The 288,358-nt window shown below is 39.3% G+C and overlaps 1 protein-coding gene, 1 long non-coding RNA gene and 2 pseudogenes across 3 annotated transcripts; 3 read left to right on the top strand and 1 right to left on the bottom strand.

Annotated features, from left to right (window-relative positions):
* Nucleotides 1-14,738: 14,738 nt before the first annotated feature.
* On the bottom strand, nucleotides 14,739-21,425 carry LOC113931245. Its single transcript, XR_003522708.2, has 3 exons — nucleotides 21,257-21,425; nucleotides 21,050-21,164; nucleotides 14,739-15,716 (listed from the first exon to the last, which is right to left on the bottom strand). It is a non-coding gene; the product is annotated as an uncharacterized LOC113931245 (long non-coding RNA).
* Nucleotides 21,426-67,659: 46,234 nt separating this feature from the next.
* KLF8 (Kruppel like factor 8) lies at nucleotides 67,660-203,929 on the top strand. Its single transcript, XM_027607595.1, is given in 8 exon segments — nucleotides 67,660-67,781; nucleotides 88,702-88,775; nucleotides 126,613-126,737; nucleotides 127,599-127,705; nucleotides 134,285-134,396; nucleotides 135,043-135,158; nucleotides 135,161-135,181; nucleotides 203,748-203,929. Coding segments are annotated over 8 exon segments (744 nt in total). The 5' UTR covers nucleotides 67,660-67,774.
* Nucleotides 196,107-198,600, top strand: LOC113931015 (annotated as a pseudogene). Its single transcript, XR_003522651.1, has 2 exons — nucleotides 196,107-197,409; nucleotides 197,598-198,600. The product of XR_003522651.1 is annotated as a tetratricopeptide repeat protein 14-like (transcript).
* A 59,057-nt stretch (nucleotides 203,930-262,986) lies between the features above and the next one.
* Nucleotides 262,987-264,057, top strand: LOC113931038 (annotated as a pseudogene).
* The last annotated feature ends 24,301 nt before the right edge of the window (nucleotides 264,058-288,358 follow it).

The raw sequence follows: 288,358 nt of genomic DNA, 5'->3' as shown, positions 1-288,358 counted from the left end.
CTATGCTACCTAGAGTAATCTAAACATTTAATGCAATCACTATTAAAATAGCATCAACTCTTTTCAAAGAAAAGGAACAAATAATCCTAAAACTTGTGTGGAACCAGAAAAGACCCTGAATAGCCAGAGGAAGGTTGAAAAAGAAAAGCAAAGCTGATGGCATCACAATTCCGGACTTCATGCTCTATTACAAAGCTGTCATCATCAAGACAGTATGGTACTGGCACAAAAACAGACACATAGATCAATGGAACAGAATAAAGAGCCCAGAAATGGACCCTCAGCTCTATGGTCAACTAATCTTTGACAAAGCAGGAATAAAGAGTCTCTTCAACAGATGGTGTTGGGAAAATTGGGCAGCCACATGCAGAAGAATGAAACTGGATCATTTCCTTACACCACACACAAAAATAGACTCAAAATGGATGAAAGACCTAAACGTGAGACAGGAATCCATCAAAATCGAGGAGAACAGAGACAGCAACCTCTTAGACCTCAGCCACAACAACTTATTCCTAGAAACATTGCCAAAGGCAAGGGAAGCAAGGGCAAAAATGAACTATTGGGAATTCATCAAGATAAAAAGCTTTTGCACAGCAAAAGAAACAGTCAACAAAACCAAAAGACAACCGACAGAATGGGAGAAAATATTTGCAAGTGACATATCAGATAAAGGGCTAGTATCCAAAATCTATAAAGAACTTATCAAACTCAACACCCAAAGAACAAATAATCCAATCAAGAAATAGGCAGAAGACATGAACAGACATTTCTGCAAAGAAGACATCCAAATGGCCAACAGACACATGAAAAAGTGCTCAACATTGCTCGGCATCAGGGAAATCCAAAGCAAAACCTCAATGAGATACCACCTCACACCCGTCAGAATGGCTAAAATTAACAAGTCAGGAAACGACAGATGTTGGCGGGGATGTGGAGAAAGGGGAACCCTCCTACACTGTTGGTGGGAATGCAAGCTGGTGCAGCCACTCTGGAAAACAGTATGGAGGATCCTCAAACAGTTGAAAATAGAGCTATCATAAGATCCAGCAATTTCACTACTGGGTATTTACCCCAAAGATACAAATGTAGGGATCCGAAGGGGTACATGCACCCCAACGTTTATAGCAGCAATGTCCACAATAGCCAAACTGTGGAAAGAGCCAAGATGTGCATCGACAGATGAATGGATAAAGAAGAAGTGTTATATATACACAATGGAATATTATGCAGCCATCAAAAGGAATGAGATCTTGCCATTTGCAATGACGTGGATGGAACTGGAGGGTGTTATGCTGAGTGAAATAAGTCAATCAGAGAAAGACATGTATCATATGACCTCACTGATATGGGGAATTCTTAATCTCAGGAAACAAACTGAGTGTTGCTGATAGGTAGGGGGTGGGAGGGATGGGGTGGCTGGGTGATAGACATTGGGGAGGGTATGTGCTATGGTGAGCGCTGTGAATTGTGCAAGACTGTTGAATCACAGATCTGTACTTCTGAAACAAGTAATGCAAGATATGTTAAGAAAAAAGAAAAAGAAGAAGATAGCAGGAGGGGAAGAATGAAGGGGAGTAAGTCAGAGGGGGAGAGGAACCATGAGAGACGATGGACTCTGAAATACAAACTGAGGGTTCTAGAGGGGAGGGCGTTGGGGGGATGTGTTAGCCTGGTGATGGCTATTAAGGAGGGCACGTTCTGCGTGGAGCACTGTGTGTTATGCACAAACAATGAATCATGGAACACTACATGAAGAACTAACGATGTAATGTATGGTGATTAACATAACAATAAAAAATTAAAAAAAAATAAAATAAAGAATACCCAAGTACATAAAACAGCAAATAACAAATGTAAGGGAACTACTCTATGGCAATACAATAATAGTAGGGGACGTTAACACCCCTTTCATAGATTTATGGACAGATCATCCAAATAGAAAATCAACAAGGAAACAGTGGCTTTGAATGACACAATAGACCAGATAGATCTAACAGACATATTCAGAACATTGCATCCTAAAACGGCAACATACATTCTTTTCAAGTGCACATGGGACATTACCCAGAATAGACCCATATGAGGCCAAAAAACATGTCTCAACAAATTTAAAAAGATGGCGGTCATACCCTGAATTTTTATGACCACAACACTATGAAACTAGAAAACAATGACAAGAAAAAATATGGAAAAAGCACAAATACGTGGAGGTTAAGTAACATGTTCTTAAACAATGAATGGGTCAACAAAGGAATCAAAGAACAAATCAGAAATTACGACATAAAAGAACATGAAAACACAAAGATCCAAAATATTGGGATGCAGCAAAAGCAGTTCCAAGAAGGAAGTTTATAACAATACAAGCCTACCTCAAGAAGCAAGGAAAATCTCAAATAAACAACTTAAACTTACATATAAAAAAAGCTAGAAAAGGGGGATGCCTGGGTGGCTCAGCCAGTTAAGCAGCTGTCTTCGACTCGGGTCATGACCCCAGGGTCCCGGGATTGAGCTCCATGTCAGGCTCCTTGCTCAGCGGGGAGCCTGCTTCTCCCCTGCCTGCTGTTCCCCCTGCTTGTACTTGCTCTCTGTCTCTAGCTCTCTCTAGCTCTCTCTGTGTCAAATAAATAAATAAAATCTTTTTTAAAAAGCTAGAAAAAGAATAAAAGATTAGAGCAGAACTAAATGATGTAGAAACAAAACAAAACAACAAAACAAAAAACAAAAAACCAGTAATACAGATCAATGAACCCTGGAGCTGTTTCTTTGAAAAGATCAAAAAAAATTGATAAATTTATAGACAGACTCATTGAGAAAAAGAAAGGACTCAAATACACAAAATGCCAATGAAAGAGGAGAAATAACAACCAACACCACAGAAAGAGAAATAATTGTAAAATAATATTATGAAAAATTATATGTCAGCACATTGGACAAACTTGAAGAAATGGATAAATTCCTACAAACAAGTAAACTATAAAAACTGAGAAAGAAATAGAAAAAGTTAAGAGATCATTAACCAGCAATGAAATTGAATGAGTAATCACAAAACTCCCAACAAACAAAACTCCAGGACCAGATGGCTGCACAGGTGAATCCTACCAACATTTAAAGAAAAGTTAATACCTATACTTCTCAAACTATTCCAAAAAATAGAAGAGGAAGGAAAACGTCTAAATTCATTCTGTGAGGCCAGCATTACCCTGATACCAAAACCAGATAAAGACACCACCAAAAAAAGAAATACAGGACAATATCTCTGATGAACATAAATGCAAAAATCGTCAACAAAATAGGAAAAAATCAAATCCAACAATACATTAAAAAATAATATTCACTACAGTGAAGTAAGATTTATTCCTGAGTGTCAAAAGTGGTTGAATGTTCACAAATCAATCAATGTGATACATAACATCAATAAGAGAAAGAATGAAAACTGTATGATCTCTTCAATAGATGCAGAAGCATATGACAAAGTACATCAATTCATAATAAAAACCACCAACAAAATAAATTTAGAGGGAACATACTTCAACATAATTCGGCTTTATATGAAAAATCCACAGTGAACACCATACTCAACGGGGAAAAACAAAGAACTTTCCCTGTAAGGTCAGGAACAAGACAAGGATGTCCACTATCACCACTTTCATTCAACATAGTATTGGAAGTCCTACCCACAGCAATCAGAAAGCAAAATAAAATAAAATAAAATAAATAAAATAAAAGGCATTCAAATCGGTAAGGATGAAGTAAAACTTCCACTGTTTGCAAATGACATGATACTCTATGTATAGAAAACCCTAAAGATTCCACCAAAGAAAACTACAAGAACTGATAAATGAATTCAGTAAAGTCTCACGATACAAAATCAATATACAGAAATCCATTGCATTTCTACATACTAATAATGAAGCAGAAGAAAGAGAAATTTTAAAAAAATATACCATTTTCAATAACACCAAAAGTAATAAAATACCTAGGAATAAACCTAGCCAAAGAGGTGAAGGACCTGTACTTTGGAAACTATAAAATACTGATGAAAGAAATTGAAGATGACCCAAAAAAATGGAAAGATATCCCATGCACAAGGATTGGAAGAATAACTATTATTAAAATTTCTATATTACACATACTGCACACACATTACACACACACTACGTATACATCACAAACACACCACACACCACACAATAAACCCACTGGAAGTGCACATATACCACACACATAATACACACATACATCACAAACTCCACACATATAACATGCAAACATTATACACACCAAACACACAAAACAAACAATATAACACATACACACCAAATGTACACACAAACACCACACACACTCCAAAATATAACACACACCACACAGATTCCATGCATGCACACAACATATGCCACACACACATACCACACACAACTAATACCACAAAAACAACAAAAAACAACACTGAAACAACACACACACCACACATAGCATACACACACACAAAAAAAGAATAGAATAGAATAGAATCACTAATACCGGAAAAAAATACATCAGTCCAAAATCTTTGGGATGCAGCAAAAGCAGTCTGAAAGGGAAGTATATAGTAATGCAAGCTTACCTCAAAAGGCAAGAAAAATCTCAAAGAAACAACATAACCTTACACCTGAGGGTGTTAGAAAAAGAACAAATAAAATGCAAAGCCAGCAGAAGGAAGGAACTAATAAAGATTAAAGCAGAAATAAATTATATAGAAACTAAAAACAATAGAACAGATTAATGAAACTCAGAGATGATTCTTTGAAAAGATCAACAGTATTCATAAACCTCTAGCCAGACTCATCCAAAAAAAAAGAAAGAGAGAGAGAGAGAGAGAAATGACTCAAATAAACAAATTCACAAATGAGGGAGGAGAAATAACAACCAACACTACAAAAATAGAAAAATCATAAGAGAATATTATAAAAATTATGTCAAAAAATTGGACAACCTAGAAGAAATGGATAAATTACTAGAAGAATATAACCTACCAAAACTGAAACAGGAAGAAATAGAAAATATGAACAGACTGATTACCAGCAAGAAAACTGAATCAGTAATCACAAAATTTCCAACAGAATTCCAGGACCACACTGTTTCATAGGGGAATTCTACCAATCATTTAAAGAAGAGATACCTATTCTTCTCAAACTATTCCAAAAAAAAGAAGAGGAATAAAAACTTCCAAACATATTCTGAGGCCAACATTACCCTGATACCTAAACCAGATAAAGCCAGCACCAAAAAAAAAAAAAAAAAGAGTACCACAGACTTACATCTCTGATAAACATAGATGCAAAAATCCTCAACAAAATATTAGCAAACTGAATGCAACAATACATTAAAAAATTAATTCACCACAATCAAGAGCAATTTATGTCTGAGATGTAAGCGTGGTCCCATATTCACGAATCAGTCATCATGATATATAGCATCAATAACAGAAAGGATGAAAACCATATGATCATTTCAATTGATGCACAAAAAACATGTAACAAAGTACAACACCCATTCATCAAAAAAAAAAAAACCTCAACAAAGTAGGTTTAGAGGGAACATACCTTAACATAATAAAGTCCTTATATAAAAAACCCACATTAAACATCATATTCAATGGGGAAAAACTGAGAGCTTTTCCCCTAAGGTTAGGAACAAGAAAAAGATGTCCACTCTCACCACTTTTATACAACATACTATGGAAAGTCCTACTCACAGCAATCAGAAAACAGAAAAAAAGTAATAAAAATCAGAAAAAAGAAATAAATTCACATTGGTAAGGAAGAAGTAAAACTTTCACTATTGGCAAATGACATATTACTATATATAGAAAACCCTAAAGTCTTCACTAAAAAAACTATTAGAACTGATAAATGAATTCAGTGAAGTCTCACAATACAAAATCAAAATACAGAAATCCATTGCATTTCTATATACTAAAAATGAAACGGCAGAAAGAGAAATTAAAAAAAAGTACCATTTACAATTGCACCAAAATTAATAAAGTACATAGGAATAAACTTAACCAAACAGGTGAAAGCCCTGTATTCTGAACACTATAAAACACTGATGAAAGAAATTGAATAAGATACAAAGAAATGGAAAGGTATTCCATGCTCATGGATTGGAAGAACAAATATTGTTAAAACATCTATACTACCCAAAGCAATCTACACATTTAATTCAATCCCTGTCAAAATACCAGCAGCATTTTTCACAGAACTAGGACAAATAATCTTAAATTTGGTATGGAAATGCAAAAGACCTTGAATAATCAAAGCAGTCTTGAAAATAAAAAAAGCAATGCTGGAGGTATCACAATACCAGGCTTCCAAGTTATACTACAAAGGTGTAGTAATCAAAACAATATGGTAGTATCACAAAAATAGACAGATCACTGGAACAGAATAGAAAACCCAGAAATATACCCACAATTATATGGACAATTAATCTTTGAAAAAGCAGGAAAGAGGTGCCTGGGTGATTCAATGGATTAAGCATCTGACTCTTGGTTTCAGCTCAGGTCATGATCTCATGAGGTGTGAGATTGAGCCCTGCATTGAGCTCCCCAATCAGCAGGGAGTCTGCTTGAAAGATTCTCCCCCTCTGCTCTTCCCCTGCCTCCTGTATCTCTCTCTAAAACAAATAAATAAATCTTAAGGAAAAAAAAAGGTAAGACTATCCAATGGGGGGAAAAGGTCTTTCCAAAAAATCGTCTTGGGAAAACTGGACAACAACGTGGAAAAGAATGGAACAATTTCTTACACCATACACAAAAATAAATTCAAAATGGATTGAAGACCTAAATGTGAGGGATGCCTGGGTGGCTCAGTCGGTTAAGCATCTGCCTTCAGCTCAGGGCATGATCCCAGTGTCCTGGGATCGAGTCCCACATGGGGGTCCCCGTTCAATGGGGAGTCTGCTTCTCGCTCTGCCTGCTGCTACCACTGCTTGTGCTCTGTATCTGTCTCTCTCTGACAAATAAATAAAATATTTTTAAAAAGATCTAAATGTGAGACAGGAAACCATCAAAATCCTAGAAGAGAACACAGGAAGTAACCTCTCTGACATCAGCTGTAGCAATTTCTTTCTAGATATGTCTCCTTAGTTAAGGTAAACAAAAGCAAAAATAAACTATTGGGACTATATCAAAATTAAAAGCTTTTGCACAGTGAAGGAAACAATCAACAAAACTAAAAGTCAACCTATGGCATGGGAGAAGATATTTGCAAATGATATTTCTTATAAAGACTTAGTATCCAACAGCAAGTCTAAGTGCCAGCTTTCTGCTCTGTGTTGCCATGAACTTCAAACTGCTGCAAAGTCTTGTGAACTCTTCCCTGGAAGGCGCCCAGTAACAATCAGAAGATTGGTGACACACCCCCACTTCTTCCCTGGGGAGGAACAGTGTGGGTCCACACCACAGGACTCCATAAAATTTGAAGTTTTGAAACACAATCACATGCCTGAGATAAAAACGCTCGGTCATAGGCTTGGTGAACATAGAGTTCTGATGGAAACCGGGGAAACAAGAGTGATTGACAGCTTTTCTTTAAGCGCTCATTGAAGAGTGGGGAGATGCAAATTTTCAGCTCCAGGGGTAGAGAGGGGGGCAAAGCTATATTCATCCTGCCCATCAGGGCTGAGAGCATTCAGGGAGCAAAACAGAGCCACCTAGCGGAGTCCAGAGAGCTTACACCAAGTACTGCCTCTCAGCACACTGGAGGTGCATTTGCACTAGGACAAGACCACCTGAGAATCAGCACAACAAGCCCCTCCCACAGAAGACCAACACAAACAACTCACTCTCACCAATCTTTTTTAGTACTTTATTACTTTTATTTTTATCTTATTTCATTTTATATTTTTTATGTTCAGTTAGCCACTGTATAGTACATCATTAGTTTTTGATATAGTGTTCAATGATTCATCAGTTATGCATAATACCCAGTGCACATCACAACATCTGCCCTCCTTAATACCCATCACCCTGTTACCACCTTCACCCACCCCCTCCCCTCTGAGACCCTCAGTTCGTTTCCCGGGGTCCATAGTCTCTCATGCTTCATCCCTTTCTCTGATTCCACCCCCTTCAGATTTCCCTCCTTTCCCCTATGGTCCTTCGTGCTATTGCTTATGTTCCACATATGAGTGAAACCATATGATAATTGTCTTTCTCTGCTTGACATATTTCACTTAGCATAATACCCTCCAGTTCCATCCATGTAGATGCAAATGGGGGATATTCATCCTTTCTGATGGCTAAGTAATATTCCATTGTATATATGGACCACATCTTTATCCATTCATCTGTTGAAGGGTATCTCAGCTCCTTCCACAGTTTGGCTGTTTTGGACATTGCTGCTATGAACACTGGGGTGTATGTGGACCTTCTTTTCACTACATCTGTAACTTTGGGATAAATACCTAGTAGTGCAATTGCTGGGTCGTAGGGTTACTCTATTTTTAACGTCTTGAGGAACCTCCATACTGTTTTCCAGAGTGGCTGTACCAGCTTGCATTCCCACCAACAGTGTAACAGGGCTCCCCTTTCTCCACATCCTTGCCAACATTTGTGGTTTCCTGGCTTGTTGACTTTTGCCATTCTAACTGGTGTAGGGTGGTATCTCATTGTGGTTTTGATTTGTATTTCCTTGATGGCTAATGATGTTGAGCATTTTTTCATGTGTCTGTTAGCCATTTGTATGTCTTCTTTGGAGAAGTGTCTGTTCATGCCTTCTTCCCATTTCTTGACTGGATTATTTATTTTTTGAGGTGGTGAGTTTGAAAAGTTCTTTATAGATCTTGGATATCAGCCCTTTATATATAATGTCATTTGCAAATAACTTCTCCCACTCCGTGGGTTGCCTCTTAGTTTTGTTGACTGTTTCCTTTGCTGTGCAGAACTTTTAGTCTAAATGAAGTCCCAAAATTCATTTTCACTTTTGTTTCCCTTGTCTTTGGAGACTTATGTTGAAAAAGTTACTGTGGCTGATGTTGAAGAGGTAACTCCCTGTGTTCTCCTCTAGGATTTTGATGGATTCCTGTCTCAAATTGAGGTCTTTCATCCATTTTATCTTTGTGTATTGTATAAGAGAATGGTCCAGTTTCATTCTTCTATAGGTAGCCGTTCAACTTTCCCAGCACCACTTATTGAAGACACCACCTATCGAGACTGTCCTTTTTCCACTGGATATTTTTCCTGCTTTGTCAAAGGTTAGTTGACCATAGAGTTGAGGGTCCTTTTCTGGAGTCTCTATTCTGTTCCATTGGTCTACTTGTCTATTTTTGTGCCAATACCATGCTGTCTTGGTGATCACAGCTTTGTAATATAGCTTGAAGTCAGGCAATGTGATGCCCCAGCTTTGTTTTTCTTTTTCATCATTACCTTGGAGATTCGGGGTCTTTTCTGGTTCCATACAAATTCTAGGATTGTTTGTTCCAACTCTTTAAAAAATTCCAATGGTATTTTAATAGGGATGGCACTGAAAGGGTAGATTGCTCTGGTCAGGATAGACATTTTCACAATGTTTATTCTTCCAGTCCACGAGCATGGAATGTTTCTCCATCCTTTTGTGTCTTCCTCAATTTCTTTTATAAGTGTTCTGTAGTTTCTATACCTATCTCTCTATATCTATCTATCTATCTATCATCTATCTATCTATCTATCTATCTATCTATCTATCTATCTATCTATCTATCATCTATATCTATCTATCTCTATAGCAACGTCTATCCTTAACCTCTTTGGTTAGGTTTATTCCTTAGCTATCTTATGGTTTTTGGTGCTATTGTGAATGGAATCGATTCCTGAATTTCTCTTTCTTTAGGTACATTCTTAGTGTATATAAAAGCAACTGATTTCTGTGCATTGATTTTTTTATCCTGCCACATTGCTGAATTGCTGTGTGAGTTCTAATAATTTGGGGGTGGAGTCTTTTGGGTTTATTACATATCATCTGTGAAGAGAGAGAGTTTGACTTCTTCTTTGCCAATTTGGATGCATTTTATTTCTTTTTGTTGTCTGGTTGCTGTTTCTAGGACTTCTAGCACTATATTGAAAAATAGTGGTGAGAGTGGGCATCGCTGTCGTGTTCCTGACCTTAAGGGAAAAGCTCTCAGCTTTTTGACACTGATAATGATATTCACTGCAGTCTTTTCTTAGATGTTTTTTTATGATATTGAGGAATGTTCCCTCTATCCTTATACTCTGAAGAGTTTTAATCAGGAACCGATGTTGTATTTTGTCAAATGTTTTTTCTGCATCACTTGAGTGGATCTTATGGTTCTTGTCCTGTCTTTTGTTAATGTGCTCTATCACTTTGACTGACTTGCAAATGTTGAACCACCCTTGCATCCCAGGAATAAATCCCACTTGGTCATGGTGAATAATCCTTTTCATGTACTGTTGGATCCAATTAGCTAAGATATTGTTGAGTATTTTGGCATCCATGTTCATCAGGGATATTGGTCTGTAACTACCTTTTTGATGGGGTCTTTGCCTGGTTTTGGGATCAGAGTAATGCTGGTCTCATAGAAGGAGTTTGGAAGTTTTCCTTCTCTTTCTATTTTTTTAGAACAGCTTCAATAGAATACGTAAAATTTCTTCTTTAAAGGTTTGGTACAATTCCCTTGGGATGTCATCTGGCCATGGACTTCTGTTTTTTGGGAGGTTTTTGATTACTGTTTCAATTTCTTTAGTGGTTATTGGTCTATTCAGATTGTCAATTTCTTCCTTTTTCAGTCTTGAACGTTTGTAACTTTCCAAGAAGGCATCCATTTTTTCCAGGTTGCTTATTTTGTTGGCATATAGTTACTGGTAGTAATTTCTAATAACTGTTTCTATTTCCTTGGTGTTAGTGGTGATCTCTCCCCTTTCATTCATGATTTTATTAATTTGGGTCCTTTCTCTTTTGTTTTGGATAAGTCTGGCCAGTGTTTTTTTTTTTTTTTTTATCTTATTTATTCTTTCAAAGAACCAGCTCCTAGTTTCAGCAATCTGTTCTAATGTTTTCCTGGTTTCTATTTCATTTATCTCTGCTCTACTCTTTATTATTTCCCTTCTTCTGCTTGGTTTAGGTTTTATTTGCTGTTCTTTCTACAGTTCCTTTAGATATAAGGTTAACTTGTGCATTTGAGATTTTTCTAATTTTCCAAGAGAGGCTTGAATGGCTATGTATTATCCTCTTAGGACTGCCTTTGCAGTATCCCATAGGTTTTGACCTGAAGTGTTTTCATTCTCATTACACTCCATGAATTGTTTAAGTTCTTCTTTAATTTCCTGGTTGATCCAATCATTCTTTAGCAGGATGCTCTTTAACTTCCAAGTGTTTGAATTCCTTCCAAATTTTTTCTTGTGATTGAGTTCTAGTTTCAAGGCATTGTGGTCTGAGAATATGCAGGGAATAATCTCAGTCTTTTGGTATTGGCTGAGAACCAATTTGTGACGCAGTATATCGTCTATTTTGGAGAACATTCTATGTGCATTTGAGAAGAATGAGTATTCTGTTGTTTTAGGGTGGAATATTCTGTATATATCTACGAAGTCCATCTGGTCCAATGTGTCATTCAAAGCTCTTGTTTCTTTGTTGATCTTCTGTTTAGATGATCTGTCCAATGCTTAGAGTGGAGTGTTAAAATCTCCTTATATTAATGTATTATTATCGATCTGATTATTTTGGTTAACAGTTGGCTTATGTAGATGGCTGCTCCCATGTTGGGGGCATAGATATTTACAATTGTTAGATTTTCTTGTTGGATAGACCCTTTAAGAATGATATAGTGTTCCTCTGGATCTCTTATAACAGTCTTTGGTTTAAATTCTAATTTGTCTGATATAAGATTTGCTATCCTAGCTTTCTTTTGAGGTCTGTTGGCATGATAAATGATTCTCCATCCCCTCACTTTCAGTCTGGAGGTGTCTTTAGATTCAAAGTGAGTCTCTTTTAGACAGAATATGGATTGGTCCTGTCTTTATATCCAATCAGCAACCTTGTGCTGTTTCATGGGAGCATGTAGGCTGTTCAGATTGAGAGTTACTACAGAAAGATATGTATTTATTGCCATCCTATTGTCTGTACAGTCCTTGTTTCTATGGACTGTCTCTGTAAATTTCTGGTCTATATTAATCTTGGGGCCTTTCTTCTTTTATTGAATCCCCCTTAGTATTTCTTGCAGGGCTGGCTGGGTGGTCACATATTCTTTCCATTTCTGCCTATTCTGGAAGCTCTCTATCTCTCTACCCATTCTGAATGACAGCCTTGCTGGATAAAGTAGTCTTGGCTGCATGTTCTTCTCATTGAGTACCCTGAATATATCTTGCCAACCCTTTCTGGCTTGCCAGGTCTCTGTGGACAGGTCTGACATTATTCTGATGTTCCTACCTCTGTACATAAGAAATCTCTTCCCTCTAGCTGCTCTCAGGATTCCTTCCTTGGTTCTAGGATTTGCGAGTTTTAATATTACATGCCAGGGCGTTGGTCTGTTCTCCTTGATCTTGGGAGGGGTCCTCTCTGCCTCTTGGACATGAATGCTTGTTTCATTCCCCAGATTAGGGAAGTTCTCAGCTACAATTTGCTCAAATATACCTTCTAGTCCTCTCTCTCTCCACCCTCTCAGGGAATCTGATTATTCTGACATTGGAACGTTTCATGGCATCATTAATCTCTCTAAGTCTGTTATAGATTTTAAGCTGTTCATCCCAGGCCTCCTTGACTTCCTTCCTTTCTATCAGTTTATTTTCTAGATCACTAATTCATTCTTCTGCCTCATTTACCCTAGCTGTTAGAGTATCCAGTTTAGACTGCATCTCATTCATAGCATTTTTAAGTTAAGCCTGATTGGCTCTCATTTTTGCCCTTAGAGATTCTATATTGCCACTAATGGTTTTCTCAAGCCTAGCTGTTGACTTCATAACTGTTACCCTGAAGTCTGTCTCTGACATCTTGCTTATATCCATATCTATTCTGTCTGCAGGAGTGGCCATTGTCTCTGGTTATTTTCTTTCTTTGGAATTCCTCCTCCTAGTCATTCTGTTGAGGGGTGGTTGAGGGAATGTACAGAGTCCAAAATATCAACCACAATCCAGGCAAGATGCACCTTGGAAAATCCAGAGCGTTTGGAAACCACTATTGAAAAAGCTAAGCCAAAATGAAACACAAGAGTAAAATTTATGAAATCAAAAAATTAAAAACAATTAAAGATTAAAAATTTTTTAAAGGAGGGATGAGAGGAGGGGGTATATAATCTCTCTGTGTGGGCAAGGTAGGGTGTTTCAGTACTTCCTAGGTGTATTTTGTTCTCTTTGTTAGAGGACACTACTTCTCAGTGTTACAGGGGAAATAAAACTGGTACATATATAAAGGTAGTATTGAATAGGGTAAAAAGGACTGCATTGAAGCTTATATCTATAAAAATATATATAAGTGTGAAAAAGTATAAGTTAAAAAACTACTATGAAATATGTTGTATTAAACATCTAGTTGAAATGTGGAAAAGGTAAAAAGAAAAAAAAAACAAAGAAGAAACATGAGAAAGAATAAAAAGAAAAAAAAGAAAAAAAGTTGTATCTTAGAAATACACAAGACCTGAGACAACACCTGGAGCTCAACATACTATTTTCCCCTGGTGTTGGGGTTTTACGGTTTTATGGGGACCCTAGGGTTGTTGTTCTTTTGTTCTTCCAGGTTGTCTTCTTGGGGAGGGGCCTGCTGTGCTGTTTTTCAGGCAACCCTGCTTGGGCGGAGTTGCCTTGCCCCCTAATCAGGGGTTGCGCTCTATGGAAACCATTTTTGGGGGCTTTTGTTCTCTGGAGGATTTTCACACCTTTTCAGGGGTCAGAGTAAAGGAAAATGTCCACACCCAGACCTCTGCTCCAGGGCAGAGAAATCACAGTCTGCTCTTCACTGAACTCTCCAGAATACACAGTCTCCCTTTCTGTAAGTGCCACTGAGAACCGCAGCCACCCACAGGCAGTGCACACCCCCAGCGACCCTCTCAGTGGTCAACTCAGGCCCCCGCTTGTCTGTGCCCTTTGTCCTTCTAAAACTGTGAGTGGTCCTGGGTCCACAGCGAGTGGCTGGCCTTGGGTCTGCACTAGCATGCCCTCAGCTCCTGGATCCTATTTGAGCAGTATTATCAGGGCCCTCCTGACCCACTGCTACTACTCTGCAAGTTATCACTGGCCCCCCAATGCAGGATGATTTGTGCTCTGGTGCTATATCACTTTCCAGTAGCCAGCTATGGCGCCTGCCTCCCCCTTTTTTTATCCTCCAATATCTGCCCACCGAATCACAACTCCATCCTTCATACCTCAAAACAATGGATTTTCTGCTTGTGGAGATCCAGATATATATTCCTACATCTCAGGCTGTTTTTGTGGGTGTTCAGAATGGGCTGGCAGATATCCAGCTAAATTCAGGGGACCAATTCAATCCAGGTCCCCTACTCCTCTGCCATCTTGTCCTGCACCAAACCTTACCTCACTCTCACCAAGTTAACAGGGCATAGAAGGCTGCAAAGTTTCAACGCTTGTGGAAAACTGTATATAACATTCTTTGTATATTTTTTATGTACTGTTTAGTATTATTTTTTCAGTAGCTTTCTTATTTTTTCAATCATTTTTATATATACTTTATATATGTCGACCTCAGAGAGTCGGGGACCTGGGGTGGTGAAGGAACTGAGAAAAAGAGACGACAGTATAGTGAAGCACAGGGGACCCCAAGCAAACAGCCCGAGGCACCGAGGTTTATTTTCCATAATCTAATATACCTTCTACAATGATATAGATCTATAATGATTTACAGCAGGGGCTTAGTAGGGCACATTCTTCCACGTACACAGGGTTAGTTAAGTGAAGCAGTGCGTGTGGAGAAGGAATAAAGAAATCTGTAACTGGCTGTGATCAGTTAATTGTAAACACCATTGTACTCGGACCTTGACAAAGGATAAGAGAACAAAGAAGGGAATGCACAGTGTGCTGTTTACAGCTGGCTTCCTATCTACAAAACATCTTCTGCTGCCTACTTTAGAACAGACCACACACATCCCAAGGGCATTTCACTCTGATCCTTTGGGTTATTTTTAACCATGCAATCTCGAGTATTCTCAGAGATCTTGGAGTCTCAATGAACATGCACCAGTGGTTGTTGTGGCATTCTGTTTCCCACAGCTCCCCCTTTCTTTCTTCAAAACAGCCACTGCTGTAAGCACTCTATGATGGAGGTTTTGGGCATTCATTCATTTTTTGAGGGTACAGAGGATGTAGGTGCTGGGAGATGAGTAGAATCATTTGTAAAAACAGCAGGTCCATATTCTGTCCATTCGACTAGATGTAACAAGGGAGGATGGGGTACATATGCCCAGTAGGCATGTTTTTTACCTACCACAGAGGCTCATGTCACCACCGCTAACATAGCCAGGAACAAATGTTCAGGGGTTTTGGTAGATCTGGTCATCTCCAGGACTCATTCCACCTTCTGAGTGAGGGTCTTCAGTTGCCCCCAAGTTGGAGGTGTTGTCAGGGGCAATTTTCGTTTTTGAGGTCTCTTCAAGGAGAGTGTTGCCATCTCTCAGACAGGGGGCTGGGTAGTCAATCCCTGCAGCGCCTGAGAGACCTCTTCTGTTGTCTTTATCACCGGTCCTGGGCGGGACTTTCTGAAGAGGTATCCAAATTGCTCGACTGGATCCATCTGGAAAGACACAAGCATAACCAGGGCCTCAGGTAATTAATTTCCCAGACAACCAATTATTTTCCTCATTTTTTATTCACATAGGTGCATCCTGAGTTGAGATTGAGGCTGGCAAGAAATGTTTGTCCGCTCTAGTATATGGTTCTCCTTGGGGTAGATTTAAAAAAATTTAAAATAAATAAGGTTTGTGCCATGACATACCGGGGCGGGGGGAGATTCCCCCTTTCTTTTTAGACATAGTTTTACAGAGTTGTTTTTTAATGGTGGCATGCACCCTTTCTACTACAGCCTGTTCTTGAGGATTATAAGGAATACCTGTGATATGCTGTATTTGCCATTCTGCAAGGAATTCTCGTACTTTTTTGCTAGTATATGCTGGGCCATTGTCTGTCTTGATACAAGTAGGTAACCCCATAATAGCAAAACATTCAAGCAAATGAGAAATGACATGCCCAGCCATTTCCCCTGTCAAAGGAGTAGCATGAAGAACCCCTGATAAGGTGTCTTTTGTGACATGAATATATGAAAGGCGTTCAAAAGGGGGAAAACAAGTAATGTCCATTTGCCAAATAGAGTCAGGAGCTGTGCCTCTGGGATAGATGCCTGCCAGATGCTCAGTTAAATGTAAAGGTTGACAAATAAGACAGGAAGAGACTATTTGCCTGGCAGAGTGCAAGGGTATTTTATAGTGTGAACGAAGGCATTTGGCGTTGGTATGAAGATGTGTATGTTCTGCTTGTGGAGTTTCAAAAATAGGAGTAGCCAATAAATCAGCAGACTGATTTCCCTGTGTAAGAGGTCCAGGGAGATTAGAATGAGAGTGGATGAGTAATGAACAAAGGGTGAGTTCGAAATTGAATTTCTTTTTTTTTTAAGATTTTACTTATTTGACAGAGAAAGACACAGTGAGAGAGGGAACACAAGCAGGGGGAGTGGGAGAGGGAGAAGCAGGCTTCCCATGGAGAAGGGAGCCTGATGTGGGGCTCAATCCCAGGACTCTGGGATCATGACCTGAGCCGAAGGCAGATGCTTAACAACTGAGCCACCCAGGTGCCCTGTGAGATTGAATTTCTAATTGCAATTCCTGAAGCAAAGGGTTAATGATAGAATGAGTTGTGGAAATAAGAGCTGTTTCCAAAGGCGCAACAATGCCAGCTACATAAGCAGAATCAGATACGATATTTATAGGATAATGAACATTCTGCAATAAGAACAATAAAGCTGCAAGTTCGACCTGTTGAGCAGAAGTGTAAGGGGTTTTTATGGAGCGCTGAATAGCAGGGCCCCAGACTCTGGCGCGCCCGGAGGAAGAGCCATCAATAAAGTATGTAGGAGCTGAGGGGACTGGGGCATTACAAACTACGTGATTTATAACGCAGGCAGTGCGCTTTAGGAAGTCCCAGAATTTACCTGATGGATAGTGGCAACCTATGCATGCAGTGTAATCAGCAAGAGATATTTGCAGGTCAGTAGAGAAGGGGAAAACTTCCTTAAAAGATCTAGAAGAGATAGGTAAAACAATAAGCGCTGGGTCAAAACCAAGAATCTGAATAGAGCACATTTGTCCTTGGAGAATGAGTGAAGAGACAAGAGATAGATATGGAGTCACAGTTCCAGAAGTTTTTGTATGTAAAGTCACTCATTCGAGAGGTTTGTCTTTTTGTGCTATGACACCAGTCGGAGAATGAGGGGTAGGGAAAATAAGAAGAAGCAGGGGTAGAGAATCATCATACCTGTTAGCAAAGGCAGTTTTTAATCGCTCCTCAACAAACTGCAATTCAGCCTCTGCCTCTGAGGATAGAGTGCGAGGACTAGATAGTAGAATCACCTTGTAAAGTGTTAAATAAATTTTGTAATTTATAAGTTGGAATCCCTAGGAGAGGGTGAATCCAGTTAATGTCTCCTAGGGGTTTTTGGAAATCGTTAAGTGTAAGGAGGGTATCCCTACGAATTTGCATTGTTTGAGGTTTCACGGTGGTTCTATCTACCACAGTGCCTAGATAAGAAGCCGGAGTAGTTGTTTGGATTTTCTCCGGGGCTATTATGAGACCGGCAGAAGTCAATTGTTGGGAAGTGGCCTGATACACATTTTGTAATTCGGTTTCAGTTTGTGACACCAGCAAAATATCATCCATATAATGAATGATATAGGATTGAGGATAATGATCTCTTACAGGTCTGAGGACCTGGCCAACATAATACTGACACATGGTAGGAGAATAAGTCATACCTTGTGGCAAAACTGTCCATTGATATGGTCTCACTGGTTCCTTATTGTTAGTGCTGGGAATAGAAAAAGCAAATTTCTCCTTATCCTCAGGGTGAATGGCTATGGTATAGAAACAATCCTTAAGATCTATTATTATCAATGGCCATTGTTTGGGAATGGCTGTAGGAGTGGGTAACCTAGGCTGCAAGGCACTCAGAGGCTCCATGACAGGATTAACATTCTGAAGGTCTATTAAGAGCCTCCACTTACCTGATTTCTTTCTGATAACAAAAACAGGAGAGTTCCAAGGAGATTGCGAAGGCTCTATATGTCCTGCCTGAAATTGTTCTTGAACAACTTGCTCCAAGGCCTACAATTTTTCTATCAGAAGGAGACCTTGAGGAGTCCAAACCGGGGAAGAAGTTTTCCATGTTATTTTAATAGGGGCAGGCCTCTTTTCCTCAATGGCCCGTAGAAAAAAGGGTAACCCAGTCCAGCCCTTGAGTTTGTCCTTGGGCAATGATAGGCTCCTTTATTCCTTGATATTGTCTGCCTAAGTCCTGTCCTGGCTTATAGCCCATTTTTGTCATGATTTGATTAGCTGGTTGACTTGGGGGGATGATTAGCTTGGCTCCCCATTGTTGCAAGAGATCCCTTCCCCAAAGATTAATGGGGGTACTTAAGATGAAAACCTGGATAACTCCTTCTAATCTGTCTGGTCCCTCACATTTTTTTAAAAGATTTATTTATTTATTTATTTGAGAGAGAGAGAATGAGAGACAGAGAGCACGAGAGGGAAGAGGGTCAGAGGGAGAAGCAGACTCCCTGCTGAGCAGGGAGCCCGATGTGGGACTCAATCCCGGGACTCCAGGATCATGACCTGAGCCGAAGGCCGTTGCTTAACCAACTGAGCCACCCAGGTGCCCTGGTCCCTCACATTTAAGTGGCACACTACTTTGTTGAATTTCTTCTGCCATCACAAAACCTATTCCTTCTACTGAACTAGAGGTTGCTTGCGTGGGCCAGGTATTAGGTCAATGCTGGGAGGCTATTACTGAAATATTGGCTCCAGAGTCTACTAGACCTGAGAAAGAGTCTACTAGACTCTTATTTTAAGAGTCACAGAAGGACGATCAGTCTGAGTCAATAATGAAGCCCATTTAACCATGAAAGGATCAGTACTACCGAATCCTCCTCATCTGATCTGTTGGGACTGACCAATTTGTACATAGGGCAATGATAATAACTGGGCAATTCTATCACCTCCCTTAAAGGTCCAAGGAACATGAGTCTGTGCAACCACCATTATTTCTCCCTCATAGTCAGAATCTATTACTCCAATCATCACCTGGATTCCTTTAAGATTTAAGTTAGATCTTCCTAGCACAAGACCCACGGTTCCTCTTGGTAAAGGTCCGAAATAACCCGTGGGTATTTTTTGAGGCCTGAGACCAGGGTGAAGACTTCCTGTAAAAGGAGTGGTTAAATCTACTGTGGCATTTCCCTGGGTGGCGGAACTGAGTGATAACACAGAGGATTTATGTGTACAGCAGGAAGTTGCTGCTAGAGAGGTGACATATTGAAGCCCCCGTTGTTGTTTGGGGCCTGGGAGGGCCCCGCATCCCGTTTCCTGACCTTAACAGGGGTGGGTTACCTTGCCTGTCAAATTTGGATTCGCATTCCTTGGGCCAATGTTTTCCTTTCCCACAGCGAGGGCAGAGGCTAGGGACATTATTAAAAGGAGAATTGGCTCTAGGTTGGGAGGCTTTACGGCATTCCTTCTTGACATGTCCTATTTTTCCACATTTTATATCCTTTTTTTTTTTTTTGTAGGGCCATGAGCTGAAGGGAGGCTATCTGAGCTTGATGTGTAAGAGTGCCAATATTTCTACATAGACAAAGATAATCGAGAATGTTTCCTGTTTCTCTATGTGGCCGGATGGCCGCTTGGCCATCCTCATTAGCATTTTCAAAAGCAAGCTGTCTTAGCAAGTGCTCTTTAGCAGGTTTATTATCGACTTGATGGTCAATAGCCATTTCAAGCCAAGAAATAAAATCAGTATATGCTTCTGTAGGGCCTTGCACGATTTTTATATAATTTTGCCCCACTTCCCCTGAAAGGGTTAGCTTTCCCCAACCTGTGAGGGCGATTTCAGATACCTGCGCTGTGGCTGCAGGTGGAGTGTTGACCAACAGCTCTCAAACATCTAAAAAGGGGCCAGAGCCAGTGGGCATTTCAAAAGAAATATGGTGCATGGCTGGGTTAGCCTGATTCGCCCAGGCTTTCATATAGGTGGCATCCAATAACCACATTTTCCATTGTAATAAATCCTGTGGCTTAAGGCAAGCCCATGCAACCATATGCCAAACATGAGGGATCCACTCCCCAGAATTTGCCCAAGCTATCAAAATCTCTATAGTGTAAGGGCCTGTGGGTCCATATGAGTGGCAAGCCTTCTTTAGTTCCCTAAAGCATTTAAATCTAATCCCTCATAGGTGGGACCAGCAGCTTGTGTTTGGTCTATGGGGAAAGCCATAAAAGATCATTAGCCCCTTGCTGTGGAGTTCCTTTTCGAGAGGTGAGAGAGCTAGGGAGGATCGTTTAAGAGGAAATAAATCTACTGTGGAGGGAGGTTGATCATCTTCGGTGGGGTCCTCTCTTAAAAGAGGAGGGGCTGTGGGTGACAGCAGGACTGTGAAGGTGTGAAAATTTTTTACTTTCAGTCTTAGCCTTTTCTAAAGTCTCATCGTCTAATTCATATGTATGTAAAGAGTTGGTAGTTTCTTTAGCAACCTCAGCCAGGGATAACTTATCCCCAGTTTCCATAGTATTGATCACCACTCGTACTAAAGCCCAAATGGGCCAGAAATCAAGGGGAATCATTTCACCCTGTTTCATAGCCTTCAAGACATTATTTTTCACTCGGACCCAAGTCTCCTCAACTAAGAAGCTTTCTTTTGGAAACCAAGGATTATATTCAACTACTGTTTCCAAACATTTTTCTATGTGCTGCTTAGTAACTTTAGCTCCATATTCTTTAAGAAAATGATGTATTAATGCATCAAAACCTGATGCTTTCGAATTTGATTGCCCCATAACCCTGTAATAAACTTTCCTACTTACCACCTTCTGTAGGGTTCCTATTGCTGGCTGATCACTCCTCGACGGGGGCTTCAGGTCCTTGTTCGGGCATCACTTGTCGACCTCAGAGAGTCGGGGACCTGGGGTGGTGAAGGAACTGAGAAAAAGAGACGACAGTATAGCAAAGCACAGGGGAGCTCAAGCAAACAGCCCAAGGCACCGAGGTTTATTTTCCATAATCTAATATACCTTCTACAATGATATAGATCTATAATGATTTACAGCAGGGTCTTAGTAAGGCTCATTCTTCCACATACACAGGGTTAGTTAAGTGAAGCAGTGCGAGTGGAGAAGGAATAAAGAAATCTGTAACTGGTTGTGAACAATTAATTGTAAACACCATTGTACTCGGACCTTGACACAGGATAAGAGAACAAAGAAGGGAATGCACAGTGTGCTGTTTACAGCTGGCTTCCTATCTACAAAACATCTTCTGCTGCCTACTTTAGAACAGACCACACACATCCCAAGGGCATTTCACTCTGATCCTTTTGGGTTATTTTTAACCATGCAATCTCGAGTTTCCTCAGAGATCTCAGAGTCTCAATGAACATGCACCAGTGGTTGTTGTGGTGTTCTGTTTCACACATATATATATATTTGTTTCCTTTCATATTTTAGTTTATTAAATATGTGTATATGTACACATATATACGCATATACATATACATATATATGTTTTTATTTATTTCTTATTTTGGAATCTAGTTTCTTTTAAGTAGATCAAAGCACTAAGAGGAACTAGTTGTTTTGTTTTTTTTCTGTTGTTGTTCTTATTGTTGTTTTGGTTTTCTTGTTTTTTCTCTTTTTTTCTTCTTTTCTGGACAAAATGACAAGACAGAGACATTCACCCCAAAAGAAACAACAGGAGGTAGTAATACCAGGGATTTAATCAATACAGATATGAGTAGGATGTCTGGACCAAAATTGAAAACTACGATTATAAAAATACAAGGTGGGTTTGAAAAAAAAACATATAAGACACTAGAGTATCCTTTATTGTAGAGATAAAAAAAATTGGTCAGGGCAAAATTACATGTTATTACCGAGATTCAGTCCCAAGAGGAGGCCATAAAAATGAGGATGAATGAGGCAGAAGAGCGAGCAGTGACATAGAAGATAAAATGAGGAAAAATAAAAAAGCTGAAAAAAAAGGGGAAGAAAACTATTAGATCATGAAGATAAATTGAGGAAACTCAGCAATTCCATAAAGCAAAATATCATTATTATAGGAGTCCCAGAAGATGAGGAGCAGGAGAAAGGGGCAGAAGGTTTATCTGAACAAATTATAGCTGAGAACTTCCCTAATCCGGGGAAGGAAACAGGCATTCAAACCCAGGAGGTACAGAGAAGCCCCATCAAAATCAACAAAAATAAATAAACATCTTGACATATTATATTGAAACTTGTAAATTATAAACACAAAGCAAAAATCCTGAAAGCTGCTCAGAACAAGAGGTCCTTAACCTACAAGTGTGGACATAAGGCTGGCAGCAGACCTGTCCACAGAGACCTGTCAGGCCAGAAAGGACTGGCATGACATATTCAACATGCTAAGTGGGAAAATAGGCAGCCCAGAACACTCTATCCAACAAGGATGTCATTCGGAATAAAAGGAGAGATAAATAGTTTCCAAGAAGGAGCAAAAACTAAAGGAATTTGTGAACACTAAACAAATCCTGCAAGATATATTAAGGGGGATACTTTGAGCAGAGAAAGAGTCCAAAAGTAACAAAGAACAGAAAGGAACCTACAAGAAAAATGGTTTTACAGGTAATACAATGGCACTAAGTTCATATCTTTCAAAAATTACTCTGAATGCAAATGGACTAAATGCTACAATCCAGACATAGAGTATCAGAATGGATTAAAAAAAATAAGACCCATTGATATGCTAGTCACAAGAGACTAATTTTAGACCCAAAGACACCACCAGATTGAAAGTGAAGGGATGGAAAACCAATTATCATGCTAATGATAGCCAAAGAAAGCTAGAGTAGCCTTCCTTATGCCAGACAAAATAGATGTTAAACCAAATACTGTAATAAGAGATAAAGAAGGACACTATATCATAGGAAAGGGGTTTATCCAATGAGAAGATCTAACAATTGTAAATATTTATGCCCCTAACATAGGAGCAGCCAAATATATAATAAATTAATAACAAACTTAAATGAACTCATTGTACAATAGTACAATAATAATAGGGGAATTTTACACCCCACTCACAGCAATGAACAGATCATTTAAACATAAGATCAACATTGAAACAGGGCTTTGAATGACACATTGGGCCAGATGGACTTCACAGATATATTCAAAGAATTTCATCCTAAAGCTTCAGAATACACATTCTTTTTGATGTACATGAGACATTCTCCAGAATAGATCACATACTGGGTTGCAAATCAGGTCTGAACCAATACAAAAAGATTGAGATCATACCATGCATATTTTCAGACCACAATGCACAAGAAGTCAAGCACAAGATGTTCAGAAGGACCACAAATACATGGAGGTTAAAGAGTATCCTACTAAAGAATAAATGGTTCAACCAGGAAAATAAAGAATTTTAAAAATATATAGAAGCAAATGGAAATGAAAACACCATATTTCAGAATCTTTGGGATACAGCAAAGGTGGTCTTAAGCAGGAAGAACATAGCAATACATGCCTTCCTTAAGAAGCAAGAAAAGTCCCAAATATACAACCTAAACTTACACCTAAAAGAGGTGGAAAAGAAAACAAAATAGAAATAATAAATATTAGGGCAGAAATCAATGATACAGAAAAAAAGAACAACAACAGAAGAACAGCTCAATGAAACTAGGAGCTGGTTCTTTGAAAGAATTAATAAGATTGTCTATGACACCCAAAGCTATCTACACATTCAATGCAATCCCTAACAAAATATCATCAGCATTTTTCACAGAGCTGAAACCAACGATTCTAAAATTTATATGGAACCAGAAAAGACCCCAAATAGCCAAGGGAATGTTGAAAAAGAGAACCAAACCTGGAGACATTACAATTCTGGACTTCAAGCTGTATTACAAAACTGTAATCATCAAGATAGTATGGTACTGGCACAAAAACAGAGAGGTCAATGGAACAGAATAGAGAACCCAGAAAAGGACCCTCAAATCTGTGGGTCAACTCATCTTCCAAAAAGCAGGAAAGAACATCCAATGGAAAAAGTCTCTTCAACAAATGGTATTGGGAAAAATGGACAGCCACAGGCAGAAGAATGAAATGAGACCACTTTCTTACACCATACACAAAAATGAACTCAAAAAGAATGAAAGCCCTAAATGTGAAACAGGAATCCATCAAAATCCTAGAGCAGAACGTACGTCAGCAAACTTTTGACCTCGGCCATAGCAACTTCTTGCTCCAGAGGCAAGGGAAACAAAAGCGAAAATCAACTATTGGGATTTCATCAAGATAAAAAGCTTTTGCACAGCACAGGAAACAGTCAAGAAAACTAAAAGGCAACCTACAAAATAGGAGAAGATATTCACAAATGACATATCAGATAAAGGGTTAGTACCAAAAATTCATAAAGAACTTATGAAACTCAACATCAAAAAAACAAAAAATCCAGTCAAGAAATGGGCAGTAGCCTGGATATCTACCAGACCACTCTAAACACCCATAAAATCAGCTTGAGATGTAAGAAGATCTGGATCCCTACAAACAGAATATCACAGACCATTGGCTTCGAGGTATGAAGCGGGGAGCCATGATTACACAGGCAGATATCGGAGGATAAACGACAGCGGGAGGGAGACTGGCCATGGGGATCCTACACAGCCAGGGAGTGACAGCCTCCCGTGCTGGGGATGGGTACAGACTCGCGACTGGTAGCGGTGGGGAAAGGACTTTAGGGCAGCCCCCCAGGACGGAAACCTGGAACAGCAGCGTCACCAATGCAAACTGGGAGAGGCTGGCGGTTTTAGAAGCACAAAGGGCAGAGACATGCTCTGACCTGGAGACAGGACTGGGGGCACTGCAGAGGTGCGCACACCAAGGACACTGTGGTTTATAGCACCACAGACAGAAATGGAGATGGTGTGGCCTGGAGAGCTCACCGAAGAACAGACTGCAATCTCCCTGCTCTGAGGCAGAGGGTTGGAAATGGTATCTTCTGCTCTGACTCTCAGAAGAGACATGGAAAGCCACCAGGGAAAGCCACCAGAGAACAAAAACCCCAAAAACCTGGTACCCACTAAACCCATCCCCCACCAGAGGGGGTCAGGGTAACTCTGTACAAACAGCATTGCCTGAGTAATAGTGCAGCAAGCCCCTCCCCCAGAAGACAGGCTGGGAAAACAAGAGGCCAGCAACCCTAAGGTCCCTAGAAAACAGGTGCATCTTGCTTAGGTTCTGGTCAATAATTTGAACTCTATACATTCCCTCAACCAACCATCCACAGAATGACTAGGAGGAGGAACCCCCAAAATAGAAAAGACTCAAGATTATGACTTATGCAGCAGATTTACAAATCGATGCAGATATAACCAAAATGTCAGAGATGGAATTCAGGCTAGCAATTGTGAAGACAATAACTAGAATGGAGAAATCAATTAATGGCAACATAGAATCTCTAGGAGAGAAATGAAATCTGAATTGGCAGAACTGAAAAATGCTATCAATGAGACCCAATCTAATCTAGATAATTTAACAGTTAGGGTAAGTGAGGCAGAAGAACGAATCAGTGACCTGGAAGACCATTTAATAGATAAAAAGGGAAAAGAGGAGGCCAGGGAAAAACAACTGAGAATCCATGAAAATAGAATCAGAGAAATAAGTGACACCATGAAGAGTTCCAATGTCAGAATTATTGGAATCCCAGAGGGAGTGGAGAGAGAAAGAGGACTAGAAGATATATTTAATCGAATCATAGCTGAGAACTTCCCTAATCTGGGGAATAAAACAAACATTCGTGGCCTAGAGGCAGAGAGGACCCCTCCCAAGATCAAGGAAAACAGGCCAACACCCAGGCATGTAATAGTAAAACTCGCAAATCTTAGAACCAAGGAAACCATCTTAAGGGCAGTTAGGGGGAAAAGATTCCTTATGTACAGAGGGAGGAATATCAGAATAACGTCAGACCTATCCACAGAGACCTGGCAAGCCAGAAAGGCCTAGCAAGACATATTCAGGATACTAAACGAAAAGAACATACAGCCAAGAATACTTTATCCAGCAAGGCGGTCATTTAGTATGGATGGAGAGAGGCAGAGCCTCCAGTACTGGCAGAAACTGAAAGAATATGTGACCACTAAGCTGGCCCTGCAGGAAATATTAAGGGGGGGGGTTCTATAAAAGGAGAAAGACCCCAAGAGTGATATACAACAGGAATTTACAGGGACAATCTATAAAAACAACATCTTCACAGGCAACAGGATGACAATTACTTCATATCTTTCAATAATCACTCTCAATGTGAATGGCCTAAAAACTCTCAAAAATGGCACAGCGTTGCAGATTAGATAAAAAGACAGGACCCATCCATATGCTCTCCACAAGAGATTCATTTTGAACTTAAAGATACATCCGACTGAAAGTGAAAGGATACAGATCCATCTTCCATGGCAGCAGATCTCAAAAGAAAGCTGGGGTAGCCATTGTTATATCAGACAAATGAGATTTTAAACTAAATTCTGTAGTTAGAAACACAGAAGGATACTATATCATCCTTAAAGGGTCTATCCAACAAGAAGATCTAACAATTGTAAATATCTATGCCCCCAACATGGGAGCAGCCATCTACATAAGCCAACTGCTCACCAAAATAAAGAGTCATATTGATAACAATACGTTAAATGTAGGAGACCTCAATACTCCACTCTCAGCAATGGACAGATCATCTAAGCAAAAAATCAACAAGGAAACAAGAACTTTGAATGACACACTGGACCAGATCGACCTCATAGATATTTACAGAACATTCCACCCTAAAACAACAGAATACACATTCTTCTGGAGCGCACATGCAACTTTCTCCAGAATAGACCACATACTGGGTCACGAATCAGATCTCAACATACCAAAAGATTGAGATTATTCCCTGCATATTCTCAGACCAAACAGCTTTAAAACTGGAACTCAATCACAAGAAAAATTTTGGCAGAAACTCAAACCCTTGGAAGCTAAAGACCACTCTGCTCAAGAATGTTTGGGTTAACCAGGATATCAAAGAAGAACTTAAACAATTCATGGAAATCAATGAGAATGAAAACACATCTGTCCAAAACCTATGGGATACTGCAAAGGCGGTCCTAAGGGGGAAATACAGAGCCATCCAAGCCTACTCAAAAAAAATAGAAAAATCCCGAATTCACCAACTAACTGTACATCTTAAAGAACTAGACAAAAAGCAACAAACGATGCCTAAGCCACGCATTAGAAGAGAAATTGTTAAGATTAGAGCAGAAATCAGTGAATTAGAAACCAGAAACACAGTAGATCAGATCAACAAAACCAGAAGTTGGTTCTTTGAATGAATTTATAAGATTGATAAACCACAGGCCAGACTTATCCAAAAGAAAAAAGGACCCAAGTTAATAAAATGATGAGTGAAAGGGGAGAGATCACAACGAACACCAAGGAAATAGAAACAATTATTAGAAATTATTATCAACGACTATATGCCAATAAACTTAAGAAATCTGGATGAAATGGAGGCCTTCCTGGAAACCTATAAGCTGCCAAGACTGAAACAGGAAGAAATTGACAACCTGAATAGGCAAATAACCAGTAACGAGATTGAAGCAGCGATCAAAACCTCCGAAAAAACAAGAGTCCAGGGCCGGATGGATTCCCTGGGGAATTCTACCAAACATTCAAAGAAGAAATAATACCTATTCTACTGAAGCTGTTTCAAAAAATAGAAATAGAAGGAAAACTTCCAGACTCATTCTATGAGGCCAGCATTACCTTAATCCACAAACCAGGCAAAGACCCCATCAAAAAGGAGAATTTCAGACCAATATCCCTGATGAATGTGAATTCCAAAATCCTCAACAAAATCCCAGCTACTAGGATCCAACAATACATTAAAAGGATCATCCCCCACAACCAAGTGGGATTTATCCCCAGGATACAAGGGTGGTTCAACATTCCCAAATCAATCAATGTGATAGAACACATTAATAAGAGGAGGGAGAAGAAACATATGGTCCTCTCAATTGATGCAGAAGAAGCATTTGACAAAATACAACATCCTTTCCTGATTAAAACTCTTCGGAGTATAGGGATAGAGGGAACATTCCTCAAGTTCATAAAATCCATCTATGAAAAACCCACAGCCAATATCTTCCTCAATGGGGAAAACCTGAGAGCCTTTCCCTGAAGATCAGGAACACGTCAAGGATGCCCACTCTCGCCATTATTGTTCAACATAGTCCTAGAAGTCCTAGCAAAAGCAATCAGACAACAAAAAGAAATAAAAAGTATTCAAATTGGCAAAGAAGAAGTCAAACTCTCTCTTTTCACAGATGACATGATACTTTATGTGGAAAACCCGAAAGACTCCACCCCCAAATTACTAGATCTCATACAGCAATTCAGTAATGTGGCAGGATACAAAATCAATGCACAGAAATCAGTTGCTTTCTTATACACTAGTAATGCAACTGTAGAAAGAGAAATTAGAGAAGTGGGGCGCCTGGGTGGCTCAGTTGGTTAAGCGACTGCCTTTGACTCAGGTCATGATCCCGGAGTCCCTGGATGGAGTCCCGCATCAAGCTCCCTGCTCCGCGGGGAGCCTGCTTCTCCCTCTGACCCTCCCCCCTCTCATGTACTCTCTCTCATTCTCACTGTCTCAAATAAATAAATCTTTATTAAAAAAAAGAAATGAGAGAAGTGATTCCATTTACATTAGCACCAAAAACCCTAAGATACCTCAGAATAAACCTAACCAAAGAGGTAAAGGATCTATACTCTAGGAACTACAGAACACTCATGAAAGGAATTGAAGAAGACACAAAAAGATGGAAAAATATTCCATGCTCATGGATCTGAAGAATAAACATTGTTAAAATGTCTATGCTACCCAGAGCAATCTATATCTTCACTGCCATCCCGATCAAAATTCCAATGACATTTTTCAAAGTGCAGGAACAAACAATCCTAAAATGTGTATAGAATCAGAAAAGACCCTGAACCACCAAGGAAATGTTGAAAAAGAAAAACAAAGCTGGGGGCATCACGTTGCCCGACTTCAAGCTATATTACAAAGCTGTGATCACCAAGACAGCATGGTACTGGCACAAAAACAGTCATATAGACCAATGGATCAGAATAGAGAACCCAGATATGGACCCTCAGCTCTATGGTCAAATAATCTTTGACAGAGCAGGGAAAAACATTTAATGGAATAAAGACAGTCTCTTCAATAAATGGTGCTGGGAAAATTGGACAGCCACATGCAGAAGAATGAAACTTGATCATTCTCTAACACCATACACAAAGGTAAACTCAAAATGGGTAAAAGACCTCAATTTGAGACAGGAATCCATCAGAATCCTAGAGGAGAACATAGGCAGTAGCCTCTTTGACATCGCCCACAGCAACTTATTTCAAGATACATCTCCAAAGGTTAGTGAAACAAAAGCAAAAATGAACTTTTGGGATTTTATCAAGATAAAGAACTTCTGCACAGCAAGAGAAACAGTCAACAATGCAAAGAGGCAACCCACAGAATGGGAGAAGATATTTGCAAATGACACTACACATAAAGCATTGGTATCCAAGATCTATAAAGAATTTCTCAAACTCAACACCCAAAAAACAAATACTCAAGTCAAAAAATGGGTAGAAGATATGAAAAGACACGTCTCTGAAGAAGACATACAAATGGCTAAGAGACACATGAAAAAATGTTCATCATCATTAGCCATCAGGGAAATTCAAATCAAAACCCCATTGAGATACCACCTTACACCAGTTAGAATGGCAAAAACGAACAGGGAAATAAACAGCAAACGTTGAAGAGGTTGTGGAGAAAGGGGAACCCTTTTACACTGTTGATGGGAATGCAATTGGTATAGCCACTTTGGAAAACAGTGTGGAGGTCCTCAAAAATTTAAAAGTAGAGCTACCCTATGACCCAGCAATTGCACTCCTGGGTATTTACCCCAAAGACACAGTTGTAGTGAAAGAAGGGCCATATGCACCCCAATGTTCATAGCAGCAATGTCCGCAATAGCCAAACTGTGGAAAGAGCCAAGATGCCCTTCAACAGATGAATGGATAAAGAAGATGTGGTCCATGTATACAATGGAATATTACCCAGCCATCAGAAAGGATGAATACCCAACTTTTGCATCAACATGGATGGGGTTGGAGAAGATTATGCTAAGTGAAATAAGTCAAGCAGAGAAAGTCAATTATCATATGGTTTCACTTATCTGTGGAACATAAGGAATAGCATGGAGGACATTAGGATAAGGAAGGGAAAAATGAAGGGTGGGGAAATCGGAGGGAGTGATGAACCGTGAGAGACTATGGACTCTGAGAAACAGGGTTTTGGGGGGGGTGGTTGGTTAGCTTGGTGATGGGTATTAAGGAGGCACATACTGCATGGAGCACTGGGTGTTATACAAAAACAATGGATCGTGGATCACCACATCAAAAAGTAATTATGTATTGTATGGTGACTAACATAACATAATACATTTAAAGAAAAAGGAAAAAAAGAAATGGGCAGAAAACATGAATAAAGGGGCACCTGGGTTGCTCAGTTGGTCAAGCGACTGCCTTCAGCTCGGGTCATGATCCCAGGGCCCTGGGATCGAGCCTCGCATCGGGCTCCCTGCTCAGCAGGAAGCCTGCTTCTCCCTCTCCTACTCCTCCTGCTTGTGTTCCCTCTCTCGCTATCTCTCTCTCTCTGTCAATTAAATAAATAAACAAAATCTTTAAAATATATATATTTTTAAAGAAAACATGAACAAATATTTCTCCAAAGATATACAAATGTCTATCAAACTCATGAAAAATTGCTGAACATCACTCAGCATCAGGGAAATACAAATCAAAACCACAATGAGATACCACTTCACACCGATCAGAATAGCTAAATTGTCAGGAAACAACAGATATTGGTGAGGATGTGGAGAAAAGGGAACCCTCTTACACTGTTGGTGGGAATGTAAACTGGTGCAGCCACTCTGGAAAGCAGGATGGAGGTTCCTCAAAAAGTTCGAATAGAATTCTCTTATGACCCAAGAATTGCACTAATAAGTATTTATCCAAAGGATACAAATAGTGATTTGAAAGTTCACATGCACCCCAGTGTTTATAGCAACAATGTCCACAATAGCCAAACTATGGAACAAGCCCAGTTTTCCATCGACAGATGAATTGGTAAAGAATAGGTTGTATTTATAAGTATATATGTAGTGGAATATTACTCAGCCATAAAAAAGAATGAAATCTTGCCATTTGCAGTGATGTGGATGGAACTAGAGGGTATTATGCTAAGGGAAATAAGTCAGTCAGTGAAAGACAAATACCATATGATTTCACTCATATGTGGAATTAAGAAACAGAACAGATGAACATAGGGGAAGGGAAGGAAAAATTAAATAAGATGAAAACAAAGAGAGAGGCAAACCATAAGACATGTTGAACTATAGGAAACAGACCAAGGGTTGATGGAAGGGAGGTGGGGGGGCATGGGGTAATTAGCTGATGGGAATTAAGGAGGGCACTTGATGTCATAAACACTGTATATTATATGCAACTGATGAATCACTAAATTCTAACCCTGAAACTAATAATACACTCTATCATAACTAAATCAAATTTAAATAAAAATTTTTAAAAAAGAGTTAGTATCCAAAATATATAAACAACTTATAAAATCCAATATCTGGGGGCACCTGGTTTCTCAGTTGGTTAAGCATCTGACTCTTGATCTTGGCTCAGGTTATGATCGCTGGGTCCCAGGATTGAGCCCAGTGTCAGGCTCTATGCTTCGGGCAGAATCTGCTTTACATTCTGTCTCTCCCTCTGCCTCTGCCCCTCCCCTCTCTCGTTCTCTTCCTCTCTCTCAAATGAAAGAATAAATCTTAAGAAACTAACAATCTTAAAAACAATAATCCAATTAAAAATGGGCAGAAGATATGAACATTTTTCAAAGAAGACAACCAGATGAAATACAAATCAAAACTACAATTAAGTATCACCTCACACCTTTCAGGTTCACACTTCTAGCTATAAAATAAATAAATCATGGGGCACCTGGGTGGGTGGCTCAGTTGGTTAAGTGTCTGCCTGCAGCTCAAATCATGATCCTAGGGTCCTGGGATCAAGCCCACATGGGGCTCCCTGCTCAACAGGGAGCCTGCTTCTCCCTCTCCTCCCTGATTGTGTTCTCCGTCTCTCTAAAATAAATAAATAAAATATTTTAAATAAATAATAAGTAAGTAATGGATATAAAAAGTTCAGTATAGAGAAAAAGTCAGTAACTTTCCAATAATGTATGGTGACAAATGGTGAGTACATTTATTATGGTAAGCACTGAATAACTTATGGAATTGTCAAATCATTTTCTTTTACACCTGAAACTAGTATAACATTGTTTGTCAACTATACTTCAACAATAAAAATTAAAAGAAATAGTTGGTAACACTAATTGAGAACTTACCAAACAGATATTTTGCTGAATATTTTCTACTATAATTTCATTTATTTTTCACAGTAATTTTATGAGTTGGGTACTATCTCCATTCCCATTCACCTAACCAAACCAAATCAAACCAAACACAACAATAAAACCTAAGCACAGGGATATTACATGACTTACCCAAGGCCACACTGAAAGTAAGAGGGGTAGTATTTCAGTATAGACAATCCTGATTTTGGACCCATATCCTTTTTTTTTTTTCAAGTTTTTAAATTCCAGTTAGTTAACATACAGTGTAATGTTAGGTTCAGGTATAGAATTTAGTGATTCATCACATACATACAACATTCATTGCTCATCACAATGTACCCTCCTTAATACCCATCACCTATTTAACCCATCCACCCACCCACCTCCCCTCCAGTAATCACCAGTTTGTTCTCTATAGTTGAGTCTGTTTTCTGATTTCTCTCTCTCTCTTTTTCCCCATCCCATATGTTCATCTGTTTTGTTTCTTAAATTCCACATATGAGTGAAATCGTATGGTATTTGGCTTTCTCTTACTTATTTCGCTCAGCATAATACACTCTAGCTACATCCACATCATTGCAAAAGGCAAGATTTCATTCTTTTTGATGGCTGAGAAATATTCCATTGTATGTATATACCACTTCTTCTTTATCCATTCAGCAGTTGATGGATATTCGGGCTCTTTCCATAATTAGGCTATTGTTGATAATACTGCTATAAGCATTGGGGTGCATCTGTCCCTTCAAATCAACATTTTTTTGTACTTTTGGTGAATACCTAGTAGTGCAATTGCTGGATCATAGAGTAGTTCTCTTTATAACGGTTTGAGGAACCTCCATCCTGTTATCCAGAGTAGCTGCATCAGTTTGCATTCCCATCAACAGTGTAAGAGTGTTCCTTTTTCTCCACATCCATGACAACATCTGTTATTTCCTGTGTTAATTTTAGCCATTCTGACAGATGCGAGGTGATATCTTAGTGTGGTTTCAATTTTTATTTTCCTGATGATGCGTGATGTTGAGCATCTTTTCTGTGTCTGTTGGCCATCTGTATGTCTTCTTTGGAAAATGTCTATTCATGTCTTCTACCCATTTTTAAATTAGATTATTTGTGTTTTGGGTGTTGAGTTCTTTAAGTTCTTTATATATGTTGGATACCAACCCCTTATCAGATATGTTATTTGCAAATATCTTCTCCCATTCCATATGTTGCCTTTCAGTTTTGTTGATCATTTCCTTCACTGTGCAGATTTTTTATCTTGATGAAGTCCTAATAGTTTGTTTTTGCTTTTGTTTCCCTTGCCTCAGGAGATATAACTAGTAAGAAGTTGCTATGACTAATGTCAAAGAGGTTACTTCCTGTGTTCTCCTCTAGTATTTTTATGGTCTTCTGTCTCACATTTAGGTCTTTCATCCATTTTGAATTTATTTTTGTGTATTGGAACCCATATTCTTAAGTATAATACCTCTTTCGTACATGTGGAAGTTTTTAGGTAAAATCAAATACACATTATTTATCAGACTTTAAATGAACAACCAGGGGCACCTGGGTGGCTCAGTCAGTTAAGCATCTGCCTTCAGCTCAGGTCATGGTCCCAAGATCCTGGGATCGAGCCCCACGTCGGGGAGCCTGCTTCTACCTCTCTCCCCTGCTTGTGCTCCCTCTCTCACTATCTCCCTCTCAAACAAATAAATAAAATCTTTAAAAGAAAATAAATAAGTGAGCAAACAAAGTGTATCAATGACTTAGGCCCCATATTCTCTTATTTCTAATGCTGGATTTTCATAGCGCATACTACAAGATAGTCATGATGTGGGATATATCTTCACATATTTTTCTGTCAGGTGAGATTTCATCAATTTGAAAGGTCATCCTAAGATATTTTGTGAACACAGCCATGTCCTAATAGGGAATGAAAAATGTGGTAAAATTCATAAATCACTTGACAATGTTTGTGTTTCCACAGTTTTAGGTAAAACTTTTGTAGGCTTCTAAATGTAGTCTCCTAAAAAACCCAGTAGCCTAAATGAGGCTGGATCTAACTCATTCCTCAAAAATTTCAGTTTTGCTAAACTTACATATGATATATGAATTATATAATTTATCAAGTGAAATAACATGGAGCCAAGTTGCATCGACCATTGATGCTGGGGGATGTCCTATCAAACGCCAAAAATTCAGAATTTGGGGGGATTTATAAGGAACCATAGAAGTATGTCAACAATTTCCCTCTTATTTCCAAGACCTTTAATATTCCATTTGCAAATATCTGTGCATATAAGAAAAGAGCAAAGTATCCATCCTTGCAGAGTGAGAGCATAAACAATGCTGACACGGTCCAATAATCCAATAAATGGACTGTTCTAGTATCTATGAAAGAAAATAGAGGCAGATAGAATTTTGAGAACCTTAGTTTCCTCCCACATTGTTTTGGGAGGCCCTTTATTGTCAATGCTACTGTTGTTAGCCTGGGTAGAATGGAGGTAGTGTTATATTAGATTGATAAAGGGTATATAAGACCAATTGCTGTTGCTAATCAGAGTCCCATAGATTATGAGATCCTGGCACAGAGGTACAAAGTCAATGAACGTACCTTAAAATATTTCTGTGGCAGTCAGCTTCACACAACGACCTAGTCACCTGATGATGACTCATGGTATAGTGAAACATGCATCAACTTTGGGATCAGTAGAACTAGGTTGAAATGCTGTATCTACAAATAACTATCTGTAAGAACTTGATTCTCAGTATTATCCTTTACAATGACCTATTTTACATGGGTCACTGCCATAAAGGTTAAATGAAATACAAGCCAATTAATAGTTAAACATTCATTAAGTGTGTGTAATGTGCCAGAAATTGCTTTAAATGCTTTTTAGATTAATTCTTGTAATCTTCACAACAATCATATGACACAGTATTATTAGCTGAATTGTATTTCCCAATTCTTCATATGTTGAAGTCCTAACCCCCATTATCTGAGAATGTGACCTTATTTGGAAGTAAGGTCCTAGCAGATGTCATTAGCTAAGATGAGGTTGTTAGGAGGTGCCTCTCTGGCTCAGTTGGTAGAGCATGCAACTCTTGATCTCAGGATTGTAAGTTTGAGCCCCACCTTGGGTGTAGAGATTACTTAAAAATAAAATTTAAAAAAAAAGATGAGGTCATTAGGGTGAACCATAATCCAATATGACTAGCATCTTTAGAAAAAGGGGAAATTTGGACATAGAAACATGAATAAAGGGAAGATGATGTAAAGAGACATAGGTAGAAGATAGCCATCTATAAGCCAAGAAGAGGCACTGGGAATAGATCCTTCCTTTACAGCATTCAGAAGGAACCAACCTCGCTGACATCTCGATTTTGGACTTCTAGGCTTCAGAGCTGTGAGACAATAAATTTACATCATTTAACACAACTAGTTGTGGTACTTTGTTGTGGCAGCCCTAGCAACCTAATGTACATAGGTAGTACTATTAGTCTCATTTTCAAAGGAAGAAATTGAGGCATAGAGAAGCTGAATAATGTACCCAAAGTCACAGAGCCAGGATTAACCCAGGCAGCCTAACTCCAGAGTTTTCACTCTTTACTACCTTATACTATACACAAATACATCTCAAATACTAGTTTTATATTTGACACATAGTAAGTGCTCAACATATGTCAGTCATCTTTCAACTTAGAAATATAACGATTGATACATTATATGCTATAGGACAGAGGTAGGTGGCCAAGTTGATCATTAGACTAGGAGTCTCCTGCAGATAGTTAGTAGATCTTAATTAATTTTTAATCTCCAGAGTCTATAAAATAAGATGTATCACATATAAATGTCTAATAACTGTTCTTATTGTTCTTATAAAGGGAATGCAACTTACAACTTAACACTACCACCATTACATTAGTAATATTTGTGTTAAATGAAAAAATCCTCACTATTTTAGAGATGGCTAGTTAATTCAGTAAGAGTTGGTTGGAGTATTCAGGAAAGTTGTTTTGACAAAAGGAAAAAAAAATGCCTCCAAACTAAACAAGTCTCCCTTAAGACTAAAATGCTGCTAGAAAAGAGGCCCAAATAACAGCTCTGAAAAGTGGTTTTATATAAATAGGTCAAGACAGGTCTACAGAAGCAATTGGTGCTCTGTAAGGTTTAGGTCCTCCACAGTGAGTATACAGGTCCTCAGAAAACCACATACACAATTACTTACTTAAATTGCCTAAAAGGCACCTCAAACTCAACACATCCAAAACCAAACTCATAATTTTCCCTCCCTAAACATTGTTCCTCATTGAATGACATCACTATTCATCTAGTACTCAAGTTAGAATTCTAAGAATCATCTAGATATTTCCTTCTCCCTCACTTCTGATATTTAATTCATTGCCAACTTCTATTGATAACACCTCCTAAGAATCTCTAAAATTAGTCTACTTCTCTGCAACTTCTCTGTCCCTATCTGTTCTAAGCTGTAATTCTTTATTGCTGAAATCCTGCACCACACTCCTAACATAGCTCCCTCCAATAAGATCTCTATACAATTCATATCGGATTATGTTGCACCTCTGCATAAAATATTTAGTAGCTCTTTGGTTTACCCAAAACAAAATTTTTTAGGACCTCTATAAACTCCCGAATAGTCTGACTCCTTTCTCTATCTCCATCCTGAATTTGCACTACTCTCACTCACTTTCTTCCAATCTCTCTAGCATTTTGTGTTTGTGAGCATATATAATCCCTTTTGCTACAGGGTGTTTGCCCATGATGCTACTTCTTCCTATTTCCTCCCCTCTGGGATTCATTAGCTTTTATTCCTCCTTGTGTAAGAATATCTGATTTCTTGGGGCAGCTGGATGGCTCAGTCAGTTAAGCATCTGCTCATGCTCTCTCTCTCTCTCTTTCTCTCTCTCAAATAAATAAAAATATTTTTTTTAAAAAGCATATCTGATTTCTCTTGCTAGCTCTGTCATAGCAAATAGTATGTGTCGAACAAATATTAGTTAAAAAAACATGTGAATTCCAATAATGAAAGGCCTTAATGGTGCTTGGAATATGGCTTTGCTGATCCATGGTGACCAAGAATGTGAATTTAACAGCTATATTCACAATAGTAGTGAAAGTATGTGCTGCCTATTTGGAGAACTTAATTAAAAGCAAAAATTAGTACTCATTGACTCCCTATCTTGGAGACATATTCAGGGATAGTGAGCACACCCTGGTAATGCTTTTATATGTAGTATGCCCATTAAAAACCATAACATCACTTCAATTCCAGTGATGTGGAAGAAGAACTTATATTTTAAAAGATTTTATTTATTTATCTAGGATAGAGTGGGAAGAAGAGAGCACGAGTGGGGTGGGAGGGGCAGAGGAAGAGGAAGAGGAAGAAGCAGGCTCCCCTCTGAGCAGGGAGCCCAATGTGGGGCTCAATCCCAGGACCCCGGAATGAGCAAAAGGCAGATGCTTAATGACTGAGCCACCCAGGCACCCCAACCACAAAGGGGGCACCCAGATTGCCTTGTTTCTAAAATTCCACATATCAGTGAGATCATATGATAATTGTCTTTCTCTGATTGACTTATTTCACTTAGCATAATACCCTCTAGTTCCATCCATGTCACTGCAAATGCCAAGATTTCATTTTTCTGATGGCTGTATAATAATCCATTGTATATATATACCACTTTTTTAACCATTCATCTGTCATTGGACATCTGGGCTCTTTCTATAGTTTGGCAATTGTGGACATTGCTGCTATAAATATTGGGGTGCACGTGCCCCTTCAGATTACTACATTTTTATCTTTAGGGTAAATGCCCAGTAGTGCAATTGCTGGGTCGTAGGGTAGTTCTATTTTCAACTTTTTGAGGAACCTCCATACTGTTTTCCAGAGTGGTATACCAGCTTGCATTCCCACCAAAAGTGTAGGAGGGTTCCCCTTTCTCTGCATCCTTGCCAACATCTGTCATTTCCTGACTTGTTAATTTTAGGCATTCTGGTGTGAGGTGGTATCTTATTGTGGTTTTTATTTGTATTTCCCTGAGACAGAGTGATGTTAAGCACTTTTTTATGTGTCTGTTGACCATATGGATGTCTCCTTTGCAGAAATGTCTGTTGATGTCTTCTGCCCATTTCTTGATTGGATTATTTGTTCTCTGGCTGTTGAGTCTGATAAGTTGTTTATGGATTTTGCATACTAGCCCTTTTTCTGATATGTCATTTGCAATATCTTCTCCCAGTCTGTTGGCTGCCTTGTGGTTATTTGATTGTTTCCTATGCTGTGCAAAAGCTTTTATCTTACGAAGTCCCAATAGTTCATGTTTGCCTTTCTTCCCCTTGTCTTTGGCGATGTGTCTAGGAAGAAGTTGCTGTGGCCGAGGTCAAAGAAGTTTTCTCCTCAAGGATTTTGATTGATTCCTGTCTCACATTGAGGTCTTTCATCCATTTTGAGTCTATTTTTGTGTATGGTGTAAGGAAATAGTCCAGTTTCATTCTTCTGCATATGGCTGTCCAATTTTCCTAATATCATTTGTTGAACAGACTGTCATTTTTCCATTGGTTCTCTATTCTGTTCCATTAATCTATGTGTCTGTTTTTGTGCCAGTACCATATTGTCTTGATGATTACAGCTTTGTAATAGAGCTTGAAATCCAGAATTGTGATGCCACCAGCCTTGGTTTTCTTTTTATACATTCCCCTGGCTATTTGAGGTCTTTTCTCGTTCCATACAAATTTTAGGATTATTTGTTCCATTTCTTTGAAGAAAATTGATGCTATTTTGATAGGGATTGCATTGAATGTGCAGATTGCTCTAGATAGCATAGACATTTTCACAATATTTGTTCTTCCAATCCATGAGCATGGAACGTTTTTCCATTTCTTTGTGTCTTCCTCAATTTCTTTCACGAGTATTGTATAGTTTTCTGAGTACAACCACTTTGCCTCTGTAATTAGATTTTTTCCTAGGTATCTTATGGTTTTGGGTGCAATTGTAAATGGGATCAACTCCTTAATTTCTCTTTCTTCTGTCTCATTGTTGGTGTATAGAAATGCAACTGATTTCTGTGCATTGGTTTTATAACCTGCCACTTTATGGAATTACTGTATGAGTTCTAGGAGTTTTTGGGTGGAGTCTTGGGTTTTCCACATAAAGTATCATATCATCTGCACAGAGTGAGAGTTTGACTTCTTCTTTGCCAATTCGGATGCCTTTTATTTTTTGTTGCTGTTGTCTGATTGCTGAAGCTAAGATATCTAGTACTAGGTTGAAGAGCAGTGGTGATAGTGGACATTGCTGCTGTGTTCCTGACCTTAGGGGGAAAGCTCTCAGTTTTTCCCCCATTGAGAATGATATTCGCTGTGGGTTTTTCACAGATGGCTTTTACGATATTGAGGCATGTACGCTCTATCCCTACACTGTGAAGAGTTTTAATCAAGAAAAGATGCTGTACTTTTTCAAATGCTTTTTCTGCATCTTTCAAGAGGATCATTTGGTTCTTGTCCTTTCTTTTACTGATATAGTGTATCACATTGATTGATTAGCCAATGTTGAACCAAACTTGCAGTCCATGAATAAATCGCACTTGGTCGTGGTGAATAATCCTTTTAATTTACCGTTGGATCTTATTGGCTACTATTTTGGTGAGATTTTTGGCATCCATGTTCACCAGGGATATTGGTCTGTAATACTCCTATTCAGTGGGGTCCTTGTCTGATTTTGGGATCAAGGTAATGCTGGCCTCATAAAGAGTTTGGAAGTTTTCCTTCTATTTCTATTTTTTGAAACAGCTTCAGAAAAATAGGTATTAATTCTTCTTTAAATGTTTGGTAGAGTTCCCTGAGAAGCCGTCTGGCCCTAGGCTCTTGTTTTTGTTTTTTTTTTATTGTTTTGGTTTTTGTTTGTTTGTTTGTTTGTTTGTTTTGAAGAGTTTTGATTAGTGCTTCAATTTCCTTGCTGGTTATGGGTCTGTTCAAGTTTTCTATTTCTTCCTGGTTCAGTTTTGGTAGTTTATACGTCTCTAGGAATGCATCCATGTCTTCCAGGTTGTCAAATTTGTTAGCATATAATTGCTCATAATATGTTCTTATAATTGTTTGTATTTCTTTGGTGTTGGTTGTGATCTCTCCTCTTTCATTCATGATTTTATTTATTTGGGTCCTTTCTCTTTTCTTTTTGATTAGTCTGGCCAGGGGTTTATCAATCTTATTAATTCTTTCAAAGACCAGCTCCTAGTTTTGTTGATCTGTTCTACTGTTCTTTTGGTTTCTATTTCATTGATTTCTACTCTAATATTTATTATTTCACTTCTCCTGCTGGGTTTAGGCTTTATTTGCTGTTCTGTCTCCAGCTCTTTTAGGTGTAGGTTTAGGTTGTGTATTTGGGACCTTTCTAGTTTCTTGAGAAAGGCTTGTAGTGCTGTATATACCCTCTTAGGACCATCTTTGCTGCAGCCCATAGGTTTTGAACAGTTGTGTTTTCATTTTCATTTATTCCCATTAATTTTTTTAATTCTTTAATTTCCTGGTTGCCCCATTCATTCTTTAGTAGGTTGCTCTTTAGCTTCCATGTATTTGAGTTCTTTCTAACTTTCCTTTTGTGATTGAGTTCAAGTTTCAAAGCATTGTGTTCTGAAAATATACAGGTGATGATCCCAGTCTTTTGGTACTGTTTGAGACCTGATTTGTGACCTAGGATGTGATCTATTCTGGAGAAGGGTTCCATGTGCACTGAAGAAGAATGTGCATTCTATTGTTTTGGGATGGAATGTTCTGAATATATGTGTGAAGTCCATTTGGTCCAGTGTGTCATTCAAAGCCCTTGTTTCCTTGTTGATCTTCTGCTCAGATGATCTGTCCATTGCAGTGAGGGGGGTGTTAAAATCCCCTACTATTCCTTTAATGTTGTTACTAATTTGCTTGTATAATTGGTTGATCCCATGTTAGGGGCATAAATATTTACAATTGTTAGATCTTCTTGTTGGCTAGACCCTTTAAGTAGGATACAGTGTCCTTCCTCATCTCTTATTACAGTCTTTGGTTTAAAATCTAATTTGTCTGATATAAGGATTGCCACCCCAGCTTTCTTTTGATGTTCATTAGTATGATAAATGGATTTTTCACCCCCTCACTTTAAATCTGGAGGTGTCTTTGGGTCTAAAATGAGTCTCTTCGCCTCGGTGGCTCAGTTGTTAAGCCTCTGCCTTCAGCTCAGGTCATGATCCCAGGGCCCTGGGATCGAGCCCCACATCAGGCTCCCTGCTCATCAGGAAGTCTGCTTCTCCCTCTCCCACTCCCCTTGCTTGTGCTCCTGCTCTTGCTATCTTTCTCTCTGTGAAATAAATAAATAAAATCTTTAAAAAAATAAAAATAAATAAAATGAGTCTCTTGTAGACAGCATATCAATGTATCTTGCTTTTTTATCCAATCTGATACCCTGTGTCTTTTGATTGGGGTATTTAGCCCATTTACATTCAGGGTAACTATTGAAAGATATGAATTTAGTGTCATAGTGCTGCCTGTAAGGTGACTGTTACTGTATATTGTCTCTTTTCCTTTCTGGTCTATGTTACTTTTGGGCTCTCTATTTGCTTAGAGGACCCCTTTCAATATTTCTTGTAGGGCTGGTTTGGTAACCACAAATTCTTTTAGTTTCTGTTTGTCCTGGAAACTTTTTATCACTCTTTCTATTTTCAGTGATAGCCTAGCTGGATAAAATATTCTTGGTTGCATATTTTTCTCATTTAGTGCTCTGAATATATCATGCCAGTCCTTCCTGCCAGGTCTCTGTGGATAGGTCTACTGCCAATCTAATGTTTCTACCATTGTAAGTTACTGATCTTTTTTCCTGAGCTGCTTTCAGGAATTTCTCATTGTCTCTGAGATTTTTAAGTTTTATTATTACATGTTGGGGTGTTGACCTATTTTTTTTTTATTTTGAGGGGTTCTTTGTGCCTTCCGGATTTTGATGCCTGTTTCCTTCCCCAAATTAGGGAAGTTCTCTGCTATAATTTCCTCCAATATACCTTCTGCCCCTCTCTCTCTTTCTTCTCTTTCTGGGATCCCAATTATTGTAATATTGTTTCACTTTATGGTATCATTTATCTCTTGAATTCTCCTCTCGTGATCCAGTAGTTGATTATCTCTTTTTCTCAGTTTCTTTATTCTCCATCTTTTGGTCTTCTCTATCACTAATTCTCTCTTCTGCCTCATTTATTCTAGCAGTTAGAGCTTCCATTTTTTTTATTGCACCTCATTAGTAGCCTTTCTTTTTTCAACTTGGTTAGATTTTACTTCTTTTATTTCTCCAGAAAGGGATTCTCTAGTGTCTTCTATGTTTTTTTTCAAGCCCATCTAGTATCTTTATAGTCAACATTCTGAACTCTAGTTCTGACAAATCATTATTCTGAACTCTAGTTCTGACATCTTACTAATGTCCATATGATTATGTCCTGGCAGTCAGAGCTGCCTTAAAACTCCACTTTTATACAAACAGGGGGTAGTGAGGTAATATACCAAAACTGGAGTTCTGGGATCCAAACCCATAATTTCAATTAGTGTGATAAAAAGCAAAGAGTCCTACTCAACAGCAGGTACACCATAAGATATGCTAAAACACAGTCTTTCTGCTGGTTCAAAAAGTGTTCTGTGATAGGAACTCTGAAGTATATTGGCTGTTTCTTATATACAAGGCTGGCAATAAATATACCACCAATGTCTCCTCTTAAAACCAATAATCTTCTTTTATTATAAGCATATCATTATTCTGAGCAATATACCATGAAAAACCCATAATATTTTAGTGACATAATTACACTACAATGTAAAACATAATGTAACAGGGACTTTGGGAAAGATGGCAAAGTAGGATTTTAAGTTTACCTTGTCCCTTGAACACATCTAGATAACAGCCACATCAATGCAACTAATGCAGAAAATGACCTGAAGATTGGCAAACCAGACTTTCCACATTTAATCATAGGAAACCACACTGCAAAGAATATAAGGTGCAGAGGCATGGACAGGAACCAAATTTCTGATGAGACTAACCACAAACTGGAAGGACACCATAACCACAGAGAAGGGAGAGGGGCAGACCCACACCATGCACCCAAGATGGGAAACCTGAACTGGAGAGATGAGTCCCCATAACACTTGGCTTTGAAAATCAGTGGGGCTTAACTATGTGAGTTCTTACAGTCATCAGGGCTTAATTTTGGGTACTTTCATTTTAAAAAGATTATATTTATTTATTTGAGAGAGAGAGAGACAGAGACAGAGAGCACAAGCAGGACAGAGGGAGAAGCAGACTCCCCCCGACACGGAGCTCAATCCCAGGATCCTGGGATCCTGACCTCAGCTGAAGGCAAATGCTTAACGACTGAGCCACCCAGGTGCCCCAATTTGGGGTACTTTTAAAATCAACAGACAAATCAGAGTGTGATAAGAAACTGAATTCTCATTCTTAAAGAGCCAGCATAACAAACAACCCCACCAATATACAGCATAGAAGCAGCACTTTTTTTAGAAAGGGATGGGGGAGCAAAGGAAGAGAGAGAATCTTAAGCAGGCTCCATGCCCAAGCTCAATCTCACAACCCTGAGATAATGACCTGAGCTGAAATCAAGAGTCAGACAGGTAACCAACTGAGCCACCCTGGTGTCCCCAAGGAAGAGATACTTTCAAAAGCACCTGGGGTTATGGGAAAATTTATTTACTAATTCCAGAACATGAGCCATAGGGGCAGAGATCTTTAGAAGGCTTCTCCAAGAACAAAACAGCTGGCAGTTGTAGTTTCTCTCCTTTCGCTCCAGCTTAGATAAGCAGACACTTGCAGGAACTTGTGCAAACACTCTCCATTTAACTTGCTAAAACCACATAACATGCCTCCACATCGTCCTGTGGATATGCTACATCCCCTCCACCCCCCACTCAACAGGCATGCATCTCTCCAAAGCAATTCCTGCCCTGAAACATCCTGCAAGTAGCCCCAGCAAGGACTGGTACCATTCCAAAGTGATTCCTGCCTTGGGTAGAGGGTAAGATAACCAACCATACACAGCAGTTCAACTGAAATCCCAAAAAATTGATGGGGGTTAGATGTCTGGTCCGACAGCCAGACCTTCCTACCAACAAAAACCTCTCAGGGGATAACACAAGGAGACCACCCTGTAGAACATCATCACTAAACCAGCCTTATAAAAAACGTTAAAGGGAATTCTTTGAGTGGAAAGAATAAGTCATAATCAGGAATAAGAAAATTATAGAAGGAAAACATTTCATAGGAAAATACAAACATAATAAAAGTAGTAGATTCATCACTTATTAAACCAGTACAAAGGTTAAAGCACAAAAGCAGTAAAATCAATTATATCTATAAAAATCAGTCAAGGATTCACAAAATATATGTAAAGTATGACCTCCTATACATAAATGTGGAGAGGGGGTTAAAAGTTACTGCTTCTAAAATGGTTTTAAACTTAAGTGACCATAAACTTAATATAGACTGCATATGAGATGTTATATATAAGCCTAATGGTTATTACAAATCAAAATTTTATAATAGAAAAAAAATCCTGTAATAGATACAGAAAAAAAAAAAACAAAGGAATCCAAACATATCACTAAAGAGAGCCATCAAACCACAAGAGAAAATCAAAAGGGAAGACAGGAAAAGAGTGGAAATACAAAAACTAGGAAACAAGTAAGAAAATGGTGGTAAGTAAAATCTAGCAATTATTACATTGAATGTAAAGGATTAAATGCTCCAATCAAAAGAAATAAGGTGACTGAGTGGATAAAAAAGCAAGACCCATCTGTATGCTGCCTAGAAGAGACTAACTTCAGACCTAAAGACATGTGCAGATTAAAAGTGAAGGGATGGAATAACATTTACCATTCAAATAGAAGTAAAAAGAAAACTACATAACCATGCTTATACAAAGTAGAATTTAAAACAAGGACCATAGCAAGAGACAAAGAAGGGCACTACATAACAATAAAAGGAACAATCCAACAAGAGGATAGAACAATTGTAAATGTTTATGCACCCCATATGGGAGCACCTAAATACATAAAGCAACTATTAACAGACATAAATGAAGACATTTATAATAATACAATAATAGTAGGGGACATTCACACCTGACTTACATCAATGGATAGATCATCCCAACAGAAAATCAACAAGCAAACAGAGTCTTTGAATGACACATTGGACCAGATGGATCTAACGGATACATACAGAACATCTCATCCCAAAACAGTAGAATACACATTCTTTTCAAATGTAAATGGAACATTCACAAAGAATGCATGACATGTAAGGCAACAAAACAAGTCTGAATAATTCAAAAAGACTAAAATCATATTATGCATCTCCTCCAACCACAACTTGATGAAACTGGAAATCAATTACAAGAAAAACTCTGGAAAGAATACAAATGCATTGAGACTAAATAACATGCTACTAGACAATGAATGGGCCAACCAAGGCATCAAAGAAGAAATAAAAAAATATGAAGGGACAAGTCAAAATGAAAACACAGTGATCCAACATATTTAAAATACAATAGATGTTCTAAGATGAAAGATCACAGGCCTACCTCAATAAAAAGAAAAATCTCAAATAAACAATGTAACCTTACACCAAAAGTAGCTAGAAAAAGAAAAAAAAAAAAAAACTAAGCCCCAAAGCAGTAGAAGAAAAGGAATACTAAAGACTACAGCAGAAATAAATTAAATGGAGACTAACAAACGGTTGAATAGATCATTGAAACCAGGAGCTGGTTCTTTGAAAAGATCAACAAAATCGACAAACCATTAGCCAGACTTATTATGAAAAAAAGGGAGAAATCACAAATAAATAAGTTCAGAAATAAGAAAAGGGAAATAACAACCAACACCAGAGAAATGTAAAGTATTATAAAGAATATTATGCTCATTTCTTGACTGGATTTTTTGGTTTTGGGATGTTGAGTTTGATAAAAAGACATGAACAGACATTTCTCCAAAGAAGACATGCAAATGGCTAACAGACAAAAAAAAAACCCTGCTGAACAACTTTCAGCATCAGGGAAATACAAATCAAAACCACAATGAGGTACCACCTCACACCAGTCAAAATGGCTAAAATCAGTAACTCAGGAAGCAACAGATGTTGGTGAGGATGTGGAGAAAGAGGAGCCCTCTTACACTGTTGGTTGGAATGTAAATTGTTGCAGCCACTTTGGAAAACAGGATGAAGATTCCTCAAAAATGTAAAAATAGAACTACCCTAGGACCCAGCAATTGCACTACTAGGTATTTATTCAGAAGATAGAAACAGAATGACTCAAAGATGCACATGCACCCCAATGTTTATAGCAGCAATGTCTACAATAGCCAAACTATGGAAGGAGCCCAGATGTCCATCAACAGATGAATGGATAAAGAAGAGGTTATATATATATATATATATATATATATATATATATATATATATATACACACACACACACATATATATATATACACACACACACATATATATAGGAATATATAGGAATATATATGTAAGAATATATATGAAGCCCACAGCTAACATTATAAGCAATGATGAAAACCTGAGAGCTTTTCTTCCAAGATCAGGAAGAGGAAAAAAATATCCACTCTCACCACTGTTATACAACATGGTACTGGAAGTCCTGGCCACAGCAATCAGACCAAAAAAAGAAAGAAAAAAAAAATTCAAATAGAAAGGAAGAAGTAAAACTTTCACTCACTTGCAAATGACATGATACTACGTATAGAAAACCCGAAAGCCACCACCAAAAACCTACTAGAACTGATAAATGAATTCAGTAAAGATGCAGGATACAAAATTGATATACAGAAATTGTTTCATTTCTATACACAAAGTAGCAGAAACAGAAACTAAGAAAAGTACCCCATTGACAATTGCACCAAAAAGAATAAAGTACCAAGGGATAAACTTAACCAAGGAGGTGAAAGACTTGTACTTCAAAAACTAGAAAACATTCATGAATGAAATTGAAGAGCACACAAAGAAATGGAAAGATATGCCATGTTCATGGTTTGGAGGAACCATTACTGATGAAATGGCTCCACTGAACATAACAGTTTCTAAATTCAATTCAATCCCTGTCAAAATATCAAAAAACTTTTAAACAGAACTAGAACAAATAATCCTAAATTTATATGGAACCACAGAAGACCCTAAATAGCCAAAGCAGTCTTGAAAAAGAACAAAGCTGGAGTTATTACAAGTCCAGATTTCAAGATATAGTACAAACCTGTAGTAACCAAACCATTATTGTGCTAGCACAAATATAGTCACATAGATCAATGGAACAGAATAGAAAGCCCAGAAATAAGCCCATGCTTTTATGGTCAATTAATCTATGACAAAGGAAGTAAGAATACACAATGAGGAAATGACAGTCTCTTCAAGAATGGTGCTAAGAAATCAGGACAACTATATGCAAAAGAATGAAACTGGACCACTTTTTAAATGTCATACACAAAACCAAAATGAATTAAAGGCCTCAGTGTGACACCTGAAATCATAAAACTCCTAGAAGAAAACATAAACAGTAATTTTTTTTTTTTATATCAGCCACTGAAACATTTTTTGACATATGTCTTCTCAGGCAAGGGAATCAAAAGCAAAATTAAACTATTGGGACTACTCCAAAATAAAAAGCTTCTGTATAGGGCACCTGGGTGGCTCAGTCATTAAGTGTCTGCCTTTGGCTCAAGTCATGATCCCAGGGTCCTGGAATCGAACCCCACATCAGGCTCCTGCTCAGCGGGAAGCCTGCTTCTCTCTCTCCTACTCCCCTTGATTGTGTTCCCTCTCTCGCTGTCTCTCTCTCTGTCAAATAGATAAATAAAATCTTTTAAAAAAGCTTCTGTACAGTGAAGGAAACCATAAACAAAACAAAAAGGCAACCTACTGAAAGAGAGAAGATATTTTCAAGGTATATATCTGAGAAGGGGTTAATATCTAAATTACATAAATAACTTATGCAACTCAACACCAAGAAAACAAATAATTCAACTAAAAAAAATGGGTGTAGATATATTTCCAAAGAAGACATACACCTGGCCAAGAGACACATGAAAACATGATCAATGTCACTAATCATCAGAGAAATGTTAATTAAAACCACAAGGAGATATTACTTTACATCTGTCAGAATAGCTAAAATTAAAAACATAAGAAATAAGTATTTGTGAGGATATGGAGAAAAAGGGACACTTGTGCATTGTTGGTGGGAATGCAAACTGGTGCAGCAACTGTAGAAAACAGTATTGAAGTTCCTAAAAAAGTTAAAAATAGAATTACCATATGATCCAGTAATTCCATTAGTGGGTATTTACATAAAGACAACAAAAACACCAATTCAAAAAGATGTATGCATTCCTATGATTATTGCAGCATTATTTACAATAGCTAAAATATGGAAGCAAGTTCAGTGTCCATCAATAGATAAATAGATAAGGAGAGCTAAGATGGCAGAATAGTAGGAGGATCCTGGGCTTCCCTCATCACTCAAACACAGCTAGATAAATATCAAATCATTCTGAACACCCAAGAAATCATTCTGAGGACTGACAGAACAAACTGAACAACTAGAGGGAGAGCAGATGCACATTGTGCAAGGTAGGAGGTACAGAGACATGATTTAAGGGAGAAAAGGATGCTGTGCTATGAAGGGGATGGAGCCCTGATCACGGAGAGAGACAGAAAGACAGAGAGAGAGAGAGAAGAGTGCACAAGGGATCCCACAAGGAAAATATGTCCCAAAAGCATTGACTGGGAAAATGAGAGCGGCTGATTATCTTGAATTTTTACAACCACCAGAGCTCAAAGACTGGAGTTTTAGAGGTCTGCACCATGGCCTGTGTGGAGCTCAGCAGGCACTGCAATGCCCTTGTGGAGAAGGGCAGATAACCCACTAGCAGATGGCTCTATCTGAGGATCCCATCGGACATATTGGCAGAGAAAATTTCTCCTTCTTGGAGCACATCTGGGAGAGGTGGCATTGTTTCTCCAGGCACAAAAGACTTGGCAGTCACCATTATGCTCCCCTGCCCCTCAGCATAGCAGCAGAGACATGTCCTGAAGGTGGCTAACCTGGACACAAGGTTTTTGCTATGATTTACACTAAACTCAAAGCTCCTGTGCCTTGGTGGATCTGCCCTTCTGAGAAAACTTTTCACCAGGCCCAGCACACAAGACCTTCCCCTAGAGGATCAGCCCAGGTTCATGCCATGCCAGGTCTCTAAAGCTTGGAATTTTAAAACTCAGCTGGTCTACCTGGGATAAAGCACAGCTGCACTGCACTACCAGACAGGCAGATAGCCCAGACAGAGACAGGGTGAAAGCAGGGACACAAGAGGGGAGAATATTTGCCCTTCTGGGAGGGCTTCCCAAACAGTGGTGGGTGTGAACTCCCCTCTCCATGGATTGGGGGGAACTGATGCTATTTCTCACCCCCACTTCTAAGCATAAACTAAGTTCAGTAAGCAACACAGCAGCCAACATTGGCTGCTAAACCACTTACACTAAGCCTCGCCTACCTATACTTTGCAAGTGCTGCATTACTAGGGCAAGTGTGCATGAGAACCAGAGCAGCAGGCCTCTCCCCCAGAAGACCAGAACAGATCTCCCTGCACGCACCATGTCTACTGACCATAAGGTTCTGCAAAGCTTCAATTCTAGTGGGAACAGCATCAGGTCTCTTTTAACAAGCAAACCAGAACACACCTAGTTAAGCTCACCATACTCAGTCCAAGGACCAAACAATCCCCCTACAGGCAAGGAGAAACACTGCAGAGGACTGACCTGAGAGAAAGAGCAATCAAAACACAGAAGTAGAGTGCACACAGCACACACCAAAAAAACTTCCTGAAGCATCAGTCTCTGGACAGCATATGACATCTTCTTCATAAAGCCATTACTCTTAGGAGCAGGAAACTTAATAGGCTTTCCAAACACACAAGTGGAGACAGAGACCCAGACAAAATGCCAAGATGGAGGAATTCATCTATGCCCCCCCCCAAAAAAAAGAAGAACAAAAAAAGATTATGGCCAGGAAGCTAATTGAAACAGACATAAGTAATATGCCTGAATCAGAATTTAAAAACAACAATCATAAAGGTACTGGATGGACTTGAGAAAAGCATAGAAGACACCAGGAAGTACCTTAACACAGACATAAAAGACCTAAAAACAAGTCAGGGCAAAAATGCTATAACCAAGATGTGAAAGGGATGGAAGAAGAAGAGGAATTAATAAGTGGTATAAAATATAACTGATTGAAAATAAGGAAGCTAAAAAGAAGGGAAAAAAATATTGGATCACAAATGTAGACTTAGGGATCTCAACAACTCCATAAAATGTAATAATCTTTGTATCATAGGAATCTGAGAAGAAGAGAGTAAAAAGGGGGCAGAAGGCTTATTTGAGGAAATTATAGCTGAAAACTAGCCTAATCTGGGGAAGGATGCAGACATCCAAACCCAGGAGGCACAGAGAGCACCCATCAAAATCAACAAAAGCAGGGGCAACACAAAGACATATCGTATTTGATTTGCAAAATACAGAGATAAAGACAAAATCTTAAAAGCAGCAAGACAAAAGATCTCCTTAACTTATAAGGCAAAACAAATAAGGTTAGCAACACATCTCTCCACAGAAACGTAGTGGACCAGAAGACAGTGGCATGATAAATTCAATGTGCTGAACGGGAAAAATATGCAGACAAGAATACTTGATCCACGAAGGCTGTCATTCAGAATAGGAGATGTAGTTTCCCAGACAAACAAAAACTAAAGGAATTCATGAACACTAAACCAGCCCTACAAGAAATATTAAAGGGGACACTTTGGGTGGGGAAAAAAGATTAAAAGTGAAAAAGACAAGAAAGGAACAGAGAAAATCTACAGAAACAATGACTTAACAAGTAACACAATGGCACTAAATTAAACTCTATCAATAATCACTCTGAATGTAAATGAGCTAAATGCTCCAATCAAAAGACATAGGGTATCAGAATGAATAATAAAAAAAAAAACAAGACCCAACTATATGCTGCCTACACAACACTCATTTTAGACCTAAAGACGCCTGCAGATTGAAAGTGAGGGGATAGAGGACCAGTTATCATGTTAATCATTGTCAAAAGAAAGCTGGAGTAGCCATACTTATGTCAGATTAACTAGATTTTAAACCAAAGACTGTAACAAGAGATAATGAAGGGCACTATATCATAGTAAAGAGGTCTATCCCACAGGAAGATCTAACAATTGTAAATATGTATGCCCCAACCTGGCAACACCCAAATATGTAAAACAATGACAAACATAAAAGAACCCATTGATAATAATAAAATAATAGTAGGGAAACTTAAGACACAACTTATGGCAATGGACAGATCATATAAGCAGAAAATCAACAAGGGAAAAATGGCTTTTTCCCTTGTGGACTTAGCAGACATATAGAGTTGGGTAGTATAGACATCTTAACAATATTTTTCTTCCAATCCATAAGCATGGAATGTTTTCCATTTCTTTATGTCCTGTTCTGTTTCTTTCATAAGTGTAGGATTGACTTCACAGATGTATTCAGAACATTTTATTCTAAAGCAGCAGAATGCACATTTTGTCAAAAGTACAAGGGACATTCGCCAAAATATATCACATATTGGGTCACAAATCAGGCCTCAAGGAGTACAGAAAGATTAGTATCATACCATACATATATTCCAACCACAATGCTGTGAAACTTGAAGTCAACCACAAGAAAAAAAAATTGGAAAGACCACAAATACATGGAGGTTAAAGAATATATCATACTAAAGAATGAATGGTTACCCAGGAAATTAAAGAAGCAATAAAAGACTACATGGAAACAAATGAAAATGAAAACACAATGGTCCAAAACCTTTGGGATGCAGCAAAAGCAGTCATAAGAGGGAATAATATAGCAAGACAGGTCTACTTCAAGAAGCAAGAAGAATCTCAATCTTTTTTGTACTTGTGGAGGCCTGATTTGTGACTTAATATGTGATCTATTCTGGAGAATGCCCCATGTGAACTTGAAAAGAATGTGCATTCTGCTATTTTAGGATGGAATGTTCTGAATATATCTGTTAAGTCCATCTGGTCCAGTGTGCCATTCAAAGACATTGTTTCCTTGTTCATTTTCTGTTCAGGTGATTTATCCCATTGATGTAAGGGGGATGTTAATGTACCCTACTATTGTATTATTGTCAATTAGTTCCTTTCTGTTTGTTATTGTTTTATATATTTGGGTGCTTCCATGTTGAGGGCATAAGTATTTACAATTGTTATATCTTTTTGTTGGATTTTCCCCTTTTTTCTGAAATAGTGCCCTTCCTCATCTCTTGTTAGTCTTTGTTTTAAAGTGTAGCTTGTCTAAGTATTGCTACTCGAGCTTTCTTCTGATATCTGTTTGCATGATAAATGTTTCTTCCTCCCACTTTCAACCTGCAGGTGTCCTCAGTTCAAAAATTAGTCTCTTGTGGGCAGCTATAGATGGGTCTTTCTTTTCTTTTCTTTTTTCTTTTTCTTTTCTTTTCTTTTCTTTTCTGTTTCACGCATCTGACACACTATGTCTTTTGATTGGAGCACTTAGTCCATTTACATTCAAAGTATTTTTTGATAGATACACTGTTATGATACATATTTGCCATTTTACTTTTTTGACATTGTTCTTGGAGATTTTCTCTGATTCTTTCTTGGCTTTGTCACATTTGGTCTCTCCTTTCCACTCAAAGTGTCCCCTTTCATATTTCTTGAAGGGCTGGTTTAGTGGTCATGAACTCCTTTAGTTTTTGTCTGGGAAACTCTTTATCTCTCTTTCTATTCTGAACGTTAGCCTTCCTGGATAGAGTTTTCTTAGATGCAAATCTTTCCCCTTCAGCATTTTGAGTATATGATGCCACTCTTGTCTGGCTTGCCATGTTTCTGTTGTGAAATCTGCAGCTAGCCTTATGGGTCTTCCCTTGGAAGTTGAGGACTTTTTTTTCTTGGTGCTTTCAAGATTTTTTCTTTATCACTATATTTTGCAAGTTTAATGACAATATGTCTTGGTGTTGGCCTGTTTTTGTTGATTTCAGTGGGAGTTCTCTATGCCTCCTGGATTTGGATTCTGTTCCTTTACCGAGATTAGGGAAGTTTTCAACTATTATTTCATCAAATAAATTTTCTTCTCCCTATTTTGCTTCTTCTGGGAGGCTTTTTCAGAGTCTCTGAGTTCCCTAAGTCTAATTTCGTATTGCATACTTCTTATTTCTCTCTTTTGTTTTGCTTCATTACTTTCCATTACTTTGTCTATTAGGTCTCCAATTTGTTCCTTTGCTTCTTCCAGCCTCCTGGTCATTGTATTAAGCCTGTTTCTAATCTTGTTTATTGCATTCTTCATCTCTGATTGATTCTCTTTTAACTATTTTATCTCTCCTTGCTGTCTTTCCTTTTTTCCTGAATCCCAGTGAGTACCCTTATGATTGTTGCTTTATATTCTACATCAAGCACGTTAACTTATATCTCTTTTGTTTAGATCTGTGTCCGTGGCCTTATCTTATTCTTTCATTTGGGATAGATTCTTTCCTCTTTGCATTTTCTTAAAGTCTCTTCCTTCTTCTCTGTGTTAGAAAAGCCAGTTATATTTCATGCTCCTGAAATTAATGGCCTCATGAAGAAAATGTCATGTACTGCTCAGGGCCTGGTTCTTCAGGGAGTGTCTCCAATGTGTGCTATGGGTTCTCTGCTATTTTGTTTTGGCTATTCTAACCTTCTGGCCATTCATATGCAGAGTTTCTCCTTCCCTGCTATGGGCAGTGTTCTGTCACTGACCTGAATATGGTGAGTTTTAAATTAGGTGCATTCTGGTCTGCTTATAAAATGAGACTTGACACCACCATCTCCAGAACTGAGGTCCTGCGATACTCTCTGATCAGGAGATGTGGTGTTGGCAGGAGTTTGTGCTGGTCTTCTGGGCAGGGGCTTGCCTCACTGGGTCTGGAGCAAGTTTGACTGAGAAGGGCATTTCCACCAGAGTGCAGGGATATGGGACTTGGTGTAAACTAGTTGGGCAGCCAGTGTCTGAGCTGTACTTCTTCCCACAGGTGCCTCTATGTTCATGCTCAGTGGCAGGGAGGAATGCCACCAGGCATCTCCTTTCTTCCAGGAGAGGTGCCTCTGGAAAGGCTGCCTCTCAGGGAGAAGTTCTGAGAAGAGCAAGTATTCTCAGTCTTGTGTGCCCCAAGCATTCTTCAGATCACTGCTTCCATTCTGTCTGCCCCAAGGTTGTTTGTCTTCCTTCTCTCCAGAAGCAGTGCTATACCCTCCAGGCTCTATTCCAGCCTAGCCCACTGACATTTAAAACTCCAAAATTTAAGCCCCATTGGTTGCAAGAACTCACAAAATCCAGCCCCTCTTATTTTCAAAGCCAATGACTTTGGGGATCCTCCTCCTTGTGTGTCCCCTGTGTGCTCCTCTCTCTTGTCCTTCTCCATGACCATGGCTCCAGCCCCTCAACATCACCCACCATTCCTTTCTCCCCTAAACCAAGTCTCTGAACTTGCTCCTTTTTTTGATGTGTCCTCTTCTCCACCTTGAGTTGTCAAATTCACTGCAGGAGTTTTCTGGTTGATTTCTGGGGTATTTCAGATGTTTTGTTAGTTATCTAATTGTGTTCATAGGACAAGGTGAGTCTAGGGTCCTCCTCCTTTGCTGCCATCTTCCAAACATTTTGGTTATACTTTTGTAATGCTAAAATGTTTTTTTCCTGTTAAAAATGTGTGACAATTTATGTCAAACAAAATTTATATGATAGTGTCAATGTATTTATGTGTCTTGTTTTTACACTTAACATTATTACATAAATAATTTTCATGGTCACTGAGAATTATTGAAAAACTCAAATTTTAATGGTTATACAATCTATCATATGTATATACTGTAATTTAGGTTTCTAATATTTTCTGCTTAGATTATTTATAATTTTTCATTGTTATATTTAAATATGGGATGACCTTTGCCCTGTCTCTGATTTTCTGGTAAGAGAGAGATTTACACTCACATTTGGATTTTTCCCTGGTTAACAGTATGGGAAAGCACCTTGGCCTCTGTGAAATAACATCTCTAACCTGGGAGTCTTTATCATTTTGCTCTGATTAACCAAGAAAACAGGTAGTGCAGTGTATGGGTTAAACAGGAATGTTTGTAGGAGAGAAAAGAAAGTAATATATTTGAGAGGCCATGACATGGAAGGAGTAGCCTTGCTTCGTGTTTCTCCAGAGGACAGTCCCAGGATTAACAGGTAGAATTTTGGGGAGGGAGAAAAGATGGCAGAGGAGTAGGGCACCCTATTCCAACCAGTCCCTGGAATTGAGCTGGATATATACCAGAACACTCTGAACACCTACAAAATCAGCTTGAGAGGTAAGAAGATAGATCTTGATCTCTACAAACAAAATATAGCAAGCAGTTGGTTTTGAGGTACAAAGCGGGGAGCTATGATTCTGCTGGCAGATATCGGAGGATAAATGGAAGGGGAAGGGAGCCAAGCAGTTGGGATCCTACACCGATGATGAGCGATAGCTTCCTGTGCTGGGGATGAAGCACAGACTCGCAGACTGGTAGGGACAAGGAAAGGACCTTAGGGCAGCCCCCTGGATGGAAATCCAGAGTGGCAGAGTCGCATGTGTGAACAGGGGACAGGTGGCAGGTTTAGATGCACAAAGGGCTGAGACATGCCCTGACCTGGGGGCAAGGACTGGGAATGCTACTGAGGGGCGCACAACCCAGGACTGCAGTTTATAGCAACACACACAGAAATGGAGATAGTGTGGCCTGGAGAGCTCACTGAAGAACAGCCTGCGATCTTTCTGCTCTAAGGCAGAGGGCTGGAAATGATCTCTTCTGCTCTGACTCTCAAAAGAGATGCGGAAAGCTGCCAGGGAAAGCTGACAAGAAACAAAAGCTCCCCAAAACCGGTTTCCACTAAGCCGAACCCCTGCCACAAGAGGCAGGGCAAGTCTGCCCAAACAGAGTTGCATGAGTAACAGGGCAACAGGCCCCTCCACAAGAAGACAGCCTGGGAAAACAAGAGGCCAGCAAACCTAAGGTCCCTAGAAAACAGGTGCATCTTGCTTGGGTTCTGGTCAATAATTTGGACTCTATACATTCCCTCAACTACCCCTTAACAGAATGACTAGGAGGAGGAAACCCCAAAATAAGAAATACTCAGAGACTATGACTTCTGCCACAGAATTACAAATGGATTCAGATATAACCAAGATGGCACAGATGGAATTCAGGCTGCCAATTGTGAAGACAATAGCTAGAATGGAGAAATCGATTAATGGCAACATAGAATCTCCAAGGGCAGAAATGAAAGCTGAATTGGTGGAACTTAAAAATGCTATCAATGAGATCCAATTTAATCTACATAATCTAACAGCTAGGCTAAGCAAGGCATTAGAAAGAATTAGTGACCTAGAAGACCAATTAATAGATAAAAAGGGAAAAGAGGAGGCCAAGGAAAAACAACTCAGAATCCAGGAAAACAAAATCAGAGAAATAAGTGACACCATGAAACGTTCCAATGTCGGTATTATTGGGATACCTGAGGGGGTGGAGAGAGACAGAGGACTAGAAGATATATTTGAGAAAATCGTAGCTGAGAAATTCCTAATCTGGGGAATGAAACAAACATTCGTGTCCTAGAGGCAGAGAGGTCCCCTCCTAAGATCAAGAAAAACAAGCCAACATTGTGGCATGTAATAGTAAAACTCACAAATCTTAGAACCAAGGAAGACATCTTAAGGGCAGTTAGAAGGAAGAGATTCCTTATGTACAGAGGAAGGAACATCAGAATAACATCAGACCTATCCACAGAGACCTGGCAAGCCAGAAAGGCTTAGCAGGACATATTCAGGGTACTAAATGAGAAGAACATGCAGCCAAGAATACTTTATCCGGCAAGGCTGTCATTCAGATTGGGTGAGAGATAAAGAGCTTCCATGAAGGGCAGAAACTGAAAGAATATGTGACCACTAAGCTGGCCCTGCAAGAAATATTAAGGGGGTTACTCTAAAAGGAGAAAGACCCCAAGAGTGATATACACAGAAATTGACAGGGGCTATCTATAAAAACAAGGTCTTCATAGGCAATATGATCACAATTAATTCATATCTTTCAAGAATCACTCTCAATGTGAACGGCCTAAATGCTCCCATAAAATGGCACAAGGCTGCAGATTGGATAAAAGGACAGGACCCATCCATATGCTGCCTACAAGACACTCATTTTGAACCTAAAGATACATCCAGACTGAAAGTGAAGGGATTTAGATCCATCTTCCATGCCAGCAGACCTCAAAAGAAAGCTGGGGTAGCAATTGTTATATCAGACAAATTAGATTTTAAACTAAAGACTCTAGTTAAAGATACAGAAGGACATGATATCATTCTTAAAGGGTCTATCCAAAAAGAAGATCTAACAGTTGTAAATATCTACATCCCCAACATGGGAGCAGCCATCTACATAAGCCAACAGTTCACCAAAATAAAGAGTCATATTGATAACAATATGTTAATTGTAGGAGACCTGAATACTCCACTCTCAGCAATAGATCATCTAAGCAGAAAATCAACAAAGAAACAAGAGCTTTGAATGACACACTGGACCAGATGGACCTCAAAGATATATACAGAACATTCCAACTTAAAACAACAGAATACTCATTATTCTCGAGCTCATGTGGAAATTTTTCCAGAATAAACTACATACTGGGTCACAAATCAAGTATCCATGGATACCAAAATATTGAGATTGTTTCCTGCAAATTCTCAGACCATAATGCTTTAAAACTGGAACTCAATCACAAGAAAAAATATGGAAGAAATTTAAACACTTGGAAGCTAAAGACCACTCTGCTCAAGAATGTTTGGGTCATTTATAGCAGCAATGTTCACAATAGCCAAATTATGGAAAGAGCCAAGATGTCCATCAACCGATGAATGGATAAAAAAGATGTGGTATATATATCCAATGGAATATTATGCAGCCATCAAAAGGAACAAAATCTTGCCAGCTGCACTGACATGGATGGAACTAGAGGATATTATGCTAAGAGAAATAAGTCAATCAGAGAAAGACATGTATCATATGATCTCACTGATATGTCTCAGGAAACAAACTGAGTGTTGCTGGAGTGGTGGGGGTGGGAGGGATGGGGTGGTTGGGTGATAGACATTGGTGAGGGTATGTGCTATGGTGAGTGCTGTGAATTGTGTAAGACTGATGAATCACAAACTTGTACCTCTGAAACAAATAATACATTATATGTTAAAAAAGAAAAAAGAAGATAGTAGAAGGGGGGAAATGAAGGGGTGGAGATCGGTGAGGGATAAGAACCATGAGAGTCTATGGACTGTGAGAAAGAAACGGAGGGTTCCAGAGGGGAGGGGGGTGGGAGGATGGGTTAGCCTGATGATGGGTATTAAAGAGGACATGTATTGAATGGAGCATTGGGTATTATACACAAACAATGAATCATGAAACACTACATCAAAAACTAATGATATAATGTATGGTGATTAACAAAATATAATAAAAGAAAATTGAAAGAAAAAAATGTTTGGGTCAACCAGGAAATCAAAGAAGAACTTAAACAATCCATGGAAACCAATGAGAATGAAAACACATGGGTCCAAAACTGATGGGATACTGCAAAGGCAGTTCTAAGGGGGAAATACATAGCCATCAAAGCCTCACTAAAAAAAAAAAAAAGAAAAAGAAAAATCCCTAATTCACCAACTAACTCTACACCTTAATGAACTAGAGAAAAAGCAATAAATGATGCCTAAGCCACACATTAGAAGAGAAATAAAGATTAGAGCAGAGATCAATGAATTAGAAACCAGAAACACAGTAGGTCAGATCAATAAAACTAGTAGTTTGTTCTTTGAAAGAATTAATAAGATCAATAAATCACTGGCCACATTTATCCAAAAGAAAAGAAAAAGGACCCAAATTAATAAAACTATGGATGAAAAGGGAGAGTTCATGACTAACACCAGGAAATAGAAACAATTATTAGAAATTATTATCAACAACTATATGCCAAACAATTGAGCAATCTGGATGAAATGGATGCCTTCCTGGAAACCTATAAATGGCCAAGACTGAAACAGGAAGAAATTGACAAGCTGAATAGGCCAATAACCAGTAACAAGATTGAAGCAGTGATCAAAAACCTCCAAAAAAAAAAAAAAACCACACACACACACACACAAAAAAACAAGAATCCAGGTCTTGATGGATTCCATGGGCAATTCTACCAAACATGCAAAGAAAAAATAATACCTATTCACTGGAAGCTGTTTCAAAAAATAAAACAGAAGGAAAGCTTCCAGACTCATTCTATGAGGCCAGCATTACCTTAATCCTCAAACCAGGCAAAGACCCCATCAAAAAGGAGAATTTCAGACCAATATCCCTGATGAATATGGATTCCAAAATCCTCACCAAAATCCTAGCTAATAGGATCCAGCAATACATCAAAAGGATCACCCACCATGACCAAGTGGGATTTATCCCCGGGATGCAAGTGTGGTTCAACATTGGCAAATCAATCAGTGTGATAGAACACATTAATAAGAGGAGAGGGAAGAACCACATGGTCCTCTCAATTGGTGCAGAAAAAGCATTTGACAAAATACTGCATCCTTTCCTGATTAAAACTCTTCAGAGTATAAGAATAGAGGGAACATTCCTCAAGTTCATAAAATCCATGTATGAAAAACCCACAGTGAATATCATCCTCAGTGGGGAAAAGCTGAGAGCCTTTCCCTTAAGATCAGGAACACAACAAGGATGCCCACTCTCGCCACTATTGTTCAACACAGTTCTAGAAGTCCTAGCAACAGCAATCAGACAACAAAAAGAAATAAAAATTATTTAAATTGGCAAAGAAGAAGTCAAACTCACTCTTTTGGCAGATGACATGATAGTTTATGTGGAAAACCCAAAAGACTCCACCCCCAAATTACTAGAACTCATATAGCAATTCAGTAATGTGGCAGGATACAAAATCAATGCCCAGAAATCAGTTGCTTTCTTATACACTAACAATGCAACTGTAGAAAGAGGAATTAGAGAATCAATTCCATTTACAATAGCACCAAAAACCATAAGATACATCAGAAGAAACCTAACCAAAGAGGTAAAGGATCTATACTCTAGGAACTACAGAACACTCATGAAAGAAATTGAAGAAGACACAAAAAGATCGAAAAATATTCCATGCTCATGGATCGGAAGAATAAACATTGTTAAAATATCTATGCTACCCAGAGCAATCTATACCTTCAATGCCATCCCAATAAAAATTCCAATGACATTTTTCATAGTGCTGGAACAAACAATCCTAAAATTTGTATGGAATCAGTAAAGACCCTGAATCGTCAGGAAATGCTGAAAAAGAAAAACAAAGCTGAGGGCATCATGTTGCCTGATTTCAAGCTTTATATTACAAAGCAGTGATCACCAAGACAGCATGGTACTGGCACAAAAACAGACATGTAGACCAATGGAACAGAATAGAGAGCCCAGATATGGACCCTCAACTCTATGGTCAAATAATCTTCAACAAAGCAGGAAAAAATATGCATTGGAAAAAAGACAGTCTCTTCAATAAATGGTGATGGGAAAATTGGACAGCCACATGCAGAAGAATGAAACTCAACCATTCTCTAACACCATACACAATGATAAATTCAAAATGGATGAAAGACCTCAATGTGAGACACAACTCCATCAAAATCCTAGAGGAGAACATAGGCAGTAACCTCTTTCACATCGGCCACGGCAGCTTCTTTCAAGATTCATCTCCAAAAGCTAGGGACACAAAAGTAAAAATGAACTTTTTGGACTTCAAGATAAAAAGCTTCTGCACAGCAAAGGAAATAGTCAACAAAACAAAGAGGCAAGCCTCAGAATGCGAGAAGATATCTGCAAATGACACTACAAATAAAGGGCTGGTATCCAAGATCTATAAAGAAATTCTGAAACTCAACACCCAAAAAACAAATAATCAAGTCAAGAAATGGGCAGAAGACATGAACAGACACTTCTCCAAAGAAGACATACAAATGACTAACAGACACATAAAAAAAGGTTCATCATCATTAGCCATCAGGGAAATTCAAATCAAAAACACACTGAGATACCACCTTACACCAGTTAGAATGGCAAAAATGAACAGGGCAAGAAACAACAAATTTTGGAGAGGTTGTGGAGAAAGGGGAACCCTCTTACACTGTTGGTGGGAATGCAAGTTGGTACAGCCACTTTGGAAAACAGTGTTGATGTGCCTCAGAAGATTAAAAATAGAGCTACCCTATGACTCAGCAATTGTACTACTGGGTATTTACTGCAAAGATACAGATGTAGTAAAAAGAAGGGCCATATGTACCCCAATGTTCATGGCAGCAATATCCGCAACAGCCAAACTGTGGAAAGAGCTGAGATGCCCTTCAAGAGATGAATGAAAAGATGTGGTGCATGTATACAATGGAATATTACTCAGCCATCAGAAAGGATGAATAGCCAACTTTTGTATCAACATGGATGCGACTGGAAGAGATTATGCTAAGTGAAATAAGTCAAGCAGAGAAAGTCAATTATTATATGGTTTCACTTATTTGTGGAACATAAGGAGTAACATGGAGGACATTAGGAGAAGGAAGGGAAAAATGAAGGGCGGCGGAAATTGGAGGGAGAGATGAACCATGAGAGACTATGGACTCTAAGAAACAAACTGAGGGTTTTTGAGGGGAGGTGGGAGGGGGGATGGGTTAGCCCAGTGATGGGTATTAAAGAGGGCATGTACTGCATGGAGCACTGGGTGTTATACAAAATCAATGAATCGTGGATCACTACATCAAAAACTAATGATGTATTGTTTGGTGACTAACATAACATAATAAAATAAAATTTAAAAAAGATAGATGAGGAAATTGACTTATAGAGAATAAAGTCACTTGCTCAAGGTTGTATAGCTTATAAGTTGTCATTGTTTTTCTCTCACAATCTCCTTCCAGGCTTTCTCCTCCTCATCTAACTAGATTTCCTTCTCCAAAATATCTTTTATCTTTTTCTGGCAATAAACTTAGCACTGTCCTGTGGGATGTCTGGGGAACTTAACACTTGTTCAACATTAACAGAGGGGTAAAAGGTCTCCTTTTAGCTGAGCCCTCAGGAGGAATATGCCCTCTGGGGACCTGCAGAGCCAGAAGAAAGTGGGTGAGGAGGGCAATTTTTTTCCCATTAGATTTGAGCTATGCATCGGTTTTAGTTACAATTTTGTTCTTCCATGAACAACAGTAACTTAAGAATTCAGGCTTTTCTGATTATATATTGCTTGATTTCCCTCTTGTCCTCAGACCAGCTCTACCCTTCTGAGCCCCTTGATTCCCCTCACTCTTCCCACCCTTCCTCGGTTCACCCTATTCTGGCCGACATTCTTCTTAACCCCAGCTTCTTAAGCCTTTTTTGGTTGTTGTTTTACTAGGAGCTGGGAGGGTGGAGTTCTCTTTCTGAGGCGTTTCCTCCCCTCCCTCTCTCCAGCCCTCAGACTGGGCTCCGCCCTAGTAGTTTGTCAGCTAGCTTTCAAAAAAAAAAAGGTGTGGGAGAAGCAGGGGGATGAAGAGGAAGAGGGAAAAGGAAGAACAGTATCTTGTGGGCCCTTACACATGGGGTATCTGCATATCTCTTAGCTGTTGTTCATTAGGTTCCTTGCTTGATTTAACTCTTATATTCTTCATCTGACTGTTTGGGTATAGAGGAAAGCACAGGCTATTGCTTTAAGCAGACAGTCTCCCTAAGGCTTAGGATGAGATGGAAGGAGTTGAAGATATTGCAAGTCGCTATTCAGTTTATTTTTTAAGCCAGCTAATAGAAAGGAGAGCCTGTGGTGCTTCCTAGGAGAGGGAAACTGATCACAACTTCTAGTTCTTCATACCTCCTCCCCCACATCCTTTCCTGTGACTTATACAACACCAGCCACATGATGATAATTGACATGTCAAGAGGCCAAGTATAAAGGAAAAGTTTTGCCTTTGCCCTTAACTATGGTCATGAGGTACACAGTGCCCTGTGAGCCATCTTTGAGTCCTAATTTGAGACAGAAGCCAGTTCTAGAAGACTAAAGGGAAATATGGACTAATGTGCTGCTTGGTGAACTAAGGGTTCCTTCACTGGAGGCTCTTGCAAAGACGGATGTTCTCCTTTCTCCCCCTAACAGCATGGTTCTTGATATAACACAATATCCACAATATCCATTTTATTGACTAAATGGATAGAAGAATCTTGGGTTTGTTTTCCAAGTTTCAATACTTTATGTTTTACAAGAACCAAATTTGCCATCTGAGGTCTTAGTTTCCCCACAAATAAAGTTGAAGCAGTATTACTAAAAAGCAAACAAGAAGCTTGGGCTTAAAATAAATGAAAGAAAGACTGTTAATAAGAATGTAAACTGTTCAGCTATCTGCAGATGAATATGGTTTCTTGAGAAGCTTTTCCAGATTGGACAAGGAACTCGGAATTATGACCTTGAGGCACACCTATCTTAAATCAGGAATTGTATTGGCTACTCCTTAAATTTTTACTTCAGTTACATGCTGATTTTTATCTGTACATCATGAAAATGCATTAATTCTTGCTATAAACAGTTCAACTTCCTTTCATGAACTTGAATCTAAGAGAAAACTTTCTAGTGTTGCTGAAAATATCGTTGGTTGGAGTAGTGGGAATCCTATGTTGAGTAGAACTCCCCAAATTTTATACATTGAGATACTAAGTCTCCATGGGATAAAGTGATTCATTTTTAAAGAATGTGTGGAGAGTTGTACATCTGTCTACATGGTTTCATGTCAACACATCTTACTTTGTAAGCTAAGCAGATGGTGGAAAAATATGGTATAGTAAGATAGGGAGTTCTTTATAAAACCCCTACTACAGGGATATTCTTTTGTTCAACAGGGATATGATTTCATTCAACAAATGCATATTCATGTTATTTAATCTCTGTCCCTTACTTTCCTCATCTGTAAAATGGGGATAGTAACAAAACCTACCTATAGGTTGTTAGAAGGATTCAATGACTATATGTGTATATAAAATATATATGTATATATGTTTGTATACATATACATATATGAGAGAGGAAGAGAGAGAATATGCTTAGAATAGAGTTTGGCACATGGTTAATGCTCAGTAACTATTATTATTGTGAATAATAATACCGGGTACCCAGGTTACAGAAATGATGATGCTTAGTGCCTAACCCCAAGGACTTTATAATCTAGTAGGGGGAGGCAATTATATCAACAAATATGTGCACTGAGGTAGAGAAGAGCACAGAGGAAGCAATGATTAGTTTTGCATGAAGGAATTAAGTAAGGAAGGGAGATGATCTTCAATTAGTCCTTTCAAGAAGGTGGATAGAGATCTTAGGCCATTTCAGACAAAGAAAGCAAGATGAGCCAAAGTATAGAGGATGGAACAAGGCTGGCATTCTCAGGAATTTGTAAAACAGGTAAGCAGCAAAAGCTCTGTTGCTTGAGAGGTAGACGGATTTCAGATTACAGCAGATTAAAGGTAAATCTCAGCGTGCTGCTTTAAAGGCCATGGTGCATGTTGTTTCCATTCAAGTAGTTAGCAGGTGAACTACAGCAGGGAGAACAGAGAATTTGGGACAGACTAAGAGAAGATAAGATGATTAGAAGACATTCAGGTAGAAATATTAAGCAAGTGGACATATATGTGTTGGGAAGTACTGGGCTCTGAATCTCAATTTCCTTATTTGAAAAAAAAAAAAAAAAACGTATCTTGGAGAGTATAATATTACCTACTTTCCAGGGTTGTTATCAGACATAAATGAGAAATGGGACGCCTGGATGGCTCAGTCAGTTAAGTGTCTGCCTTCACCTCAGGTCATGATCCCAGGGTCCTAGGATGAGTCCCACATCGGTTTCCTTGCTCAGCTGGGAGCCTGCTTCTCCCTCTCCCTCTGCCTGTTGCTCCCCCTGCTTCTACATGATCTCTCTCTCTCTCTCTGACAAATAAATAAATCTTAAAAAAGAAAGAAAGGAGAAATGATGAATATAAAAGCACCTGGTCCAGTGACTTTCCCATATTAGGTACTGAATATACAGTAGCTATTATTATTTATTCTGTTCCTCTGCTCTCTCACTCCCTCTGCTTTGTTTCTTGTCTCTCTTCTCTTCCTTCCCCTTTAAAAGAATTGTGGTAGAGAAGAGGCACTGAAAAGAGCTTGTGGTTGCTTATGACTTCCTGGCCTCCTATTAAAATGAGCTAGAGAGGGACTTTCAGGCAAGGACAAAGAAATCCTGGAAATGTGGCTGTTATCCATAAGAATCATCTCTACAGGGATCTACCGATGCTTGGCTGAGAGGCAGTCTCAGGGTGTTGAGCTTTCTGTTTCACAATTCCTTCAATTCTTTCTTCTCCACCCACTCTTTCACCCTCACCTCCTTCCCTTATCTCTTGTGAGAAAATGCCCCCAGCTCCCTTCGTCTTTGCTCTTATTCTCCTCCCTTAGAAGATACTGTAACCTCACTGTCCTTGCTGGTGTCATACTGTTACCATGGAGAGCGGGGACGGATAATTATCGCTTACAGTTACCAGCTTTCTTGCTCTTCCCTTTTCCCATTCCTCTCTTCCTAGAGAGCCCCCATCCAGTATCCCCGCATGCCTTTCATCCTCCCCTGGTAGGTTAGCTTAACCAGAAAGGATAGGTGACCAAGCAGTGTGCTTGTAAGCCTCTTTCTGGGACCAATAAGGAAGTGAAATTGATTAGTTATACCTGCTGCTGCGGGAGACTGAAGCGGCTGCCAAGGGCGAAGCCAGAGCTCTCCGCCCAGGGCTCCGCCCCACCCCCTCCCTTCTCCCTTTCTGTTCTCAGCCCCACCCTTCTCCACCTTCTCCCACCGCACTCTCCTCTAGCGGCCTGCGTGTCCCATTTAAGGAACTCCATCCTCATGACAGTCACACCTCTCCTCTGGGTCTAGCTGGGCTAGAGACAGAGTCACCCCATCCACTCAAGTCGCCCAACGAGCACTTTAGGTTCTGACCCGCATGGGCGCGAGGTCCCTAATGGGACAACTTAGGTGCCTTTAAGAGACCTCGCCCCAAGAACCCTCACAAATTGTTACCATTTTCCGCCGAAGCCTCTCCCCTGAGCTGGGGGTGCCCATATATGTTTCCACCAAACGTAAACATTTGCTCTTCCCCCCCCCCCACCTTTTTTAAAGGAAGGCGCTGGGGTGTATGGCGTCAACTGCCGCAGTAAAGGGATCTCCTTGAAGTATCTTCTCGTGGGTACCTGTCTTGAAGGAGTCCTTCTCTGCCTCAACTTTGTATTCAAGTAGTATTTGGGGATTTGGCTTGGTTTTCTTAGCTCCTACCCCAGTCCTCTTTTCAAGGGTGTGTGGAGTTCAGAGATGGGTGGAGAGTGGGCTTGGCCGGAACTGGATTAGCAGAGATGAAAGGGAAACGGAGGATCCTCAGCCTTGGCCACTTCGACTTGGCGAATTCACTTTATTTTTAGCAGAGGAGAAGATCTGCATTGGAAGCAGGGGGAAGATTCTTTTTAGAAAGTCTGCTTTGCTAACCTACCCCCAACCCCCGAGTTTGGGGTTGGATGCTTGAGGGCTTTGTTTCCCTTTTTTTTTTTTTTTTTTTTTTTTGAGGGTAGTCCAGCTGTGTCTGAATTGAATCCCTCTGCTCTGGCCCTCCTCCTCATTTTCCGGCCAGGAGAAAAATAGCAGGCGGGGGCTCGGGAAAGAGAAGGCGAGAGCTAGTCGCCCAGTGCGCTGACAGGGGCGGGTGTGAGAGAGACAGCTGTCTTGGATTGGCTCAGGAGTATGAGCCTCCCAGAGGACAGCATGAGCTCCGGACCCTTCAGTAGTCACCAGCTAGCGACATGAATGGTAAGTGACTCCAGGGTTAGAACCCACACACCCCTGTCTCCTGGATCTGAATTCTACCCCGCACCCCCATACCTTTTTAGGTTTTAGCAGCCTGGAGGAGAGTTGGGGAACCAAGGGTATGAACACTATGTGGAATCAAATGAAACCCAAGGAAAAAATGACTTTGCTAAAGGGCTGAGCAAAGAGAGGCTAGGAAGGGGAGAAGCACTTTGGGGGAGACTCGAGGGAGAAATGAGTGGGGGGCCAGGAGTGGATAGATTTGTCTAATTTAATCCGTCCCTGGCTCGGCCCTCTCAGTTCTCCTTAAGGAGAGGTTTGTCTTTGACTTAACCCTATGCAGCCAAAGTTGCAGCAAGAGAGAACAGAGTTCAGAAGGCCAACGCTCCCAAGTAACCCTCTAAGCAGTAGAGGATACCTAGAGATGCTTCAGAAAGGAAAGAGGAGCGGGCAGGGGGTGAAGTTTCTAGCAGGGGCTACCTGGGGTACTGAGCGGCAGGCCCCTGGAGGCAGCCCCTGGGTAGGAGCTGCTTTGGGCCTGCTGTCTCTTTAAGGAGGGGCTGAGCTTGGTTAGAGGAGGAGTCTAGGTCCCTCCCCGGCTCTTCAAGACAAGGCCAAGGGAGTTGGTTCCTCTGTGTAGGTGAATTGGGCTGAATTGCTGAGGTTGCTGTGGCGAATCGACTTGCAATGGTCATTTGGAAGAACTGTCCTTTTTGTGGGCTTTTTTTTTAATTCTAAGAATTTGAGGAAATATAAATCGCAAAATAAATAAAATCTATTCTTTGGAAAAATAAATCCAAACAGATGGTCGAGGGAATGGCCCCCTATTTCCTTTGGTATTGTCTTTATTGTAAAGGAAAACATTAAGCACTTGTCTGATGTCACTCAGTGTGATAACAACTTGACCAAGAGAATAATCTCTAAATTTGAATTTAATTCTGATAGAGACTGTGATGGTTTGGGGTAACAGACAGATCTGATTTGAAACCTAATTACCACTGCTTATTGCATGACCCTGGACAATGCTTTTCTCCTCTAGAGAATGCCGATTGATAATGTTATCTCAAAAGATATTTGAATAGATTAAATACCATGGTGTATATGACAGAGGCTGCATGTACCTCTTAGTCTTCATTTTCCTATTCGGTTTGAGACTTTCCCTGGAGCACTATTGATAGAATTAGTGTTTCCTTGTTTGTTTTTTTCCTAAAGATATTATTTATTTATTTATTTATTTATTTGAGAGAGAGAGAGAGAGAGAGAGAGAGAGAGAGAGACAGCATGAGAGGGGAGAGGGTCAGAGGGAGAAGCACGCTCCCCACTGAGCCGGGAGCCCGATGTGGGGGACTCCATCCCAGGACTCCAGGTCCTGACCCGAGCGGAAGGCAGTCACTTAACCAATTGAGCTACCCACGTGCCCTAGTGTTTCCCTGTTTTTTAAAACTTCTAGCAGATGGGATAAAAGGAGATCTCAGAAGATTGAATTAGCTTGCCCTAAGGCTGAGGCTAGAACACAGGTTTTATTTGCTTCTGATTTAACATTGTTTCCACTGGACTTTATTTTTGAGAGAGAGAGGGAGAGAGCGGGAGCACAAGCAGAGGGAGGGACAGAGGGAGAAGCAGACTCCCCGCTGAGCAGGGAGCCTGATGTAGGACTCAATCCCAAGGACTCTGGGATCATGACCTGAGCTGAAGGCAGATGCTTAACCACCCAGGTGCCCCCCACTGGACTTCAGTACATCTGAGAGAAAGAGCCACTAGCTTGCTTTTCACCCTCATTCTTCTGGCAACTTAACCAAGATGATATAACCAACAGGACCTTTGGACACCAGAATCCAGTGACTCACAAATGACCTCATTCCATTCTTCAGAATTTTGGGGGGAACCCTTGTATATGAGGGTTGTTAATCTTTGGTGACACAGAGAATAGGTTGGGAACAGTGTCTTCAGGTTAGCTTGGAGGGCAGCTAACAGGAAGGAGAGAAATATAAACTCAAGTAAAAGTGATGTGTACATCTAGTCCCTCCTCAAGACCAAACTGGTTAATGGCTCTACTTCTAGAGTTCTGGGGAGCTATAGGTCCCTCTTGTTTAGGCTTTTGGGATACATTGGAAAGAAAATTGGTTAAAAAACATGAACTAGATCGCCACTACCACTTTCTTACCCCCAGCCCCCATCTTTCTAGTATATGCATTTCTGAGATGGGGCCCTTGTTGGTTCAGCTAATTGAATTCCAATAACCAAGCAAACCAAGCCTGGTCCAGTCATCATTTCTCTCTATATATTGTATGTCTGGTGGTGAGAAAGATCACCCATTTATTCTTCATCCTTCCAGCAGGGGCATCATTATTATTTGACACATTCATATTCACCCTTGTCTCGAGTCAGTTGTAGTTTATTACTTCATTTAAATTGATGAATAATGAGAAGATTGCCTTTGGCTATATAATTCATTTGGCAAATATGTGTTGACATACTTTGTGTCAGGCACTGAAAAATTTGTTAAAAATTTATTTTCTATTCCTTATTAAATACCTTAATGTCTTAAGTCTTAAATGTCTTCAGTGTCTTTTTATTGATCTATTTTTTTTAATTTAAAAATTTTATTTTGTTATGTTAGTTCCATATACTACATCCTTAGTTTTTTATGTGGTGATCCATGATCGATTTTTTTCGTGTAACACCCAGTGCTCCATGTAGGACGTGCCCTCCTTAATACCCATCACCAGGCTAACACATCCCCCCTCCCCCCTCCCCTCCAAAACCCTGTTTGTTTTTCAGAGTCCATAGTCTCTCATGGTTCATCTCTCCCTCCGATCCCCCCCACTTCATTTTACCCTTCCTTCTCCTAATGTCCTCCATGCTAGTCCTTATGTTCTACAAATAGGTGAAACCATATGATAATTGACTTTCTCTGCTTGACTTATTTCACTTGGCATAATCTCCTCCAGTCCCATCCATGTTGATGTAAAAGTTGGGTGTTCATCCTTTCTGATGGCTGAGAAATATTCCATTGTACACATGGACCACATCTTCTTTATCCATTCATCTGTTGAAAGGCATCTGGGCTCTTTCCACAGTTTAGCTATTGCAGAAACTGCTGCGATGAACATTGGGGTGCATATGGCCCTTCTTTTCACTGCATCTGTGTCTTTGGGGTAAATACCCAGGAGTGCAATTGCTGGGTCATAGCGTAGCTCTATTTTTAATTTTTTCAGGAACCTCCACACTGGTTTCCAAAGTGGCTGTACCAACTTGCATTCCCACCAACAGTGTAAGACGGTTCCCCTTTCTCCATAACCTCTCCAACATTTGTTGTTTCTTTCTGTGTCCATTTTTGCCATTCTAACTGGTGTAAGGTGGTATCTCAATGTGGTTTTGATTTGAATTTCCCTGATGGCTAATGATAATGAACATTTTTTCATGTGTCTGTTAGCCATTTGTATGTCTTCTTCAGAGAAGTGTCTTTTCATATCTTCTGCCCATTTTTTGACTTGATGATTTGTTCTTTGGGTGTTAAGTTTGAGAAGTTCTTTATAGATCTTGGATACCAGCCCTTTATCTGTAGTGTCATTTGCAAATATCTTCTCCCATTCTGTGGGTTGCCTTTGTTTTGTTGATGGTTTCCTTTGCTGTGCAGAAGCTTTTTATTTTGTTGAAGTCCCAAAAGTTCATTTTAGTTTTTGTTTCACTAGCTTTGGAAATGTACCTTGAAAGAAGTTGCTGTGGCCGATGTGAAAGAGGTTACTGCCTATGTTCTCCTCTAGGATTTTGAGGGATTTCTGTCTCACATTGAGGTCTTTTATCCATTTTAAGTTTATCTTTCTGTATGGTGTTAGAGAATGATTGAGTTTCATTCTTCTCCATGTGGCTGTCCAATTTTCCCACCACCATTTATTGAAGTGATGGTCTTTTTTCCTTGCATATTTTTTCCTATTTGTCAATGATTATTTGACCATAAAGTTGAGGGCCCATATCTGGGCTCTCTATTCTGTTCCATTGGTCTATATGTCTATTTTTGTGCCAGTACCATGCTGTCTTGGTGATCACTGCTTTGTAATATAAAGCTTGAAATTGGGCGTTGTGATGCCCCTAGCTTTGTTTTTCCCTTTTTGGCATTTCCTGGCGATTCGGGGTCTTTTCTGATTCCATACAAATTTTAGGATTGTTTGTTCCAGCACTTTGAAAAATGTCATTGGAATTTTGATTGGGATGGCATTGAAGGTATAGATTGCTCTGGGTAGCATAGACATTTTAACAATGTTTATTCTTCCGATCCGTGAGCATGGAATGTTTTTCGATCTTTTTGTGTCTTCAATTTCTTTCATGAGTGTTCTGTAGTTTCTGGAGTATAGATCCTTTCCCTCTTTGGTTAGGTTTACTTCGAGGTATCTTATGGTTTTTGGTGCTATTGTAAATGGAATTGTTTCTCTAATTCCTTTTTCTACAGTTGCATTGTTATTGTGTAACAAAGCAACTGATTTCTGTGCATTGATTTTGTATCCTGCCACATTACTGAATTGCTGTATGAGTTCAAGTAATTTGGGGGTGGAGTCTTTTGGGTTTTCCACAATCATGTCATCTGCGAAAAAAGAGAGTTTGACTTTTTCTTTGCCAATTTGAATACCTTTCTTTTTGTTGTCTGATTGCTGTTGCTAGGACTTCTAGTACTATGGTGAACAATAGTGGCGAGAGTGGGCATCCTTGTTGTGTTCCTGATCTTAAGGAAAGGCTCTCAGCTTTTCCCCATTAAGGATGATATTTGCTGTGGGGTTTTTATAGATGGATTTTATGGACTTGAGGAATGTTCCCTCTGTCCCTATACTCTGAAGAGTTTTAATCAGGAAAGGATCCTGTATTTTGTCAAATGCTTTTTCTGCATCAATTGAGAGGACCATGTGGTTCTTCCCTCTCCTCTTATTAATGTGTTCTATCACATTGATTGATTTGCGAATGTTGAACCACCCTCGTATCCCGGGGATAAATCCCACTTGGTCGTGGTGGATGATCCTTTTGATGTATTGCTGGATCCTATTAGCCAGGATTTTGTGGAGGATTTTGGAATCCATATTCATCAGGGATATCGGTCTGAAATTCTCCTTTTTGATGGGGTCTTTGCCTGGTTTGAGGATTAAGGTAATGCTGGCCTCATAGAATGAGTTTGGAAGTTTTCCTTCTGTTTCTATTTTTTGAAACAGCTTCAGTAGAATAGGTATTATTTCTTCTTTGAATAGTTGGTAGAATTCCCCAGGGAATCCATCAGGCCCTGGACTCTTGTTTTTTGGGAGGTTTTTGATCACTGCTTCAATCTCATTAGTGGTTATTTGCCTATTCAGGTTGTCAATTTCTTCCTCTTTCAGTCTTGAAAGCTTATAGGTTTCCAGGAAGGCATCCATTTCATCCAGATTGCTCAATTGTTTGGCATAGAGTTGTTGATAATAATTTCTAATAATTGTTTCTATTTCCTTGTTGTTAGTCGTTATCTCTCCCCTTTCATTCATCATTTTATTAACTTGGGTCCTTTCTCTTTTCTTTTGGATAAGTCTGGCCAGTGGTTTATCAGTCTTATTAATTCTTTCAAAGAACCAGCTTCTAGTTTTGTTGATCTGATCTATTGTGTTTCTGGTTTCTAATTCATTGATCTCTGCTCTAATCTTAATTATTTGTCTTCTAATGTGTGGCTTAGGCATCGTTTGTTGCTTTTTCTCTAGTTCTTTAAGGTGTAGAGTTAGTTGGTGAATTTGGGATTTTTCTATATTTTTGAGTGAGGCTTGGATGACTATGTATTTTCCCCTTAGGACTGACTTTGCAGTATCCCATAGTTTTTGGACTGATGTGTTTTTTTGTTCTCATTGGTTTCCATGAATTGTTTAAGTTCTTCTTTGATTTCCTGCTTGACGTAAACATTCTTGAGCAGAGTGGTCTTTAGCTTCCAAGTGTTTGAATTCCTGACAAATTTTTTCTTGGGATTGATTTCCAGTTTTAAAGCATTGTGGTCTGAGAATATGCAGGGAATAATCTCAATCTTTTGGTATCGGTTGAGACCTGATTTATGACCCAGTATGTGGTCTATTATGGAGAAAGTTTCATGTGCTTTCAAGAAGAATGAGTATTCTGTTCTTTAAGGGTGGAATGTTCTGTAAATATCTATGAGGTTCATCTGGTCCAGTGTGTCATTCAAAGCTCTTGTTTCTTTGCTGATTTTGTGCTTAGATAATCTGTCCATTGCTGAGAGTGGAGTATTGAGGTCTCCTACAATTAATGTATTGTTATCAATATGACTCTTTATTTTGGTTAAAGGTTGGCTTATGTAGATGGCTGCTCCCATGTTGGGGGCATAGATATTTACAGTTGTTAGATCTTCTTGTTGGATAGACCCTTTAAGAATGATATAGTGTCCTTCTGTGTCTCTAACTACAGACTTCAGTTTAAAATCTCATTTGTCTGATATAAGAATTGCTACCCCAGCTTTCTTTTAGGTCCACTGGCATGGAAGATGGATCCCCATCCCTTCACTTTCAGTCCAGATCTATCTTTAGGTTCAAAATGAGTCTCTTGTAGACAGCATATAGATGGGTCCTGTCTTTTTATCCAATCTGCAGCCCTGTGCTGTTTTGTGGGAGCATTAAGTCATTCACTTTGAGAGTGATTATTGAAAGATATAAATTAATTGTTATCATTTTGCCTGTGCAGGCATTGTTTTTATGGATTGTCCCTGTAAATTTCTGTTGTATATCACCCTTGGGGTCTTTCTCCTTTTATAGAATCCCCCTTAATATTTCCTGCATGGCCGGCTTAGTGGTCATATATTCTTTCAATTTCTCCCAGTCCTGTAAGCTTTGCATCTCTCCATACATTCTAAATGATAGCCTTGCCAGATAAAGTATTCTTGGCTGCATGTTATTCTCATTTAGTACCCTGAATAGGTCTTGCCAGGCCTTCGTGGCTTGCCAGGTCTCTGTGGATAGGTCTGACGTTATTCTGATGTTCCTCCCTCTGTACGTAAGGAATCTCTTCCCCCTACCTGCCCTTAAAATGGTTTCCTTGGTTCTAAGATTTGCAAGTTTTACTATTACATGCCAGGGTGTTGGCCTGTTTTCCTTGTTCTTGGGAGGGGTTCTCTCTGCCTCTAGGATAGGAATGTTTGCTTCATTCCCCAGATTAGGGAAGTTCCCTGCTATGATTTGCTCAAATATATCTTCTAGTTCTCTCTTTCTTTCCACTCCCTCTGGGATTCCAATAATTCTGACATTGGAACGCTTCATGGTGTCACTTATTTCTCCGATTCTATTTTCATGGATTCTGTTGTTTTTCCCTGGCCTCCTTTTCCCTTTTTACCTATTAAATTGTCTTCCAGGTCACTAATTCGTTCTTCTGCCTCACTTATCCTAGCTGTTAGATTTTCTAGATTAGATTGGATCTCATTGATTGCATTTTTATGTTCTGCCAATTCAGCTTTCATTTCTGCCCTTAGAGACTCTATGTTGCCTTTAATCGATTTCTCCATTCTAGTTATTGTCTTCACAATTGCTAGCCTGAATTCCATCTCCAACATCTTGTTTATATCTGCATCCATTTGTAAATCTGTGGCATAAGTCATAATCTCTGAGTCTTTCCTATTTTGGGGGTTCCTCCTCCTAGCCATTCTGTTGATGGGTTGTTGAGGGATTGTATAGAGTCCAAATTATTGACCAGAACCCAAGCAAGATGTACCTGCTTTCTAGGGACCTTAGAGTTGCTGGCCTCTTGTTCTCCCAGCCTGTCTTCTGGGGCAGGGGCCTGCCATGCTGTTACTCAGGCAATCTTTTTTGGGCAGATTTGCCCTGCCCCCACCCCCTGTGGCAGGGGATGGGCACAGTGGGTACCAGTTTTTTAGGACTTTCATTCTCTGGCGGCTTTCCGTGTCTCTTCTGAGAGTCAGAGCAGAAGAGAACATTTCCAAACCTCTGCCTCAGAGCAGAGAGATCGCAGTCTTTTCTTCAGTGAGCTCTCCAGGCCACACTATCTCCGTTTCTGTCTGTGCTGCTATAAACTGTAGCGTCCTGGGTTGTGCACCCCTCTGCACTGCTCCCAGTCCTGCCCTAGTTCGGGGCACGTCTCTGCCCTTTGTGCTTCTAAAACCACCAGCCTCTCCCATTTCTCACTTGCGACCCCACTGCTCTGGGTTTCCATCCCGGGGGCTGTCCTATAGTCCTTTTCCTGCCGCTACCAGTCTGCTAGTCTGTGCCTCATCCCCAGCGAGGGAGGCTCTCGCTCACCGGCGGTGCAGGATCCCCATGGCCAGGCTCCCTCCTGCTGCCATTTATCCTGTGATATCAGCCCAGGGAATCACAGCTTCCCACTTTGTACCTCAAAACCAACCGCCTGTGATCTTCTGTTTGTAGAGATCCAGATCTTACATCTCTGGCTGATTTTGTGGGTGCTCAGAGTGGTCTGGTAGATATCTAACTCAATTCCGGGGACCCGTTGAAATATGGTCCCCTAATCCTCTGCCATCTTTTTCCCAATCGGGATTATTGATCTAGAAGATCATCTAGTACAATGGCCGTCTTATTATTAAGTAGAGTAGGAATGAGTAACTGTCATATCAAGCTCAACTAGTTTACCCAAAGAAAGTGTGAGAACTTGTTTGACTTACTTTCTGATGCTCATATAATAATGTTTTCAAATTTTGAATTTTTTAAAGATTTATTTATATATTTATTTGAGAGAGAGAGAGGGAGAGAGAGAGAAGGACCAGAGGGAGAGGGAGAGAGAATCTCCAACAGACTCCCTGCTGAGCTCAGAGCCTGAGGTGGGGCTGGATTCCCGGACCCTGAGATCACGACCTGAGCCAAAACCAAGAATCAGAGGCTTAACTGACTGAGCCACCCAGGTACCCCTTAATTTGGATTTTATACCTGAAGTTGGGTTTCTGATGTATATATTATTCCCAACTCAGCTTTATCATCTAGCCTTAGTTTCCTCACCTCTAAAATAATACGGTAATTTGTAATTGTAAATAATGTAAGTAAAACATTGGACCCAGTACCTGACTTCTAATTCATATTCCATAAGTGGAGAGTCTCATCATTTTTGTTACTTTAAGTGATTTATTTTATTTAAATGTTGCTTGTGTGTTTGGAGTAGAAAGTAGAGTAGTGGGGCAAGATTCTCGATTTAAATGTCTGTAACATGCTAGGTGCTTTGTGTAATAAACTAAAAGATGTTATCTTGTACTTCAACTAAATATATGTAATGTGGGCAAACAAAACTCTGGGATTATTAAACATTTTAAATTAAGAAGATATAATATAACTCTGTAGCCAAATCCAGGTATTTGTTACCAATACAGGTATCAAATCACTAGCATTTTGACTATTTTATTGTATCCTTAAACTCATCATTTCTAAAATAGAATTCTTCATCTCTCCTAGACTCTTCCCCCATCCCCCATCCCTCATTCCAAACTTCTTTTCACCTCCCTGGTCGTGCAGCTTACCATCATCATAATCTTAATGAGGTTATTTCAGGTCTGCACTTGTTTTCTCATTGACGAATTGAGGTTACTAGTAGAAACTACCTCATAAGGTTGCAATAAGGAACAAATATGTTAATTTTATAAGGCACTTAGAAGAATAAATGACAGTGTAGTAAACAGTGGGGGAAATATGGTTGTTGTGGTTCCCATACTCCACGCTCAAAATGCTGGCATCAACTTTTCCCTCTTCCTCAGTTTTTTATCTACCTGTTGTCAAGGGCTATTTTTTTTCCCCTTTGTATCTATCATCAGTTCCTTTCTTTTTATTCTGACACCACCTTAACTTAGTCCAGAGGTACAAACAATTAGCCTACAGACCAAAAACAGCTCACACACATTTTGTTTGCCCTAAATTGTTAAATTTTTTATTTAAAAATTTATTAAATTGGTAATGCATTCTACATTGCTCAAAAGTCAAAATATACAAAAGGATATACAATAATGAGTCTCCCTCTTAGTCCTGTCCCCTAGGCACTCATTTTGCCTCACTGGAGGCAACTAAAGTTATGGTTATTAGGGATCCTTCCACAGACATTTTATGCATATCAAAAATGAGTAAATGTATACATTTTTTCTTCCCCTTCACTTTTAGACTCTCTGTACATTGCTCTACACCTTGCTTTGTCTACTTGAAATATACTTTGGAGACCTTTCCCTATCTGATGTAAAGAAATACCTAAATTCTTTTGTGTGTCTGCATAGTTTTTCACTACAGTTGACCCTTGAACAACATGAGTTTGAACTATGTGGGTCCACTTATACATGGATTTTTTTTTTTTTTGGTAAACACAGTACAGTACTATAAATATATTTTTCTCTTCCTCATGATTTTTTTTTAGAGAGTGAGCGAGCATGCGTACAAGCCTGGGGGTGTGGGCAGAGAGAGAAGGAGAAAAAATCTTAAGCAGGCTTCATGCTAAGAGTGGAGCCCCAGGCAGGGCTCAATGTCATGACCCTGAGATCACCACCTGAGCCAAAATCAAGAGTCGGACCCTCAACTGACTGAGCCACCCAGGTGCCCCCCTCCTTATGATTTTCTTAATACCATCTTCTTTTCTTTAGTTTTATTGTAAGAATACAGTATATAATACATATAACATATAAAATATATGTTAATCAACTGTTTATACTATTGGTTAGGCTTCTGGTCAACAATACACTCTTAGTAGTTAAGTTTTTGGGAATCAGAAGTTATATGTGGATTTTTGACTGTGTAGGGGTCAGCTCCCCTCACTCCTTCATCATTCAGGGGTCAACTGTATATGGATGAACCACAATTTATTAAACAGTCTTCTATTGAATAGCATTTAATATATTTCCCAACATTTGCAGTGTTGTTTTTAACAGCAATAAAAACCTTGTAAGTATGTTTATTAGTTTGCTAGGACTGCTATAACAAAATACCATAGACTAAGAGGGTTAAAACAGAAATTTATTTTCTTATAGTTCTGGAGGCTGGAAGTCTGAGATAAAGGTACCAGCATGACCAGGTTCTGGTGAGAACCCTTTTCCTGGAATGTAGAAGGCTGTCTTTGCCTTGTATGCTCATATAACCTCTTCTCTGTGCTCCTGGAGAAAAAGAGTGAGCTCTCTGGTGTCTTTTCTTATAAGGACCCTAATCCCCTTGGATGAAGGCGCTACCCTTAAGACCTCATTTAAACTTAATTACTTCCATAAAGGCCCTATCTTCATATATAGTCACATTGGGGGTTAGGGCTTCAACATATGAATTTGGGGGTGGGGGACACAATTCAGTCTTTAGCACCAGTATGTCAGTTTGCCCAGACACATACTTTGAAAAAAATGATTGATTACCAGAATTTCAAAATCATATTTTAATTAAAACTCAGAATTCCAGCTTCTTTTGAATAAGCAGAAGATACTGCACCAGTATTCCCTCTTGTCAACAATTATGTGGAGTTGATGAGCCGCTCCCTCCCTCCCCTTTTGGATAGGACATGTATTCTCAGTTCACCATATTCCCCATCTGGCTTAGGTAACCTTAACCTGCCTGGCTCTTCTAGGTATTGAGCCTGTGACACCTTTGTAAGCTCTTACCATGATACGAATAGAATATTCTAATAGCTTCTAGTTCTACCTTGATTTTTTCTGCCTTCTATATTCTGTAGACCGCTGACAGGGTATCTTCCTTAAAACACATTTAAAAAAATTATGCCATTATCCTTCACTTTGCAACCAATTATTGATGCCTACAAAGTTCTAGGCATCATGCTAGAAGCTGTGGTTAGAGTGGTGAATAATTTAGATGGGACCCTTGACTTCACAGAGTGCAGAGTTTACTTACTCTTCTTCTCACTGGATTTCCTTTCTGTCTTTTCTTGACCAATTTTAGATCCTCAAGGCCCATCTCACCACAGGTCATTTCTTTGGATTTTTTTCTTACTATTCCACTTTTAGCTGTCTCCTCTTCTAATTAGTGCTCATAGCCTCAAATCATAATCCAGCACTGCAGCATCTATTATCTTGTGATGTTTGGTTGCTATTGTTTTATTCTTAGTTTTATCTCACCACATAGACCTGGAATCTGAAATCTCTCTATCTTATTTTCTAACAATGAATCGTGGATCACTACATCAAAAACTAATGATGTATTGTACAGTGACTAACATAACAATAAAATAAAATAAAATAAAATAAAATAAATAAAATAAAATAATAAAATAAAATAAAATAAATAAAATAAAATAAAATATAAAATAAATAAAATATAAGATAAAATATAAAATAAAATATAAAATAAAATAAAATAAATTAAATAAAAAGAAAAGCATGCACTGTATAAAAGGAGCACCCTTTTCAGCTCTAGCTAATTTTTCTCTAATTAGAGCTAATTAATCAGCTCTAGCTAATTTTTCTCCATGCTAGTATAGACTCCATGTTGTAAGATCTCCCAACTTTTTCAGAAAAGCAAAAAACGGATTAAAAAAAAAAGAAATCTGCTTTTGAAAGATTATTAGCTAATTTGAGTTTAATTTTTCACATCACTGTGAGAATAAGCCAGCATCTACTATGGGCTGCCAGTTTTTTCTGTTTGACCTAGACTGCAAGTTCCTTGAGGGTAGAAACCAGGTAGGGAACAGGTGGAAATCTACCATTATCTGCTTTTCCCTCTCAAACACACAGTGTCTACTACAGTGTTGGGTATTTAGTAGGTTCTCTGTAAAGACTTGAATATTATCACTAAGTTTCTCTTTAAGTCGACTATAATCTCCAATAATAATATAACACTTCTGCTTTCTCCAAATTCCTAATGTGTGCCTTTAAAGATAATTATCAAGACAGTCTTTTCTCTATTTCCTTTTTTCTCAAATGTAACCATGCAAATTCCTTGACCTAGCTCCATTTTTTTAATTTTAAAAAATTGATCCTTTATTCCTCTAGAATATCTTTCATTTTTTCTGCATTTCGCTTCCATTTTATTTCCTTTGAATTACAAACTCGCAAACAAGGTGCAGTATCTTCAGGAAGATCTTCACAATGTTGAGCATATAGTTAACTTTTAATTATTTGGGGCTGATCATCCTAGCTTTTTTGTTTATTTCTGTGCCTGTCAGTTATCTTGTTTCATCTTAAATTAGAATAGTAATGTATCATGTGAATCTATTTTCTTATTTTTTTAAAAAACTAGTTCTGATAAATATACATTGTGTAGTTCCTCTAGTTTTTGTAACTATATTCTAGAATCTATATGTAGCCTTGAAAAATAATAATAAAATTAATAAGTAGCCTTGAAAAATATTAATAATCAATATGTAGCTTTGATGATTATTGGTTCCTTTATTAACCTGACCTCTTGTCCTACAAATTGAGATGGCCCAGGACTCTTCTAGAACTTCTTGACTTGGTGCTTCTGAGCCCAGGCATTGAGTGGAAAGGCCATTCAAGAGATAAAGTCTCTACCTTTAAACACTTGTTGTACTAACCATTGACAAGGACGACTGTATTGTAAATTCTTTTTGGTTGCTGCAGTGGCACCATGTTTAATTTGTTGGAGGGAGACTGTTGCATGAAATAATGAAATAATGTTGTATTTAAGTGAATTGCATGAGATTTTACATAATATTGTAGAGCAATGAGCTTATACTACTGTGGCTCTTTGTCCTTTTTCTAAACTGATGCCTTAATGCCATGCTGGAGTTCTGTATTCTTGAGGTTTTGTCTGATGGTTAACATCATGATTAGTGGGAATCCTTTAATACTCTCTGCAAATGTTTAATTGTAAAGCTCACTGCTAAGGTACAAAATCACCTTTTATGATCTTCAACATCATCAAACTATTCAAAAAAGTGCAGAATAGTATCAAGTACTTTAAGGGGTAAAGAAGCTTTGGTATCAGACATCATCCCTGGATTCAAATCCCAATAATTTACCAGCTATGTGACCTTGGGCTTACTTACTCTCTCTGAGCCTCTATTTCTTCATGTGTATAATGGAATCAACAATAGTACCTACCTCACAGGGATTGTGAAGATTAAATATGTCTTACTGGAAATGCCATAGGAATGAAATAATATGATATCTGGTATTTGCTTAAAAATACCCATTGAGTTGGTGGGGAGTAGTGGGGGTACAGATGAAACAAGATTTTCCATGAGCTGAAAATCACTGAAGCTTGTAATAGGCACATGGGGGATCATCTTTATTTTTGTATGTATTTGAAATTATACATAATAAAAAGTTTTTTTTAAATGCTGTGGGAGTTACACTCAAGTTTACCTAATTTTGTGGAGAACTTAATTGCTTTTCTTGAATTTAATTTCACAGATTAAGCAGAAACTTGGAAAGATATTCTAGATCTTCCTTGTATGTCTTAGTCATAGAACCATATATCATACAATATTATAACTGAAGAGACCTGAAAAGGGCTAAGTAGTTTACTCAAAATGACATTGCTAGATAACAGTGGAGCCTAGACTAGAACCTAGGTTCCCCTTCTCCTAGTTAAAAGATTTTCCCATTTTTTTCACACTTCCTTCTTTAATTATAGTACTTTTAATATACATTCTGTCAGTTTATTGCATGTAAGATTAATTATTGTTTAAAAATAAATTTACCTTTTGATGACAGTACAGGACAAGGAGACTAGTTCTAAAACACTGAGACTATATTTATACAATATACTTTTAAAATCATAGTGAGCTACCTGCTGAGATGCCATATGTGGGGGTTCTTTGAATTTTTGTTTTCCAGTGGTTCCTGTGGTGATAGGTGTGACTCTATTTGGGGGAAATGAGGATCTTGCAATCTTCTTTTATTAGGTAGTTTCTTTCCAGCAACCACTTACTCTTCATTATGTGATCTGCTTCAAGCAGGAGCTGGGGGATCTCACTGGCTCTCAGGTCAAAGAGAATTATAGCTTCATTATAGTTCTAGACTGCTATAGTTCATATCTCAGTTCTGCCATTTATTAGCTGGGTGATTTGGGAATAATCTACTTTATCTCTCTGTGGTTCAGTTTCCCCATTTTAAAAATGAAGAAATAATGTGCCCACTGAGAATTATGAAGATTAAATGAGCTAATACAAGTATTTGTTCTTAGGACAGTATCTGGAACATAGTAAGTACTCAGTGAATGTTGGCAATTTTTGGTCTTTTATCACCATTCTATTGTTAATGTGATGCTGCAAAGTAGCCTGAAGGTTTTCCCAGAGGCCCATCCCAAAAGTACTTTCTATTCCCCTGGAAGATACACAATTAAACTGTCTGAAAATATATGTGTATTCTAGTTGTTCTTTAGTTATCTTTTTCTAATATTAAGGACACAGGTAATACTTGTAAAAAATTACAATCTCAGAACTCTAAAATACTGATTTTCAATTTTCAATAGTTCCAGCATTTCTTACAGATCAGAGGTTGAAAGTGAATGATATCTGCTCAAGATCTTCCCAAAATGATTGGTTTGTTTTCCTTAAACTTCTTCTTTTAGCAGATAGTTCTATTTTTTTTTAAAGAAGATGCTTACCAGATTTATGATATTGGAAAGTAGTGAGGGAGCACCGTAATTTGAGTCAGAGGATAAGAATTCCAGTTCTGATTCCATGATTTCTAAACTATATAACCTTGGGCCTCCAAATTCATTATCAGTGAAATGGGAATGATATATGAAAACTATGTCCTTACTGTAAAGCTATGTAGATACAAATGAGGAATTATTTTTTGTATTGTCCAAATGCTCTATCTTGTTTAGACACTAGGTACTTTCTTAAGTCTCTTAGGGTCCCCAGTGTTTTGCTTGATTTTGAAGTTGTACACCCCAGTGACTCTTCCTTGGTTTCCACCTTAAAGGTTTAACTGCTCACTTTTGTCCTTAGACATTTTTTCCGACTCTCAGGGCTGACCAAAGAGTGAGATATGGTCTATTAGCCAGCCATCTGCTCCTCTACCTTAGACAAACTGTTCACTTTCATAAAACAAACAGATCACTGTGGAAAATGCCACTTTGGTAACAAAATAAACCTGGGAACATGATGAAGATAAAATTACCAAATCAAATTTCTCTGATCATAGTCCCTGGAATATGGTTTGTGATTTTCTGCATATATAAGACATTGACCTGCTATGGATGAGGCTCAGTCCTCCCTATCTCCTCCACTATTTCCTTCTCCAGTACTCCCTCAGGGGAAGGACCAAAAAGTCCAGCTTCCAGACACAAATGCTTGAAGAGCCAATCCAGGCAGAAAGATGGTTATTATCTCAAGTAGATAATTTGTATTTCTAAAGCCCTCCTGACTATATAATTCACATCTCAGTGGGCCAGGACATACCTTAAATCCCTTTGGACATTTCTTCACCACTTTCTTCACAGCTTCTGTGCAACTGTCTTGTTCCAGACACAGAGCAGAAGCTCCAACTCTAGAGAAAAGCAAAAGGTTTAAAAAGTCCTCATTCTCTCTCTCTCTCTCTCTTTTTTTTTTTTAGAAAAACTGAGCTTTCTTTAAGACCATTCTGTAGGCCCAAATTTCCTTCAATTTTAAATTTTGGCTGACTAAATATTAAAACATTTTTTAAAGGAAGAGTTTACACACCTTTCTGATAGCTTTCTCTATATATACTCCCACCAACATTTAGAATGTTGTCCAGAGTTATCTAAGAGTTACCTATTGGCTATTCCAATTTGGCTGTTCTTCAAGTGAGAAGATACTAAGCAGAAAGGGCTGAGATATTCCTAATTGTCAGCTATCTCCCTTATGTCATTTGACTAAAATATTGGTGGTATGAGTGGGGCAATAAGTGTTACCCAGACTCCTTGATTATTGCTATTAAATAATATTGGTATTATTTAATATTATAATATAATTGCTGTTAAATAACCATCCCTATTCCCACTATCATTCATTCATTGGACATTAATTAGCACATTGGACACTAATAGCACATTAATTAGCAGAGGAGATACTCTGCTAAAAGATACAAAAGAAGGTAGGTAATAGTCACTAGTTAACTATTGGGGGGCTCACCTGATGGTCAGGGAAACATACAGACAATGCCCTTTGTGCCAGGAAGTGTTGTAAATACTTGAATGCATATTAACTTGATAAATCCTTATGACAACTCTATACTGGTACTATTATTATTCCCATTTTGCAGATGGGGAAACAGACACAAGGAGATAGTAAAAACTTGTCCAAGTTCTTATTGTAAAGAAGTTACAGAGGCAGGGGGCGCCTGGGTGTCTCAGTCCATTAAGCATGGGACTTGACTCTTGATTTAGGCTCAGGTCATGGTGTCGGGGTTGTGGGATTGAGCCCTGCTTGGGGCACCACACTCAGCAGGGAGTCTGCTTGAGATTCTCTCTTTCCATCTCCCTCTGCCCCTCCCCCTGCCTTTCTCTAAAATAAACAAATAAAATCTTAAAAAAAAGAAGTTACAGAGCCAGGATGTGACTGTAGACACTCACTCTAGAGCCCACACCTTTTTACCATGGCTAGGAGAAGTGACTAGAAGATGATGAAGGGGTACATTTCTTTAAAGATTTTATTTATTTATTTATTTGAGAGAGAGAGAGAGAGCATGAGAGGGGGGAGGGTCAGAGGAAGAAGCAGACTCAGGGAGCCCGATGTGGGACTCAATCCTGGACTCCAGGATCATGACCTGAGCCGAAGGCAGTCGCTTAATCAACTGAGCCACCCAGGCGCCCTGAAGGGGTACATTTAAAAGATATTTCTGCTGTAGAGTTAATTGCAACTGATAACCAGTTGCATCTCTGGAGATGGTGAGAATGAAGTCAAAGGTGACTGACTCTCAGGTTTTTAGACTGAGACTAGGTTGATGGTGGTGCTAAAAACTGAGACTGTAAACATAAGATATGGAGAGGTTTGTGAACACATTATGTAGGAAAGACTTCCTTGATGCCTAGGAGATAACCTACTGGGCTAAGGCTAAAGATTCTGGCCATCAACAATAATAATGGTAGTGATGATAATAATAGCTATTGAGAACTTTTTATATGACAAGAACTGTTTTAAGTGTAATTCAAGGAATCCTCATATTAACCCTATTAAATCAGTACTACCACTACCACCCTGCCTCTGGCAGGTGAAGTGTTAGGTTTATAGGGAATAAATATCTTGTCAAAATCACTCTGCTTCCTCAGCCCTGCTGTCTTATAAGCCATAGAAATTAAAGAAGACCAGATAGGAGATGGCTTTTGTAAGTTGGTCTGGCTAAAAATGATGACATCTAGTGAAAGGATAGGTGAATGGAAAGAACCAAGTTCACTCACTCTCTCCTACAAATGTTTCTGGCAGCAACCAAGCAAATTCTCCTGGTTTCCGTGGTGCCCCGCTGTGGACTATATGACAGTCATCTGACCTAATATTCTTTTTCTACCATCGCATCCCCTTTTTCCCTCCTTGAAATCAGAAAAAGCTGCCCTCTCTGGCACCTCATACTTCATAGTTAATTACACCTCAAACATCTCTTATACACAATGTCTCTAATTTTCTTTCATTCTTTCTCACTCTTGTCTAATTCCTGTACTTGGGAAAGCATACTTCTTCATTCTCCTTTTCTGTCATTCATCAAAAAGCTTCAGATATGTGTTTGAACACCTATCATATGCCAGGTAGTATTCTAACCCCTTGAAATACATCAGTGGAAAAAAATATCAAAGATGAAAAACCCTGCCTGCAAAGAGCTTACAGTTTAATGGAAATTGGATTTTTCTGTGTCTGATTTCTGTGCTTATTCCTTAATATGCTTCTTCCTTGGGGCACCTGGGTGACTCAGTTGGTTAAGCATCTTCCTTCAGCTCAGGTCATGATCCCAGGGTCCTGGGATCGAGCCTCACATTGGGCTCCCTGCTCAGCAGGAAGCCTGCTTCTCCCTCTCCTGCTCACCCTGCTTGTGCATTCTCTCTGTCAAATAAATAAATAAAAATAAATAAATTAAAAAATATATGCTTCTTCCTCCATCAACCCTGACCTCACCCTCCAAGAGGCTTCAGAGAAGCCTTAGGACTCTGCAGAAAACAGTTTGAAATCTTTTAATTCTAGATGGAGAAGTTGAGGCTTACATAAAAAGGCCTTGACAAAGATTATTGGATATAATCCCTGGGCATCTAGCTCTCAGGTCTGTGCTCTCTGCTACATTTGCTGACTCTATGTCTGATTGATCCAGATCCCAAACTGATAACAATGTGCCTAGCATAACCTCTGACACACAGTAATTATGCAATAAATATTTGGTAAATGATGGATGTATATGTGAGCAGTTCTATTCATATACTTGGATGAAAGAAAAGAAAATCCATGTGTTTTGAGATAAAATTGGAGGTATTTTATTTTTTTATTTATTTTTCCAAATGTTTATTTAAATTATAGTTTGTTAACATGCAGTGCAATATTGGCTCAGGAGTAGAATTCAGTGGTTTATCACTTACACACAACACCCAGTGTTCATCATAACAAGTGCCCTCCTTAATACCCATCACCCATCTAGCCCATCCCCCACCCACCTCCCTCCATCAACCCTCAGTTTGTTCTCTATTATAAAGACTCTCTTATGGTTTGTTTCCCTCTATCTTTTTTCCCCCATCCCATAGGTTCATCTGTTTTGTTTCTTAAATTCCATATATGAGTGAAATCATATGGTATTTGTCTTCCTCTGACTAACTTATTTCTCTTAGCATAATACACTCTAGCTAAATTGCAGCTAATTTTTTTAAGATTTTATTTATTTGACAGAGAGAGACACAGCGAGAGAGGGAGCACAAGCAGGGGGAGTGGGAGAGGGAGAAGCATGCTTCCCGCTGAGTAGGGAGCCCGATGTGGGGCTTGATCCCAGGACCCTAGGATCATGACCCTAGCTGAAGGCAGACGCTTAATGACTGAGCCACCCAGGCACCCCTAAATTGGAGCTACTTTAATGTGTCAAAATTCTCCAGATTCTTTGGTAAGTGGCACGAAAGTTTTCCTCACCATCTCAATAGAAGATTCTTTGTGTGTTATTGCCATCAAATTAGGACTGGTTTCCTCAATTCCTGACATTCAAAAAATAAAGGAATTATTTTTAGGTTTTTTTTTTGCTTTTCTGTGTGGCTGTATTATAATTTTGTCTCTTTGCTCATTGTGTATTTGTTGTATTTTAACTGCATTAGGTATTAAATGGCTACTGTGAAGTAACATATAAAATGGACACTTTTATGGGTAAAAGTATTTGACATCGAAAACCATTAACTGATTTATAGACTACCTTTTGAAACACAATCAGGTCTTAAATTGTAATTGATTTGGAGACACTTAGAATAATCCAAAATCTGATCAACTAAGTTATAAGCAAGCTGTGGATTTATCTTCCTTGCCCTATGTTTTCCTCTTTAGTGAGATTAAACTGTAGATAGATCAAAGGAAATCTGGTTAAAGAAGTACTGGTATGTACTTCTGGTAGGAATGATTATGATGGTGTATATAGGGCAGCATAATGAGGCCACCAAGTCTCTCTTTTTATAGAACAACAAATGAACAGGGAAATAGAAGACTGCTCATATTAACTCCACCTAGCTTGTGTGTTTAAGAGAGATAGATAGAAAATACTTCCTTAGAGAGATTTGCTGCTAATGTGTTTAGAAGCTCATTAGGGTAAATATTCATACAGGATCTTTTGTAGGTAGGGCTGGTTGGAGTGGTTGAAAGAAGCAGATTCTCATGTATTTGGATTTGTGGAGGGCAGCTAATATTGTTGGGGACAAGCCAGGGCCATCTTGATGAGTAGAATATACAAATTAGAATGTTATCCAAACACTGACTTCTCAATATCTAGTAAGTCCTGAAAAATGATGTTCATAGAATGCAAACAGGTATAACCAAGAGTAAATGGCATACTGTATGCATATAGTGGATTAGATCTTATTCTAAAATTGTGTGTCCCTTGTCTTTTTTCCAGATATGGATCAACTCATAAACAACTTGGAAGTCCAACTTAATTCAGAAGGTGGCTCAATGCATGTCTTCAAACAGGTCAGTTATCAGGAAAATGAGACACTAATATTGAGCTATAATAGTGCTGAGTACCTGGTAATCATTATAGAGCTAAAGCTCTTTTTTTTTTTTCTCTAACAATGTTGGGAACTGAAAAGGGGTGAGGGAAGGAAGGTTTCTAGGAAGTACTTGAAAGCCTGGGTTTCAAGTCTGAATACTGGAATAGATCTGGCCTAAAAGAAATATAACCTCTGGGGTCAAGGCTATAGGGGCAAGTTAGACACTTGGTAGGCAATAGCAGTCATTTACCTAACACTGTTCCACATTTCAGACACTTTGAAGATTAAATACATTGTCTTATTTAATCTTCATAATAACTCTGTTGGATACTGTATTTAGGTTCTCCAAAGAAACAGAATCAACAGAATGTGTATGTCTCAATCTCTCCCTCTCTCTCCCCCATCTACATATATGTGTATATACGTATGTATATACACACACACACTATCTCTATATCTATAGATATAGATAACAATGTATGTATCACATATATACATATATATTTATATATAAAATAAAATATATCTATCTACCTAGCTATTGAGAGGGAGAGAGAGATTTTAAGGAATTGGCTCACATGACTATAGAATTCTGATGATTCTAAAATTTAATAGGGGTAGGCTGGCAGATTGGAGAGCCAGGGAAGAGTTGCAGTTCCAACAGCAGTTGGGTGAAAGAGTTCTTTCCTGCTTGGAGGAGCTTAGTCTTTGTCTATTAAGGTCTTCAAGTGATTGAATGAGGCCAACCCACATTATGGAGGGTAATCTGCTTTACTCAAAGTCCAGTAATTTAAATATTAATTTCACCCAAAAACATCTTCACAGAAACATTCAGAATAATGTTTGACCAAATATCTGAGCACTATGATCCACCCAAACTGACAAAAAATTTATCATCACAGATAGGTATTATTAATATTCCCATCTTACAGATAAGAAAATTGTAACTTTGGGAACACCCCAGAACAAGGCTTTTTATTTTTTTAAAAAGGCAAGCAGTCTGTGTTAGACGTGGAAGTCCCATTTTGCTCAGGTTTAAGTTTTAAAGTCATTCCATGAGTAAAACCCAATACAGTCAAAATTACCCTTGAAAATCCCTTAAATTGTCTATAAAGTTGAGTATGCAGTTTTGTGTATCCAGTAACTATCTGTTTCTTTTTAAAAATATTTTATTTATTTGAGAGAGAGAGCACAAGCAGGGGGAGGGGCAGAGGGAGAGAGAAAAGCAGACTCCCCACTGAACCTGACCCCAGGACCCTGGAATCATGACCTGAGCTGAAAGCAGATGCTTAACCAACTGAGCCACCCAGGCACCCTTTGTTTCTTTATTTAAGTCACCAGATTAAGTATCTGGCTTACATTTAAGAGTCACATTTTACTCATTAAATGTTTTGCCTTTGGTGTACAATTGACTTTAAGGTACATGCACATAGGGGTGATTTTCCTTTGTACTGTATTAATACCAAACCCAATTCAATATTTAATTTACCTTACTTGTAGCTGTTGCCATTTAGGGACTATTAGCACAACACTTGCTAATTATTTTATTTTATTATTTAATTGTTTTATTGTTGCAGAACATCTGCTGGTTTCTGGTGCTAAGTCATAATTAATACTAAAAAGAAGCCAAGTATAAGTGTTAGACAAAAATCTGTTGGACATGTAATAAAAAATACTCAGTGAAATGTTGTCAAGCATGCATAGATACCTTATTTTGAAATCTCAGTACACTTAAGTACAATTCCAAAATTATTTTTCAATGCATTGTTTAAGTATACTAAGTTTCCAGAATTTGAAGGCACTTTGAAATTGGTTCAGTATATAGAAAATTCTGGATAATAGATAATCTAAAAACTTTTTTGTTTCTTGACTTCTCCAAGATATCATGTTTTTAGTAAAGCTAAGGTGCTTGTGGTTACATGGCCACAGAACACTGGGCATGTCCCAGGGAACAAAGGCTCAGAACTTGTGTTCTATAAAAATCCCATGTTGGCAATATTCTAGTGGGCAGAAGCCTACTGGTTTGGCTCATTATATGATTTTTTTATGTCATGAGATAGGATTAGTGGGGGGCTGTCTAGTTCAGTACACATATGCTGCTCAACCTTCTTTGAATTCTTATATCACCATATACAATATAATGAATATACTTGGTTGTCACTGCCCTTTGTTTTTTGTTTCTGATTATTTTGTAGAAGCTGGACAAAGTGTATGAGCAACTTTAGGGCTCATATTGTAGCATACATGTCTCCCCCGCTCCAATTTAATATTGTTAACATTTTACACATATTCTCACATACTTGCATGTATTTACACACTCTCTCTCTACCCTTTCCAACTCCCTGTGTCTCTTTCTCTCATTTTTTGCCTTTGAAAGTAATTTGCATCGAGAAACTTCACCCATAAATAATTCAGCATGCATCAACTACAAATGACACTCTCATACATAAGTACATCAATAATATTACACCCAAGTAATTAACAATTGTTAACAGTATTATTTAATTGGGTCATATATTTCTAAAAGGTTCTCAGTGACACCTTTTCTCATACCATTCTTTCTGCCTGGAATGTCCCTCAATCAGCCTGTCTAATTTACCAAATCCCAACTTTTCTTAGGGCCCAAATTTCAATTCCATCTCTTCCATAAAACTTCCACTGATAATTATTCTTACTAATCTTAGTGCAGTTGATTTCCTGGAATGCTAAATTATCTGTACCATTTACTTATGTGGCTCTGCTTATTACTTGTTCTCTAGTCGTCAACTAATTTAGGTAACTATCTCTTGTTTTTACACTTGATATTTTTTGTCTCTGAAACTTTAATTATTGTGTACCACTTACACAATTTTTGACACATCCTTATTATGCTTACTTTTAGAAGATTAGTGCAGCTAAAAATAAATAAATAAATAAATACCTATATTCTGGGTTTGATGTGGGGTATTGGTTTCCTGGGGTTGCTGCAACAAATTACCACCAGTTGGGTGGCTTAGAACAAGATAAATGTATTCTCTCATGGCTCTAGAGTCCAGAAGTCCAAAATTGTGTCATCACCATGATGCTTTCCAAGGTTTTAGGGGAGAAACTGTTTCTTGCCTCTTCCATCTTCTGGTGGATGCTGGTGTTCCTTGGCTTGTGGACTCAGCACTCCAGTATCTACCTGCATCTTCACATCGCTTTCTCCTCTGTGTCTCTGTGTGTGTCTCTGCTCTGTGTACCTGTTTAAGGACACTTGTAATTGAATTTAGGGCCCTCCCAAATAACCCAGGATAATCTCCTCAAGATCCTTAGTTTAATTATATCTGCAAAGACTATTTCCAAATAAAGTAATATTCATGGCTTCTGGAGATTAGGATGTGGACATATATTTTGGGAGAACATCATCCAGCCCACTACAGTGTGTTATACATATATTTCTAATATATAGTAAATAATACAGCACCCCAAAACAATCTTAGATGCTTTGAGAAAGAAAAAGTTCTTCACCATATTATACTTTACATTTTTCATAGTTTCATGCTAGGTAATAATTTTTCCATATTTTCATGCTAGGTACTAATCAAATACTTAATGAATCAATATATGCATACACATATATACATGCATACATACAACATACATATATACATGTCTAACATTATTTTGCCTGGACGCAGCTGACACTATACTCGATGCTATATCCCAAGCCTTTAGGATTGCTTAGTTCATTAGTTTTTACAAATTGATGAATTCTTTTATCTCATAGTGCTACATTTCCGGATGCTATTGAGATGGTGGTGATGTAAAATTTGAAATCCCTCTAAGTTTATTTTGGCTTTACTTTTTTTCTATTATGTTATATTAATCACCATACATTACATCATTAGTTTTTGATGTTGTGTTCCATGATTCATTGTTTGTGTATAACACCCAGTGCTCCATGCAGTACGTGCCCTCTTTAATAATAACACTCAACTCCAATCACCTCTCTTTTCTCTGAATACATGAACACCTGATGTTCCTATTGGAGAAGGATTGGAGTTTCAGAAAGTTAAACTGACTTTTTGACTTAAACAATGAATGTGCACATATGTATCTTGATGTACATATTTGTGCACCCAGTCATGAAAATGATTAGTTTAAACCTAGAGCAAAGCTAGAAGGGACTTGAGTACAAGAGCAGCTTTCCTCTTTCTGTTTAGGAGACTGGACTTTATCTTACTACCATAAAAATACTCTTTCCTCTCTTTTCCTCCTCTTGTGCTGACTGGAGTATTTTGTTCTTTCATTTTATTTCTAGTCTTGCCTTCCCACTTTCAAGCTCTAAATCAGAGCTATTTTATTTTTTTATATTTAAATGTGTGAATGTATGACAGTAAATTACATCTTAAGAAAACTGTTCCAAAATAGAAAAGAACGTAGCATACAACTATTCAGCATTCTTTTTTTTTTAAAGATTTTATTTATTTATTCGTGAGAGACACAGAGAGAGAGAGCGAGAGAGAGGCAGAGGGAGAAGCAGGCTCCCAAGGAGCAGGGAGCCCAATGCGGGACTCGATCCCAGGACTCTGGGATCATGACCTGAGCCAAAGGCAGACGCTTAACCATCTGAGCCACCCAGGCGCCCACTACTCAGCATTCTTACACCCAGTATTCTTTTTTTTCCCCCAAGTGTCCACTGACCAGTGGATGAATAAAGAAGAGGTAATACACATATATACAATGAAATAATACTCAGCCATAAAAAGAATGAAAGCTTACCATTTGCAATGATGTGGATGGAGCTAGAAAAGTATGCTAAGTGAAATAAGTCAGTCAGAGAAAGAAAATAGCATATGATTTCAGTCATATGTGGAATTTAAGAAACAAAAAAAAATGATCGTGGGGGAAAAAAAGAGAGAGGCAAACCAAGAAACAGACTCTTAATTAGAAAACAAACTGAATGTAACCAGAGGATAGATGTGTGTGTGTGTGGGGGGGATTTATTTAACAAATAGGTGATGGGGATTAAGGAGTGCACTTGTTTTGTGATCACAGCTTTGTAATATAGATTGAAATCAGGCAATGTGATGCCCCCAGCTTTTTCTTTTTCAACATTTCCTTGGTGATTCGGGGTCTTTTCTGGTTCCATACAAATTTTAGAATTGTTTGTTCCAGCATTTTGAAAAATGCTATTGGTATTTTGATTGGGATGGCGTTGAAAGTATAGATTGCTCTGGGCAGCATAGACATTTTAACAATGTTTATTCTTCCTATCCATGAACATGGAAAGTTTTTTCCATTTTTTGTGGCTTCTTCAATTTCTTTCATAAGTGTTCTGTAGTTTCTAGAGTATAGATCCTTTACCTCTTTGTTTAGGTTTATTCCAAGGTATCTTATGTTTTTTGGTGCTGTTGTAAATGGAATCGATTCCCTAATTTCTCTTTCTACGGTTACATTGTTAGTGTATAGGAAAGCAACTGATTTCTGTGCATTGATCAGCAAGACAGCATGGGACTGGCACAAAAACAAACACATAGATCAGTGGAACAGGATAGAGACCCCAGATATGGACCTTCAACTCTATGGTCAAATAATCTTTGACCAAGCAGGAAAAAATATCCAATGGAAAATAAGACAGTCTCTTCAATAAATGGTGCTGGGAAAATTGGACAGCTATATACAGAAGAATGAAACTCCACCATTCTCTTACACCATACACGAAGATAAACTCTAAATGGTTGAAAGACCTCAATGTGAGACATGAATCAATCAAAATCCTGGAAAACAAAGGCAGTAAACTTTTGACATTGGCCACAGCAACTTCTATCAAGACACGTCTCCAAAGGCAAGGGAAACAAAAGCAAAAATGAACTTTTGGGACTTCAAGATAAAAAGCTTGTGCACCAAAGGAAACAGTAAACAAAACTACAAGGCAACCCGCAGAATGGGAGAAGATATTTGCAAATGACACTACAGACAAAGGGCTGGTATCCAAAATCTATAAAGAACTTCTCAAACTCAACACCCAAAAACCAAATAGTCAAGTCAAGAAATAGGCAGAAGACATGAACAGACACTTCTCAAAAGAAGACATATGAATGGCTAACAGACACATGAAAAAATGTTCGTCATCTTTAGCCATCAGGGAAATTCAAATCAAAACCACATTGATATTCCACCTTACACCAGTTAGAATGGCAAAAACTGACAAGGCAAGAAACAACAAATGTTGGAGAAGTTGTGGAGAAAGGGGAAACGTCTTACACTGTTGGTAGGAATGCAAGTTGGTACAGCCACTTTGGAAAACAGTGTGGAGGTTCCTCAAAAAGTTAAAAATAGAGCTACCCTATGACCCAGCAATTGCACTACTGGTTATTTACCCCTAAGATACAGATGTAGTGAAAAGAAGGGCCATATGGACCTCAATGTTCATAGCAGCAATGTCCACAATAGCCACACTGTGGAAGAAGCAGAGATGCCTTTCAACAGATGAATGGATAAAGAAGATGTGATATGTATATATAATGGAATATTATGCAACCATCAAAAAATGAAATCTTACCATTTACAATGACGTGGATGGAACTAGAGGGTATTACGGTAAGTGAAATAAGTCAATCAGAGAAAGATAAGTATTGTGTGATCTCACTGATATGAGGATTTTGAGAAACAAGACAGAGGATCATAGGGGAAGGGAGGGAAAAATGAAACAAGATGAAACCAGAGAGGGAGACAAACCATAAGAGACTCTTAATCTCAGGAAGCAAACTGAGGGTTGCTGGAGTGGAGGGGTGTGGGAGGGATGGGGTGGCTGGGCGATGGACATTGGCGAGGGTATGTACTATGGTGAGTGCTGTGAATTGTGTAAGACTGATGAGTCACCGACCTGTATTCCTGAAATAAATAATATATTATGTTAATAAAAAAATTTTTAAAAAGATGTGGTCCATATATACAATGCGATATGACTCAGCTATCAGAAAGAATGAATACCCAACATTTGCATCAACATGGATGAAACTGGAGATTATGCCGAGTGAAATAAGTCAAGCAGAGAAAGACAATTATCATATGGTTTCACTTATTTGTGTAACATAAGGAACAGCATGGAGGACATTAGGAGAAGGAATGGAAAAATGAAGGGGGGGAATCGGAAGGGGAGACAAACCATGTGAGACTCTAGACTCTGAGAATCAAACTGAGGGTTTTAGAGGGGAGGGGAGGGGGGAGATGGGTTAGCGCAATGATGGGTATTAAGGAGGGCATGTATTACATGGAGCACTTGGTGTTATACGCAAACAATGAATCATGGAACACTACATCAAAAACTAATGATGTATTATATGATGACTAACATAACAATAAAAAAGCTATTAAAAAAAGAGTGTACTTGTTGTGAGTGCACTGGGTGTTGTATGGAAGTGTTGAATCACTAACTTCTACACCTGTAACTAATATAATACCGTATTTTAACTGGAATTTAAATAAAAACTTGGAAAAATTAGAATAAAAAAATAAATCAGAGCTATTTTAGACAGTTGATTCCCCTGACCCTCGACCTCCCAAGGCATTCTATCTATCTTCATCAAATGCTCAAGAGCTTAAATATTTTGAATTGACCACTCTTTTTCTAGATTTCATTCTAGAATTGGGGGTCCTATGTGCCTTTATCCATCATCTTTGATGATATATCAAAAAATAACTCTTTTTTTGTCAACTCAAATTGACTTAAAACTTGATTAGGATTCTGGACATTTGAGAAGGACTTTGGAAATAAAAAAAATTCCTCTTTGAACTACTCCCATACATGTCTGTGTTTTTTTTCATACCCAGCCTTCTTCATAGACTCAGAAATCTGAGAAAGCTGCAGCCTGAAGTTCTAAAAAAACAAATGCATAAAGTAGCTATTCTCTTTCTTTGAAAAGTGATAATGACTAACTACAGAACCCTTAAAACCTGAAGCCATCACACGATGTTGAAGATGAAAAGAGGTTATTTAAAGAGAAAAATCTGATGCAACAGCTTTAAATTAATACTTAGATGAACTATTAAAACTGTGGTAATTATATTCAATATGTGGAATGGGAAGCCATCTTGAGTCATCTCAGTGAGAATTTTTAAAAATCAAAACCCTGGGCTGAAAACTCACTCCCTACATTATGTCTCTTCAGAATCCTTGAGTATAGTATGTCATGTACAAGGAGAAGGTAAAGCAGATAGTGTTTGGGGTTTTTTGTTTAACAATAGGTGTAGTTATATTCAAAATATGGAAGAAATCAGACTGTATATTAGAATTATTATTAAAATTATTTGACCATATGGAAAAGAGAATTCTCAGTGCACACAAAAATTATTCACTATAGTAACACGTAGATATGAAATGCTTGTCGTATTATGTCTTTGTGCTACAAAGAAGAAACAGTAAGTTCAACCTTCAGAGCTGCTTTTGAGCATAGACTTTTCTTGAGGAAGCTTCCTTGCATAATATAGCATTCACAAATCAGAAAATCCTTGTCACAGACTGGATTCACTTAGGCATAACAGGTACACTTGAAAGTGATATATACAGAAGGAAATATGTGATGATACATTGTGAAGAATTACTGTTAAAACGGGAAAACACAGGGGTGCCTGGGTGGCCTAGACCATTTTTAAAATGTCATTTTCAACTCCTGAAGTCTTTTATCTCTTTGAAAAGTGTATGACTCTTGATTTCAGCTCAGGTCATGATCTCAAGGTCTTGGAATCAAGCCCCATGTTGGGCTGTGTTTTCAGCGCAGTGTCCGTCTACTTGTCCCTCTCCCTCTGCTCCTCCCCTGCTCACACACTCCCTCTCTCAAATAAATAAACAAAATCTTTTTTTATTTTTTAAAGATTTTATTTATTTAATTGACAGAGAGAGAGAGAGAGAGACAGCGAGAGAGGGAACACAAGTAGAGGGAATGGGAGAGGGAGAAGCAGGCTTCCCGCAGAGCAGGGAGCCCTATGCGGGGCTCGAGCCCAGGATCCTGGGATCATGACCTGAGCCGAAGGCAGTCGCTTAACCAACTGAGCCACCCAGGCACCCCAATAAACAAAATCTTTTTTAAAAAAATAAAACAGGAAAACCCAAACAACTGTCCTTCCAACATTACAAAGTCTTATAATGATGGCAGAAGAAGAGTAATGATTGAAGCCCTGTTATGGACAGGGTTTTGTTAAGAATTGCTAGACCACAGGGCAGCCTTGGTCTACAGAAGCACAACTCATGATGGGTGCTGAAACAAGGCCTTACAATACCTTATCTCATCAATTAGAATAGTGTTTATGATATGAAAGCAACCTAAGTATCCACTGATAGATTAAAGGATAAGGAAAATGTGGTACACACACACACACACACACACACACACGGAATATTATGCAGCCACAAAAAGGGATGAAATATTGTCATTTTCAACCACATGCGTGAACCTAGAGGGTATTATGCCAAGTGTAATAAGTCAGATTGAGAAAGACAAATACTTTATTTCACTCATGGTGGAATCTAAAAAAAAAATACTGAATAAACAAACAAATAAAAAGCAGAATCAGATCTATAAATACAGAGAACAAACTGACGGTTGCCAGAGGGCTGAGGGGATGGGCAAAATTGATGAAGAAGAGTGGGAGATATTTATGAAATAAATAAGTCACAGGAATAAAAGGCACAATATAGGGAATATAGTCAATGATACCGTGATAGTGTTGTATGCTGTCAGATCATAGGTACACTTGTGCTGAGCATAGCATAATGTATAAAGTTGTTGAATCATTATGTTGTACACTTGAAACTAATGTACTGTTGTATGTTGACTATACTCAAAAACACTTTAAAAAAAAGAATAGTCTATATGTTCTTCAGTTTCTATACTCTTATTGGTCAGGTTCCAATATGGATTTTCCTGAATAATGTGTTTTTCAGTAAAATAAATAACATGGATTGAGTAACAGCTGTCCTACTCTTCCTTAGAGATTCCTGGGATTCTGCCTTTTAATCTGGGAATATATATATCCATTTTTTTCCATTAATCAGTTGATTGACATTTGGGCTCTTTCCATAGTTTGGCTATTATAATGCTGCTATAAACATCAGGGTGTATATGTACCTTCAAATCAGTATTTTTGTACAGAGTATAAGGAAATTTTTAAGTTCAATAGAGCCATTCTTGACAACTTCCTTCCCTTTTCCCCTACCTCCCAATAGAATTCTACTGACTTCCTTACCTGGATGAAATGAATCCACCCATGAGGGATAGATCACATTAGAAGTATGTGAAACACTGAATACAGAAAATGAACTGATGGTTGCCAGAGGGAGGGGGTGGGGGAATGGGCAAAATGGATGAAGGGGAGTGGGAGATACAGGCTTCTGGTTATAAAATGAATAAGTCATGGGATTAAAGTGTATAGCATAGGGAATATAGTCAATGATACTGTAATAGTATTATATGGTGACAGATGATAGCCACACTTGTGCTGAGCATAGGATAATTTAGAGAAATGTTGAATCACTATGTTGTACACCAGAAACTAATGTAACATAGTGTGACAACTACACTGAAATAAAAATAAATTTAAAAGTATGTGTAACAGTGGGGGAAATCAGAGAAGTTAGGCTTATAGGGGCAGATTGAAACAATATTTGGACCACAGACAAGGCCTGAGTTGGGTTCTAAGTTTATAAACCAAGAAACCAAGAGTGACATAGCATAGTAGAGGGAGAACAGTAGATTCTGTAGATAAAGTATGCATATTTCTTGACGCTTTTAGTCACTCTGAGCATGTTCAGAGGGTTTTTTGAAAAAATGCAGGGGTGCCTGGAAGGCGCAGTCAGTTAAGCATGTGACTTGATTTTGGCTCAGGTTGTAATCTCACGATCCTGGGATCGAGCCCCATGTCTGGCTCCGTGCTTAGCACAGAATCTGTTTAAGATTCTCTCTCCTTCTCCCTCTACCTCTAAAATAAACAAATAAAATCTTGAAGGAAAAAAGAAAAAAGGCAAATGAAGAAGACACTGCCTTTTCTTGCCCCTCTTCATTTTCTGAGTTCAGGCATTTACTAACTCTCACCTAAAATTTTAAAAATCATAACGGGGGTGCCTGGGTTACTCAGTTAAGCCTCTGATTCTTGATGTCAGCTCAGGTCTTGATCTCAGGGTTGTGAGTTCAAGCCCTGAGTTGGGCTCCATGCTGAGTGTGGAGCATACATACATACCTACCTACCTACCTACCTACATACATACATATAATGGTAATGTTTTATCAAACCCTTTTTAAAAGATATGCTATTTATTTATTCATTTTAACATAGTGTTTTATTAGTTTCAGTATAATATACAATATAGTGATTCAATAATTCCTTACAACACCCTGTGCTCATCATGACAAGTGCACTCCTTAATCCCCATCACTTATTTAACCCATCCCACACCTCCATCCCCTCTTGTAACCATAAGTTTGTTCTCTATAATTAAAGAATCTGTTTCTTGATATGGCTGTCTCTCTCTTTTTTCCCATTGCTTGTTTTGTTTCTTAAGTTCCATGTATCAGTGAAATCATATGGTATTTGTATTTCTCTGACCAACTTACTTTGATTAGCATTATATTCTCTAGCTCCATTCATGTCGATACAAATGGCAAGATTTCATTCTTTATAATGGCTGAATAATATTCTATTCTATATATATATTCCACCTCTTCTTTATCCATTCATCAATCAGTGGACAGTTGGGCTGCTTCCATAATTTGGCTATTGTAAATAATACTGCTGTAAACATCAGTATCCCTTTGAGTTGATATTTTTGTATTCCTTGGGTAAATACCCTGTACTGTGATTGCTGGATAATAGGGTAGTGCTATTTTTAACTACTTTAGTAACCACCATACTGTTTTCCACAGTGGCTGCATCAGCTTGCAGTCCCATCAACAGTGCACAAGTGTTCCTTCTCCACCCTCACCAAAACCTGTTGATTCTTGTCTTGTTGATTTTAGCCATTCTGACAGGTGTGAGATAATAGCTCATTGCAGTTCTGATTCGCATTTCCCTAATGATAAGTAATGAAGAACATCTTTTCATGTGTCTGTTGGCCATTTGGATGCCTTTCTTCTTTGGAGAAATGTCTGTTCATGCCTTTTGCCCAGTTTTCAATTGGATTATTTGTTCTTTGGGTGTTGAGTTTTATAAGTTTTTATATATTTTTTATATTAGTTCTTTATTGGATAGGTCATTTACAAATATCTTCTCAACATTACTTAGGTTGCCTTTTAGTTTTGTTGTTTGGTTGCTTTGCTGTACAGAAGCTTTAATTTTGATGTCCCCAAAGCTTATTTTTTGCTTTTGTTTCCCTTGCTTCAAGAGACATATCTAGAAAGAAGTTGCTATGGCTGATGTCCAGGAGGTTACTACCTGTGTTCTCTCAGATTTGGATGGTTTCCTATCTCACACTTTGGTCTTTCATCCATTTTGAAACTATTTTTATGTATGGTGTAAAATAATGGTCGAGCTTCATTCTTTTGCATGTTGCTGTCCAGATTTCCCAACAGCATTTGTTGAAGAGACTTTTTCCCATTGGATGTTCTTTCCTGTTTTGTCAAAGATTAATTGACCATATAGCTGTGGGGTCATTTCTGGGTTGTCTATTCTGTTCTATTGATCTGTGTGCCTATTTTTTGTGCCACTACTATACTGTTTTGATTACTACAGCTTTGTAATATAACTTGAAGTCTAGAATTGTGATGCCTCCACCTTTGCTTTTCTTTTACAGGATTGCTTTGGCTATTCAGTGTATTTTGTGGTTCCATACAAATTTTAGGAATGTTTACCTCTGGAAAATGCTGTTGGTATTTTGATAGAGATTGCATTAAATGTGTAGATAGCTTTGGTTACTATAGACATTTAAATAATATTTGTTCTTAAAATCCATGTGCATGAAATGTCTTTCATTTATTTGTGTAGTCCAATTTATTCCATAAATGTTCTATGAGTTTCAGACTACAGGTCTTTCATCTCTTTGGCTTGGTTTGTTCATAGTTATCTTAATTTTTTGGTGCAGCTGTAAATGGGATAGATACCTTGATTTCTTTTTCTCAATAACATCGTTATTGGTGTATGGAAATCAACAGATTCCCGTGAGTTTACTGAATTCATTCATCAGTTCTAGCAGTTTTTTGGTGGAGTCTTTCAGATTTTCTATATATAGAATATAGAATCATGTCATCTGCAAATAGTGAAAGTTTTACTTTTTCCTTACTGATTTGGATGCCTTTTATTTATTTGTGTTGTCTGATTGCTGTCACTAAGACGTCCAGTACTATGCTGAATAATAATAGTGAAAGTGGACAACCCTGTCTTGTTCCTGACCTGGGGGAAAATCTCTGTTTTTCCCCATTGAGGATGATGTTTGCCGTGGGTTATTCATATATGGCCTTTATTATATTGAGGTATGTTCCCTTTAAACCTTAGCTGAGGGTTGTTACCATGAATGGATGTTGTACTTTGTCAGATGCTTTTTCTGCATTCATTGACAGGATCATATGCTTCTTCTCCTTTCTCTTATTTATGTGATTTATCACACTGATTCATTAACAAATACTGAAATATACTTGCAACCCAGGAAAAAATCCCACATGATTGTGGGGAATGACTTTTTAAAAATGTATTGTTAAATTTGATTTGCTAGTGTTGTATTGAGGATTTTTGCATCTATTTTCATCGGGGATATTGGCCTGTAATTCTCTCTCTCTCTCTGTCTTTTTTTTTTTTTTTGGTGGTGGCTTTATCTGATTTTCCTATCAGGGAAATGCTGGCCTCATAGAATGAATTTGGAAGTTTTCCATCCTTTTCTATTTTTTTGGAGTAGCTTGGGAAGAATATGTATTGACTTTTTTTAGTTATTGTGGTATCTTATTTTTTATTTTTTGAAACTCTATAATTTAAATTCTAGATAGTTAACATGTAGTGTAATAGTTGTTTCAGGAGTAGATTTTAGTGATTCATCACACCCAGTGCTCATCAAAAGTGCCCTCCTTAAAACCCATCACCCATTTAGCTACTCCCCCACCCATCTACCCTCCATCAACCCTCAGTTTGTTCTCTGTAGTTAAGAGTCTCTTTTGGTTTGCCTCCTTCTCTCTTTTTATTTTTCATTCCCCAGTGTACATCTGTTCTATTTCTTAAAGTCCACATATCAGGGAAACCATATAGTATTTGTTTTTCTCTGGTAGATTTATTTCACTTAGCACAATACACTCTAGCTGCAACCACATCATTGCAAAAGGCAAGATTTCATTCTTTTCTAAATTTTTTTAAATTTTATTATGTTATATTAGTCACCATACAATACATCATTAGTTCTAGATGTGGTGATCAGGATCCATTGTTTTCATATAACACCCAGTGCTCCGTGTGGTACGTGCCCCCCTTAATAACCATCACCGGGCTAAAACATCCCCCCTCGCCCCTCCCCTCTAAAACCCCGTTTGTTTCTCAGAGTCTATAGTCTCTCATGGTTCATCTCTCCCTGCGATTCCCCCCCCCTTCATTTTTCCCTTCCTTCTCCTAATGTCCTCCATGCTATTGCTTATGTTCCACAGATAAGTGAAACCATATGATAATTGACTTTCTCTGCTTGACTTATTTCACTTAGCATAATCTCCTCCAGTCCCAACCATGTTGATGTAAAAGCTGGGTATTCATCCTTTCTGATGGCTGAGTAATATTCCACTGTATATACGGACCACATCTTCTTTATCCATTCATCTGTGGGAGGGCATCTTGGCTCTTTCCACAGTTTAGCTATTGCGGACATTGCTACTATGAACATTGGGGTGCATATTGGCCCTTCTTTTCACTATATCTCTGTCTTTGGGGTAAATACCCAGTAGTGCAATTGCTGGGTCATAGGGTAGCTCTATTTTTAACTTTTTGAGGAACCTCCACACTGTTTTCCAAAGTGGCTGTACAAACTTGCATTCCCACCAACAGTGTAAGAGGATTCCCCTTTCTCCACAAACTCTCCAACATTTGTTGTTTCTTTCCGTGTCCATTTTTGCCATTCTAACTGGTGTAAGGTGGTATCTCAATGGGGTTTTGATTTGAATTTCCCTGATGGCTAATGATGATGAACATTTTTTCATGTGTCTCTTAGCCATTTGTATGTCTTCTTCAGAGAAGTGTCTTTTCATGTCTTCTGCCCATTTTTTAACTTGATTATTTGTTTTTTGGGTGTTGAGTTTTACAAGTTCTTTATAGATCTTGGATACCAGCCCTTTATCTATAGTGTCATTTGCAAGTATTTTCTCCCATTTTGTGGGTTGCCTCTTTGTTTTGTTGACTGTTTTCTTTGCTGTGCAGAAGCTTTTTATCCTCATGAAGCCCCAAAAGTTCATTTTTGCCTTTGTTTCACTAGCTTTTGGAGATGTATCTTGAAAGAAGTTGCTGTGGCTGATGTCAAAGAGAGCTCTGTTCTCCTCTAGGATTTTGATAGATTCCTGTCTCACATTGAGGTCTTTCATCCATTTTGAGTTTATCTTTGTGTATGGTGTTAGAGAATTGTCGAGTTTCATTCTTCTGTATGTGGCTCTCCAATTTTCCCAGCACCATTTATTGAAGAGACTGTCTTTTTTCCATTGCATGTTTTTTCCTGCTTTGTTGAAGATTATTTGACCATAGAGTTGAGTGAGGGTCCATATCTGGGTTCTCTGTTCTGTTCCATTGGTCTATATGTCTGTTTTTGTGCCAGTACCATGATCTCTTGGTGATCACAGCTTTGTAATATAGCTTGAAATTGGGCAACATGATACCCCCAGCTTTGTTTTTCTTTTTCAACATTTCCTTGGCAATTCGGGGTCTTTTCTTTTTTTCTTCTTTTTTTTAAAGATTTTATTTATTTATTTGAGAGAGCGAGAATGAGAGAGAAAGAGAGCACATGAGAGGGGGAGGGTCAGAGGGAGAAGCAGACTCCCCGCTGAGCAGGGAGCCCAATGCGGGACTCGATCCCGGGACTCCAGGATCATGACCTGAGCCGAAGGCAGTCGCTTAACAAACTGAGCCACCCAGGCGCCCTCAGGGTCTTTTCTGATTCCATACAAAGTTTAGGATTGTTTGTTCCAACACTTTGAAAAATGTCATTGGAATTTTGATTGGGATGGCACTGAAGGTCTAGATTGCTCTGGGTAGCATAGACATTTTAACAATGTTTATTCTTAATGTATAAGAAAGCAACTGATTTCTGTGCATTGATTTTGTATCCTGCCACATTACTGAATTGCTGTATGATTTCTAGTAATTTAGGGGTGGAATCTTTTGGGTTTTCGACATAAAGTATCATGTCTGCAAAAAGAGAGAGTTTGACTTCTTCTTTGCCAATTTGAATACCTCAGCCATCAGAAAGGATGAATACCCAACTTTTACATCAACATGGATGGGACTGGAGGAGATTATGCTAAGTGAAATAAGTCAAGCAGAGAAAGTCAATTATCATATGGTTTCACTTATTTGTGGAACATAAGGAATAGCATGGAGGACACTAGGAGAAGGAAGGGAAAAATGTGGGGGGGGGAATTGGAGGGAGAGATGAACCATGAGAGACTATGAACTCTGAGAAACAGGGTTTTAGAGGGAAGGGGGGAGAGGATATTGGTTAGCCCTGTGATGGGTATTAAGGAGGACACGTACTGCATGGAGCACTGGGTGTTATACGAAAACAATGGATCCTGGATCACCACATCAAAAACAAATGATGTATTGTATGGTGACTAACATAATATAATAACATTAAAAAAAAACAATGTTTATTCTTCCAATCCATGAGAATGGAATATTTTCCATCTTTTTGTGTCTTCAATTTCTTTCATGAGTGTTCTGTAGCTCCTAGAGTATAGATCCTTTACCTCTTTGGTTAGGTTTATTCCGAAGTAACTTAGGGTTTTTGGTGCTATTGTAAATGGAATCGTCTCTCTAATTTCTCTTTCTACAGTTGCATTGTTACCGTATAAGAAAGTAACTGATTTCTGTGCATTGATTTTTTTATCCTGCCACATTACTGAATTGCTGGATGAGTTCTAGTAATTTGGGGGTGGAGTCTTTTGGGTTTTCCACATAAAGTATCATGTCATCTGCAAAAAAAGAGAGTTTTAATTTTTCTTTGCCAATTTGAATACCTTTATTTCTTTTTGTTGTCTGATTGCTGTTGCCAGGACTTCTAGTACCATGCTGAACAATAGTGGTGAGAGTGGGCATCCTTGACGTGTTCCTGATCTTAAGGGAAAGGCTCTCAGCTTTTCCCCATTGAGGATGATATTCACTGTGGCTTTTTCATAGATGGATTTTATGAACTTGAGGAATGTTCCCTCTATCCCTATACTCTGAAGAGTTTTAATCAGGAAAGGATGCTGTATATCATCAAATGCTTTTTCTGCGTCAATTGAGAAGACCTTATGATTCTTTTCCCTCCACTTATTAGTGTGTTCTATCATATTGATTGATTTGCGAATGCTGAACCCCCCTTGAATCCCAAGGATAAATCCCACTTGGTCGTGGTGGATGATCCTTTTAATGTATTGTTGGGTCCTATTAGCTAGGATTTTGTTGAAGATTTTGGAATCCATATTCATCAGGGATATTGGTCTGAAATTCTCCTTTAAGATGGGGCCTTTGCCTGCTGTGGGGATTAAGGTAATGATGGCCTCATAGAATGAGTTTCGAAGTTTTACTTCAGTTTCTATATTTTGAAACAGCTTTATTATTTCTTCTTTAAATGTTTGGTAGAATTCCCCAGGGAATCCATCAGGCCGTTTACTCTTGTTTTTTGGGAGGTTTTTGATCACTGCTTCAATCTCGTTACTGTTTATTGCCCTATTCACGTTGTCAATTTCTACCTGTTTCAGTCTTGGCAGCTTAGAGGTTTCCAGGAAGGCCTCCATTTCATCCAGATTGCTCAGTTTCTTGGCATATAGTTGTTGATAATAATTTCTAATAATTTTTTCTATTTCCTTGGTTTTAGTCAGGATCTCTCCCCTTTCATTCATCATTTGATTAATTTGGGTCCTTTCTCTTTTCGTTTGGATAAGTCTGGCCAGTGGTTTGTCGATATTATTAATTCTTTCAAAGAAGCAAGTTTTAGGTTCGTTGATCTGATCTACTATGTTTCTGATTTCTAATTCATTGATCTCTGCTCTAATCTCAATTATTTGTCTTCTAATGTGTGGCTGAGACATCCTTTGTTGCTTTTTCTCTAGTTCTTTAAGGTGTAGAGTTAGTTGGTGAATTCGGGATTTTTCAATTTTTTTGAATGAGGCTTGGATGACTATATATTTCCCCCTTGGGACCACCTTTGCAGTGTCCCATAGGTTTTGGACTGATGTGTTTTCGTTCTCATTGGTTTCCATGAATTGTTTAAGTTCTTCTTTGATTTACTGGTTGACCCAAACATTCTTGAGCAGAGTGTCTTTAGCTACCAAGTGTTTGAATTTCTGCCAAATTTTTTCTTGTGATTGAGTTCCAGTTTTAAAGCATTGTGGTCTGAGATTATGCAGGGAATAATCTCAGTCTTTTGGTATCCGTTGATACCTGATTTGTGACCCAGTGTGTGGTCTATTCTGGGGAAACTTCCGTGTACAGTCAAGAAGAATGAGTATTCTGTTCTTTTAGGGTGGAATGTTCTGTATATATCTATGAGGTCCATATGGTCCAGGTTGTTATTCAAAGCTCTTGTTTCTTTGTTGATTTTCTGCTTCGATGATCTGTCCATTGCTGAGAATGGAGTACTGAGGTCTCCTACAATTAACGTATTGTTATCAATATGACTCTTTATTTTGGTGAACAGTTGGCTTATATAGATGGCTGCTCCCATGTTGGGGGCATAGATATTTACAATTGTTAGATCTTCTTGTTGGATAGACCCTTTAAGAATGATATAGTGTCCTTCTGTGTCTCTAACTACAGACTTTACTTTAAAATTTCATTTTTCTGTTATAAGAATTGCTACCCCAGCTTTCCTTTGACGTCCGATGGCATGGAAGATGGATCTGTATCCCTTCACTTTCAGTCTGGATGTATCTTTAGATTCAAACTGAGTCTCTTATAGATAGCATATGGTTGGGTCCTGTCTTTTTATCCAATCTCCAACCCTGTGCTGTTTATGGGAGCATTTAGGCCATTCACGTTGAGAGTGATTATTGAAAGATATGAATTAATTGTCATCCTCTTGCCTGTGAACACGTTATTTTCGCAGATTGTCCCTGTAAATTTCTGTTGTATATCACTCTTGGGGTCTTTCTCCTTTTATGGAACCCCCCTTAATATTTCTTGCAGGGTCGGCTTAGTGGTCACATATTCTTTCAGTTTCTGCTGGTCTTGGAAGCTCTGCATCTCTCCATCCATTCTAAATGACAGGCTTGCTGGATAAAGTATTCTTGGCTGCATATTCTTCTTGTTTGGTACCCTGAATATGTCTTGCCAGGCCTTTCTGGCTTTCCAGGTCTCTGTGAATAGGTCTGACATTATTCTGATGTATCTCCCTCTGTAGGTAAGGAATCTCTTCCCCCTAAGTTCTCTTCTTCTATTTTTATGTTAATCACCATACATTACATCATTAGTTTTTGATGTAGTGTTCCATGATTCATTGTTTGTGTATAACACCCAGTGCTCCTGGCAGAACATGCCCTCTTTAATACCCATCACCAGACTAAACCATCCCCCCACGCCCTCCCCTCTAGAACCCAAAGTTTGTTTCTCAGAGTCCATCATCTTTCATGGTTCATCTCCCCCTCCGATTTACTCCCCTTCATTCTTCCCCTCCAGCTATCTTCTTCTTCTTTTTTTCTTAACATATACTGCATTATTTGTTTCAGAGGTACAGATCAATGATTCAAGAGTCTTGCACAATTCACAGCATATACCCTCCCCAATGTCTATCACCCAGCCACCTCATCCCTCCCACCACCCCACCACTCCAGCAACCCTCAGTTGGTTTCCTGAGATTAAGAATTCCTCATATCAGTGAGGTCATATGATACATATCTTTCTCTGATTGACTTCTTTCACTCAGCATAACACCCTCCAGTTCCATCCACATGGTTGCAAAGATCTCATTCCTTTTGATGGTTGCATAATATTCCATTGTGTATATATACCACATCTTCTTTATCCATTCATCTGTCAATGGACATCTTGACTCTTTCCAAAGCTTGGCTATTGTGGACAATGCTGCTATAAACATTGGGGTGCACGTACCCCTTCGGATCCCTACATTTGTATCTTTGGGGTAAATACCCAGTAGCGCAATTACTGGATGGTATGGTACCTCTATTTTCAACTGTTTGAGGAACCTCCATACTGTTTTCCAAAGTGGTTGCACCAAATTCTATTCCCACCAAAAGTGTAGGAGGGCTCCCCTTTCTCCACATCCCCGCCAACATCTGTTGTTTCCTGACTTGTTAATTTTAGCCATTCTGATTGATGTGAGGTGGTATCTCATTGAGGTTTTGATTTGGATTTCCCTGATGCCGAGCGATGTTGAGCACTTTTTCATGTGTCTGTTGGACATTTGGATGTCTTCTTTGGAAAAATGTCTGTTCATGTCTTCTGCCCATTTCTTGATTGGATCATTTGTTCTTTGGGTGTTGAGTTTGATAAGTTCTTTATACATTTTGGATACTAGCCCTTTATCTGATATGTCATTTGCAAATATTTTCTCCAATTCTGTCAGTTGTCTTTTGGTTTTGTTGACTGGTTCTTTTGCTGTGCAAAAGCTTTTTATCTTGATGAAATCCCAATCGTTCATTTTTGCCCTTGCTTCCCTTGCCTTTGGCAATGTTTCTAGGAAGAAGTTGCTGTGGCTGAGGTTGAAGAGGTTGCTGCCTGTGTTCCCCTTTAGGATTTTGATGGAATCTTGTCTCAGATTTAGGTCTTTCAACTATTTGGAGTCCATTTTCGTGTGTGGTGTAAGGAAATGGTCCAGTTTCATTCTTCTGCATGTGGCTGTCCAACTTTCCCAACACCATTTGTTGAAGAGACTGTCTTTTTTCCATTGGACATTCTTTCCTGCTTTGTCAAAGATTAGTTGACCATAGAGTTGACAGTCCATGTCTGGGCTCTCTTTTCTGTTCCGTTGATCTATGTATCTGTTTTTGTGCCAGTACTATACTGTCTTGATGATGACAGCTTTGTAATAGAGCTGGAAGTCCGGAATTGTGATGCCGCTGGCTTTGCTTTTCTTTTTCAACATTCCTCTGGCTATTCGGGGTCTCTTATGGTTCCATACACATTTTAGGATTATTTGTTCCATTTCTTTGAAAAAAGTGGATGGTATTTTGATGGGGATTGCATTGAATGTGTAGATTGTTCTAGGTAGCATTGACATCTTCACAATGTTTGTTCTTCCAATCCATGAGCATGGAACATTTTCCATTTCTTTGTGTCTTCCTCAATTTCTTTCATGAGTATCTTATAGTTTTCTGAGTACAGATCCTTTGCCTCTTTGGTTAAATTTATTCCTAGGTATCTTATGGTTTTGGGTGCAATTGTAAATGGGATCGACTCCTTAAATTTTCTCTCTTCTGTTTTGTTGTTGGTGTATAGGAATGCCACTGATTTCTGTGCATTGATTTTATAGCCTGCCACTTTACTGAATTCCTGTATGAGTTCTAGCAGCTTTGGGGTGGAGTCTTTTGGGTTTTCCACATAAAGTATCATATCATCTGCAAAGAGTGAGAGTTTGACTTCTTCTTTGCCAATTTGGATGCTTTTGATTTCTTTTTGTTGTCTGATTGCTGTGGCTAGGACTTCTAATACTATGTTGAATAGCAGTGGTGATAGCGGACATCCCTGCCGCATTCCTGACCTTAGGGGGAAAGCTCTCAGCTTTTCCCCATTGAGAATGATATTCACTGTAGGCTTTTCATAGATGGTTTTTATGATATTGAGGTATGTACCCTCTATCCCTATACTCTGAAGAGTTTCGATCAAGAAAAGATGCTGTGCTTTGTCAAATGCTTTTTTTGCATCTATTGAGAGGATCATTTGATTCTTGTTCTTTCTTTTGTTAATATATGGTATCACGTTGATTGATTTGCGGATGTTGAACCAACCTTGCAGCCCAGGGATAAATCCCACTTCGTCATGGTGAATAACCCTTTTAATGTACTGTTGGATCCTATTGGCTAGTATTTTGGTGAGAATTTTCGCATCCATGTTCATCAAGGATATTGGTCTGTAATTCTCCTTTTTGATGGGGTCTTTGTCTGGTTTTGGGATCAAGGTAATGCTGGCCTCATAAAATGAGTTTGGAAGTTATCCTTCCATTTCTATTTTTTGGAACAGTTTCAGGAGAATAGGTATTAATTCTTCTTGTAATGTTTGGTAGAATTCCCCTGGGAAGCCATCTGGCCCTGGGCTTTTGTTTGTTGGAAGATTTTTGATGGCTGCTTCAATTTCCTTAGTGGTTATAGGTCTGTTCATGTTTCTAGTTCTTCCTGGTTCAATTTTGGTAGTTGATACATCTTTAGGAGTGCATCCATTTCTTCCACGTTATCTATTTTGCTGGCATATGGTTCTCATAATATGTTCTTATAATTGTTTGTATTTCTATGATGTTGGTTGTGATCCCTCCTCTTTCATTCATGATTTTGTTGATTTGGGTCATTTCTCTTTTCTTTTTGATAAGTCTGGCCAGGGGTTTATCAATCTTCTTAATTCTTTCAAAGTACCAGCTGCTAGTTTTGTTGATCTGTTCTACTGTTCTTTTGGTTTATATTTCATTGACTTCTGTTCTGATCTTTATTATTTCGCTTCTCCTGCTGGGTTTAGGCTTTATTTGCTGTTTTTTCTCCAGGTCCTTTAGGTGTAGGGTTAGGTTGTGAGAGACCTTTCTTGTTTCTTGAGAAAGGCTTGTATTGCTATAGACCTGTCTCTATGGACTGCCTTTGCAGTATCCCAAAGATTTTGAACAGTTGTGTTTTCATTTTCATTGGTTTCCATGAATTTTTTTAATTCTTCTTTAATTTCCTGTTTGACCCATTCATTCTTTAGTAGGATGCTCTTCATCCTCCATATATTTGAGTTCGTTCCGAATTTCCTATTGTAATTGAGTTCTAGTTTCAAAGCACTGTGGTCTGAAAATATGCAGGGAATGATCCCAATCTTTTGGTACCGGTTGAGACCTGATTTGTGACCTAAGATGTGATCAATTCTGGAGAATGTTCCATGGACACTAGAGAAGAATGTGTATTCCGTTGCTTTGGGATGGAATATTCTGGATATGTCTGTGAAGTCCATTTGGTCCAGGGTGTCATTTAAAGTCTTTATTTCCTTGTTGTTCTTTTGCTTAGATGATCTGTCCATTTCAGTCGGGGAGTGTTAAAGTCCCCCACTATTATTGTATTGTTGTCAATGTGTTTGTCTGATTTTGTTATTAATTGCCTTATATAATTGGCTACTCTCATGTTAGGGGCATAGATATTTACAATTGTTAGATCTTCTTGTTCGATAGACCCTTTAAGTAGGATATAGTGTCCATCCTCATCTCTTATTACAGTCTTTGTTTTAAAAATCTAATTTGTCTGATATAAGGATTGCCACCCCAGCTTTCTTTTGGTGTCCATTAGCATGCTAAATGATTTTCCACCCCCTCACTTTCAATCTGGGGGTTTCTTTGGGTCTAAAATGAGTCTCTTGCAGACAGCATATGGATGGGTCTTGTTTTTTAATCCAATCTGATATCCTTTGTCTTTTGATTGGAGCATTTAGCCCATTTACATTCAGGGTAACTATTGAAAGATATGAATTTAGTGCCATTTTATTGCCTGTAAGGTGACAGTATACAATATACTGTATATTGTCTGTATTCCTTTCTGGTCTATGCTGCTTTTAGGCTCTCTTTTTGCTTAGAGGACTCCTTTCAATATTTCTTGGAGGGCTGGTTTTGTGTTGCCAAATTCCTTTAGTTTTTGTTTGTCCTGGAAGCTTTTTATCTCTCCTTCAATTTTCAATGACAGCCTAAGTGGGTATAGTATTCTTGGCTGCAATTTTTTCTCGTTTAGTGCTCTGAATATATCATGCCAGTCCTTTCTGGCCTGCCATGTCTCTTTGGATAGGTCTGTTGCCAGTCTAATGTTTCTACCATTATAGGTTACATATCTCTTCTCCTGAGCTTCTTTCAAGATTTTCTCTTTGGCTCTGAGAATTGTAAATTTTACTATTAGATGTTGGGGTGTTGACCCATTTTTATTGATTTTGAGAGGGGTTCTCTGTGCCCCCTGGATTTTGATGCCTGTTTCCTTCCCCACATTAGGGAAGTTCTCTTCTATAATTTGCTCCAATATACCTTCTGCCCTTCTCTCTCTTTCTTCTTCTTCTGGGATCCCAATTATTCTAATGTGGTTTTGGTTTATCATATCGCTTATCTCTCGAATTCTTCCCTCGTGATCCAGTAGTTGTTTTTCTTTTTCTCAGCTTCTTTATTTTCCATCATTTGGTCTTATATTTCGCTGATTCTCTCTTCTGCCTCATTTATCCTAGTAGTTAGTGCCCCCATTTTTGATTGCACCTCATTAATAGCCATTTTGATTTCGATTTGGTTAGATTTTAGTTCTTTTATTTCTCCAGAAGGGTGTTTCTAATAACTTCCATGCTTTTTTCAAGCCCAGCTACTATCTTTAAAATCATGATTCTGAGCTCTACGTTTGACGTCGTACTAATGTCCGTATTGAGTAGGTCCCTGGCAGACGGTACTACCTCTTGTTCTTTTTGCTAAGGTGAGTTTTTTTGTCTTGTCATTTTGTCCAGAGGAGAATAGATGAATGAGAGAACAAAATGCTAACAGGTTATCAATGTCCTCAGCAAATATACTCTAAACAAATCAGAAAAAACCTGAAACCAGAGGAAAAGAAAGGGAAAGAAAGAAAAAAGAAAGAGAAAAAATAAGAGATAAAAACAAACAAAAACAGAACAAAACAAAAAAAAAACAGAATATGATCAAATATGATCAGGCTAGTGCATAGATCAGTGCCACACACTTGATTTGGGGTGTATTTTGGTCTGTTAGAAGAAAGTGCCTCCTAAAATTTTAAAGAAAGAAAGACATATATGTACAAAATAAGGGTTGATACAATGAAGGGATAGAAAATGACTGTAAAGATGAAAATTATAAAAGATTTTATAAAAGTATTTGATAAGATAAGAAGTTGTTTGAAAAAAGAAAGAAGAAGATGTAAAAAAAAAAGAAAAAAGATAGGGAGATAATGTGATCAGGCAGGAGACTAGAACAAAACCATACACTAGTGATTTAGGGTATATTTTGATCTGTTAGAATCAACTGTAGCTCAAAATTTTAAAGAGAGAACACCTTATATATATATATGCCAAAAATAAGGGTCTCTACTGTGAAGGGATAGAATATGACTCTAAAAATGAAAAATAAAAAATTTTTTTTCAAAAAGGGATTGATAAGATGCTGGTTGAAAAAGGGAAAAAGAAAAGTTCAAAAAAAAAGTTAAAAAATTAACTTTGAGAAAGTAATGAATCATGGTAAAAAAGCCATGAATTCTATGTGCAGTATTCCCCTAGCGCTGGAGTTGTCCCGTTCTCCTTGATCGGTAAACTTGGTCTTGGCTGGCTGTTCGTGCTGATTTTCTGGGGGAGGGGCCTGTTGCCATGGTTCCCAAATGTCTTTGCCGGAGGTGGAATTGCCCCGCCCTTGTTAGTCCGGGCCAAGCAATCTGCTCGGGTTTGCTCTCAGGAGCTTTTGTTCACTGCAAGCTTCGGTACAGCTTTGGAGGATGAGAGTGAAAATGGCGGCCTCCCAATCTCTGCCCAAAGGAGCCAAGAACTTGAGGCCTGCTCCTCACTGCTCCCCCAGAGAAAAGCAATCAGTCACTCCCGTCTCCCTTGTGTCTGGCCGAACTCTGTGCTCACCCAGCCTGTGACCAAGCATTTCTATCTCTGGAACCTGACCCCGTGTGGAGTCTCCAAACCAAGCAGATCCCTGTGGTGCGCTCCCACGCCGCTCCTTCCAGGGAAGAAATGGGAGTTTCCCGGGCTCTGCCACTTGTTGGGTCCCTGCTGGAGGAGCAGTTGCCCGACTGTGCCGCAAGATCAGTTTATGGCAACCCCGAGGTGAGAGCCCGTGCCTCGGCTCTGTCTCTGCAGCTGGCTTCCCCGCTCCCATACCTGGGAGCTCTGCCGCCCTCAGGCACCCCCGGTCTTTCTGTGGCCCCGAGTGTCCTGAGACCACACTGTCTCATGAGGGTTCGACCCCCAGCTTAGCCACTGGAGTGACGTCCCTCAGTGGAGCCAACTTCTAAAATTTCTGACTTTGTGCTCCGCTGCTCTATCACTTGCCAGAAGCGGCTGATGGAGGCCCCCTCCCCCGCTGTCTATCCTCCCAAATATCGCCTCGGATTCACTTTTCCGCACATCCTACCTTCTAGTAAGTGGTCGCTTTTCTGTTCAGAGAGTTGTTGCTATTCTTTTCTTCGATCTCCCGTTGAGTTTGTAGGTGTTCAGAATGGTTTGATCCCTATTCAGCTGAATTCCTGAGACCAGATAAAATCCAGGTCTCCTACTCCTCCGCCATCTTGCTTGCCCCCCCAACTGCTTTTAGGTTGGTTTCCTTGGTTCTAAGATTTGCGAGTTTTACTATTACATGCCGGGGTTTTGGCCTGTTTTCCTTGTTCTTGGGAGGGGTCCTCTCTGCCTCTAGGATGCGAATGTTTGTTTCATTCCCCAGATAAGGGAAGTTCTCAGCTATGATTTGCTCAAATATGTCTTCTAGTCCTCTCTCTGTCTCCACTCCCTGCGGGATTCCAATAATTCTGACATTGGGACGCTTCATGGTGTCACTTATTTCTCTGATTCTATTTTCATGGATTCTGAGTTGTTTTTCCCTGGCCTCCTCTTTTCCCTTTTTATCTATTTAATTGTCTTCCAGGTCACTTACTCGTTCTTCTGCCTCATTTACCCTAGCTGTTAGATTATCTAGATTAGATTGGATCCATTGATAGCATTTTTAAATTCTGCCAATTCAGCTTTCATTTCTGCCCTTAGAGACTCTATGTTGCCATTAATTGATTTCTCCATTCTAGGTATTGTTTTCACAATTGCTAGCCTGAATTCTATCTCTGACATCTTGATTATGTCTCCATCCATTTGTAAATCTGCTGCATAGGTCATAATCTCTGAAGTCTTTTCTATTTTGGAGGTTCCTCTTCCTAGTCATTCTGTCTATGGGTGGGTGAGGGAATGTATAAAGTCCAAATTATCGACCAGAACCCAACAAGATGCACCTGTTTTCTAGGGACCTTAGGGTTGCTGGCCTCTAGTTTTCCTGGCCTGTCTTCTGGAGGGGGGGCTGCCATGCTTTTACTCAGGCAACCCTGTTTGGGCAGAGTTGCCCTGCCCCCTATGGCGGGGGATGGGCTCAGTGGAAACCGGTTTTTTGGGGCCCTTTTTCCCTGGTGGCTTTCCGCATCTCTTCCGCGAGTCAGAGCCAAAGAGACCATTTCCAACCCTCTGCCTCAGAGTAGAGAGATCTCAGTCTTTTCTTCAGTGAGCTCTACAGCCACAGTTTCTCCATTTCTGTCTGTGGTGCTATAAACTGCAGGGTCCTGGGTTGTGTGCCCCTCTCTAGCCCTCCCAGTCCTGCCTCCAGGTCAGGGCACATCTCTGCCCTTTGTGCTTCTAAAACCGCCAGCTGCTCCCAGTTCACACGTGCAACCCTGCCACTCCTGTTTCTGTCCCAGGGGCTGCCATAAAGTCCTTTCCCCGCTGCTACCGTTCTGTGAGCCTGTGCCTGATCCCCAGTGCGGGATGCTGTCACTCACCGTCAGTGTAGGATCCCCATGGCCAGGCTCCCTCCCGCTGCTGTTTATCCTCTGAAATCTGCCTGCGACATCACGGCTCCCCGCTTCGTACCTCAAAACCAACCGCCCGTGATATTCTGTTTGTAGACATCTGAATCTATTTTCTTATGTCTCAGGCTGATTTTGTCAGTGCTCAGAGTGGTGTGGTAGATATCCAGCTCAATTCTGGGGACCAGTTGGACTAGGGTCCCCTACTCCTCTGCCATCTTTTCTCTCCCCTGTTCCTCCTTGTTTTGAATGCCTGTTTCCTTCCCTAGATTAGGAAAATCCTCAGCTATAATTTATTCAAAGAAACCTTCTGCCCCGCCCCCCTCTCTCTTTGTCTTCTGGGGCACCTATTATCTGGATATTATTTCAAGGTATGGAAACTCTGAGTTCTCTAAGTCATCCTTTGTGATCCAGGATTTGTCTTTCTCTCTTCTTTTCAGCTTCCTTATTTTCCGTCATTTTGTCTTCTATACCACTGACTCTCTCTTCTACATCATTTATCCTTGTTGTTAGAGCCTCAATTTGTGATTGAATTTCAGTAATAGCGTTTTTAATTTTGGCTTGTTTAAATTTTAGTTCTTTTAGTTCTGCAGTAAAAGATTTTCTAGTGTCTTCTATGCTTTTTTCAATCCCAGCTAGTATCTTTATAATTGTTGTTTTAAATTCTAGTTCAGACATCTTACTTATATCTGTATTGATTCTATCCATGGCAGTGAGTACTACCTCCTTTTTTTTTCTTTTGTGGTGAATTTCTGTGTCTTGTCATTATGTCCAGAAAGGATTAAAAGAAAGAAAAAAAAAACAGCAATACCAACAGCAACAGCCAAAGAAGAAAATTAAGAAAACAAACCAGAAGAAAACAAAAACAAAACAAATATGAAAAAAAATCAAACCAAAAAGAAAACAGAACAAAACAATAAACTAGATCCTGAGTGTAATTTGGTCTCCTTTTTAAAAGAAATTAGATCCCAAAATAGGAAAGAAAGAAAGACTCATATATATACATGAAAATAAAGTAAAATACAAAAAATACAACAAACAGAAACCAAAAATAATATGTACAACATATATATAAAATAAAAATTAAGAAAGAATAGAAAAAGATTTGAAAAAATAAGAAAAGAGCTGAAAAAAAACTGAAAGATTAAGGAATTAAAAAAAAACCACAATGAATGTTATGTACTGTTTTCCACAAGAGCTGAATTTTTGCATTTCTCTATGATTGGTAAACTTGTTGCTATCCAGTTGTTCTTGCTGGTCTTCTGGGGCAGGAGCCAGTTTCACTGATTCTCAGGTGCCCTTACCCTGGTGGAAATGCGCCTCCATTGCCAGGGTGTCGGACTTAGTCTATGCGGCTCCAGATTCCACTCTGTGATGCTGTTTTGCTCCTTGAAGGCTTTCAGCACTGATTGGAGGTGTGAAAATAGTGGTGCCCTACTCTTTCACCCCAGACCTGAAAATTCCCAACTCCCACTCTTCAGTGAACCCTTGCAGAAAAGCAGTCAATTACTTCGATCTCCCTGTACTCTGTGTTCACCAGCCAGTGACTGAACATTTTTATCTCAGGTTTATCTCAGGCATGCAACTGAGTTTCAAGTCTTCAAATTTTATGGACTCCTGGGGTGTGGACCTGCACTATTCTTCCCAGGGGAGGGAGAGGTCTCACCATGCTTCTGCCTTTTGCTGAGCCCCTGCCAGGAGAGTGGTGGTGCAACCATGTAGTGGTTCACAGTTTATGGCAACATCAAGCAGAAAGCTGGTGCCTAGAGTTGTTGTTTTCAGCTGGCTTTCCCACTCTGATGGCTGGGAACTCTTCTGTACTCAGACACCTCCATTCTTTTTGTGACCCCAGGGATCCTGAGACCATGCTAACCCAGCTCAGATTCTGCCCCACTTCACCACCTGAGCACCTTTAAGCCAGGGATGTGCCCCATTGTACTAGACTTCTAAAGGTTCCGATTTTGTGCTCCACTGCTTATAATACTTTACAGTAGCCTCCTTAAGTCGGCTCCTGCCCCACTGCCATTTCCTCTGATATATCATCCTGGGTTAAATTTTCTGCACCTCTTAACTTCCAAAATGTGGTCACTTTTCTATTTGTGGAATTGTAGCCTTTCTTTTCTCAGATCTCCAATTGATTTAGCAGGTGTTCAGAATGATTTGCTAACTATCTAGCTGAATTCCAGGGACCAGATGTACTTAGGGTCCCCTACTCCTCTGCCATCTTTACTCCTCTCTCTCCATGTATTTTTTTTAAATTTTTTCTTTACTTTCCTGGTTAACCCATCCATTCCTTAGTCAGATGTTCTTTCACCTCCATGTATTTGTGGTCTTTTCAAATTTTTTCTTGTGGTTGTCTTCAAGTTTCATAGGGTTGTGGTCTGACAATATGAATAGTATGATCAGAATCATTTTTTAGCTGTTGGGCCCTGATTTATGACCCAGTATGTGATCTATTCTGGAGAATGTTCCAACAATACATTAAAAGGATCATCCACCACAACCACGTGGGATTTATCCTTGGGATGAAAGGTGGTTCAACATTCGCAAATCAATCAATATGATAGAACACATTAATAAGAGGAGGGAGAAGAACCCTATGATCCTCTCAATTGATGCAGAAAAAGCATTTGAGAAAATACAACATCCTTTCCTGTTTAAAACTCTTCAGAGTATAGGGATAGAGGGAACATTCCTCAAGTTCATAAAATCCATGTATGAAAACCCACAGTGAATATCATCCTCAATGGGGAAAAGCTGAGAGTCTTTCCCTTAAGATCAGGAACACGTCAAGGATGCCCACTCTCGCCACTATTGTTCAGCATAGTACTAGAAGTCCTAGGAGTAGCAATCAAACAACAAAAAGAAATAAAAGGTATTCAAATTGGCAAAAAGGAGTCAAACACTCTCTTTTCACAGACGATATCACACTTTTTGTGGAAAACCCAAAAGACTCCACTCCCAAATTACTAGAACTGATACAGCAATTTAGTAATGTGGCAGGATACAAAACCAATGCAAAGAAATCAGTTGCTTTCTTATACACTAACAACGCAACTGTAGAAAGAGAAATTAGAGAAAGGATTCCATTTACAATAGCACCAAAAACCATAAGATACCTCGGATTAAACCTAACCAAAGAGGTAAAGGATCTATACTCTAGGAACTACAGAACACTCATGAAAGAAATTGAAGAAGACACAAAAAGATGGAAAAATATTCCATGTTCATGGATCGGAAGAATAAACATTGTTAAAATGTCTATGCTACCCAGAGCAATCTAGACCTTCAATGCCATCCCGATCAAAATTCCAGTGGCATTTTTCAAAGTGCTGGAACAAACAATCCTAAAATGTGTATGGAATCAGAAAAGACCCTGAATCACCAAGGAAATATAGTCTATTTAAAAAAAATAAAAGAATGTGTATTATGCTGCTTTAGGATGAAATGTTCTGAATATATCTGTTACATTCATCTGGTCCGGTATGTCATTCAAAACAGGTGTTTCATGTTGATATCCTGTTTAGATGATCTTTCCATTGCTATAAGTGAGGTGTTAAAGTCCCCTACTCTTATGAATTTCTTTATGTTTGTTATTATTCATTTATATATTTGGGTGCTCCAAGCTGAGTGCATGAATATTTGCAATTGTTAGATCACCTGTTGGGTATACCCCTTTATTATGATATAGTGCCCTTCTTCATCTCTATTTACAGTCTTTGGTTTAAAATCTAATTTGTCTGGGGACACCTGGGTGGCTCAGTCAGTTAAGCGTTTGCCTTTGGCTCAGGTTATAATCCCAGGGTTCTGGGATTGAGTCCCACATCAGGCTCCTTGCTCAGCAGGGAGCCTGCATCTCCTTCTGCCTGCTCTTCCTCCTACTTGTGCTCTCTCACTCTCACAAATAAATAAATAAATAAAATCTTTTTTAAAAAATAAAATCTAATTTGTCTGATATAAGTATGGCTCTCCAGCTTTTTTTTATTTTAAAAAATGTCTTTAAAAAATTTATTTATTTGAGAGAGAGAGAGAGAGAGAGAGACAGTATTCACGCATGCACAAGTGGAGAGGGAGGGTGGAGATTTCCCAAAGCAGACTCTCCACCTAGCCCAGAGCTTGACTTGGGGCTTGATTTAACAAACCATAAGATCATGACCTGAGCCGAAACCACAACTCAACCGACTGAGTCACCCAAGCGCCTACTCCAGCCTTCTTTTGACATCCTTTAATCTCTCACTGACATCCATGCTCTCACTTTCAATCTGCATGCGTCTTTCAGTCTAAAATGAGTCTCTTTTAGTCAGTATATAGATAGGTCCTGGTTTGTTTGTTTGTTTATCCATTCTGATACCCGTTGTCTTTTGATTGAAGCATTTAGTCCATTTATATTCAGAGTGATTATTGATAGATATGTATTTATCACCATTGTATTCCACATAAAGTCATTGTTTCTGGAAATTTTTTCCTGGTCTTTCCTAGTCTTTGTTGTTCTTGGTCTTTATTTCCCACTCAAAAATTCTCCTTTAATATTTCTTGCATGGAGGACATTAGGAGAAGGAAGGGATAAATGAAGGGTGGCAATCAGAGGGGGAGATGAACCATGAGAGACTATGGACTCCGAGAAACAAACTGAGGGTTTTAGAGTGGAGGGGAGTGGGGTGATGGGTATTAAGGAGGGATGTATTGCATGGAGCACTGGGTATTATATGCAAACAATGAATCATGGAACACTACATCAAAAACTAATAATGTATTATATGGTGACTAACATAACATAATAAAATAAGATAAAATAAAATAAAAACTAATGATGTACTGTATGGTGACTAACATAATTTTTTTAAAAAGAATATATAAAACAAAAAAAATTATTTTTTTTAAGATTTTATTTATTTATTTGACATAGAGAGGGAATGAGAACAAGTAGGCAGAGAGGCAGGCAGAGGGAGAGGGAGAAGCAGGCTCCTCGCTGAGCAGGGAGCCTGATGCGGGACTTGATCCCAGGACCCTGGGATCATGACCTGAGCCAAAGGCAGCTGCTTAACCAGCTGAGCCACCCAGGGGCCCCCCCACAAAAAAATTCTTGAAGGGCTGGTTTAGTGTTCACGAATTCCTTTAGGTTTTGTTTGGGAAACTCTTTACCTCTCCTATTCTAAATGACATCCTTGCTGGATAAAATATTGTTGGCTGCCTATTTTTCCCATTCAGCAGGTTGACTATATCATGCTACTGTCTTCTGGCTGGTCAAGTTTCTGTGCACAGATCTACTGTGAACCTGATTTTTCTTCCCCTTGTAGTTTAGGGTTTTCTTTTCACTTGCAATTTTCAGGATTTTTTCCCTATCTCTGTATTTTTCAAATTTTACTACCATATGTCTTGCTGTTCTCCTGTTTTCTTTGATTTTGATGGGAGTTCTCTGTGCCTGCTGGACTTGGATGTCTCTTTTCTTCCCAGATTAGGGAAGTTTTCAGCTACAATTTGTTCAAATACACCTGCCCCCTTTTCCCTTTCCTTCTTCTGATATTCCTCTGATGGGAATGTTATTATGCTTAATGAAGGCACTGAGTTCCATACGTCTACTTTTGTGATCCTGTATTTTTCTCTCCCTTTTCTTTTTGGCTTCATTAGTTTCCATAATTTTATCTTCTATATCACGTATTCCTTTCTCTACTTCTTCCATCCTTGTGATCATTACATACAGTTGGTTTTGCATCTTGGTTATAGCACTTTTTATTTTGGCCTGACTAGTTTTTAGGTCTTTTATGTCTGAGGGAATTCCCTGGTGTTTCTATGTTCTTCTCAAACCCAGCTAGTATCTTTGTGATTGTTGTTTTAAATTCTGGTTCAGGCATATTACTTATACCTGTTTTTATTAGATACCTGGCCAGACCTATTCTTGTTTTCTTTTGGGGTGAATTCTTCTGTCTTAGCATCTTGCCTAGGACTCTGTCTTCTATGTGTTATGAAAGCCTGTTATTTTTCCTGCAACTGAGAGTAATGGCTATATTTTAAAAAGTTCCTATACTGTCAGGGGCCTGGCACTTCAGGAGGTGTTTCTGGTATATGCTGAGTGTACTCTGCTGTTTTGTTTTGGCTACTGTTTCCCTCAGGTCAGTCCTCTGTAGAGTTTCTCCATACCTGCAGTGGGGAGTGTTTGGACCTTGTCCATTATGTGGTGAGTTTTAACTAGGTGTGCTCTGGTCTGCTTGTTGAAAGAATTTAGATCTTATTTCCCCTAGAGGTGAAGCTTTGTAGCACCCTAGGGTCAGTAGACTTGGTGCATGTGGGGAGTTTGGTCTTCTGCAGGAGGGGCCCGCTGCTGCTCTGGATTTCAGACATACTTGCCCTAGTTCAGCAGCACCTGCAGAGAGCTTAAGGGGCAGAGCTTGGTCTTAGTGGTCAAGTCTCCATTGTAGGTGCTGTAATGCTTACTGAAGTCCATCAGTGCTGATGGGCAGGAGGAAAATCACATCAGCCGACTCTCTCATCCAGAGATGGGAGTTCATGTGTATCTATTCAGGAAGTCCTCACTGAAGAGCAAACAATCTGCACTTGTGTGTCCCAGGGACCCCTCAGATCCCTGCCTTCACCCTGTCTGTGTCCGATCCGTCTGCCCACCTGGCCATGCAGTGCTCTTGTGTTTTATTTCAGGCACACCAGCTAGGTTTCAAAACTCCAAACTTTAGGACCCTGGCATAGCAGAAACCCATCCTAATCCTCTGGGGGATGGTCTCACCACACTATGGCTGGTGCTGGTTTGTCTGAGACGGGCAATTGCAGGAACCGCAGAGGCTTGGAGTTTATGGTAAAGTGCAGCAAAAAACTGGGTCCAGGTTAGCTGCCCTCATCAGGTGTCTCTGCTCCTATGTTAATGAATGGGGCAGCTCAGTGGCATCTACATGCTCTTTTGTCCCTGGAGAAGCAGAACCACCTCTACCAAATGCACTCCAAGAAGGGGAACTGTCTCTCCCAGTGCGACCCAGGGGATCCTCAGACCATGCTGTCTGCTCCCAACCTATGTCTTCCTTCTCCACAGAAACACCTCTACACCCACCATGCTCCACCCAGTGATAGTGCAGACTTCGAAAACTTTAGTTTGAGCTCCACTGCTTGTAAATCTTGCGGTAATCAGCCCCTCTTCTTTTCCTCATCAATGGTTTTGGGGAAGTGTTTTTCTTGTGCAGTGTCCTGTGCTCTGTTCACTCTCCCTCTCTCTCTGTCTCCTCTTTCTGTGATCAGGGCTCCATCCCCTCCACCACACTAGTGATTCTTTTCTTCCTCAAATCATGTCTCTGCATCTCCTACCTTCCATGACATAGCTTCTTTTCTCCCTCGAGTTGTGCAGTTTGTTCTCTCAGTCCTGAGATCGGTTTCTTGGGTGTTCAAAATGATTTGATATTTATCTAGCTGTATTCAAGAATCAGGCAAGCATAGGGTCCTACTACTACTCTGCCATCTTAACTCCACCCCTGGTATCTTTCTTATTCAACTCTTTAAATGTTTTGCGGAATTCACCCTTAAGCCCTCTGTTTCTGGGCTTTTTTTGGTTGGGAGTTTTTTGAATACTAATTTAATTTCTTTGCTGGTTATTGGTCAGTTCATATTTTCTATTTCTTCCTCTTTCAGTCTTGGTAGTTTTTATGTTTCCATGAATTTATCCATTTCTTCCAGGTTGTCCAATTTGTTGGCACATAGTTTTTCATAATATTCTCTCATGATGGTTTGTATTTCTGTGGTGATTTGTTATTTCTCCTCTATGATTTGTGATTTTATTTATTTGAGTTTTCTTTTTTTTCTTCATATGTCTGGCTAGAGATTCAATTGTGTTGATTTTTTTTTTTCAAATAACCACCTCCAAGTTTCATCTATCTGTTCTATTTGTTTTCTGCTCTAATCTTCATTATTTCCTTCTTTCTCCTGGTTTCAGGTTTTGTTTACTTTCCTGTTTCTAGCTTCTTAATGTGTAAGATCAGGTGTTGGCTTGAGATTTTTCTTGCTTTTTGAGGTAGGCCTGTATTGCTATAAACTTCCCTCTTAGAAGTGATTTGCTGCATCCCAAAAGCGTTGGTCCATTCTGTTTTAATTTTCTTATTCTTTTTAGTTTTTTCTTTGATTTCCTGGTTGACCCATTCATTGTTTAGTGGCATATTACTTGATCTCCATATATTTGTGTTCTTTCCAGGTTTTTTCTTGTAATTGACTTCTATCTAGTTTCATAACATTGTGGTCAGAAAAGTTGAATGATATGTCTTTGATCTTCTTGGATTTGTTGAGGTTTGTTTTGTGGCTTATTATGTGTTCTATTCTGGATGTTCCTTCTGCATTTGAAAAGGATGTGTATTCTACTATTTTAGAATATATATTCTGAATATATCTGTTAAGTCCTTCTGTTCCAGTGTGTCATTCAAAGCCATTGTTTTCTTGTTGATTTTCTGTTTAGATGATCTGTCCATTGTTGTAAATGGGGTGTTAAAGTCCCCTACCATTATTGTATTATTATCAGTTAGCTTCTTTATGTTTGTTATTAATTTTTTTGTATATGAGTGCATAAATATTTACAATTGTTTTTATGTTATTGTTGGATTGTCCTCTTTATTATTGTGTAGTGTCCTTTTTTGTCTCTTGTTACAGTGTTTGTTTTAACATCTATCTTCTCCAATATAAATATTGTTACTACAGCTTTCTTTTGACATCCATATGCATGATAGATATTTCTCAGTACCCTCACTTTCAATCTGCAGGTATCTTTAGGTCTAAAATGAGTATCCTGTAGGCAGCATATAGATGGGTCTTTTTTTTTATCCATTCTATGACCTTATGTTTTTTTATTGGAGCATTTAGTCCATTTACATTCAATGCAATCATTGATAGATTTGTGATTTATTGCCATTTTATTTGTTATGTGGTTATTTCTGAAGATTTTCTCTGATCCTTTTTTTTTTATTTCTCTTTCATGCTTTTCTAGATTTCTGTAGTGGTGTATTTGGATTTCTTTCTCTCTCTTCTTTGCATATTTATTACTGTTTTTTGCTGTATGGGTACCATTAAGCTTGTATATAACCATTTCTGCATATAGCAGTCTATATGAAGTTGATGGTTGTTTAAGTTTGAACCCATTTTTTACTCTTCTCCTCCCCATATTCGAGGCAAATTTTGTCCCATTTTGCATCCTTTCTTTGGTGAGTTCTTTGACTTATTTTTTTACAGAAATACTAATTTTTACTGCTTTTGTGTTGCATACCTTCAGACAGTCACTTCTAGTGCCCTGCTGTGTAGTGAACTTTGTTTCCCAGGGCCTGGCACATCTGGGAGTGTCTCCAATATGTTCTGCATATGCACTGCTGTTTTACCCTAGCTGCCTTATCCTTCAGACCAATAGTTCCAGAGGCTGTCTTTCCCTGTTGTGGGAAGTATTTGGCCCCTGGAATGAATGTGGCATATTTTAACTAGGTGTACTCCAGTCTGCTTGTGAAATGAGAGCTGTCATCACCACAACTGGAACCAAGGCTCTGCAAATCTCCCGAGGTGGGGGACACAGTATGAGCAAGGGTTTGTGCCTGTCTTCTAGGGAAGGGGGACTTACAGTGCTGGGACTGAGGCAGGCAAGACTTGGAGGGGACATTTTCTGGAGCATGAGGCCTTAGTGTAAACAAGTTAGTCAGTGAGCATTGGTGCTGGGCTTGTTCTTGCAGGTGGCCCTGTACTTATGGTGAGGAGCAGGTGTAGGAAATGGCTCCAGCCAGTTCCTTTGTTCCCAGAGGGTCTCTTCATGAATATTGCCTCTGTGGAATGCACTCCAAAAATGAGCAGATAACCTCCTTACTCTGTGCCTCAGGTGCTCTTGAGAATACTGTTTCCATACTCTATTTCCATAAGTTATTTCCCTGCCTTCTCTCCAAGAGCAATACAATGCCATCCAGACCATTGACCTTTAAAATTCCAGGCTTTAAGTTCTACTGTTGGTCAGAAGTCACAAAATTTGTGTAGCGACAAGGAAAGGACTTTAGGGCAGCCACCCAGACTGAAACCTGGAGCGGCCAGGCTGCAAGTGTGAACTGGGGGAAGCTGGTGGTTTTAGAAGGACAAAGGGCAGAGACGGGCCCCAACTGGAGGTGAGGACTGTGAGTGCTGCTGAGGGACGCACAACCCAGGACGCTGCAGTTTGTAACAGCACAGACAGAAACAGAGACAGTGTGGCCTGGAGAGCTCACTGAAGAACAGACTGTGATCTCTCAGCTCTGAGGCAGAAGGTTGGAAACGATCTCTCCTGCTCTGACTCTCAGAAGAGATGCATAAAGCAGCCAGGGAAAGCCACCAGAGAACAAAAGCTGAAAAAAAAAACGGTTTTTACTGAGCCCATCCCCCCCACAGGGTGCAGGACAAATCGGACGAAACAAGATTGCTTGTGTAACAGCATGGCAGCCCCCCGCCCCCCAGAAGACGGGCTGGGAGAACAAGAGGCTGACAACCCTAACTTCCTGATAAAACAGGTACATCTTGCTTGGGTTGTGGTCAGTAATTTGGACTCTGTACATTCCCTCAACCACCCCTCAACAGAATGAGTAGGAGGAGGAACCCCCAAAATAAGAAAGACTCAGAGACTATGACTTCAGCCACAGATTTACAAATGGATTCAGATATAACCAAGATGTCGGAAATAGAATTCAGGGTAGCAATTGTGAAGATGATAGCTAGAATGGAGAAATCAATTAATGGCAACATAGAGTCTCTAAGGGCAGAAATGAAAGCTGAACTGGCAGAACTTAAAAATGCGTTTTGTGGAAGGAAAGATGGCAGAGGAGTAGGGGACCCTATTTCAACTCGTCTTTGGAATTGAGCTGGATATCTACCAGACAACCCTGAGCACCCACAAAACCAGACTGAGATGTAAGACGATCTGGATCTCTACAAACAGAATAACGCAGATGGTTGGTTTCAAGGTATGAAGTGGGGAGCCGTGATTCTGTGGGCAGATATTGGAGGATAAACAGCAGCAGTAGGGTACCTGGCCGTGGGGATCCTACACTGACAGTGAGCAACAGCTTAGCGCGCTGGAGACGGGGCACAGACGTGCAGACGGGTAGCGGCGGAGAAAGGATTTTAGAGGAGCCCCTGGGGCGGAAACCCAGAGCAGCAGGGTCCCGTGTGCGATCTGGGGGCGGCTGGCAGATTGAGAAGCACAAAGGACAGAGACGTGCCTCGACCTGGAGGCAGGACTGAGAGCACTGCGGAGGGGCGCACAACCCAGGACATTGCAGTTTATAGCAGCACAGACAGAAATGGAGATGGTATGGCCTGGAGAGCTCACTGAAGAACAGACTGCGATCTCTCTGCTCTGAGGCAGAGGTTTAGAAACGGTCTCTTCTGCTCTGACTTGTGGAAGAGACATGGAAAGCCACCAGGGAAAGCGCCCAGAGAACAAAAGCCCCCAAAACTGATTCCCACTGAGCCCATCCCCTGCCACAGGGGGGCAGGGCAACTCCACCCAAACAGGGCATAACAGCATGGCAGGCCCCTACTACAGAAGACAGGATGGGAAAACAAGAGGTCAGCAACCTTAAGGTCCCAAGAAAACAGGTGCAATTGCTTGGGTTCTGGTCCATAATTTGGACTCTATACATTCCTTCAAACACCCATCAACACAATGACTAGAGGGAGGAGCCCCCAAAATGGAAAAGATTCAGAGATTATGACTTGTGCTTCAGATTTACAAATGAGTGCAGATATAACCAAGATGTCGGAGATGGAATTCAGGCTAGCAATTGAGAAGACAATGGCTAGAATGGAAAAATCAATTAATGGCAACAAAGAGCCTCTAAGGGCAGAAATGAAAGCTGAATTGGCAGAACTTAAAAATGCTATCAATGAGATCCAATCCAATCTAGATAATCTAACAGCTAGGGTAACTGAGGCAGAAGAATGAATAAGCAACCTGGAAGACAATATAATAGATAAAAAGGGAAAAGAAGAGGCCAGGGAAAAACAACTCAAAATCCATGAAAATAGAATCAGAGAAATAAGTGACACCATGAAGTGTTCCAATGTCAGAATAATTGGAATCCCAGAGGGAGTGGAGAGAAAGAGAGGACTAGAAGATGTATTTGAGCAAATCATAACTGAGAACTTCCCTAATCTGGGGAATGACAGAAACATTCGCATCCTAGAGGCAGAGAGGACCCTTCCCAAGATCAAGGAAAACAGACCAACACCCCAGCATGTAATAGTAAAACTTGCAAATCTTAGAACCAAGGAAATCATCTTAAGGGCAGTTAGGAGAAAGAGATCCCTTACATACAGGGGGAGGAACATCAGAATAACATCAGACCTATCCACAGATACTTGGGAAGCCAGAAAGGCCTGGCAAGACATATTCAGGGTACTAAATGAGAAGAACATGCGGCCAAGAATACTTTATCCGGCAAGGCTTCCATTTAGAATGGATGGAAAAATGCAGAACTTCCACAACTGACAGAAACTGAAAGAATATGTGACTACTAAGCTGACCCTACAAGAAATATTAAGTGGGGTTCTATAAAAGGAGAAAGACCCCAAGAGTGATATACAAAAGAAATTTACAGGGACAATCTATGAAAACAATGTGTTCACAGGCAACAGGATGACAATTAGTTCATATCTTTCAAGCATCATTCTCAACGTGAATGGCCTAAATGCTCCCATAAAACGGCACAGGGTTGCAGATTGGAAAAAAAGACAGGACCCCTCCATATGCTGCCTACAAGAGGCTCATTTTGAACCTAAAGATACATCCAGACTGAAAGTGAAGGGATGGAGATCCATCTTCCATGCCAGCGGGCTTCAAAAGAAAGCTGGGGTAGCAATTCTTATATCAGACAAATTTTAAACTAATGTCTGTAATTAGAGACACAGAAGGACAGTATATCATTCTTAATCATTCTTAAAGGGTATATCCAACAAAAAGATCTAACAATTGTAAATATCTATGCCCCCAACATGGGAGCAGCCATCTACATAAGCCAAATATTCACCAAAATAAAGTCATTTGATAACAATACGTTAATTGTAGGAGAACTCAATACTCCACTCTCAGCAATACACAGATCATCTAAGCAGAAATTCAACAAGGAAATAAGAGCTTTGAATGATACATTGGACCAGATGGACCTCATAGATATTTACAGAACATTCTACCCTAAAAGAACAGAATACTCATTCTTCTCGAGCGCACATGGAAATTTCTCCAGAATAGACCACATACTGGGTCACAAATCAGATCTCAACTTAAACCAAAGGACTGAGATTATTCCCTGCATATTCTCAGACCACAATGCTTTAAAACTGGAACTCAATCACAAGAAAAAAAATTGGCAGAAATTCAAACACTTGGAAGCTAAAGACCACTCTGCTCAAGAATGTTTGGGTCCACCAGGAAATCAAAGAACTTGAAGAATTCATGGAAACGAATGAGAACGAAAACACATCAGTCCAAAACCTATGGGATACTGCAAAGGCGGTCCTAAGGGGGAAATACATAGCCATCCAAGCCTCACTCAAAAAAATAGAAAAATCCCAACTCACCATCTAACTCTACACCTTAAAGAACTAGAGAAAAATCAACAATGCTTAAGCCACATATTAGAAGAGAAATAATTAAAATTAAAGCAGAGATCAATGAATTAGAAACCAGAAACACAGTATATCAGATCAACGAAACTAAAAGTTGGTTCATTGAAAGAATTAATATGATCGATAAACCACTGGCCAGACTTATCCAAAAGAAAAGAGAAAGGACCCAAATTAATAAAATGATGAATGAAAGGGGAGAGATCACGACTAACACCAAGGAAATAAACATAATTATTATCAACAATTATATGCCAATAAATTAAGCAACCTGGAAGAAATGGATGCCTTCCAGAAACCTGTAAACTGCCAAGGCTGAAACAGGAAGAAATTGACAATCTGAATAGGCCAATAACCAGTAACAAGATTGAAGCAGTGATCGCAAAAAACAAGAGTCCAGGGCCTGATGGATTCCCTGGGGATTTTTACCAAACATTCAAGGAAGAAATAATACCTATTCTCCTGAACCTGTCTCAAAAAATAGAAACGAAAGGAAAGGTTCCAGACTCATTTTATGAGGCCAGCATTACATAAACCAGGCAAAGACCCCATCAAAAAGGAGATTTTCATACCAATACCCCTGATGAATATGGATTCCAAAATTCTCAACAAAATCCTAGCTAACAGAATCCAACAGTACTTTAAAAGGATTATCCACCACAACCAAATGGGACTTATGCCCAGGATGCAAGGGTGGTTCAACATTCGCAAATCAAAGTGATGGAGCCCATTAACAAAAGACAAGAACCATATGATCCATTAAATTGATGCAGAAAAAGCATTTGACAAAACACAGCATATGTTCCTGATTAAAACTTTTCAGAGTACAGAGATAGAGGGAACTGTCCTCAAGTTCATAAAATTCATCTATGAAAAACCCACAGCGAATATCATCCTCAATGGGGGAAAGCTGAGAGCCTTTCCATTAATATCAGGAACACACCACACTCATCACTATTGTTCAACATAGTACTAGAAGTCCTAGCAACAGCAATCAGACAACAAAAAGAAATAAAAGGTATTCAAAGTGGCAAAGAAGTCAAACTCTCTCTTTTCACAGATGACATGATACTTTATGTGGAAAATCCAAAAGACTCCATCCCCAAATTACTAGAACTAATACAGCAATTCAGTAATGTGGCAGGATACAAAACCAATGCACAGAAATCAGTTGCTTTCTTATACACTAACAATGCAACTGTAGAAAGGGAAATTAGAGAATTGATTCCATTTAAAATAGCACCAAAAACCGTAAGATACCTCAGAATAAACCTAACCAAAGAGGTAAAGGATCTATACTCTAGGAGCTACAGAACACTCATGAAAGAAATCGAAGAAAACACAAAAAGATGGAAAAACATTCCATGCTCATGGATCGGAAGAATAAACATTGTTAAAATGTCTATGCTACCCAGAGCAATCTAGACCTTCAGTGCCATCCCGATCAAAATACCAATTGCATTTTTCAAAGTACTGGAACAAACAATCCTAAAATTTGTATGGAATCAGAAAAGACCCTCAATTGCCAAAGAAATGTTGAGAAAGAAAAACAAGGTTGGGGACATCACGTTGCCTGATTTCAAACTATATTACAAAGCCGTGATCACCAACACAGCATGGTACTGGCACAAAAACAGACATATAGACCAATGGAACAGAATAGAGAGCCAGATATGAACCCTCAAATCTATGGTCAAATAATCTTCAACAAAGCAGGAAAAAAATATGCAATGGAAAAAAGACAGTCTCTTCAAGAAATGGTGCTGGGGAAATTGGACATCTATATACAGAAGAATGAAACTCGACCATTTTCTGACACCATACAGAAAGATTAACTCAAAATGGTTGAAAGACCTCAATGTGAGACAGGAATCCATCAAAATCCTAGAGGAAATCATAGGCAGTAAGTTCTTTGACATCAGCCACAGCAACTTCTTTCAAGATACATCTCCAAAGGCTAGTGAAGCAAAAGCAAAAATGAACTTTTGGGACTTCATCAAGATAAAAAGCTTTGCACAGCAAAGGAAACAGTCAACAAAAGAAAGAGGCAACCCACAGAATGGGAGAAGATATTTGCAAATGACACTACAAAGTGCTGATTTCTAAGATCTATAAAGAACTTCTCAAACTCAACACCCAAGAAATAAATAATCAAGTCAAAAAATGGGCAGAAGACATGAACAGACACTTCTCCAAAGAAGACATACAAATGGCTAACAGACACATGAAAAAAATGTTCAACATCACTAGCCATCAGGGAAATTCAAATCAAAACCACATTGAGATATCACCTTACACCAGTTAGAATGGCAAATTTGACAAGGCAAGAATCAACAAATTTTGGAAAGGTTGTGGAGAAAGGGGAACCCTCTTACACTGTTGGTGGGAATGGAAGTTGGTATAGCCACTTTGGAAAATCCACTAAATGTGTTAGGATTTGTATAGAAGAAACCAGAATCCTAGATGCAGTGTGGAGGTTCCTCAAAAATTAAAAATATAGCTGCCCTACAACCTCAGCAATTGTACTCCTGGGTATTTACCCCAAAGACACAGATATAGTGAAAAGAAGGGCCATGTGCAATCCAATGTTCATAGCAGCAATGTCCGCAATAGCCAAACTGTAGAAAGAGCTGAGATGCCCTTCAACAGATGAATGGATAAGGAAGATGTGGTCCATATATATAATGGAATATTACTCAGCCATCAGAAAGGATGAATACCCAACTTTTACATCAACATGGATGGAACTACTTGAAACAAGTCAAGCAGAGAAAGTCAATTATCATATGGTTTCACTTATATGTGGAACATAAGGAATAGTATGGAGGACATTAGGAGAAGGAAGGGAAAAAGGAAGGGGGCGAAATCAGAGGGAGAGATGAACCATGAGAGACTATGGACTCCGAGAAACAAACAGGGTTTTAGAGGGCAGGGGGTGGGGGGATGGGTTAGCCCAGTGATGGGTATTAACGAGGGCACATACTGCATGGAGCACTGGGTGTTATACGAAAACAATGGATCATGAATCACCACATCAAAAACCAGTGATGTATTGTTTGTTGACTGACAAAACATATTAAATTAAAATTTAAAAAAATAAAATAAAATAAAAAATGGCAAAAAAATTTACAAAAATAAAATTAGTCTGAAAAAAATACTGGGAGGGAAAGATGAAACAAGACGAAACCAGAGAGGGAGACAAACCCTAAGAGACTCTTAATCTCCGGAAGCAAACTGAGTGTTGCTGGAGCGGTAGGGGGTAGTAGGAATGGGGTGACTGGGTGATAGACATTGGGGAGGATATGTGCTGTGGTGAGCACTGTGAATTGTGTAAGACTGATGAATCACAGACCTGTACCTCTGAAACAAATAATACATTATATGTTAAAAAAAAAAAAGAAGATTGTAGGAAGGGAAAAATGACAGGGGGCTGGGATATCAGAGGGGGAGATGAACCATGAGAGACTATGTACTCTGAGAAACAAACTGAGGATTTTAGAGGGGAGCGGGTGGGGAATGCGTTAGTCTGGTGATGGGTTTTAAGAAGCGCATGTACTGCATGGAGCACTGGGTGTTATACGAAAACAATGAATCATGGAACACTACATCAAAAACTAATGATGTAATGTATGGTGATTAACATAACAATAAAATAATTTAAACAAAAAAAGATAGAGATCTTACAGGCATTTTCTAAGGTTTATGCCTTAGTATCTCATGATTTATGTTATTTTAAATGGTACTATTTTTATTTTAAATTTCAATTTCCAGTTCTTTATTTGTATTTATTGAAATAAAATTGATTTTCCATATTGAAAAAAAAAACTAATGATGTATTGTATGGTGAGTAACATAATAAAATAAAAAATATAAAAATATAAAAAAAGAAAATTTAAATGTTTTTCTCTTCCTTCCATACAAATGCACTTCTTTTTTCTTGGCTTTTTCTTTCTCTATCTTGCTGCTACTTCTCATTGTGAACCATACTGGGAATCCTGAAAATGATACAGAGGCACACATATTTGTAACCCACACTGTTCTTTTTCTTTGATTTTAGTGAGAGTTTACACCACCTCCAAGTCTTCACTGGATATCCCAAGTGACAGTGAGGAGAGTGCAACTGAGAGTGGATCTTTGGCTTTACAGGGTATTAAGGGACTACAGCAAGAGTGAGTACTTTTGTCTTTATTTCAGGTCTGTCTGTGTATATATGTGTGTGTCTGTTGTAGAAGTGGAACAAATTCTCAGACACAATAGTAAGCATTTAAGGATAACAAAATATAGGTAAATTGCTTTCCCGGCAAAGGTGTGAGTTTATAATCACACATGTGCATAGACATGCATGTTATGGCAGAGTTATGTCCTAATTGTCTAGACCACCAATTTTGCCCTTGAAAATCTATAAATTTCCCATAAAGTACAGTTGCATACTCTTTCTCTCTGTAAGTTTACAGCACTCTTGTCTTCCAGTGTTATAACTAATAAAGTACTTGTCTTCCATTTTAACAACTATGTAGTATGAAAAAAATACATTTATGTAAATACAAAAATGAGTCTTGTTAGAGTGAAATGCTCACACTGGGAACAGAAACAACCCAAGGAAACATTACCACCTCCTGGGACCTCCACTTACTGAGAAGAATGTCCTAGTTGAGAGAATTGCTTGACCTATTTAAATTATTTCTTCTCTTGAAGGCCTACTCTTAAATTTGCATAAATTAAATGCATGTATGAGGGGATTCCATTGTATGTAAGTCCATTTATTTAGCTTCCATGGTAAAATCATTCTTTGGTACTATCTCTTTCTTTGCTCAGACCATCAGCAATGACCCAAATGCGGGGAGAAGAGTCACTTGAGTTGAAGAGAAGACAGATTCACCAATGTGATTTTGCAGGATGCAGCAAAGTGTATACCAAGAGCTCCCACCTGAAGCCCACCACAGAATCCATACAGGTCTGCGCACCTCCACCTTATTCCCAACACACACACACACACACACACACACACACACACACACACACACACACACACGAGTCTGTGAGAGATAGAAAGAGAAGAAAGTCTTAAAACAAAGACTGATCCATCTATACTCATGGACAGAGGCTTCATTAATGGATTTTTACCCTTATGTCTTGTTCCTACTCAGTTGTAGCTTTTATAAAACCAACCTAGGAAAACACTAAGTCTGGTGTCTCCTGAATAGGCATTATCCACATTAAACACTCGTGGGTCTTTCTAATAGGGAAGTAATAACACTTATGCTAAGATTAAGCAGCAAAAACATCACTCCCTCCCTTGTTACCAGAGTCCCACAGGTTTTACTGAGTATTGAAAAACACAAAGGCAGTTTAAATTAGGTGAAATTAGAGCAGGGTTTTGGAGCTAAGCACAATCCACTAACCTATAGCATACCTTTGCTCACTAGAAAAAAATGTGCATATTAAAAAAATAATAATAAGTAAAGCAGACCTGATGGAGATTGTGCCAAACTGGAGGGCACTGCCCAATGTAAGAACTGTCATTCAAATCCAACTAAGCATTACCAAATTTCCCAAATTTTAAAGAAAACCAGAAAATCAAGATTTTTATGTGAAATGTCCTAGATTTTGAATGTTGGCATATAATTAAAAATTATTATAGCACCATGGACTCAAAGAAACCTGTCTATGGGCCAGATGTAGATTCTCAATCATTAATTTGTACCCTCTGCTTTGGAAACTCCTTCTCCCCAATAATCTCCAGCTCAGAATTGAGTTTTGGACACCATGGATAAGAAAGGCACCTTTCTTTCTTGTAAACATGCACTGCATTACATTTGCTGTGTTAGGATTTGTATAGAAGAAACCAGAATCCCAGATGCTGTGCCCTGAAGCTCTGAACAGGTGATCAGTTTCCAGGCTGCATTGTCACAACATTCCTGTGACACTCTTCTTATTGATGTTTTCTTTGCTTCTCCTTGATGTAGAGTGCAGGCTGATTCCACTCACCCACACACACACACGTGTGTATGTGTGTATGTGCATGTATGTGTATGTGTGTATATATGTGTACATACATGTATAAATATATATTATTTAAACTAAAAATTTCAAAATGTAAAAGTAGAATAGTTTACTATACTCTCATGTACCCTTCACCCAACTTTAACAATTATATCAGTATATGGCCAATTTTGTATTTTCACATCCCTACTGACTCCCGCATTCTCCACAGTAATATTTTGTAATAAATTCCAGACATCAAATCATCTTAGTCATAAATACTTCAAATATATTTTTATTTTATTTTATTTTGTTTTAAAAATAGGCAAAGGATTACTATCACATAAAAATTCCTGATATCAATTTTCCATAATATCAATATCATATTTCTTTTAAATTATTTTTTTCTTTTTTTTAACTCAAGTTAGTTAACATGTACTGTGTTATTAGTTTCAGGGTAGAGTTTAATGAATAATTAATTGTATATAACACTCAGTGCTCATAACAACAAGTGCTCTACTTCTCCCAATTATCCCATCCCACCATCCACCTCACCTCCAGCAACATTCAGTTTCTTCCCTATAGTCAAGAGTCTCTTATGGTTTGCCTCTCTCTCTGTATTTATCTTATTTTATTTTTCCTTCCCTCCCACTATGTTCATCTGTTTTGTTTCCTAAATTCCAAACATGAGTGAAATCATATGGTATTTGTCTTTCTCTGACTGATTTAGTTTACTTAGCATATTACACTCTAGTTCTATCCACTTTGCCACAAATGGCAAGATTTCATTCTTTTTGATGGCTAAGTAATATTCCTCTCTCTCTCTCTCTCTCTCTCTCTCTCTCTCTCTCTGTGTGTGTGTGTGTGTGTGTGTGTGTGTGTGTGTGTGTGTGAACTCTTATTTATCCATTCATTTGTTGATGAACATCTGGGCTCTTCCCGTAGTTTGGCAAATATGAACATCTCTGCTATGAATACTGGAGTGCATGTGCCCTCTTGAATCACTATTTTGTGACCTTTAGATAAATACCTAGTAGTGCAATTGTGGGTCATAGGGTAGATCTATTTTTAACATTTTGAGAAACCTCTATACTGATTTTCAGACTGGCTTCACCAGTTTGCATTCCCACCAAGAGTGTAAGAGGGTTCCCCTTTCTTCACATCCTTGCTGACATTTGTTGTTTCTTGAGTTGATAATTTTAACAATTCTGAACAGTGTGAAGTGGCATCTCATTGTGGTTTGATTTGTATTTCTCTGATGATGAGTGACATTAAGCAAATTTTCATGTGTCTGTTAGCCATTTATCTGTGTTCCTTGGAGAAAAGTCTGTCCATGTCTCCTGCCCATTTCTTGACTGAATTATTTGATTTTTAGGTGTTGAGTTTCATAAGTTCTCTTTTTTTATATTCAGTTAGCCAAAATATACTACATCATTAGTTTTTGATGTAGTATTCAATGATTCATTAGTTGCATATAACACCCAATGCTCATGACATGTGACCTTCTCAGTACCCATCACCCAGTTACCCTAACCCCCCACCCCTTCCCTTCTGTAACCCTCAGTTTGTTTCCCGGAGTCCAGAGTCTCTCATGGTTTGTCTCCCTCTCTGATTTCTTCCCATTCAGTTTTCCCTCCCCTCTTCTGCGGTCTTCTGCACTAATCCTTATGTTCCATATATGAGTGAAACCATATGATAATTGTCATTCTCTGCTTGACTTATTTCACTTAGCATAACCCCCTCCAGCTCCATCCATGTGGATGAAAATGGTGGGTATTCATCCTTTCTGATGGCTGAGTAATATTCTATTGCATATATGAACCACATCTTCTTTATCCATTCATCTGTTGAGGACATCTCAGCTCTTTCCACTGTTTGGATATTATGGAAATTGCTGCTATGAACATTGGGGTGCAGGTGCCCCTTCTTTTCACTACATCTGTATCTGTAGGATAAATACATAGTAGTGAAATTGCTGAGTCATAAGGTAGCTCTATTTTTCTGTCTTGAGGAACCTCCATACTGTTTTCCAGAGTGGTTGTACCAGTTTGCATTCCCACCAACAGTGTAAGAGGGTTCCCCTTACTCAATACCTGTGCCAACATTTGTGGTTTCCTGGCTTGTTAATTTTTGCCATTCTAACTGGTGTAACGTGGTGTCTCATTGTGGTTTTGATTTGTATTTCCCTGATGGCTAATGATGAGCATTTTTTCATGTGTCTGTTAGCCATTTGTATGTCTTCTTTGGAGAAATATCTGTTCATGTCTTCTGCCCATTTCTTGACTGGATTATTTATTTTTGGGGTGTTGAGTTTGAGAAGTTCTTTATAGATCTTGGATACCAGCCCTTCATCTGTAATGTCATTTGAAAATATCTTCTCCCATTCCGTGTGTTTCCTCATAGTTTTGTTGACTGTTTCCTTTGCTGTGCAGAAGTTTTTATCTTGATGAAGCCCAAAGTTCATTTTTGCTTTTGTTTCCCTTGCCTTCAAGACTTTTTGAAAGAAGTTGCTGTGGCCAGTGTCAAAGAGGTTACTGCATATGTTCTCCTCTAGGATTTTGATGGATTCCTGTCTGACATTGAGGTCTTTCATTCATTTTGAGTTTATCTTTTTGTATGGTGTAAGAGAATGGTCCATTCTCTTCTTCTACTTGTGGCTGTTCAGTTTTCCAAGCTCCATTTATTGAAGAGACTTTCCTTTTTCCATTGGATATTCTTTCCTGCTTTATCCAAAATTAGTGGACCATAGAGTTGAGGGTCCATATCTGGGCTCTCTATTCTGTTCCGTGGATCCATGGGTCTGTTTTTGTTCCAATATCATAGAGTCTTGATGACAATAGCTTTGTAATATAGCTTGAAGTCAGGCATTGTGTTTCGCCCAGCTTTGGTTTTATTTTTCAACATTCTATTGTCTATTTAAGGTCTTTTCTGTTTCCATATAAATTTTAGGAGTGTTTATTCCAGATCTGTGAAAAATGTCAGTGGTATTTTGATAAGGATTGCACTGAAAGTGTAGATTGCTCTGGGCAGCATAGACATTTTAACAATGTTTATTCTTCCAATTCATGATCATGGAATGTTTTTCCATCTCTTTGTGTTTTCCTCCATTTCTTTCATAAATGTTCTGTAGTTTCTAGAGTATAGATCCTTTGTATCTTATGGTTTTTGGTACTATTGTAAATGGAATTGATGCCTTAATTTCTTTCTTAAGTTACATTTTATTGTATAGAAATGCAACAGATTGTGCATTGATTTTGTATCCTGCCATGTTGTTGAATTGCTGTATGAGTTCTAGCAACTTGGGGGTGGAGTCTTTTGGGTTTTCCACATAAGGTGGAATTCGCATATCATCTGTGAAGAGAGAGAGTTGGACTTCTTTCTTGCCAATGGGAATGCATTTTATTTCTTTCAGTTGTCTGATTGCTGAGGTTAGGACTTCCAGTACTATGTTGAACAACAGTGGTGAGAGTGGGCATGCCTGTTGTGTTCCTGACCTTAAGGAAAAAACTCGCAGTTTTTCCCCATTGAGAATGATATTTGCTGTGGGCTTTTCATAGATGGCTTTTATCATATTGAGGTATGTTCCCTCTATCCCTATATTTTAAAGACTTTTAATCAGGAAAGGATGCTGTATTTTGTCAAATGCTTTTCCTGGATCAATTGAGAAGATCATATGGTTCTTGTATTTTCTTTTATTAATGTGCTTTATCACATGTATGGACTTGTGAAAGTTGAACCACCCTTGCATCCCATGAAAAAATCCTACCTATTCATGGTGGATAATCCTTTTAATGTACTGTTGGATTGTATTGGCTAGGATCTTGTTGAGTATTGTGGCATTGCTATTCATCTGAAATATTGGTCTGTAATTCTCCTCTTTGATGGGATCTTTGTCCTCTTGTTGGATCAAGGTAATGTCCTCATAGAACAAGTTTGCAAATTTTCATTCTATTTCTGTTTTTTGAAACAGCTTCAGTAGAGTAGGTATAATTTCTTCTTTAAATGTTTGGTATAATTTCCCTGGGAAACCATCTGGCCCTGAATTCTTATTTTTGGGGAAGTTTTTGATTAACACTTCTATTTCCTTGCTGGTTATTGGTCTGATCAGATTGTCTATTTCTTCCTGTTTCAGTCTTTGTAGTTTATAAGTTTCCAGGAATGCATCCTTTTCTTCCAGATTGCTAAATCTGTTGGCATATGGTTGCTGATAATAATTTCTAATGATTGTTTCTATTTCCTTGGTATTAGTTGTGATCTCTCCCCTTTCAGTCATGATTTTATTAATTTGGGTCCTTTCCCTTTTCTGTTGGATAAGTCTGGCCAGAGGTTTATTGATCTTATTAATTCTCTCAAAGAACAAGCTTCTGGTTTCGTAGATCCGTTCTACTGTTTTTCTGGTTTCTATTTCATTGATTTCTGCTCTAATCTTTATTATTTCTCTTCTTTTGCTTGGTTTAGGACTTATTTGCTCTTCTTTCTCCAGGCCCTTTAGGTTTAAGGTTAACTTGTGCATTTGGGATTTTTAAAATTTTTTTAAAGAGGCTTGGATGGCTGTATTTCCCTCTTAGGACTGCCTTCGTAGTATCCCATAGGTTTTGGCCCAATGTGTTTTCATTCTCATTAGTTTCAATGAATTGTTTAATTTTTTCTTTAATTACCTGGTTGATCCAATCAGTCTTTATCAGGATGCATTTTAACTTCCAAGTGTTTGAGTTCCTTCCAAATTTCTTCTTGTGTTTGAGTTCCAGTTTCACAGCATTGTGGTCTGAAAATATGCAGGGGATAATCTCAATCTTTTGGTATCATTTGAGACCTGTTTTGTGATCCAGTATGTGGTCTATTCTGGAGAAAATTTCATGTGCACTCGAGAAGAATGAGTATTCTGTTGTTTTAGGTTGGAGTGTTCTGAATATATCTATGAAGTCTATATGGTCCAATGTATTCAAAGCTCGTTTCTTTCTTTTTTTTAAGATTTTATTTTATTTATTTGAGACAGAGAGAGAGATAGAGCACAAAAGGGATAGGGTGAGAGGGAGAAGCAGACTCCCTGCCGAGCAAGGAGCCCGATGCAGGACTTGATCCCAGGACTCTGGGATCATGACCTGAAACAAAGGCAGTCGCTTAACCAAATGAGCCATCCAGGTGCCCATCTTGTTTCTTTCTTGATCTTCTGCTTAGTTGATCTGCCATTGCTGTTATTGGAGTGTTGAGTTCTCCTACTATTAATGTATTATTATCAATAAGTTTCTTTATTTTAGTTATTAGCTGGTTTATATAATTGGCTGCTCCCATGTTGGGAGCATAGATATTTACAATTGTTAGATCTTCTTGGTGGATAGACACTTTAAGTATGATATAGTGTTCCTCTGCATCTCTTACTATGGGCTTTGGTTTAAAATCTAATTAGTCTGAATTAAGAATTGCTACCTCAGCTTTCTTTTGAGGTCCATTAGCACAGTAAATGGTTCTCCATCCCCTCACTTTCAATCTGGAGTTGTCTTAGGTTCAAAATGAGTCTCTTGTAGATAGCATATAAATGGGTCCTGCATTTTTATCTAATCTGAGACCCTGTGTCTTTTCATGGGAACATTGAGCCCATTTACATTTGGAGTAAGTATTGAAAGATATGAATGTAGTGCCATTGTTTTGCCTGTAATGTCCTTGTTTCTGTAGGTTTTCTGTTTCTTTCTAGTCTATATGACTCTTGGGGTTTCTCTTTTCTTACAGAATCCCCCTTAATATTTCTTGCATAGCTGGTGTGGTGGACACATGTTCTTTCAGTTTATGCCTGTCCTGAAAGCTCTTTATCTCTCTATACTTTCTGAATGACAGTCTTACTGGGTAAAGTATTCTTGGCTTCATGTTCTTTCCATTTAATAGCCTCAATATGTCTTGCCAGCCCTTTATGGCTTGCCAGTTTTCTGTGAGCAGGTCGGATGTTATTCTGATGTTCTTCCCTCTGTACGTAAGGAATCTCTTCCCTCTAGCTGCTTTCAGGATACCATCCTTGGCTCTAAGGTTTGTAAGCTTCACTATTATATGTCAGGGTGTTGATCTATTTTTATTGATTTTGGGAGGGGTTCTCTCTGCCCTTTGGACATGAATGCTTGCTTCTTTCCCCAGATTAGGGAAGTTCTCAGCTACTTGCTCAATATGTACCTTCTAGTCCTCTCTCTCTCTCTCCACCCCTTCAGGGATCCCAGTAATTCTGACATTGGAGTGTTTCATGACATCATTGATCTCTCTAAGTCCATTTTCATGGGCTACTAGCTGCCTATCCTTATTTTCCTCAGATTGCTTCCTTTCTATCAGCTTATGTTCTAGGTCACTGATTCACTCTTCTTCCTCATTTGCCCTGGCTGTTACAGTATCCAGTTTAGACAGCATCTCATTCATAGAATTTTTAAGTTCAGCTTGATTAGATCTCATTTCTGCCTTTAGAGATTCTATACCGTCACTAATGCTTTTTTTTAGGCCTAGCTGTTGACTTCATGATTGTTATCCTGAATTCTCTCTCTGACAACTTGCTTATGTCCGTATCCATTAGTTCTGTGGCAGAGGACATTTTCTCTGGTTCTTTTCTCTATTGGGAGTTCCTCCTCCTACTCATTCTTTTGAGGGATGGTTGAGCGAATGAAGAGAGTACAAAATATCAATCACGACCCAAGCTATTTGCACCCCAGCAAAATCAGGAGTGGTCAGACGCCACCATCAAAAAAACAAAGCCAAAATGAAACACAAGAATAAAATTTAAAAAATTGAAAAATTTTAAAAAGGAGGGGTTGGGAAGTGGTGCTATAATCTATCAGTGTGAACAAAGCTGGGTGTTTCAGTTGTTCTTGGGTGTATGTGGGTCTGTGTGCTAGAGAACACTATGTCCATAAATTACAAGGAAAGTAAAACTTGTTACAGAACCTGGACTGGATGGCCCGATGGAAGAACCAGCGGCACCCGGAGATCTTGGAGGATAGGAAGTTTATTTATCTCCAGGAGTCTCAGAGAAGAGTGGTCTCCAAAGATCTGGGCCCCAAGCACAAACAAAGGGGGCAATTTATACACATCTACTTCCGCATACTTGGCACTTTGGCATGTGCATGAAGCGGGGCAGGGAGAACCCAGATTGGTCCACGTGGGAAGCAGAGCAGGGAGAATAACCCGGAAGAGCCCCAGGGCAAAGACTGGGACTCTCCTGCTGGCTCAGTCAGCCATCTTAGGACACAAATTTTCCTTATCATTCCCCCCTTTCATGCCCCTTGAAACACCTAGTTTAGAGGGCATCAGTTTCATCTTTTAAGGGGCGATAGTGAGTAAGGAGTAACCAGAGTCTGATTTTAGCAATTTGAGTAGTGATAAACCTAGTAAGGGGCATTAAGAATACAAGGACCAAATGCTACTATGAGGAAAAGCAATAAGAGGGGGCTGAAGAGGGGGGCAAACCAAGGGAACCATTGTGAGAGGGTATCCCACCAAGTTGTCCACTGGAGTGTTTCCAACCGGCGATGTACTCATTCCTGCAATTGGGTCAGAATTTCTTGGACCACCCCCAACTCATTAGCATAGAAACAACATTCCTCTTGTAAGAAGAGGCAGAGCCCCCCTTGGGTGGCTGTGAGCAAGTCAAGCCCATGCCTGTTTTGGAGGACCACTGAGGCCAATGAATCGAGTTGGTGCTGCAGGGCCAGGGCTGACTGAGTGAGGGCGGAAAAGTCCGCCGTGAGTTGTTGAGTTAACCCCTGGTACTGAATCTGAGACATCCCAACACCAGCGCCGCTGAGGGCAACACCTGATGTGGCCAGCAGGCTCACGATAAGAGGGATGGCTGCGGGAGAGTGCCGAGCGCAGCTAGGATGTCTCCATATGAGTGGGTTATCATTCCCAGGGAGGACTGAAAGATCAGGTAAGAGACTGACGAGGGTGCATGATTGATTATGCGGGGTGATGCATATGTATACACCTTGATCACAAGCTAAAAAAGTGTTGTTAGGTGCACAGACCCAACTGTGGCCCATGACGGGAGAGGAAGTGTTGCCATACAGTGGTACCAGAGCCAGAAAGGGATAATCTGAGGTCCCCGGTGCTGAGATGAGAGGTGACATAGTAGATTGGTTGAGGATGACACCTAGGTATTGGGCGGGACCAGGCTTCATACAGATCCAGCAGTCAGATGGGTGGATTTGAATGGTTAAGAGCTTGGTGGGAGGCATTAATCATACCTAACAGTTGTGCTATAGATGCTTGCTGCATGTGGATGGGGGACCCAAGGATGCACCAAGGCAAGTTATTTTCTGTGTGACTCTGGGGGTTGACTGTAAGTCTTGGAGTGAACACGGACTTAATCATAAATTTGGCCATGGGGTCAGTCCCCATAGGGTGATATTGGCCCAACAGGAGAATAATTCCTGTAGCCCATGATGTGGCACTGGTTTCTAGACTGAGAGGTTGAGCATATACAGTGATAGGGCAAGAGGATGGGGTGGCCTTGTGTGACAAGGAAATCCAGATATCACTGCACTGTTTGAGGTGACACCTGGTGGACCATCGTTCCATTCCCAGCCAAGTTGCCACCCATGACTCACATCCCCTTGCTTGCAAGCAGAACTGAGGGCAGGTGTTTGGCTGTTGAGGCATAGGGCCCCCACAGATGTAGATATCTACCAGCCAGTAATCAGAGTGAGGGCCATGGTAGGAACACCGTCTATGAGGTTCCCAGGAGGTATCAAGAAGCTGGCATACATCAAAATGGAGGTTAAACTTTGGTGTGTGCCCATCCCAAGTGGAAGAAGTCAGTGGGGGCCCTGGTGCGGGATTGAGGCGGATAAGCTGGAAAGTCCATCTGCCAGTGACAGTGATACAAGAGTTTGCCCTCCTTGCCGGGCTGGGCAAGCTAGAGGCAGTGAGGAGAAACAGCACACCAGGTAGCAGAAGACCGGGACTGACTGGGGCCAGGAAAATCATGGTGAAATGCACTCAGGAGTAGACAGCAGAAGGCCAATAAAAGTGGGATCTATGACCTTAGGTAGAGGGAGTCATCGTGGCTAACCCGTCAGCAGATGAAACCCGTGGACAAGTGAGTGCAGTAATACACCTTAGAGACACCCAATAAGCAATGACAATAGTAAGTCTCTGGGAGAAAGTCCAGTCAGGAGGGGCAACAGTGTAGAGTCCGACTCCTAAGGTGAGGGAAATCACGCTGATGAGAGCCAGGGACCATGGTGAGCAGGTGTCCATCAGTTGGTGGGGTCTCATCGAAGGTGAAGCCAGAGTGGGTTCATGAAATCTGCCTGGACTCTCCGCTGGGGCAGCTCCTCATTCAAATAATGAGCTTTCTTCATTCTGGAGTGGTGGACCCATGGGGTGACACCTGAGACCTTGAGGGCAGTGGAGGTGGTTAGAAGAGTGTGGGACCCTGTCCACTGCGGTTTGAGGGGGTCTTTCTTCCAATCTTTGACCCAAACTGAGTACCCTCTCTGGAAGGAGTATACCTGAGACCCTAAGGAGATTGGGGCCCTCTCGATGGTGTACTTTTGTAATTTATTTTGGGTGGCCCCCAGGGCCTGAAGCTGTTCCTTTATCCCTTTATCTTCAACTTGACGCAAGTTTCCTGGAAGGCTTCCTAAGCACAGGGGAGGCCGTCCATATATTAATTCAAATGGGGAAAAAACTGTCCCAGGTATGTGGCGAGCATGCAGGAGAGCTAGGGGTAGCAGATCCAGCCATGGGAGGTTAGTCTCCTGACAAAACTTTGCTAAAGTTTCCTTGAGGGTGTGATTCATTCTCTCTACTTGCCCTGAACTTTGGGGCCAGTAAACGGTGTGGAGTCTCCAGGTGATGTTGAGAGATTTGGTCAAGACCTGTACAATGTCTGCCACAAATGCGGGCCCACTGTCACTATGGATTGTTAGTGGCAGGCTGAACTGGGGCACAATCTCCCACAAGAGGACTTTAGCTACTTCTTGGCTTTGCTCTGTCCTAGTCGGGAAGGCCTCAACCCACCCAGAGTATGTGAATACTATTACTAGGAGATGTCTGAATCCCCTGCTTGGCTGCACATCTGTGAAGTCTACCTCTAGATCTTCAAAGGGGGTTGCTCCCATCCTCTGGACACCTGGCGGGGGCCATGGTGCAAACCAAGCATTTTTAGCACATGCTATGCATCGTTCACTCACTGCTTGGCATAGTGCTGGCAGCTGACTGATGTACTAGTGCTTCTTGAGAAGGGCCTCTAATGCAGTTTTCCCCAGATGAGTGAGTTGGTGGTATTCCTTGACTAGATGCCCTCTAGTTGATGTTGGAACAAAGATGCACCCATCTAGCATCATCCACTATCCCTTTTCAGTCAGGGTGGCTCCCTTAGCCATGGCCCATTCTTTTTCCTTCTTAGTGTAACGGGGTGGAGGGACTTCTTCCAGAGTTGTTAGGGCCATAGTGAGGGAGGGGGCTCTGTCTATGTCCTCACTGGCTGCAATCTTGGCTGCCTCATCTGCCAGACGATTTCCCCATGCTATGGAGTCATCTCCTTTCTGGTGTCCCTTACAGTGCAGGATTGCTACTTCCTTTGGAAGCCAGATGGCTTCAAGGAGTCTCAGTATCTCCTCCTTGTTCTTGATAGATGTTCCTGCAGCAGTTAGGAGGCCCCTTTCCTTGTAGATGGCTCCATGTATATGTACAGTAGCAAAGGTGTACCAAGAGTCAGTATAGATGTTGATTCATTTGCTTTCAGCGAGTGTAAGGGCTCGGACTAAGGCATATAACTCAGCCTGTTAAGCTAACCATCCAGCTGGTAATGCCTTAGCTTCTAGGGCTTCAGTGGTTGTGGTTACTGTATAACCTGCTTTCTGGACACCCTCTTGTAGGTAACTGCTGCCATCGCTGAACACCATGAGCTCTGGATTCTTTATGGCTTGATCCCGCAGATCTGGACGGCTCATGTAGACTTCATCAGTCACCTCGGAGCAGTCATGCCTAGTTCCCCCTCTTCTGTGGGGAGAAAAGTTGCTGGATTTAATGTCCTTACTGTTTTTTTTTTAATTTTATTATGTTATGTTAGTCACCATACAATACATCATTAGTTTTTGATGTGGTGATCCACGATCAATAGTTTTTGTGTAACACCCAGTGGTCCATGCAGTATGTGCCCTCCTCAATACCCATCACCAGGCTAACAAATCCCACCTCCGCCCTCCCCTCTAAAACCCTGTTTCTCAGAGTCCATAGTCTCTCATGGTTCATCTCTCTTTCCGATTCCCCCCCATTCATTTTTCCCTTCCTTCTCCTAATGTCCTCCATTCTATTCCTTATGTTCCACAAATAAGTTAAACCATATGATAATTGACTTTCTCTGCTTGACTTATTTCACTTAGCATAATCTCCTCCAATCCCATCTATGTTGACGTAAAAGTTGGGTATTCCTCCTTTCTGATGGCTGAGTAATATTCCATTGTATCTATGGACGACATCTTCTTTATCCATTCATCTGTTGAAGGGCATCTCGGCTCTTTCCACAGTTTAGCTATTGCAGACATTGCTACTATAAACATTGGGGTGCATATAGCCCTTCTTTTCACTATATCTGTGTCATTGGGGTAAATACCCAGGAGTGCAATTGAGGGTCATAGGGTAGCTCTATTTTTAATTTTTTGAGGAAATTGCCCATGTTTTCCAAAGTGGCTAAACCAACTTACATTCCCACCAAGAGTATAAGAAGGTTCCCCTTTCTCCACAAACTCTCCAACATTTGTTGTTTCTATCCCTGATCATTTTTGCCATTTTAACTGATGTAAGGTGGTATCTCAATGTGGTTTTGATTTGAATTTCCCTGATGGCTATTGATGATGAACATTTTTTCATGTGTCTGGTAGCCATTTGTATGTCTTCTTCAGAAAACTGTCTTTTCATATCTTCTGCCATTTTTTGACTTAATTATTTGTTTTTTGGGTGTTGAGTTTGAGAAGTTCTTTATAGATCTTGGATACCAGCCCTTTATCTGTAGTGTCATTTGCAAATATTTTCTCCCATTCTGTGGGTTGCCCCTTTCTTTTGTTGACTGTTTCCTTCACTGTGTGGAAACTTTTTATCTTGATGAAGTCCCAAAAGTTCATTTTTGCTCTTGTTTCACTAGCTTTTGGAGATGTATCTTGAAAGAAGTTGCTGTGGCTGATAGCAAAGAGATTACTGCCTATGTTCTCCTCTAGGACTTTGATGGATTCCTGTCTCACATTGAGGTCTTTCAACCATTTTGAGTTTATCTTTCTGTATGGTGTTAGAAAATGGTCGAGTCTCATTCTTCTGCATGTAGCTGTCCAATTTTCCCAGCACCATTTACTAGAAACTGTCTTATTTCCGTTGCATGTTTTTTCCTGCTTTGTCGAAGGTTATTTGACCATAGAGTTGAGGGTCTGTATCTGGGCTCTCTATTCTGTTCCATTGGTCTATATGTCTCTTTTTGTGCCAGTACCATGACCTCTTGGTGATCACAGTTTTGTAATATAGCTTGAAATCAGGCAACGTGATGCCCCCAGCTTTGTTTTTCTTTTTCAACATTTCCCTGGTGATTCGGGGTCTTTTCTGATTCCATACAAGTTTTAGGATTGTTTATTCCAGCGCTTTGAAAAATGTCATTGGAATTTTGATCGGGATGGCAGTGAAGGTATAGATTGCTCTGGGTAGCATACACATTTTAACAATGTTTATTCTTCTGATCCATGAGCATGGAATATCTTTCCGTCTTTTTGTGTCTTCTTCAATTTCTTTCATGAGTGTTCTGTAGTTCCTAGAGTATAGATCTTTACCTCTTTGGTTAGGTTTATTCTGAGGTGTCTTATATTTTGATGCTATTGTAAATGGAATCCTTTCTCTAATTTTTCTTTCTACACTTGCATTGTTAGTGTATAAGAAAGCAGCTGATTTCTGTGCATTGATTTTGTATCCTGCCACATTACTGAATTGCTGTGTGAGTTCTAGTAATTTGGGAGTGGAGTCGTTTGAGTTTTCCACATAAAGTATCATTTCGTCTGTGAAAAGAGTGTTTGACTTCTTCTTTGCCAATTTGAATACATTTATTTCTTTTTGTTGTCTGATTGCTGTTGCTAGGACTTCTAGTACTATGTTGAACAATAGTGGTGAGAGTGGGCATCCTTGATGTGTTCCTGATCTTAAGGGAAAGGCTCTCAGCTTTTCCCCATTGAGGATGATATTCACTGTGGCTTTTTCATAGATGGATTTTATGAACTTGAGGAAAGTTCCCTCTATCCCTATTATACTCTGAAGAGTTTTAATCAGGAAAGGATCCTGTATTTTGTCAAATGTTTTTTCTGCATCAACTGAGAAGACCATATGTTTCTTCTCCCTCCTCTTATTAATGTGTTCTATCACATTGATTGATTTGCGAATGTTGAACCACCTTTGCCTCCCGGGGATAAATCCCACTTGGTCGTGGTGGATGATCCTTTTAATGTATTGTTGGATCCTGTTAGCTAGGATTTTGTTGAGGATTTTGGAATCCATATTCATCAGGGATATCGGTCTGAAATTCTCCTTTTTGATGGGGTCTTTGGCTGGTTTGGGGATTAAGGTAATGCTGGCCTGATAGAATGAGTCTGGAAACTTTCTGTCTCTATTTTTTGAACAGCTTCAGTAGAATAGGTATTATTTCTTCTTTGAATGTTTGGTAGAATTCCCAAGGAATCCATCAGGCCCTGGACTCTTGTTTTTTGGGAGGGTTTTGATCACTGCTTCAATCTCGTTACTGGTTATTGGCCGATTCAGGTTGTCAATTTCTTCCTGTTTCAGTCTTGGCAGCTTATAGGTTTCCAGGAAGGCTTCCATTTCATCCAGATTGCTCAGTTTCTTGGCATAGCATTGTTGATAAAAATTTCTAATAATTGTTTCTATTTCCTTGGTGTTAGTCGTGATCTCTCCCCTTTCATTCATAATTTTATTAATTTGGGTCCTTTCTCTTTTCTTTGGGATAAGTCTGGCCAGTGGTTTATCGATCGTATTGATTCTTTCAAAGAACCAACTTCTAGTTTCATTGATTTGATGTACTGTGTTTCTGGTTTCTAATTCATTGATCTCTGCTTTAATTTTATTATTTGTCTTCTAATGCATGGCTTAGGCATCGTTTGTTGCTTTTTCTCTAGTTCTTTAAGGTGTAGAGTTAGTTGGCAAATTCAGGATTTTTCTATATTTTTGAGTGAGGCTTGGATGGCTCTGTATTTCCCCCTTAGGACCACCTTTGCAGTATCCCATAGGTTTGGGACCGATGTGTTTTCATTCTCATTGGTTTCCATGAATTGTTCAAGTTCATCTTTGATTTCCTGGTGGAACCAAACATTCTTGAGCAGAGTGGTCTTTAGCTTCCAAGTGTTTGAATTTCTGCCAATTTTTTTCCTGCAATTGAGTTCCAGTTTTAAAGAATTGTGGTCTGAGAATATGCAGGGAGTAATCTCAATCTTTTGGTATAACTTGAGACCTGATTTCGCCCAGTATGTGATCTATTCTGGATAAAGTTCCATGTGCACTCGTGAAGAATGAGTATTCTGTTGTTTTAGGGTGGAATGTTCTGTATTAATCTATGAGGTTGATCTGGTCCAGTGTATCATTCAAAGCTCTTGTTTCCTTGTTGATTTTCTGCTTAGATGATCTGTGTATTGCTGAGAGTGGAGTATTGAAGTCTCCTACAATTAATGTATTGTTATCAATATGACTCTTTATTTTGGTGAATATTTGGCTTATGTAGATGGCTGCTCCCATGTTGGGGGCATAGATACTTACAATTGTTAGATCTTCTTGTTGGATAGACCCTTTAAGAATGATAGAGTGTCCTTCTGTGTCTCTAATTACAGACTTTAGTTTAAAATCTCATTTTTCTGATATAAGAATTGCTACCCCAGCTTTCTTTTGAGATCCGCTGGCATGGAAGATGGATCTCCATCCCTTCATTTTCAGTCTGGATGTATCTTTAGGTTCAAAATGAGTCTCTTGTAGACATAATATGGATGGTTCCTGTCTTTTTATCCAATCTGCAACCTTGTGCCGTTTTATGGGAGCATTTAGGCCATTCACGTTGAGAGTGATTCTTGAAAGATATGAAGTAATTGTCATCCTGTTGCCTGTGAAGACGTTTTTTAGATTGTCCCAGTAAATTTATGTTGTATGTCACTCTTGGAGTCTTTCTCCTTTTTTAGGATCCCCCCTTAATATTTCTTGCAAGGTTGGCTTAGTGGTCACATATTCTTTCAGTTTCTGCTGGTCTTGGAAGCTCTGCATCTTTCCATCCGTTCTAAATGACAGCCTTGGTGGATAAAGTATCCTTGGCTGGATGTTTTTCTCGTTTAGTACCCTGAATATGTCTTGCCAGGCCGTTCTGGCTTGCCAGGTCTCTATGGATAGGTCTGACGTTTTTCTGATGTTCCTCCCTCTGTATGTAAGGCATCTCTTTCCCCTACCTGCCCTTAAGATGTTTTCCTTAGTTCTAAGATTTGCAAGTTTTACTATTACATGCCGGGGTGTTGACCTATTTTCCTTGATCTTGGGAGGGGTCCTCTCTGCCTCTAGGACGTGAATGTTTGTTTCATTCCCCAGATTAGGGAATTGCTCAGCTACGATTTGCTCAAATACATCTTCTAGTCCTCTCTCTCCACTCCCTCTGGGATTCCAATTATTCTGACATTGGAAGGCTTCATGGTGTCACTTATTCCTCTGGTTCTATTTTCATGGATTCTAGTTGTTTTTCCCTGGCCTCCTCTTTTCCCATTTTATCTATTATATTGTCTTCCAGGTCGCTTATTCATTCTTCTGCTTCACTTACCCTAGCTGTTAGATTATCTAGATTGGTTTCGATCTCACTGATAGCATTTTTAAGTTCTGCCAATTCAGCTTTCATTTCTGCCCTTAGAGACTCTCTGTTGTGATTAATTGATTTCTCTATTCTAGCTTTTGTCTTCACAATTGCTAGCCTGAATTCCATCTCCAACATCTTGGTTATATCTGCATCCATTTGTAAATCTGTGGCATAAGTCATAATCTCTGCGTTTTTTCTATTTTGGGTGTTCCTCCTCCTAGTCCTTCTGTTGATGGGTGGTTGAGGGAATGTGTAGAGTCCAAATTATTGAGCAGAACCCAAGCAAGAGGCACTTGTTTTCTTGGGACCTTAGGGTTGCTGGCCTCTTGTTTTCCCAGCCTGTCTTCTGGTAGACGGGCCTGCCTCGCTGTTCCTCAGGCAACCTTGTTTGGGCAGAGTTGCCCTGCTCCCCTATGGTGGGGGATGGGCTCAGTGGTAAGTAGTTTTGGGGGGCTTTTGTTCTCTGGCTGCTTTCCCTGGTGGCTTTCTGCGTCTCTTCCAAGAGTCAGAGCAGAAGAGACTGTTTCCAACCCTCTGCCTCAGAGCAGAGAGATCACAGTCTGTTCTTCAGTGAGCTCTCCAGGCCACACTGTCTCTGTTTCTGTCCATGCTGCTATAAACTGCAGCATCCTGGTTTGTGCGCCCCTCTTCAGCGCTCCCAGTCCTGCCTCCAGGTCAGGACACATCTCTGCCGTTTGTGCTTCTAAAACCACCAGCCACTCCTAGTTCACATGCACAATCCTGCCGCTTCAGGTTTCTGCTCTGGGAGCTGCCCTAAAGTCCTTTCCATGCCACTACCGGTCTGCGAGTCTGTGCCCCATCCCCAGCGGGTGAGGCTGTTGCTCACGGGCAGTGTAGGATCCCCAAGGCCAGGCTCCCTCTCGCTGCTGTTTATCCTCTGATATCTGCCCGCGGAATCACTGCTCCCCACTTCATACCGCGAAACCAATGGCCTGTGATATTTTGTTTGTAGAGATCCAGATCTTCTTACATCTCAGGCTGATTTCATGGGTGCTCAGAGTGGTCTGGTAGATATCCAGCTCAATTCCAAGGACCAGTGAAATGGGGTCCCCTACTCCTCTGCCATCTTTTCCTCCTCATCAATGTCCTTACTGTTTCGAGGGTGACCTGCGGGTTTTCACAGTGGAGCCGTTGGTATTATGCTAGGAGAGTTAGAAAGGAAGCGGTGTCCCTGTGCATGCATGAGGGACACACTCCATGAGGGACCTTGATGTTAAGTTCTTGCCCCAGGGTAAGTTTGTCTGCCTCTTTGATGAGTAGGACTGTGGCTGCCAGCGCCCTGAGGCACGGTGGCCATCCCACTGCCACGGGGTCCAGCTTCTTTGACAGGTAAGCAATTGGCCGTTGCCAGGGTCCAACAGTCTGGGTGAGTACCCCGAGTGCTATTTTTTCCTTTTCATGCACAAAGAGATTGAAGGGTTTCTCTACATCTGGTAGGCCCAGGGCTGGAGCCTGCCCTAAGGTGGTCTTTATCTCTTTGAAAGCGACTTCTGCTTCCTCAGTCCAGGCAAGGGATTCTTGTTCTGGTCCCCCTGAGATATCATAAAGGGGTCTTGCTATTGCTGAGTACCCAGGGATCCAGATGCGGCAGAATCCTGCAGCCCCCAGGAATTCTCATAGGCCCTTTTTTTGTCTGGGGCTATGGCAGGGAGATGATGACCCTTTTCCTTTCTGGCCCTAGTACTCTTTTCCCTTGGGTGAGGAGGAAACTAAGGTATCAGACCTGTTGTTGGCAGATTTGTGCCTTCTTCCATGAGGCTCAGTATCCTGGGTTTGACAGGAGCTGTAGGAGGGCCTTTGTGACTTTTGTGCAGTCTTCTTGTGTGTCACTGGCAAGGAGGAGGTCATCCACATACTGGAGGAGGGTGCATCGTGTGGCCTCTCTTGGGAAGCTGGTGAGGTCCTCAGAGGGTTGGTGAGTTTTTAAACCCCTGTGGGAGGCGCATCCAAGTCAGTTGCATCTGGCACCCTGTATCAGGTTCAGACCATTCAAAGGCAAATAGTGGCTGGCTCTGGGGACCTAAGTGGAGGCAGAAGAAAGCATCCTTCAAATCTAGGCAAGTGAACTATCTGGATGACCCTGGGATTTGGCTGAGGAGCATGTATGGATTCGGGACCACTGGGTGCAGAGAGATGGTCACCTTGTTGATGGCCCACAGGTCTTGAACTGGTCGGTATCCCCCTCCTGGCTTCTTGACTGGCAGGAGTGGAGTATTCCAGGCTGACTGGCACTTGACTAGAATACCTGTTTCTTTTTTTTTCAAGATTTTATTTATTTATTTGAGAGAGAGAATGAGATAGAGCATGAGGGGGGGGAGGGTCCGAGGGAGAAGCAGACTCCCTGCTGAGCAGGGAGCCCAATGCGGGACTCGATCCCAGGACTCCGGGATCATGACCTGAGCCGAAGGCAGTTGCTTAATCAACTGAGCCACCCAGGCGTCCCTAGAATACTTGTTTCTATGAGTTTGGTCAGATGTTCTTGGATGCCAATCTTAGCTTCTTGTGGAAGGGGGTATTGCCTTTGCCTCTGAGTTTGGGCTCCTGGGATCAGTTCAACAATGATAGGGGCCCGATTCTGGGCTAGTCCAGGTGGGTCATTTTCAGCCCATACTGAAGGGAAGGTGAGTCTGAACTCTAGCGGGCTGGTCGGTTGGGCCTGGGCACAGAATAGTCTCCATTCTTCTTCCCCTAGCATAGTAATGGCTAGTATTAGAGACTCCATCTCTTCTTGCCTTGGGTTCAATCAGAGGTTAGTGTGTCCAGTGGGCTCAAAGGTTATCTAAGCCCTAAGCTTGGAGAGTATGTCTCAGCCCAGGAGAGGGATGGGGCAATCAGGCAGATAAAGGAATTCATGTTGGACCTTGTGGCCCCCTAGTTCACACTGGTGAGCCTGGCAAAAGGGCTGCTGTATCGCCCACGTCCCGGTAGCCCCAAGGATAGTTGTAGTCCTTTTGCTGAAAGGGGCCACTGGGAAGGTGACAACAGAGTGCTTGGCCCCAGTATCAACCATAAAAGTCACTGCTTGGCCCCCCACCTTCATTCTGACCAGGGGCTCATGGAGGCCAAGGTGGAAAGAGCCTGGTCCCCCTCAGTCTGAGTCCATTCCTGCAAGGCCTATGAGGTCCTCCTCTCAGGGTTCTTCCTTGTACCAGCTGGACTTTTGAGCCTTTCCCCGGTTGGGACATTCATCTTTCCAATGCCTTTTCTCTTACAGGCACATTGATCCCTTGCCAAGGGGGTTCTGGGTTTCCCCCCTTTTGGTGGTTGGGGTCTCCCCATCTTTGTGTTTTCCTTTTTTTTCAGGGTAGTGGTGAGGAGGCTGACTTTCTTTTTCATCTTTTTGTCAGCTTCCCATTTGGCTGTGACCTCCCTGTTCATGTAGACCTTATTGGCAATCTCTATTAGTTGGGTTATGTTCATCCCAACAAAACCCTCTAGTTTCTGAAGTTTTTTCTTTTTTTTAAGATTTTATTTATTTGACAGAGAAAGACACACAGAGAGAGGGAACACAAGCAGGGAGAGTGTGAGAGGGAGAAGCAGGCTTCCTATGGAGCAGGGAGCCCGATGCGGGGCTCCATCCCAGAACCTTGGGATCCTGACCTGAGCCGAAGGCAGACGCTTAATGACTGAGCCACCCAGGAGCCCCTGAAGTTTTCTTCTGATGTCTGGGGTGGCCTGAGCCATGAAGGAGGTGTTTACCATCTGTTGGCTTTCCTGTGCCTTGGGGTCAAATGGAGTGTATATCCTGTAGGCTTCACATAGTCTTTCTTAGTAGTCTTCGAGGGACTCCCCTGGTTGTTGTGTGACCGAGGATACCTTAGTCATGTTCATGGGTTTCTTAGCTCTGCCTGGATTCCCCAGAGGAGGACCTCCTGGTATAGGCAGATGTGGGCCTGTCCCTCAGGTGTGGTGAAGTCCCATGCTGGGCGTTCTTTGGGTGTGACCGTATTAACCCAGGCAGCAGGGTTGTGACTCCCCCTTGTGTGTGCTCTTACAGGTACTGTCGTGCTCCTTTCATTATTCTCCTTTCCTCTGTGTTAAACAGGGTGCGGTGTAACTGTTGGCAGTCTTCCCAGGATGGCCGATGAGTCTGGAGGAGGGATTCTATGAGGTCTACCATGGCCTGTGGTTTCTCAGAGTAGGTTGGGATGTTATGTTTCCAGTTGAGGAGGTCGGTGGTGCAGAAGGGCTGATAATACAACATGGAATGGCCGGGTTGGACCATCCCATCTTCCTTGTGCCTCTCGGGTTCCCGTGTCTCTCGTACTGGCATTTGGAGGGCACTGGCACCCAGCCTGGAGCACAGCCTGGCTGCTGGTCCTGGGAGAAAGTGGATCTTTTGGGCCTGGGGGCACCAGTGGATCCTCTGGGCCTGGGGGGCACCAGTGAAACTGATGGCAGCGGAGTGTCTGGAGCTGAAGGGCCAGGTGTAGGTGGTCTTGGGGATACATACAGTGGGGGCTGGGTCGGTTCATCCTCAGGATCTCGGCTAAGATTTGTGGAGACTGGGGCTTTCACTGATTTTCTTTATGTCGCTGGATGAGGGCAATTAAGACTCTGGCCTGTCCCTGCCTATTGCAAGTGAATCGCACCCAGGGAGGAAGGGTCTGAGCAATTCCTAGCCAGGAGTCAATGTACTGAAACCGGTCAGGGTGTCCTGGTTCTCCTGTTATGACTCGCCATACTCGACGAATCCTTGGGACATCCAATGTCCCTTCTGAAGGCCACCCGACATCAAAAGTGGCCATTCCAATTCACATAGGGTTCTCAACTTGCCAGGGTTCATCCTGACTCCATAGTCTCCCCAAAAACCCCTTCTTGAATTTATGATCATGGTCTCTCGAATCATAGGTTTACTCTGCCCTGACCCCATGGTGATGTCCCCATGTGCAATGGCACAGAGACAGACAAAGGGAAGGGGTGCCTCCTGAGATGTGGAAACCAGTCAGATGTCAATCTGGCCATGTCCCAAAGGAGCTGAGGTGAGGCTTAGCCATAGCGGTCTCAGTGTTGTGACTTATGATCGGAAACTATTCTGATGCCACCCTAGATTGTATGCCATTCACCACAGAATCGCAGACAGGCCCAGTCAGACTCCGTAGGTTTCTGGGGACCTAAGGGTGGCTGCCCATGGAGTCACAGAATCAGTCCACTTGAGCAAGCCAGGTTGGACTGCACATTCACTCACACATTCACACTCCAGAAGTTATTACATTCCTTCCCTGGGAATCCCTACCTGTGAGACCTCTAAGAGGTCTCTGGGAGGTGATCAGGCTCCCCTTCCACCCCAGTGGGTTTGGGCTTGTCTGGGTCCTGGGGCCCCAGGCCTTACCGGAATCCAATGTTGGGACCAGGTCCCCACCTGCCAAGTCTCCTTGAGTCCAGCAGGAACAGTGGAGCAGGGCCGGCCCAAGGCGACTGAGGTGGGAGACTGCCGAAAATTAGGCAAGGTGCGCCTTCTCCCTCATTCCGTCACCACCCCGCCATTGCCCCAAACAGGTGGCAACAATGGGCCAGCGCAGTTGGGTTTCCTGGTCAGGGAACCAAGTGTTATAGAACTGGACTGGATCACCCAATGGAAGAACCAAGTGGCACCTGGAGATCTTGGAGGATAGGTTTATTTAACACCAGTGGGCTCAGAGAAGAGTGGTCTCCAAAGGTCTGAGCCCCGAGCACAAACAAAGGGGGCAACTTATACACATCTACTTCCACATACTTGGCACTTTTGGTGCATTTGCAAAGCAGGGCAGGGAGAAGAACCCGGATTGGTCCACGTGGAAACAGAGCAGGGAGAAGAACCTGAAGAGCCCCGGGCAAGGACTGGGACTCTTGCTGGCTCAGTCGGCCATCTTAGGACACAGATTTTCCTTATCAGTATATATAGAAAGGTAAAACTGAATAGAGTAAGAAAAGGGACTAAAATAAATCATATATCTATAAAAAATATAGGTGTGTAAAAATGCAAGTTAAAAAGCGACTATGAAAAATAAGTAGATATAGTAGACAACTAGTTGAAATGAGGAGGTAAAAAGAAAATACAACAGAGAAAAAAAATGAAAAAAGGCAAAAAAAAGAAATAAAAGAAAAGGAGAATTCTATCTGAAAAATAAACAAGTTGTGAGGCCACACATGGAGGTCAATATACAATTTTCCCCTGGCATTGGGATTTTACACTCTTATAGGATCCATAGAATTGTCATCCACCAGTTCATCCAGCTTTCTTCTGGGGGAGGGGCCTGCCAAGCTGTTTCTCAGGTAACCCTGCCTGTGCATAGTTGCCCCTCCCTCATCAGGGTGATAGGCTCAGTAGAAACCAGTCTTCTGTGTGGCTTTTGTTCCCTGGGTGCTTCTTCAGAGGATCAGAGCAAAAATGGCCACAGCCAAACCTCTGGTCCAGAGCAGAAAAATCTCAGTCTGCACTCTTTAATGGACCCCCAGGAGAAACAGTCTCTACATCTTCATGTGCCACTGAAAACTGTAGCCTGCTGTAATGCAGGCCCACAGCAACTCTCTCAGAGGCAGTCTCAGGGGCCCAGAAGTGCCTCTGCCCTTTGTGATTCTAAAACTGCAAGTGGCTGCTGGCTCCTGTGTGCACCAGAAGCTCTGAGAATCAGTCCTGGGTTCCACCCTAAAGCCCTTTCTGGGCCACTACCGCTCTGCAAGATTTTGCCTTGTCACAGGCATAGGTTCCAGATTATTTCAGGCTGTGCAAGGAAAGAGCAGTTACCTACCAGCCTGGCTCGCGGTTTCTGGCGATCCGAGCTGAGGGTCCATTCCTGGGTTTGCTGACCATAATTTGCTTCCTGGCTCCAGTGCTCAGGCCCTTTACCATTTCAGGAATCCCCTTTTGCCCTGTGGTCTCTCATAACCTGAGACCCAAAACCCTACCTAGAATTCTGCCTTTTCATTTCCAGAGCCCCTTTCAGAGAGGGATGTCTCTTCCCTAGAGCAGATTACTAAGGGTTCCAATTTCATGCTCCCATGTTATATCACTTTCCAGGAGCCAGCTTAAGGAGGCTCCCTCCCCCTTCTGTTTATCTTTCTATATCTCCCCACAGATTCAGGACTCTGCACGTCCCACCTTGCAAAGAGCAGTCGCTTTTCTGCTTGTAGAGATCCGGATATATATTCTTATGTCTCAGGCTGATTTCGTGGGTGTTCAAAATGGTTTGATAGATACCCAGCTAAATTCCCATAAGTTCTTTATAGATTTTGGATACCAGCCCTTTATCTCATAAGTCATTTGCAAATGTCTTCTCCCATTCCCTAGGTTGCCTTTTAGTTGTGTTCATTGTTTCCTTTGGTGTGCAAAAGCTTTTTATCCTGAAGAAATCCCAATAGTATTTTTGCTTTTGTTTCCCTTGCCTCTGGAGACATGTCTAGAAATAAGTTGCTGCTGCTGAGGTCAAAGAGGCTGCTGCATGTGTTCTCCTCTAGGATTTTGATGGATTCCTGTCTCACACTTAGGTCTTTCATCCATTTTGAATTTAATTTTGTGTATGGTGTAAGGAAATGGTCCAGTTTCATTGTTCTGCATGTGACTGTCCAATTTTCACAACACCATTTGTTGAAGAGACTGTCTTTTTTCCATTGGATATTCTTTCCTGCTTTGTTGAAGATTAGTTGTCCATAGAGTTGAGGGTTCATTTCTGGGTTCTCTGTTCTGTTCCATTGATCTATGCATCTGTTTTTGTGTCAGTACCATACTGTCTTGATGATTACAGCTTTATAATACATTTTGAAATACAGAATTGTGATGCCTCTAGCTTTGGTTTTCTTTTTTTTAAGATTTTATTTATTTATTTGTCAGAGAGAGAGAGAGAGAGAGAGTACAAATATGGGGAACAGCAGCAGACGAGGGAGAATCAGGCTCACCTCTGAGCAAGGAGCCTGATGTGGGATTTGATCCCAGGACCCTGAGATCATGGCTTGAGCTGAAGGCAGACACTTTACTGAAACACACAGGCATCCCTGGCTTTGGTTTTCTTTTTCAGCATTTCTTTGGCTATTCAGGGTCTTTTCTGGTTCCATACAAATTTCAGAATTCTTTTTTCAAGCTCTGTGAAAAACGCTGGTGTTATTTTGATAGAGATTGCATTGAATGTGTAGATCGTGTTCAGTACTATAGACATTTTAACATCATTTTTTCTTCCAATCTGTGTGCATGGAATATTTTTCCATTTCTTTGTGTCTCCTTCAATTTCTTTTATAAGCGTTCTATAGTTTTCAGAGTACAGATTTTTTTTTTAACCTCTTTGGTTAGGTTTATTCCTAGGTATCTTACAGTTTTTGGTGCAATTATAAATGGGATAGAGTCCTCAATTTCCCTTCCTTGTACCTCATTGTTAGTGTATAGAAATGCAACAGACTTCTGTGCATTAAATTTATATCTTGTGATTGTGCTGAATTCCTGTAACAGTTCTATCAGTTTTTCTGTAGAGTCTTTGGGTTTTCTACAGAGTGCCATATGAAGACTGAAAGTTTAACTTCTTTGCTGACTTGGATGCTTTTTTATTTCTTTTTGTTGTCTGATTGCTTACACTAGGACTTCCAGTACAATGTTGAACAACAGTGGTGAGAGTGGACATCCCTGTCGTGTTCCTGACCTTAGGGGAAAAACTGTCAGGTTTTCCCCACTGAGGATGATGTTAGCTGTGGATCTCTCCTATATGGCCTTTATGATGTTGAAGTATGTTCTCTCTATCCTTACTTTGTTCAGAGTTTTTATCAAGATAGGCTGCTGTATTTTGTCAGATGCTTTTTCTGCATCTATTGAGAGGATCTTGTGGTTCTTATCCTTTCCTTTATTAATGTCATGTATCAGGATGACTGATTCTCAGATTTTGAAACACCCCTGCAGCCCAGGAATAAAACCCACTTGGTCTTGGTGAATAATCCTTTTAATGTACTCTTGGATCTGATTAGCTAGTATCATGCTGAGCATTTTTGTATCCGTGTTCATCAGGAATATTCATCTGTAATTCTCCTTTTAGTGGGGTCTTTGTCTGGTTTGGGGATCAAGGTAATGCTGGCCTCATAGAATGAGTTTGGAAGTTTTCCTTCTATTTCTATTTATTGGAACAGTTTCAGAATAATAAGTATTGGGGTTCCTGGGTGGTTCAGTCAGTTAAGCATCTGCCTTCAGCTCAGGTCATGATCCCAATGTCCTGGGATTGAGCCTCACATCAGGATCCCCAGGGAGCCTGCTTCTCCCTCTCCCTCTGCATGCCCCTCCCCTTGCTTGTGCTCTCTCTCTCTCTCTTCCAAAAATAAATAAAATCTTTTAAAACAAAGAATAAGCATTAATTCTTCCTTAAATGTATGATTGCATTCCCCAGGAAACCATCCAGGCTGGACTCTTGTTTGTTGGGAGATTTTTGAGTACTGATTCAATTCTGTTGCTTGTTCTGGGGCTATTTAGGTTTTCTATTTCTTCCTGTTTTCGTTTTGGTCATTTATATGTTTCTCAGAATGTATTCATTTCTTCCAGGTTGCCTACTTTGTTGGCATACAATTGCTCATAATATTCTCTTATAATTGTTTGTATTTCTTCAGTGTTGGTGGTGATCTCTCCTCTTTCATTCATTATTTTATTTATTTGGGTCCTTTCTCTTTTGTTTTTGAAACGTCTGGCTAGGACGTTATCAATTTTGTTAATTCTTTCAAAGGACCAGCTCTTACTGTTGTTGATTGTTCTGTTTTGTTTTTTATTTGCTATATCATTGATTTCTGTTCTAATCTTTATTATTTCCCTTCTCTTGCTGGATGTAGGCTTAATATGCTGGGTTTTTTTTTCCATCTCCTTTAGGTGTAATGTAGGTTGTGTTTTTAAGACTCTTCTTATCTCTTGAGAAATGCCTGTATTACTATATACTTCCCTTGTAGGGCAGCCTTTGTTGCATCCCAAAGGTTTTTAACTGTCATGTTTTCGTTTTCATTTTCATTTGCTTCCATATATTTTTAATTCTTCTTTAATTTCCTGGTTGACCCACTCATTCTTTAGTAACATGTTCTTTAACATTCATGTATTGGTGTTTCTTCCAAATTTTTCTTGTGATTGAGTTCAAGTTTTAAAGTATTGTGGTCTGAAAATATGCATAGTATTATTTCAATCTTTTTGTACCAGTTGAAGTCCTGATTTGTGACGCAGGATGTGATTTATTCTGGCGAATGTTCCATATGCAGTTGAAAAGATTATGTATTTTGCTGCTTTAGGATGAAATGCTCTAAATATATCTGTGAAGTCCATCTGGTCCAGTGTGTAATTCAAAACCCTTGTTTCCTTGTAGATATTATGCTTAGATGATATGTCCATTGTTGTGAGTGGGGTGTTGAAGTCTTCTTCTATTATTGTATTATTATCAATGTGTTTCTTTGTTATTAATTGATTTGTATGTTTGGCTCCTCCTAAATTAGAGACATAAATATTCACAATTGTTAGATCTTTTTGTTGGATAGACCCCTTTATTATGATATAGTGTCCTTCTTCATCTCTTATTGCAATCTTTGTTTTAAAATCTAGTTTGTCTAAGGATGGCTACTCCAGCTTTCTTTTGATGTCCATTAACATGGTAGATGGTTCTCCATCCCCTCACCTTCAATCTGGAGGTGTCTTTGGCTCTAAAATGAGTCTCTTGTAAGCAGCATATTTGACAGGTTTTGTTTTTTGTGGGGGTTTTTTTGTTTTGTTTTGTTTTTTATCCATTCTGATACCCTATATCTTTTGATTGGAGCATTGAGTCCATTTACATTCAGAGTAATCATTGAATGATAAGAGTTTAGTGCCATTGTATTACCTATAAAGTCATTGTTCCTATAGATTATCTCTGTTCCTTTTAGTTTTTGTTATTTTTGGTCTCACATTCCACTCAAAAGGTCCTCTTTAATATTTCTTGTAGGGCTTGCTTGTGTTCATGAACTCCTTTATTTTCTGTTTGTCTTGGATACTCTTTATCTTTCCTTCTATTTTGAATGACAGCCTTGCTGGATAAAGTATTCTTGGCTGCATATTTTTTTTCCATTTAACACGTTGAATATATCATGCCAGTCCTTTCTGGTTTGCTAGGTCTCTGTGGACAGGTCTGCTGCCAACCTTATATGTCTATGCATGTAGGTTATGCACTTTTTCTCCTGAGCTGCTTTCAGAATTCTTTCTTTTCTTTATCTTTGTATTTTGCAAGTTTCACTATAATATGTCATGGTGTTGACTTGTTTTGTTGATTTTAAGGGGAGTTTTCTGTGCCTCTTGAACATGAATGCTTGTTTCTTTCCCCAGATTAGGGAAGTCCTCAACTATAGTTTGTTCAAATAACCCTTCAGCCCCTTTTCCCCACTCTTTTTCTGGGACTCTTATGATACAGATATATTTTTTGCTTTATGGGATCACTGAATTCCCTAAGTTTACCTTCATGATCTAATAGTTTTCTTGCCCTCTTTTTTCAGCTTCATTAGTTTCCATCATTTTATCTTCTATATCCCCTATACTCTCTTCTGCTTCTTCATTACTTGTAGTGATTATATTCAATATGTTTTGCATCTTAGTCATAGCAATTTTTATATCAACTGACTAGTTTTTATGTCTTTATCTCTGCAGCAAGCATTTCTCTGATGTCTTCTATGCTCTTTTTAAGTACAGCTAATAGTCTCATGACTGTTTTCTAGGTTCTTGTTCAGATATATTGCTTATATCTGCTTTGAGCATGTCCTTTGTTGTGATATCTTCCTGACCTTTCTTTTGGGGAGAATTTCTATGTCTTGTCAATTTGGCTAAGTTTCTATCTTTTGCATGCTATGAAAGCTTGTTATGTTTCTTGCACCTCAGAATAATGCTATTTTATGAAGTGGTCATCCACTGTTCAGGACTTGGCACTTCAGGATGTGTTTCTGGTGTATGCTGTGTGCACTCTGCTGTTGCATTTTTGGCTCTCTTTCCCACTGGTCTGTCCTCTGCAGAGTTCCTCCTTCTTTGCAGTGTGGAGTGTTTGTACCTTTATCTAGGCATGCTTCAATTTATTTGTTTAAAAAACCTGGAAAAAAAGAAAGGAAGGAAGAAAGGGAAAAAAAGAAAAGAAAAGCCTGTTTCAAAATAAAAAGAAAAGGAAAAGTGATGGGAAAAAAAAACAGACAATTGAAAAAACTATAAGCTGATTCCAAAGAAAAATAAAGAAAAAAAAAGAAATGGAAAAGAGAAAAAGAAGCCTGATCCAGAAAGAAAGAAATGGAAGTGGTCCATATATACAATGGAATATTACTGAGCCATCAGAAAGGATGAATACCCAACTTTTACATCAACATGGATGGGACTGGAGGAGATTATGCTAAGTGAAATAAGTCAAGCAGAGAAAGTCAATTATCATATGGTTTCACTTATTTGTGGAACATAAGGAATAGCATGGAAGACATTAGGAGAAGGAAGGGAAAAATGAAGGGGGAGAAATCGGAGGGAGAGATGAACCATGAAAGACTATGGACTCTGAGAAACAAACTGAGGGTTTTAGAGGAGGGGGGATGGGTTAGCCCGGTGATGGCAATTAAGGAGGGCACATACTACATGGAGCACTGGGTGTTATACGAAAACAATGAATCATGGATCACCACATCAAAAACTAATGATGTATGGTGACTAACATAACATAATAAAATTAAATTAAAAAAAAAAAACCTTTACCCGGGCGCCTGGGTGGCTCAGTTGGTTAAGCGATTGCCTTTGGCTCAGGTCATGATCCTGGAGTCCTGGGATCGAGTCCCACGTCAGGCTCCCTGCTCGGCGGGGAGTCTGCTTCTCCCTCTGACCCTCTTCCCTCTCGTGCTCTCTTTCTCTCATTCTCTCTCTCAAATAAATAAAATAAAATAAAATCTGAAAGGAATATTCTTTAAAAAAAAAAACCTTTACCCCCCAAAAAGAAAAGGAAATGTAAAAACAGACTAACAAACAAAAAACTATAAGCCTGATTCCAAAGGAAAAAAAAGAGAGAGAGAGGAAAGAAAGAAAGAAAGAAAGAAAGAAAGAAAAAGAGAGAGAGAGAGAAAGAAAGAAAGAAGAAAGAAAGAAAGAAAGAGAGAGAGAGAAAGAAAGAGGGAAGGAAGGAAGGAAGGAAGGAAGGAAGGAAGGAAGGAAGGAAGGAAGGAAAGGAAAGGAAAGGAAAGGAAGGAAGGAAAGGAAGGAAAGGAAGGAAGGAAAGAAAGAAAGAAGTAATACAGCCTGGTCCTATTTCCACCAGAACTGAAGGGGATGCTATGGGGCACTCTATGTTCAGTAGACTTTGTGCATGCCGAGTGTTGCCTGTATTTTTCTTCTGGGTGAGAGGCCTGCCATGCTGGCTCAGAGTCAGTTCTGCCCCAGTAAAAGAAAAGCACGCCCCAAGCACGAGAAGGCAGGATTTGATATAAGCAGCTTCCACCTCCACTGGGGGCCACTGTGCTGCTCTCTGATGTCCCGCTGGGTTGGTATCAAGGGTAAAATGGCACCCCACTCTCTGGTCCCTGGACAGGGGCTTTCACACCCCAAGCTGTTCAGGAAGCCCTCACAGAAAAGCGAGGACTATCAGCATGTCTGGAGCCCACCTTTCCTGCATTTATCTCTGGTGAAGCTGAGATTCAAAACTCCAAATCTGTGTTTTATCTTTGGCATGCTGCTGGGATTCAAAACTCCAGATCTTAAAGGAGGCAACACTGCTTGGATCTGCTCCCTCCTCCAGATTAGAGGATCACTGTGCTCTGGCTAGTGCCTTAGAAAAACAGTCTACCACCTCTGCAGTGTCCAGAGTCTATGCTGTGGCAACAAGAAAGGGAGTGGCTAGTTTAGCCACCCTCTGCCCATGCCTTGGACACTTGACAATGAAAGGCTGTTTCTTGGCATCTGCAGGTCTTTTGTCCTTGGAGAATCAATATACTCTCTTCCAAATATACTCCGGTAAGGGGAGCTATCTCTCCCAGTGCGACGTTTGAGATCCCACACCACCTTGGGTGTGCTTCTGGGCCAGAGCCCTCCTTCTCCCCAGGAGCACATGCTACATCTCCCCTTTGGTGAAAGTCCAACACATACAAAGTTCAGAGTTTGAGCTACATTCACTGTTGGCAAAAAAAACCTGTCCCAATCAATTCTCCTAGCTCCCCAGTCTATCCTCTGAGAAGTTTTCTCTTGTGCAACCCCATCCCACACTCTCTCAACACCTCTCTCCCTTTTCTCTCCCTGTGGAAAGGGTTTCATGTCTTCCACAGCACAGCAGCTTTTTTCTCTCCCAATTCCTTTCCATGCATCTCGCACCTGCCATGTTTTCTTTGTCCAACCATGGAAATACTTCTTCAAATCCTCAGATAGGTTTCCTTGGTGTTCCAAGTTATCTGACCTCAATACAATTGTGTTCAAGAGACAAAGAAATCCCCAGGTCCCCCTACTTCTCTGCCATCTTAACTCTGCCCCCTCAATATCATGTTTCTTAATATCAGATTTCCCCAACTGTCTAGTAAATGGTTTTTTTTTAATGTTTGTTCAAGTCAAGATTTAAACAAGAGTCATACATAGAATAATTTAATCCATATGAGAAGGAGCCAGGGATGCCAAAGATTGAGGAAAGAGTGTTCTTGGCTAAGCAGAATACAAAAGCTGTGATATGGGGATAAGCTTGCCTTCTTTTAATAACTGACAGAAGTTCAGCATAACTAGGGCATATTGAGTACAGTGATTGGTGGGAGAAGCATTCAGGTGCAAGAGTGGAAGAAGGAAGACCACTTAAGAGGCTACTATAGTGATCCAGGACAAAAAAATGATGAAAACCTGACTTGTATGTTGGGAGTGGATGTGCAGAAAAGGAAGTGTATTGATGATTGAAGGGACACTGATAACACTCAGATTTCTGTTTTGGGGGACTGGGTGGACAGAGGTGTCATTTAGAGAGATAGAGTGTTTTCCAATACTCAACACAGTAAGTAGGAATTAAACCTTGGTATGCAACCAAGGTATACTTTTCTATATTCCTGGTATTCCACAGATTCTTTGGAACTGAGATAACTGCAGAAATACCTGTTTTGTTGGCTTCCAAAGATTAGGGTTCGTTGCAATGGGTGCCAGAGAATAATATCCCTGTCTCTGGTAGACACACTCTCAGCAGAGAACCATGAGGTTTGTACTTATTTTGGTACCACCTCTAGCATACAGTGCAGCACTTCATCTCCACTGAGCTTACAATTATAAAAACAAGAGATGCAGATACAACAATTTCTATTAAACATAACTTTCAAATTCTAGTTTTTAATAGTGGCATTACTCAATCACTTTGGCTCAAAATCGATCATTGATTTTTAACATTCTTTTATGCCCTCAGTTATTTGTTTCTAAATTTTCATTATCTCATTCTTCAAATAGTTCTTTTATTGAGGATGTAGACAAAATGACCAAGAGCATATATTGTGAAGCTACACTGTCTGGATTTGACATCCCCAGTCTACCATCATTAGCAGAAAGTTACTTCACCTTTTTTGCCTCACTTTACTTATCTTGGGATATTAATAATGTGAAACAGAATATCTGGCATATAGGAAACATTCAACAAATATTAGCTATTATTAAGGTGCTCTCAGTTCCAATCTTACTGCCACCACCCCCAGGCTTTTTGTCTTGTTTAATTCTTTTTCCCAACAACTTTGATGAACTGTAGTTGAGAATTAAAATTGTATATTTGAGCTAGAGAACAATGGTGGTGGAGTAGAAGGACCCTAGGCTCATCTTGTCCCATGAACACAAACAGATAACTATCAAACCATCCTAAATATGCCAGAAATAGACATGAAGACATACAGAACAAACTACACAACTAAATGAAAGGCGAGGCCACATCAAAGAACGTAGGAAGTGTGGAAATGTGGTTTAGGGGAGAAATGGATTGCCAGTACTGCAAAAGGAAGGGACCCATGGTCACAGAGAAGGATGAGAGAAGATCACATAGGGGAACACACAAGGAAAATGTTTGCCCAAAGATATTGGCTTGGAAAATGAGAGGGCCTGAATTTCCTGAGTTCTTGCAACCAGCAGGGCTTCGAGCCTGGAGTTTTAATGGCCAACAGGCTTGGCTGGATATAGCACAAAGGGGCATTGCTCTGCTCCTAGAAAGAAAGCAGGCAAAATACATGTCAGCAGACAACATGGAACCAGTGATCTCAAGAGCACCTGGGGCATACAGTGGGGATATTATTTGCTCTTCTCAGTGCATGTCCCTGAGAGGCAGCATTCACAGAGATACCTTTCCAGAAGCAATGGAGGTGGCAGGCGCTATTTTCTTCACCCACCCTTTAGCATAAACACAGAACCACCTACAGAAAGCAGTACAGTGCACACTGACTGCCTAACTTGCATATACAAACACCCACAACCACACAAATTGGTGGGAATGCCCTTTCAGTCACACTTGCCTCAGTCCCTGCCCAGCAGACCCCTCCCCCAGAAAACCAGCACAGATACCTGCCCACACCACATCTCCTGACCAGAGAGTGCTGCAGGGCCTCAGTTCCAATAAAGGTGGTGAGAGATCTCATTTCACAAGCAGACCAAGCACACGCAGTTAAAATTCAACCACATCAAGGCAGAAACCAAACACTACCCACAGTAGGCAAGGAGAGCCTCTGAAGATGACTGGCCTGAAGGATAGAGCAGACAAAATACAGCAGCAGTGTGCATGCAGCACACACCAGAGACACTCTATGAAGTGCCAAGCCCTCACACTACATGACCTCTTCACAGGGCCATTGCTTTCAGGATCAAGAGACATAACAGGCTTTTCTAACACAGAGAAGAGGGAAGAGACATTGACAGAGGAATTTATCCCAAAAGAAAGAAAAAGATAAGGCCAAACCCAAAAGATCTAAGTGAAACAGATATAAGTAAAATGCCTGATGGGGGATTTAGAAGAATAATCATAAAGATACACACGGAACTTGAGAAAAGTATACAAATAATCAGTGAGACACTTACCACAGAGACCAAAGAGTTAAAAAAATTAATCAGAAATGAAGAGCGGAATAAATGAGATTAAAAACAAGCTTGACGCAATGAACAGCAGGATGGAAGAAGCAGAGGAATGAATTAGTGACCTAGAAGACAAAGTACGGAAAATAATGAAGTTGAACAAAAGAGAGGAAGAATTATGCAACATGAGAATAGACTTAGGGAACTCAATGACTCTGTTAAACATACTAACATTTCTATTATAGGAATCCCAGAAGAAGCACAGAGAGAAAAGGGGGCAGAAAATTTATTTGAAGAAATAATAGCTGAAAACTTCCCTAATCTGGGAAAGGAAACAGACATCTGGATCCAGGAGGCACAGAGACCTCCCATCAAAATCAACAAAAGCAGGCGAACATAAAGACATATTGTAACTAAATTTGAAAAATATAGTGATGAAAAAAAATCTTAAGAGCAGCAAAATGAAAGAAGTTCTTAACATACATGGGAAAACCCATAAGAATAGCCAGGGATATCTCAACAGAAATGTGGTGAGCCAGAAGGGAGTGTAACGATATATTCAAAGTGCTGAATGGGAAAAATCTGCAGCCAAGAATACTCTATCCAGGAAGGCTATCATTCAGAATAAGAGGAAGAAAGAATTTCCCAGACAAAAACTGGATAGCACCATGCAAAAGAATGAAACTGGACCACTTTATTCCACCATACAAAAAATAAATAAATAAATGGATGAAAAACCTAAATATGAGACAAAAAACCCATTAAAATACTAGAGGAAAACACAGGCAGTAACCTCTTTGACATCGACCATAACAACTTCTTACTAGATATGTCTCTTGAGGCAAGGGAAAGAAAACCATAAATACACTATTGAGACTTCATCAAAATGAGAAGCTTCTGAACAGTGAAGGAAACAACCAACAAAACTAAAAGGCAACTTATGCAATTATGCAATGGGAGAAGATATTTGCAAATAACATCTGATAAAGGGTTGGTATCCAACATATATAAAGAACTTAAGAAACTCAACACCCAAAACACAAGTAATCCAGTAAAAAAGTGGCCCAGAACAACATGAATAGACATTTTTGCAAAGAAGACATACATATGGCCAACAGACATATGAAAACATGCTCAACATCACTGATCATCCGGGAAATACAAATAAAAACTACAATGAGATATCACCTAACACCTGTCAGAATGGCTAAAACTAATAATGCAGGGAACAGGTTTTGGCCATAATGCAGAGAAAGGGGAACCCTCTTACAGTATTGGTGGGAATGTAAACTGGTGCAGCCACTCTGCAAAATAGTATGGAAGGTCCTCAAAAAGTCAAAATTAGAACTACTCTATGATCCAGCAATTGCAGTACTAGGTATTTACCCACAGAATACAAAAATACAGATTCAGTGGGGTACATGCACCCTGATGTTTATAACACCATTATCAACAATAGCCAAATTATGGAAAGAGTCCAAATGTCCATTCACTGATGAATGGATAAAGAAGAAGTTATATATATATATATACACACACACACACACACATATACATATATCTATCTTATATATATATAACATATATTTAATGGAATATTAATCATAATAAAGAATGAAATCTTGCCATTTGCAATAATGTGGATGGAGCTAGAGCATACTGTGAAATGAGAAATAACTCAGCAAGGGAAAAACAAATACCAATGACTTCACTCATATGTGGAATTTAAAAAACAAAGAAATGATCATAGGAGAAAAAGAGAGGCAAACCAAAAAAAACAGACGCTTAGCTATAGAGAACAAATCAATTGTTTCCAGAGGGCAGGTGGGTGGAGGATGGTTAAACTTGTGATGGGGATTAAGGAGTGAACTTGTGATAAACACTGGGTGTTGTATGTAAGTATAGAATCACTGAATTGTACACCTGAAACTAATATTATGCTGTATATTAACTAACTTTAATTTAAATTTAAAAAAAAAAAAAACAAAAGAAGCCTTTGGGAATAGCTGCATGCTTAACACATGGAAAACACACTGTATAAACTTTCTGTCAAGTAACATCAACTGTCATTAAGGTATAAGTGTATGTAAAGTTATGTGTAGGAAGATACGAGAATAGCTGTATGCTTAGCTCATTGGAACTACCATGTGTGTAATACATTCTTCAACTAATGTCTTCTTTGAATAAGATATAGGTGTTTGTAAATGTATGTGTAGAAGCATATGGGAATATCCACATGTTTAACACTCTGAAACCACACTATATATAATCCCTCTTTCAGGTACCATCTTCTTTCATTAAAAGTTTCTACCCATACCTGTAGAGGCATATGGGAATAGTCATATGCTTAACTCATTGACACTACACTATGTATAAATCATCGCTCAAGTAGCAACTTCCTTATTGATATATATGTGTTTATAAATGTATGTGTAGAAGCATGGGGGGAAATACGCCTATTCTTACCTGAATGAAACTAAACGGTGTATAATGCATGTTTCAAGTAACACCTTCTTTCATTAAGATATAAAGTATTTATAAACATGTTAGAAGCATATGGGAAAAGCCCTGTCCTTACCTCACAGAAACTATACTGTGTATAATCCCTTGTTCAAATAACATCTTTCATTAATATATGTGTGTTTGTAAATGGCTTCATAGGAGCATAAGGGAAGAGCATTGTGCTTAAACACATTGAAACTACACTGTGTTTAAACTGTCATTCAAGTATCATCTTCTTTCATTGATATAAACCACTAACAACTTAAGCCTAACACTAACCCTAACCCCTAATTCTTAACCCTAAATCTAAACCTCTGGAGAGTTCTCTAAACTGCAAGATACCAGGCATATACCCTAACCCAGACCATAAAACATAACTCTACATTTGAGAAGAAGAAGAAGGAGGAGGAGGAGGAGAAGAGGAGGAGGATGAGGAGGAGAGGAGGGGAGGAAGAAGAGGAGGAGGGAAGAGAAAGGAGGAGGAGGAGGAGGAGAAGAAAAAAGAAGTGATACACACACACACACACACACACACACACAATGGAATATTGGTCAGCTATTAAAAAAAAATGAAATCTTGCCATTACCAACAACCTGGATGGAGCTAGAGAGACATATGCTAACCAAAATTAGACATGCACAGAAAGACAAATAACATGTGATTTGGAATCTAAGAAACGGCTGAGCAAAGGGGAAAAAGGAAAGAAAGAAAGGCAACATGAGAAACATCATCAACTATAGAGAACAAACTAATTGTTACCAAAGTGGAGGTGGGTAGGGGCATGGGTTAAATAGGTGATAAGGATTAAGGTGTGCACTTGTTCTAATGAGCATCTGGTATTGTATGGAAGCACTGAATCACTATTTTTTACCCTGAAACAAATGTTACATATATGGTAACTAACTGTAATTTAAATAAAAACTTAAAAAAAAAAGAGTTTCCCAGAAAAATAACAAAAACAGTTCAGGACTACTAAACCAGATGTGCAGGAAATATTGAAGGGGACTCACTGAGTGCAAAGGAGAGGCCAAAAGTGACAAAGACAAGAGAGGATCAGAGAAAATCTCCTGAAACAAGGACAAAACAAGTAACAAAATGGCACTAAATACATACTTATCAATAATTACTTTGAATGTAAATGGATTAAATGCTCCAATCAAAAGACATAAAGTGTCAGAATGGATTAAAAAAAAAAGATCCATCTATTTGCTGCCTAGAAGAAACTCATTTTAGACCTAAAGACACCTGCAGACTGAAAATGAGGGGACAGAGAAATTTTATTACTCAAATGGCTGTTAAAAGAAAGCCAGAGTGTCAATACTTACATTAGACAAACTAGATTTAAAACAAAGACTTTAACAAGACACAAATAAGGGCAATGTATAATCATAAAGATGACAATCCAGCAAGAAGATATAACAATTGTAAAAATATTTATGCACCCAACATGGGAGCAACCAAATATATAAAATAATTAATAACAAATATAAAAGGACTAATTGATAATAATACAACAATAGTAGGGGACTTTATTTTTTTAAGATTTTATTTATTTGACACAGAGAGAGAGAGCAAGCACAAGCAGGGGGAGCAGCAGAGGGAGAGAGAGAAGCAGGCTCCCCACTGGGCAGGAAGCCAGACACGGGGCTCAATCCTAGGATGCCAGGAACATGACCTGAGCCGAAAGCAGATGCTTAACCAACTGAGCCACCCAGGCGCCCAAGTAAGGGACTTGAACACCCAACTTACATCAATGAACAGAGGAACTAAACAGAAAATCAACAAAGAAACAATGACTTTTAATGACACACTGTACCAGGTGGATTTACCAGATATATTCAGAAGATTCCATCCTAAAATAGCAGAGGACACATTCTTTCAAGTGCACTTGGAACATTCTCTAGAATAGATCATATATCAGGTGACAAAAAAGACCTCAACAAATATGAAAAGATTTAAAACGTACCATACAACTTTTCTGATGACAACGCTATGAAACTAGAAGTCAACCATAAGAAAAAAATATAGAGATTAAACAATATGCTACTAAACAATGAGTGAATCAACCAGAAAATCAAAGAAGAAATTTAAAAATACATAGAAACAAATGAAAATGAAAACAATGGTCCAAAACCTTTGAGATGCAGCAAAAGCAGTTGTAAGGGGGAAATATATAGTGATATAGGTCTATCTCAAGAAGCAAGAAAATCTCAAATAAACAACCTAAACAAGCTAGGAAAAGAAAAACAAAGCCAAAGCCAGCAGAAGGAAGAAAAAAAAGATTAGAGCAGATATAAATGATAAAAAATAAAAAATAAAATAAAATAATAAAACAGATCAATGAAACAAAGAGCTGGTTCTTTGAAAAATTAATGAAATTGATAAACCTCTAGCCAGACCCATCAAAAAGAGAAAGGACCAAATAAAAAAGAGGAGAAATAACAACCAACACCACAGAAATACAAACTATTATAAGAGAATATTATGAAAAACAATAAGCCCCAAAATCGGACAACCTGGAAGAAATGGATAAGATCTTAAGGTCATACAAACCACCAAAACTGAAAATTAAGAAATGACAACTTGAACAGAGCAATAACAAGGATAAAAGTTGAATCAGTAATCAAAAAACTGCCAACAAACAAAACTCCAAGACAAGATGGCTACACAAGCAACTTCTACAAGATATTTAAGAAGAGTTAATACCTATTCTTCTCAAACTATTCCAAAAAATAGAAAAGGATGGAAAACTTCCAAATTCATTCTATGAGGCCTGCATTACCTTGTTACCAAAACCAGATAAAGACACCAATAAACAAACTAACTAACTAACTAAAGGAAGTACAGGCCAATATACATGATGAACACAGATGAAAAATTCTCAATAAAATACTAGCAAACCGCATCCAACATTACATTAAAAAATTCATTCACCACAATCAAGTGGGATTTATTCCTGGCTTAAAATGGTGGCTCATATTCACAAAACAATCAACATGATATATCACATTAATAAAAGAAAAGATAAGATCTATGTGATTATTTCAATAGGTGAAGAAAAACCGTTTAACAAAGTACAACATCCATTCATGATAAAAGCCCTCAACAAAGTAGGGTTACAGGGAGCATACCTCAACATAATAAAGACCATATACAAAATACCCACAGCTAATATCCTAAATGGGGAAAAACTGAGAGGTTTTCCTCTGCTGTCAGGAAGAAGATATGAATGTCCACTAACACCACTGTTATTTAACATAATACTGTAAGTCCTAGCCACAGGAATCAGACAATGAAAAAAATAAAAAGCATCCAGATCAGCAAGGAGGAAATAAAACTTTAATTATTTGCAGATAAATGTGATACTCTATATAGAAAACGTGAAAGTCTCCACCAAAAAATAGCTGTTAGAACTGATAAAGGAATTGGGCAAAGTCACAGGATTAAAAAAATCAATGTAGAGAAACTGTTGCATTTCTATACACCAATAATGAAGCAACAGAAAATTAACAAAACAATCCATTTACAATTGCACCAAAACCAATAAAATACATAAGAATAAATGTAACCAAGGAGTTGAAAGACCTGTACTGTGAAAACTATAAACACTCATGAAAGAAATTAAAGATGACAAAAAGAAATGAAAAGATATTCCATGGTCATGGATTAGAAGAATAAATATTTTTTTAAAGATTTTATTTATTTGAGAGAGAAAGAAAGAGACAGAGAGAGCATGAGAGCGGGAGGGTCAGAGGGAGAGGCAGACTCCCCGCTGAGTGGGGAGTCTGATGCGGGACTCGATCCTAGGACTCCAGGATCATGACCTGAGCTGAAGGCAGTCTCTTAACCAACTGAGCCACCCAGGCGCCCGGAAGAAATATTGTTAAAATGTCTATACTACCCGAGGAAATCTAAACATTTAAGGTAATTCATTATCAAAATACCAACAGCATTTTTCACAGAGTTAGAATAAACATTCCTAAAATTTGTATGGAACCACACAAGACACTGAATGGCCAAAGTAACCTTGAAAAAAAAAAAAGGTGGAGGCACCACAATTGTGTACTTCAAGTAATATTACAAAGCATTAGTAATCAAAACATTACAGTACTGGCACAAAAATAGACATGTCGATCAATGAAACAGAATAGAAAAACCAGAATGAAAAGGAAAGAGAAAGAAAGAAAGAGAGAGAGAGAGAGAGAGAGAGAGAGAGAGAGAGAGAGAGAAAGAAAGAAAGAAAGAAAGAAAGAAAGAAAGAAAGAAAGAAAGAAAAAGAAAGAAAGAAAGAGAAAGAAGAAAGGAAGGAAGGAAGGAAGAAAAGAGAAAGAAAGAAAGAAAGAAAGAAAGAAAGAAAGAAAGAAAAGAAGAAAGAAAGAAAGAAAAGAAAGAAAGAAAAAGAAAGAAAAGAAAGAAAGAAAGAAAGAAAGAAAGAAAGAAAGAAAGAAAGAAAGAAAGAAAGAAAGAAAGAAAGAAAGAAAGAAAGAAAAAGAAAGAAAGAAAGAAAAGGAAAAACAAGAAATGAACACACAACTATATGGTCAATTAATCTTCAACACAGCAGGAAAGAATATCAATGGGAAAAGAATGTCTTTTCAACAAATGGTGTTGGGAAAAGTGGACAATATGGAAAAGAATAAAAGTGGATCACTTTCTTACACCACAAAAAATAAATTAAAAATGGATTAAAGACCTAAATGTGAAGCCTGAAACCATAAAAATCCTAGAGGACAGCACAGAGAATAACTTCTTTGACATTAGCCAATGGAACTTCTTTCTAGATATGTCTCCTAACACAAGGAAACAAAAGCAAAAATAAACTGTCAGGACTACATAAAAATCAAAAGCTTCTGCACAATGAAGGAAACAATCAACAAAACAGAAGGCAACCTGTGGAATGGGAGAAGATATTTGCAAATGACATATTTGATAAAGGGTTAGTATCCAATATATATAAAGAACTTATAAAACTAATCATCCAAACAATGAATAATCCAATTAAAAACTGGGCAGAAGACATGAATAGACTTTTTTCCAAAGAAGACATACAGATGACCACCAGACACATGAAAACATGCTCAACATCACTCATCACCTTACTCCTGTCAAAATGGCTAAAATCAACAACACAGAAAACAACAGGTGTTAGCAAGGATGTGGAGAAAAAGGAACACTCATGCACTGTTGATGGGAATGCAAACTGGTGCAGCCACTCTGGAAAAACCGAATGTTTTCCAGAAAAATCGCAGTATGGAGGTTCCTCAAAAATTAAAAATAGAACTACCCTATGGCTAAGCAATAACACTACAAAAATACTAATTCAAACGAATACGTGCACCGTGATGTTTATAGCAGCATTATTTACAATAGCCATATTATGGACAGAGCCCAAGTGTCCACTGGCTGATGAATGGATAAAGAAGATATAGTATATATATACAATGGAATATTACTCAGCTTTAAAATAGAATGAAATCTTGCCATTTGCTGTGATGTGGATGGAGCTACAGGTTATTAAGCAAAGTCAGAGAAAGACATACCATATGATTTCACTCGTATGGAATTTAAGAAACAAAACAAATGAACATAGGGAAAAAAGAGGGAGGCAAATGAAGAAACACATTCTCTTTTATAAAAGATTTTATTTATTTGACAGAGAGAGAAAGAGAGTGCACAAGCAGGAGGAGCTGCAGGCAGAGGGAGAAGCAGGCTCCCTGCTGAGCAGAGAGCCCGACACAGGGATCGATCCTAGGACCATGGCCTGAGCTGAAGGTAGACGCTTAACTGACTGAGCCGCTCAGGCACCCCAAAGGAATGCACTCTTGACTGTAGAGAACGAACTGATTGTTACCAGCCCACTGGGGGGGGATGGGTTAAATAGGTGATGGAGATTAAGGAGTGCACTTGTGATAAGCACCAGGTGTTGTATGGAAGTGCTGAATCACTATATTGTATACCTGGGACTAACATTACACTGTATGTTAACTAAGTCAAATTTAAATAAAAACTTTAATAAATAAAAGTGTATATATTTAATATATGCAATTTATTAATTTGATATATGTACACATTGTGAAATATTCACCACAATCAAGCTATTAACATATTCCCTACTTCATAGTTATTTTTTAGTAAGGGTAACACCTCTAAGTTCTACCCTCTTAGGAAACTTCAAGTATACAGTACAATATTTTTAAATAGAGTCAAATTGTTTTATATTAGATCTCCAAGACTTAGGTACCCTGCAAAACATACTTTGTACCCATTATCAAAAACCCACCAGCCCCTAGTAATCACAATTATTTTTAATATATATTTTATTATATTTTAAATTACAATATGATTAGTATTGAGTGTTATATTAGTTTCAGGTGCACAATATAATGATTCAACAATAACATAGATCACACAGGTCTAATCACAACAAGGGCACTCCTTAACTCCCATTACACCTTTTACTCACCCAACCCCACCTCCCCTCTGGTAACATCAGTTTGTTCTTTATAATTAAGAGTCTTGTTTTTTGGTTTGCCTCTCTCTCTTTTTCCCCCCTTTACTCATTTGTTTCTTAAATTCCACATATGAATGAAATCATTTGGTATCTGTCTTTCTCTGACAGACTTATTTTGCTTAGCATAATACTCTCTAGCTCCTTCCATGTCATTGCAAATGGAAAGATTTCATTTATTTTTATGACTGAGTTATACATATATATTTTATTACTGATTCATTTTCTTTCCTGGTTATTAGGCTCCTGTTTCAGTTTTGGTAGTTTGTGTTTCTAGAAATTTATCCATCTCTTTCAGGTTGTCCAAATTGTTGGCATGTAATTTTTCATAATATTCTATTATAATGGCTTGTATTTCTGTGATATAGATTGTTATTTCTCTTCTCTATTTTGTGATTTTATTTATCTGCATCCTTTTCCTTTTCGTTTTAATAGCTATGGTTAAGGGTTTATCAATTTCATTATTTTTCTCAAAGACCCGCCTCTTTGTTTTATCTCTTCCAATGTTTTTTTGTTTGTTTGTTTCTATATCATTTATTATTTCTGCTCTAATCTTTATTATTTTGTTCCTTCTACTGCCTTTAAGTTTTGTTGTTCTTTTTCTGGCTTTTTTAGGTATGGGGTTAGGTTGTTGGAGATTTTTTTCTTCTTGAGATAGGCATGTATTGCTATATATTTCCCTCTTGGACCACTTTTGCTACATCCCCAATTTTTGGAGTACTGTGTTTTCATTTTTATTTGTTTCCCTATATTTTTTAAATTTCTTTTATTTTCTGGTTGACCCATTCATTCTTTAGTAGAATGTTGTGTAACCTCCTCGTATATTTGGTCTTTCCAGATCTTTTTAAGATTTTATTTGCTAATTTGAGAGAGTTGGGGGAGGGCCAGAGGAAGAGGGAGAAGCAGACTCCTTGCTGAGCAGGGATCCCAACACGGGGACTGATCCAGGGACCCTGGGATCATGACTTGAGCCAAAGGCAAACTCTTAACTGACTGAGATACCCAGACACCACATGGTCTTTCCAGATTTTTTTATGATTTACCTTTAGTTTCATACAGTTGTGGTTGGAAAAGGTCCATGGTATGATTTCAGTCTTTTTGTATTTGTTGAGGCCTGTTGTATGACCTAATGTGTAATCTATTCTGCAGAATGTTCCCTGTGTGCTTGAAAAGAATGTGTATTCTGTTTTAGAAAGAAATGTTCTGAACATATCTGTTCAGACCACCTGGCCCAGTGTGTCATTCAAACCCATTGATTCCTCATTGATTTTCTGTTTATTTGATATGCCCATTGAGGGCAAGAGGGGTGTTAAGGACGATTATTCCATTATTGTCAATTAGTTCTTTTATATTTGTCATTAACTGTTTTATATATTGGGTGCTCCCATATTGGGTATATACATATTTCCACTTTTATATCTTCCTATTTGATTTACTCTATTCGATTGTATTTATTGTCTTATTTGTCTCTTGTTACAGGCTTTGTTTTAAATCTAATTTGTCTGATATAAGTGTTGCTACTCTGGCTTTCTTTTGACCCTCATTTGTAAGAAAAATGTTTCTGTCTCCTCACTTTGAATCTGCAGGTGGCCTTAGGCCTAAAATGAGTATCTTGTAAGCAACATATAAATGGGTCTTATTCTTTTTATTCATTCTGACATCCTATGTCTTTGATTGGAACATTTATCCCATTGACATTCAAAGTAATTAGTGATAGATATGTATTTAGTGCTATTCTATTACTTCCTTTGACATCCTTTCTGAATATTTTCTCTGATTCTTTCTTTTTTTTAATTTTATAATGTAATGTTAATCACCATACATTACATCATTAGTTTTTGATGTAATGTTCCATGATTCATTGTTTGTGTATAACACCCAGTGCTCCATTCAATATGTGCCCTCTTTAATACCCATCACCAGGCTAACACATTGCCCCACACCCCTCCCCTCTTAAACCCTCAGTTTGTTTCTAAGAGTCCACAGTCTCTCATGGTTCGTCTCCCCCTCCGATATCCCCCCTTTCATTATTCCATTCCTACTATCTTTTCTCTCTTTTTATAAACATATAATATATTATTTCTTTCAGAGGTACAAGTCTGTGATTCACCAGTCTTACAAAATTCACAGTGCTCACCATAGCACATACCCTCTCCAATGTCTATCACCCACCCACCCTATCCCTTCCACACCCCACCACTATATCAACGCTGTTTGTTTCCTGAGATTAAGAATTCCTCATATCAGTGAGATCATATGATACATGTCTTTCTCTGAGTGACTTATTTCAGGTGGCATAATACCCTCTAATTCCATCCACGTCATTGCAAATGGCAAGATTTCCGGGTTCTTTTTGATGGCTACATAATATTCCATTGTGTATATATATATATATATATATATATATATATATATATATATATATATCACATCTTCTTTATCAATTCATCTGTTGATGGACATCTCGGATCTTTCCATAGTTTGGCTATTGTGGACATTGCTGGTATAAACATTGGGGTGCATGTGCCCCTTCGGATCCCTACATTTGTATCTTTGGGATAAATACCCAATAGTGCAATTGCTGGGTCATATGGTAGCTCTATTTGCAACTTTTTGAGGAACCTCCATACTGTTTTCCAGAGTGGCTGCACCAGCTTGCATTCCCACCAACAGTGTAGGAGGGTTCCCCTTTCTCCACATCCTTGCCAACATCTACCGTTTCCTGACTTGTTCATTTTAGTCATTCTGACTGGTGTGAGGTGGTATCTCATTGAGCTTTTGATTTGGATTTCCCTGATGCCGAGTGATGTTGAGCACCTTTTCATGTGTCTGTTAGCCATTTGGATGTCTTCTTTGCAGAAATGTCTGTTCATGTCTTCTGCCCATTTCTTGATTGGATTATTTGTCCTCTGGCTATTGAGTTTGATAAGTTCTTAATAGATTTTGGATATTAGCCCTTTATCTGATATGTCATTTGCAAATATCTTCTCCCATTCTGTCGGTTGTCTTCAGGTTTTCTTGACTGTTTCCTTTGCTGTGCAGAAGCTTTTTATCTTGATGAAGTCCCAATAGTTCATTTTTGCCCTTGCTTCCCTTGCCTTTTGCGATGTTTCTAGGAAGAATTTGCTGTGGCTGCGGTCGAAGAGGATGCTGCCTGTGTTCTCCTTTAGGATTTTGATGGACTCCTGTCTCACATTTAGGTCTTTCATCCGTTTTGAGTCTATTTTTGTGCATGGTGTAGGGAAATGGTCCAGTTTCATTCTTCTGCATGTGGCTTTCCAATTCTCCTAACACCATTTGTTGAAGAGACTGTCTTTTGCCATTGGACATTCTTCTCTGCTTTGTTGAAGATTAGTTGACCATAGAGTTGAGGGTCCATTTCTGGGCTCTCTGTTCTGTTCCATTGATCTATGTGTCTGTTTTTCTGACAGTACCATACTGTCTTGATGATGACAGCTTTGTAATAGAGTTTGAAGTCCAGAATTGTGCACCACCAGCTTTGCTTTTCTTATTCAACATTCTGCTGTTCAGGGTCTTTTCTGGTTACATACAAATTTTAGGATTATTTGTTCCATTTCTTTGAAAACAGTTAATGGTATTTTGATAAGGATTGATTTAAATATGTAGATTGCTCTAGGTAGCATTGACATTTTCACAATATTTGTTCTTCCATTCCGTGATCATGGAACATTTTTCCATTTCTTTGTGTCGTCCTCAATTTCTTTCATGAGTATTTTATACTTTTCTGACTACAGATTCTTTGCCTCTTTGATTAGATTTTTTCCTAAGTATCTTATGGTTTTGGGTGCAATTGTAAATGGGATCGACTCCTTAATTTCTGTTTCTTCTGTCTTGCTGTTGGTGTATATAAATGCAACTAATTTATGCGTTGATTTTTATATCCTGACACTTTACTGAATTCCTGTATGAGTTCTAGCAGTTTTGGGTTGGAGTCTTGGCTTTTCTACATAAAGTATCAAATCATCTACAAAGAGTGGGAGTTTCACTTCTTCTTTGCTGATTCGGATGCTTTTTACTTCTTTTTGTTCTCTGATTGCTGTGGCTAGGACTTTTAGTACTATGTTGAATAGCCGTGGTGATAGTTGATATCCTTGCCATGTTCCTGACCTTAGGGGAAAACTCTCAGTTTTTCCCCATTGAGAATGATATTTGCTGTAGGTTTTTCATAGATGGCTTTTATGATATTGACATATGTATTCTCTATCCCTACACTCTGAAGAGTTTTAATCAAGAAACTATTCTGTACTTTGTCAACTGCTTTTTTGGCATCTATTCAGAGGATCATATGGTTCTTGTTTTTTCCTTTATTAATGTATTGTAACACATTGATTGATTTGCCGATGTTGAACCAACCTTGCAGCCAAGGAATAAATCTCACTTGGTGGTGGTGAATAATAATTTTCATTTACAGTTGGATCCTATTGGCTAGTATTTGGTGAGAATTGTTGCATCCATGCTCATCAGGGATATTGGTCTGTACCTTCTCCTTTTTTGATGGGGTCTTTGTCTGATTTTGGGATCAAGGTAATGCTAGCCTCATAAAATGAGTTTGGAAGTTTTCCTTCCATTTCTATTTTTTTGAGCAATTTCAGAAGAATAGGTATTAATTCTTCTTTAAATGTTTGGTAGAATTACCCTGGGAAGCCATCTGGCCCTGGGCTTTTGTTTGTTGGGAGATTTTTGATGGCTGCTTTAATTACCTTAGTGGTTATAGGTCTGTTCAGGTTTTCTATTTGTTCCTGGTTCAGTTTTGGTAGTTGATACATCTCTAGGAATGCTTCCATTTCTTCAAAATTATCTAATTTGCTGGCATATAGTTGATCATAATATATTCTTATAATTGCTTGTATATCTTTGATGTTGGTTGTGAATTCTCCTCTTTCCTTCATGATTTTGATTATTTGGGTCATTTCTCTTTCCTTTTCTTTTTTTTTAAATTTTCTTATGTTAGTCACCATACAATACATCATTAGTTTTTTTATTGTTATGTTAATCACCATACATTACATCATTAGTTTTTGGTGTAGTGTTTCATGATTCATTGTTTGTGCATAACACCCAGTGCTCCACGCAGGACGTGCCCTATTTAATACCCATACCAGGCTAAACCATCCCCCTAGCCCCCTCCCCTCAAAACCCTCGGTTTGTTTTTCAGAGTCCATTGTCTTTCATGGTAAGTCTCCCCCTCCGATTTACTCCCCTTCATTCCTCCCATCCTGCTATCTTCTTCTTCTTTTTATCTTAACATATATTGCATTATTTGTTTCAGAGGTACAAATCTGTGATTCAACAGTCTTGCACAATTCACAGCACTCACCATAGCACATACCCTCCCCAATGCCTATCACCCAGCCACCCCATCCCTCCTACCCTCCCACCACTCCAGCAACCCTCAGATTGTTTCCTGAGATTAAGAATTCCTCATATCAGTGAGATCATATGATACATATCTTTCTCTGACTGACTTATTTCACTCAGCATAACACCCTCCAGTTCCATCCACGTCGTTGCAAATGGCAAGATTTCATTCTTTTGATGGCTGCATAATATTCCATTGTGTATATATACCACTTCTTCTCTATCCATTCATCTGTCGATGGACATCTTGGCTCTTTCCACAGTTTGGCTCTTGTGAACACTGCTGCTATAAACATTGGGGTGCACATACCCCTTTGGATCCCTACACTTGCATCTTTGTGGTAAATTGTAGTGCAATTGCTGGATCGTATGGCAGCTCTATTTTCAACTGTTTGAGGAACCTCCATACTGTTTAACAGAGTGGTTGCACCAGCTTGCATTCCCACCAAAAGTATAGGAGGGTTCCCCTTTCTCCGCATCCCCGCCAACATCTGTCGTTTCCTGACTTGTTAATTTTAGCCATTCTGACTGGTGTGAGGTGGTATCTCATTGAGGTTTTGCTTTGGATTCCCCTGATGCCGAGCGATGTTGAGCACATTTTCATCTGTCTGTTGGACATTTGGATGTCTTCTTTGGAAAAATGTCTGTTCATGTCTTCTGCCCATTTCTTGATTGGATTATTTGTTCTTTGGGTGTTGAGTTTGATAAGTTCTTTATAGATTTTGGATATTAGCCCTTTATCTGATATGTCATTTACAAATATTTTCTCCAATTCTGTCGGTTGTTTTTTGTTATTGTTGACTGTTTCTTTTGCTCTGCAAAAGATTTTACCTTGACGAAGTCCCAATAGTTCATTTTTGCCCTTGCTTCCCTTGCCTTTGGAGATCTTTCTAGGAAGAAGTTGCTACGGCTGAGGTTGAAGAGGTTGCTGCCTGTGTTCTCCTTTAGGATTTTGATGGACTCCTGTCTCACGTTTAGGTCTTTCAACCATTTGGAATCTATTTTTGTGTGTGGTGTAAGGAAATGGTCCAGTTTCATTCTTCTGCATATGGCTTTCCAATTTTCCCAACACCATTTGTTGAAGAGACTGTCTTTTTTCCATTGGAAATTCTTTCCTCCTTTGTCAAAGATTAGTTGGCCATAGAGTTGAGGGTACATTCTGGACTCTATATTCTGTTCCATGAACTATGTGTCTGTTTTTGTGCCAGTACCATACTGTCTTGATGATGACAACTTTGTAATAGAGCTGGAATTCCGGAATTGTGATACCACCAGCTTTGCTTTTCTTTTTCAACATTCCTCTGGCTATTCGGGGTCTCTTCTGGTTCCATACACATTTTAGGATTATTTGTTCCATTTCTTTGAAAAAAGTGGATGGTATTTTGATAGGGATTGCATTGAATGTGTAGATTGCTCTAGGTAGCATTGACATCTTCACAATGTTTGTTCTTCCAATCCATGAGCATGGAACGTTTTTCCATTTCTTTGTGTCTTCCTCAATTTCTTTCATGAGTATTTTATAGTTTTCTGAGTACAGATCCTTTGCCTCTTTGGTTAAATTTATTCCTAGGTATCTTATGGTTTTGGGTGCAATTGTAAATGGGATCGACTCCTTAATTTTTCTCTCTTCTGTCTTGTTGTTGGTGTATAGGAATGCCACTGATTTCTGTGCATTGATTTTATATCCTGTCAATTCACTGAATTCCTATATGAGTTGTAGCAGTTTTCAGGTGGAGTCTTTTGGGTTTTCCACATAAAGTATCATATCATCTGCAAAGAGTGAGAGTTTGACTTCCTCTTTGCCGATTTGGATGCCTTTGATTTCTTTTTGTTCTCTGATTGCTGTGGCTAGTACTTCTAATAATATGTTGAATCGCAGTGGTGATAGTGGACATCCCTGCCGTGTTCCTGACCTTAGAGGGAAAGCTCTCAGCTTTTCCCCATTGAGAATGATATTCACTGTAGGTTTTTCATAAATGGCTTTTATGATGTTGAGATATGTACCCTCTATCTCTATACTCTGAAGAGCTTTGATCAAGAAAGGATGCTGTACTTTGTCAAATCCTTTTTCTGCATCTATTGAAAGGATCATATGATTCCTGTTCTTTCTTTTGTTAATATATTGTATCACGTTGATTGATTTGCGGATGTTGAACCAACCTTGCAGCCCAGGGATAAATCCCACTTCGTCATGGTGAATAATCCTTTTAATCTACTGTTGGATCCTATTGGCTAGTATTTTGGTGAGAATTTTTGCATCCATGTTCATCAAGGATATTGGTCTATAATTCTCCTTTTTGATGGGGTCTTTGTCTGGTTTGGAGATCAAGGTAATGGTGGCCTCATAAAATGAGTTTGGAAGTTATCCTTCCATTTCTATTTTTTGGAACAGTTTCAGGAGAATAAGTATTAATTCTTCTTTAAATGTCTGATAGAACTCCCCTGGGAAGCCATCTGGCCCTGGGCTTTTGTTTCTTGGGAGATTTTTGATGGCTGCTTCAATTTCCTTAGGGGTTATAGGTCTGTTCAGGTTTTCTATTTCTTCCTGGTTCAATTTTGGTAGTTGATACATCTCTAGGAATGCACCCATTTCTTCCAGGTTATCTAATTTGCTGGCATAGAGTTGCTCATAATATGTTCTTATAATTGTTTGTATTTCTATGATGTTGGTTGTGATCTCTCCTCTTTCATTCATGATTTTGTTGATTTGGTTCATTTCTCTTCTTTTTGATAAGTCTGTCAGGGGTTTATCAGTTTTTTTAATTCTTTCAAATAACCAGCTCCTAGTTTCGTTGATCTGTTCTACTGTTCTTTTGGTTTCTATTTCATTGACTTCTGTTCTGATCTTTATTATTTCGCTTCTCCTGCTGGGTTTAGGCTTTATTTGCTGTTCTTTCTCCAGCTCCTTTAAGTGTAGGGTTAGGTTGTGTATTTGAGACCTTTCTTGTTTCTTGAGAAAGGCTTGTATTGCTAAATACATTCCTCTTAGGACTGCCTTTGCTGTATCTCAAAGATTTTGAACCATTATGTTTTCATTTTCATTGGTTTCCATGAATTTTTTTAATTCTTCTTTAATTTCTTGGTTGACCCAATCATTCTTTAGTAGGATGCTTTTTAGCCTCCATGTATTTGAGTTCTTTCAAACTGTCCTCTTATGATTGAGTTCTAGTTTCAAAGCATTGTGGTCTCAAAATATGCAGGGAATAATCCTAATCTTTCAGTACCGGTTGAGACCTGGTTTGTGACATAGGATGTGATCTATTCTGGAGAATGTTCCATGGGCACTAGAGAAGAATGTGCATTCTATTGTTTTGGGATGGAATGTTCTGAATATATCTGTGAAGTCCATTTGGTCCAGTGTGTCATTTAAAGTCTTTATTTCTTTGTTGATTTTATGCTTAGATGATCTGTCCATTTCAATCAGGGGGTGTTAAAGACCCCACTATTATTGTATTGTTGTCAATGTGTTTCTTTGCTTTTGTTATTAATTGCCTTATATAATTGGCTGCTCCCATGTTAGGGGCATAGATTTTTACAACTGTTAGATCTTCTTGTTGGATAGACCCTTTAAGTAGGATATAGTGTCCTTCCTCATCTCTTATTACAGTCTTTGTTTTAAAATCTAATTTGTCTGATATAAGGATTGCCACCCCAGCTTTCTTTTGGTGTCCATTAACATGGTAAATGGTTTTCCACCCCCTCACTTTCAATCTGGGGGTGCCTTTGGGTAAAATGGGTCTCTTGCATACAGCATATCGATGGGTCTTGTTTTTTTATGCAATCTGATAGCCTGTGTCTTTTGATTGGGGCATTTAGCCCATTTACATTCAGGGTAACTATTGAAAGATACGAATTTAGTGCCATTTTATTGCCTGTAAGGTGACTGTTACTGTATATTTTCTGTGTTCCTTTCTGGTCTATGCTGCTTTTAGGCTCTCTATTTGCTTAGAGGACCCCTTTCAATATTTCTTGGAGGGCTGGATGCGTGTTTGCAAGTTCCTTTAGTTTTTGTTTGTCCTGGAAGCTTTTTATTTCTCCTTCTATTTTCAGTGACAGCCTAGCTGGATATAATATTCTTGGCTGCATATTTTTCTCGTTTAGTGCTCTGAATATATCATGCCAGTCCTTTCTGGACTGCCAGGTCTCTGTGGATAGGTCCGTTGCCAGTCTAATGTTTCTACCATTATAGGTTACATATCTCTTATCCCGAGCTTCTTTCAAGATTTTCTCTTTGTCTCTGAGACTCGTAAGTTTTACTATTAGATGTCGGGGTGTTGACCCACTTTTATTGATTTTGAGAGGGGTTCTCTGTGACTCCTGGATATTGATGCCTGTTTCCTTCCCCACATTAGGGAAGTTCTCTTCTATAATTTGCTCCAATATACCTTCTGCCCCTCTCTCTCTTTCTTCTTCTTCTGGGATCCCAATTATTCTAATGTGGTTTTGTCTTATCGTATCACTTATCTCTCAAATTCTGCCCTCGTGATCCAGTAGTTTTTTATCTTTTTCTCAGCTTCTTTATTTTCCATAATTTGTTCTTCTGTATCACTAATTCTCTCTTCTGCCTCATTTATCCTAGCAGTTAGTGCCCCCATTTTTTATTGCACCTCATTAATAGTCTTTTGATTTCGATTTGGTTAGATTTTTGTTCTTTTATTTCTCCAGAAGGGTGTCTCTAATAACTTCCATGCTTTTTCAAGCCCAGCTACTATCTTTAAAATCATGATTCTGCACTCAAGTTCTGACATCGTACTAATGTCCGTATTGAGTAGGTCCCTGGCAGACGGTACTACCTCTTGTTCTTTTTGCTGAGGTGATTTTTTTCATATTGTCATTTTATCCAGAGGAGAATAGATGAATGAGAGAACAAAATGCTAACAGGTTAACAATGTCCCCAACAAATAACTCTAAACAAACCAGAAAATACCTGGAACAAGGGGAAAAGAAAGGGAAAGAAAAAGAAAAGAAAAAGAAAAAGAAAGAGATAAAAACATACAAAAACAGAACAAAACAAAAAAAAACAGAATATGATCAAATATGATCAGGCTAGTGCATAGATCAGTGCCACACACTAGATTTTAGGTGTATTTTGGTCTGTTAGAGGAAAGTGCCTCCTAAAATTTTAAAGAAAGAAAGACTTATATATGTACAAAATAAGGGTTGATACAATGAAGTGATGGAAGATGACTGTAAAGATGAAAATTATAAAAGATTTTATAAAAGGAATTGATAAGAAGTTGTTTGAAAAAAGAAAGAAGAAGATTAAAAAAAAAAGGGAGAGAATGTGATCAGGCAGGAGACTAGAACAAATCCATACACTAGTGATTAAGGTATATTTTGATCTGTTAGAAGAAAATTTATCTCAAAATTTTAAAGAGAGAACAACTTATATATATATATATATGCCAAAATAAGGGTAACTACTATGAAGGGATAGAATATGACTCTAAAAACGAAAAATATTTTTTTTTTACAAAAGTGATTGATAAGATGTTGGTTTAAAAAGGGAAAAAGAAAAATTCAAAAAAAACAGTTAAAAAAATTAACTTTGAAAAACTAATGAATCATGGTAAAAAAGCCATGAATTCTATGTGCAGTATTCCCCTAGCGCTGGAATTCTCCCGTTCTCCTTGATCGGTAAACTTGGTCTTGGCTGGCTGTTCATGCTGATCTTCTCGGGGAGGGGCCTGTTGCCGTGGTACCTAAATGTCTTTGCCGGAGGCGGAATTGACCCGCCCTTGTCGGTCCGGACTAAGCAATCTGCTGGGGTTTGCTTTCAGGAGCTTTTGTTCCCTGCAAGCTCTCCGTACAGCTTTGGAGGATGAGAGTGAAAATGGTGGCCTCCCAATATCCATCGGGAGAAGCCAAGAACTCGGGGCCCCGCTCCTCAGTGCGCCCCCAGAGAAATCAGTCAGTCACTCCCGGCTCCCCGGTCTCCAGGCGCACTCCGTGCTCACCCGGCCTGTGACCGAGTATTTCTATCTCTGGCACCCGACCCCGTGTGGAGTCTCCAAACCCAACAGATCCCTGCAGTGTGCTCCCGCGCCACTCCTCCCGGGGGAGGAAGGGGAGTCTCCCCAGCTCTGCTGCTTGTTGGGTCCCTGCTGGAGGAGCAGCAGCTCGACTGGGCCGCCAGTTTATGGCAACCCCGAGATGAGATCCCGCGCCTCAGCTGTCTCTACAGCTGGCTTCCCCGCTCTGACACCTGGGAGCTCTGCCGCACTCAGGCTCACCTGGACTTTCTGTGACCCCGAGGGTCCTGAGACCACACTGTGCCAGGAGGGTTCCACCCCCAGCTTAGGTACTGGAGCCACATCCCTCAGCGGAGCTGACTTCTAAAAGCTCCAATTTTGTGCTCTGCGGCTCTACCACTTGCCAGAAGCGGCCGACAGAAGCCCCCTCCCCCGCCGTCTATCCTCCCAAATATTGCCTCGGGTTCAATTCTCCGCACGTACTACCTTACAGTAAGTGGTCTCTTCTCTATTCAGAGAGTTGCTACTTTCTTCTTCGATCCCGGTTGAGTTCGTAGGTGTTCAGAATGGTTTGATCCCCTTTCAGCTGAATTCCTGAGACCAAACGAAATCCAGGTCTCCTACTACTCTGCCATCTTGCTCCGCCTCCAAATTGTATGCAAACTTTAATCAGTCTCACCCACCTGTAGCCTGACAACACTGCACATCATTAGTTTTTGATGTGATGATCCACGATCCATTGTTTTCATAAAAAAAACCACTGCTCCATGCAGTACATGCCCTCCTTAATACCCATCACTGGGCTAACCCAACCCCCAAACCCCTCCCCTCTAAAACCCTGTTTGTTTCTCAGAGTCCATAGTCTCTCATGGTTCATCTCTCCCTCCAATTCCCCCCTGCCATATTTCCCTTCCTTCTCCTAATGTCCTCCCTGCTATTCCTAATGTTCCACAGATAAGTGAAACCATATGATAATTGACTTTTTCTGCTTGACTTATTTCACTTAGCATAATCTCCTCCAGTCCCATCCATGTTGATGGAAAAATTGGGTATTCATCCTTTCTAATGGCTGAGTAATATTCCATTGTAAACATGGACCACATCTTTATCCGTTCATCTGTTGAAGGGCATCTCGGCTCTTTCCACAGTTTGGCTATTGCGGACAATTGCTGCTATGAACATTGGGGTGCATATGGACCTTCTTTTCACTACATCTGTGTCTTTGGGGTAAATACCCAGGAGTGCAATTGCTAGGTCATATAGTAGCTCTATTTTTAAATTTTGAGGCACTTCCACACTGTTTTCCAAAGTGACTGTACCAATTTGCATTCCCACCAACAGTGTAAGAGGGTTCCCCTTTCTCCACAAACTGTCCATTTGTTGTTTCTATCCCTGTCCGGTTTTGCCATTCTAACTGGTGTAAGGTGGTATCTCAATGGGGTTTTGATTTGAATTTCCCTGATGGCTAATGATGATGAACATTTTTTCATGTGTCTCTTAGCCATTTGTGTGTCTTCTTCAGAGAAGTGTCTTTTCATATCTTCTGCCCACTTTTTGACTTGATTATTTGTTTTTTGGGTGTTGAGTTTGTAAAGTTCTTTATAGATCTTGGATACCAGCCCTTTATCTGTAGTGTCATTTGCAAATATTTTCTCCCATTCTGTGGGTTGCCTCTTTCTTTTGTTGACTGTTTCCTTTGCTGTGCAGAAGTTCTTTATCTTGATGAAGTCCCAAAAGTTCATTTTTGCTTTTGTTTCACTAGCTTTTGGAGATGTATCTTGAAAGAAGTTGCTGTGGCCGATGTCAAAGAGGTTACTGCCTGTGTTTTCCTCTAGGATTTTGATGGATTCCTGTCTCGTATTGACGTCTTTCATCCACCTTGAGTTTATCTTTGTGAATGGTGTTAGAGAATTGTCGAGTCTCATTCTTCTGCATGTAGCTGTCCAATTTTCCCAGCACCATTTACTGAAGAGACTCTCTTTTTTCCATTGCGTGTTTTTTCCTGCTCTGTCAAAGATTATTTGACCATAGAGTTGAGGGTCCATATGTGGCTTCTCTATTCTGTTCCACCGGTCTATATGTCTGTTTTTGTGCCAGTACTATGCTGTCTTGGTGATCACAGCTTTGTAATATAGCTTGAAATCGGGCAACGTGATGACCCCAGCTTTGTATTTCTTTTTCAACATTTCATTGGCGATTTGGGGTCTTTTCTGATTCCATACAAATTTTAGGACTGTTTGTTCCAACACTTTGAAAAATGTCATTGGAATTTTGATCGGGATGGCAATGAAGGTATAGATTGCTCTGGGTAGCATAGACATTTTAACAATGTTTATTCTTCCGGTCCATGAGCATGGAATATTTTTCCATCTTTTTGTGTCTTCTTCAATTTCTTTCATGAGTGTTCTGTAGTTCCTAGAGTATAGATCCTTTATCTCTTTGGTTAGGTTTATTCTGAGGTATCTTATGGTTTTTGGTGCTATTGTAAATGGAATCGTTTCTCTAATTTCTCTTTCTACAGTTGTGTTGTTAGTGTATAAGAGAGCAACTGATTTCTGTGCATTGATTGTGTATCCTGCCACATTACTGAATTGCTGTGTGAGTTCTAGTAATTTGGGGGTGGAGTCTTTTGGGTTTTCCACATAAAGTATTATGTCCTCTGAGGAAAGAGAGTGTTTGACTTCTTTTCTGCCAATTTGAATACATTTTATTTCTTTTTGTTGTCTGATTGCTGCTGCTAGGATTTCTAGTACTATGTTGAACAATAGTGGCGAGAGTGGGCGTCCTTGACATGTTCCTGATCTTAAGGGAAAGTTCTCAGTTTTTCCCCATTGAGGATGATATTCACTGTGGCTTTTTCATAGATGGATTTTATGGACTTGAGGAATGTTCCCTCTATCCCTATACTCTGAAGCGTTTTAATCAGGAAAGGATGCTGTATTTTGTCAAATGCTTTTTCTGCATCAATTGAGAGGACCATATGTTTCTTCTCCCTCCTCTTATTAATGTGTTCTATTACATGGTTTGATTTGGGAATGTTGAACCACGCTTGCATCCTGGGGATAAATCCCACGTGGTTGTGGTGGATGATCCTTTTAATGTATTGTTGGATCCTGTTAGCTAGAATTTTGTGTAGGATTTTGGAATCCGTATTCATCGGGGATATCAGTCGAAATTCTCCTTTTTGATGGGGTCTTTGCTGGTTTGAGGATTTAAGGTAATGCTGGCCTCATAGAATGAGTTTGGAAGTTTTCCTTCTGTTTCTATTTTTTGAAACAGCTTCAGTAGAATAGATATTATTTCTTCTTTGAATGTTTGGTAGAATTCCCCAGGGAATCCAACAGGCCCTGTGATCTTTTTTGGGGGGGAGGTTTTTGATCACTGCTTCAATCTCATTACTGTTTATTGCCCTATTCACGTTGTCAATTTCTACCTGTTTCAGTCTTGGCAGCTTAGAGGTTTCCAGGAAGGCCTCCACTTCATTCAGATTGCTCAGTTTCTTGGCATAGAGTTGTTGATAATAATTTCTAATATTTGCTTCTATTTCCTTGGTGTTAGTCGTGATCTCTCCCCATTCATTTATCATTTTATTAATTTGGATCCTTTCTCTTTTCTTTTGGATAAGTCTGGCCAGTGGTTTATATATCTTATTAATTCTTTCAAAGAACCAGCTTCTAGTTTCGTTGATCTGATCTACTGTGTTTCTGGTTTTTATTTCATTGTTTGCTGCTCTAATTTTAATTATTTCTCTTCTAATGCATGGCTTAGGCATCATTTGTTGCTTTTTCTCTAGGTCTTTAAGGTATACAGTTAGGTGGTGAATTCAGGATTTTTCTATTTATTTGAGTGAGTTCCATTTCTCTTTTCTTTTTGATAAGTCTGGACAGGGTTACATCAATCTTATTAATTCTTTCAAAAAACCAGCTGCTAGTTTTGTTGATCTGTTCTACTATTATTTTGGTTTCTATTTCATTGATTTCTGCTCTGATCCTTATTATTTCTACTCTTCTGCTGGGTTTAGGCTTTATTTGCTGTTCTTTCTCCAACTCCTTTAGGTGTGGGGTGAAGTTGTGTGTTTGAGACCTTTCTTGATTCTTGAGAAAAGCTTATATTGCTATATACTTTCCTCTTAGGACTGTCTTTGCTGTATCCCAAAGGTTTTGAACAGTTGTGTTTTCATTTTCATTCGTTTCCATGAATTTTGTTAATTCTTCTTTAATTTCCTGGTTGACCTATTCATTCTTTATTAGGATACTCATTAGCCTCCATGTATTTGAGTACTTTCTGACTTTCCTTCTGTGATTGAGTTCTAGTTTCAAAGCATTGTGATCTGAAAATATACAAGGAATGATCCCAATCTTTTGGTACCTGTTGAGACCTGATTTGTGACCTAGGATGTGATCTATTCTGGAGAATGTTATATGGGCACTAGAGAAGAATGTGTATTCTGTTGCTTTGGGTTGGAATGTTCTGAATATATCTGTGAAGACCATTTGGTCCAGTGTGTCATTTAAAGTCTTTATTTCCTTGTTGATCTTTTGCTTATATGATCTCTCGATTTCAGTGATGGGGGTGTTAAAGTCCACTGCTATTATTGTATTGTTGTCAATGTGTTTCTTTGATTTTGTTATTAATTGCCTTATATAATTGGCTGCTCCCATGTTAGGTGCATACATATTTACAATTGTTAGATCTTCTTGTTGGATAGACCCTTTAAGTAGGATATAGTGTCCTTCCTCATCTCTGATTATAGTCTTTGGTTTAAAATCTAATTGGTCTGATATAAGGATTGCTACCCCAGCTTTCTTTTGATGTCCATTCGCATGGTAAATTGTTTTCCACCCCCTCACTTTCAATCTGCAAGTGTCTTTGGGTCTAAAATGAGTCTCTTGCAGGCAGCGTATTGACAGGTCTTGTTTTTTTATCCAATCTGATAGCCTGCGTCTTTTGATTGGGGCATTTAGCTCATTTACATTCAGGGTAACTATTGAAAGATATGAATTTAGTGCCATTGTATTGCCTGTAAGGTGACTGTTACTGTATATTGTCTGTGTTCCTTTCTGGTCTATGTTACTTTTAGGCTCTCTCTTTGCTTAGAGGACCCCTTTCAATATTTTTTGTAGGGTTGGTTTCGTCTTTGCAAATTCTTTTACTTTTTGTTTGTCCTGGAAGCTTTTTATCTCTCATTCTATTTTCAGTGACAGCCTAGCTGGATATAATATTCTTGGCTGCATATTTTTCTCATTACTGCTCTAAATATATCATGCCACTCCTTTCTGACCTGGCACGTCTCTGTGGATAGGTCTGTTGCCAATCTAATGTTTCTATCATTGTAGGTTACAGACCTCTTGTCCCACGCTGCTTTCAGGATTTTCTCTTTGGCGCTGAGACTCGTAAGTTTTACTATTAGGTATCAGGGTGTTGACCTATTTTTATTGATTTTGAGGGGGGTTCTCTGTGCCTCCTGGATTTTGATGCCTGTTTCTTTCCCCAAATTAAGGAAGTTCTGTGCTATAATTTGCTCCAATATACTTTCTGCCCCCTCTCTTTTTCTTCTTCTTCTGGGATCCCAATTATTCTAATATTGTTTTGTCTTATGGTATTGCTTATCTCTCGAATTCTGTCCTCGTGATCCAGTAGTTCCTTATCTCTCTTTTTCATAGCTTCTTTATTCTCCATCATTTGGTCTTCTATATCACTAATTCTCTCTTCTGCCTCATTTATCCTATCAATTAGAACCTCCATTTTTTAATTGCACCTCATTAATAGCCTTTTTTATTTCAACTTGTTTAGATTTTAGTTCTTTTATTTCTCCAGAAAGGGTTTCTCTAGTATCTTCCATGCTTTTTTCAAGCCCAGCTAGTATCTTTATAATCATCATTCTGAACTCTAGTTCGGACATCTTACTAATGTACGTATTTATTAAGTCCCTAGCAGTTGGTACGGCCTCTTGGTCGTCTTCTTTTTTTTTTTTTTTTGAGGTGATTTTTTTCTGTCTTGTCATTTTGTCCATAGGAGAATAGATGAATGAGAGAACAAAATGCTAACAGGGTAACAATGACCCCAGAAAAATACACTAAACAAATCAGAAGAGACCCTAAACCAGGGGAAAAGAAAGGGAAAGAAAGAAAAAAGAAAAAGAAAGAAAAAGAATGTGATTAGATATGATCAGGCTGGTGCAGAGATCAGTGCCACACACTAGATTTTGGGTCCGTTAGAAGAGATTGCCTCCCAAAATTTTAAAGAAAGAAAAGCTTATACATGCACAAAAATAAGGGTAAATATGAAGGGATGGAATATGACTGTAATGATGAAAATTATAAAAGTTTTTATAAAAGGAATTGATAAGTTGGTTGAAAAAAGGAAGAAGAGAAATTAAAGAAAAAAAGGGAGAGTATGTGATCAAGCAAAAGACTGGAAGAAAGCCATACACTAGAGATTTAAGGTATATTTTGGTCGGTTAGAAGAAACTGTATCCCAAAATTTTAAAGAGAGAACAACTTATATATATATACCAAAAATAAGGTTAACTACAATGAAGGGATAGAATATGACTCTAAAAATGAAAAATAGAAGGAGACAACTGTGTAAGTGTCTGTGATGTGTGCTTCCGGCGGCTTCCAGGCTCGTTCCGCATCCATCAGGATGAAGTAGTGGGTACGGAACGGGAGGGCTAGCAGCTCACCTGTCCTTGGGTCCAGCAATCTCTAGCCATGGACTGGGACCTTCTGCGGCAGTCACTGAACTACCATGGGCCATCATTGCTCTCCCTGCTCCGGAGCAAACAGCAGGAGAGTCCTCACTTCCGGAGCCTCCTAGGGTTGGTGGCCGTGCCTGCCCAGGGCCCGCCGCCCCAGCAGCAGTTACAGGGCAGAAAAGAGAAGAGAGTTGACAACATTGAAATACAAAAATTTATTTCCAAAAAAGCGGATTTGCTTTTTGCACTTTCCTGGAAATCAGATGCACCTGCAACTTCTGAAGTCAGTGAAGACAATGAAGGTGGTTATGCAATCAGGCCACCTTTACAACAGTTCATGGAGATACCTAGTATGGACTGGAGAGAGCTCTTTTTCTGAGATATTGGGCCTGGTGATATAGTGATTGGAAGAAATAGTTCCATTCGGGAATTTGGGTTTTTCATGGTGTTGATTTGTTTAGGCAGTGGCATCATAAGAGATATATCTCATTAGAAATCACAGCTCTTTGTCTGTTAAGAGATGTGCCTTCTCACAGTAATCACGGGGATCCTTTATCATATTACCAAACTGGTGACATGATTTGAGCTGGAATCAAAGATATTGACAGATACCATGAAAAGCTTGCAGTGTCTCTATATAGCTCATCTCTTCCACCACATCTATCTGGTATTAAACTAGGTGTAATTAGTTCTGAAGAGCTTCCTTTATACTACAGGAGAAGTGTTGAACTAAATAGCAATTCTTTGGAATCCTATGAAAATATCATGCAGAGTTCTTTGGGATTTGTTAATCCAGGAGTTGTTGAATTCCTTCTAGGAAAACTAGGAATAGATGAATCTAATCCACCATCTTTAATGAGAGGCCTACAAAGCAAAAACTTCTCTGAAGATGATTTTGCTTCTGCATTAAGAAAGAAACAGTCTGCATCTTGGGTTTTAAAATGTGTGAAGATTGGAGTTGATTATTTTAAGGTTGGACGCCATGTAGATGCTATGCATGAATACAATAAGGCTTTGGAAATAGACAAACAAAATGTGGAAGCTTTGGTAGCTCGTGGAGCATTATATGCAACAAAAGGAAGTCTGAACAAAGCAATAGAAGATTTTGAGCTTGCATTGGAAAACTGTCCAACTCATAGGAATGCAAGGAAATACCTCTGCCAGACACTTGTAGAAAGAGGAGGGCAGTTAGAAGAAGAAGAAAAGTTTTTAAATGCTGAAAGTTACTACAAGAAAGCTTTGGCTTTGGATGAGACTTTTAAAGATGCGGAGGGGGCGCCTAGGTGGCTCAGTTGGTTAAGCGACTGCCTTCAACTCAGGTCATGATCCCGGAGTCCTGGGATCGAGTCCCACATCAGGTTCCCAGCTCAGCGGAGAGCCTGCTTCTCCCTCTGACCCTCTCCCCTGTCGTGCTGTTTCTCTCTCTCTCTCTCTCAAATAAATAAATAAAATCTTAAAAAAAAAAGATGCGGAGTGTGCTTTGCAGAAGCTTCATAAATATATGCAGAGAAAAACAAGCTGAAAAGGAAGAAAAGCAGAAAACAAAGAAAATAGAAACAAGTGCAGAAAAGTTGCATAAGCTCTTAAAAGAGGAGAAAAGGCTAAAGAAGAAAAGAAGAAAATCAACTTCTTCCTCTTCAAGTGTTTCTTCTGCTGATGAATCTGATTCTTCATTATCATCCTTTTCCTCTTCTGGTCACAAAAGGCATAAGAAACATAAGAGGAACCATTCAGAGTCTTCTCGAAGTTCCAAAAAGCATTTATCTAAGGCCTCCTCAAGTCAGATAGATCAGAATAGGAAAGATGAGTGCTTCCCAGTTCCAACCAATACTTTAGCATCTTTTCTTAACCAAAAACAAGAAGTGGAAAAACTACTGGAAAAGCAGGACAGGTTACCATATCAAAAGAAACAGGTAAAAGAGAAAGATAGATGCCCTCTCTCTTCATCTTCAGTTGAAATTCCGGATGATTTTGGAGGTAGGTCTGAAGATCCAAGAGATTTTTATACTCAGGCAAGTAGTAGCAAAACAGAAAAACCATATAAATCAGAAAAATATTTTTCCAGTAGAAGAGATTCCTCAGATTCCTTTTATAGGAATTCAGAGGACAAAGTGAAAACTTACAGTTATAGAAGATTTGAAAAATATACAGAGGGAAGAAAAGAGCACTATAGAAGGTGGGAGCCAGGTTCCGTGAGGCATTCCACTTCACCAGCAAGCTCAGACTACTCTGTAAGTCAGTTGAAAAATATAAAAAATACACTTATTCAGGATCACGTGATTTTAGTAGACATGAGCAAAGATATCCGTTAAATAAAAATCAAGGAGAATATGAAATAGAGGATAATTATGAAGAGGATATCAAAACAGAGGTTCCAGAAGCAGATGGCCTGAATAGCAAAGAGCAGTCAGAAAGTGGAGTTAAAAAAAAAAATCACCTCAGAATTTACTCAATATATTTAATCAGATAGCTGCATTTGAGAAAAAAAAGGAAATAAGCCAAAAAAATAATATGCCAGGGGATTCAGCGCCATTACACAAAAGGTTGTTAATGAAAGTTTTGGGTCTTCTAGTCCAGAAGAATCTCTACTCCTAAAGCTACTTTATTTGTAGAGATTGCAGAAAGCAGATGCTTTTTAGCTATTCTCAAAGTATATTTGTTTCAGTTGTGGTTCTCCTCACAGCTTCATTTTTTAGGCTTTCCACGTGTATGTTTCTGTATGGTATTTCTTACTGTGATGATTTAAACTTCACCTAAAGATAATTCTCAAAAGTATTGCTTCCTCATGGTATTATAGTGTATGAGAATTCTTTGGGTCCACCTTATCCTGCTGATTGAGAGAAAATTAAATTTGTTCATTGAACACTTGGAAAAAAATGAAAAATAGAAAAGATTTTTTAAAAAAGGATTGATAAGGGGAAATTACCTCCTCATAATACAAATGTCATTATGTCTGATGGAGTCACTGACTTCCGTATGTCTATTCCCATGTTGCATAATTCTTCCTTCACTCTTTTGGTCAGCTTAATTACTTTCCATTACTTTGTATTCTAGGTTTATAATTCGTTCCACTGCTTCTTCCAGCCTTTTCTCCCTTGCATCATGTTTATATCTAATTTCATTTCTGATTGGTTCTTTAAGTCTTTTATCTCTGTGGTAGAGGGTCTCACTGATGTCTTGTATACTTTTCTCAAGCTCAGTGTGTATCCTTATGATTGTTGCTGTAAATTCTCCATCAGGCATATTACTTATATCTGTTTCACCTAGATCTCTGCCCATGGCCTCAACTTGTTCCTTCATTTGAAATAAATTCCTCTGTCTTTGCATTTTATCTAATATTTCTGCCTTCTCTGTGTTACAAAAGCCAGTTATGTCTCCTGTTTCTCTCTGGTCATGTAATGCCCAGTGCCTGGCACTTCAGGAGTGTCTGGTGTGTGTTGCATGTATTCTGCTGTTGAGTTTTGGCTGCTCTATCCTTCAGGTCAGATGTCTGTACAGGCTCTTCTTGCCTACTGTGGAAAAATGTTTGGTCCCTGGCCTGAATCTGGTGAGTTTTAACTTGGTATGCTCTGGTCTGCTTATGAAATGAGACTTGTCACCACTTCCACCAGAACGGAGGCCATGCAGAGATCTCTGGTTAGGAAACATGGTGTGGGCAGGGATTTGTGCAGGTGCTCTGGGTGGGTGGGGGTTCGCTGCACTGGCTCTCAGGCAAGCATGACTCTGAAGGGCTGTCCCACCAAAGTGTAGGAGTGTGAGGCCTGGTGTATGCAAGTTAGGCAGCCAGTGTTGGTACTGCACTGCTTCCCACAGGTTGCTCTGTTTATGCTGAGGGGCAAAGGAGGGAAATGGCATCAGCCAACACCTTTTTCCTAGAGAGATGTCTCTGAGAATGCTGCTTCAGGGACATACTCCAAGAAGAGTGAATTATCTCCTCCCCATGTGCTTCAGGCACTCTTCAGATCACTGTTTCCATGCTCTCTCTGGGTTATTTGCCTGCCTACTCTCCTGGAACAGTGCAGTGCCTTCTCGGCTCTATATCATTCAAGCCTGCTGTCCTTTAAAACTCCATGCTTTAAACTCCACTATTGCAAGAACTCATGAATTGCAGCCCCTCTCCTTTTCCAAGACAGTGTCTTTGAGAAACACTCTTGCATGTTCCCCTGCATGCTCCTCTCTCTCTCTCTCACCCTCTCTGAAACTATGGTTCCTCCCCTCCACAGCCCCTGGGATCCATTTCTACCCTAAACCATGTCTCCACACTTCCTATCTTCTTTGATGTGGCCTCTTCTCTCCCTTTATTTGTGGAGTTTTTCTCCACAATAAAAGTCAGTCTTCAGGTCTATTTCTGGATATTTAGGATGATTCAATAGTTATCTGGTTGTGTTCATGGGATGAGGTGAGCCTAGGGTCCTCCTACTCCACTGCTATCTTTCCCCAACTTATCATTGGGTCTTGACATATGGTTACCATTAGGTTTGTGTATAACATCTTCTGCATATAGTAGCCTATATTAAGCTGATTGTCATTTAAGTTTGAACCCATTTTTCACTCCTTTCCTCCCCATTTTAGGTACATGTTATCATATTTTACATCCATTTATTTTGTCAGTTTGTTGGCTCATTTTTACAAAAATATTCATTGTTATAGCTTTTGTGTTTCTTACCTTCAGGCTGTCACTTTGGGTCTCTCTTTTCCACTCAAATTATCCCTTTTAATATCTCTTACAGGGTTAGTTTAGTGGTCAGGAACTTCTTTAGTTTTTGTCTGGGAAACTCTTTATCTCTCTTTCTATTCTAAATGATAGCCTTCCTGGATATAGTGTCCTTGTCTGCAGATTTTTCCCATCAGCAGTTTGAATATATCATGCCTTCTGACTTGCAAAGATTCTGTTGAAAAATCTTCTGCAAGCCTTATGGGTTTTCCCTTGACACTTACTGTCTTTTTTTGTCTCGCTGCTTTAAAAGTGTTTCTTTATAACTAAATTTTGCTAATTTAATTACTATTTGTCTTGGTGTGGGTCTGCCTTTATCAATTTTGATGGGAGTTCCCTGTGCCACCTTGATCTGGATATCTGTTTCTTTCTCTAGATTAGGGAACTTTTCAGCTGTTATTTCTTCAATTAAATTTTCTGCCCCTTTCTCTCTCTTCTTCTTCTGGGAACTCCTATTATATGAATGAGTTAGTCACTAAGTTCTCTATGTCTATTCTCATTTTGCATAATTCCTTTTGCTCTCTTTTGTTCAGCTTGATTACTTTCCATTACTCTATATTCTAGGTCACTATTTTGTTCCTCTGCTTCTTCCAGCCTGCTGTTCATTCCATCAAGTGTGTTTCTCATTTCATGTATTGAGCCCTTTATCTCTACTGTGTTATTCCTTCTCTCTGTTCTCTGTGTTATGGGTCTCACTCATGTCTTCCACTCTTTTATTAAGCCCAGTGAGTATCCTTATGATCATTACTTTAAATCCTCTATCAGGCATGTTACTTATATCTGTTTTGCTTAGATCTCTGGCTGTGGCCTTTTCCTGTTCTTTCATTTGGGATAAATTTCTCTATCTTCTCATTTTGTCTATGTCTCTGTGTCTGTTTCTCTGTGTTAGGAAATTCAGCTATGTCTCCTGTTCTTGAGGGTAATGGCCTTATGAAGAACAGGTCCTGTAGTGCCCTCTTCTGTGGTGTCCCCTGTTCCCCAGGTCCTCACACTTTCCAGAGTGTCTCCGTTGTGTGCTGTTTGTGCTCTGTTGTTTGTCCTGGCCATTATATCCTTCAGGCCGTTGTCTGTAGAAGCTCTCTTACCTGTTGTGGGGAATGTTTGGTCCATGGCCTGAATGTAGTGTTTTTTAACTAGCTGTGCTCTGGACTGTTTGTGAAATGAGACCTGTCATCACTGCTGCTGGAATCGAGTCTTTGCAAAACTCATGAGATGGGAGACAAAATGTGAGTAGGGTTTTGAGGCAGTCTTCTGGGGGAGGGGTCCACTCTGCTGGGACTGAGGCAAGCTAGACAGAGGGGTGGTTCCACCAGAGCATGGGGTGGCGGGGCCTGGTGCAAGCTGGTTAAGTAGGGAGTGTAAGCACTGTGCTGGTTCCCACAGGTGGTCTTGTGCTTATGCTGAGAGGCAGGGGAGGAAAATGGCACCAACCAGTTCCTTCGTTCCCAGAGGGATCTCTCCATAAATACTACCACTCTGGGATAGGCTCTGAGATGAGTGAATAACCTCCCCACTCTGTGCCCTAGGCACTCTTCCAGTTGCTGTTTCCATTTGTATGTCCATTGGTCGTTTGCCTGCCCTCTCTCTAGGAGCAGCCCCAGTGCCCTCCAGGTTCTATCCCATCAAAGCCCACTGACATTTAAAACTCCAGGTTTTAAGCCCTGCTGGATGCAAGGCTCATGAAATTCAATCCTTCTTGCTTTCTAAGCCAACTGCTATGGGGATTTTTTTTCTCTGTGTGTTCCCCTGTGTGTTAGCTTGACTCTTGCCTTTCTCCATAGCCATGGATCCCTCTCCACCACAGCAGCCACAATTGGTTTCTTTCCCAAACTCTCTTTTCACTTCTTACATTCTTCAGTGTGGCCTCTTCTCTACCTTTAGTTATGGACTTTCTTCTGCCAGTCTTCAGGTAAATTTCTAGAGTATTTAGGATGTTTTGATAGTTATCTAGTTGCATTCATGGGACAAGGTGAGCCTAGGGTCCTCCTACTTCATCACCAACTTCCAACCATCAATTTCCCTGTGCCTATTTTAAAATTTTTATTATAAGATACAACAGCATGATTTTTAAAACATTCAAACAATACAGAAAGGTGGGAAAAAAGGAAGTTATTTTCCTACTACTCTCATCCTCACTTTCTATATATTCATTCACTGTTAATCATTTCTCATAATTTACACTTAAGTATATTGATATTGCCTTTATTCTGAGTATATACATATGTGGTGTATGATTTGTACAACATAATGAGGTCATAATGTGTTAATGTTTTTTATATTGCTTTTCTTTTCATTTACCTTTCTATCTGGAGCAGACATATTTCATATATAAACCCAATGTGACCTAAAGATACCAAGCATAGAGCTATTTCAAAAAGTTTGATGAGCGTCTTCTAACTCCATTCCATACCCTTGAGTGTCTGACCTTACAGAGAAGAAGGCCTGTAGCCTTAGTGGTAGGCCCATTCTAGTGAATCACATTCTCTCTGTGTGTATGGTTTTATTTTTGAGTATTTATTAGGAGCTATTAAAAGAGGTAATGGTTACTATAATGTGGTATAGTGTCAGAGACCTGGGTTTGGATCCAAGTTTTATTGTTTATTGTGATTTTTTAAAAAATGTTTCAAACATCCTTTGAGGTATTTTTATCCCCCTTTAGAGATGAGAAAATCAGGGAGAAGTGACTTATTTAAGGTCACACAGCTAGTATGTAGTAGAGCCAGAAGTCAAGCAAAGGCCCGTTTCAGCCAGCACCTACCTGGTTTCCACTCTGCCATCTTGGCTTCTCTTTAGTATTTCTGTAAGGGTAGAGAGCATTTCTTCAAAGCGATTGCAACAAGTTTTGACCGAAGACTTGATAAAGGGTTATATACTCTGTTCTCTTTCCAGTATCCAAACATTTCTTCTCTGATTCCCTTCATTTTGTCATATTCCCCTTTTTAGGAGAGAAGCCTTATAAATGTACCTTGGATGGCTGCTCCTGGAAATTTGCTCGTTCAGATGAACTTACCTGCCATTTTCGCAAGCACACAGGCATCAAGCCCTTCCGGTGCACAGACTACAACCGTAGCTTTTCTCGCTCTGACCACCTATCCCTGCACCACAGGTGCCATGACACCATGTGAGCAGCAGACTGCACTAGAATAGACTTTCCACAGTTTCATAGACACAAAACCACATCAAGAAGTGTAAGAGGGCCTGAGATGCAGTAAGGAACCATACCCCTGACAAGACGAACCATAAATGGGAGAAATGCCACAAACACAGAGAACAGAGGATCAGACCTCAAACAAGGGCATGGGGAACTCAAACTGGGAAGATGAGTCTCCATATCATTTGGCTTTGAAAAGTAGTGGGGCTTAACTTTGAGAATTTTTATAATCAGCAGATCTTAACTCTGGGTACTTAAAAAAAAATCAGTGAGCATAGATCTGGGAAAGCCAGAGGGCAAAAAACAAAAACAAAAACAAAAAGCAAAAAAACTGAATCCCAACCTTCAAGAGCTAGCATAACAACCAGGTTGACACACAGCATAGAAGCAGCAGTTTTAGTAGAGCCCCTGGTATACATAAAATAGATTTATTTACTAATCTTACTTACAACATGTACTGGAGAGGCAGGCATGTTTAGACTAATACAAGATTACACTTGTACACTACAAAATACACTAATACAAGAACAAAAATGCTGGTGGGCACCATTTCTATTACTGTTCCCAAACATAAGTTGCTGGACACTTGAGAACGCTCTAAACATAAATAGCCAGAACCAGTTCAAACACTCTCCTACCAATTTTGCTAGCAACGTGTGCTCCACTCCCATGTTCCCCTGTGAATCCACACCAGTCAATCTGCTCCACTCAACAGGCATCCCTGCAAAGTGACTCCTGCACTGAAGCGCCTTATAAGCAATGCTGGCATGGTTAGGTGCCACACCAAAGTGACTCCTGCCCTGGAGAGAGGAAGAGATAGTCACACACCAGTGTGTTCACAGTCCCAGAAACCAGAGCTTATAGCTGTCAGTGCAGAGTATCTGCTGATCACTGTGACTGTAGCCCCAGCATTCAGATTTGGGGTAGAAATATGCTTTGACTGTAGGCCCAGCTGACTAATGACAGATTTTCAGGGGGTAGTACAGGGAGAGTGCCCTGCAGTTTGACATGCACAAAACTGCAACAGATGGACTGAGACCAGGCAGGTAGCATGACTGTTGACAAAACCCAGTGACAAACACACAGCAGCCTTAAACAAGCCCCTAAACAGCACAAGGACCAAACCCTGATCAGTGCACATACAATAGGCAAAGTGTGCCAGTGCAGCTGACTGGATTAAAGGCAAATGAAGCTCACCCACAACTGTAGGGTACATGCAGCCAACATACGAGACACCACTGGAGCACCTGGGTATGGTGAACAGGTGACATTATATCTCAAGGAAGTATCACAGTATCAGATTTCAAAATATACTACAAGTCCACAGTAATCAAAATAAGATGATTCAGGTACAAAAATAGACACATAGATCAATGACACAGAGTAGGGACCCCCCCAAAATATTCCCATGATTATATGGTCAATTAATCTAACAAAGAATATTCAATGGGGGAAAAGACAGTCATTTTAATAAATGGCTTGGGAAAACTGGACAGCAACGTGCAAAAGAATGAAATGACCACTTTCTAACACCATACTAAAAAAAAAAAAAAAAACACAACGCTGAAAATTGATTAAATAACTATATGTAAGACCTGAGGCCATAAAAACAGAAGAGAGCATGACAGTAATTTCTCTGACCATTGGACTTAGCAACATTTTTTTTTTTTTAGATATGTCTCCTGAGGCAAGGGAAACAAAAGCAAAAATAAACTACTGGGACTACATCAAAATAAAAACGTTTTATGTAGAAAAGGAAACCATCAACAAAAGAAAAGACAAACTACTGAATGAGAGAATATATTTGCAAATGATATACCTGATAAGAGGTTAATATCCAAAACATATATAGAACTTATACAACTCAACACCAAAAAAAACCAAACAAACCAATCTAAAAATAGCAGGCAAATTGCATAGACATTTATCTAAAGAAAACTTACAGATAGCCAACAGACACATGAAAGGTTGTTCAACATCATTAATCATCAGGGAAATGTAAATCTAAACCACAATGAGATATCACTTACTCCAGTTAGAATGGCTAAAATAAAAACAAACAAACAAACAATAACAAGTGTTGGTGAAGATTTGGAGAAAAAGGAATCCTTGTGATCTGTTGGTGGGAATATGAATTATTACAACTTCTGTGAAAAACAGTATGGAGGTTCCTCAAAAAATAAAAATAGAAATACCATATAATCCAATACTTCTACTGTTGGGTATTTAACCAAAGAAAAAGAAAACACTAATTCAAAAAGATATATGCACCCTATGCTTATTGCAACATTATTTACAATAGTCTAGATGTGGAAGCCATGGGGGGTGGGGAGTGAACGTGGTGGAGAAGTAGGGACACCCAGGGCTTTCCTCCTCCCTCAAACACCACTGTAATGAGGCCAGATGACTTGGAACACCTAGGAAATTGACCTGAGGATTCGAAAAAGGATTCCCATGGTTGGAGGGAGACAGGGTGATAGGTGAAAGGTGCATGGAAATGAATTGGGGGAGAGAAAATATGCCACACTGCAGAGGGGAGGAAACCCTTTCCACAGAAAGAGAAAAGGGAAAGAAGGAGAGTGAGGTTGAGAGAATGCAGCATTAGGTTCACACAAGAAGAAAACGTATCAGACTACAGACTGGGAGGCTGGGAGAACTGAGTGGCACAGGTTTTTTTGCAAACAGTGATTGTAGCTCAATTTCTGAGCTTTTGGAACTGTGTGATTTTCGCCAGAGTGGAGTTGTAGAGTGCATTCTTGGAGAGAAGGAGGACTCTGGCCAAGGAGCACACACAAAGTGGAGTAGGGATCACCAAGGATGCACAGGGAGAGATTTTCTCCTTCTTGGAGTACATTTGTTAGAGGGTATATTGACTCGCCAAGGACAAAGGACCCTGCAGGCACCAACAAACAGCCTTTCTTCCAGAAAGGACTATGATGCACGCAGAAGGGAGATAACCAGATCACTGCTTTTCCTGGTGCCACAGCACAGAATCCATGCACTGTGCAGGTGGGAGACTGTTTTTCATGGAAAAGGGGCACTGGCCAGAGCACAGCAGGCCTCTAATCCAGAGGAGGGAGCAGATCCAATGCTGCCAGTGCCTTTAAAGAGTTTTGAATCCCAGCCTCACCAGAGATAAACACAGGAGAGGTGCTCTGACAGCCCTCACTTTTCTGAGGGCTTCCTGAACAGTAGGGGGTGTGAGATCCCCTGTCCAGGGACAAGAGAGTGGGTGTCACCATTTTACACCTCCGCCCAATGCGATAGGACATCAGAAAACAATACAGTGGCCCTCAGTGGAGGTGGAAGCCACTTACATCAAACCCTGCTCTTCTGTGCTTGGCAAGTGTTTTTGTTTGTTTGTTTGTTTTAATTAGTGTAGGATTGACTAGGAGTCAGCTCAGCAGGCCTCTCCCCCAGAAGAGCAAAACAGGCAACACGATGTAGGCACCAAGTCTACTAATCATACAGTGGTTCAAAGCGTCCACTTCAGTTCTGATGGAAATAGGACCAGGCTATATATTTTTTTTCTAATTCTTCTCCCCCCACCTCCACTTTGGAATCAGGCTTATAGTTTTTTATTTGTTTGTTAGTATATTTTTTTCATTTCCCTTTCTCTATTTTTGGATCAGGCTACATTTTTTTTCTTTTCTTTTTCTTTTTTTTTTTTCTTTCTTTTTTTCTTCTTTCTTTTTCCTTGGAATCAGGCTTATAGTTTTTTTTATTCTGTTTCTTTCTATTTTTTTATTCCCTTTCTTTTTCTTTTATTTTTGGAGCAGGCTTCTTTTTTCTCTTTTTCTTTCTTTCCTTTTTTTCCCAGGCTTTTTCAAACAAATCAAAGCACACTTAAATAAACGTCCAAAGACTCCCTACAGCAAGCAAGGAGGAACTCTGCAGAGGACTGACCAGTGGGAAAGAGCAGCCAAAACACAAGAGCAGAAGGCACCTGGGTAGCTTAGTTGGTTAAGCGACTGCCTTCGGCTCAGGTCATGATCCTGGAGTCCCTGGATTGAGTCCCGCATCGGACTCCCTGCTCAGCAGGGAGTCTGCTTCTCCCTCTGACCCTCCCCTCCGTCGTGTGCTCTCTCTCTCAAATAAATAAATAAATAAAATCTTTAAAATAAAATAAATGTTTTAAAAAACATTTTAAAAATGTTTTTAAAAAAACACACAAGAGCAGAGTGCACACAGCATACAACAGAATCACTTCCTCAAGTGCCAGGCCCTGCTGTATGACCTCTTTTTAATTTAGCATTACTCTGAGGTGCAAGAAACATAACAACCTTTCATAACATGCAAAAGATAGAGACAGCCAAGATAACAAGATGGAGGAATTCTCCCCAAAAGAAATGTCAGGAAGATATCACAGCCAGGGATTTACTCAAAGCAGATATAAGCAATATATCTGAACAAGAATTTAGAAAACAGTCATGAGACTACTAGCTGGACTTGAAAAAAAGCATAAAAGACACCAGAGAAACCCTTGTTGCAGAGATAAAAGACTTAAAAATTAGGCTGAAATAAAGCATGCTATAACTGAGATTCAAAACAGACTGCATATAATAATTATGAGGATTGAAGAAGTAGAAGAGAGGGTAGGTGATATAGAAGATAAAAATTTGGGGAAATATTGAAGCTCAAAACAAAAGGGGGAAAAAGCTATTATATCATGAAGGCAGACTTAGGAAACTCAGCAATTCCTAAAGCAAAATAATATCTGTATCATAGGAGTCCCAGAAGAAGAATAGGAAGAGGGGGCAGAAGGTTTATTTCAACAAATTATAGGTGAGAACTTCTCTGGAGTAGGAAACAAGCATTCAAGTCCAAGAGTCACAGAGAACTATCAAGATCAATAAGAACAGGTCAAAACCATGACATATGGTAACAAAACGTGCAAAATACAAAGATAAAGAGAGAATTCTGAAAGTAGTTTAGGAGAAAAAGTGCTTAACCTACAAGGGTAGAGACATAAGACTGGCAACAGACCTGTCCACAGAGACCTGGCAGGCCAGGAGGACTGCCAAGATACATTCAATGTGTTAAATGGGGGGAAAAAATACAGAGCCAAGAATACTTTATCCAGCAAGGCTGTCATTCAGAATAGAAGAAAACATAAAGCATTTCCAGGACAAACAAAAACTAAAGGAATTTATGAACACTAAAACAGCCCTTCAAGAAATATTAAAGGGGATCCTGTGAGTGGAGAGAGAGCCTAAAAGTAACAAAGACCAGAAAGGAACAGAGACAATCTACAGGAACAACAACTTTACAGGTAATCCAGTGGCACTAAATTCATATCTTATAATAATTATTCTGAATGTAAATGGACTTGATGCTTCAGTTGAAAGACACAGGGTATCAGAATGGATAACAAAACAAGACCCATCGATATGGTACTTACAAGAGACTCATTTTAGAGCCAAAGACATCTCCAGACTGAAAGTGAGGGGGTGGAGAAACATTTATCATGCTAATGGACATCAAAAGAAAGCTGGAGTAGCCATCCTTATATCAAACTAGATTTTAAACCAAAGACTGTAATAAGAGATGAAGAAGGACACTATATCATAATAAAGGAGTCTATCCAAGAAGAAGATCTAACAATTATAAATATTTATGCCCCCAACTTGGGAGCAGCCAAATATATAAATCAATCAATAAAAAAAATTAAAGAAAACCGTTGATAATAATACAATAATTAGGGGAATTTATGACCCCACTCACAGCAATTGACAGATCATCTAAGGAGAAGATCAACAAGGAAACAAAAACTTTGAATAACACACTGGGCCACATGGACTTAACAGATATATTCAAGCATTTCATCCTAAAACAACAAAATACACATTATTTTTGAATGAACATGGAACATTCTCCAGAATAGATCACATACTGGGTCACAAATCAAGCCTCAACTGGTAAAAAAAAAAAAAAAAAAAAAAAAAAAAAGTTGAGATCATACCATGCATATTTTCCAACCATAATGCTATGAAAATTGAAGTCAAACACAAGAAAAAATTTGGAAGGACCACAAATACATGTACATTAAAGAGCATCCTACTAAAGAATGGATAGGTCAACCAGGAAATTAAAGAAGAATTAGAAAAATACATGGAAGCAAATAAAATGAAAACATGACACTCCAAAACCTTTGGGATGCAGCAAATGCAGTCTGATAAGGGAAGTATATAGCAGGCCTTCCTCAAGAAGCAAGAAAAGTATCAAATACACAACCTAATCTTAAACTTAAAGGATCTGGAAAAAGAACAGCAAATAGTCTATATCCAGGAGGAGAAGAAAAACAATAAAAATTAGAGCAGAAATCAATGATATAAAAAGACAGTCTCGCCTTGCCATCAGGGAAATACAAATCAAAACCACAATGAGATACCACCTTACACCAGTTAGAATGGCAAAAGTTAACAAGACAGGAAACGACAAATGTTGGAGAGGTTGTGGAGAAAGGGTAACCCTCTTACACTTTGGTGGGAATGCAAGCCGGTGCAGCCACTCTTGAAAACAGTATGGAGGTTCCTCAAGACATTAAAAATAGAGCTACCCTATGAGCCAGCAATTGCACTACTAGATATTTATCCCAAAGATACAGATGTAGTGAAAAGAAGAGGCAAATGCACCCCAATGTTCATAGCAGCAATGTCCATAATAGCCAAATGGTGGAAGGAGCCATGATGTCCTTCAATAGATGAATAGATAAAGAAGATGTGGTTCATATATACAATGGAATATTACTCAGCCATCAGAAAGGATGAAGACCCACCATTTGCATCAGCATGGATGGGACTGGAGGTGGTTATGCTAAGTAAAATAAGTCAAGCAGAGAAAGTCAATTATCATATGGTTTCACTCATATGTGGAACATAAGGAATAGTGGGGAGAACCACAGGGGAAGGGAGGGAAAACTGAATGGGAAGAAATCAGAGAGGGAGACAAACCATAAGAGATTCTGGACTCCAGGAAACAAACTGAGGGTTACAGAAGGGAGGGTGGTGGGGGGATGGTGTAACCGGGTGATGGGTATTAAGGAGGGCACATGTTGGGATGAGCACCGGGTGTTACACGCAACTAATGAATCATCAAACACTACAACAAAAACTTATGATGTACTATATGCTGGCTAACTGAACATAAAAAAAAAAAAAACTATAAGCTGATTCTAAAGAAAAAATAAAAAATAATAAAATGAAATTAAAAAAATATTTAAAAAGAAAGAAAGAATGAATAAAGCCTGGCCTTATTTCCACCAGAACTGAAGCTGACAGTTTGGAGCACTCTATGATCAGTAGACTTGGTACGTGCTGAGGGGGGAGCTGTGTTAGTATTCCGAGGGAGAGGCCCGCTGTGTTGGTTCAGTCATACCTGCCCTAGTAAAGATGCCCCTGCCCGGTGCAGGGGTAGGGGGCAGGTTTTGGTGTAAGCAACTCCAGCCTCTGCTGGAGGTGCTGTGTTTCTCTCTGAGTTCTGATTGTGCTGGTAGGAGTGGGGGAAGGGGTGGAAGATGGCGTCACCCTATCCTCTCATCCCCAGGGAGGCTGCCACTGTTCAGGAAGCCTTCACAGAAAAGTGAATAGTCTCTCTTCCTGTGTCCCAGGCTTTCGTCAGATCCCTGCCCTCAACCTGTCTGTGCCTTGGCCATTGGCATATCTGGTGCCACAGTTCTCCTGTTTTCTCTCTGGCTAGCAGCTGGGATTCAAAACTCTAAATCTTAAAAGACACTGCAAGGCATGGACCCACTCCAACATCCCCCAAAGGAGAGCCTCATATGCTATGCCTGTCCCAAAAATGCAGTTGCATGGCCTCACAGGTGCTTGGAGTCTATGGTGAAGCACAGCAAAAAGCTGCCACCAGGTTATCTACTCTCTGTGTGTGCCTCTGTCCTCTGCTAATGAATGGTAGCTCAATGGTGTCCAGTGGATCTTTTGTCCTTGGAGAGGCAATATACCCTCTTCCAAATGTACTCCAAGAAGGGGAACATTCTCTCCCAGTGCGACCCAGGGGAACTCCACACCGAGGCATCTTGTGTGAACCTTATGCCCTGCTCTATCTCCTGCTCTCTCCCTTTGTCCCTGACTTCTCTCCATGTAAAGGTCTCCCTCTCCTCTGCTGCACTGTGGCCTCTCCCTCCCTGAATTCACATTTCTGAACCTCATATCTGTCACATTCTCTCCCTCCAATTGTGTGGATTGTTTTCTTAATCCTCAGATCAACTTCCTAGTTATTCAAAATGATTTGATGTTTATCTAGCTGTGTTTGAAGGATGAGGCAACCCAGGGTCTCCCTAATACTCCCACCATTTAACTTATCTTCCTTCTAAATATGCTTCTAGTCCAACATCTAGAAATCTTCTCAACTGGCTGTTTTCTGGGCTTAGAATCTGAATTTTCAACTACTACTTTTTGTTTTTATTTTATTTTTATAGAAACTCCCCTAATTAAATTTCTGACTTTTCATGGCATCCAACAACTATCCTCTATTATCAACAGTTGGTTCAGTTGGTCTTTACTGAACAAAAGCTGACTAACTGAGAAAATTGACTTATATTGTTCAATGAATAAAAATGTATGGGGACTAACATAACTTAATAAAATTAAATTAAGTTTTAAAAAGAAAAGAAAATTGTCTCTTCTTTTCTTGAAAGAAAAAAAAAGTATTGACAAAGATTCTATCACTAACGAAAACCTATTGGCGTCTCACTTGAAGTATTTTTCAATGTATCTTACTTATGGGCTTCCATGATCATCTCTGCATGGTTCAATTTCAACAATAGTCCTGCTTAATTAGTTTAATTGGAACCTCCTCACTTGATATCCTATCACCTTCAATATCTTATTGGGTTCATCATTCTTCACCATTCCCCAGGTGATATCTGGTCACCTTGGCCTTCATTCAGCAAGAATCTTGTTAATGCCTTTTAGCCAGAACCTCCTTTATCCTTGATGTTTTCTCTTAGTAATTTTTCATTCACATAACCCCATCCTGCTTCTTGGTTATAAATTCCCACTTGCTTATGCTGTATTCGGAATTGAGTCCAATCTCTGTCCCCAGCTGCAAGACTCTATTGCAGTGGTCCCTACTCCTATTGGCATTGCTTCCCTTGAATAAAGTCTACTTTACTTTCTTCAACATGTGTCATGATTTTTTAACACCCCCCCAATTCCCAAATGTCCCTTAGGAGAATAGTACCACCACTGGTGGAGAATCATTGCAAACATGGTGGATCTGCCTGGATTTTAATGCCAGTTCTACCACTCACTAACAATGTAATCTAAACTTAAGTAAAAATATTAATCTAAGTCCTTGTTTCCTGTTTTGTAAAAATTATGTAGTAATGATGTCTACATCAGAGGGTCATGATAAAGATTAAATGGGATGATGCAAGTAAAGCACTTTGCATTAGTTTGACAAATTGCAATTTTTTTAAGTACGATCAACAATTTATATACCTGCATGGAAAATCATGGGTTCAAAGATAAAGACAGGCTGGAAAGTCTTTATTTAAAGGTAAAATGTGAGAGAAAGAGAAGTACTAGTGCACTGAGAGTTTAATACTGACTCTTTGGCTGATGGACAGAATGAAAAACGTCAAATATGATAGTAAATTTAAAGAGCCATCTTTTAAAAAAACAGTAGAGGACAGAAAAATATAAAATATCCTGACCCCAACCTTCTTCCTTCCATGAGTTTTCTCTGTGGAGTTTGAATCTCAGCTTGAGTCTATATTGGGATTCTCAGCTTAAATCTAAGTCAATTTTTTGTATGTTGTTTAGGGAACATGAGTTATGAAATAACTCAAAATGTGTCCATGATTAAGATTAAAATATCTCTGGGAATGACTTGTAAACTGAGTCTACATGATGCAACAGAAATATATTTTGGAAAGAGAACTGACAGGCAGTTGAGCATGAGAAGGTGGAAGAAATATCCTATTGGAGACAAAAAAAAATTCCAAGATATGAAGAAGAAGACAACATACTTGAAGGATACAATAGAAATTGACCTTGGAACTGTCTTCAGGGTAGACTTTTGCTTCTGAGTATAGCAGATATCCCTCAAATCTCCCCAGTGTGAGTCTGGTGGGAAAAGAAGACTGTACATAAGAACTGAAAGGGCTATTCACTAAATCACTATCACTTTATCATGAGGCAATTTAATTTGGGCACCATAAAGGTTCAGGACATGGTGGTGGTACAGAAAGGAGGCTTTACTGTGACTATGAAAGTCTCTTGCCCAAGATTTCATCAGTGATGATGCTGGGCAGCTTCACTCACATTCAGAGATAACAAATCTATGTAATGCATGTGGAAAGAATCACATCCTGAAGTTTGGTGAGGCTTTCCTGAAAAAGATATACTAAGGCTTGAGTAAATTATTATTCAAAGAGTTCACTGAGTAGCCCACCCCAAGTGACAGAACATAGCAAGAAAATTCAGATAAAAAGTTCCTTTCTGGAAATGTTGAATCTATCATCATTTCATGGTATCCAAACCTGTGACAACCTGAGTTTAAGCTCTGGTCTTTATTGTTTCTTTTTCCACAAGATAGTGCAGGTATAAATATTTGCATGTGTTCTCAATCTTTCCTGAACAAGATCCCAACATAGCCAAACAGATTTAGAATGCCTATATATACAGTTAAAGCAGAAAAACATTTGGCGAATACAATACCTATTACTGTCCTTAAGAACTTTGTTTTAAAAGTGTTTGAGATAATAATGATAATAATAATATAGTATTACTATGGAACAATACTTATGTAAAGAATTGTATATACAATATCTCATTCAGTCTCTACAACAACTCAATGTAATAGACTTCATTACCCCCAATTAAATGCATGAAAACAGATGCTCAGATAAGAATGTGACCCAAGGTAATATAGCTGGTAAACAACAAAGTCAGAAGAGTGATTATTTTTGCCAGAGGCTGGGAAGATGGCAGAATAGGAGGACATTAGGCTTGTCTGGGCCCAGGGATACAAGTAAAAAATATTCACATCAGTGCAAATAACAAAAAAAAAAAAAAAAATGAACCAAAGACTGGAAGAACAAATTCCACAAATGAAAAGTAGAGAAGAGCTTACATCAATGAATGTATGATGGACAGAAATAACCTTTGGGAGGGAAATGGAGCATCCTTCTCTCTGGTCAGGAGGGAGCCAGTGCACAAAGATGAACATGAAACAGACTTCCAAACCAGGGAGCCTGAATGAAGATGAATCTCAGTAATATTTGTCTTTGAAATTGAGAGGGCCTGAATTTCGTGAGTTGTTACAACCAGTGGGATTTTCAAAAGACTGGAATTTCAAAAATCGGTGTGCTCAGTTCCGAGAAAGCCTGGAGGGTGTTAGGAAGCTGAGTCCCTGCCCTTAAAGAGAAAGCATGACAAACAGCTCCTGGAGATATAGCAGAAGAAGCACTTTGAAAAAGGTCTCAGGCATACAAGAGGGAAAGTTATTTACTTATAACAGAGCATGTTCTAGATCACAGGGATCACAGGGAGACCATTCCAGGAAGAAAGGAGCTTACAGGCTCCATTTCCCACCATAAACCTCCGGCATAAACATACGGCCACTGACAGGAAGCAGTGAAGCACCCATACTCACTACCTAATTTCCTTACACCTAAGCTCCATCATTCATAATTCATACAATTCATAATTCAGCAGATCTGCCCTTCCCAGTCACACTTGCCTCAGTCCCCACACTATGGGTTTCCTCCCCCAGAAGAAACCCTGTTACAAACCCTGCCAACACCATGTCTCTGACCTTCAGGTATTGTAGCAGCCACAGTGCTCATTTAGCAAGCAGACCAGCATGCATCCTGATAAAACTCACCCCACCCTGACTGGGACAAAATACTGCCCACAACAGGCAACGAGAGACCCTGCAGACAACCGGACTAAAGGAAAAAATGGCCAGGACACAGCAGCAGGACATAGGCAGCACACATAAAGGACACTCCCTTAAGCAGCAAGTCCTGGGGAAGACGGAATACTGTACTACAGGGCATTCCAGGACATCTTCTTCATAAAGCCATTATCATCAAAACCAGGAGATGTAGCCAAATTTCTTAACACAGTAACAGACTACAGAAAGTTAGACAAAATGGGAAGACAGAGTACTATATTACAAATAAAAGAACAAGACAAAACCACAGCAAGCAACCTAAGAGAAATGGATGTAATATGCCCAACAGACAATTTAAAGTAATGATCATAAAAGTACTTCACTGGACTTGGGAGGAATTGAGAACATCAGTTAGACCCTTAACAAAGAGATTTTTAAAAAGAACCAATCAGAGATTAACACAATAAATGAAATTAAAATAAACCCGATGGAATAAATGGCAGTCTAGAGGAAGCAAGAAATGAACTAGTGACCTGGAAGACACTGTAAAGGCAAGTAATCAATATTGAAAAATGAGAAAAAAATTGTGCAAAATGAGAATAGACTTAGGGAACTCAATGATAACATCAAGCATAATAACATTTGCATTGTAGGGATCCCAGAAAAAGAAGAGAGAGAAAATGGGACTGAAAATTTATTTGAAGAAATAATAGCTGGGGATAGCAGGAAAAGATGGCAGAGGAGTAGGGGACCCTATTCCAACCGGTCCCGGAATTGAGCTGGATATCAAACAGAACACTATGAACACCCATGAAATCAGCCTGAGATGTAAGATAGATCTGGATCTCTACAAACAGAATATCGCAGGCAGTTGGTTTCGAGGTATGAAGCAGGGAGTCATGATTCCACAAGCAGATATTGGAAGATAAATGGAAGGAGGAGGGACCTGCCATAAGCACTGGTGCCGAGAAGGTGAAATAACAAAGGAGTGCAAGAGCCTCTGGCACTGCGGACCAGGCACAGACTTGAAGAAGGCAGACAGGTAGTGAGAGGGAAAGGACTTTAGGGCAACCCTCCAGACTAAAATCTGGAGCTGCAGGGCCATAAGTGCTAACTGGGGGTGGCTGGAGGTTTTAGAAGCACAAAGGGCAGAGATGTGCCCTGACCTGGAGGCAAGGACTGGGAGCACTACTGAGGAGAGCACAACCCAGGATGCTGCAGTTTATAGCAGCACAGACAGAAACAAAGATACTGTGGCTTGGAGAGCTCACTGAAGAACAGACTGTGATCTCTCTCCTCTGAGGCAGAGGGTTGGAAACAATCTCTTCTGCTCTGACTCTCGGAAGAGATGCAGAAAGCCACCAGGGAAAGACTCCAGAGAACAAAAGTCCCCCAAAAACGGTTTTAACTGAGCCCACTCCCCCCCATACACACAGGGGGAAGGGCAACTCTGCCCAAATAGGGTTGCCTGAGTAACATCATGGCAGGCCCCTCCCCCAGAAGACAGGCTGGGAGAACAAGAGGACAAAAACCCTAAGGTCCCCATAAAACAGGTGCATCTTGCTTGGGTTGTGGTCAATAATTTGGAATCTGTACATTCCCTCGACCAACCCTCAACACAATGACTAGGAGGAGGAACCCCCAAAATAGGAAAGACTCAGAGACTGACTTCTGCCACAGATTTGCAAATGGTTTCAGATATAACCAAGATGTCAGAAATGGAATTCAGGGTAGCAGTTGTGAAGATGATAGCTAGAATGGAGAAATCGATTAATGGCAACATAGAGTCTCTAAGGCCAGAAATGAAAGCTGAAATGGCAGATGTTAGAAATGCTATCAATGAGATCCAATCTAATCTAGATAATCTAACAGCTAGAGTAAGCAAGGTGGAAGAATGAATTAGTGAAGTAGTAGACCAATTCATAGAAAAGAATGAAGAAGAGGAGGCCAGGGAAAAACAACTCAAATCCATGAAAATAGAATCAGAGAAATAAGTGACACCAGGTAACATTCCAATGTCAGAATTATTGGGATCCCTGAGGGGTTGGAGAGAGAAAGTGGACTAGAAGATATATTTGAGCAAATCATAGCTGAGAACTTCCCTAATCTGGGAAATTAAACAAATATTTGTGTCCTAGAGGCAGGGAGTACCTCTCCCAAGAACAAGGAATAGTAAAACTCGAAAATCTTAGAAACAAGGAAACCATCTTAAGGGCAGTTAGGGGGAAGAGATTAATTATGTACAGAGGGAGGAACATCAGAATAATGAAAGAAAGGCCTGGCAAGACATATTCAGGGTACTTAATGAGAAGTACATGCAGCCAAGAATACTTTATCCGGCAAGGCTGTCATTTAGAGTAGATGGAGAGATGCAGAGCTTCCAAGACTGGCAGAAACTGAAAGAATATGTGACCACTAAGCAGGCTCTGCAAGAAATATTAAGGGGGGTTCTAAAAAAGCAGAACGACCCCAAGAGTGATATAGAACAGAATTTACAGAGACAATCTATAGAAATAACGTCTTCACAGGCAACATGATGACAATAAATTCATATCTTTCAATAATCACTCTCATTGTGAATGGCCTACATGCTCCCATAAAATGGACAGAGTTGTGGATTGGATAAAAAGACAGGACCAATCCATATGCTGGATTTTGAACCTAAAGATACATCCAGACTGAAACTGAAGGGATGAAGATCCATCTTCCATGCCGATGGAACTCAAAGAAAGCTAGGGTAGCAATTTTTATATCAGACAAATTAGATTTTAAGCTAAAGACTGTAGTTAGAGACACAGAAGGACACTATATCATTCCTAAAGGGTCTACACCCTTTAATATCTATGCCCCCAACATGGGAACAACCATCTACATAAGCCAACTGTTAACCAAAATAAACTCATATTGACAATAATACGTTAATTGTAGGAGACCTAAATACTCCACTCTCAGCAATAGACAGATCATCTAAGCAGAAAATCAACAAAGAAACAAGAGCTTTGAATGACATCCTGGACCACATGGACCTCATAGATATATACAGAACATTCCACCCTCAAACAACAGAATACTCATTCTTCTCGAGCACACATGGAACTTTCTCCAGAATATACCACACACTGGGTCTCAAATTAGTTCTCAACCGATACCAAAAGACTGAGATTATTCCTTGCATATTCTCAGACCATAATGCTTTAAAACTAGAACTCAATGACAAGAAAAAGTTTGGCAGAAATGCAAACACTTGGAATATAAAGTCCACTCTGCTCAAGAATGTTTGGGTCCACCAGGAAATCAAAAGAACTTAAACAATTCGTGGAAACCAATAAGAACGAAAACACATTGGTCCAAAACCTATGGGATACTGCAAAGTCCGTCCTAAGGGGGAAATACAGAGCCATCCAAGCCCCACTCAAAAAAAATACAAAAATCCCGAATTCACCAACTAACTTTACACCTTAAAGAACTAGAGAGAAAGAAACAAAAGATACCCAAGCCACACATTAGGAGAGAAATAATTAAGATTACAGCAGGGATCAATGAATTAGAAACCAGAAACACAGTAGATTAGATCAAGGAAACCAGAAACTGATTCTTCGAAAGAATTAATAAGATCGAAAAACCAGTGGTCAAACTTTTCCAAAAGAAAAGAGAATGGACCCAAATTAATAAATTATGAATGAAAGGGGAAATATCACGAATAACACCAAGGAAATAGAAACAATTGTTAGAGATTATTATCAACAACTATATGCCAATAAACTGAGCAATCTGAATGAAATGGATACCTTCCTGGAAACCTATAAGCTGCCAAGACTGAAACAGGAAGAAATTGACAACCTGTATAGGTCAATAATCAATAACGACATTGAAGCAGTGATCGAAAACTTCCCAAAAAACAAGAGTCCAGGCCTGATGGATTCCCTAGGGAATTCCACCAAACATTCAAATAAGAAATTATACCTATTCTACCGAAGCTATTTCAAAAAATAGAAACAGAAGGAAAGCTTATGGACTCATTCTATGAGGCCAGCATTACCTTAATCCCCAAACCAGGCAAAGACCCCATCAAAAAGGAAATTTCAGACTGATAACCCTAATGAATATGGATTCCAAAATCCACCCCCAAATACAATGTAATGGGATCCAACAATACATTAAGAAGATCATCCACCACAACCAAGTAGAATTTATCCCCGGGATACAAGGGTGGTTCAACATTTGCAAATCAATCATTGTGATAGAACACATTAATAAGAGGAGAGAGAAGAATCATATGGTTCTCACAATTGAGGCAGAAAAAGCATTTGACTAAAGACAACATCCTTTCCTGATTAAAACTCTTCAAGTATAGGGATAGAAGGAACATTCCTCAAGTTCATAAAATCCATCTATGAAAAACCCACAGCAAATATCATCCTAAATGGGGAAAAACTGAGAGCTTTTCTCTTCAGATCAAGAACACATCAAGGATACCCACTCTCGCCACTATTGTTCAACATAGTACTGGAAGTCCTAGCAACATCAATCAGACAACAAAAAGAAAAGGTATTCAAATTGGCAAAGAAAAAGTCAAACACTCTCCTTTCGAAGATGACATGATACTTTATGTGGAAAACCAAAAAGACTCCACCCCCAATTACTAGAACTCATACAGCAATTCAGTAATGTGGCAGGATACAAAATCAATACACAGAAATCAGTTGCTCTCTTATACACCAACAATGGAATTGTAGAAAGAGAAATTAGAGCACCGATTCCATTTACAATAGCACCAAAAACCGTAAGATACCTCAGAATAAACCTAACCAAAGAGGTAAAGGATCTGTACTCTAGGCACTACAGAACACTCATGAAAGAAATTGAAGAATACACAAAAAGATGAAAAAGCATTCCATGCTCATGGATCAGAAGAATAAACAATAATAAAATGTCTATGCTACCCAGAACAGTCTATAACTTCAGTGCCATTCCGATTAAAATTCCATGACTTTTTTCAAAGTGCTGTAACAAACAATCCAAAAATTTGTATGGAATCAGAAAAAACCCTGAATCGCCAAGGAAATGTTGAAAAAGAAAAACAAAGCCAGGGCATCACCTGGCCCAATTTCAAGCTACATCACAAAACAGTGTTCACCAAGACAGCATGGTACTGACACAAAAACAGACATAAAAACCAATGAAACAGAATAGAGAGCCCAGATATGGACCCTCAAACCTATGGTCAAATATTCTTCGACAAAGCAGGAAAAAATATGCAATGGAAGAAAGTCTCTTCAATAAATGGTGCTGGGAGAAATGGACAGCTATATATAGAAGAATGAAACTCGATGATTCTGTGACACTATACACAAAGATAAACTCAAAATGGATGAAAGACCTCAATGTGAGACAGGAATCCATCAAAATCCTACAAGAGAACATAGGCAGTAACCTCTTTGACATCAGCCAGAGCAAATTCTTTCAAGATACATGTCCAAAAGCTAGTGAAACAAAAGCAAAAATGAACTTTTGGGACTTCATCAAGATAAAAAGCTTCTGCACAGCAAAGGAAACAGTCAACAAATCAAAGAGGCTACCCACAGAATGGGAGAAGATATTTGCAAATGACACTACAGATAAAGGGCTGGTATCCAAGATCTATAAAGAACTTCTGAAACTTAACACCCAAAAAACAAATAATCAAGTAAAAAAATGGGCAGAAGACATAGACAGACACTTCTCCAAAGAAGACATACAAATGGTTAACAGACACATGAGAAAATGTTCATCATCATTAACCACCAGGGAAATTCAAATCGAAACCACATTGAGATACCACCTTACACCAGTTAGAATGGCAAAAATGGACGAGGCAAGAAACAACAAATGTTGGATAGTTTGTGGAGAAAGGGGAGCCATCTAACACTGTTGGTGGGAATGCAAGTTGGTACAGCCACTTCGGAAAAGTGTGGAGGTGCCTCAAAAAATTAAAAATAGAGCTACCCTATGACCCAGCAATTGCACTCCTGAGTGTTTACACCAAAGACACAGATGTAGTGAAAAGAAGGGCCATACGCACCCCAATGTTCATAGCAGCAATGTCCGCAATAGCCAAACTGGGGAAAGAGCCCAGATGCCCTTCAACAGATGAATGGATAAAGAGGATGTGGTCCATATATACTATGGAATATTACTCCGTCATCAGAAAGGATGAATACCCAACTTTTACATCAACATAGATAGGACTGGAGGAGATTATGCTAAGTGAAATAAGTCAAGCAGAGAAAGTCAATTATCATATGGTTTCACTTATTTGTGGAACATAAGGAATAGCATGGAGGACATTAAGTCACGGAAGGGAAAAATGAAGAACCATGAGAGACTATGGACTCTGGGATACAAATTGAGGGTTTCAAAGTGGAGGGGAATGGGGGGATGGGTTAGACTGGTGATAGGAATTAAGGAGGGAACATACTGCATGGAGCACTGGGTGTTATACTAAAACAATAAATCGTGGATCACCACATCAAAAAAAATGATGTATAGTGACTAACATAATAAAATAAAATTAAGAATAATAGAATGTTTGTGTCAATGAGGAAATCAAAGAAGAACTTAAACAATTCAGGAGGAGTAAGACGGCAGAGGATTAGGACTCTGAAATTTCATCTGGTCCCAGGAATTCAGCTAGATATTTATCAAACCATTGAGAACACGTACAAAATCAATGGAAGATGGAAGAAAAGAATAGCCGCAATTCTATGAACAGAAAAATGACAAATTTCTTGAAGTTTCGGGTCTCTTCTGATTTCTTTAATGTATATTTTTCTGGGGTTGTTGTTATCCTTTTAGCATTTTGTTCTCTCATTCATCTATTCTTCTCTGGTCAAAATGACAACATGTAGAAACGCATCTCAAAAAGAAAAAAAAGAACAAGAGGCAGTACCGACTGCCAGGGACCTAATAAATACAGACATTAGAAAGATGTCGGAAATAGAGTTCAGAATGACCATTATAAAGATACTAGCAGGGCTTGTAAAAAAAAAAAAAAAAGCATAGAAGATACTAGAGAATCCATTTCTGGAGAAATAAAGGAACTAAAATCTAACCAAGTCGAAATCAAAAAGGCTATTAATGAGGTGCAATAAAAAATGGACTCTAACAGATAGGATTAATGAGGCAGAAGAGAGAATTAGTGATAGAGACAACCAAATGATGGAGAATAAAGAAGCTGAGAAAAAGAGAGATAAACACCTACTGGATCACAAGGGCAGAATTCAAGAGATAAGCAATACCATAAGACGAAACAACATTAAAATAATTGGGATCTCAGAAGAAGAAGAAAGAGAGAGAGGGGCAGAAGGTATATTGGAGCAAATCATAGCAGAGAACTTCCCTAATTTGGGGAAGGAAACAGGGATCAAATTCCAGGAGGCACAGAGATCCCCCCTCAACATCAATAAAAATAGGTCAACACCCTGACATCTAATAGTAAAACTCACCAGTCTCAGATACAAAGAGAAAATCCTGAAAGCAGCTCAGGACAAGAAGTCTCTAATCTACAATGGTAGAAACATTAGATTGGCAGCTGACCTATCCACAGAGACCTGGCAGTTCAGAAAGGACTGGCATTATATATTTATAGCACTAAACAAGAAAAAATAGGCAGCCAAGAATACTATATCTAGCTAGGCTGTCACTGAAAACAGAAAGAGAGATAAAAATAGTCCAGGACAAACAAAAACTAAAAGAATTTGCAAACACCAAACCAGCCCTACAAGAAATATTGAGAGGGGTCCTTAAAGGAAGGAAAGAACCTAAAAGTAAAATAGACCAGAAAGGAACACAGACAATATACACTAACAGTCACCTTACAGGCAATACAATGGCACTAATTTCATATCTTTGAATAGTTACCCTGAATGTAAAGGGCTAAGTGCCCCAATCAAAAGACACAGGCTATCAGATTGGATTAAAAAAACAAGACCCATTGATATGTTCTTTCCAAGAAATTCATTTTAGACCCAAAACACTTCCAGATTGAATGTGAGGAGGTGGAAAACAATTTACCATGTTCATGGACATCAAAAGAAACCTGGGGTGGGAACCCATATATCAGACAAATCACATTTTAAAGAAAAGACTATAATAAGAGATGAGGAAGGACACAACATCCTACTTAAAGGGTCTATCCAACAAGGAGATCTAGCAATTGTAAGTATCTATGCCCCTAACATGGGAGCAGCCAATATTATAAGCCAATTAAAAACAAAATCAAAGAAACACATTGACAATAATACAATAATAGTAGAAGACTTTAACACGCCCCTCACTGAAATGGACAATTCATCTAATCAAAAGATCAACAAAGAAATAAAGGCTTTAAATGACATACTGGATGAGATGGACTTCACAGATATATTCAGAAGATTCCATCCCAAAACAACAGAATACACATTCTTCTCTAGTGCCCATATAATATTCTAGGATCACAATAGATCACATCCTAGGTCACAAATCAGGTCTCAACCGGTACCAAAAGATTGGGATCATTCCTTGCATGTTTTCAGACCACAATGGTTTGAAACTAGAACTCCATCACAAGAGGAAAGTCGGAAAGAACTCAAATACATGGAGGCTAAAGAGGATCCTACTAAAGAATGAATGGGCCACCAGGAAATTAAAGATGAAATTTAAAAATTCATGGAAGCAAAAGAAAATGAAAACACAGCTATTCAAAATCTTTGGGATGCAGCAAAGGCGGTCCTAAGAGGAAAGTATATAGTAATACAAGCCTTTCTCAAGAAACAAGAAAGGTCTCAAATACACAACCTATCCCTACACATAAAGGAGCTGGAGAAAGAACAGCAAATAAAGCCTCAACCCAGCAGGAGAAGAGAAATAATAAAAATCAGAGCAGAAAACAATGAAATAGAAACCAAAAGAACAGTAGAACAGATCAACAAAACTAGGAGCTGGTTCTTTGAAAGAATTAATAAGATCGATAAACCCCTGGCCAGACTTATCAAGAAGAAAAAGAGAAAGGACACAAATAAACAAAATCATGAATGAAAGAGGAGAGATTACAAGACATACAAACAAGCATAAGAACATATTATGAGCTAGCAAATTAGATAATCTGGAAGAAATGGATGCATTCCTAGAGATGTATAAACTACCAAAACTGAACCAGGAAGAAATAGAAAACCTGAGGAGACCCATAACCACTAAGGAAATTGAAGTAATAATTAAAAATCTCCCAACAGGGGCGCCTGGGTGGCTCAGATGGTTAAGCGTCTGCCTTTCCCTCAGGTCATGATCCCAGGGTCCTGGGATCGAGCTCCGCATAGGGTTCCCTGCTCGGCGGGAAGCCTGCTTCTCCCTCTCCCTCTCCCTCTCCCACTCTCACTGCTTGTGTTTCCTCTCTTGCTGCATCTCTCTCTGTCAAATAAATAAAATCTTAAAAAAAAATAAATCTCCCAACAAACGAGATCCCAGGGTCAGATGGCTTCCCAGGGGAATTCTGCCAAAGATTTAGAGAAGAATTAATACCTATTCTTCTGAAACTGTTCCAAAAAATAGAAATGGAAGGAAAACTTCCAAACTTGTTTTATGAGGCCAGCATTACCTTGATCCCAAAGCCAGACAAATACCCTATCAAAAAGGAGAATTACAGACCAATATCTCTAATGAACATGGATGCAAAAATTCTCACCAAAATACCAGCCCATAGGATCCAACAGTACATTAAAAGGATTATTCGCCACGACCAAGTGGGATTTAGTCCTAGGCTACAAGTTTGGTTCAACATCTGCAAATCAATCAATGTGATACAATACATTAATAAAAGAACAAGAACCACATGATCCTCTCAGTAGATGCAGAAAAAGCAATTGACAAAGTACAGCATTCTTTCTTGATTAAAACTTTGTAGAGTGTATGGATAGAGGGTACATACCTCAATATCATAAAAGCCATCGATAAAAAATCCACTGTGCATATCATTTTCAGTGGGAAAAACTGAGAGCTTTTCCCTAAGGTCAGGAACACGGCCGGGATGTCCACTATCTCCACTGCTTTTTAACATAGTACTACAAGTTCTAGCCTCAGCAATCAGACAACAAAAAGAAATAAAAGGCATCCAAATGGGCAAAGAAGAAGTCAAACTCTCACTCTTTGCAGATGATATGATACTTTATGTGGAAAACCCAAAAGACTCCACCACAAAACTGCTAGAACTCATACAGGAATTCAGTAAAGTGGCAGGATATAAAATCAATGCAGAAATCAGTTGCATTTCTATACACTAAGGACAAGACTGAAAAAAGAGAAATTAAGGAGTAGATCCCATGTACAATTTCACCCAAACCCATAAGACACCTAGGAACAAGTCTAACCAAAGAGGCAAAGAATCTGTATTCAGAAAACTATAGAATACTCATGAAAGAAATTGAGGAAGACACAAAGAAATGGAAAAATATTCCAGGCTCATGGATTGGAAGAACAAATACTGTAAAAATGTCTATGCTACCTAGAGCAATCTACACATTTAATGCAATCCCTATCAAAATAGCATCAACTTTTTTCAAAGAAATGGAACAAATTTAAAATTTGCACAGAACCAGAAAAGACCTTGAATAGCCAGAGGAATGTTGAAAAAGAAAGGCAAAGCTGGTGGCATCATAATTCCAGACATCAAGCACTACCAAAACGCTGTAATCACCAAGAAAGTATGTTACTGGCACAAAAACAGACACATAAATCAATGGAACAGAACAGAGAGCCCAGAAATGGACTCTCAACTCTATGGTCAACTAATCATCAACAAAGCAGGAAAGAATGTCCAATGGAAAAAAATCAGTCTCTTCAACAAATGGTATTGGGAGAATTGGACAGCCATATACAGAAGAATGAAAGTGGACCATTTCCTTACACCACACACAAAAATAGACTCAACATGGATGAAAGACCTAAATGTGAGGCAGAAATCCATCAAAATCCTTCAGGAGAACACAGGCAGCAACCTCTTCGACCTCAGCTGCAGCAACTTCTTCCAATAAACATCGCCAAAGGCAAGGGAAGCAAGGGCAAAAATGAATTATTGGGACTTCATCAAGACAAAATCTTTTGCACAGCAAAGGAAACAGTGAGCAAAACCAAAAGACAACTGACAGAATGGGAGAAGATATTTGCAAATGATATATCAGATAAAGGGCTAGTATCCAAACTCTATAAAGAACTTATCAAACCCAAAGAACAAATAATCCAATCAAGAAATGGGCAGAAGACATGAACAGACATTTCTGCAAAGAAGACATCCAAATGGCCAACAGACACATGAAAAAGCGCTCAACATCACTTGGCATCAGGGAAATCCAAATCGAAACCTCAATGAGATACCATCTCACACAAGTCAAAATGGCTAAAATTAACAATTCAGGAAACGAGAGGTGTTGGCGAGGATGCGGAGAAAGGGAAACCCTCCTACACTGTTGGTGAGAATGAAACTGGTGCAGTCACTCTGGAAAACAGTATGGAAATTCCTCAAAAAGTTGAAAATAGAGATACCCTATGGCCCAGCAATTGCTCTACTGGATATTTTCCCCATGGATACAAATGTAGTGATCTGAACGGGCACATACACCCCAGTGTTTATAACAGCAATGTTCACAATAGTCAAACTATGGAAAGAGGCTAGATGTTCATCAACAGATGAATGGATAAAGAAGATGGGGTATAGATATTCAATGGAATATTATGCAGCAATCAAATAATGAAATCTTGCCATTTGCAATGAAGTAGATAGAACTACAGGGTATTACGCTAAGCAAATTAAGTCAATCAGAGAAAGACAAGTATCATATGATCTCACTGATATGTGGAATTTGAGAAATAAGACAGGATCATAGGCGAAGGGAGGGTAAAATGAAACATGTCAAAACCAGAGGGAGAAACAAACCATAAGAGACTCTTATCTCGGGAAACAAACTGATGGTTCCTGGAATGGAGGGCAGTGGGAAGGATGGCGTGGCTGGGTAATGGACACTGGGGAGGGTATGTACTATGGTGAGCGCTGTGAATTGTGAAGACTGATGAATCACAGACCTGTACCCCTGAAATAAATAATACATTATGCATTAGTAAAAAAAAAAGTCAAAAAAATAACTCAGTCAATTCATGGGAATCAATGAGAACGAAAACACATTGGTCCAATACCTATGGGATACTGCACAGGCGATCCAAAGGGGGAAATATATAGCCATCCAAGCCTCACTCAAAAAACAGAAAAATCCTGAATTCACCAGCTAACTTTACACCTTAAAGAACTGTAGAAAGAACAACAAATAAAGACTATGCCATGCAGAAGAGAAAAAATTAAGATTAGAGCAGAGATCAATGAATTAGAAAACCAGAAATACAGTAGAGCAGATCAATGAAACTAGAAGAATTAATAAGATCTTTCCCTGTCCATTTTTGCCATTCTAACTGGTGTATAGTGTTATCTCAATGTGGTTTTGATTTGAATTTCCCTGATGGCTAATGATCATGAACATTTTTTCATGTGTCTGTTAGCCATTTGTATGTCTTCTTCAGAGAAGTGTCTTTTCATAACTTCTGCCCACTTTTTGACTTGATTATTTGTTTTTTGGGTGTTGAGTTTGAGAAGTTCTTTATAGATCTTAGATACCAGCCCTTTATCTGCAGTGTCATTTGTAAATATCTTCTCCCGTTTTGGGGGCTGCCTCTTTGTTTTGTTGACTGTTTCCTTTGCTGTGCAGAAGTTCTTTATCTTGATGAAGTCCCAAAAGTTCATTTTTGCTTTTGTTTCACTAGCTTTTGGAGATGGATCTTGAAAGAAGTTGCTGTGGCCGATGTCAAAGAGGTTACTGCAAACATTCTCCTCTAAGATTTTGACGGATTCCTGTCTCACATTGAGGTCTTTCATCCACTTTGAGTTTATCTTTGTGAATGGTGTTAGAGAATGGTCACATATCATTCTTCTTCATGTGGCTGTCCAATTTTCCCAGCACCATTTATTGAAGAGACTGTCTTTTTTCCATTGCATGTTTTTTCCTACTTTGTCAAAGATTATTTGACCATAGAGTTGAGGGTCCATATCTGGGTTCTCTATTCAGTTCCACTGGTCTATATGTCTGTTTTTCACCACATCAAAAACTAATGATGTATTGTATGGTGACTAATATAACATAATAAAATTAAAAAAAAAAGAAGTGGGAAAAAAAGAAAGAATTAATAAGATCAATAAACCATTGGCCAGACTTATCCAAAAGAAAAGAGAAAGGACCCAAATTAATAAATTATGAATGAAAGGGGAGAGATCACAACTAACACCAAGGAAATAGAAACAATTATTAGAAATTGTTATCAACAACCATATGCCAATAAATTAAGCAACCTGGAAGAAATGGATGCATTCTGGGAAACCTAAAAACTGCCAAGATTGAAACAGGAAGAAATTGATAACCTGAATAGACCAATAACCAGTAATGAGATTGAAGCAGTGATCAAAAACTCCCAGAAAACAAGAGTCCAGGGCCTGATGGATTCCCTGGGGAATTCTACCAAACATTTAAAGAAGAAATAATACCTATTCTCCAGAACCTGCTTCAAAAAATAGAAACAGAAGGAAAGCTTCCAGATAATTCTATGAGGCCAGCATTTCCTTGATCCCCAAAAGAGGCAAAGACCCCATCAAAAAGGATTTCAGACTGATATCCCTGATGAATATGGATTCCAAAATTCTCAACAAGATCCTAGCTAGTAGGATCCAACAGTACATTAAAATGATTATCCATCACGACCAGCCGGGATTTATCCCTGTGATGCAAGAATAGTTCAACATTCGCAAATCAATCAATGTGATAGAACACATTAATAAGAGAAGAGACAAGAACCATATGGTCCTCTCAATTGATGCAGAAAAAGCATTTGACAAAATCCAGCATCCTTTCCTGATTAAAACTCTTCAGAGTATAGGGATAGAGGGAACATTCCTCAAGTTCATAAAATCCATGTATGAAAAACCCACAGCAAATATCATCCTCAATGGGGAAAAGCTGAGAGCCTTTCCCTTAAGATGAGGAACACGTCAAGGATGCCCACTCTTGCCACTATTGTTCAACATAGTACTAGAAGTCCTAACAACAGCAATCAAAGAACAAAAAGAAATAAAATATATTCAAATTGGCAAAGAAGAAGTCAAACTCTCTATTTTCACAGATGACATGATACTTTATGTGGAAAACCAAAAATACTCCACCCCCAAATTACTAGATCTCATACAGCAATTCAGTAATGTGGCAGGATACAAAATCAATGCACATAAATCATTTGGTTTCCTATACACTAACAATGTAACTGTAGAAAGAAAAATTAGGGAATTCATTCCATTTACATTAGCACCAAAACCCTTAAGACACCTTTAACTAAACCTAACCAAGGAGGAAAAAGATCTATAGTCTTGAAACTACAGAACACTTATGAAGGAAATTGAAGAAGACACAAGGAGATTGAAATACATTCCATGCTCATGAATCAGAAGAATGAACCAACTGTTTTTTAAAAGTTCCAGTTGTTAAGCCCAACTGATTGCATGAACTCAGGAAATTCAGCCACTCTGGTTTTCGGAGCCAATGTTATGGGGATTTGTCTTCCCGTGCAGTTCCCCTATGCCAGGGGTGCCTGGGGTGAAGATCTGTTTCCCCCCCACCACTAGTGCCTTCCATGTCCCTCCCTCCCGCAAACAGTCCTGTAGTTCCATTTAGCTCCCAGCCCTAAGTCTGTCCCTACTACCATCTTCAATGTGGTCTCTTCTCTACATTAAGCTGGGAAGAATCTGTTCTCCCAGTCTTTAGGTCATTTTCTGAGTTATTTACACTGATGCAGGTGTTATCTAGTTATATCTATGGGAAGAGGTGAGCTTAGGATCTTCCTACTTCACCATCTTCCCCAGAAGTCCAATTCTTACTGATTTTCTATATGAAGACCTATCCATTGTTGAAAGTGGGATATTGAAGTCCCTTGTTATTATTATATTGTTGTCTATCTCTCCTTTTCAGATCTGTTAATATTTGCTTCCTATATTTAAGTGATCTTATTTGGGTGCATAAATATTTAGAATTGTCCTCTTAGGAAATTGGCCTCTTTATCATTATATTATGGCTTTCTTTGTCTATTAATGCCATCTTAAAGTTTATTTTTGTCTGATATAGGTGTACCTACATCTGATTTCTTTTTATTTTCATTTGCATGGTATATATATTTTTCCATCCCCTTGCCTTCAGTCTATGTGTACTCAAAGCTGAGGTGAGACTCTTTAAAGCAAATGCTTTTTTTTAATATTCATTCAACCATTCTATGTCTTTACATTGGAGAATTTAGTCCATTTACATGTAACATTATTATTGATAGGTATGGACTTACTATTGCCATTTAGTTAATTCTTTTCTAGATGTATTACAATTCTTTTGCTATTTCTCACTTTCTTGCTCTCTTCTTTGTGATTTGATGATTTAATGTAAAGTTATGCTTAGATTCCTTTCTGTCTGTCTTTTGTGTATCTACAATAGGCTTTTGTTTTGTGCTTATAATGAGGTTTACATAAAACATATATAATGTTGGGGTTCTTATAACTACTTTGAATACAGAGGAAAGATGCCCCACACCAACATTTTGCATTTTTGACACTTTGATTCCTTTTATATTGTATATCCTAATTATAGTTATTTTTAATACTTTTAAATTTCATGTTAGAATTATATATGATTTACTCACTGCCACTATAATATTAGTGCATTCTGATTTTTAAATATAGATCTACTTTTACCAGTGGGTTTTATGCTTATATATATTTTTCTCTTACTAGTTAGTGTCCTTTCTTCAGCTTGAAGAACTTCCTTTAACCTTTCTTATAAGGCCTAAGTCCACTGGTGATACACCCCTTCAGCTTTTGTTTGTCTGAAAAACTCTTTATATGACCTTGAATTCTGAAGGATAACTTTGCTGAGTAGAGTATTACTGTTTGGCATTTTTTTTTTCTTTCACCACATTAAGCTCATCATCCCCTCCTCTTTGGCCTGCAAGTTTTCTGATGAAAAATCTGTTTATGGTCTTATGGAGGGGGTTCCTTGTATGTAGCATGCTGTATTTCTCTTGCTGTTTTAAAGGTTCTCTTTTTCTTATATATTGTACACCTGAAACTGATATTACACTGAATGTTAACTAACTGGAATTTAAATAAAAACTTTAAAAAAGATTCTCTTTGTCTTTATTTTTTTTAACTGTTGACTATTAATGATGTGTCCTAGTGTGAATCTCTTAGAATTCATATTATTTGGAATTCTCTGGGTTTCCTGAATGTGGGTGTCTACTTTTGCTAGGTTAGGGAAATTTGCAACCATTTTTAAAAAGAAGCTTTCTGCCCCTTTCTGTCTCCCTTCTCATTTTGGGACCCTTACAATATGTATATTAGTTTTTTGGGCTGTTGAGGGGGTTGTTTTTGTTTATTTTCAAGTTTTTATTTTATTTTACTTTTATAATATATATTTTTATTATTATGTTCAGTTAGCCACTGTATAGTACATCATTAGTTTTTGATGTAGTGTTCAATGATTCATCAGTTATGTATAACTCTCAGTGCTCATCACAATATGTGCCCTCTTTAGTACCCATCACCCTGTTACCCTATCCCCCCACCCCCCTTCCCACTGAAACCCTCAGTTTGTTTCCTTGGGTCCATAGTCTCTCATGGTTCTTCTCCCTCTCTGATTTCTCCCCCTTCAGATTTCCCTCCCTTCCCCTATGGTCCTCCATGCTACTGCTTATGTTCCACATATGAGTGAAACCATATGATAATTGTCTTTCTCTGCCTGACTTACTTCACTAAGCATAATCCCCTCCAGTTCCATCCATGTTGATGCAAATGGGGGTTATTCATCCTTTCTGATAGATGAATAATATTCCATTGTATATATGAACCATATCTTCTTTATCCATTCATCTGTTGAAGAACATCTAGGCTCCTTCCACAGTTTGGCTCTTGTGGACATTGCTGCTATGAACAGTAGGGTGCATGTGCCCTTTCTTTTCACTTCATCTGTATCTTTGGGGTAAATACAGTGCAGTTGCTGGGTCATAGGGAAGCTCTATTTTTAACATCTTGAGGAACCTCCATACTGTTTTCCAGAGGGACTATACCAGCTTGCATTCCCACCAACAGTGTAAGAGGGTTCTCCTTTCTCCACATTCTATCCAACATTTGTTGTTTCCTGTTTTGTTAATTTTTGCCGTTCTAACTGGTGTAAGGTGATGTTTTATAAATTTCATAAGCTATCTTCATTCTTTGTATAGATTTTTGTTTGTTCCTTTGTTTTCACTCCTCTGATTTAATTAATTCTACCACTCTGTCTTCAAATTAACAGAACTTTTCTTCCATTTTATCTAGTCTGCTATTAAAATTGTTAACTTTTTAATGCAGTCATTGTATTATCTCTGTTATTTCTTTTTGGTACTTGTTTATACTTTCTATTTCTCACGTTCTTTTGTTTGGAAAATATTCTTCATTTTCTTCATTTTCCTTCACACTCTGTGGTGATTTCTTCATATTGGATAAAACTGCCACCTTTCCCAGTCTTGACAGAATAATCTTCTGTAGAAAATGAACCTCATTGATCAGCCCAGCCCATGATCCTAGTTTTCTCTTAAACATTTGCGATTGTCCAAAATGTGTTCTTTGTTCTTATTACTCACAGTATTTGAGGGTATCCCAAGACTTGTCAGTGTCCCAAAGGAGAGAATCACTGCTGATATCTAGATTGAGACTGACTAGAAGCTGAACCCTCAGATACCATTTGGGAAAGTATGTATTTAAGCACTGTCCTGGAAGAAACTGGGATATGAGCATTTTTGCCTGGTCTTTCTCTGCTGAGCTCAAATGTATGGCAATGGAGGGGGTGCTCTTGCACCCATTATGAACTGTTTATTTTTTGCTACAGTTCTGTGAGAATTGTGAATGCAAGCCCTATTGATTATTAGAGCCAGGCAACGTGGGGTCCCATTGCTTGGTTGACTCTTGCAAATTCTTGAGCATCAGATGCATGTAGAAGATTTTTCTACATACTGGTGGCTTGGTTTTATTATCACAGAGGGCTGGAGGGAGATTTGAGTGGTGTCTGACAACTTCCCAAGGCTCAAGAGGATTGCAGCCATCCCTTAAGTGCCTGCTGAATTAGAAGCCTATTCCCACAGGAAGCCACTTTTAAAGTATGCAGATAAATCTCTTTCAAGAAAGGCTGAAAGATGGGTAATTTTGCCTGTTTCCTTTGCACATAGTCCTGGGGTTAGGGGAATAGCTAGTTAATAATTGTTTGTTTGCTATAGTCTTATGGAATTTGTGAATGGAAGCCATTTTATCTCTGAAAGTCAGACAGTTATGAGACCCATCTCTTAGGTAGAAGCTGGAAATACAGAAGCACAGACTTGTGTACAAGATCCTTCCAGAGAGATACTTGTGACTTGGAACAATCTAGAGAGAGAAAGCCGGAGTCTTGCCCACCAGCATTCCCAGTCTCTGGAGAAAATCACATTCAATACATACTGCTTGCTAAATTAAAAGCCTGATTCTCAAGCAGGTTTAAAATATGCAGATAAACTTCATTCAAGGAAAGACTTGGAGAAAGGTGATTTTTACTTGCTCCCTATGCATAAAGCCCTGGAGAAAAAGCCATGGTGAGTGTTCATATATCCACAAGGCTTATTTCTTTGTTTGCTATACTTGTGAGATTCGTGGGAACAAGCCTCACTGGCTTTCAGAGGTAAGTGGTTTGGGAAACCATCTTTTTTGGAGAGAGCTTTACAGGTTGTAGCGCTAAATGTGGGGTCCAAATTCTTTGGTCTTAATAGAGAAACTAGGAGTTGGTAGTTCCCTCCCAATTGTATGGCATTATGCTTGGGGTGGGGTTTATGGTAAAAATGTATCTCAGGTTTTCTACTCATTTCAATGTGGGTATTTTCACATTTGGCCAATGTGTAAGAGTTGTTTACCTAGGTTCCAGATCTCATTTAGAGGGAATTGTACCCTGTGTAACTGTACATTTTGTGTGTTTATGGGATGAAGGGAGTTTGGGAGCCTTGTATGTCAGCATCTTGTTTGGCGTTCCATATTTTGAATTTAATATGTTTATTTTTTTCTTTTTCTGGTTTCCAAAAATAAAAAAATAGATTTTTTAATTTTACATAATTATTTTCTAATACATAGTATATGACATTATAATTTTTTGCATCAGGTTCCTTTTTAAATTCCAATCAGTTAACATATAGCTTAGTATTAGTTTCAGTAGAATTCAGTGATTCATCACTTATATATAACACCCAGGGCTCATCACAAGTGCCCTCCTTAATACCCATCACCCATTTAACCCATTACCCTGCCCACCTTCCCTACATTAACCCTCAGTTTGTTCCTATAGTTAAGAGTCTGTTTTACAGTTTATTTCTCTCATTATCCCCCTTATGTTCATCTGTTTCATTTCTTAAATTTCACATATGAGTGAAATCCCATGGTATTTGTCTTTCTGTGACTGACTTATTTTCCTTAGCATAATACTCTCTAGCTCAACCCACATCATCACAAATCAAATGGCAAGATTTCATTCTTTTTGATGGCTGAGTAACACACACACACACACACACACACACACACACACACACACACACACCATCTTCACTGTCCATTCATCAGCTGGTGGACATTTGGGCTCTTTCCCTAATTTGGCTGTTGTTGATAATGCTGGTATAAACATCAGGGTGCAATGTCCCTTCAAATCACTATTTATGTATCCTTTGGGTAAATACTTAGTAGTGCAATTGCTGAGATGTAGAATAGTTTTACCTTTTTGAGGAAACTCCATCCTGTTTTTCAGACTGGCTGCATCAGTTTACATTCTCACCAACTAGTGTAAGAGGTTTGCCCTTTCTCCACATCCTCACCAACACCTATTTTTTCCTGATTTGTTAATTTTAGCCATTCTTACCCCTGTAAGGTGATATCTCATTGTGGTTTTCATTTGCATGTCACTGATGATGAGTGATATTGAGCAATTTTTTATGTGTCTGTTAGTCATTTGTACGTCTTCTTTGTACAGATGTTTGTTGATGTCTTCTGCCCATTTCTTGAATGGATTTTTTGTTTTGTTTTTTGGGTATTCACATTGATAAGTTCTTTATAGATTTTGATTACTAACCCTTTATCTGATATGTCATTTGCAAATATATTCTCCCATTCCATAGGTGGCCTTGTAGTTCTGTTGATTGTTTCCTTCACTATACAGAAGCTTTTTATCTTGAAGAAGTCCCAATAATTTATTTTTGCTTTTGTTTCCTTTGCTTCTGGAGACATCTCTAGCAAGAAAAGGCAGCAGCCAAGTTCAAAAAGGTTGTTGTCTGTGTTTTTCTCTAAAATTTTGATGGATTCCTGTCTCACATTTAGGTCTTTCATCCATTTTGAGTTTATTTTTGGGAATGGTGTAAGAAAGTGGTCCAGTTTCATTCTTCTGCATGTGGCTGTCCAATTTTCCCAATATGATTTGTTGAAGAGAATATCTTTTTTCCATTAGATATTATTTCCTCGCTTTGGAAATATTAGTTAACCATAGAGTCGAGGGTCCATTTCTGGGTTCTCTATTCTGTTCCATTGATCTATGTGTCTGTTTTTATGCCAGTACAATACTGTCTTGATGATTACAGCTTTGTAATACACCTGGAAGTCTGGGATTGTGATGCCACAGCTTTGGTTTTCTATTTCAACATTTTTTTGCTATTTGGGGTCTTTTCTGGTTACACACACATATTAGTATTTTTTGCTGCAGCTCTGTGAAAAATGCTGGTGTTATTTTGATAGGGATTGCATAGAATGTGTAGATTGCCTTGGGTAGTATAGACATCTTAAGAACGTTTGTTCTTCTAATCCATGAGCATGGAATGTTTATCCATTCTTTTTGTGTCTTCCTGAATTTCTTTCATAAGTGTTCTAAAGTTTTCAGAGTACATTTACCACTTTGGTTAGGTTCCTTCCTAGGTATCATATGGATTTGGGTACAATTGTAAAAGGGATCGATTCCTTGATTTATCTTTCTGCTGTTAGCGTATACAAATGCAACAGTCTTCTGTGCATTGATTTTATATCCTGCAACTTTGCTGAATTCCTGTATCCATTCTAGCAATTTTTTGTGGAGTCTTTTGGGTTTTCTACATAGAAAATAATGTCATCTAAAAGACTGAAAATTTAACTTCTTTGCTAAATTGAATGTCGTTTATTTCTTTTTTGCTGTCTGCTGAGGCTAAGACCTCAAGTACTATGATGAATAACAGTGGAGATAGTGGACATCCCCGTGGTATTCCTGACTTTACAGGAAAAGCTCTCTATTTTTCTGCTTTGAGGATAATATTACCTATGGGTCTTTCATATATAGCCTTTATGATGTTGAGGTATGTTCCCTCTAACCCTACTTTGTTGAGGGTTTTTATCAAGAAAGGATGTTGTATTATGTCAAATGCTTTTTCTGCATCTATTGAGAGAATCTTATGGTTCTTATCCTTTCTTTTATTAATGTCACTTATCATGTTGATTGATTTGCAGATGTTGAACCCCCCCTGCAGGTCAAGAATAAATCCCATGGGGCCATGTTTTTTTAATGTACTGTTGGATCCTACTAGCTAGTATCCTGGTGAGTATTTTGGTATCCGGGTTTATCAGGGATATCAGTCTGTATTTCTCCGTTTTAGTGGGGTCTTTGTCTGCTTTGGAGATCAAGGTATCTGGCCTCATAGAATGAGTTTGGAAGTTTTCCTTCCATTTCTATTTTTTTTTTTTGGAACAGTTTCAGAAGAATAAGTTTTAATTCTTCCTTAAATGTTTGGTAGAATTCCCCTGAGAAGACCTGCAGCCTGGACTCTGGTTTGTTGGGAGATTTTTGATTACTGATTCAATTTCTCTGCTGGTTATGGATCTGTTCTGGTTTTCTATTTCTTCTTGTCTCGGGTTTGTCAGTTTATATCTTTCTAGGAATTTATCAATTTCTTACAGATTGCTTAATTTGTTGGCATATAATTGCTCATAATATTCTCTTATAATTGTTTGTATTTCTGCAGTGTTGGTTGTGATCTCTCTTATTTTATTCATAATTTTACTTATATAAGTCCTTTCTCTGTTCTTTTTGGTAAGTCTGGCTAGGGGTTTATCAATCCTGTTAATTATTTCAAAGAAAAACTCCTAGTTTCATTAATCTGTTCTACTTTTTTTTATTTCTATATGACTGATTTATGCTCTAATCTTTATTATTTCTCTCCTCCTGCTGGATTTAGGCTTTCTTTGCTGTACTTTTTACAGCTTCATTAGTTGTAAGGTTAGGTTCTGTATTTGGGAGTTTTCTTGTTTCTTCAGGGAAGTCTGTATTGCAATGTACTTCCCTCATAGGATCACCTTTGCTGCTGTTCTGCATTGCCATCTTTTCATTTTCATTTCCTTCCATTTATTTTTTTAAATTATCCTGTAATTTCTTGACTGACCTATTCATTCTTTAGTAGGATGTGCTTTAACCTCCATGTATTTGTGGACCTTCCAAAAATTTTCTTGTGTTTGACATCAAGTTTCATAGCATCATGGTCTGAAAATATGCATGGTATGATCTCAGTCTTTTTGTAACAGTTGAGTCATTATTTGTGACCCAGGTGGTGGTCTATTCTAGAGAATGTTCCATGTGCATTCAAAAAAAAATGTGTCTTCTGCTGCTTTGGGAGGAAATGGTCTGAATACATCTGTTAAGTATATCTGATCTAGTGTATCACTCAAAGCTTTTGTTTCCTTCTTGATTTTCTGCTTCGATGATCTGTCAATTGCTGTGAGTGGGATATTAAAGTCCCCTAGTATTATTGTATTATTATCAATGAGTTTCTTTATGTTTGTTATTGATTGGATTATATATTTGGCTGCTTCCAAGTTAGAGGCATAAATATTTACAATTGTTAGATCTTCTTGTTGGATAGATCCTTTTATTATGATATACTGTCCTTCTTCATCTCTTATTACAATCTTTGGTTTAAAATCTAGTTTGTCTGATATAAGGATAGATACTCCAGGTTTCTTTTGACGTCCATTAGCATAAATGGTTCCCCACCCCCTCATTTTCAATTTGGTGGTATCTTAGACTCTAAAATGAATTTCTTGTAAGCCGTATATGATCAGTCTTTTTTTTTAAATCCATTTTGATACCGTATGTCATTGATTGCGGTATTTAGTCCATTTACATTCAGAGTAATTATTGAAAGATATGAATTTAGTGCCATTGTATTACCTGTAAAGCTGTTGTTCCTGTAGATTGTTTCTGTTCCTTTATAGCCTTTGCTATATTTGGTCTCTGTTTCTGCTTAAAGATTCCCCTTAATATATCTTGTGGGCCTGGTTTAGTGTTCATCAACTCCTTTAGTTGCTTTCTGGGAAACTCCCTATTTCTCCTTGTATTCAGAAAGACAGCCTCACTGGATAAATTATTCTTGGCTGCATATTTTTCCCATACAGCATCCCAGTCCTTTCTGGCCTGCCATGACTCCATGGACAGGTCTGCTGCCAACCTTATATATCTACCCTTGTAGTTAAGGACTTCTCCCAAGCTGCTTTCAGAATTCTCTCTTTATCTTTGTAGTTGGTACATTTTACTCTATGTCGTGGTGCTGACCTGTTTTTGTTGTTTTGAGGGGAATTCTCTATGCTTCTTCGACTTGAATGCCTGTTTTTTTCCCCAGATTAGGAAATTTCTGAGCTATAATTTGTTCAAATAAACCTTCTGCCCTTCTTTCCCACTCTTCCTCTTCCTGGACTCACATGTTACAGATATTACTTTGTTTTATGGAAACACTGAGTTCCCTAAGTCTACCTTCATGATCTAATAGTTTTCTTTTCCTCTTCTTTTTAGCTTCATTATTTTCCATAATTTTACCTTATATGTCACTGATTTGCTCTTCTGTTTCCTCCATCCTCATTTTTATGTCCTCCACTTAGAACTCCATCTTGGTTTTAGCATTTTTAATTTTGGCCTGATTAGATTTTAGTTCTTTTATCTCTCCAGAGAGGGATTCTCTAGTGTCTTCTCCATTTTTTTCAAGCCCAGCTAGTGTAATTATTGTTTTGAATTCTATCATACTTATATCTGTAGTGGTTAATCCCTGGCTGTTTGTACTACCTCCTGTTCTTTCTTTTGGGATGAATTTCTCTTTCTTGTCATTATGTCCAGAAAAGAAAAGAAGAATGAAAAAGAAAAACAAAACAAAACAAAAATAACAAGAACAAGAACACAAAACAAGATAACTAGATCCTGGGTGTGTATTGGTCTGCCTATTAAAAGAAACTAGATCCCAAAATAAGAAAGAAAGAGGGGAGCCTGGGTGGCTCAGTTAAGTGTCTGTCTTTGGCTCTGGGATCCCAGGACCCTGGAATCAAGCCCCACATTGGGCTCCCTGCTCATTGGGGAGTCTGTTCCTCCCTCTGCCCCTCCCCCCGTTAATGCTGTCTCTCTCTCTCTCAAATAAATAAATAAATAAATCATTAAAAAATAAAAAAATAATTTAAAAGGAAAGAAATAGATATACTTATATAATACAATAAAAGGGAACAAAAATAATGTGTATATATAAAGTATATATAAAAATAAAAATTAAAAATAAGAAAATAAGTGAAAAAATAATAATAAATAAAAAGTACAAAGGAGGGTAGATACTATTTTCCCCTAGAGCTGAAGCTTTGCAGCCTTCTATGATCAGTAAACTTGGTGTGGGTCCAGTTGTTTGTGCTGGTCTTCTGGCAGAGGGATTGTTGTGCTGATTCTCAGGTAGGACTTGTCCTAGTGAAGATGTTTTAAGGGGAGTCCTCTGTGCCTCTCCAGGGAGGCGTGGCTTGGAGTAAGCAGCTCTGGACTCCATTAGGTGCAGCTCTTTTGCTCCATCAAGGCTTTCCACACTGATGCGAGGAATGAATATGGTGGCTCCCCACTAACTACTCCTGGAGCTGGAAATTCATGTCCCCCCCCAGTCTTCAGTGAGCCTCTATAGAAGAGAAATCAATCACTCTTGTGTCACCGGTTTCCAACCTAACCCTGTGTTCACCCTGTGTCAGAGCTTTTTTCATCTCAGGCATGTGCCTGAGTTTCAAAACTCCAAATTTTAGAGACTCCTGAGGCATAGACCCACATGATACCTCTGGAGGAGGGTCTCACTACCCTTCTGCTTTTTGCCAGACCTGTCCCAGGAAAGCAAATGGTAGGAACATGCAGCAGTTCACAATTTATGGCAATACAGAGCAGAAATCAGCACCTAGACTCATTGTTCTCAACCACCTTCTATGAGCCTATGACTGGGAACAGTGCAGCACTTAGGCATCACCCATTCTTCTTGCCACCCAGGGCAAGACCTCAGATCCTCAGACCACACTATCATACTTGTAATTCCATCCCACTTCATCACCTGAGAACCTTTAATCTAGGCATATCCCCCACTGTAGCAATTTTCTGAAAATCTGATTTTGTACTCCCCTGCTTATAATACTTTGCAGTAGCCTCCTTAAGCAGGCTCCCTCCCTGCTACAGTACCCACAACTATATCACACCAGATTCAAGTATCCCCACCTCCTACCTTCCAAATGCTGAACACTTTTCTACTTGTAGACTTGCAGTATTTGTTCTCTCAGAACTCTGATTCATTTCTCCCATGTTCAGAATGATTTGATAACTATTTAGCTGTATTCAAAGAATGAGACAAACTTTGGGTCCCCCTACTCCTTCACCATATTAACTCTTCTCTTTTATTTTTAATGTTTTTAAATGAAATATATTTGACATACAATATTATAATATTTTAAGGTATGAAATATAATGATTTGGCAATTATATACCTTATGAAATATTCACCATGGAAGTATAGTTACCATCTGTCAACATGCAAAATTATTACAGGAAGTTCTGGCCCATGATGGTGATGCAGGAATACCCTTCTTTCCCCTCTTCCACAGAGATCCAAATTACAGCTTTAATAGAGCAACTCCTCCTGAACTGGAACTGAGATTTGACTGAACAACTTCTAGACAAGAAAAGATAGAAAGGTTGACAAAAGAGAAAGTTACAGAGATGGAGACACAGCAATGAAATGAACCATCACTCATGAAGCTGTGAACTGATGTGAAGAATCAGCACTGAATAACTGGGAGTAGATTTGCCTGTCCTTGTGGACAGAAAAAAACCATGGCTTAAAAGACCAGTTAGTTTATAAAAGATCTTGTTCTAGAAATTCACCAAATGACTGAGGAACTGATTTAACTCTCTATGGATGAGAGAGACTGCTTAGCAACACAATTTACACTTCCCCTCTACTTTGAAAGTGCCCACCACAGCAGAGTCCAAAATTCAGAGCTGATTTGCTGCTTCATTGAGCCCAGTGTCCTTAACCCACCACAGACCCAAAAGCCCTGAGGCACAGAAAAGAAATCCATGATTTAAAAGAATAACTAGCAGAGGTTAGAGTTAAAATAGCAGAGTAGTAGGGGTGTCCTAACCTTGCCTCAGCCCTCGACATAGCTGGATAAATATCAAATCATTTTGAACACACAAGAAATCAACATGAGGACTGAGAGAGCAAAACCGCACAACTACATGTAGAAAACAGCCACACCATGGAAGATAGGAGCTACAGAGTGTTGATTTGGGGAAGAAAAAGAATTGCAGGTGCTGCAAAGGGGAGGGAACCCTGACCACAGAAAGAGGAGTGAGAGAGAAAGGGAAAGAGAGAGAGATAAAAGAGTGAAAGCCCATGCAGGGGATTGCACAAGAAAAAATCTTTCCCCAAAACCACTGTCTGGGTAAAGGAGAGGGGCTAACTAATGCAAGTTTTTCATAAGTAGTGGAGCCCAGTATGAACATTTGGAGGTCTGTGCCTTTGCCAGGGTCATGCTTATTGGGATTGGCTGTGCTCTTGTGGGGAAGGAGTGTGGAGACGCAGGAGCAGGTGGCTTGCTCTGAGGATACCCTGGGTCACACAGGGAGAAACATTTCCCATGGTTGAAGTGCATTTGGGAGTGTCAGCGCGGCCTCTCCAGGGACAAAAGAACTAGTGGCACCAATATGCTGCCTTGTTCCTTACCATAGGAATAAAAACAATAGCTGAGGGCAGCAAGACTTGGTTCCAGGTTGTGCTACATGTTACCAAAAACTCTGAACTACTGCCCGGGCTTGCAATCAATTTTTGAACAAGCCAGCACCAGACAGAGAGCAGTGAGACCCTCCGCCAGAGGATCAGTATGGGTCTCTGCTGCACAGTTCCATAAAATTTGGAATTTTGAAGCCCAGTCAGGTGCCCGAGATAAAACAAAGGGGTACTGTGCTGCCTGGCAGATGGACAGCTCTGACACAGGGAGGGTGAAGGCAGGGATCTGGCAGAATCTGAGGACACAAGAGATGTGATTGTTTGCTCTTCTGTAATGGCTTTTGGAAGAGTGATGGGCATGAGATCCAAGAGATGACAGAGATGGCGATGCCATTTGGCCTCCCATCCATCAACACTGACCAACTTCAGTGAGCACAACAGCACCTCCCAGTGGAGGCCAAAGCCACTTACACCACCTGGCACCACCACCCTGTAACTTGCGGGTGCATCTCTCCACTAGGGCAAGTCCACGTGAGAACCAGGACACCAGGTCCCACTCTCAGAAGACCAGCACAAACCCACTGCCTGCACCAAGTCTAAAGATCATAGAGTGCTGCAAAGCCTCAGCTCTAGGGGAAATAGGATCTAGTTTCTTTCTTTCTTTTTTTTTTTTTTCTTTTCCTCTTCTTAATATAGCCATTACTTTCAGGAGCAGGACTACAACAGGCTTTCCAACAATCACACAAAAAGAAGAGTGACCCAGACAAAACGACAAGATGGAGGAATTCACACCAAAACAAAGAACAGGAACAAGTCATGACCAGTGATTTAATCAATACAGATACAAGTAAGATGTCTGAATCACAATATATTTATTTTTTAAAAGATTTTATTTATTTATTTTGAGAGAGAGAGTACGAGGAAGGGGGAGGGGCAGAGGAAAAAGGAGAAGCAGACTTCCAGTTGAGCAGGGAGCCCAATGTGGGGCTCGATCACAAGACCCCAGGATCATGACCTGACCTGAAGGCAGACACTTAACCGACTGAGCCACACAAGGACCTCACTGAATCACAATTTATTTTATTTTTTAAAAATTTTTTATTAACATATACTGTATTATTTGTTTCAGGGGTACAGGTCTGTGATTCATCAGTCTTAGACAATTCACAACACTCACCATAGCACATACCCTCCCCAGTGTCCATCACCCAACCACCCCATCCCTCCCACACCCCTCCACTCCAGCAATCCTGTTTGTTTCCTAAAATTAAGAGTCTCCTATGGTTTTTCTCCCCCTCTGGCTTTGTCTTTTTCATTTTGCCCTCCTTCCCCTATGATCCTCTTTCTTGTTTCTCAAATTCCTCATATCAGTGAGATCCTATGATACCCGTCATTCTCTGATTGACTTATTCTGCTTAGCCTAATACCCTCTAGTTCCATCCAGGTCATTGGAAATGGCAAGATTTCATTTTTTGATTGCTGCATAATATTCCATTGTGTATATATATATATATATATATATATATATATATATATATATATATTTACCACCTCTTCTTTATCCATTCATCTGTTGATGGACAGCTAGGTAGGCTCTTTCCATAGTTAGGCTATTGTGGACATTGATGCTATATACATTGGGGTGCACGTGCCCCTTTGGATCACTACATTTGTATCCATGAGGTAAATACCCACTTGTGCAATTGCTGGGTCATAGGTTAGCTCTATTTTCAACTTTTTGAGGAACCTCCATACTGTTTTCCAGAGTGGCTGCTCCAGCTTGCATTCCCACCAACAGTGTAGGAGGGTTCCCCTTTCTCCACATCCTCGCCAACATCTGTCGTTTCCTGACTTGTTAATTTTAGCCACTCTGACTGGTGTGAGGTGGTATCTCATTGAGGTTTTGATTTGGATTTCCCTGATTCCGAGGGATCTTGAGTACTTTTTCATGTGTCTGTTGACCATTTGGATGTCTTCTTTGCAGAAATGTCTATTCATGTCTTCTGACCATTTCTTGATTGGATTATTTATTCTTTGGGTTGAGTTTGATAAGTTATTTATAGATTTGGATACTAGCCCTTTATCTGATATGTCATTTGCAAATATCTTCTCCAAAAAGTTGTCTTTGGTTCTGTTGACTGTTTCCTTTTGCTGTGCAAAGCTTTTTGTCTTGATGAAGTCCCAATAATTCATTTTTGCCTTTGCTTCCCTTGACTTTGGCAGTGTTTCTAGGAAGAAGTTGCTGTGGCTGAGGTCAAAGAGGTTGCTGCCTGTGTTCTCTTGAAGGATTTTGATGGATTCCTGTCTCACATTTAAGTTTTTCATCCATTTTGAGTCTATTTTTGTATGTGGTGTAAGGAAATGGTCCACTTTCATTCTTCTGCAGGTGGCTGTCCAAATTTCCCAACACCATTTGTTGAAAAGACTGTCTTTTTTCCATTGGACATTCCTTACTTCCTTGTTGATGATTAGTTGACCATAGAGTTAAGGGTCTATTTCTGGGCTCTCTATTCTCTTCCATTGATTTATGTGTCTGTTTTTGTGCCAGTACCATACTGTCTTGATAATTGCAGCTTTGTAGTAGAGCTTGAAGTCTGGAATTGTGATGCCACCAGCTTTGTTTTTCTTTTTCAACATTCCTCTGGCTATTTGGTTTTTTTTCTGGTTCCATACAAATTTTAGGATTATTTGGTTCCATTTCTTTGAAAAAGTTGATGCTATTTTGATAGATATTGCATTAAATGTATAGACTGCTCTAGGTAGCATATGCATTTTTACAGTATTTGTTCTTCCAATCCATGAGCCTGGAACGTTTTTCCATTTCTTTATGTTGTCCTCAATTTCTTTCATGAGTATTCTATAGTTTTCTGAGTACAGAGTGAATCACAATTTAAAACTGATCATAAGGGTATTTGCTGGGCTTGAGAAAAGCATAGAAGATACTAGAGAATACCTTACTACAGAGATAAAAGAACTAAAAAGTAGTCAATTTGCTGTAATTGAGATGCAAAACTGAATGGATGCAATGGACAATGCGGATGGCTGAAACAACAGAAGAAATCAGTGATATAGAAGATGAAATTATGGGGGAGGAGTTAAGATGGCAGAGGAGCAAACACGGCTAGATAGTTATCAGATCATTCTAAATGCCATAGAAATCAATCAGAGGTATGAGAGAACAAAAACTGCAAGTGAAAGTAAGAGGTACAGGGAGTTCACTTGGGAGAGATATACCTGTGGGTAGGGTGGCGGGGGGAACACTGCTTATGGAGGTTACTCCAAGCAGTGCAGTGCAAAATCTGAACTGAAAGGTCTGCTGATGAGGGGGATGTGCCCGGCTTAATGGTGCTCATGAGGCCAAGTAAGGTGGAATCTCAGAAGTGAAAGAGTGGTCTGAGGATCCTCTGGGTCACAAGAAGCACAGGTGGTGCCAACATGCTGTACATTTTGCAGGCATAGGAACAGGGATAACCTGCTGAGAACAGTGAGTCTTGGGTGCTGGCTCCCTGCTCTGTTTTGCCATAAACTGTAAATCTCAGTGCAGTGGTGGGACCCCTTTCCTGAGATGCCTGGCAAATGGCAAAAGCATGGTGAGACTCTTCCCCAGAGGAAGGGTGTGGGTCCAGGCCATTGTAGTCCCTAAAATTTGGAGTTCTTAAACTCAGTCACATGTCAGAGTTAAAAAAAAAACCTCAGGCACAGGCAGAGGGAACACAGGGTTCTGATGGAAACCAGGGACAAAAAGAGGTGATTGACTGTTGTTCTGTGAGGGCTCACTGAAGAGTGGGGGGCAAGAACTTTCAGCTCCAGGGCTAGAGAGTAGGTCTCTACCAGATGCATCCCGCCCATCAGTACTGAAAGCCTTCAGGGAACAAGACAGGACTACCTACTGGAAACTGGAGCCACTCACACCAGCCCCATCCCCCCTGTACCATAGAGGCCCATCTCCACAATGGCAAGTCCACCTGAGAATCAGCACAACAGGCCCCTCTCACAGAAAACCAACACAAACACCTTGCTTACCCTAAGTCTACTGATCATAGACTGTTGCAAAGCTTCAGCTCTAGGGGAAATAAGACCTAGCTTCTTTTTTACTTTTATGCTTTATATTTTACTACCATTTTTTCATTTATTTTCTTTTTTATTATTTTTAAAAATTTTATATATTTTATATGTTTCATTTATATCCATTATATATATCTATATATATAGATATATAAATATAGATATAAATATAGATATAAATATAGATATAGCTATAGATATTAGGATCAGGATTCTTTTAACAAGCAGACGAAACACACCCAGGATCTTGTATTGCAGTTTTTTCCTTTGTTTTTTGTTTTGTTTTCTTAGTTATTTTTTCTATCTTCTTTTCTTTTCTGGACAAAATGAGATGTTGGAGTAATTCAACTCAAAAGAAATAATAGGCAGTAGAACTCATGGCCAGAGATTTAATAAATACAGATATAAGATGTCTGAACTAGAATTTAAAACAACAATTATAAGGATACTAGCTGGGCTTGAGAAAAGCATACAAGACACTAAAGAATCCCTTACTGCAGAGATCAAAGAGCTAAAATCTTGTCTGGCCAACATTTACAATGCCATAATCAAGATGCAAACCAAAATGGATGCCATAAAAACGAAAATGGATGAAAGAGAGGAAGGAATTAGTGATATGGAAGATAAAATGATGGAAAATAATGAAGCTGAAAAGAAGAGGGAAGGAAAGCTAATGGACCACGAAGGTAGACATACAGAACTCAGAAAATTATTGAAACATAATAACATTCATATGATAGGAGTCCAAGAAGGTGAAGAGAGAGGAAAAGGGGCAGAAAATTTTTCAAACAAATTATAACTGAAAACTCCCCAAGTCTGGAGAAGGACACAGACATCAAAATCCAAGAAGCACAGAGAACTCCCAACAAATTCAACAAAGGCCGACCATTGCCAATTCAAAAAATACACAGATAAGGAAAGAATCCTGAAAGCAGCAAGGGAAAAAAGTCCTTAACATACAAGGGAAGACAGATCAAAATCGTAACAGATCTGTCCACAGAAACTTTGCAAGTCAGAAAGAGTAGCAGGATATATTTAACGTGATGAATGGGAAAAATATGCAGCCAATAATTCTTTATCCAGAAAGGCTGTCATTCAGAATGGAAGAAGAGATAGTTTCCCAGACAAACAAAAAACTGAAGGAATTCATGAAGACTAAACCAGCCCTGCAAGAAATCTTCAAGACACTTTGACTGGAGAAAAAAAAAGACCAAAAGCAAAAAAGGCTAGAAAGGACCAGAGAACATCAGAAACACTACAGGTAACACAACTGCAAGAAATTCATATCTTTCAGTAATCACTCTGAATGCAAATGGACTAAATGCTCCAATCAAAAGACATGGGGTTTCAGAATGGAAAAAAAAAAAAAAAACAAGATCCATCAATATGCTATCTATAAGAGACTCATTTTAGAACTAAATACACATGCAGATTGAAATAGAGGGATGGAGAACCATCTGTCATGCTAATGGATGCCATAAGAAAGCCAGAGTAGCCATACTTATATCAGACAAACTAGATTTTAAACCAAAGATTGTAATAAGAGATGAAGAAGGGCATTACTTCATAATTAAGGGATGTATCCATCAGGAAGATCTAACAACTGTAAATATTTATACTCCCAACTTGGGAGCACCCAAGTATGTAAATCTATTAATAATAAATATAAAGAAACTTATTGATAATAATACAATAATAGTAGGGGAATTTTACACCCCACTTACATCAATGAACAGATCATCTAAGCAAAAAATCAACAAGGAAACAATTGCTATGAATGACAAACTGGACCAGATGGACCTAACAGATATATTCAGAGTAATTCATCCTAAAGCAGCAGAATACACATTCTTTTGAGTGCACATGGAGCATTCTCCAGAATAGATCACAAACTGGGTTACAAATCATATCTCAACAACTACAAAAAGATGGAGATCATATCATGCATATTTTCAGACAACATTGCTATGAAAATTGAAGTCAACAACAAGAAAAAATTCAGAAGGACCTCAAATCCAAGGAAGTTAGAGAACACCCTACTAAAGAATAAATGGGTTAACCAAGAAATAATAGAAGAAATTAACAAATTCATGGAATCAATTGAAATTGAAAACACGACGGTCCAAAACCTTTGGGATGCAGCAAAGGTGGTCCTAAGAGGGAAGAATATGACACTACAGGCCTACCTCATAAAACAAGAAAATTCTCAAATACACAACCTAACCTTACATTTAAAAGAGCTAGAAAAGGAGCAGCAAATAAAGCCTAAGCCAGCAGAAGAAGGGAAATAATAAAGATTAGACCACAAATGAATGATATAGAAGCAAACAAACAAAAAACATAGTAGAACAAATCAACAAAACTAAAATCTGGTTCTTTGATAGAATTAATAAAATTCGTAAGCCCCTAGCCAGACTAGTCAAAAAAGAAAAAAGAAAGGACCCAAATAAATATAATAGTGAATGAAGGAGAAAGCTCACAACAAACACCACAGGAATACAAACATATTTAAGAGAATATTATAAAAAATTATATGCCAAGACGTGTGGCAATCTGGAAGAAATGTACAAATTCCTAGAAACATACAAATTACAAAAGTGAAACAGGAAGAAATAGAAAATTTAAACAGACCCATGACCAGAAAAGAAATTGAATCAATAATAAAAAATTTCCCAATGAACAAAAGTCAAGGGCCAGATGGCTTAACAGGGGAATTCAAAGGGACATTTAGAAAAGACTTAATACCTAACCTTCTTAAACTATTACAAAAAATAGAAATAGAAGGAAATCTTCTAAACTTCTTCCATGAGGTCAGCATTATCTTGATTCCAAAACCAGACAAATACCCCACTAAAAAGGAGGGTTACAGGCCAATATCCCTGATCACCATGGAGGCAAAAGTTCTCAACAAGATAATAGCAAATTGAATCCACCAATACATTAAAAGAATTGTTCACTTAGATCGAGTGTGATTTGTTCCAGGACTGCAGGGTTGGTTCAATATTCACAAATCAATCAACTTGATACAGCACATTAAAAAAAGAAAGATATGAACCATATGATCCTCTCAATAGATGCAGAAAAAGCATTTCATAAAATACAGCATCTGTTCTTGATAAAAACTCAACAATGTAGGGATAGATGTAACATACCTCATCATCATTAAGGCCATATACGAAAGACCCCCCAGGTAATATCATTCTCAATGTGGAAAAACTGAGAGCCTTTTACCTATGGTCAGAAACAAGATAAGGAAGTCCATTCTCACCATTACTATTTAACATAGTACTGGAAGCCCTAGCCTCAGCAATCAAACACAAAGAAATAAAATGCATCCAAATTGGCAAGGAAGAAGGCAAATACTCATTGTTTGAAGATGGCATAATTCTATATGTTGAAAACCTGAAAGACTCCACAAAAATTTCTAGAATACACGAGTTCAGCAATTTCACAGGATAAAAAATCAACATACAGTAATCTTTTGCACTTATGTCGCCAATAATGAAGCAGCAGATAAAGAAATAAAAAATTGATCTTGTTTTTTAAAAGATTGTATTCATTTATTTGAGAGAGAAGGAGAGAGCACAAGTGGGGATGAGGGGCCAAGGAAGAGGGAGAAACAGAATCCCCACTGAGCAGGGAGCCCGACATGGGGCTCAATCCCAGGACCCTGAGATCATGACCTGAGCCAAAGGCAGGCACATAATTGACTAAACCACCCAGGCGCCCCTCAACTGATCCCATTTAAAATTGCACCAAAACCGATAAGAAACCTAGGAATAAAACTAACCAAAGATGTGTAAAGATGTAAGACATCTGTACTTTGTAAACTACAGAACACTTATGAAAAAAATTGAAGAGGACACAAAGAAATGGGAAAAGCATTCCATGCTCAAGGATTGGAGGAACAGATATTCTTACAATGTCTATACTGCCCAAAGCAATTTACACATTTCCTGTAATCCTTATCAAAATACCAACAGCATTTTTCACAATGCTGGAACAAAAAAATATCCTACAATTTGTAAAGAAGCACAAAAGACCCTGAAGAGCTAAAGCAATCCTAAAAAAGAAAAGAAAACCTGGGGGCATCACAATTACAGATTTCAAGCTATATTCAAAAGCTGTAATCATCAAGACAGTATGTCACTGCCTCCAAAACAGACACATAGACCTATGGAACAGAATAGAAAAACCAGAAATAAACCCACAACTCTATTGTCAACTAATATTCAACAAAGCAGGAAAGAATATCCAATGGAAATAAGATCATCTCTTCAACAAATGGTGTTGTAAAAACTGAAAGCCACATGCAGAAGAATGAAACTGGACCACTTTCTTACACCATACACAAAAATAAATTCAAAATGTATGAAAGACCTAAATGTAAGACAGGAAACCATCAAATTCCTAGAGGAGTACACAGGAAGCCGCCTCTTTGGTTTCAGCCATAGCAACTTCTTACTAAACATGTTGCCAGAGGCAAAACAAACAAAAGCAAAAATGAACTGTTGGGATTTCATCAAGATAAAAATCTATACAGCCAAGGAAACAAACAACGAAATGAAAAGGCAGCCTCCAGAATGGGAGAACGTATTTGCAAATGACATATCTGATAAAGGGTTAGTATCCAAAATCTATAAGGAACTTAATCAAATTCAACACCAAAAATCAAATAACCTAATTAAGAAATGGGCAGAAGACATTAATAGACCCCTTTCCAAAGAAGACATGGAGATGGCTAATAGATACACGAAAAGATGTTCAACATCTCTCATCAGGGAAATACAAATCAAAAGCACAATTATATATCACCTCATACCTGTCAGAATGGCTAAAATCAACAACACAGGAAACAACAGATGTTAGCAAGGACAGGGACAAAGGGGTGCCCTCCTACACTATTGATGTAATACAAACTGGTGCGGCCATTCTGGAAAACAGTATGGAGTTTCCTGAAAAAGTTAAAAATAGATCTACCCTATGGTGCAGCAATTTCACTAGTAGGTGTGTGCCCAAAGGATACAAAAATACAAATTCGAAGGGACACGTGCACCCTAATGTTTAGAGAAACATTATCAACAATAAGCAAACTATGAAAAGAGCCCAAATATCCATTGACTGATGAATGGATAAAGATGAGGTGTATATATACACAATGGAATATTACTCAGGCATCAAAAAGAATGAAGTCTTTCCATTTGCAGCAACATAGATGGAGCTAGAATGTACTATGGTAAGCAAAATAAGTCAGTTTAGAGAAAAACACATACCATATGATTTCACTCATATGTTGAATTTAATAAACAAAACAAATGAGCAAATGGGGGGAAAAAAAGAAAGGGAGATAAACCAAGCAACACACAGTTAAGCATAGAGAACTAACTGATGGCTACCAGAGGTGAGATGAGTAGGAAAATGGGTCAAAGTGTAAATGGGTATTAAGAAAATACTGAGGAGTAGGAAGATAGCAGCAGATTAGGAGGATGCCAGGCTCACTTTGTCCCACCAGTTCAACTAGATAATCATTAATTCTTCCTGAATACCCCAGAAATCGACTTGAAGACTGACAGAAAAACTCCACAAATAAAGGGAGAGAACAGGCCACATCAAAGTAGGAAGGAAGTGTAGAGACATGGTTTAGGGGAGAAATGGATCACAGGTGTTGTGAAGGAGAGGGAGCTGTGGTTATGGAGAATGGTGAGGGAGAGGGGAGCACACAGGGGAATGCACAGAACATTTCCCCAAAGCCATTGGCTTTGAAACTGAGAGCAGCTGAATTTCATGAGTTCTTGCAAGATGAGGGCAGACAGAATGGAAACAGCAAAATGAAGAGTGCCTGGGGCACAAAGTGGGGAGAATATTTGCTCTTCTTACAGTGCATATGTGAGAGTCAGTATTCTTTGCAACATCTCTCCAGGAATAAAGGAGATGGCTGACACCATTTTACTCCCCAACCCCTCAGCACAAACATAGTACCACATGCAGGTTGCAGGGTAGTACCCACTGGCTGCCTAAGTTGCATACACCATGTCCCACACCCATGTGATCTGGTGGGACTGCCCTTCTCAGTCTGCCTTGCCTCAGTCACAATACAACAGGCCCTTACACCAGAAAACCAGCACAAATCCCTGCTCATATGACATCTCCTGACCAGAAAGTTCTGCAGGGCCTCCATTCTGGTGGAGGACATGTCAGGTATCATTTCACAAGCAAATTAAAGCACATCTACTTATGACTAGCCACATTCAGACCAGGGAACAAACAGCACAGAGCAGGCAAGGGGGCCTCTGAAGACAACTACCCAGAAGAATAGTGAAGACAAAACACAACAGCCAACTGCACGTGGCACAAACCACAGGACACTCTCCAAAGCGCAAGGCCCTGCACTCTATATGACTTCTTCTTCATTAAGCCATTACTCTCAGTAGCAGAAAATATTACTGATATTACTAGCATAGAGAAGTCAGAGACTTAGAAAAAATGTGAAGATGGAAGTATTTATCCCAAATGAAAGAACAAGATAAGGCCAGGCCAGAGATCTAAGTCAAACAGATATAAGTAACATGCCCAGTGGAGAATTTATAGCAAAAATGATAAGGATACACATGGCTTGAGAAATGAGAAGACATCAGGGAGATCCTTACCACAGAGAAAAAGGAGTGAAAAAATAATGAGTCAGAATGAAGAATGCAATAAATGAGATTGGGAAAAGTCTTGATGGAAAGAAAATAAAGGCTGGAAGAAGCAGATGAATGAAATAGTAATATAGAAGACAAAATAATGGAAAATAATGAAGCTGAACAAAAGAGAGAAAGAATTATGGAACATGAGAACAGACTTAGAGAACTCAGTAACTCCAATAAATGTAGTAACATTCATATTATAGGATTCCCAGAATAAGAAGAGGGAAAAGGGAGAAGAAAATTTATTTCAGGAAATAATAGCTGAAAGCATCCCTACTTGTGGGAAGGAAACAGACATCTAGATCCAGGAGGCACAGAGAACTCCTATCAAAATCAACAAAAGTCAGCCAACATCAAGATGTATTGTAGTCAAATTTGCAAAACATAGCTATAAAAAAATCTTAAAAAGAGCAATACAAAAGAAGTTCTTAACTTAAAAGGAAGTCCTTAACACATGAGGCTAGTTGGGAGATTCTTAACAGAAATTTAGCAAGCCAGAAGCTAGTGGCATGATATAATCAAAGTGCTACATGGGAAAATTTGCAGCAAGAAAACTCTCTGCAACAACGCTATCACTCAGGAAAGTAGGAGAGATAAAGAAATTCCCTGACAAAAAAACCTAAATGAGGTCATGACCAATAAATCAGCTCTGCAAGATATATCAGAGAGTAATCTTTGAGGGAAAAGAGTCCAGGGTGCCTGCGTGGCTCAGTTAGTGTCTGCCTTTGGCTCAGGTCATGATCCCAGGATCCTGGGATCAAGTCCCACATCAGGCTCCCTGCTAAGCGGGGACTCTGCTTCTCTCTCTCCCTCTGCCCTGCCCCCAGACTGCTTTGCTTGATCTCGATCTCTCTCTCTCTCAAGTAAATAAATAAAATCTTTTTTAAATAAAAGAATCCAAACTGGCAAAGACAAGAAAGGTTCAGAGAATTTACAGAAAAAATGAGAAAACGAGTAACAAAATAGCAATAAATATGTATCTATAAACAATTACATTGGATGAAAATGGACCAAACACTGCAATCAAAAGACATAGGGTGTCCCATTTGATTAAAAAAAACACCCATCTATATACTGCCAGAGAGAGACTCGTTTGTTTTCGTTCTTTATTTTCATTTAAATTCAATTAGCCAACTTATAGTGCATCATTAGTTACAGAGGTACTGCTCAATAAATTATTATTCACGTATAACACCCAGTGCTCATCACATCACAAACCCTCTATAATGTCCATCAACCAATTACCCCACCCCCACCAAACTCCCCTCCAGCAACCTACAGTTTGTTTCCTACAGTTAAGAATCTCTCATGCATTTTCTCCCTCTCAGATGACTTCCCATTCAGTTTTCCCTCCCTTCCCCTATGATCCTCTGTGCTGTTTCTTATATTCCACATAGGAGAGAAACCATTTGATAATTGTATTTCTCTGATTGACTTATTTCACTCAACATAATACCATCCAGTTCCATCCACACTAATGTAAATGGTAAGAATTCATTCTTTCTTATGGCTGAATAATAATCCATTGTGTGTGTGTATATATATATATATATATATATATATATATATATATACTACATCTTTATTATCCATACATTAGTCAATGGACATCTCAGCTCTTTCAATAGTTTGGCTATTGTGGACATTGGTGCTATAATGTATGGTGATTAAAATAACACAACAATAATAAAAAAAACACTGGGGAGCATGTGAACTTTAGGATGATTATATTTGTCAATTTGGGATAAATAACTAGTACAGCAACTGGTGGGTCATAGAGTAGCTCATAGTAATTCTAGTACTGTGTTGAACAATAGTGGTGAGAATGGGCATCCTTGTAGTGTTCCTGATCTTCAGGGAAAGGCTCTCAGCTTTTCCCCACTGAGGATGATATTCGCTGTGGGTTTTTCATAGATGGATTTTATGAACTTGAGGAATGCTGCCTCTATCCCTATGCCCTGAAGAGTTTTAATCAAGAAAGGATGCTGTATTTTGTCAAATGCTTTTTCTGCATCAACTGAGAGGACCATATGGTTCTTCTCTCTCCTTTTATTAATGTGTTCTATCACATTGGTTGATTTGCAAATGTTGACCCACCCTTGCAACACGGGGATGAATCCCGCTTGGTCATGGTGGATGATCCTTTTAATGTTGGATCTTGTTAGCTAGGATTTTGTCGAGGATTTTGGAATCCATATTCATCAGGGATATCAGTCTGAAATTCTCCTCTTTGCCTGGTTTGGGTATTAAGGTAATGCTGGCCTCATAGAATAAGTCTGGAAGATTTCCTTCTGTTTCTATTTTCTGAAACAGCTTCAGTAGAATAGGTATTATTTCTTCTTTGAATGTTTGGTAGAATTCCCCAGGGAATCCATCATGCCCTGGACTCTTGTTTTTTGGGAGGTTTCTGATCACTGCTTCAATCTTATTACTGGTTTTGGCCTATTCAGGTTGTCAATTGCTTCCCATTTCACTCTTGGGAGAAAGAATATGCGGGGAATAATCTCAGTCTTTTGGTATCCGTTGATAACTGATTTGTGACCCAGTATGTGGTCTCTTCTAGAGAAAGTTCCATGTGCACTCGTGAAGAATGAGTATTCTCCTGTTTTAGGGTCAAATGTTCTGTATATATCTATGAGGTCCACCTGGTCCAGTGTGTCATTCAGAGCTCTTGTTTCTTTGTTGATTTTCTGCTTAGATGATATGTCTATTGCTGAGAGTGGAGTATTGAGGTCTCCTACAATTAATGTATTGTTATCAATATGACTTTATTTTGGTGAACAGTTGGCTTATGCTGTCCCTAAGGTGTAGATACTTAAAATTGTTAGATCTTCTTGGATAGATGCTTTAAGAATGATATCATGTCCTTCTGTGTCTCTAACCACAGTCTTTAGTTTAAAATCTAATTTGTCTGATATAAGAATTCCTACCCCAGCTTTCTTTTGAGGTCCATTGGCATGGAAGATGGATCTCCATCCCTTTACTTTCAGTCCAGATGTATCTTTAGGTTCAAAATGAGTCTCTTGTAGATAACATATGGATAGGTCTTGTCTTTTTATACAATCTGCAACCTTGTGTCATTTTATGGGAGCATTTAAGCCATTCACGTTGAGAGGGATTATCAAAAGATAAGAATTTATTGTCATCATGTTGCCTGTGAACACCTTGTTTCTATAGATTGTCTCTGTAAATTTCTTTTCTATATCACTCTTGGGGTCTTCCTCCTTTTATAAATCCCCCCCTTAGTATTTCTTTCAGGGCCAGCTTAGTGGTCACATATTCTTTCAGTTTCTGCCAGTCTTGGAAGCTCTGCATCTCTCCATCCATTCTAAATGACAGCCTTGCTGGATAAAGTATTCTTGGCTGCATGTTCTCCTCATTTAGGACCCTGAATAAGTCTTGCCAGCCCTTTCTGGTTGCCTGGTCTCTGTGAATAGGTTTGATGTTATTCTGATGTTCCTCCCTCTGTACATAAGGAATCTCTTCCACCTAACCACCCTTAAGATGGTTTCCTTGGTTCTAAGATTTGCGAGTTTTACTATTACATGCCAGGGTGTTGGCCCGTTTCCTTGATCTTGGGAGGGGTCCTCTCTGCCTCTAGGACACGAATGTTTGTTTCATTCCCCAGATTAGGGAAGTTCTCAGCTATGATTTGCTCAAATATATCTTCTCTCTCTCTCCCTCCACCCCCTCAGGGATCCCAATAATTCTGACATTGGAACGTTTCATGGCATCACTTATTTCTCTGATTCTATTTTCATGGATTCTGAGTTGTTTTTCCCTGGCCTCCTCTTTTCCCTTTTTATCTATTAAATTGTCTTCCAGGTCACTTACTCATCCTTCTACCTCACTTACCCTAGTTATTAGATTATCTAGATTAGATTGGATCTCATTGATAGTATTTTGATGTTCTGCCATTTCAGCTTTCATTTCTGGCCTTAGAGACTCTATGTTGCCATTAATTGATTTCTCCATTCTAGCTATCGTCTTCACAATTGCTAGCCTGAATTCCATTTCCGACATTTTGGTTATATCAGAATCCATTTGTAAATCTGTGGCAGAAGTCATAGTCTTTGAGTCTTTCCTATTTTGGGGGTTCCTCCTCTTAGTCATTTTGTTGAGGGTTGGTCAAGGGAATGTACAGAGTCCAAATTATTGACCACAACCCAAGCAAGATACACCTGTTTTATAAGGACCTTAGGGTTGTTGGCCTCTTGTTCTCCCAGCCTGTCTTCAGGGGAGGGGCATGCTGTGATGTTACTCAGGCAACCCTGTTTGGGCAAAGTTGCCCTGCCCCCTGTGTGTGTGTGCGGGGGGGAATGGGCTTAGTGAAAACCATTTTGGGAGGGCTTTTGTTCTATGAAAGCTTTCCTTGGTGGCTTTCTGCATCTCTTCCGAGAGTCAGAGCAGAAGAAATTGTTTCCAACCCTCTGCCTCAGAGGAGAGAGATCACAGTCTGTTCTTCACTGAGCTCTCTAGGCCACATTATCTCCATTTCTGTGTGTGCTGCTATAAACTGCAGCATCCTGGGTTGTGCATGCCTCAGCAGTGCTTCCAGTCCTTGCCTCCCGGTCAGGGCATGTCTCTGTGATTTGTGCTTCTAAAACCGCCAGCCGCCCCAAGTTGGCATATGTGGCCCCACCACTCCGGTTTCCGCTGGTGGGCCTACCCTAAACTCCTTTCCCCATCACTACCATTCTGCAAGTCTCTGCCCAGTCCCCAGCAGGGGAGACTATTGCTCACGGGTGGTGTAGGATCCTGACAGCTTGTCTCCCTCCCTCTTCTGTTTATCCTCTGATACTTGCCCGTGGAATCACAGCTCCCCGCTTCCTACCTCAAATCCAAACACCTGCAATATTCTATTTGTAGAGATCCAGATCTATCTTCTTACATCTCAGGCTGATTTCGTGGGTGTTTAGAGTGGTCTGGTAGATATCCAGCTCAATTCCAGGGACAAGTTGAAATAGGATCCCCTACTCCTCTGCCATCTTTTCCCTCTCCCCGTATTTTGTGAACTTGACAATGAAATATCTTGATGATTGTTGTGTATTGTTGAATTTAATATGAGTTCCTGTGCTTTTGGGTTTTGGATTTTGATGTCTGTTTCTGTCCCCTGATTAGGGAATTTTTCTGCTGTAATTTGCTCAGATAAACTTTCTGCTCCCTTTTCCCTCTCTTCTTCTGGTACTTCTATGATACAAATGTTATTATGCTTTAAGGAGGTACTGTTTTCCCTAAACCTACATTAGTGATCCAACACTTTTCTTTCTCTCTTCTTTTCAGGTTTATTATTTTCCATAATTTTATCTTCTGTATCACTGATTCATTCCTCTGCTTTGTCCATTCTCATTCTCATTGCATCCAGTCAGTTTTGCATCTCAGATATAGCATTTTTATTTTGGCCTGGCTAGATATTAGTTCTTTTATACTGCATAAGGGATTCTCTAGTGTCTTCTATGCTTTTCTCAAGCCCTGCTCATATCCTTATAACTGTTGCTTTAAATTCTGATTCAGCTTACAACTGTTTTGATTAAATCCCTAGTCATGACTTCTTCCTGTTCTTTCTTTTGGAGTGAATTCCACTGTCTTTTCATTTTGTATAGATCAGTGTGTGTGTGTGTGTGTGTGTGTGTGTGTGTGTGTGTGTGTGTGTGTGGAAAGCCTCTTATGCTTCCTAAGCATGAGAGTAATGGCTATATTAAGAAGAGGTCCTAGGGGCGCCTGGGTGGTTCAGTCGTTAAGCGTCTACCTTCGGCTCATGTCATGATCCCAGGGTCCTGGGATTGAGCCCCACATTGGGCTCCCTGCTCCACGGGAAGCCTGTTCTCCCTCTCCCACTCACCCTGCTTGTGTTCCCTCTCTCACTGTGTCTCTCTTTGTCAAAAAAATAAATGAAATCTTAAAAAAAAGAAGAGGTCCTATAATGTCTTGGGCCTGGTTCTTCAGGAAGTGTTTCAGAGAATGCACTCTGATGTTGTGTTTTGGTTGCTCCTTCCCTAAGGTCAGTCCTCTGCAGAGTTTCTTCTTACCTGCCATGGGTACTGTTGGGACCTTGTCCATTGTGTGCCAAGTTTTAACTAGTTATGTTTTGAAATTAGATCTAATTTCACCTACAGCTGAAGTATTGCAGCACCTTACAATCAGTAGACTTGGTACATGCAGGGGGTTTATGCTGTTCTGGGTGAGGGACCTGGTGCACTGGTTCTCAGGCACACCTGCCTTAGTAAAGTGCACCTGCAGAGTGCATGGGGATGGGGCTTGGTGTAATCAGCTCCAGTGAGCTCTCAGTGAGCAATAGAGAGCTCCCACTGGAGGTTAATCAATTTTCTTCAGTGGGAGCTCCAGCAGGAGCTCTCTATTGCTCACTGAAGTTAGTCAGTGCTGATGGCCAGGTGAGACAAAATGGTATCAACCCCCTCTCTCATCCCTGGGGCAGGGAGCTTGCATGTGCCACTCTTCAGGAAACCCTCAAAGAAGAATGAACATTCTCCACTCCTGTGTCCCCAGCTTCCATCAGATTCCTGCTTTCACCCTGTCTGTGTCTGAGCTGTCTGCCTGCCAAGTGGTACAGTTCTGTGTTTTATCTCAGGTGCCAGGTGCGTGCCTGGGTTTTAAAACTCCCAATTTTAGGGACACAGCATGGTGAAATGTGTACTGATCCTCTCGGGGAAGGTTTCACCATGCTGTGGCTGGTACTGGTTTGTCCCAGAAAAGCAGTTGCACAACTGTGCAACAGTTCAGAGTTCATGGTAAAGTGCAGTAAAAAGCCAGCACCAAGTTTTGCTGCCTTCAGCAGGTGTCTCTGTCCCTATGCCAGTGAACAGGTCAGCACAGGTGGCATCCCACCAGTTCTTTTATTCCTGGAGAGGCCATGTCACCTCTCTTAATTGCACTCCAAGAAGGGAAACTCTTTCTCCTCGTGTAACCCAGGGGTTCCTCAGAGCACATTGGCTGTTCCTAGGCCTCTGCCCTCCTTCCCCACAGGAGTCCCACTAAGCCTGCCAGGCATGACTCCAGTGATGGCTCAGACTTTTAAAACTGCAGAATTTGAGCTCCACTGCTTATAAAGACCTGAGGTTTTCAGCCCCTCTCCTTTTCCCAGTCAATGATTTGGGGTAAGAGTTTTTCTTGTGCAATCCCCCATGTGCTGTTTCTCTCTCTCTCTATCTCTCTCTATCTCTTGCTCCTCTCTCCATGATCAGGGCTCCCTCCCTTCCACAGCACCCACAATTCTTTCCCCCTCAAATCAACTCTCTGCAACTCCTACCTTCCATGATGTGACCATTCTTTTTCCTCTAGATATGCAGTTTGTTGTCTCAGTCTTAAGATCAATTTCTTGGGTTTTTTAAATAATTTGTTATTTATCTGGCTGTGTTCAAAGCATGAGGCAAATATGGGGTCCCCCTACTGCTTCACCATCTTAACTCCTCTACATCTGGATTATTGACCATGCATATTTCTTATCTCAATTTTATTGAGCTCTGTTACCGTGATTTTTTCCTGTCCTTTCATTAGGGACATATTTTTCTGTCTCCTCATTTTATTTAAATCTCTGTATTTGTTTTTAAGTATTGGGAAGTTCAGATGCATATCCTTATCTTGAAAGTAGTGGCCTTATGAAGAAATCCTATGGTGCCCTAACACAATGCTTCCCATTCACCAGACCCAGGTGCTCCAGGGATGTCTCCTATGTGGGCTGCATATACCCTTCTTTTGTGGCTCAGCTGCGTTTGCTTTCATTCCACCCAGCAGCAATTGCCTACCTTTCCTGTTTTTTGGTGCATCAAGTACATTTTATTCCTTGCACTATAAGAGGCTTGGGCTTGTCATTGGGCAGTGTCAGCAGTCAGGCTAAGTGTCTGGCCTCTGTCCATCTGCTGAAATTGCATGTACCCCAAACTGCAGGGTACTATCCCTTCATTGCCCCTGAGAAGTTTTTGCTGCTGGGCAGGTCTGGCAGTCAGAATAGATGCCTGCCCTCCATCCCTCTGCCAGAACTACAGTTGCACTGATAGACAAGGTACTCTCCTTGCACTACCAGGTATAAAGTTCGACTGCTAGAACTGCAGCATGTTGATGTATATGGTTATCTTCCCCATCCCAATGTAGGAGTAACTTGGAGGATGCCTGAGGAGTGGGATGGGTCAGATGGGTGGATTCACAGGGGAATGTAAGAATGGGGCTTGTTGTATTAGCAACATAGGTGGAGAGTGTTTGCACTGGTTCCTGCAAGTGACTAGCTATCTACAATGTGGGAGGGGAAGAGAAATGGCACCCACCAGAAATTTTGTTCTTACAGAAATATCCTAAAAATCCCTGCCATTCCAGTGGAGTTTCTGTAATTACTAAATAAATTTTCATGTGTAACCTAGGTGTTTTTCCCAAACTGTTGCTTTTATGATGTTTCTCAATGGGGTTATTTGTTATGCTTTCTCTTTAAGGGTAGGGACTCAGTTTCCTACAGCATTTTGGCTCTTCCAGAGCTAAGCCCACTAATTTTTAATGTACCTGGAGTTAAGCCACAATGATTGCAAATACTTACAAATTTAAGCCCCAGTAGTATGTTAACCCAAATGCCAGACTTCAGGCTGTGTTACAAAGCTGTAATCCTCAAGACATCATGGTACTGCCACAAAAACAGACACATAGATCAATGGAACAGAATAGAGAACCCAGAAATGGACCCTCAACTCTGTGAGCAACTAATCTTCAAAAAAGCAGGAAAGAATAACCAATGGAAAAAAGACAGTCTTTTTAACAAATGGTATGGGAAAACTTGACAGCCCCACGCAGAAGAATGAAAATGGACCATTCTCTTACACCATACACAAAAACAAACTCAAAATGGATGAAAGACCTAAATGTGAGACAGAAATCCAACAAAATCCTAGAGGAGAACACAGGCACCAACCTCTTTGACCTGGGCTGCAGCAACTTCTTCCTAGACACATCTCCAAAGGCAAGGGAAACAAAAGCAAAAGTGAACCATTGTGACTTCATCAGGATAAAATCTTTTGCACAACAAAGGAAACTAAACTAAAGGGCAACCGGTGAAGAGACGAAGACTGAATGGTGTGGCTGCGTTGTCCACCTCGAGCAACAATTGCCTTCTCCACATAGAACTCGGGAGTAGGAGATTCAGAATCGAATCTCTTCTCCCTTCCCCCTTCTGTGAGATATTTTTGATCTTCAGCTACATTTTTCGACTTTGTGAGGAACCTTATCATCAAAGAAAATGGCCAGCGATGTTACCAACAAGACAGATCCTCGCTCCATGAACTCCCGTGTATTCATTGGGAATCTAAATAATCTTGTGGTCAAGAAATCTGATGTGGAGGCGATCTTCTCAAAATACGGCAAAATTGTTAGTTGCTCTGTCCATAAGGGCTTTGCCTTCGTTCAGTATGTTAATGAGAGAAATGCCCGGGCCACTGCGGCAGGAGAGGATGGCAGAATGATTGCTGGCCAGGTTTTAGATATTAATCTGGCCGCAGAGCCAAAAGTGAACTGAGGAAAAGCAGGTGTGAAACGATCTGCAGCGGAGATGTACAGCTCCTCTTTTGACTTGGACTATGACTTTCAAGATTATTATGACAGAATGTATCGTTACCCAGCACGTGTTCCTCCTCCTCCTCCTCCTATTGCTCGGGCTGTAGTTCCTTCAAAACGACAGCGTGTATCAGGAAACACCTCACGAAGGGGCAAAAGTGGCTTCAATTCTAAGGGTGGACAGCGGGGATCTTCTTCCAAGTCTGGAAAGTTGAAAGGTGATGATCTTCAGACCATTAAGAAGGAGTTGACCCAGATAAAACAAAAAGTGGATTCTCTACTGGAAAGAAATTGAAAAAGAACAGAGCAAACAAGGAGATGAAGAATGAGAAGTCAGAAGAGGAGCAGAGCAGCAGCTCCCTGAAGAAAAATGAGACTAATGTGAAGATGGAATCTGAGGGGGGTGCAGATGACTCTGCCGAGGAGGGGGACCTACTGGATGATGATGATAATGAAGATCGGGGGGGGGGGCTCCTGGGTGGCTCAGTTGGTTAAGCGACTGCCCTCGGCTCAGGTCATGATCCTGGAGTCCTGGGATCGAGTCCCGCATTAGGCTCCCTGCTCAGCGGGGAATCCGCTTCTCCCTCGGACACTCCCCCCCCCCCCCTGCTCTCTCTCTCCATCTCATTCTCTCAAATAAATAAATAAAATCTTAAAAAAAAAAAAGATCGGGGGGGATGACCAGCTGGAGTTGATCAAGGATGATGAAAAAGAGGTTGAGGAAGGAGAGGATGACAGAGACAGCACCAATGGCTAGGGTGACTCTTAAGCACATAGTGGGGTTTAGAAATGTTGTCCCATTATTTCTTTACCTAGGCACTTGTCTAAGATCAAAATTTTCACCAGATCCTCTCCCCTAGTATCTTCTTCAGCACATGCTCACTGTTCTTCCCATTCTTGTCCTTCCCATGTTCGTTAATTCATATTGCCCTGCACCTAGTCCCATTTTCACTTCTTTTGACGTTCCTAGTAGTTATGTTAAGTCTTACCCTGTAATTTTTGCTTTTAATTTTGAGACCTCTTTATGACTTAACAATAAAAAGAATGTGAGGTTTAAAAAAAAAAAAACTAAAGGGCAACCTACAGACTGGGAGAAGGTATTCACAAGTGACATATCAAATAAAGGGCTAGTATCCAAAATCTATAAAGAACTTATCAAAGCCAACACCCAAAAAAACAAAAACAAAAAGAATCCAGTCAAGAAATGGGCAGAAGACATGAACAGATATTTATTCAAAGAAGATATACAGTGACTAACAGACACATGAAAAAATGCTCAACATCACTGGCCATCAGGTAAATACAAATCAAAACCAAATGAGATACCACCTCACACTGGTCAGAATGGCTAAAATGAACAACTCTGGAAACAGCAGATGTTGGCAAGGATGTGAAGAATGGGGTACACACTTATACTGTTGGTGGAAATGCAAACTGGTGCAGCCACTCCGGAAAACAGTATGGAGGTTCCTAAAAAAGTTAAAAATAAAACGTCCCTATGACCCAGCAAGTGCACTTCTAGATATTTGTCCAAAGTATGTAAACATAGTGAATCGAAGGGGCACATGCATCCCAATGTTTATAGCAACAATGTCCACAATAGCCAAACTATGGAAAGACCCCAGATGTCCACTGACTGATGAAAGGATAAAGAAGATGTGGCATATATGTATATACATGGAATATTACTCAGCCATCAAAAAAGAATGAAATCTTGCCATTTGCAATGCTTTGGCTGGAACTAGAAGGTATTATGCTAAGTGAAATCTGTCAGTCAGAGAATGACAAATACCATATGATTTCACTCATATGTAGAATTTAAGAAACAATCCAGAGGATGGTTTGTTTGAAAACCAGATGAACATACGGGAAGGGAAGGAAAAATAAAATAAAATAAAATAAAAACAGAGAGGAAAGCTGGCCATAAGAATCTTAACTATAGGGAATAAACTGAGGGTTGCTGGAGGGGAGGGGGTAATTGGTGATTGGCATTAAGGAGGACACTTGATGTAATGAGCACTGGGTGTTATATGCAACTGATGAATCACTAAATTCTACTCCTGAAACTAATAATACACATGTTTACTAAATTGAATTTAAATTAAAAAGATTTAAAAAAGGAAAGAAAATAATATATCCGCCCCTCTCTCTTATCCTTCTTCCTATGGTCCTCCAATAATGCCTATATTTATTTTTTTGAAAATGCCCATTATTCTCATAGACTTTCTTCGCTCTTTTTCATTCTCTTGTTTCTCTAACTGGCTAATTTCCATTGTCTTATGTTCTGTTCCATTGTTTTGTTGTTGTTGCTGTTGTTGTTTGCATGATCAAATTTGCTGTTGACACTCTATGAATTCGTCTGGTTTCTCATTGTATTCTTCAGGCCCAGGATTTCTTTTTGGTTCTTTTTAATTGTTTTTATTACTTCGTTAAGCTTTTCAGTTTGTTCATGCATTGCTTTACTGATTTTGTTTAATTGTCCATGTACTCTCTTGCATTTCCTTGTATTTTGTTAAGATGAGTATTTTGAATTCTTTGTTAGATGGTTCATAGATATTTGTTTTGGGGGATCAGTTCCTGGAGCTTTATCAGTTTTCTTTGATGATGTCATGTTTTCCTGATTATTCAAATTCCATGTATCCTTCATTGTTTTCTCTGCATTTGGAAAAGCATACACTTTCTTTAGTCTTACAGACTGGTTTCTGCATGTAAAGACATTCTTTTATCAATTCCAGGGCTGAGGGGGTTATCTCAAGAATTGCAGTCAAGTTGGGGTGGAACAAGTCCATGGTTGATCTGTGTGTTTCCGACATCTTGGCCATATGCAGTTACTGCCAGATCCCTAGGTGGAGGGGACTGCCACCAAAACCTTGTTCAGTAACGCCAGTTTTGGGACAAGTGTCAAATTCAGGGTCTGCACTTGGAATTACAAACAATAGTTGTTATCAGTTCCATGGACTGGTGTGTGTCCTACCAGTTCTGTGCAAGGGCTCCTGCTATGTCACTGGTGGTTCCCTCGGTGGTCAGGGTTGGCCCTGAACCTTGATTGGAAGGACTTGATGTGATTCTGGGTTACTTCAAATTCCACAGCCAGGACCAAGTTATATATACCCAGCTCCAGGGGCAAGTACAGGTTTATCTTCCACCTAATCTCTGGATAGGTAGGAGTGTTCACTGACCATAGATGGGAAGAATGTATGCATGCCTCAGGGGCCTTTCAGGAGCTGCCATCGGAGTGAGATTTGTTGACATGTTTCCAAGAACACTAACGGAGTATATCCTGGCTTCTCACTCATTCAGTGGGACTGCATGCAGACTATGGCTGAGAGGAGCTATAGCCAAGTCACAGAATTATTTCAGGATCTGCTAACCAACCAATGTTCCTTGGATTATCTTCATGGGCACTGATGAGCATGTCTCCTGGTGCCTCCTGGGCTGACATGGCTGCTAATTGACTTCATCTGAGAAGGACTATAGCAAAGTTACTGTGCTGTTTCAGGATCTCCAGTGGTGCAGACTAACATTTTTCCTTCTGGATCCCTATCCTGGCAAGACTGCTTATGGACTAAAAGTCCCAGTAGCTGGAGCCAGTTATAGGGCCATTTCAAGATTCTAGGGGTTCAAATGGACATGTCTCCTGGTAGATCCCAAGAATGGTAAGATTTATTCTGAATTGCCATGAGGGGATCTAAACTGATACAAGGCCATTTCAGGATCTCTGGAGTATACATGGATGTGTCTCCCAGGGGATCCCCAGGCTCACAACACCAGTTATCAATTGCAGCTGTGAGGGGCTTGAGCCCAGTGACAGAATCATTTCAAAATCTACAGTCAGACTGAATTTGGTGGGTTTGCCTCCAGGGGCTCCTGATCCATGACTGAGAAATATTGGAGCTAGGTCATGGGCCACATCTGGATATACACCTGCAACTGAGACCTGTAGACTTATTTCCTGAAGCATGGCTGGGCCTGACTCCTCCTGGGTCCCTTGGCAAATATTAGTGGTAGCAGGACAAAAATCAAATGGGGCTGTAGCCAAGTAAATGGGACAGAGCTGTTTCTTTATCTGTAGCCAGAAGAACAGTTGGAGAGTCAGCCACCTGGCTTTGTTCCTCCCTTTTCAAAATGACTCTCTTCAGTTTTGGACTCCACTGGAGTTTCAACATCTTCTACCTAGATTCCCAAACACCCACAAAAGCACTATTGTCCATATATTGTTGTCAAATTATTGTTGTTGAGATGGGTTACAAGTGAAAGAGCTCCTATTCTACAATCTTCCCAACATCCCTCTACACCAAAATCTGGTTATAATTTTTTTATTATGTTTCATTAGCCACAGTATAGTACATCATTAGTTTTTGATGTAATATTCAACGATTCATCAGTTATGCATCACACCCGGTACTCATCACAACACATGCCCTCCTTAATACCCATCACCCTGCTACCCCCTCCCCCCACCCCCCTCTGGTCTGAAACCCTCAGTTTGTTTCCCAAGGTCCATAGTCTCTCATGGTTCTTCTCCCTCGCTGATTTCTTCCCCTTCAGATTTCCCTCCCTTCCCCTATGGTCCTCTGTGCTATTGCTTATGTCCAACATATGAGTGAAACCATATGATAATTGTCTTTCTCTGCTTGATTTGCTCCACTTAGTATAATCCCTTCCAGTTCCATCCATGTCGATGCAAATGGTGGGTATCCATCCTTTCTGATGGCTGAATAATATTCCATTGTATATATAAACCACATCTTCTTTATCAATTCATCTGTTGAAGAACATCTTGGCTCATTCCACAGTTTGGTAACAGTATGGAGGTTCCTCGAAATCTGGTTATAATTATTCTTAATACTTTCATATTTTGTCTTTTTACCAGGGTAAATAGTGATTTACAAATCACCATTACATTATATTATTTGGTATTTGTTTATGCCTTTACCTTTAGCAGTGAGATTTATACTTTTATATGCTTTCATGTTGCTTTAGCAATGAGATTTATACTTTTATATGTTTTCATGTTTCTCTTTAGTGCCCTTTCATTGCAACTTGAAGAACTCCTTTTAGCAATTCTTGTACAATATGTCTAGTTCTTTTTTCTTTTTGTTCCTCTATCTGTACAATTTCAAATGTCCTGTCTTTGAGTCCACTGATTTTTTTTTTCTGCTTGAGAATGCTGTTTGTCTTAATCCATTCAAACATTTCTAACAAAATACCATAGACTGGATAAAGAAAATGTAGTATACACATACAATGGAATATTACTCAGCCATCAAAAAAATGAAATCTGCCATTTGCAATGGTGTGGGTGGAACTAGAGGGTATTATGCTAAGCAAAATAAGTCAGTCAGAGAAAGAAAAATACCATATGATTTCACTCATATGTGGAATTTAAGAAACAAAACAGATGAACATAGGGGAAGGGAAGGAAAAATAAAATAAGATGTATAATATTTAAACAATTAATTTCTCTGGTTTTGAAGTCCAGAAATCTAAGTTCAGGGTGTCTGTATGGTCAAGTAGTGAATTTAGTGAATTCTGGATGGCATACTTGTCATTGTATCCTCACATGGAAAAAGAACTGGGAACTCTGTGGGATATCTTTAATAAGAACTAATCCCACTCATAAGGCCTCCAATCTCATGACCTTATAACTTCTTGTATGTCCCATCTCATAATACCACATTATGCATTAGGATTTCAACATATGAATGGGTGATAAAAACATTAAAACTACAACACCATTGAAGCTATTTATTGAATTTTTCAGTTCAGTCATTGTACTCTTCCACTCCAGATTTTCTATTTTGTTCTTTTATGTGGTTTCTCTCTCTTTGTAAGACTTCTTATTTTGTTAATATATTGTTTTCCATATTCCTTTAGTTGTCTATCTTTGTTGTCTTGTATCTCACTGAACTCCTCTATGTTTATTTTTTAATTTTTGAGGCAGTTTGTAGATATCAAATTCTTTAAATTATTGGATCTTCATTTTGTTTTTTCATTGGTGTGATTCTTACCTTATTATTCATGATATCTAGAATTTTACACTGCTGTCCATGCATTTAAAGAAGCTGTCACCTCTTTCAGTCTTTACAGACAAGATTCATCTGGGAAAGCCCTTCCCTAGTCAGTCATCCCAGAGATTCTATGTGGTCTAGTTGTGGAATCCTGGGTAAGCTGGCTGGCAGGGTCCACAGACAGGCCAGCTGGAAAAATCCATACATGGATTACAAGGTGGGTCTGTGGGTTTGGCTGCTTCCTGATTTCACAGGCATGTGGAATTGACACCATTTTCTGTGGGTGGGTGGGCCTGGTGCTGCAGTCTGCAGTCAGGCCTGGTGCCAGGGTCTGTAGGAGATTGACCTGGTGTCAGAATCTATGGGTGGGCATGGTGCTAAGTCCCTTAGAGGGTCTCATAATTTTGTTTCATGCATTCTAGCCCAATTTTTAATTTGCAATGCATTTTGTAATAAATATATTCCACTTAATCTTTCAGTTCATTATTTCACTACTTACCTGTGTTCATTTTTATTTGCACAATCTTTAATTATTTATCATTTCCTTTTCTTGTCTTTTTTAAAATTTTATTATGTTATGTTAGTCACCATACAATACATCATTAGTTTTTGATGTGGTGATCCACGATCCATTGTTTCCGTATAACATCCAGTGCACTATGCAGTACGTGCCCTCCTTAATACCCATCACCGGGCTAACCAATCCCCCCTCCCCACTCCCCTCTAAAACCCTGTTTGTTTCTCAGAGTCCAAAGTTTCTCATGGTTCATCTCTCCCTCCAATATCCCCCCTCCTTCATTTTTCCCTTCCTTCTCCTAATGTCCTCCATGCTATTCCTTATGTTCCACAAATAAATGAAACCATATGATAATTAACTTTCCCTTCTTGACTTGTTTCACTTAGCATAATCTCCTCCAGTCCCAACCATGTTGATGTAAAAGATGGGTATTCATCCTTTCTGATGGCTGAGTAATATTCCACTGTATATATGGACCACATCTTCTTTATCCATTCATCTGTTGAAGGTCATCTCGGCTCTTTCCACAGTTTGGCTATTGCGGACATTGCTGCTATGAACATTGGGGTGCATATGGCCCTTCTTTTCACTACATCTGTGTCTTTGGAGTAAATACCCAGGAGTGCAATTGCTGGGTCATAGGGTAGCTCTATTTTTAAATTTTTGAGGAATCTCCACACTGTTTTCCAAAGTGGCTGTACCAAATTGCATTCCCACCAAAAATGTAAGAGGGTTCCCCTTTCTCCACAACCTCTCCAACATTTGTTGTTTCTTTCCCTGTCCATTTTTGCCATTCTAACTGGTCTAAGGTGGTATCTCAATGGGGTTTTGATTTGAATTTCCCTGACGGCTAATGATGATGAACATTTTTTCATGTGTCTGTTAGCCATTTGTATGTCTTCTTCAGAGAAGTGTCTTTTCATATCTTCTGCCCACTTTTTGACTTGATTACTTGTTTTTTGGGTGTTGAGTTTGAGAAGTTCTTTATAAATCTTGCATACCAGCCCTTTATCTGTAGTGTCATTTGCAAATATATTCTCCCATTATGTGGGTTTCCTTTTTGTTTTGTTGACTGTTTCCTTTGCTGTGCAGAAGCTTTTGATCTTGATGAAGTCCCAAAAGTTTATCAGTTGCTTTCTTATACACTAACAATGCAAGTGTAGAAAGAGAAATTAGAGAAACGATTCCATTTACAATAGCACCAAAAACCATAAGATACCTTGGAATAAACCTAACCAAAGAGGTAAAGGATCTATACTCTAGGAACTACAGAACACTCATGAAAGAAATTGAAGAAAACAGAAAAAGACGGGAAAATACTCCATGTTCATGGATCGGAAGAATAAACATTGTTAAAATGTCTATGCTACCCAGAGCAATCTATACCTTCAACGCCATTCCGACCAAAATTCCAATGACAGTTTTCAAAGTGCTGGAACAAACAATCCTAAAATTTGTATGGAATCAGAAAAGACCCCGAATTGCCAAGGAAATGTTGAAAAAGAAAAACAAAGCTGGGGGCATCACATTGCCCGATTTCAAGCTATATTACAAAGCTGTGATCGCCCAGACAGCATGGTACTGGCACAAAAACAGACATATAGACCAATGGAAGAGAATAGAGAGCCCAAATATGGACCCTCAACGCTATGGTCAAATAATCTTTGACAAAGCAGAAAAAACATGCAATAGAAAAAAGACAGTCTCTTCAATAAATGGTGCTGGAAAAATTGGACAGCCACATGTGGAAGAATGAAACTCGACCATTCTCTAACACCATACACAGAGATAAACTCAAAATGGATGAAAGACCTCAATGTGAGACAGGAATCCATCAAAATCCTGGAGGATAACATAGGCAGTAATCTCTTTGACATCAACCACAGCAACTTCTTTCAAGATATATCTCCAAAAGCTAGTGAAACAAAAGCAAAAATGAACTTATCGGACTTCAACAAGATAAAAGGCTTCTGCACGGCAAAGGGAAGAGTCAACAAAACAAAGAGGCAACCCAAAGAATGAGAGAAGATATTTGCAAATGACACTAAGATAAAGGGCTGGTATCCAAGATCTATAAAGTACTCAAACTCAATACCCAAAAAACAAATAATCAAGTCAAAAAATGGGCAGAAGTCATGAACAGACACTTCTCTGAAGAAGACATACAAATGGCTAACAGACACATGAATAAATGTTCATCATCATTAGCCATCAGGGAAATTCAAATCAAAACCACATTGAGATACCTCCTTACCCCAGTTAGAATGGTAAAAATGGACAGGGAAAGAAACAACAAATGTTGGAGAGTTTGTGGAGAAAGGGGAACCCTCTTACACTGTTGGTGGGAATGCAAGTTGGTACAGCCACTTTGGAAAACAGTGTGGAGGTTCCTCAAAAATTTAAAACTAGTGCTACCCTATGACCCAGCAATTGCACTCCTGGATATTCACCCCTAAGACACAGATGTAGTGAAAAGAAGGGCCATATACACCCCAATGTTCATAGCAGCCATGTCTGCAATAGCCAAACTGTGGAAAGAGCCCAGATGCCCTTCAACAGACGAATGGATAAAGAAAATATGGTCCATATATACAATGGAATATTACTCAGCCTTCAGAAAGGATGAATACCCAACTTTTACATCAACATGGATGGGACTGGAGGAAATTATGCTAAGTGAAATACGTCAAGCAGAGAAAGTCAATTATCATATGGTTTCATTATTTGTGGAACATAAGGAATAGCATGGAGGACATTAGGAGAAGGAAGGGGAAAATTAAGGGGTGGGAATTCGGAGGGAGAGATGCACCATGATAGCCTATGGACTCTGAGAAACAAACAGGGTTTTTTTGGCGGGGAGGGGGGATTGGTTAGCCCGGTGATGGGTATTAAGGAGGGCACGAACTGCATGGAGTACTGGGTGTTATACGAAAACAATGGGTAATGGATCACCACATCAAAAACTAATGATGTAGTGTATGGTGACTAACATAATATAATAAAATTAAAAACAAATAAATAAATAATAAATTAAAAATTAAAAAATTAAAAATAAATAACTACAATATGTCTTAATGTTGGCCTGCTTTTGTTAATTTTTTTAGGAGTTCTCTCTGTCTCTTCATTCTAGATGTATGTTTTCTTGCCCAGATTAGGGAAATCTTCAGTTCTTGTTTCTTCAAATAAGTTTTTGCCTCCTTTTCTTTTGGATTCTTATAATTCTAATGTTATTACATTTAATGGAGTCACTGATTTCCCTAAGTCTATTCTTTTATTGAATTCTTCTTTCTCTCTTTTGTTCATCTTCATTGTTTTGCATTACTTGGTCTTCTAGGTCATTAATTCCTTCCTCTCCTTCTTCCAGCCTGCTGTTCATTGCATCAAGCCTGTTTCTAATCTCATTTATTCTACTCTTCATTTCTGACTGATTCTTTTTTAACGCTATCTCTGTGCCTAGGGTTTGACACTTCAGGTACTGTGCTGCATGCATTCTGCTGTTTTCTCTGCTTTATCCTTCATGTTATTCATCTACAAAGGTTCTCCTCTCCTGCTGTTGGCAGTTTGGTCCCTGACCTGAATTTTAACTAAGTGTGCTCTGATCTGTTTTTGGGAAATGAGATCTGTCACCACCTCTACCAGAACTGAGGCCCTGCAGAACTCTCTGGTCTGGAGATGTGGTGGGGGTAGGGTTTTGTGTTGGTCTTCTGGGATAGGGGCCTGCTGCCCTGGGACTGGGGAAAGTGAGACTGAGAAGGGCACTTCCACCTGACCACAAGGGTGTGGGCTTTGTGTAAGCAAGTTAGGCAGCCACCATTTGCTTTGTTGCTTTGTTGCTTCCCACAGGTGGCTCTGTGTTTATGCTGAGAGGCAGGGGAGTAAAATGGTGCCAGCCAGATCCTTTATTCCTGGAAAGCTGTCTCAGTGAAGGTTGCTTCTCAGGGATGCACTCCAAGAAGAGTAAATAATCTCCCCAATGTGTGATACAGTCACTCTTCAGATCATTGTTTCTTTGGTGTCTGTCCCTGTGTTCCCCTGCCTTCTCTCCAGAAGCAGGACAGTGCCTTCTGTGCTCTATCCCAACTAAACCCACTGACCTTTAAAACTCTAGGCTTTAAGCCCTCTATTTGCAAGAACTCATGAAATTCAGTCCTTCTTATTTTCCAAGCCAATGGCTTTGGGGAAATGTTCTCCTTATGCAATCGTTGTTTGTTTCTCTCTCACCCTTCTCTGTGACCACAGCTCCCTCCCCTCAGCAGCACACACCATCCATTTCTCCCCTTAATCCCATCTCCACACTTCCTGCCTTCTTCAATGTGGCCTCTTCTTTCTCTTTAATTCTGTAGTTTTTTTTTTCTTTCAGTCTTCAGGTCTATTTCTGGGGTATTTACGATGATTTGATAGTTATCTAGTTGTGTTAGTTGGACGAGGTGAGCCTAGTGTCCTCCTACCCTGTGGTCATCTTCCTCTCCATTATTTAGATTTGTTTTAAATAATGATTATAAAGCAGGACAAAATTGAATTCACCATGTTACAATTCTTGTCACCAGGTTTCTTCCATGCAATGTCTAGAGTATATACAGCTTTCTTTGCATAATTATTCAGAGCATTAGCAGAGTAACTCTTTTCAAGATAATGTATCAGAAATGAAACTCTTAGAACTAGATCATCTTGAGTTTTGTTTTGTTTTATTTTGTCATACCTCCTGACAATCTGTCATAACAATAGCTCTTAACTGTGGATACTTGAAAGTTGATCTTCTTTTTAGTCCTCTGAAATTACCTGCAAATATTTGTGTATGTTTCCTCACATAAGAATATGTACATTTTATAGATTGATTTTTTGCAACTCTCATCAGATTCATTTGGGATTCATGGTCCATAAATGATTAACATCAACTGCACAAAATAGTTATGTTTCTGATCACTGAAACTACTGAGATTAAGCAACCATGAATGGAAAACAAACAAACAAACAAACAAAAAACCAGAACTGAGTTTAATTCTAGGCCCAACTCTGCCATGCATAACTACATCACTTCCAGTCATATCTAAGGTTGTTTTCAGCATAATTCTGATTAGTAACCTGGTGTTGTGTTTTTTCTTTCTGTACTCACTGATATAACAAAAATTTCTGGCAAAAGGGAAATCTCTTACTGATTACAAGACTGTAAGCTAAGAAGACAAGGATATTATATAGTCTAGTATGTTGAAGTTGTCCTTTGGGAAGGAGCAAGAATGCGGAAAATGAAAGAACCATTTTTATAATGATATAATGAATTACACATAGACCAAATTGGTTAAGGCTTTCCTGCTCTTACTGTGAGAACTTGCAAACCACTGCATTGTTCCAGTGTGCTGTACAGGGTTAATGGATAGATATATGCCTTTTGGATTTTAGTGAGAGAGTGGGAAGATGGGAAGGAAATAAGGATGAAAATATCCCTAGATTGATAAGCCTGGGACAAAGCCATGTATTTTCCAAATCTGGCAAACAGACTTTATTGGGTCACTTAATCTGTGGCCTTCTTTGAGGTGTATTTTGACAGGAGGAAATAAAAAAGACAGAGGGGAGTTTAAACAGCTTAGAAATGAGAGATTTTTAAAGTTACATACATCTCCTTACTCTTCTCTCTCTCCTAGAGAAACAGCCCTAATAGTAGAGTGTCAAAACCTGATTACATCATACCTGTCCCTTCTTTTCTATGGTTGCAGTTGTTCTGAGCACCATAACATTCTGGCTACCAACTTAGTAGATCTAGCACCTGCCTAACAGGTTGGTTGAGGATTGGCTTTCATATGAGCTTTTGTTTGCATCTTCCCACCTCTGGGGTCTTCAACACATTTGCCTCTGTTCCTACTAAGGCTGAAGGCAAATGAAAACCATATGGAAACCACCTGAAAGAAATAATGTTACAGTTAAAACTTTATGAATTTTGGCCATCTAATGAAGAACTGTATAACCCAGAACCAGATTGGAATAAATTTAACTGCCATAATGTATATGGTAGAAGTTTCCTAAGCAAGTGCATGCTATAAACCATTCTTTGAGAGTATTTAATGAACAATGGAGAGTACACATTTTTCAAGCTTTTAGAAGCACCCATCTAGAAACACAATTGACACACTGGGTATAAATTCTTATATGTCCAGTCCCAATGTCTTTATAAGCCAAGTCTTTGTTATTCAGTTTGGTTATTGTATTTCCTTGAAAAAGATTATGCTTCCATCACTTTAAATATCAGATCTGTCATGAGTTCAAACTTCTTTTACTTCCTCTGTTAAAATTGGGAAATTTCAACTGTTTCAAGAAATCAGAAAGTCTATTTTAGTTTGTTAGTAAGAGAAACCATTGTTAAAGCTGCTTTAGCACTTTCCCTGGAACCCATACAACAATTATAAGCATACTCCTGGGCAACGCCATCCTTTTCATACAAACTGAGAGCATAACTCTGATGAAGTATTGAAAAAGATAAAGTAATGGCTGAAATCTCTTTCAAAAAGTTCAGTGCTTCTATTTATCATAATTAGCCTTAGTCTTTAGTGGCCAGGTGTTCAGGCCTTGAAAAGAGACTTAGAAATGATGCCATAAAGCATACTCAGCAGGGGCTTATCATCTAGCAGGGAGCATGTTGCTAGGCCGGCCAATAACTACAATTTAGCCCTTGACTCATCTTCCTAATTTGGATAATAATGATGATTCAAAAGAAAATATCTTAGGTCCCAGGAATACGTTGATGTTTCCAATTAAGCTAAATGAAGAAAAAAAAAGTTCGTGAATACATAGAGTGGCATTGGCACTTCTGGTCTAGTAACAGCCCTGTGCATAACATACAGTAAATCCTTTGTTCTGACAAATCAAAACCATTCCTTAGTTTGTTCAATATTTTCCTGGGACTGTTTTTTTCTCTCTTGTTGCTGAATTTCCTTAGTTGGGCATACTTCTTTTCTTTTCCTTTAGTAATACACCTAAACAAAAAAGCTTAACACTCCAGCTCAGTGTTTTGGTGAGAGAGATCCAAATCTGCTTAAACTTGTTTAACTTTATAGTTCATTAGGAAATATGGTGGATAGCAGGCTGTGATGACAGTTAAAATAACTATCCTTCTTTTTAGCCCTTAGGCATACAAAAGAGAGGACAAGGTAAGAATTTGTTTGAAAAAGAATGTGAGAAACAGGGTACTAAAAAACTAAAATATTCAATTAATGCACAGAAAGCCTTTGTGTTTGTTTGTCATACTAAGATGCAAACCACTTAAAAGGAGACTAAGATACAAAAATTTAAAAACAATATCAAAATAATACAGCAAATAATTATAGATACTGTGATGATTTCTTGGAGTGGCATTGAGCATTCCCTTAGAATTTATCAGAGAAAAAGCTATCTATTTGGAAGAAAAAACAACTCTCAGAAATGTTGAAAGAAATTGTTCTAGGTATTATCATTTTGATATAATATTATTTCCTGAACTCCAACTCTGTGTTAGGATCAGTGTGGGGTATCTTACACCTACTATCTCACATTTCAAAAGCAACTTGTGGACTCTAATTATTTATTTTTTTTAATGAAAGAGGAAACTATAGGTTATAGAGGTCAAGTAATATTGCTAAAGTCTCATTGCCAAAGTAGAAAAATATTGAAAATTTCAGTCGATTTTTGAAGTATAGTTGACAAACCATGTTATATTAGTTTCAGGTGTATAATACAGTGATTCAACAATTCTATACATTATGCTATGCTCACCCTGATAAATGATACTACACCCTGATAAATATAGTAATCATCTGCCACCATACAATGGTATCACAATATTACCTCAATGTTTATAACAATATTATCTATATTAGCCAATGTTTATAGCAATATTATCTATATTACCCAATGTTCATAGCAATATTATCTGTAATAGCCAAATTATGGAAACAGCTCAAATATACATCGAATGGATAAAGAAGATGTGGCATATATACCATGGAATATTACCCAACCATAAAAAAGAATGACATCTAGCCATTGGAACAATGTGGATGGAGCTAAGTGAAATAAGTCAATCAAAAAAAAAAAAAAGAAAAGAAAAGAAAAAGTAAGTCAATCAGAGAAAGACAAAAACCATATGATTTCAGTCATATGTGCAATTTAAGAAACAAAACAAAAAAACAAAGGGAGGAAATATGGAGAGGCAAACAAAGAAACAGACTCTTAAACTATAGAGAACAAACTGATGGTTCCCAGGGGGGAGGTCGTTCGGGGGGATGGGTTAAGTAGCTGATGGGGATTAAAGACTGCACTTGCGATGAACACAAGGTGTTGTGTGGAAGAATTGAATCACTATATTGCACCACCTGAAACTATATAAAAAGTATTTTAACTTACTGGAATTTAAAAACTTCTTAAAAAATAAAAACAATGTTATTAACTATATTCACCATGCTGTACTTTTCAGTAGATCGTTTATTCCTACAATCAGGATAGTTTTCCTAGAAAATGCAAATATTTACATGCAGATTTCACATCTGTAAGAATTGGTATTTACAACTTCCACTGTGACATTAGAAGGTTCTAAAAATTTCTATTTTAGGGGTGCCTGGGAGGCTCAGTTTGTTAAGCATCTGCGCTCAGCTCAGGTCATAATCCCAGAGTCCTGGTATCCAGGCCCACATCACAATCTCTGCTCAGCGGAGAGCCTGCTTCTCCCTCTGCATCACCCTCTCTCTCTCTCTGCCTCTCATGAATATATGAATAAAAAAAATCTTTAAAAAAATAATAAAACTAAAAATTTCTATTATTTTGTTTGTTTTTTGTTTTTTTTTTATTTTATTATGTTATGTTAGTCACCATACCATACATCATTAGTTTTTGATATGGTGATCCACGATCCATTGTTTTCATATAACACCCAGTGCTCCATGCAGTACGTGCCCTCCTTAATACGCATCACCAGGCTAAATAATCCCCCTTCCCCTCTCCCCTCTAAAACCCTGTTTGTTTCTCAGAGCACATAGTCTATCATGGTTCATATCTCCCTCCGATCCCCCCCCTTCATTTTTCCCTTCCTTCTCCTAAAGTCCTCTATGCTATTCCTTAAGTTCCCCAAATAAGTGAAAACTGATGATAATTGACTTTCTCTGCTTGACTTATGTCACTCAGCATAATCTCCTCCAGTCCCATCCATGTTGATGTAAAAGTTGGGTATTCATCCTTTCTGATGGCTGAGTAATATTCCATTGTATATATGGACCATATTTTCTTTATCCATTCATCTGTTGAAGGGCATCTCGGTTCTTTCCACAGTTTGGTTATTGCGGACATTGCTGCTATGAAGATTGGGGTGCATATGGCCCTTCTTATCATTACATCCGTGTCTTTGGGATAAATACCCAGGAGTGCAATTGGTGGGTTATAGGGTAGCTCTATTTTTAAATTTTTGAGGCACCTCCACACTGTTTTCCGAAGTGGCTGTAACAACTTGCATTCCCACCAACAGTGTAAGAGGGTTCCCCTTTCTCCACAACCTATCCAACATTTGTTGTTTCTTTCCCTGTCCATTTTTGCCATTCTGAATGGTGTAAGGTGGTATCTCAATGTGGTTTTGATTTGAATTTCCCTGATGGCTAATGATGATGAAAATTTATTCATGTGTCTGTTAGCCATTTGTATGTCTTCTTCAGAGAAGTGTCTTTTCATATTTTCTGTCCACGTTTTGACTTGATTATTTGTTTTTTGGGTGTTGAGTTTGAGAAGTTCCTTATAGATCTCGGATACCAGCCCTTTATCTGTAGTTTCACTTGCAAATATCTTCACCCATTCTCTGGGTTGCCTCTTTGTTTTGTTGACTGTTTCCTTTGCAGTGCAGAAACTTTATATCTTAAATGAAGTCTGAAAAGTTTATTTTTGCTTTTCTTTCACTAGCTTTTGGAGAGGTATCTTGAAAGAAGTTGCTGTGGCCGATGTCAAAGAGGTTACTGCCTCTGTTCTCCTCTAGGCTTTTGATGGATTCCCGTCTCACATTGAGGTCTTTCATCCACTTTTGAGTTTGTCTTTGTGAATGGTACTAAAGAATGGTCGAGTTTCATTCTTCTGCATGTGGCTGTCCAATTTTCCCAGCACCATTTATTGAAGAGACTGTCTTTTTTCCATGGCATGTTTTTTCTTGCTTTGTCAAAGATTATTTGACCATAGAGTTGAGGGTCCATATCTGGGCTCTCTGTTCTGTTCGATTGGTCTATATGTCTGTTTTTGTGCCAGTACCATGCTGTCTTGGTGGTCACAGCTTTGTAATATAGCTTGAAACCGGGCAACGTGATGCCCCAGCTTTGTTATTCTTTTTCAACATTTCCTTGGCGATTCGGGGTCTCTTCTGATTCCATACAAATTTTAGGATTGTTTGTTCCAACACTTTGAAAAATGTCATTGGAATTTTGATCAGGATGACATTGAAGGTATAGATTGCTCTGGGTAGCATAGACATTTTAACAATGTTTATTCTTCCGATCCATGAGCATGGAGTATTTTTCCAGCTTTTTGTGTCTTCTTCAATTTTTTCATGAGTGTTCTGTAGTTCCTAGGGTATAGATCCTTTACCTCTTTGATTAGGTTTATTCTGAGGTATCTTATGGTATTTGGTGCTATTGTAATGGAATCATTTCTCTAATTTCCCTTTCTACAGTTGCGTTGTTAGTGTATAAGAAAGCAACTGATTTCTGTGCATTGATTTTGTATCCTGCCACATTACTGAATTTCTGTATGAGTTCTAGTAATTTGGCGGTGGAGTCTTTTGGATTTTCCACATAACGTATCATGTCGTCTGCGAAAAGAGAGAGTTTGACTTCTTCTTTGCCACTTTGAATACATTTTATTTCTTTTTGTTGTCTGATTGCTGTTGCTAGGACTTCTAGTACTATGCTGAACAATAGTGGCGAGAGTGGGCAATCTTGACATGTTCCTGATCTTCAGGGAAAGGCTCTCAGCTTTTCCTCATTGAGGATGATATTCACTGTGGGTTTTTCATAGATGGATTTTATGAACTTGTGGAATGTTCCCTCTATCCCTATACTCTGAAGATTTTTAATCAGGAAAGGATGTTATATGATGTCAAATGCTTTTTCTGCATCAATTGAGAGGACCATATGTTTCTTCTCCCTCCTTTTATTAATGTGTTCTATCACATTGATTGATTTGTGAATGTTGAACCACCCTTGCATCACGGGGATAAATCCCACTTGGTCGTGGTGGATGATCCTTTTAATGTATTGTTGGATCCTTTAGCTAGGATTTTGTGGAGGATTTTGGAATCCATATTCATCAGGGATATCGGTCTGAAATTATCCTTTTTGATGGGATCTTTGCCTGGTTTGGGGATTAAGGTAATGCTGCCCTCATAGAATGAGTTTGGAAGTTTTCCTTCTGTTTCTATTTTTTGAAACAGCTTCAGTAGAATAGGTATTATGTCTTCTTTGACTGTTTGGTTGAATTCCCCAGGGAATGCATAAGGCCCTGGACTCTTGTTTTTTGGGAAGTTTGTGATCACTGCTTCAATCTTGTTAGTGGTTATAGGCCTATTCAGGTTGTCAATTTCATCCTGTTTCAGTCTTGGCAGCTTATAGGTTTCCAGGAAGGCCTCCATTTCATTCAGATTGCTCAGTTTCTTGGCATAGAGTTGTTGATAATAATTTCTAATGATTGTTTCTATTTCCTTGGTGTTAGTCGTGATCTCTCCCCTTTCATTCATCATTTTATTAATTTGGGTCCTTTCTCTTTTCTTTTGGATAAGTCTGGCTGGTGGTTTATCGATCTTATGAATTCTTTCAAATAACCAACTTCTAGTGCGTTGATCTGATCTACTGTGTTTCTGGTTTCTAATTCACGGACCTCTGGTCCAATCTTAATTATTTCTCTTCCAATGCGTGGCTGAGTCATCCTTAGTTGCTTTTTCTATAGTTCTTTAAGGTGTAGAGTTAGTTGGTGAATTCGGGATCTTTCTTTTTTTTTTTTTTTTTTTTTGAGTGAGGCTTGGATGGCTATGTATTTCTCCCTTTACAGTATCCCATAGGTTTTGGACCGATGTGTTTTCGTTCTCATTGATTTCCATGAATTGTTTAAGTTCTTTGATTTCCTGGCTGACCAAAACATTCTTGAGCAGAGTGGTCTTTAGCTTCCAAGTGTTTGAATTTCTGCCAAACTTTTTCTTGGGATTCAGTTCCAGTTTTAAAGCATTGTGGTCTGAGAATATGCAGGAAATAATCTCAATCGTTTGGTATCGGTTGAGACCTCATTTGTGACCCACGATGTGGTCTCTTCTGGAGAAAGTGCCATGTGCACTCAAGAAGAATGAGTATTCTGTTGTTTTAGGGTGGAATGCTCTGTATATATCTATGAGGTCCACCTGGTCCAGTGTATCATTCAAAGCTCTTGTTTCCTTGTTGATTTTCTGCTTAGATGATCTGTCCATCGCTGAGAGTGGAGTATTGAGGTCTCCTACAATTAACGTATTGTTATCAATATGACTCTTGATTTTGGAAAACACTTGGCTTATGTAGATGGCTGCTCCCCTGTTGGGGGCATAGATATTTACAATTGTTAGATCTTATTGTTTGAAAGACCTTTTAAGAATGATAGAGTGTCCTTCTGTGTCTCTAACTACAGACTTTAGTTTACAATCTAATTTGTCTGATATAAGAATTGCTACCCCAGCTTTCTTTTGAGGTCCGCTGGCATGGAAAATGGATCTCCATCCCTTCACTTTCAGTCTGGATGTATCTTTAGGTTCAAAATGAGTCTCTTGTAGGCAGCATATGGATGGGTCCTGCCTTTTTATCCAATCTGCAACCCTGTGCCATTTTATGGGAGCATTTGGGCCATTCACGTTGAAAGTGATTATTGAAAGACATGAATTAATTGTCATCATGTTGCCTGTGAAGACATTGTTTTTATAGATTGTCCCTGTAAATTTCTGTTGTATATCACTCTTGGAGTCTTTCTCCTTTTATAGAACCCCCCTTCATATTTCTTGCAGGACCGGCCATTGGTCACATATTCCTTCAGTTTCTGCTGGTCATGGAAGCTCTGCATCTCTCCATCCATTCTAAATGAAAGCCTTGCGGATAAAGTATTCTTGGTTGCATGTTCTTCTGATTTAGTACCCTGAATATGTCTTGCCAGGCCTTTCTGGCTTGCCAGGTCTCTGTGGATAGGTCTCAACTATTCTGATGTTCCTCCCTCTATACCAAAGGAATCTCTTCCCCCTAACTGCCCTTAAGATGATTTCCTTAGTTCTAAGATTTGCAAGTTTTACTATTACATGCCGGGGTTTTGGCCTGTTTTCCTTGATCTTGGGAGGAGTCCCCTCTGTCTCTAGGATGCGAATGTTTTTTTCATTCCCCAGATTTGGGAAGTTCTCAGCTATGATTTGCTCAAATACATCTTCTAGTCCTCTCTCCCTCTCTACTCCCTCAGGGATTCCAATTATTCTGACAATGGAATGCTTCCTGGTGTCACTTATTTCTCTGATTCTATTTTCACGGATTCTGATTTGTTTTTCCCTGGCCTTCTGTTTTCCCTTTTTATCTATTATATTGTCTCCCAGGTCACTTATTCATTCTTCTGCCTTAGTTACCCTAGCTGTTAGATTATCTAGATTGGATTGGATCTCATTGATAGCATTTTTAAGTTCTGCCAATTCAGCTTTCATTTCTGCCCTTAGAGACTCTATGTTGCCATTAATTGATTTCTCCATTCTAGCTATTGTCTTCATAATTGCTAGCCTAATTCCATCTCTGACATCTTGGTTATATCTGCATCCGTTTGTAAATCGGCAGCATAAGTCATGATCTCTGAGTCTTTTCTATTTTGGGGTTTCCTCTCCTAGTCATTCTGTTGATGGGTGTTTGAGGCAATGTATAGAGTCCACATTTTTGACCAGAACCCAAGCAAGATGCACCTATTTTCTTGGGACCTTTGGGTTGCAGGCCTCTTGTTTTCCCAGCCTGTCTTCTGCAGGAGGGGCCTCACAGGCTGTTACTCAGGCAACCCTGTTGGGCGGAGTTGTCCTGCCCCCATGTGGCAGGGGATGGGGTCAACAGGAATCAGTTTTGGGGGCTTTTGTTCTTTGGCAGCTTTCCCTGGTGGCTTTCTGGGTCTCTTCTGCAAGTCAGAGCAGAAGAGACCATTTCCAACCCTCTGCCTCAGAGCAGAGAGATCGCAGTCTGTTCTTCAGTGAGCTCTCCAGGCCACACTCTCTCTGTTTCTGTCTGTGCTGCTATAAACTGCAGCGTCCTGGTTTGTGCGCCCCTCTGCAGCACTCCCAGTCCTGCCTCCAAGTCAGGTCACGTCTCTGCCCTTTGTGCTTCTAAAACCGCCAGCCGCTCCCAGTTCACACTCGTGACCCCGCCGCTCCAGGTTTCCACCCTGGGGGCCTATCCTACAGTCCTTTCCCCGCTACTGGTCTGCGAGTCTGTGCCCCGTCCCCAGCTGGCGAGGCTGTCACTCATCGGTGGTGTAGGATCCCCACGGACAGGCTCCCTCCTGCTGCCATTTATCCTCCGATATCTGCCTGTGGAATCATGGCTCCCCACTTCGTACCTCAAAACCAACCGCCTGCGATATTCTTTTTTGTAGATATCCAGATCTTCTTACCTCTCAGGCTGGTTTCATGGGTGCTCAGAGTGGTCTGGTATATATCCAGCTCAATTCCGGAAAGCAGTTGAAATAGGGTCCCCTACACCTCTGCCATCTTTCCTTCCTCCAAAAAGTTCTATTTTAAAGATCTTCAGCTAATTTTGTAGTGACCCTCTCTTGTCTCAAAAGTAGTGATGTCCAAACTTTTAAGCCGTGAACACTACTTAAAAAAATGAGAATCCATTGATCATATATTTATTGAGAGCCTACAGTAACATTGAGGAATCGATGATGGAGATATTGGGCACAGTCTTTGCCTTCATACATTGGTATAGTAATGGGCAAAATAGCCAATGGACAGACAAACAAATGTATAAATGTGCTATGAATAAACAAAAATTAGGGTAAAGGGATGAAACTGCCAGGAGTTGCTATTTCATATAGAATGGTTGAGAAAAGCTTTTTGGGGGAAGTGCAATCTGAGTTGAGGCCTGAATGAATCGGGGGAATGTACCAGAACAAAATCTAAACTATGCTCATTTCACACAGAATAAAAAGGAAGTGCAACTGTCCTTAAGAATGCATTTATTGTGTTCAAGGAACAATAAGCAGGGCAGGGTTCCTGCAGCTGAATGAGTAAAGCAGGAAGTGATAAAAAGCATATGTCTACAATATATGTTCATTTATGTATAAATTACGTACAATATAACTATATTTTTGTCTATTAAAAATATTCATAGAAATATAAATTGTATAAACATGAAATAAAATAATACAAACAAAAGTTTTAATATTTTCTTCCCACAATCCAGCAGATAACCGTGTGCCTCCTCCACTGAGGTACACCCACCCTACATTGGAGAACTTTGCTCTAACCATTGGAAACAGGAGATATAACTTAAAACAATGCACTTGCATCTTTACCAGCATATAAATACAGGCATCCTTCATTTTACTGCACTGTACTTTATTGAATTTTGCAGTTACTGAGTTTTTCACATATTGAAGTTTTGTATCAACCCTGCATCAAGCAAGTTTATCGACACCATTTTCCAACAACATTTGTTCATTTTGTTTCACTGTGTCACATTTCAGTAATTCTCACAATATTTTATACTTCTTCATTATTATTATATTTGGTATGGTGATCTATGATCAGTGATCTTTGATGGTATTACTGTAATTGCTTTGGGGGCACCAGAAACCACACCCATATAAGATGGTAAACTGAATCAATAAATGTTCTATGTCCTGACTGCTCTACCAACTGACCATTTCCACATCTCCCTCACTCTCATCAGGCCTCCCTATGCCCTGAGACACATCAATATTAAAGTTAGGCCAATTAATAATGACCTCTAAGCATTCATGTGAAAGAAAGATTTGTACATCCCTCACTTTAAGTCAAAAGCTAGAGAGCCAAGATAGGTCAAAACCTAAGCCTCTTATATCAGTTAGCCAAAAAGTGAATGCAAAGTGAAAGTCCTGGAAGGACATTAAAGTACTACTCCAAGAGGAGCAAGATGGTGGAGGAGTAGGAGACCTAAATTTCATCTGCTCCCAGGAATTCGCTAGATAGGGATGAAACTGTTCTGAACACCTATGAACTCAACAAGAGATCGAAGAAAAGAATAGTAGCAACAATCTGAACAGAAAAGCAACCACTTTCTGGAAGGTAGGATGTGTGGAGAAGTGAATCCAAGGCAATATTTGGGAAGATAGACGGCGGGGGAGGGGACCTCTGTCAGCTGCTACTGGCAAGTGATAGAGAGCGGAACACAAAATTGGAACTTGTAAGAAGTCTGTTCTGCTGAGGGACGTCACTCCAGTGGCTAAGCGGGGGTGGAACCCTCGCTAAGACAGTGTGGTCTTGGGACCTCAGGGTCACAGGAAGTCAGGGGGTGCCTGAGTGCAGCTGAGCTCCCAGGTATTGTACCAGGGAAACTGGCTGCAGAGAGGAGCCAAGGAGTGGGCTCCCAGCTCCGGGTTGCCATAAACTGTGATCTGCAGGACTGTCAGGCCATTGATCTTCCAGCAGGGACCCAACAAGCGACAGATCCGGGGAGACTCCTCTTCCTCCCCTAGGAGGAATGGCATGAGAGTGCACCACAGGAATCTGCTGGGTTTGGAGACTCCAAACGGGGTTGTCTGCCAGAGATAGAAATGCTCGGACACAGGCCGGGTGAGGACAGAGTGTGCCCAGAGACCAGGGAGATAGGAGTGATTGACTACTTTTTTCTGGGGCTCACTGAGGAGTGGGGCCCTGAGGTCTTGGCTCCTCCAGGGAGGAGATTGGGAGGCTGCAATTTTCACTCTCATCATGCAAAGCTGCATGGAAAAGCTTGCAGGGAACAAAAGCTGCGGAGAACAAACCCGAGCAGATTACTTAGCCCAGACCCAGCAAGGACAGGGCAATTTCGCCTGCAGCCGACTTTTGGGAACCAAGGCAACAGGCCCCTCCCCCAGAAGATCAACAAGAACAGCCAGCCAAGACCAAGTTTACCGATCAATTAGTTTAGCAGAACTCCTGTGCTAGAGGAATACAGCACACAGAATTCATGGCTTTTTTCCCCCTGATTCTTTAGTCTTTCAAAGTAAATTTTTTAAATTTTCCTTTGTTTTCTTTTTCTTTTTTTTTTGAATTTATCTTTTTCCCTTTTTCAACCAATATCTTATCAATCCCATTTCTAAAAATCTTTTCTATTTTTCATTTTTAGAGTCAAATTCTATCCCTTCATAGTAGTTAAGGTTATTTTTGGTATATGTATAAGTTGTTCTATCTTTAAAATTTGGGGATACAGTTTCTTCTAACAGACTAAAATATACCCTAAATCTCTAGTGTATGGCTTTGTTCTAGTCTCCTGCCTGATCACACTTTCTCCCTCTTTTGAAAATTCCTCTTCTTTCTTTTTTCAATCAATTTCTTATCTTATCAACGGCTTTTATAAAATCTTTTGTAATTTTCATCTTTACAATCAAATTCCATCCCTTCATCATATTTGCCTTTATTTTTGTACATATATAAGTTTTTCTTTCCTTAAAATCTTGGGAGACACTTTCTTCCAACAGACAAAATATGCCCAAAGTCTAGTGTGTGTCACTGATCTGTCACTGATCAGGCACCAGTCTGATCATATTTGATCATATTCTTTTAAATTTTTTATCTTTTTCTCTTTTCTTTCTTTTCCCCCAGTTTCAAGTCTCTTCTGATTTCTTTAGTGTATATTTTTCTGGGGTCATGGTTACCCTGTTAACATTTTGCTCTCTCATTCATCTATTCTCCTCTGGACAAAGTGACAAGACGGAAAAAATCACCTCAGAAAAAAGAACAAGAGGCTGTACTGACTGGCAAGGAGCTAATCAATACAGACCATTAGTAAGATGTTGGAACTAGGGTTCAGAATGATGATTTTAAAGATACTAGCTGGGCTTGATAAAAGCATGGAAGATATTAGAGAAACTCTCTCTGGAGAACTAAAAAAACTAAAATCTAACCAAGTCGAAATCGAAAGGGCTATTAATGAGGTGCAATGAGAAATAGAGGCTCTAACAGCTAGGATAAATGAGGCAGAAGAGAGAATTAGTGATATAGAAGACCAAATGATGGAAAATAAGCTGACAAAAAGAGAGATAAGCAACTACTGGATCATGAGGGCAGAATTCGAGAGATAAGTGATACTGTAAGATGAAACAATATTACAGTAATTGGGATCCCAGAAGAAGAAAGAGAGAGGGGCAGAAGGTATATTGGAGCAAATTATAGCAGAGAACTTCCCTAACTTGGGGAGGAAAACAGGCATCAAAATCCAGGAGGCAGAGAGAACCCCCCTCAACATCAATAAAAATAGGTCAACACCCAGACATCTAATAGTAAAACTTACCAGTCTCAGCGCCAAAAGGAAAATCCTGAAAGCATCTTG

Source organism: Zalophus californianus, chromosome X (assembly GCF_009762305.2).
Source record: "Zalophus californianus isolate mZalCal1 chromosome X, mZalCal1.pri.v2, whole genome shotgun sequence".
Classification (NCBI taxonomy): domain Eukaryota; kingdom Metazoa; phylum Chordata; class Mammalia; order Carnivora; family Otariidae; genus Zalophus; species Zalophus californianus.
This window is presented reverse-complemented; position numbering and strand designations above follow the sequence as displayed.